Source organism: Hyla sarda, chromosome 1, assembly GCF_029499605.1.
Source record: "Hyla sarda isolate aHylSar1 chromosome 1, aHylSar1.hap1, whole genome shotgun sequence".
NCBI classification, from domain to species: Eukaryota; Metazoa; Chordata; class Amphibia; order Anura; family Hylidae; genus Hyla; species Hyla sarda.
This window is the reverse complement of record NC_079189.1, coordinates 604,526,791-604,815,148: the sequence shown is the minus strand read 5'-3', so window position 1 is coordinate 604,815,148 and position 288,358 is coordinate 604,526,791. Positions and strand designations below refer to the sequence as shown.

General features: G+C 44.2%; 4 protein-coding genes across 5 annotated transcripts in view; all 4 read left to right on the top strand.

Annotated features, from left to right (window-relative positions):
- Positions 1–63,119, top strand: part of LOC130295939 (zinc finger protein 160-like) — a 115,581-nt gene extending 52,462 nt beyond the window's left edge. Inside the window, exons 6-15 of the mRNA XM_056547326.1 lie at positions 4,328–4,982; positions 16,414–17,260; positions 17,780–17,930; positions 48,473–48,646; positions 51,675–51,801; positions 53,130–53,267; positions 53,397–53,488; positions 53,623–53,731; positions 59,147–59,239; positions 61,162–63,119. Coding sequence (XP_056403301.1) covers positions 4,424–4,982; positions 16,414–17,260; positions 17,780–17,930; positions 48,473–48,646; positions 51,675–51,801; positions 53,130–53,267; positions 53,397–53,488; positions 53,623–53,731; positions 59,147–59,239; positions 61,162–62,825 — 3,954 coding nt within the window. The 5' untranslated portion in view covers positions 4,328–4,423 and the 3' untranslated portion in view covers positions 62,826–63,119. The remainder of the gene's footprint in view (positions 1–4,327; positions 4,983–16,413; positions 17,261–17,779; positions 17,931–48,472; positions 48,647–51,674; positions 51,802–53,129; positions 53,268–53,396; positions 53,489–53,622; positions 53,732–59,146; positions 59,240–61,161) is intronic.
- A 23,836-nt stretch (positions 63,120–86,955) lies between these two features.
- Positions 86,956–148,523, top strand: LOC130296543 (zinc finger protein 436-like). Of its 2 annotated transcripts, none has more exons than XM_056548183.1 (5): positions 86,956–87,002; positions 114,885–115,011; positions 115,095–115,156; positions 115,350–116,322; positions 146,796–148,523. In XM_056548183.1, the coding sequence occupies exons 2-5, from the start codon at positions 114,924–114,926 to the stop codon at positions 148,127–148,129; spliced, it is 2,457 nt and encodes an 818-aa protein (XP_056404158.1). In that variant the 5' UTR covers positions 86,956–87,002; positions 114,885–114,923; the 3' UTR covers positions 148,130–148,523. The 2 variants fall into 2 exon arrangements, with proteins under 2 accessions (XP_056404158.1, XP_056404167.1); XM_056548192.1 differs by having other exon boundaries at positions 115,095–115,162; positions 115,362–116,322.
- Positions 148,524–152,659: 4,136 nt separating this feature from the next.
- Positions 152,660–241,360, top strand: LOC130296514 (oocyte zinc finger protein XlCOF6-like). The gene is made up of 5 exons (XM_056548121.1): positions 152,660–152,740; positions 217,150–217,276; positions 217,360–217,421; positions 217,621–218,380; positions 239,508–241,360. The coding sequence occupies exons 1-5, from the start codon at positions 152,675–152,677 to the stop codon at positions 241,070–241,072; spliced, it is 2,580 nt and encodes an 859-aa protein (XP_056404096.1). The 5' UTR covers positions 152,660–152,674; the 3' UTR covers positions 241,073–241,360.
- A 7,119-nt stretch (positions 241,361–248,479) lies between these two features.
- LOC130295880 (uncharacterized) overlaps positions 248,480–288,358 on the top strand; it is a 125,869-nt gene continuing 85,990 nt past the window's right edge. The window contains exons 1-5 of the mRNA XM_056547202.1: positions 248,480–248,531; positions 262,773–262,899; positions 262,983–263,044; positions 263,249–263,924; positions 278,639–280,529. Of these exons, the coding sequence (XP_056403177.1) occupies positions 262,812–262,899; positions 262,983–263,044; positions 263,249–263,924; positions 278,639–280,529 (2,717 nt within the window). The 5' untranslated portion in view covers positions 248,480–248,531; positions 262,773–262,811. The remainder of the gene's footprint in view (positions 248,532–262,772; positions 262,900–262,982; positions 263,045–263,248; positions 263,925–278,638; positions 280,530–288,358) is intronic.

The following is a 288,358-nucleotide window of genomic DNA, read 5'->3' as shown; positions in this document are numbered from 1 at the left end:
GTTTGTTACAGTGTGTGATCCCAGTAGTAAGGAGATTACATGAGGAGAAGGTTTGTTACAGTGTGTGATCCCAGTAGTACGGAGATTACATGAGGAGGAGGTTTGTTACAGTGTGTTATCAGTGTGTGATCTCAGTAGTAAGGAGATTACATGAGGAGGAGGTTTGTTACAGTGTGTTATCAGTGTGTGATCCCAGTAGTAAGGAGATTACATGAGGAGGAGGTTTGTTACAGTGTGCTATCAGTGTGTGATCCCAGTAGTAAGGAGATTACATGAGGAGGAGGTTTGTTACAGTGTGTTATCAGTGTGTGATCCCAGTAGTAAGGAGATTACATGAGGAGGAGGTTTGTTACAGTGTGTTATCCGTGTGTGACCCCAGTAGTAAGGAGATTACATGAGGAGGAGGTTTGTTACAGTGTGTTATCAGTGTGTGATCCCAGTAGTAAGGAGATTACATGAGGAGGAGGTTTGTTACAGTGTGTTATCAGTGTGTGATCCCAGTAGTAAGGAGATTACATGAGGAGGAGGTTTGTTACAGTGTGTTATCCGTGTGTGACCCCAGTAGTAAGGAGATTACATGAGGAGGAGGTTTGTTACAGTGTGTTATCAGTGTGTGATCCCAGTAGTAAGGAGATTACATGAGGAGGAGGTTTGTTACAGTGTGTTATCAGTGTGTGATCCCAGTAGAAAGGAGATTACATGAGGAGAAGGTTTGTTACAGTGTGTGATCCCAGTAGTAAGGAGATTACATGAGGAGAAGGTTTGTTACAGTGTGTGATCCCAGTAGTAAGGAGATTACATGAGGAGGAGGTTTGTTACAGTGTGTTATCAGTGTGTGATCCCAGTAGTAAGGAGATTACATGAGGAGAAGGTTTGTTACAGTGTGTGATCCCAGTAGTAAGGAGATTACATGAGGAGAAGGTTTGTTACAGTGTGTGATCCCAGTAGTAAGGAGATTACATGAGGAGGAGGTTTGTTACAGTGTGTTATCAGTGTGTGATCTCAGTAGTAAGGAGATTACATGAGGAGGAGGTTTGTTACATTGTGCTATCAGTGTGTGATCCCAGTAGTAAGGAGATTACATGAGGAGGAGGTTTGTTACAGTGTGTTATCCGTGTATGACCCCAGTAGTAAGGAGATTACATGAGGAGGAGGTTTGTTACAGTGTGTTATCAGTGTGTGATTCCAGTAGTAAGGAGATTACATGAGGAGGAGGTTTGTTACAGTGTGTTATCAGTGTGTGACCCCCAGTAGTAAGGAGATTACATGAGGAGGAGGTTTGTTACAGTGTGTTATCAGTGTGTGATCCCAGTAGTAAGGAGATTACATGAGGGGAGGTTTGTTACAGTGTGTTATCAGTGTGTGATCCCAGTAGTAAGGAGATTACATGAGGAGGAGGTTTGTTACAGTGTGTTTTCAGTGTGTGATCCCAGTAGTAAGGAGATTACATCAGGAGGAGGTTTGTTACAGTGTGTTATCAGTGTGTGATCCCAGTAGTAAGGAGATTACATGAGGAGGAGATTTGTTACAGTATGTTATTAGTGTGTGACTCCAGTAGTAAGGAGATTACATGAGGAGGTTTGTTACAGTGTGTCATCCCAGTAGTAAGGAGATTACATGAGGAGGAGGTTTGTTACAGTGTGTTATCAGTGTGTGACCTCAGTAGTAAGGAGATTACATGAGGAGGAGGTTTGTTACAGTGTTATCAGTGTGTGACCCAAGTAGTAAGGAGATTACATGAGGAGGAGGTTTGTTACAGTGTGTTATCAGTGTGTGATCCCAGTAGTAATGAGATTACATGAGGAGGAGGTTTGTTACAGTGTGTTATCAGTGTGTGATCCCAGTAGTAAGGAGATTACATGAGGAGGAGGTTTGTTACAGTGTGTTATCAGTGTGTGACCCCAGTAGTAAGGAGATTACATGAGGAGGAGGTTTGTTACAGTGTGTTATCAGTGTGTGATCCCAGTAGTAAGGAGATTACACGAGGAGGAGGTTTGTTACAGTGTATTATCAGTGTATGTTACAGTGTGTTATCAGTGTGTGATCCCAGTAGTAAGGAGATTACATGAGGAGAAGGTTTGTTACAGTGTGTTATCAGTGTGTGATCCCAGTAGTAAGGAGATTACATGAGGAGGAGGTTTGTTACAGTGTGTTATCAGTGTGTGATCCCAGTAGTAAGGAGATTACATGAGGAGGAGGTTTGTTACAGTGTATTATCAGTGTGTGACCCCAGTAGTAAGGAGATTACATGAGGAGGAGGTTTGTGACAGTGTGTGATCCCAGTAGTAAGGAGATTACATGAGGAGGAGGTTTGTTACAGTGTGTTATCAGTGTGTGATCCCAGTAGTAAGGAGATTATATAAGGAGGAGGTTTGTTACAGTGTGTTATCAGTGTGTGATCCCAGTAGTAAGGAGAATACATGAGGAGGAGGTTTGTTACAGTGTGTGATCCCAGTAGTAAGGAGATTACATGAGGAGAAGGTTTGTTACAGTGTGTTATCAGTGTGTGATCCCGGTAGTAAGGAGATTACATGAGGAGGAGGTTTGTTACAGTGTGTTATCAGTGTGTGATCCCAGTAGTAAGGAGATTACATGAGGAGGAGGTTTGTTACAGTGTGTTATCAGTGTGTGATCCCAGTAGTAAGGAGATTACATGAGGAGGAGGTTTGTTACAGTGTATTATCAGTGTGTGACCCTAGTAGTAAGGAGATTACATGAGGAGGAGGTTTGTTACAGTGTGTTATCAGTGTGTGATCCCAGTAGTAAGGAGATTACATGAGGAGGAGGTTTGTTACAGTGTGTTATCAATGTGTGATCCCAGTAGTAAGGAGATTATATAAGGAGGAGGTTTGTTACAGTGTGTTATCAGTGTGTGATCCCAGTAGTAAGGAGATTACATGAGGAGGAGGTTTGTTACAGTGTGTGATCCCAGTAGTAAGGAGATTACATGAGGAGGAGGTTTGTTACAGTGTGTTATCAGTGTGTGATCCCAGTAGTAAGGAGATTACATGAGGAGAAGGTTTGTTACAGTGTGTGATCCCAGTAGTAAGGAGATTACATGAGGAGGAGGTTTGTTACAGTGTGTTATCAGTGTGTGATCCCAGTAGTAAGGAGATTACATGAGGAGGAGGTTTGTTACAGTGTGTTATCAGTGTGTGATCCCAGTAGTAAGGAGATTACATGAGGAGGAGGTTTGTTACAGTGTGTTATCAGTGTGTGATCCCAGTAGTAAGGAGATTACATGAGGAGAAGGTTTGTTACAGTGTGTGATCCCAGTAGTAAGGAGATTACATGAGGAGGAGGTTTGTTACAGTGTGTTATCAGTGTGTGATCCCAGTAGTAAGGAGATTACATGAGGAGGAGGTTTGTTACAGTGTGTTATCAGTGTGTGATCCCAGTAGTAAGGAGATTACATGAGGAGGAGGTTTGTTACAGTGTGTTATCAGTGTGTGATCCCAGTAGTAAGGAGATTACATGAGGAGGAGGTTTGTTACAGTGTGTGATCCCAGTAGTAAGGAGATTACATGAGGAGGAGGTTTGTTACAGTGTTATCAGTGTGTGATCCCAGTAGTAAGGAGATTACATGAGGAGGAGGTTTGTTACAGTGTTATCAGTGTGTGATCCCAGTAGTAAGGAGATTACATGAGGAGGAGGTTTGTTACAGTGTTATCAGTGTGTGATCCCAGTAGTAAGGAGATTACATGAGGAGGAGGTTTGTTACAGTGTGTTATCAGTGTGTGATCCCAGTAGTAAGGAGATTACATGAGGAGGAGGTTTGTTACAGTGTGTGATCCCAGTAGTAAGGAGATTACATGAGGAGGAGGTTTGTTACAGTGTGTTATCAGTGTGTGATCCCAGTAGTAAGGAGATTACATGAGGAGGAGGTTTGTTACAGTGTGTTATCAGTGTGTGATCCCAGTAGTAAGGAGATTATATAAGGAGGAGATTTGTTACAATGTGTGACCCTGGTCCGTGCCTCCAGCACTCCTCAGACTCTCTTCCTTGCTGTATTTAGTGTTCTGTGTAGTTATTTATATGGTGTCTGTCACAACCGTAGGCAGGATATATTTATTGCTCCCGGGTGATCTCTCAGATCTCACACTCATTTTTTTTGTTAAATCTGCTACAAAAAAAGCAACAATAACAGTCTTTGTCGAGGAGATAACCTGTAGTCAGCCCCCCTCAACACAATATGAACAAAATGTTTTTACTGATTGTGATAGATGTGTGTTAGATCAGGTTTGAGCAGCCAAATATTGTGTGATTTGATTTTGATATTTGACTTCTACTGTCTTATCACTTATTTATTTTACATCTTATGAATCAGGAAGAAGATCTGAACAATATTAATGCTCCTGAGACAGATGTGAGCTGTGATGAGCAGTTTAAGGAGGACATTCAAACAGGGAAAGATCTGATCTATATGAATCCTACAGACATAAAAGAAGAGACAGATGTGAGCGGTGATGAGCAGTATAAAGAGGATGTTCCTACAGGAAAAAACCTGATCTTTATGAGTCCTACAGACATAAAGGAAGAAGAGAGAGATGTGAGCAGTGATGAGCAGTATATGGAGGACATTCCTACAGGGAAACATCTGATCTATATTAATGTTACAGACATAAAGGAAGAAGAAGAGGCAGATGTGAGCGGTGATGAGCAGTATAAAGAGGATGTTCCTACAGGGAAAGATCTGATCTATATTAAAGTTACAGACATAAAGGAAGAAGAAGAGGCAGATGTGAGCGGTGATGAGCAGTATAAAGAGGATGTTCCTACAGGGAAAGATCTGATCTATATTAAAGTTACAGACATAAAGGAAGAAGAAGAGACAGATGTGAGTGGTGATGAGCAGTATAAGGAGGACATTCCTACAGGGAAAGATTTGATCTATATTAATGCTACAGACATAAAAGAAGAAGAGACAGAAGTAAGCGGTGATGAGCAGTATAAGGAGGACATTTCTACAGGTAACCGCCCAGGTGAGTAGTAACCCGTAAAAGCAGAGAACAGTCACAGGTTCTATTCAGACACCGGCTGCAACAATTTTGTGTGGAATATTTTCAGCTCTGTGTCCTGTCTGTATTTTCTGATGTATATTCTCCGATTCAGCTAAAATACAAACTAGCGGGGGGCGTGGCTTAGAGCGGCATGTGGGCAGGCACGCGGTCTGGAGCTCCGCTGAGCATCCTTCATTTATCCTGGACATCTGGCCAGAATTCAGCTTTTGTAATATCGCCTACCTGTGGGGGAAGGTGCCTGGAGCATTTGGATACCGGTATGGCTGGGCGGTGACGCAATAGGAAGACACAGGGAGTGACGGAAGATAGTGAGGCCGAGATACAGGGGGAGTTGGCGCCATCTTGCGCAGAGGTGTCGGGAGTTGCGGAGAGGCTGCAGCGCTTCGCACGTGTCACTGAACCACCGATGCGGGCTCCCCTGCGTGAGGACATTAACCTTTTCCACCAGAATATACAAAAGGTTTCCGAGCGGGTTAGTGTGGTTGAGGAAAGGGTGGGGGATCTGGAGGATCAGGTCCCTCCGCTCAAGAGAGATATGCATCATGTGATTAATAATCTGACTGCACTTACCACTAAATCTGATGACATTCGAAACCGCCTGTGGTGGAACAATGTGCGCCTAGTGTAGGGTGTTCCTGAAAAAAGTCGATGGTCGTAACTCTGGAGAGTATTAAAAAAATTGTCTCCTTAATACTTTTGGAAAAGAGACTTTGATGCCTTTATTTGCTGTTGAGCGCTCCCACAGGGGTCCCACTCGTCCCCTCCCGCCTGGAGCCTCACCTCGAGCTTTCCTCATCCGCATTTTGCACTATAAAGATAGAGATATCATTCTCCGTAAAGCCAGGGACATGGACTCACTCACTAGCAATGGCAACCGTATCTCTATTTTCCCGGATTTTTCGGCTGAAGTTCAGCCTCATTATGTTTTGTTCTCAGTTGCTCGGATTTGAGCACGGCGTGTTGGTGAAGTATCTATCTATCTATATGTCACCTGCTCATTCTACCTGCGCTGTTTATTTGCCCCTTGTGTTACAAGTTGCGACTGTTTGGTTTTTGTTGTTTTTCTGGGGTGTTTGTCTTGCTTTCTTCTGCTCATTGCAGTGCTCTGTCTTTTTATATTTCTTCCCTTTTTCACTTATTGGCGGCTCCTGCATCCGCCCCCTTGTCCCTTATACTTCCTTAATTGTCTTATGGCTACTGATTTGCATGTGGTGGCGTGGAACATAGGGGGCCTCAATGATCCCACCAAGCGTCTTGCTGTTTTTCAGGCGCTCAAACCCAATCAACCTGCTGTTTTGTGCCTCTCTGAGACATAAGTGACGAATGATACTAAACGTGCTGAATAAACCATGGTTTGGTCATACCTTCCACGCCACTTTTTCCTCACATGCGCGGGGTGTAAGTGTGCTCATTAATAGAAGCATTTTATTTTCATGTGTTTTTAGTCTTATTGATCCAGAGGGTAGATTTGTTAGCCTTTATGGCACTTTTAACCGTACCTTGTGTGTGCTGGTTGCTCTCTATATCCCCCCCCCCCCTAGTGGTGCCTTGCGCGGGTTGGTGTCTTTTCTATCCTCTCTGTCTGACTCACCGCTCCTGGTGGTCGGGGATGTCAATAATTTGCTACACCCGACACTTGATAGGTTTAATAACAGAGGGCCTTCTGGGACTCCTGGATCTACGGGTCTAGCTAGATTTGAGGTGGGGTGGGCAGATTTATGGAGAAGACGTAATCCTACTAAGATGCAATATTCCTGCTATTCTAGTTCTCATGGCACGCTCTCATGTATTGATCTTGCGCAGTGCAATGAGCTGATCCTCCTCCTGGTTATGTTGGTGGAGTACCTCCCCCATAGTCTTTCTGATCATTCCCCTGTATTTCTGCATCTTACTTTCAATTCTCATCCTAGATTGCGGGGTTCTCTGTGGTGACTGAATCCATTTTGGCTTCAGGTCCCCTCAGTAGGCCATACGTTTAAGTCTGATGTGGAAGTCTTTCTCGAGATCAATGCGGGGACGGCTTCGGTGGGTACCGTATGGGATTTATTGAAGGCGTATGTAGGGGGCATTTTATCAGGGATATTACCACCTGTAAATCTAAGAATTGGGCGATTCTAACCTCATTGCAGCAACAAGTGCTCCTGGAGGAACAACAGTTTCTCAGTGACCCTTCTGGTCTGAATAGAGAGAGTCTTTGCAGACTCTGTTAGACTCCCATTTGTTGCAGATGGCAGATAACAAGCGCTTCTTTCAACAGCAGCGCTATTTGGAGAGTGGCGAGAGTACGGGTCGACTGCTGCCTCGTACTATTAGAGCTCAGCAGGGGTCCGCCTCTATCCCCTGCATCTGTGATAGTGCCGGGACTGTTGTTCAAGATGATGCGGACATTTTGAATGTCTTGGTCTACTTTTATGAGGAGACATATTCCTCTAAACTGACACATGATCTTGATGCTATTGACCAGTTTTTCTGGCATTTCGCTCCTGACCCTGTCGCCGACCCAGAGGGATCTTTTAGATGAGCCTTTTACTCTTAAAGAATTAGAGTGCATTGGGGGCCTTGCCTTCTGAGAAGTCACTGAGTGTTTATGGACTCCCCAATGAAATATCAAGAAATTCTGTTGCCCCGGTTGCTGGGGGCTTTGCAGTCTGTAGCGAATGGGCAGGTCTTGCCTTGGTCTATACTAGAGGCAATTATAGTATTGTTTTTGAAGCCCGGTAAAGACCCGCTTTCAGTGGGCTTATACAGACCAATATCCCTGCTGTGCTCTCATGTTAAGTTAATAGCGAAGGTCTTGGCCAACCGTCTCTTAAGGGTCGGGATCAGACGGGGTCTATACCAGGTAAATCGACGGCCGATAATATCAGGAGGCTCTTTCTTAATCTCCAGTTGCCGCCTGAGGGCACGCTTTATAGGGTGGTGCTTTTACTCGATGCTGCCAAAGCTTTTGACAGCATCGAGTGGAACTTCCTGTGGAGTGTTATGTGCCACATGAGATTTGGGCCTAAGTTTTTGATGTGGTTACAATTGTTGTATGCTGCTCCTCGTGCTAGAATTCGGGCTAACGGCCTGCTTTCTCACTCCTTTCCCCTGGGTCGTGGTACACGCCAGGGGTGTCCCCTCCCTGTCCCCATTCCTATTTGCCACAGCAATTGAGCCCCTGGCGGTACTAATTAGGGCATCCACGGAATTGAAAGGCTTCCGTTATGGGGACTTAGAAGAACGTATTGCCCTTTATGCAGACAACATGCTTCTCTTCCTGGGAGATGTGGGGCACTCCTTGCCCCCTTTAATGGCCCTTATAGAATTATATGGTAGTTACTCTGGCCTATTAATTGGGACAAATCCACGATCCTTCCCCTTGACCCTCTCCATTCTATATCTGTTATTGCTAGGGTTGGCCTTCTTCCTAGTTGCACAATTTAAATATCTGGGAGTATATGTTACGGCCCTCCCCTCAGAATACGTTGCTCTCAATCTTATCCCATTGTTAGACCGTAGTTCTCGTAAAGTAGCTACTTAGCGTAAATCTCCTCTCTCCATGATCGGTAGATCCAATCTAGTTAAAATGGTTCTTATGCCTCAGTTTTTGTACATTCTACATAATACATCTATTTGGATTCCTGTGAAATATTTTCCTAGGATTCAGTCCTTGTTTAGGGAGCTTATTTGGAATGGCAAGTCAGCTAGGATCGGTCTTGAAACATTGCATCGTGGCAAAGAGGCGGGTGGTTTGTCTATTCATAATCCTTGGCTATACTTTTTAGTGTCACAGGTTCAACAGTTGAAGTGGTGGGCACAATTTGCTACTATGGGGCGTATGGGGGGATTTAGTCTCCAGGCGCATTGGTAAAGTGACCCCTATTTATCTGCTGGAAATGGCTTCCCAGACCTCCCTCCTACTTTTATCCTTATCCGTAAGGTATGGATGAAATTTAAGACTCTTATGCAATATCCGGTCTTTGTTACATATTCTCCTCTTTGGCATAATCCTGGTCTATCAGAACTGTATTTGTTACCGGATATCCCCCTTTGTATTCGTTACCGGATATCCCCCTTTGTATTCGTTACCGGATATCCCCCTTTGGATTTTGAAGTCATTTGCTCAACTGCGGGAGGAATTCATTCTGCCTCACTCATTTTTTTAAAATTTATTGTTAGCTACAATTACCGACATGCCCTTGATGCACAGTCTCGGGCTTGTGATTTGTCGGCTCATCCCTAGTTGTAAATGATTTTTTCACTCAGATCTCTACTAAAGATATGATCTCTGTGCTATATACGGAATTTCTGTCCTCCTATCATGAGGCCTATCTGTTGAGTATTAAGTATAAATGGGAGCTGGATGTGGGTCCCATATCGGATGAGCAGTGGACACAGATTTTAACAATGACCCCGCGGCTTGCTGTGTCCGAGGTGTCTAAAATATTTCTACGACACCGCGTGCATCGTACTCCCACCTTTCTGTATAGGATTGGGGTATAGCTGGATTCCTGCTGTCCCTGTTGTTCCTTGCCCGATGCTCACTTGCTTCATGTGATGTGGAACTTTAGTCATCTTACACAATTTTGGCATGATGTGGGACAGTTGATTAGGAGAGTGTATGGTTATCCATTCAGTTTCTCCGCCTTGACGGGCGTCCTGGGTTATTTAGATGGGCTGGATGAGGATGGTGGCTTGTACATTGGTATTTGTAGGATTTTATACCAAGCTCGTAAATTAATTGCACCGCATTGGTTGTCAGACTCCCCACCCACTTTTTCTGAGTTGACTATAAAATTAAATCCTATCATATCATAAAAGAAAAGCCTTATGTAAATTTGAGTCCGTTTGGGGACCTTGGATCGATACACCTGGTTTGCCATCCACTTATTTGCGGAGAACTCCTATGGAGGTGATTTTGGGGGGGGTCGGTGGGGTCTGACCACTAATACTGTCTAAGTTCTGTTTGTGACCTCTTCTTGTTTCATCTACATTGTCCTTTTGTGTCTGTGTTGGTGTGTTATGCTGTCTAATTTTCGGTTTTCTAAGTACGGGTTGCTTCTGCCACTTGTTTTTGCCCCTTCTTTAGTGTTATTTGATATTACCCTTGTTCCCATGTAAAGCTTATACAGTATTTTTGCATATGCTTTTTGCCTTGACCCTGCTTCTTATATGTGGGATGATTTATTGTACTGCACTGCATTAGTTTCTATTATATTGTTCTGTTTTGACTACTGTGAAGAAAGGACACGGGGGGGGGGGGGGCTGGTGGTTCTGGGTCTATGCATGTTTTCTGTTTTTGTATGCTTTTTGTTTTATATAAATAATGTTAAATAAATATTTGATAAAAAAAAAAAAAATACAGACTAGCCCCTACTGCCAAATAGACAAATTATATATATATATATATATATATATATATATATATATATATATATATATATATATATATATATATTGTTACGCCGAGCGCTCCGGGTCCCCGCTCCTCCCCGGAGCGCTCGCAGCATCCTCTCATTCGCAGCGCCCCGGTCAGACCTGCTGACCGGGTGCTTCAATATCTCTCCCAGCCGGGATGCGATGCGGGAGGCGCCCGCTCGCGATGCGCATCCCGGCTCCCGTACCTGACCCGTTCCCCGTCTGTCTTGTCCCGGCGCACGCGGCCCCGCTCCTTAGGGCGCGCGCGCGCCGGGTCTCTGCAATTTAAAGGGCCACTGCGCCACTGATTGGCGCAGCAGGCTTAATCAGTATGTTCACCTGTGCACTCCCTACTTACCTCACTTCCCCTGCACTCCCTCGCCGGATCTTGTTGCCATTGTGCCAGTGAAAGCGTTCCCTTGTGTGTTCCAGACCTCCTGCCGTTGCCCCTGACTACGATCCTTGCTGCCTGCCCTGACCTTCTGCTACGTCCGACCTTGCTCTTGTTTACTCCCTTGTACCGCGCTTATCTTCAGCAGTCAGAGAGGTTGAGCCGTTGCTGGTGGATACGACCTGGTTGCTACCGCCGCTGCAAGACCATCCCGCTTTGCGGCAGGCTCTGGTGAATACCAGTAGCAACTTAGAACCGGTCCACCAACACGGTCCACGCCAATCCCTCTCTGGCACAGAGGATCCACCTTCAGCCAGCCGAATCGTGACAGTAGATCCGGCCATGGATCCCGCTGAAGTCCCACTGCCAGTTGTCGCCGACCTCACCACGGTGGTCGCCCAGCAGTCGCAACAGATAGCGCAACAAGGCCACCAGCTGTCTCAACTGACCGTGATGCTACAGCAGCTATTACCACAGCTTCAGCAACAATCTCCTCCGCCAGCTCCTGCACCTCCTCCGCAGCGAGTGGCCGCTTCCGGCCTACGATTATCCTTGCCGGATAAATTTGATGGGGACTCTAAGTTTTGCCGTGGCTTTCTTTCGCAATGTTCCCTGCACTTGGAGATGATGTCGGACCAGTTTCCTACTGAAAGGTCTAAGGTGGCTTTCGTAGTCAGCCTTCTGTCTGGGAAAGCTCTGTCATGGGCCACACCGCTCTGGGACCGCAATGACCCTGTCACTGCCTCTGTACACTCCTTCTTCATGGAGATTCGAAGTGTCTTTGAGGAACCTGCCCGAGCCTCTTCTGCTGAGACTGCCCTGCTGAACCTGGTCCAGGGTAATTCTTCTGTTGGCGAGTACGCCATCCAATTCCGTACTCTTGCCTCCGAATTATCCTGGAATAATGAGGCCCTCTGCGCGACCTTTAAAAAAGGCCTATCCAGCAACATTAAAGATGTGCTGGCCGCACGAGAAATTCCTGCTAACCTGCATGAACTTATTCATCTTGCCACCCGCATTGACATGCGTTTTTCCGAAAGGCTTCAAGAGGTCCGCCAGGATATGGACTTTGTTCGCACGAGGCGGTTTCTCTCCCCGGCTCCTCTCTCCTCTGGTCCTCTGCAATCCGTTCCTGTGCCTTCCGCCGTGGAGGCTATGCAAGTTGACCGGTCTCGCTTGACACCTCAAGAGAGGACACGACGCCGCATGGAGAATCTTTGCCTGTACTGTGCCGGTACCGAACACTTCTTGAAAGATTGTCCTATCCGTCCTCCCCGCCTGGAAAGACGTACGCTGACTCCGCACAAAGGTGAGACAGTTCTTGATGTGAACTCTGCTTCTCCACGCCTTACTGTGCCTGTGCGGATATCTTCTTCTACCTTCTTCTTCTCTGCTATGGCCTTCTTGGATTCCGGATCTGCAGGAAATTTTATTTTGGCCTCTCTCATCAACAGGTTCAACATCCCGGTGACCAGTCTCGCCAGACCCCTCCTACATCAATTCTGTTAACAATGAAAGATTGGACTGTACCGTGCGTTACCGCACGGAACCTCTCCTAATGTGCATTGGACCCCATCACGAAAAAATTGAATTTTTGGTCCTCTCCAACTGCACTTCAGAAATTCTTCTTGGATTACCGTGGCTTCAACGCCATTCCCCAACCCTTGATTGGTCCACAGGAGAAATCAAGAACTGGGGTACTTCTTGTCACAGGGACTGTCTTAAACCGGTTCCCTGTACTCCCTGTCGTGACCCTGTGGTTCCCCCGGTATCCGGTCTTCCTAAGGCTTATATGGACTATGCTGATGTTTTTTGTAAAAAGCAAGCAGAGACTTTACCTCCTCACAGGCCTTATGACTGTCCTATTGACCTCCTCCCGGGTACTACTCCACCCCGGGGCAGAATCTATCCTCTGTCTGCTCCAGAGACTCTAGCCATGTCGGAGTACATCCAGGAGAATTTAAAAAAGGGGTTTATCCGCAAGTCCTCCTCTCCTGCCGGAGCTGGATTTTTTTTTGTGTCCAAAAAAGATGGCTCCCTACGCCCTTGCATTGATTACCGCGGACTTAATAAAATCACAGTAAAAAACCGCTACCCCTTACCTCTTATCTCGGAACTCTTTGATCGCCTACAAGGCGCCCACATCTTTACCAATCTGGACTTAAGAGGTGCTTATAATCTCATCCGCATCAGGGAGGGGGACGAATGGAAGACTGCATTTAACACTAGAGATGGACACTTTGAGTATCTGGTCATGCCCTTTGGCCTGTGAAATGCCCCTGCCGTCTTCCAAGACTTTGTTAATGAAATTTTTCGTGATCTCCTATATTCCTGTGTTGTGGTTTATCTGGACGATATTCTGATTTTTTCTGCCAACTTAGAAGAACACCGCCAGCATGTCCGCATGGTTCTTCAGAGACTTCGGGACAATCAACTTTATGCCAAAATGGAGAAATGTCTCTTTGAATGTCAATCTCTTCCTTTCCTAGGATACTTGGTCTCTGGCCAGGGACTACAAATGGACCCAGATAAACTTTCTGCCGTCTTAGATTGGCCACGCCCCTCCGGACTCCGTGCTATCCAACGTTTTTTGGGGTTCTCCAATTATTACAGACAATTCATTCCACACTTCTCCACTATTGTGGCCCCTATCGTGGCTTTAACCAAGAAAAATGCCAATCCTAAGTCCTGGTCTCCCCAAGTGGAAGACGCATTTATACATCTCAAGTCTGCCTTTTCTTCTGCTCCCGTGCTCTCCAGACCTGACCCATCTAAACCCTTTCTATTGGAGGTAGATGCCTCCTCTGTGGGAGCTGGAGCTGAACTTCTACAAAAAAATTCTTCCGGGCATGCTGTTACTTGTGGGTTTTTTTCTAGGACCTTCTCTCCGGCGGAGAGAAACTACTCCATTGGTGATCGAGAACTACTGGCCATTAAATTGGCGCTTGAGGAATGGAGGCACCTGCTGGAGGGATCAAAATTTCCAGTTATCATATACACTGATCACAAGAATCTCTCCTATCTCCAGTCTGCCCAACGACTGAACCCTCGCCAGGCTAGGTGGTCGTTGTTCTTTGCCCGTTTTAACTTTGAAATCCATTTTCGCCCTGCTGACAAGAACATTAGGGCCGATGCCCTCTCGTTCTTCTGATGCCTCTGAAGTAGAGGTCTCTCCGCAACACATCATTCCTCCGGACTGTCTGATCTCCACTTCTCCAGCTTCCATCAGACAAACTCCTCCAGGGAAGACCTTCGTTTCTCCACGCCAGCGTCTCGGGATTCTCAAATGGGGACACTCCTCCCACCTCGCAGGCCATGCGGGCATCAAAAAATCCTTGCAACTCATCTCTCGATTTTATTGGTGGCCGACTCTGGAGACTGATGTTGTTGATTTCGTGCGGGCCTGTACTATCTGTGCCCGGGATAAGACTCCTCGCCAGAAGCCTGCTGGTCTCCTGCATCCTCTGCCTGTTCCTGAACAGCCTTGGTCACAGATTGGTATGGACTTTATTACGGACTTGCCCTCATCCCGTGGCAACACAGTTGTTTGGGTGGTCGTTGATCGATTTTCCAAGATGGCACATTTTATTCCTCTTCCTGGTCTTCCTTCAGCGCCTCAGTTGGCAAAGCAATTTTTTGTACACATTTTTCGCCTTCACGGTTTGCCCACGCATATCGTCTCGGATAGAGGCGTCCAATTCGTGTATAAATTCTGGAGGGTCCTCTGTAAACAGCTCAAGATCAAATTAAACTTCTCTTCTTCTTATCATCCCCAATCCAATGGGCAAGTAGAAAGAATTAATCAGGTCCTGGGTGACTATTTACGGCATTTTGTTTCCTCCCGCCAAGATGACTGGGCAGATCTTCTACCATGGGCCGAATTCTCATACAACTTCAGAGTCTCCGAATCTTCTGCTAAATCCCCATTTTTCGTGGTGTACGGCCGTCACCCTCTTCCTCCCCTCCCTACTCCCTTGCCTTCTGGTTTGCCCGCTGTGGATGAAGTGACTCGTGATCTTTCCACCATATGGAAAGAAACCCAAAATTCTCTTTTACAGGCTTCATCCCGGATGAAAAGATTTGCTGATAAAAAAAGAAGAACTCCCCCCATTTTTGCTCCCGGAGACAAGGTATGGCTCTCCGCTAAATATGTCCGCTTTCGTGTCCCCAGTTACAAACTGGGACCACGCTATCTTGGTCCTTTCAAAATCTTGTGCCAGATTAACCCTGTCTCTTACAAACTCCTTCTTCCTCCTTCTCTCCGTATTCCCAATGCCTTCCATTTCTCTCTCCTTAAACCACTCATCATTAACCGCTTCTCTCCCAAAGTTGTTTCTCCCACTCCTGTTTCCGGTTCATCTGACGTCTTCTCTGTGAAGGAGATTCTGGCCTCCAAGACTGTCAGAGGTAAAAGATTTTTTTTGGTGGATCGGGAAAACTGTGGCCCAGAGGAGAGATCCTGGGAACCTGAGGACAACATCCTAGACAAAAGTCTTATCCTCAGGTTCTCAGGCTCCAAGAAGAGGGGGAGACCCAAGGGGGGGGGGGTACTGTTACACCGAGCGCTCCGGGTCCCCGCTCCTCCCCGGAGCGCTCGCAGCATCCTCTCATTCGCAGCGCCCCGGTCAGACCTGCTGACCGGGTGCGCTGCAATATCTCTCCCAGCCGGGATGCGATTCGCGATGCGGGAGGCGCCCGCTCGCGATGCGCATCCCGGCTCCCGTACCTGACCCGTTCCGCGTCTGTCTTGTCCCGGCGCGCGCGGCCCCGCTCCTTAGGGCGCGCGCGCGCCGGGTCTCTGCAATTTAAAGGGCCACTGCGCCACTGATCAGTATGTTCACCTGTGCACTCCCTACTTATACCTCACTGCCCCTGCACTCCCTCGCCGGATCTTGTTGCCATTGTGCCAGTGAAAGCGTTTCCTTGTGTGTTCCTAGCCTGTGTTCCAGACCTCCTGCCGTTGCCCCTGACTACGATCCTTGCTGCCTGCACTGACCTTCTGCTACGTCCGACCTTGCTCTTGTCTACTCCCTTGTACCGCGCTTATCTTCAGCAATCAGAGAGGTTGAGCCGTTGCTGGTGGATACGACCTGGTTGCTACCGCCGCTGCAAGACCATCCCGCTTTGCGGCGGGCTCTGGTGAATACCAGTAGCAACTTAGAACCAGTCCACCAACACGGTCCACGCCAATCCCTCTCTGGCACAGAGGATCCACCTTCAGCCAGCCGAATCGTGACATATATATACATACACCCACACAGACACACACACGCATTAACGATTCTGGCACCACAGCTGCACTGGCTGTGATCGCCGTCCAGAACCAGTTGCTGGGCATGTGACATTTACATCGTCAAGGAAATGCATGTAAACGAAACTACGTAAGGAAGAGGTGTTGGGGGGTCCCATTGGTTGAACACCTTCTGATTACACACTTTTCCCCTATGCTGTGAATGGGGAATAAGTGTCTGATCAGTTACGTTTCCTAAACTACCCCTTTAAGAAGTTTAAAATGTTACACAACTGAGACTAACTATATTTATATACTTAAGGTTATATATATATTTTTTTAAATAATAAACTTTGTTTTATTCTTTACAGATTCTTGTACCAGGAGATCAGAGGGACATCTGATATCTTCATATTATAAAGCAGATGATAATATCGCACAAGATACATATGAAGAACATTCCATTATCCCAGATACACCCTCAGCCCTTCACAGCCAAGATCTGTCATCTGATCCTGGACATCAGAAAGCTCCCATAGGAGTTAAGCCATTTTCATGTTCAGAATGTAGGAAGTGTTTTATTCGGAAATCACATCTTATTAGCCATCAAAAAACTCACACGGGAGAGAAACCATTTCCATGTCCAGAATGTGGAAAATCTTTTACTCGAAAATCATACCTTGCTCAACATCAAAAAAATCATACAGGAGTGAAGCCATTTCCATGTTCAGAATGTGGGAAATGTTTTGCTCAAAAATCAGATCTTATTAAGCATGAAAAAATTCACACAGGAGAGAAGCCATTTTCATGCCCAGAATGTGAAAAATGTTTTACTCATAAATCACATCTTGTTGATCATCAAAAAACTCACACAGGAGAGAAGCCATTTTCATGTTCAGAATGTGAAAAACGTTTTGCTCAAAGATCAACTCTTGTTAAGCATAAAAAAACTCACACAGGAGAGAAGCCATATTTATGTCCAGAATGTGGGAAATGTTTCACTCATAAATCACATCTTATTGAACATCAAAAAACTCACACAGGCGAGAAGCCGTTTTCATGTCCAGAATGTGGGAAATGTTTCACTAGAAAACCACAACTTATTAGTCATCAAAAAGCTCACACAGGAGAGAAACCCTTTTCATGTCCAGAATGTGGAAAATCTTTTACTCGGAAACCATACCTTGCTCTACATCAAAAAAATCATATAGGGGTGAAGTTATTTTCATGTTAAGAATGTAGGAAATGATTTACTTGTTTTAAATTTCTGTTTTTATATATTTTTTCTTTTACTGTTTTTCTTATTATTCGTTATATATTCTTTCTATATGGTCTGTGGGTAACTTGTTAACTCTGCACAGGTTTTGATAAATCTCCCCTATGTTCTTTTTCATTCAGTTTTCCTTTTTCTTTGTTTATTATAAAATCTTTCAAGAAAATAATAATTAAAACAAACAATCTTGTTAAGCATGAAAAAGCATAAATTACTCTTAACGGTAATTGTTTTTGTAGAGCCCATGACAGCACCCATGGAGAGAAAAAAGAATGGAATCCAAGTGGATTTTCAATTTAAATACATTAGCCCCTCACGGACTGATCACTGAATTTGAACTTTTTGGCTTCTTGTAAAATATATTATCTGCATACTATTTATAAAAACTATCTACTCTAAAAACAGGAAGCTATATATGCATCTTTGGCTATGAAATAAATATACTGCAAACTATTAACAAATAGATATGGACCTCTAGCGGAATGTGTACTGAAAGAACATCAAAGGGTTAATGCTGAACTTGATCCAACCGAGTGCTATAAGAACACACAACATCTCCACTATTACCATTCCAGACAAAGGAAACCGATGTGTAGTTTCCAAAACACGTCGAAGGTATTGTGGAGCATGAGAGCCACCGTAGTGGCGTCACTACTCCTTACCAGAGAGATCGGGCAAAACGGACGTTGGACGCAGCTTGGTTGAGATGCCGCCGGCCGGGGCGTTATCCCACTGCATTGCTACTTGAGACGCAGCAGCATTAAAGGGGTACTCTGCCCCTGGCGTCTTATCCCCTATCCAAAGGATAGGGGATAAGATGTTAGATTGCCGCGGTCCCACTGCTGGGGACCTCGGGGATCGCCGCTGCGGCACCCTGCCATCATTACTGCACAGAGCGAGTTCGCTCTGTGCGTAATGACGGGCGATACGGGGGACGGAGCAGCGTTACGTCATGGCTCCGCCCCTCATGACATTACGGCCCATCCCCTTAATGCAAGTCTATGGTAGGGGGGCGTGACGACCGCCACGCCCCCTCCGATAGACTTGTATTGACGGGGGGCGGGCCGTGACATCACAAGGGGCGGAGCCGTGACGTAACGATGCTCCGGCCCCTGTATTGCCCGTCATTACGTGCAGAGCGATCTCGCTCTGTGCAGTAATGATAGCGGGGTGCTGCAGGAGCGATCCCCGGGGTCCCCAGCAGCGGGACCCCGGCGATCTGACATCTTATCCTCTATCCTTTGGATAGGGGATAAGATGTCTAGGGGCGGAGTACCCCTTTAACCAGGGATCAACATATATAGGACCGCAATCAGAACGCAATGAACAAGGAGGAATACCTAGATACGGTCACTGGAGGTACTCATAATAATGTGTATATAGATACGGTGGGGTCGGCAATGACAGTATTCACACAGGCAGTAGGTTTCAAACGTCGAAGAGGATGTTTTATTTAAATGATTTTAGGCACAAAGCACAGTGCAAACACAACAACAAAACCTAAGCCTTTCCGAGGAAAATTCAGACCTGGTAGGTTTGAGCTGCAGTTCTGGCTGTGGCTGCTTCTCATCTCTGTCTCTCTAGCAATCAGCCCCAGCAGACTATGCTCTGCTAAAGCAACAAAACCTTCTGGATTTCCTTTATCGTGCCTGGCTGAGGAAACCAGGTGAAATATACACCCCATGCACCACTTTCCCGTACACTTTACCACAATGCAAATGGCACATCTTTCTGCTGGCAACAGCTGGAGATCCTCTTTTATTGACCACAGGAATCTAAACGCTGGACAAAACAGTTCTTCTCTGTTTTAGAGCGGCAATTTTGCTCCTAGATCTTCACCATTAAGGGATCTTGTTACTGCAAACTCCCATGCCAGGTATATGGGGTTTATCTAGGATAGTTAAACTCAATTGTATGGAATTTTCTGTAACTTTAATATAAACTATCTATATAGCTTTTTAACAATACTCCTTTCTTCCTTTGCCTGCAGTATGATGAGGTTTGCTATTCACCTATAGCATCATTTTACATTGAACAATAGCCAGAATCAGAATTCTCAGTCCATTCCAGGTACGCACATCGTGCTGTCAAGTATATTATGTTTTTATAGCACTTATTAAAGGGGTACTCTGCTGCTCAGCATTTGGAACAAACTGTTCCGAACACTAGAGCCGGCGCCGGAGTTCGTGACGCCATAGCCCCGCCCCCTCATGCAATCACGCCCGCCCCCTCAATGCAAGTCTATGGGAGGGGGCGTGACAGCTGTCACCCCCCCTTCCATAGACTTGCATTGAGGGGGCGGGGCATGACATTAAGAGGGGGCGGGGCTATGACGTCACGAGCTCCCGACTCCAGCGCTCGGAACAGTTTGTTCCAAACGCTGAGCAGCAGAATACCCCTTTAACCCCTTTATTTCACCCCAGAACAGCACACACTATTTTGTATAGATATTTTAGTCTCTGTTTTTGACTAGAGAAACCTTTTGACTGAGAAAGAAAGGGAAGCTGGCACTTGGAATCTAGGTACTCCAATGGAAAACAGTTTTTTTTTTTAATTTTTTTATCAACTGATGCCAGAAAGTTAAACAGATTTGTTAATCACTTCTATTTAAAAATCTTAATCCTTCCAGTACTTATCAGCGGCTGTATGATCCACAGGAAGTTGTGTAGTTCTTTTCTGTCTGACCACAGTGCTCTCTGCTGACACCTCTGTCCATGTCAGGAACTGTCCAGAGGAGGAAAACATCCCCATAGCAAACCTATCCTGTTCTGGACTGTTCCTGACATGGACAGAGGTGTCAGCAGGACAAGAAAAAGAACTGGGGACTTGGGGCCTGACCCCCATCCTTATATGATAAAAAAAAAAAAATAAATAAATAAAAAAAAAATCTGATCCATCCCATAACGGTACCAATAAAACTTATGGATTGCAAAAGATAAGCCTTCATTCAGTTTTCTAGATGGAAAGATAAAAAGTTTTATTGATCAAAATAGTAATAGTAGTTGCAACCATTCACGTGTGAAGAACACAGATAACATTTTTGAATAGTGTAAAAACCAAGATGAGCTAAAAATGTACAAATAGTTTTGGAATATTTTTGCTGTATTTCTTTTGGTAAAATGAAGAGCTTCATCACAAAGTACAATGGGTCCCCCAAATAATAAGACTAATATGGATCTGTAGATGGAAATAATGTTATGGCTCTAAGAAGGACAGGAGGAAAAAAAACGACAACTCCAAAATTTTCTTGGTCCTGAAAGGGTTCAATGGGCGCTGTCAGATTCAAAAACTTTTCATATATTGTTACCAATGAAAATAAAAGACTTTTTGTAATATGGTTGTAAAAAAAAAAAAAAAAGTGAATATTTAATAAAGAAAACGGCTCCTGAAAATCTCCACTAGAGGGCCCCATACCTACTGGAACACTAACCAGTCCTGCAGCAGCATCAAGCTTCTCCTTAGTCATAGACAAGAGATGACCTGAGGTCATTTTGGGACACAAGGATGTCCCGGTTACCTCGCTGCGGTCCCGCGTTAGCTTTAAAAACGCAGGGACCGCCGGGAGGTAGAGGACGCAGGGACGGATGGGGAGGACCGAGGATGACGCGCGCATGGTAAGTGACCAGCGGGACGTCATCTTCGGTGTTCCGACACAGACATACAGCCTCCAGCCATACACTGTATATGGCTGGAGGCTGTATGTCTGTGGGGGAACACTGCCTGCCGCCTCATGTGGGGGAACACTGCCTGCCTAATGTGGGGGAACTCTGTCTGCCGCCTGATGTGGGGGAACTCATGTCTGCCGCCTGATGTGGGGGAACACTCCCTGCCTAATGTGGGGGAACACTCCCTGCCTAATGTGGGGGGAACACTGCCTGCCTAATGTGGGGGGGAACACTGCCTGCCTAATGTGGGGGAATTATACTGCCAACCTTGTGGGGGGAATTATACTGCCAACCTTGTGGGGAGAATTATACTGCCAACCTTGGGGGGGAATTATACTGCCAACCTTGTGGGGAGAATTATACTGACAACCTTGTGGGGGGAAATTATACTGACAACCTTGTGGGGGGAAGTATACTGCCAACCCTAATGTGGGGGAACTATACTGCCACCCCCCCAACACACACATCCGGCCTCACTGACATGATGGAGAATGGACTTTACTCTCTCAGTGGATTTATTAGTCCAGGTAAAAGGGAGGAGTTTATTAAAGAAGCATCTAGGAACATACAGTTGTACCCAACTGTGCATACCCTTGGAGTAATGGTAATATATGAACCATTTTTAACCCCTGCCCACCCTATGACAAATATATGGTCATACCGATCCCTCAAGCTCAGAAGCAGTAGGAGAGTAGCAAACTATACACTATCAGGCTGCCAGACAGAGGGAGAGGGAAACTGACAGAGCAGTGAAGTTACAGCGTGAGAGAGCAGGGAGAAAGGCTGGTCTTCAGTGCTCAGGGCATGTGTCAGGCAAACTGACAGAGCAGAACGAGGACCAGGGAGTGTGTGACCCACACTTCGAAGGAGCGCTGGGGGACGTAACCAAGGACAACTACATTAATGTACAGGGCAGACACATGGGCTACAGTGAGGGGAAGATCTTTTAAACAATAGAAAAAGTTGAAAGTTTTGAGTTATATTGTTGTCTGAGCAAACACTAAATAATATACATATATTACAATTGGTGGGACTACCCCTATAGTCATTTTATCGTGTGTGTTAGAGCCCAGCATGAGGATTGGAATCCCGCAGGATACAACAAAACACTTACGGGTGGTAATCAGGTTGTGGCAGGCGGTCACAGAATATACAGAATAATAGCAGTCCCAAAAACCTGCCACAGGGGGCGATGTAATGGTACGGAGTAATGTTTGCAAGAGCGGGTGGGATTGGGACACACTTTTAAGGAGCGGGCGGTAATGGTCAGAAATTCAACGGGACTAGGATGTAAAAAAAACAGTCCCGCGCAGGGCTCTAGTGTGTGTGTGTCTGTAACAAGACCAAACATCCTAGGGGAGGGAAACTTCTGATCAGGAGCATTGCGGAGATTTCGGGTAGAAGTATGATTTACAATGGAACCATACAACTATGTGACACTAAATGACTTCAGTTTAGCTACATGTGCATCACACATACTGTGTTACTGTCAGCGGCTGGTGAAGACACTGGAGGTGGATCCCCTGTACCAGAGAGGCGATGACGCGGGCCGTACTGGGGAATCGGTTCTAAGCAGTTACTGGTGTTCACCAGAGCCCGCCGCAAAGCAGGATGGACTTGCTGCGGCAGTAACTACCAGGTCGTGTTCCCCAGTAGCGACTCGACCTCTCTGGCAGCTGAGACTGGCGAGGTACACAAGGACTAGACAGAGGCAAGGTCAGACGTAGTAGAAGGTCAGGGCAGTCAGCGAGGTTCGTAGTCAGGGGCAACAGCAGAAGGTCAAGGTACACAGGCTTGGGACACACTAAACGCTTTCTCAGGGCACAAGGCAACAAGATCCGGCGAGGACAGGAAGGGGAAGTGGGTTTTTATATGTTTAGAACTGATTGGGCCAGGCACCAATTAGTGGTGCACTGGCCCTTTAAATCTCATAGAGCCGGCGCGCGCGCGCCCTAGAGAGCGGGGCCGCGCGCACCGGGAGGGCAGTGAAGGAGGACGTGGTGGGTGAGAGACACGGGACGCGATCCGAGAGTGGGCACGTCCCGCACCTTGGATCGCGTCCCCTCCGAGAACATGGACGCAGCGCTCGCGGTCAGCGGTGCTGACCGGAGCGCTGCATACAAAAGAACGCCGCGAGCGCTCCGGGGAAGCAGCGGGACCCGGAGCGCTCGGCGTGACAGTTACTATGTACACATACAGCTCAGCTACATGTACATTACACATATACAGCTCTACTGTGTACACATACAGCTCAGCTACATGCACATTACACATATACAGCTCTACTGTGTACACATACAGCTCAGCTACATGCACATTACACATATACAGCTTTACTGTGTACACATACAGCTCAGCTACATGTACATTACACATATACAGCTCTACTGTGTACACATACAGCTCAGCTACATGCACATTACACATATACAGCTCTACTGTGTACACATACAGCTCAGTTACATGTACATTAAACATATACAGCTCTACTGTGTACACATACAGCTCAGCTACATGTACATTACACATATACAGCTCTACTGTGTACACATACAGCTCAGCTACATGTACATTACACATATACAGCTCTACTGTACACATACAGCTCAGCTACATGTACATTACACATATACAGCTCTACTGTACACATACAGCTCAGCTACATGTACATTACACATATACAGCTCTACTGTGTACACATACAGCTCAGCTACATGTACATTACACATATACAGCTCTACTGTGTACACATACAGCTCAGCTACATGCGCATTACACATATACAGCTCTACTGTGTACACATACAGCTCAGCTACATGCGCATTACACATATACAGCTCTACTGTGTACACATACAGCTCAGCTACATGCACATTACACATATACAGCTCTACTGTGTACACATACAGCTCAGCTACATGCACATTACACATATACAGCTCTACTGTGTACACATACAGCTCAGCTACATGTACATTACACATATACAGCTCTACTGTGTACATATACAGCTCAGCTACATGTACATTACACATATACAGCTCAGCTACATGCACATTACACATATACAGCTCTACTGTGTACACATACTGCTCAGCTACATGTACATTACACATATACAGCTCTACTGTGTACACATACAGCTCAGCTACATGTACATTACACATATACAGCTCTACTGTGTACACATACAGCTCAGCTACATGTACATTACACATATACAGCTCTACTGTGTACACATACATCTCAGCTACATGCACATTACACATATACAGCTCTACTGTGTACACATACAGCTCAGCTACATGCACATTACACATATACAGCTCTACTGTGTACACATACAGCTCAGCTACATGTACATTACACATATACAGCTCTACTGTGTACACATACAGCTCAGCTACATGTACATTACACATATACAGCTCTACTGTGTACACATACAGCTCAGCTACATGTACATTACACATATACAGCTCTACTGTGTACACATACAGCTCAGCTACATGTACATTACACATATACAGCTCTACTGTGTACATATACAGCTCAGCTACATGCACATTACACATATACAGCTCTACTGTGTACACATACAGCTCAGCTACATGTACATTACACATATACAGCTCTACTGTGTACACATACAGCTCAGCTACATGTACATTACACATATACAGCACTACTGTGTACACATACAGCTCAGCTACATGCACATTACACATATACAGCTCAGCTACATGCACATTACACATATACAGCTCTACTGTGTACACATACAGCTCAGCTACATGTACATTACACATATACAGCTATACTGTGTACACATACAGCTCAGTTACATGCACATTACACATATACATCTCTACTGTGTACACATACAGCTCAGCTACATGTACATTACACACATACAGCTCAGCTACATGTACATTACACACATACAGCTCTACTGTGTACACATACAGCCCAGCTACATGTACATTACACATATACAGCTCTACTGTGTACACATACAGCTCAGCTACATGTACATTACACATATACAGCTCTACTGTGTACACATACAGCTCAGCTACAAGCACATTACACATATACAGCTCTACTGTGTACACATACAGCTCAGCTACATGTACATTACACATATACAGCTCTACTGTGTACACATACAGCTCAGCTACATGCACATTATACATATACAGCTCTACTGTGTACACATACAGCTCAGCTACATGTACATTACACACATACAGCTCAGCTACATGTACATTACACACATACAGCTCTACTGTGTACACATACAGCCCAGCTACATGTACATTACACATATACAGCTCTACTGTGTACACATACAGCTCAGCTACATGTACATTACACATATACAGCTCTACTGTGTACACATACAGCTCAACTACATGTACATTACACATATACAGCTCTACTGTGTACACATACAGCTCAGCTACAAGCACATTACACATATACAGCTCTACTGTGTACACATACAGCTCAGCTACATGTACATTACACATATACAGCTCTACTGTGTACACATACAGCTCAGCTACATGTACATTACACATACAGCTCTACTGTGTACACATACAGCTCAGCTACATGCACATTACACATATACAGCTCTACTGTGTACACATACAGCTCAGCTACATGTACATTACACATATACAGCTCTACTGTGTACACATACAGCTCAGCTACATGCACATTACACATATACAGCTCTACTGTGTACACATACAGCTCAGCTACATGCACATTACACATATACAGCTCTACTGTGTACACATACAGCTCAGCTACATGTACATTACACATATACAGCTCTACTGTGTACACATACAGCTCAGCTACATGTACATTACACATATACAGCTCTACTGTGTACATATACAGCTCAGCTACATGCACATTACACATATACAGCTCTACTGTGTACACATACAGCTCAGCTACATGTACATTACACATATACAGCACTACTGTGTACACATACAGCTCAGCTACATGCACATTACACATATACAGCTCAGCTACATGCACATTACACATATACAGCTCTACTGTGTACACATACAGCTCAGCTACATGTACATTACACATATACAGCTATACTGTGTACACATACAGCTCAGTTACATGCACATTACACATATACATCTCTACTGTGTACACATACAGCTCAGCTACATGTACATTACACACATACAGCTCAGCTACATGTACATTACACACATACAGCTCTACTGTGTACACATACAGCCCAGCTACATGTACATTACACATATACAGCTCTACTGTGTACACATACAGCTCAGCTACATGTACATTACACATATACAGCTCTACTGTGTACACATACAGCTCAGCTACAAGCACATTACACATATACAGCTCTACTGTGTACACATACAGCTCAGCTACATGTACATTACACATATACAGCTCTACTGTGTACACATACAGCTCAGCTACATGCACATTATACATATACAGCTCTACTGTGTACACATACAGCTCAGCTACATGTACATTACACACATACAGCTCAGCTACATGTACATTACACACATACAGCTCTACTGTGTACACATACAGCCCAGCTACATGTACATTACACATATACAGCTCTACTGTGTACACATACAGCTCAGCTACATGTACATTACACATATACAGCTCTACTGTGTACACATACAGCTCAACTACATGTACATTACACATATACAGCTCTACTGTGTACACATACAGCTCAGCTACAAGCACATTACACATATACAGCTCTACTGTGTACACATACAGCTCAGCTACATGTACATTACACATATACAGCTCTACTGTGTACACATACAGCTCAGCTACATGTACATTACACATACAGCTCTACTGTGTACACATACAGCTCAGCTACATGCACATTACACATATACAGCTCTACTGTGTACACATACAGCTCAGCTACATGTACATTACACATATACAGCTCTACTGTGTACACATACAGCTCAGCTACATGCACATTACACATATACAGCTCTACTGTGTACACATACAGCTCAGCTACATGCACATTACACATATACAGCTCTACTGTGTACACATACAGCTCAGCTACATGCACATTACACATATACAGCTCTACTGTGTACACATACAGCTCAGCTACATGTACATTACACATATACAGCTCTACTGTGTACACATACAGCTCAGCTACATGTACATTACACATATACAGCTCTACTGTGTACATATACAGCTCAGCTACATGCACATTACACATATACAGCTCTACTGTGTACACATACAGCTCAGCTACATGTACATTACACATATACAGCTCTACTGTGTACACATACAGCTCAGCTACATGTACATTACACATATACAGCACTACTGTGTACACATACAGCTCAGCTACATGCACATTACACATATACAGCTCAGCTACATGCACATTACACATATACAGCTCTACTGTGTACACATACAGCTCAGCTTCATGTACATTACACATATACAGCTATACTGTGTACACATACAGCTCAGCTACCTGCACATTACACATATACAGCTCTACTGTGTACACATACAGCTCAGCTACATGTACATTACACACATACAGCTCAGCTACATGTACATTACACACATACAGCTCTACTGTGTACACATACAGCCCAGCTACATGTACATTACACATATACAGCTCTACTGTGTACACATACAGCTCAGCTACATGTACATTACACATATACAGCTCTACTGTGTACACATACAGCTCAGCTACATGTACATTACACACATACAGCTCAGCTACATGTACATTACATACATACAGCTCAGCTACATGTACATTACACACATACAGCTCTACTGTGTACACATACAGCCCAGCTACATGTACATTACACATATACAGCTCTACTGTGTACACATACAGCTCAGCTACATGTACATTACACACATACAGCTCTACTGTGTACACATAGAGCCCAGCTACATGTACATTACACATATACAGCTCTACTGTGTACACATACAGCTCAGCTACATGTACATTACACATATACAGCTCTACTGTGTACACATACAGCTCAGCTACATGTACATTACACATATACAGCTCTACTGTGTACACATACAGCTCAGCTACAAGCACATTACACATATACAGCTCTACTGTGTACACATACAGCTCAGCTACATGTACATTACACATATACAGCTCTACTGTGTACACATACAGCTCAGCTACATGTACATTACACATATACAGCTCTACTGTGTACACATACAGCTCAGCTACATGCACATTACACATATACAGATCTACTGTGTACACATACAGCTCACCTATATGTACATTACACACATACAGCTCAGCTACATGTACATTACACACATACAGCTCTACTGTGTACACATACAGCCCAGCTACATGTACATTACACATATACAGCTCTACTGTGTACACATACAGCTCAGCTACATGTACATTACACATATACAGCTCTACTGTGTACACATACAGCTCAGCTACATGTACATTACACATATACAGCTCTACTGTGTACACATACAGCTCAGCTACAAGCACATTACACATATACAGCTCTACTGTGTACACATACAGCTCAGCTACATGTACATTACACATATACAGCTCTACTGTGTACACATACAGCTCAGCTACATGTACATTACACATATACAGCACTACTGTGTACACATACAGCTCAGCTACATGTACATTACACATATACAGCTCTACTGTGTACACATATAGCTCAGCTACATGTACATTACACATATACAGCACTACTGTGTACACATACAGCTCAGCTACATGTACATTACACATATACAGCTCTACTGTGTACACATACAGCTTAGCTACATGTACATTACATATATACAGCTCTACTGTGTACACATACAGCTCAGCTACATGTACATTACACATATACAGCTCTACTGTGTACACATACAGCTCAGCTACATGTACATTACACATATACAGCTCTACTGTGTACACATACAGCTGAGCTACATGCACATTACACATATACAGCTCTACTGTGTACACATACAGCTCAGCTACATGCACATTACACATATACAGCACTACTGTGTACACATACAGCTCAGCTACATGTACATTACACATATACAGCTCTACTGTGTACACATACAGCTCAGCTACATGTACATTACATATATACAGCTCTACTGTGTACACATACAGCTCAGCTACATACGCATTACACATATACAGCTCTACTGTGCACACATACAGCTCAGCTACATGCGCATTACACATATACAGCTCTACTGTGCACACATACAGCTCAGCTACATGCGCATTACACATATACAGCTCTACTGTGTACACATACAGCTCAGCTACATGCACATTACACATATACAGCTCTACTGTGTACACATACAGCTCAGCTACATGTACATTACACATACAGCTCTACTGTGTACACATACAGCTCAGCTACATGTACATTACACATATACAGCTCTACTGTGTACACATACAGCTCAGCTACATGTACATTACACATATACAGCTCTACTGTGTACACATACAGCTCAGCTACATGTACATTACACATATACAGCACTACTGTGTACACATACAGCTCAGCTACATGCACATTACACATATACAGCTCTACTGTGTACACATACAGCTCAGCTACATGTACATTACACATATACAGCTCTACTGTGTACACATACAGCTCAGCTACATGTACATTACACATATACAGCTCTACTGTGTACACATACAGCTCAGCTACATGTACATTACACATATACAGCTCTACTGTGTACACATACAGCTCAGCTACATGTACATTACACATATACAGCTCTACTGTGCACACATACAGCTCAGCTACATGCGCATTACACATATACAGCTCTACTGTGTACACATACAGCTCAGCTACATGTACATTACACATATACAGCTCTACTGTGTACACATACAGCTCAGCTACATGTACATTACACATATACAGCTCTACTGTGTACACATACAGCTCAGCTACAAGCACATTACACATATACAGCTCTACTGTGTACACATACAGCTCAGCTACATGTACATTACACATATACAGCTCTACTGTGTACATATACAGCTCAGCTACATGTACATTACACATATACAGCACTACTGTGTACACATACAGCTCAGCTACATGTACATTACACATATACAGCTCTACTGTGTACACATATAGCTCAGCTACATGTACATTACACATATACAGCACTACTGTGTACACATACAGCTCAGCTACATGTACATTACACATATACAGCTCTACTGTGTACACATACAGCTCAGCTACATGTACATTACACATATACAGCTCTACTGTGTACACATACAGCTGAGCTACATGCACATTACACATATACAGCTCTACTGTGTACACATACAGCTCAGCTACATGCACATTACACATATACAGCACTACTGTGTACACATACAGCTCAGCTACATGTACATTACACATATACAGCTCTACTGTGTACACATACAGCTCAGCTACATGTACATTACATATATACAGCTCTACTGTGTACACATACAGCTCAGCTACATACGCATTACACATATACAGCTCTACTGTGCACACATACAGCTCAGCTACATGCGCATTACACATATACAGCTCTACTGTGCACACATACAGCTCAGCTACATGCGCATTACACATATACAGCTCTACTGTGTACACATACAGCTCAGCTACATGCACATTACACATATACAGCTCTACTGTGTACACATACAGCTCAGCTACATGTACATTACACATACAGCTCTACTGTGTACACATACAGCTCAGCTACATGTACATTACACATATACAGCTCTACTGTGTACACATACAGCTCAGCTACATGTACATTACACATATACAGCTCTACTGTGTACACATACAGCTCAGCTACATGTACATTACACATATACAGCACTACTGTGTACACATACAGCTCAGCTACATGCACATTACACATATACAGCTCTACTGTGTACACATACAGCTCAGCTACATGTACATTACACATATACAGCTCTACTGTGTACACATACAGCTCAGCTACATGTACATTACACATATACAGCTCTACTGTGTACACATACAGCTCAGCTACATGTACATTACACATATACAGCTCTACTGTGTACACATACAGCTCAGCTACATGTACATTACACATATACAGCTCTACTGTGTACACATACAGCTCAGCTACATGTACATTACACATATACAGCTCTACTGTGTACACATACAGCTCAGCTACATGTACATTACACATATACAGCTCTACTGTGTACACATACAGCTCAGCTACATGCACATTACACATATACAGCTCTACTGTGTACACATACAGCTCAGCTACATGTACATTACACATATACAGCTCTACTGTGTACACATACAGCTCAGCTACATGTACATTACACATATACAGCTCTACTGTGTACACATACAGCTCAGCTACATGCACATTACACATATACAGCTTTACTGTGTACACATACAGCTCAGCTACATGTACATTACACATATACAGCTCTACTGTGTACACATACAGCTCAGCTACATGCACATTACACATATACTGCTCTACTGTGTACACATACAGCTCAGCTACATGTACATTACACATATACAGCTCTACTGTGTACACATACAGCTCAGCTACATGCACAATACACATATACAGCTCTACTGTGTACACATACAGCTCAGCTACATGTACATTACACATATACAGCTCTACTGTGTACACATACAGCTCAGCTACATGTACATTACACATATACAGCTCTACTGTGTACACATACAGCTCAGCTACATGCACATTACACATATACAGCTCTACTGTGTACACATACAGCTCAGCTACATGCACATTACACATATACTGCTCTACTGTGTACACATACAGCTCAGCTACATGTACATTACACATATACAGCTCTACTGTGTACACATACAGCTCAGCTACATGCACAATACACATATACAGCTCTACTGTGTACACATACAGCTCAGCTACATGTACATTACACATATACAGCTCTACTGTGTACACATACAGCTCAGCTACATGTACATTACACATATACAGCTCTACTGTGTACACATACAGCTCAGCTACATGTACATTACACATATACAGCTCTACTGTGTACACATACAGCTCAGCTACATGCACATTACACATATACAGCTCTACTGTGTACACATACAGCTCAGCTACATGCACATTACACATATACTGCTCTACTGTGTACACATACAGCTCAGCTACATGTACATTACACATATACAGCTCTACTGTGTACACATACAGCTCAGCTACATGCACATTACACATATACTGCTCTACTGTGTACACATACAGCTCAGCTACATGTACATTACACATATACAGCTCTACTGTGTACACATACAGCTCAGCTACATGCACATTACGCATATACAGCTCTACTGTGTACACATACAGCTCAGCTACATGTACATTACACATATACAGCTCTACTGTGTACACATACAGCTCAGCTACATGTACATTACACATATACAGCTATACTGTGTACACATACAGCTTAGCTACATGCACATTACACATATACAGCTCTACTGTGTACACATACAGCTCAGCTACATGTACATTACACATATACAGCTCTACTGTGTACACATACAGCTCAGCTACATGCACATTACACATATACTGCTCTACTGTGTACACATACAGCTCAGCTACATGTACATTACACATATACAGCTCTACTGTGTACACATACAGCTCACCTACATGCACATTACGCATATACAGCTCTACTGTGTACACATACAGCTCAGCTACATGCACATTACACATATACAGCTCTACTGTGTACACATACAGCACATATACAGATCTACTGTGTACACATACAGCTCAGCTACATGCACATTACACATATACAGCTCTACTGTGTACACATACAGCTCAGCTACATGTACATTACACATATACAGCTCTACTGTGTACACATACAGCTCACCTACATGCACATTACGCATATACAGCTCTACTGTGTACACATACAGCTCAGCTACATGCACATTACACATATACAGCTCTACTGTGTACACATACAGCACATATACAGATCTACTGTGTACACATACAGCTCAGCTACATGCACATTACACATATACTGCTCTACTGTGTACACATACAGCTCAGCTACATGTACATTACACATATACAGCTCTACTGTGTACACATACAGCTCAGCTACATGTACATTACACATATACAGCTCTACTGTGTACACATACAGCTCAGCTACATGTACATTACACATATACAGCTCTACTGTGTACACATACAGCTCAGCTACATGCACATTACACATATACAGCTCTACTGTGTACACATACAGCTCAGCTACATGTACATTACACATATACAGCTCTACTGTGTACACATACAGCCCAGCTACATGTACATTACACATATACAGCTCTACTGTGTACACATACAGCTCAGCTACATGCACATTACACATATACAGCTCTACTGTGTACACATACAGCTCAGCTACATGCACATTACACATATACTGCTCTACTGTGTACACATACAGCTCAGCTACATGTACATTACACATATACAGCTCTACTGTGTACACATACAGCTCAGCTACATGCACATTACACATATACTGCTCTACTGTGTACACATACAGCTCAGCTACATGTACATTACACATATACAGCTCTACTGTGTACACATACAGCTCAGCTACATGCACATTACACATATACAGCTCTACTGTGTACACATACAGCTCAGCTACATGCACATTACACATATACAGCTCTACTGTGTACACATACAGCTCAGCTACATGTACATTACACATATACAGCTCTACTGTGTACACATACAGCTCAGCTACATGCACATTACACATATACTGCTCTACTGTGTACACATACAGCTCAGCTACATGTACATTACACATATACAGCTCTACTGTGTACACATACAGCTCAGCTACATGCACATTACGCATATACAGCTCTACTGTGTACACATACAGCTCAGCTACATGTACATTACACATATACAGCTCTACTATGTACACATACAGCTCAGCTACATGCACATTACACATATACTGCTCTACTGTGTACACATACAGCTCAGCTACATGTACATTACACATATACAGCTCTACTGTGTACACATACAGCTCACCTACATGCACATTACGCATATACAGCTCTACTGTGTACACATACAGCTCAGCTACATGCACATTACACATATACAGCTCTACTGTGTACACATACAGCACATATACAGATCTACTGTGTACACATACAGCTCAGCTACATGCACATTACACATATACAGCTCTACTGTGTACACATACAGCTCAGCTACATGCACATTACACATATACAGCTCTACTGTGTACACATACAGCTCAGCTACATGTACATTACATATATACAGCTCTACTGTGTACACATACAGCTCAGCTACATGTACATTACACATATACAGCTCTACTGTGTACACATACAGCTCAGCTACATGCACATTACACACATACAGCTCTACTGTGTACACATACAGCTCAGCTACATGTACATTACACATATACAGCACTACTGTGTACACATACAGCTCAGCTACATGCACATTACACATATACAGCTCTACTGTGTACACATACAGCTCAGCTACATGCACATTACACATATACAGCTCTACTGTGTACACATACAGCTCAGCTACATGCACATTACACACAGCTCTGCTGCAGACATATATAACACACACATACACAGCTCTGCACCACGCACATCACACACACACAGCTCTGCTGCATACACATAACTTCAGCTCATCCAGCAGCGATCACAACCAGCACAGCAGAGTCCTGCATACACTGAGCAGATGAGCCTAGAGCAGCAGCCCCTGATCATGTGACTACTCCTCCTCTTTCTCCATGTGACTGATCACATGACTCTGACATCATCGCAGGTCCTGTAAAAACAAGGAAACCACACGGCTCCTCTACAGATACAGGTATGTGTGTGATTACTGGGGATGTTATTGATTATAGAGAATACATGGTTTCTCTCTCTTCTCTATACAGCGCCGCCCTTGTCCTCAGGTCATGTTATGTATTACACCTCAGCTCCATTGAAGTGAATACGGTTCAGCTGCATTATCCCACTATAGATGATTTATTTTAACCATATTGCTCTAATTATATTCTCCTGTTCCTTGTATTTTGTGGAAAAAATCCAGGGGGCGCCATCACTCAGGACAACCTGTCTGCATACGGCTCTGTCCATGGGGAATTGACAAGATTATAGATCCCTTAGGTCATAGCAGCAGCACACATGGGGTTAAGGACTGATCAAAGTTTAACCCCTTAAGGACACGGCCCATTTTATTTTTGTATTTTCTTTTTTTCCTTCTCTCCAGCCATAATTCTTTTATATTTCTATCCATAGGAGGTTTGTCTTTTGCACAACCAATTGTAATTTGTAATAACACTGATATTACCATATAATGTACGGCAAAACCCCAAAAATCTTATTTGTGCAGGGAAATTGAATTAAAAAAAACAATTTTTGTTTGTTTTTCACAATGTATTTTACCACTTTTATTATAACTACATGCGCCAAAATGTGCGTGCTTAAAATTGTTCTCTTCTGACCCCTATATTTTGACTCTGAGGGGTATACGGGGCTGTATGAGGGCTCATTTTACGCTGTGATCTGTAATTTTTTTGTATCACTTTTCCTTATTTGTGACTTTTTTATCACTTTGTATTATTTATTTTATTTTTTTATTGTGCTGTGGTCTTTTTTTTTTTTTTTTTTTTACATCAATCTCCATATGGGATCAATGACATTATATTTGGATCGGACATTTACGCACGCGCCGACACCAACTATGTTCATTAATTATTATTTATTTATTAATTAATTTTTTTACACTTTTTTGGATAAAATGGCAATGTAAATTTATTGAGTGAGGGGCTTATTACCTTATTTTTTTGTTCAAAAACAATAATTTTACACTTTTTATGTCCCTATAGGGAACTATATAAAGCAATCATTAAAGGGGTACGCCACTAGAAAACTTTTTGTTTTGTTTTTTAAATCAACTGGTGACAAAGTTAAACACATTTGTAAATGACTTCTATTTAAAAATCTTAATCCTTCCAGTACTTATCAGCTGCTGTATGCTCCACAGGAAATTATTTTCTTTATTAATTTCCTTTCTGTCTGACCACAGTGCTCTCTGCTGACACCTCTGTCCATTTTAGGAACTGTCCAGAGGAGGAGAGGTTTGCTATGGGGATTTGCTCCTACTCTGGACAGTTCCTGACACGGACAGAGGTGTCAGCAGAGAGCGCTTCCTGTGGAACACAGTAGCCAGGAGCAGTTGTGTGTGAAGCAGCTTTGGGTGTGTCCCTTTTTGTGTTTCTCCAGAGTTCCAGAGGCAGAGCAGGTGATTCACCAACCTTTCCCAGGGGTGTGGCAGGCTCCTTGGGAGAGTTTTCCCTGCATGGAGCCCCTGGCCTCCACTCCCCGTTCTTCCAGGCTGGCGGGGGGGTGGAGAGAAAACAGCGACAGCCATTTTTCCGGCCGGAGGAAGAAGATCTGGCAGAGTCTGCAGCAATGCAGGCTCGGCTCCTCCGGCAATGGGTGCCAGCCAGAGATCCAGTGGAAGGAAGGCGAGGAGGCAAAGTATTGAGTTGTGGGCTGAGAGAGGGCCCGAAGAGTCCAGCGAGACCTACTGCTCCCGCATGACCGCACGGTTTGCAGAATACGACCGCTGCGGTAGGGAGCTTAGGTTGATGAGAGAGGACCTGCGTGGAGCCCAGAATCTGGCATGCTCTGGGTCCAAAAAGAATAAACTGGAACTGAAAAAGAGGATTGCAGCCCTGAAGAAAGACATTGCAAAGATGGAGGAGAGGAGAGCAGAGATCCTGGAGGGAAGCGGTCTCTTCAGGGAGAAGAAGGAGAACCGGGATCGGTTTGCCGCCATGAAATCCCCAGGTAAGATGGAGGTGGATGATGGGGAGAGTAGTGGCGGTGAAGAAAGAGAGGATGGTGGTGTTGGTGTAAAGGAGGAGGAGGTGGAGGAGAAGAAGTTGGAGGAAAGTGTACAGGTTGTGGAGGATGATGTATTGCCTGACCCTACTCCCTGTGACACCCAGACCACTAAGACTCAGGACAGCTATATAGAGCCGGCTCAGGTGGCACTACCGCTAAGCGATAGTGAGGATGATGATGTGGAGAGTGAGGCTGGGGGATTGCTGAGGGCTATAGTGATGCAGAGTGATGCATGATGCTATAGTGATGCATGAGTCCCCAGCCCACCTCCAGAATTTTACATTTGGTGATGACACATTAGTAAAAAGAAAGGCAAAAAAACAGAAGACCCAGGAAACTGTGCATTATGTGTTCCGTCCTTTCCAGCAGTCTGGGCCAGCTGCAAAGCTGGTTCAGGCTGCTGGGTCCTCTAAACTGCCAGACTCCGTTTCTGTGGTGGAACGGAGCCAGCATGGGGGATACAGCATGGCGTCAGTAAAAGCTGCAGACGCAATAGATGTGAAGCCCACCCATCCTGCCGGTAGGGAGGGGCAGGATGGGCTCATGGTGGGCAGCGCGAGTTATGCCCCTGGGTGCTCGGGGGGCGGTTCCCCGAGTACTGTGGGCATTACCGGCACTGCAAGGCACTCCCCTGTGAGGGGGGGGAGTGTCCGGGCGCCGGGATTATCCACAGAGCCTGTGAAGTCGGGTGAAGCAGGTGCTGGCGCTGTGGGAGGAGCTGGGGTGCGCCCGGTGGGGCAGTCCCAGAATCAGGATGTGATAGCAGCCATGAAGGAGAAGCCATCGGCGTCGACCTCAGCAGCGGCTAAGCCAGCACAAAGGGCTTTACTAAAGCCAGCCATACTACAAGTCCCAGCCAGCCCAGAATTTGTTAGTCAGGACAAGAATGTAGGATGTGATATTGATGGGTGTAGTAGTGTTGTGGGTGAGAGGAGTGTATGTGGGAGTGTCAGTGGAGTGAATGTTGATGGGAGTGGTAATAGTATGGCTGGAAATAAAGAGGTTGAGAGTTGTGGTGTGAATGGTGTTGTAAATGGTTCTGGCTCTGGGTCTGGTCCGGCTGCCCCCCCGGCAGTGACTGCTCCCAGGAGCTATGCTAATGTCGCTGCCGGGGGTTCAGTTGGGTCCCCGTCTCCGTCCAGCCCTGGGGGCCATTTGCAACAGCGCCTCCTGGAGGCTCTACGCAGGGGTGACAGGTCGATCCAGGTAGAGGGAAGGGGTGAGGTCGACCTGTCTTTCTGGATAGAGAGACACGGTTTGGGGGCTTTCCGAGAGCGGAATGGGGAGGTGGTCTGGTCCCTCCCGACACCCGGGCAGGACAATAACCGTAGGAATGTGGTCCGTCTGATTTGGAGGGGCGAGGATGCGTGTCCACCTCGCGCTAAAGTGGTTGAGCTCCTCCTTCAGATGGAATTCAGGGCGAGTGACATCTTTGCCCTGATTCACCCCTACGGTTCGTCTGAGTTTGACGTCAGTTTCGTTCGGCCAGAGGGTCTTGAACTCTTCTGGTCAAACTATGAAGTGGCGAAGAACTAGCCCGGCTGGCGGGATTTCACCGTAAAGGCGATTTCCCGTCAGAACTCTGTCAAGAAAGTGACCGTTTTGACCCGTAACGAGTCGCTTTCTTGTTATGACATCATGACCTGGCTCGGTCGGTATGGGGATGTGACGGACATGCCCAAGAAAACTTTGATGAGCACGGGATCTGGTCCGGGGCCTGGACGTTTTCCGTCAAACTCAAGCGTTCAGGCAGTACGGTTGCCCACATTCCGTCAGCCGCCTTCCTTGGACGTGACAGGATCCAGGTCTTCTACCAAGGGCAGCCTAAGGTCTGTCACAGGTGTGGCAGCCCCACCCACTTTAGCGCAGCCTGTACTGTGCAGGTCTGCGCTTTGTGTGGTGGGGTGGGTCATCTGGCCGCATCCTGTCGGCAGATCCGGTGCCACCTGTGTGGTGTCCTCGGACACCCTTTTAGCCGTTGTCCTAGCGCCTTCACCCGTGCGGCGGCCGCTCCGGCTGAGGAGAGCTGTGAAGTTGCCTCGGCTGGGGAGGGTACGAGCAGGGATGGGGGCACAACAGGGCTAGTGAGGAGGAAAAAGGGCCCCGCCAAACTAAGGCGGGAGGAAAATCGTAGAAGGAGTAGGGAGCTGGAGAGTGCCCAGGTGGCGGGGGTAGCCTCAGCCCCTGCTCCTGAAGCTGGCCCTGTAACTGCTGAAGCCCTGGAGGAGAACGTGCTAGATGAGGAGATCAGGAGACTGCGCAAAGAGGATGGCAATATGGCCGACCTTTCTGATTCCTCCCACTATGAAAGTGTGGATGAGGATAGTGGGGAGAGGCCTAAAAAGAAAGATAAGGGCAAAAGGAAAGGGAGAAAGAAGAGGTCAGAGTCATCTGTTCCTTGTACTACGGGCCAGGTCCAAAACGGAAGCCTGACTGCCCCCCCTCTGATTGACCTGTCAAACCGGTACCTCGTCCTCGATACCATCTCCTCCCCCTCCTTGGAGGGGGAAGGTGAGGGCGGGGTGCCTAGGAAGAAAGAGCCTCTGGGGGGAACTGGGCCCTGTCCTGTCGGGACACCTTCCTCGGAGGGCAGGGCTAGACCGGGGCCGGATGGAGACGGGGATCAAATGGATCAATCTGAATCCAAAAAAAGGTCTAAGTGTGGTCCTGCCCTCTCGTCTTCTTCAGGGGATGAGGGGGCGAAAAAGAAAGGGAAGCAAAAGTAAAGGGTGTGGCCGTCTAATTTAATCACCCTGTATGGCGGCACTCACCCCATTGACGCTGGCATCTATTAATTGTGCCAGCATAAAGTCGGATACGGCTAGATTTGCAGCCTTTGATTTTCTCGGCCGTGTTGAAGCCGATATTTTCTTTTTACAAGAGACCAGGTTGTCAGATCTAGCCTCTCTGGTAAAAGCCAGAAGAGAGTGGAGGCGCGGCCCCTCCCACTGGTCTCTTGCAGCTGAGCCGTATAGTGGGGTGGCGGTCCTTTTTACCGCTCCTGTTGAATGCCGACGGGTTATTGAATTAGAAATGGGGAGGTGCCTGATCTTAGATGTCTTCATGAAGGGACAAGAGCTCCGGCTCATTAACATCTATGCCCCGCAAACTAAGCGGGGCCGTAAAGATCTCTTTATGAGGATTAAGCCCTTTCTTTTTACGAGTCGGCAAGTGATCTTTGGAGGGGACTTCAATAATGTCACGAGGTCCCAAGATCGGGGAGGCTCCAATGGTCCGCTGACTTGTGATAGTGTGGCACTGATTAGCATAACTAGAGAAGCTCGCCTAGAGGACGCCCACATCCGGAGCCCCTCGGGCCACGCGGGTTTCACCTATCATCAAGGTAGTCGCAGGTCTAGGATAGATAGGTTTTATTTAAAGGAGGAAGCCGTCTCTTCTGCAGTGTCCGTGGTTGAGGTGGAGTTCTCCGATCACTGTATGATTTTGTTTTCCCTGAATGTTTCAGAGACCCCCCGGATGGGAAAAGGTTATTGGAAGCTGAATTCGTCCCTCCTGGAGGAAGCGGAGATAAGACAGTCCTTTGAGGATTTTTTTCAGAGTCAGGTACCTTTACTGGACCTATGTAGTAGTAAGTCAGAGTGGTGGGAGATATTCAAGAAGCAGGTTGCGGGGTTCTTCCGCCAGCTCTCGAGCCTCAGGTCCCTGAACAGGTATCGCTTGTATCAGGGTCTGAGGAGGAAACTCGAGCATCTCGTCTCGACTGGAGGTAGCCGAGAGGATATCTCCAGAGTGAAATCCTTGCTGATGAGGTGTCAGTACGATAGACACACATCTTTGGTTTTTGAGAGGGATTACGGGAAGTACCGCTCGCCCGACCCTTACAGAAACTGTAAGATGTCAGTGAGTAGTAAAGTCATTTCAGGACTGATTGATAGTACAGGATCTCTGAATCGGTCCAGATCAGGGATCTTGGAGGTCGTCAGATCCTTCTACTCGCACCTCTTGGGGAAGAAGGATCTAGATCGAGACAGGATGTCGGTTTTCCTGACTGAAACCATTCCTGAGCCAGGGGTAGACCCCTCTCTTGATGTTTTGGCAGAAGAAATCAGGGAAGAGGAAGTGAGACTGGCGATCGAGGGGCTCGCCCCCAAGAAGTCGCCAGGTCCGGATGGCTTAACATCCGAGTGGTACAGGACCTTTAAGGAGTCTTTAGCTCCCCTCTTGACTGAGGTATTCAATGAGTGTCTCTCCTCGGGTACTCTGCCGAAGTCAATGAGGAGGTCAGCCCTGATTCTTCTGTCAAAGGGTAAAGATCCTAGCCAGATTGAGAATTGGAGGCCCATAGCTCTTCTCAATACGGACAGGAAGCTTCTGGCCAAGATACTGTTTAATCGGCTGGTGAAGTTTGCACCCCGGCTCCTTTCGGGGGCTCAGCACTGCTCTGTTCCAGGCCGAAGCACCTTAAGTGCTGTCCTTAGTGTCAGGGAGGCAGTGGAGCGGAGTAGTGCAGGTCTTTGGAAGGGGTACTTGCTGTCCTTGGATCAGGCCAAAGCATTTGATCGGGTAAACCACGAGTACCTATGGTCCGTCCTCCTGAGATATGGCTTACCAACTACTTTTGTTAATTGGCTTAAGATCTTGTATGCAGGGGCAGAGAGTTTCCCGCTGGTGAACGGGTGGTCTGGCCGCTCTTTTGAGGTGGGGTCCGGAGTCCGTCAGGGTTGTTCTTTGAGCCCGCTTTTATATGTGTTCGCAATCGATCCCTTCATCCGGAGGGTAGATTGTGGGCCGTTGGCGGGAGTCGGGATGAGTCTGGCGGAGCCGGCTGTCACCCAGAGAGTGGTGGCGTACGCTGACGATGTCACTATTTTCGTCTCCACGAGAGAGGAGGTCGGTGTGGTGATGTCGGAGGTGGACCGCTACTCGGAGGCATCCGGGTCTAAGATCAACCGGGATAAGTGTGAAAGTCTCTGGCTGGGAGGGGGGGATCCCATGTTTGATCTCCCGGACACCCTTCCAGGGCCCCAAGAATCAGCAAAAGTCTTAGGCATCACATTCGGCCAGGATGATTATCCCACCAAAAACTGGGATGGTAAGCTCCAGGATGCCGCTCAGAAGGTGGACCAGTGGAAGGGTTGGTCTATGACCCTCAGGGAAAGGGTACACCTGATCAAATCGTACCTGCTCCCCTTGTTTATCTCTCTGGGCAGTGTATGTATCTTGCCAGAGGCTTACTACACTAGGATCTACAGCCTGTTTTTCCAACTGTTATGGGGGAACAGGATGAACCTAGTCAAGAGGGAGGTTACATACCGCACGAGGAGACTAGGGGGTTTATCTATGGTAAACCCTGTGGTGTTCTTTACGAACACCTTCTTGAAAGCCAACATCGCAAACCTCTGGTCAGAGAGGGCTTCTCCGTGGGTACTCTCCTGCAGGGAATGGTTTCGGCCTTTCTTCCAGGAATGGGAGACAGGAGGGCAAGTGAAGGACCTCCGTACGCCCCATGGATATCTTCCGGCTTACGCTACCCCGACTCTGAAGGCGATACGTCGGTGGGGTCTGGGAGTGTGGGAGATCAGGACCCAGTCAAGGCAGTTCCTTGACAAACGGGTTCTGTTGACCCACTTCCAGAAGCCTCTGGGACTTGGCCTGGCGCTGCTTTCAGGGGAAGCTATATGTAAGGGACAACCTGAAGTGTAGGAACTCTGATGACCGGGGATGTCCCCGAGAAGAGTGCGGGGACACGCTGGAAAGCATGGACCACTTCCTGCTTCATTGTCCCTTTAATATAGGGGTTTACAACCGGGTGGGCGCTTCCATCGGCTGGAGTCAACTTGCCGGCCTTACCTATCCGGAGTGGGCTTATGGGGCATTCAGGTCCCTGGGTGGCCGAGACCGGGGCACTTTATTCTTAGTCAGTTTAGTGGTTAGGTACTACACGTGGAACGCACGGTGTTTAGTGTCAACCCAACAGAAAATCCTCTCCGAGGTGGAGGTCTGTAGGAATATCACCGGTGACCTTGGGAAGATTAGGTCTTTGGAGTATGGCAGTCTTGGTACCAGTAGGGCTTCTCTCCTATGGAGAGGTTTTTCTTTTGATGTGCCCTAGGTACTAGGCCCTTAAGGTGAAGTACCTTATTTTGGCCAGGGATAGTGTATATATCTTAGGGTGAGTATAGGGTCAGTTTCATGAAAGGATAGTGATAGGGTTAGAGGTTGAAAGGGAGAGGAATTTCAATTTAATTTTATCAGGATTGCCATCCTTCTTCCTGGTGGGGGCTATGCATGTCACCTTAGCCTTTTGTTTTGTTTTCTATGGATGGATTGTAAAGGGCTTGCAGGCAACCAAACTTGGGCCTTGTGGTTTTTGTGTATTGTATTGTTAATATTGCTTTGTTGTAGAATATGTATATATTGTTTTGTATATATTGTTCTGTTTACCTTAGGTGGGTAGGGGTGTATTTTAGGTTGGGTGGGGGGTTTTTGGGGGGTGGTGGTGGTGTGTACCCAGGACTGGACTGTTGCAGTGGGTACTATTTTGGGGGTCCGGTATGGGTCAGTTGTGGACAAAAACTGTGACCTATGGACTCTGACCCATGTCCAGAGGGAGTGGTGGGTGATGGGATAGTTTAGTATAGGTTGTTTTTCTGTGTTATTAAGTTGTTTGTTATGTATATTCTGTATGATTTTATGTATAATTTTTAAATATTTTTTTTATTTTTTATTTTTTTTTATATTTTTATTTTATTTATTTATTTATTTATTTTTTTAATATAATGTCATAATTATTTAGTGAGAAAGGCAGTCGGACCAGTTTTCAGTTATTATAGCATTGTGTTAAGAGTACACTATATTTATGTCTGTGTTTATGTTTGTGTCCCAGTGTGGATTAGTTTTAGTTTGTGGGTATATGTATGTGTGTTTGGGTGGGGGGGAAGTTAAAAAACAAAAAAGAAAAAAAAAAGAAAAAATGTGTGTATGTATATATGTATGTATGTGTATGTATGTATGTGTATGTATGTATGTATATATATATATATATATATATATATATATATATATATATATATATAGTATATAAAAAAAAAAAGGAAAAAAAATATAGATGTATAAAAAAATAATATATATTTTGTTATCCAAGTTGGATTATTTTTGTTACGGCAGCTAGCCATTTTTTTTTGTCTTGTTATTAGGGGGGGGGGGCAGTGTGGTTATGTTTCCTAGTTTGGATATTTTTAGTTTTTGATCCCAGCGAGGAAAGCTTTATTTATGTTCATTAGGTATGTGTGTGTGTGTGTGTGTGTGTTGGACTATAGTAGGTAATGATTTATTTATTTATTTTTGGTTTATCTGGGCTGGCCGGTTTAAGTTGTTATTTTGAGATGAATAGTTTGTTGTTATGTTCAGTTTTGTTAATTTTGTTACAGTGAAATGAACTTGTTTTGTGTTTTGTACTTTTATAATAAAAAAGAGTGTCAGCAGAGAGCACTGTGCTCAGACATAAAAGAACTACATTACTTTCTATGGAGCATACAGCAGCTGATAAGTACTGGAAGGATTAAGATTTTTAAATAGAAGTCATTTACAAATCTGTTTAACTTTCTGTCACCAGTTCATTTAAAAAAAATGTTTTCCAGTGAATACCCCTTTAAAGTGCTAATATTGTTCAGTGCTATACATAGGCATAGCACTGTTCAGTGTAATCAGCGATCAATTTCTCTGGTCTGCTAGAAGGCAAAGAAGACGACCCTGTGAGAGTAGCTGGAGGTAGGTAAGAGGACCTCCGTCAGCCATCTTGGTTGTTCTGATCTCCGCGGTCTCAATATTGATTACCACATCTGAGTGGTTAATGGTGGACATCATCTTTAGTACTCATGACTGTCATTACTTGCGGGTCCTGCTGATCGCTGCCGAGTCCTGCCATTATTGAAGAGAGCACAGCTCCTGCTCTCCCTTCATGTACAGGACGTAAATGTACATCCTGGTGCGTTAGGTACCAGGACACCTGGACATACATTTACATCCATTGTCATTAAGCAGTTAATGACATAAATAAGAATACACACAAAACACGCCTCCCCCACTCCTTATAAAGAGGGAGATCACCCTCAAGCCACTGTGTTTTTTCCTGTCCTCCCTGACTGTAGGACTGATGGCGATGTCCCACTTCTGTGCAGACCTTCTCTCCACTTATTTATCTTTTCTCGCTCCGTGCCGTGCCGCCATCTTTCCGGTGACTTCACTTCTTTTTCCTCTGAACGTTCTCTGCACTTCTTTAAGGGGTATTCTGGGTTTATACATCTTATCCCCTATCTAAAGGATAGGGGATAAGATGTATGATTGCAGGGGTCCCGCCGCTGGGGACCCCCGTGATCTCGGTGCAGCCCCCCGGCATTCTGTGCCGGGCACTGCTTCCGTGACGGACACGTGATGTCACGCCATGCCCCCTCAATTCATGTCTATGGGAGGGGGCGTGACGGTGGTCACGCCCCCTCCCTTAGACATGAATGGAGGGGGCTTGGTGTGATGTCACTAGGGGGAGTGGCCATGACATCAGGCGGGATCCCTGCGATCATACATCCTATCCCCTATCCTATGTGACATGCTAGTAGAAAGGTGATGAATGTCAACTCCTCCTGCTCCTCCAGAGGCTCAGAGGGGGAGATGACAACCCCATTCAATACCACCGTTAGATCCTAGGCTGGGATCAGTTGCAGAATATTGAGTTTTAGTCTAGAGCAGTTTTTCCCAACCAGGAAGCCTCCAGCTGTTGCAAAACTCCGCCAGGCATGAGAACTCTCCCATGGGGCCTCCTTCTTGCTAAATTACCATCTGTGCTGCTGTAGGATGTAAGGGAATCATTACTGTCTGATGATAATTTGTTTTCCCTTACTCCTAACAGCAGCTCACAAATACAGTGACCCCCCGACCTACGATGGCCCCGACATATGATCAAATCGACATACGATGGTCTCTCAGAGGCCATCGCAAGTCGATGTCAGCATCGACATACGATGCTTTTTTATGTCGGGGCCATCGCATTAAGTGCTATCCGGCAGCGCAAAATGCTTAAGCTGCTGCCGGATAGCAGCTTAATGTTCCACGTGTGGTGCGGTAAGTATTACTTAACCCTCCACGATGCTCCGGGGTGCCCTCCGGGTCCAGCGCTGGTCTTCCGGTGTTTTCTCGGCCCTCTCCGATGACGTCAATACGCTGCTTAGCACGTCATCCAATAGGAATGGTGTACGCAGCGGCGTAATAACGTCGCTACGCAGGCCTAGTAAGGCCTTGCAGAAGACAGAAGAGGACCGAAGAAGACAGTAGAGGACCGGAGAAGACAGCAGAGAACCGGAGAAGACAGCAGAGGACCGGAGAAGACAGCAGAGGACCGGAGAAGACAGCAGAGGACCGGAGAAGACAGCGGAGGACCGGAGAAGACAGCGGAGGACCGGAGAAGACAGCGGAGGACCGGAGAAGACAGCGGAGGACCGGAGAAGACAGCGGAGGACCGGAGAAGACAGAAGAGGACCGGAGAAGACAGCGGAGGACCGGAGAAGACAGCGGAGAGCCCAGCGGAGGCCCGGGGTCACCATCGGGAGCGGCGGGGACAGGTGAGTACAGCTTCCTATACTTTACATTGCACGAATCCCTCAACATACGATGGATTCCACAAACGATGGGTCATTTGGAACGAATTACCATCGTATGTTGAGGGACCACTGTACTGGATCCCTCCCTAGATAGTTTGAGTTCTTCTTTTTGTTTGCTACCCAGTGGCCTAAGGGTGATCTCCCTCTTTATAGGGAATGGGGGAGGCGTGTCTTGTGGTCCTACTAGTTTGCGGAGGATGAAATACCCATCTGTGCTGCTAAGACTAAAGGAAAACAAATTATTGTTAGAAATTGACGACTCTTAGAAGGTAAAAGAAGAACAAAAATCCCCCTGACATGAAGGGGTTAAATTTCTACATTTCCTCCTGTATCGGCTGCAACAAATCCTCCACAAAGAATCACAAATTTATAGATATAACAAGTGGGACGGAATCATACAGAATCATTGTGGAGAAAATGTCTCCTCAGATGTTTCCCCATATTATCTCCAGGAAATGGATTTTATTTTTCCGTAGAATCTGGTGCGATTTATAATGATCTCCTCTTCTTCCCTTCAGGTTTCTCCATCCCAGGATCCTCTGCTGATATCTTCTATATGAGAGAAGTTTCCTGATCAACCATGGAGAGAGACAGGAACAAGATGACCGACAGGATAATAGACCTCACCCTACAGATACTCTTCCGGCTTACTGGAGAGGTGAGGGATTCTGGGAGTGATGTCACATGACCTCATTATTATCTATGTAATAACAGATGGATATGACTGGAGAGGTGAGGGATTCTGGGAGTGATGTCACATGACCTCATTCTTATCTATGTAATAGATGGATATGACTGGAGAGGTGAGGGATTCTGGGAGTGATGTCACATGACCTCATTCTTATCTATGTAATAGATGGATATGACTGGAGAGGTGAGGGATTCTGGGAGTGATGTCACATGACCTCATTCTTATGTAAAAACAGATGGATATGACTGGAGAGGTGAGGGATTCTGGGAGTGATGTCACATGACCTCATTCTTATCTATGTAATAGATGGATATGACTGGAGAGGTGAGGGATTCTGGGAGTGATGTCACATGACCTCATTCTTATCTATGTAATAACAGATGGATATGACTGGAGAGGTGAGGGATTCTGGGAGTGATGTCACATGACCTCATTCTTATCTATGTAATAACAGATGGATATGACTGGAGAGGTGAGGGATTCTGGGAGTGATGTCACATGACCTCATTCTTATCTATGGAATAACAGATGGATATGACTGGGGAGGTGAGGGATTCTGGGAGTGATGTCACATGACCTCATTCTTATCTATGTAATAACAGATGGATATGACTGGAGAGGTGAGGGATTCTGGGAGTGATGTCACATGACCTCATTCTTATCTATGTAATAACAGATGGATATGACTGGAGAGGTGAGGGATTCTGGGAGTGATGTCACATGACCTCATTCTTATCTATGGAATAACAGATGGATATGACTGGGGAGGTGAGGGATTCTGGGAGTGATGTCACATGACCTCATTTTTATCTATGTAATAACAGATGGATATGACTGGAGAGGTGAGGGATTCTGGGAGTGATGTCACATGACCTCATTCTTATCTATGTAATAGATGGATATGACTGGAGAGGTGAGGGATTCTGGGAATGTATGTAGTGATATTAATGTGTCTCTCCATACACAGGATTACACAGTAATGAAGAAGTCCTCTAGTGGGCGCTGTCGGGCCCCTGTGTGTGAAGGATGGGGAAGAACCCTGAGCCCAATCCCGGGGCCCCCACCTCACCCCCTGATACATGAGGAAATGGATGAACAGAAGATCCTAGAACTGATCAACAAGATGATGGAGCTGCTGACTGGAGAGGTGACCCTGCTGGGAATGCTGGGACATTATACAGTAATGGAGGGGTCTGGTGATGACTGGAGAGGTGACACTGCTGGGACATTATACAGTAATGGAGGGGTCTGGTGATGACTGGAGAGGTGACCCTGCTGGGACATTATACAGTAATGGAGGGGTCTGGTGATGACTGGAGAGGTGACACTTCTGGGAATGCTGGGACATTATACAGTAATGGAGGGGTCTGGTGATGACTGGAGAGGTGACACTGCTGGGAATGCTGGGACATTATACAGTAATGGAGGGGTCTGGTGATGACTGGAGAGGTGACACTGCTGGGAATGCTGGGACATTATACAGTAATGGAGGGGTCTGGTGATGACTGGAGAGGTGACACTGCTGGGAATGCTGGGACATTATACAGTAATGGAGGGGTCTGGTGATGACTGGAGAGGTGACCCTGCTGGGAATGCTGGGACATTATACAGTAATGGAGGGGTCTGGTGATGACTGGAGAGGTGACACTGCTGGGAATGCTGAGACATTATACAGTAATGGAGGGGTCTGGTGATGACTGGAGAGGTGACACTGCTGGGAATGCTGGGACATTATACAGTAATGGAGGGGTCTGGTGATGACTGGAGAGGTGACCCTGCTGGGACATTATACAGTAATGGAGGGGTCTGGTGATGACTGGAGAGGTGACACTGCTGGGAATGCTGGGACATTATACAGTAATGGAGGGGTCTGGTGATGACTGGAGAGGTGACACTGCTGGGACATTATACAGTAATGGAGGGGTCTGGTGATGACTGGAGAGGTGACACTGCTGGGACATTATACAGTAATGGAGGGGTCTGGTGATGACTGGAGAGGTGACACTGCTGGGAATGCTGGGACATTATACAGTAATGGAGGGGTCTGGTGATGACTGGAGAGGTGACACTGCTGGGAATGCTGGGACATTATACAGTAATGGAGGGATCTGGTGATGACTGGAGAGGTGACACTGCTGGGACATTATACAGTAATGGAGGGGTCTGGTGATGACTGGAGAGGTGACACTGCTGGGAATGCTTGGACATTATACAGTAATGGAGGGGTCTGGTGATGACTGGAGAGTTCACACTGCTGGGAATGCTGGGACATTATACAGTAATGGAGGGGTCTGGTGATGACTGGAGAGGTGACACTGCTGGGAATGCTGGGACATTATACAGTAATGGAGGGGTCTGGTGATGACTGGAGAGGTGACACTGCTGGGACATTATACAGTAATGGAGGGGTCTGGTGATGACTGGAGAGGTGACCCTGCTGGGACATTATACAGTAATGGAGGGGTCTGGTGATGACTGGAGAGGTGACCCTGCTGGGAATGCTGGGACATTATACAGTAATGGAGGGGTCTGGTGATGACTGGAGAGGTGACACTGCTGGGAATGCTGGGACATTATACAGTAATGGAGGGGTCTGGTGATGATTGGAGAGGTGACACTGCTGGGAATGCTGGGACATTATACAGTAATGGAGGGGTCTGGTTATGACTGGAGAGGTGACACTGCTGGGAATGCTGGGACATTATACAGTAATGGAGGGGTCTGGTGATGACTGGAGAGGTGACACTGCTGGGAATGCTGGGACATTATACAGTAATGGAGGGGTCTGGTGATGACTGGAGAGGTGACACTGCTGGGACATTATACAGTAATGGAGGGGTCTGGTGATGACTGGAGAGGTGACACTGCTGGGAATGCTGGGACATTATACAGTAATGGAGGGGTCTGGTGATGACTGGAGAGGTGACACTGCTGGGAATGCTGGGACATTATACAGTAATGGAGGGGTCTGGTTATGACTGGAGAGGTGACACTGCTGGGAATGCTGGGACATTATACAGTAATGGAGGGGTCTGGTGATGACTGGAGAGGTGACACTGCTGGGAATGCTGGGACATTATACAGTAATGGAGGGGTCTGGTGATGACTGGAGAGGTGACACTGCTGGGAATGCTGGGACATTATACAGTAATGGAGGGGTCTGGTGATGACTGGAGAGGTGACACTGCTGGGACATTATACAGTAATGGAGGGGTCTGGTGATGACTGGAGAGGTGACACTGCTGGGAATGCTGGGACATTATACAGTAATGGAGGGGTCTGGTGATGACTGGAGAGGTGACACTGCTGGGACATTATACAGTAATGGAGGGGTCTGGTGAGGACTGGAGAGGTGACACTGCTGGGAATGCTGGGACATTATACAGTAATGGAGGGGTCTGGTTATGACTGGAGAGGTGACACTGCTGGGAATGCTGGGACATTATACAGTAATGGAGGGGTCTGGTGATGACTGGAGAGGTGACACTGCTGGGAATGCTGGGACATTATACAGTAATGGAGGGGTCTGGTGATGACTGGAGAGGTGACACTGCTGGGAATGCTGGGACATTATACAGTAATGGAGGGGTCTGGTGATGACTGGAGAGGTGACACTGCTGGGACATTATACAGTAATGGAGGGGTCTGGTGATGACTGGAGAGGTGACACTGCTGGGAATGCTGGGACATTATACAGTAATGGAGGGGTCTGGTGATGACTGGAGAGGTGACACTGCTGGGACATTATACAGTAATGGAGGGGTCTGGTGAGGACTGGAGAGGTGACACTGCTGGGAATGCTGGGACATTATACAGTAATGGAGGGGTCTGGTGATGACTGGAGAGGTGACACTGCTGGGAATGCTGGGACATTATACAGTAATGGAGGGGTCTGGTGGTGACTGGAGAGGTGACCCTGCTGGGACATTATACAGTAATGGAGGGGTCTGGTGATGACTGGAGAGGTGACACTGCTGGGAATGCTGGGACATTATACAGTAATGGAGGGGTCTGGTGATGACTGGAGAGGTGACACTGCTGGGAATGCTGGGACATTATACAGTAATGGAGGGGTCTGGTGATGACTGGAGAGGTGACACTGCTGGGAATGCTGGGACATTATACAGTAACACCACTGGAGGGGTCGGGGTGATGACTGTATCATTATGTGTCAGGTTCCTATAAGGTGTCAGGACGTGGCGGTGTATTTCTCCATGGAGGAGTGGGAGTATGTAGAAAGACACAAGGATCAGTACAAGGATCAGGTGATGATGGAGGATCAGCAGCCCCTCACATCAGCAGGTAAGAAGAGACGTATACACTGCTCAAAAAGATAAAGGGAACACTAAGAGAACACATCCTAGATCTGAATGAATGAACTAATCGTATGAAATACTTTCATCTTCACATAGTTGAATGTGCTGACAACAAAATCACACAAAAATGATCAATGAAAATCAAATGTATAAACATATGGAGTCACACTCAAAATCAAAGTGGAAAACCCCACTACAGGCTGATCCAACTTTATGTAATGTCCTTAAAACAAGTCACAATGAGGCTCAGTAGTGTGTGTGGCCTCCACGTTCCTGAATGACCTCCATACAACGCCTGGACATGCTCCTGATGAGGTGGCGGATGGTTTCCTGAGGGATGTCCTCCCAGACCTGGACTAAAGCATCCGCCAACTCCTGGACAGTCTGTGGTGGATGGAGCGAGACATGATGTCCCAGATGTGCTCAATCGGATTCAGGTCTTGGGAACGGGCGGCCAGTCCATAGCATCAATGCCTTCCTCTTGCAGGAACTGCTGACACACTCCAGCCACATGAGGTTTAGCATTGTCTTGAATTAGGAGGAACCCAGGGCCAACCGCACCAGCATATGGTCTCACAAGGGGTCTGTGGACGTCGGGCCCTCATACCACCCTCATGGAGTCTGTTTCTGACCATTTGAGTGGACACATGCACATTTGTGGCCTGCTGGAGGTCATTTTGCAGGGCTCTGGCAATGTTCCTCATTCTCCTCCTTGTACAAAGTCAGAGGTAGTGGTCCTGCTGCTGGGTTGTTTCCCTCCTATGGCCTCTTCCACGTCTCCTGAAGTACGGACCTGTCTCCTGGTAGCGCCTCCATGCTCTGCACACTACGCTGACAGACACAGCAAACCTTCTTGCCACAGCTCGCATTGATGTGCCATCCTGGATGAGCTGCACTACCTGAGCCACTTGTGTAGGTTGTAGACTCCGTCTCGTGCTACCACTAGAGTGAAAGCACTGCCAGCATTCAAAAGTGACCAAAACATCAGCCAGGAAGCATAGGAACTGAGAAGTGGTCTGTGGCCACCACCTGCAGAACCACTCCTTTATTGGGGGTGTCTTGCTAATTGCCTATAATTTCCACTTGTTGTCTGTTCCATTTGCACAACAGCATGTGAAATTGATTGTCAATCAGTGTTCTTCCTGAGTGGACAGTGGGATTTCACAGAAGTGTCATAGACTTGGAGTTACATTGTGTTGTTTAAGTGTTCCCTTTATTATTTTGAGCAGTGTATATATATATCACTCTCACCACTTAGTAACATAGAAATCTATCCAGCACGTGATGTATTCCTTCCCTGTGTGTTCCCTACAGATGGAGTCATGGATAGATATCCACCCGAGAGGTGTCCCCGTCCTCTGTATTCCCAGAACTGTCCAGAAAGTCTGATTAATATTAAGGTTGAGGTTAAAGTGGAATCAGAAGAGGAGACGGATTTCATGGTCGATCAGTGTAAGGAGGGGGAGACTTTCATTGTTTGTGACATAAAAGTCTGCTTTGTGAATTCCTGTAGATCCTCCACCCATCATCTGATCATCACATGTAAATTATCTGTATTAATTCCCTGTGTGTTCCCTACAGATGGAGTCATGGATAGATATCCACCCGAGAGGTGTCCCCGCCCTCTGTATTCCCAGGACTGTCCAGAGGGAAATGTCCCAGAGAAGCATCAGGTAGATGAGGCTGATCCTATCCCACATCTCTATAGGGGGGTCCTGCAGTCATAGATGTGGGGATAGATTTTGGGGGTCTCTGTTGCTCCTCCTGTCTGCTGTATTGTAGTGAATTGTTCTATATGTCACATCAGGGGGGAGATCTGACTAATAATAAAGTGGAGGATGAAGAAGAGAGGATGAGGGGCCATCACCCGTGTATGAGGGAAGTGAAGGAGGAAATTCCAGGAGGTGTTACCCCAGGTATGTAAGAATTCCAGGAGGTATTACCCCAGGTATGGAATAATTCCAGGAGGTGTTACCCCAGGTATTTAATAATTCCAGGAGGTGTTACCCCAGGTATATAATAATTCCAGGAGGTGTTACCCCAGGTATTTAATAATTCCAGGAGGTGTTACCCCAGGTATATAATAATTCCAGGAGGTGTTACCCCAGGTATATAATAATTCCAGGAGGTGTTACCCCAGGTGTGTAATAATTCCAGGAGGTGTTACCCCAGTTATGTAATAGTTATTTTTATTATGTTTACATATTTTTATATGGAAAAGGGGGGTGATATGAACTTTTAGGGTACGTTCACATGGGCGGATTTATTTGCAGGTTTCCCGCTGCGTATTTGAAAGAGGGCGGTCTCTTCTCAGCTGTCCACAGCAGATTTTCCGAGTCTGAAATTACGCTGCGGAAAATCCGCCGCAAGCCCCATTGAAGTCAGAAGGGTCTACGGCGGACTTTCCGCAGCGGAAATTCCGCTGCGGAAAATCTGCTGCGGACAGACCGCCCCCTTTCAAATACGCAGAGAAGAGACCGCCTCCTTTCAAATACGCAGCGGGAAACCTGCAAATAAATCCACCCGTGTGAACGTACTTCTAATATGGAAGGGGTTAATGGGTGTTTTTAAACTTTTTTTTTATATACACTTTTTTTTTAGGAGGAATCCTTTAGATTCCTCATACAGATAAATGCAGTTCTATTGAACTCTATTGATCTGTGTTCATTTGGTTGAGCCTGCTCAATCAAATGCAGATCTATGGGGGCAGCCATGGATGCAGAGGTAAGCCCTCAGCTGCCTCCACAGGGGATCGCCCCCTGCAATCGCACTGCGGGGGGGGGGGGGGGGGGGGGGCGGCGATCCACCCCACTAGACCACCAGGGATGGTTAAAAGATCACTTTGACAGCGGTGATCTAAAGGGTTAATAGCCGCCCATGGCGATCGCCGCATGCTGGGCTATTAGCGGTGGCCCCCAGCTACTGAAATCAGCCGGGGGCTGCCGAGTATGGAGCGGGCTCAAGTCAGGAGCCCAATCCATACACCCTGAGCACCAGTGTGAGGTGTAGACTTGTGTCCCATGCAAGCCTGCATCCGCTCCTGCACCTCACACCGGCATGATAAAAAAAAAAAAAGGGGGAAAGTCGCTCCGGGCCCTGCTTGCCCGATACAGGGCTAAATCTATGAAAAATTCACCTGCCCGGCGCCCGTAACTGCATGTCCCGGGTGTCGGGCGATAGGATTTCCACATCCCTGTATTTGTAACGGGTAGCCTCTAGCATTGCTTGAGTGCCTCTGCCTGTAGATGGTAATTACTCTCCCTACTGTTTATTCTTTTTAACCTCAAGAACTGTCCATAGGGGACTGCTGCTTTTGTGTGTTCTGGGTGATAGCTTTTAAAGTGTAACAGGGCGTTACACGCCGTTCGTTTTCATAAGTCCTGGGTCACAAGGGTCTCTCCTTTAAAGTGACACCAGGACTTCCAAAAATTCCAAACTTTTTGGACCCACCTTCCAAGTGAACTTCAAGTTATTACCAATGTTCAAGTGGGACACGAAATCAACAAAGGCCTTTTCAATGTCTACCCACACTATAAAAAGATCGTCTACGAATCGACGATAACAGGCAATATGCTTCAGGTGTGGATTTTCATTGGTAAATATAAACCTTTTTTTGAACGGCAGTAAAAGGATCCACAGAAATGGAGTCGGACGACTTGGTCAGTAACTTGGTGTAGGAGGTTGAAAGTGCTTTCACTGCGGGACGCCAGGACGCGGACCAGTTTTTTGCAGCATGCAATCAAAAAGACGCTTATCAAGTAATGAGCGCAAAAAATCTGGAGTTTTTAAGTACAGAATCTTGCCGAAAAGGAAACCAGACTCTTCCGGACCCTGAAATACTTAAATACATATGCTGCTTGTGGTCGAGTACCGCGAGGACTTAGAAATTACAAAGAACCGTCACAATACATGGATGGCCCTGAATTCATTGCAGACTGGTCTAAGATCCACCAGGACTACTCTTTAAATATGCTGCGTCTTATAATATCAGGCATGAAAAAGAATATGAAACAATTACAGAAGAACTAATGAAAGCTAGAACGGAGTTACGAGTACGATTAAATGAAACCCAATATGAATCGTTCTGTAAAAAAAAACAGAAAAGAAATTATCTACTATCCTAGCAACCATTAAGGATATCAAGCGGGATAAATTCCTGCGGGACAAGTCAGACTTCAATGAAGATAAAATCTTTTCCTCCGCCACCTCTAAAAAACGTCAAAGAAAAAATTAAGGATGGAGCAAAAGGACTGAATATTGGACAACAGAGTCTGAATCAAGCTCAGAGGAGCAAAGTGGTACCGGAAGGAAAAACGACAGGAACCTGCTGAAAGCAGTAAAACTAACAACATAAGTGCCCCTTTAGGAGGAAAAAAATTAGGCGGGGGAGGATAAGGAAACAGAGGGTTCAAGAGAAAATCAGTATCGTGGAAGTAGAAGAAAATGTAGAAGATCTTGTCGTTGTCAACCTGTCTGACTGTGTCCTGGATGTTGCTGTGATCTCTGTCTTGAAAAAGGGCTTAAACTTCTGTATAGCAGAGGATGAAGTCTCATTTGAAGTTGACCTTTTTAAGGCCCTTTGAAAATGAAGTCTATGTAAATTCTTTCATAATAAATCAAGCCTTCACATGAGATCTGAAGGAGAAATCCCGGTTAATATCGGACCTTTAGGTTTTTCTGTAATGAGTGAAGCCTCACAATCTGAATTAGATTGCCTCGAGGACATGGTGGACCTATTATCTGAAAATGACCCTATGCATAATTCTGATACTATTTATTTTCCTGAGTTTACAGGGGGGTAAAATCTACCTTTTGCCCCCAATCCAAACTGAAAACAGCATAGATGTTTTCCAAAAACGTGTCTTAGAGGACATAAGGACCCTCAAATATCCCCCCGCTTTATCGTCACGATGAAAAAAAGAGTATTATGTGACATAGGCTCTTCGGCAGTTAGGAGATAACAGTGCATATGAAAAATTAAAGTGTAATCCCTTACCTAAATTAACAGTTAAAGTACAAACCTTACTGAGACACAATATTGAAAATGGCATCTTATCAAAAAGAATGGCAGAGAAACCTTTTCCCTCCAATCCACGGGAAGCAAACTGGTATTTCCTACCAAAAATACACAAAACCTTGGTGTACCCACCTGGGAGACCTATTGTTTCAGGGGTGGGGACACTAATGGAGCCACTATCAAAGTTGATTGATTGGCTCTTACACCCTTTGCTCGCAGAGATACCCTCATTAGTCAAGGACACAAACGAGTTCCTCCTTACATTGGAAGGATTGAACTGGCCGAAAGACTGTATCGTCGTGTCCATAGATATAGAGAGTCTTTATGCGAGTATCTCGCAAGCCGGGAGTGTGGAGGTAATCAGGGATTTCTTGCAGAAGTCAGAAAAATTTCAAGGGTTCATTAGTTTTGTCTGTGATTCTCTGGAATTGATTTTTATAGGCAATTGCTTCAGGTTTGGGGACGAATGGTTTGTCCAAACAGGCGGCGTGGCAATGGGCACGCCATGGTGTGTAACCTTGCCAACTTATATGTTGCTGCCTTCGAAAAAAGGTTTGTATTTACCCATGAAAATCCACACCTGAAGCATATTGCCTGCTATTGTCGATTCGTAGACGATATTTTTATAGTGTGGGCAGACACTGAAAAAGCCTTTGTTGATTTTGTGTCCCACTTGAACATTGTTAATAACATGAACTTGAAGTTCACTTGGAAGGTGGGTCCAAAAAGCTTGGAATTTTTGGACGTCCTGGTGTCACTTGAAGGAGAGACCCTTGTGACCCAGGGCATCCGAAAACCCACAACGTGTAACGCCCTGTTACACCTTTAAAAGCTATCACCCAGAACACACAAAAGCAGTCCCCTATGGAAAGTTCTTGAGGTTAAAAAGAATAAACAGTAGGGAGAGTGATTACCATCTACAGGCAGAGGCACTCAAGCAACACTAGAGGCTACCCGTTACAAATACTAGAAAAGCAATGAGAAAAATCTAGTCGCAACGATCTGTTGCGAGGGATTAACAATAAAAAGAAGAAAAAGATTAAGAAGCAGGAAAGAGATTTGCTATACAAAAGGATAGATCACACTTTTGTTATTCATTTAATGATAGCCCAATGGCTGAAAGTATAAAAGAATCAATAAAAAAGAACTGGTTCCTAATACAGAACGACAGTGACCTGAGAGAATACACCGTCAGTAACCCCTTAATAACTTTCAAAAAATGCAAGAACATTAAGGATGTATTAGTGCAGAGTAAGTGTAAAGCAGACACTCATAAAGAAACTTGGCTGAATGAACCCTGGAGCCCAGGCAATCACAGGTGTGGAACCTATGACGGGTGCTCTTACATTAGTACGGATAAAAAAGGTGAAATTAGGGGTTGAAACAGTATTCTGTAGAGATAGCATGTGCTGCAGGAGTAAATATGTAGTCTACACCATAGTTGTCACGATTCGGCTGGCTGGAGGTGGATCCTCTGTGCCAGAGAGGGATTGGCGTGGACCGTGTTGGTGGACCGGTTCTAAGTTGCTACTGGTATTCACCAGAGCCCGCCGCAAAGCGGGATGGTCTTGCAGCGGCGGTAGCAACCAGGTCGTATCCACCAGCAACGGCTCAACCTCTCTGACTGCTGAAGATAGGCGCGGTACAAGGGAGTAGACAAGAGCAAGGTCGGACGTAGCAGAAGGTCAGGGCAGGCAGCAAGGATCGTAGTCAGGGGCAATGGCAGGAGGTCTGGAACACAGGCTAGGAACACACAAGGAAACGCTTTCACTGGCACAATGGCAACAAGATCCGGCGAGGGAGTGCAGGGGAAGTGAGGTATAAGTAGGGAGTGCACAGGTGAACACACTGATTAAGCCTGCTGCGCCAATCAGTGGCGCAGTGGCCCTTTAAATTGCAGAGACCCGGCGCGCGCGCGCCCTAAGGAGCGGGGTCGCGCGCGCCGGGACAAGACAGACGGGGAACGAGTCAGGTACGGGAGCCGGGATGCGCATCGCGAGCGGGCGCCTCCCGCATCGCGAATCGCATCCCGGCTGAGAGAGATATTGCAGCGCACCCGGTCAGCAGGTCTGACCGGTGCGCTGCAAATGCGAGGATGCTGCGAGCGCTCCGGGGAGGAGCGGGGACCCGGAGCTCTCGGCGTAACAATAGTCTATGAATGTAAAATGTTTTATGTAGGGTGCACTACCAGAGCCATGAATGTGCGGTTCAGGGAACACGTAAACTCTGTATAAACAGAAAAGGGTTCTCCAAGGTTGATCGCCCACATAAAAGTTAAAACACAACGGAAACGTTAAAGCTATTTCTTTTTTAGGACTAGAAAAAATAGAGTTCAGAAGAGGAATAGACAGAAAAAAAGCATTATTGCAGAGAGAAGGCAAGTGGATTATAAAGACAAGAGCGCAAGGTAGTTTCGGTCTGAATGACCGTTTAGACATGAGCTCGTTTGTGTAGGTTATGTACTGTCCTAAATGTCTCCGATTCATGTATAGAGAATGGTATGTATTTGCTGTTTACCAGGTTGTCCCTAAGGTGAACACCTCCCCATGTGACGTACCTGGTCAGCAAGTATTTTACCTGGCCTGCGTCACTAAGGAGGTGTGGTCTGGAGAAGCGCCGGGTGCGGCGCTAAATAGCCATCATGGCTCCTGGCATGTGCTGGTCCGTCGTATCAGCTGAATGTATTCCCTGCCTGGCGTCTCCACGAGTGTTATTCACTGAATAAATTCCTGATGGAAGAAATACCTATGTGAGCGCCCTCTTCTTTTCTTCACTTCTCTTGATGTATGGATTTGCGACTACGTACAAACGAAATGTGAAGGATTCCAGCTCACCACCTCGTTGTAGTGCACGGATCTGTGCCCGGCAGGACACCCCAACATAGAACAGAAGAACAATGATCCAGCACTTGAAATAACGAAAAAGCTTTATTGAAGATCACTGGACACAGGTAAAACCGAGCATACCATCAGATGCGTTTCGAGCGCATGCGCTCGAAACGCGTCTGATGGTATGGTCGGTTTTACCTGTGTCCAGTGATCTTCAATAATGGATTTGCAACTATTTTGTTTTCTCCGGCGAGCGTTACCTGACATCCACTCCACTGAGAAACACGAGTCTTGCTGTTGAAGCTAACTGCTAGTGCCGCTCGAAACGCGTCTGGTATGGTCGGTTTTACCTGTGTCCAGTGAAATTCAATAATGCATTTGCAACTATTTTGTGGGGAGAGCACCACTAGTTTTCTCCGGCGAGCGTTACCTGACATCCACTGCACTGAGAAACACGAGTCTTGCTGTTGAAGCTAACTGCTAGTGCCGCTCGAAACGCGTCTGATGGTATGGTCGGTTTTACCTGTGTCCAGTGATCTTCAATAATGGATTTGCAACTATTTTTGTGGGGAGAGCACCACTAGTTTTCTCCGGCGAGCGTTACCTGACATCCACTGCACTGAGTAACACGAGTCTTGCTGTTGAAGCGAACTGCTAGTGCCGACGTCTGTATCTTGCATGTGTCTGTCGCCCGTGTTATGTATAGTCAGGACCTGAGGGAGGTGACTGCACATAGAGATCCTCTCCAAGGTCATCTTTGGATCCGGTCCTGCTCCAGGTAAAACACTAGGTTCCGCAATAGTATTTGGGGCTCACCAGCTGCACTAACCTACCGGATCCACAATGGATGGTAATATGGGCCCCTGTGACACTTGTCTTCTGTCCTTGATACTGTAAATCCTCGGCCTAACAAAGACCCCCTAGAGATTTCATTATACATTTAAAACATGACTCAGCAGCCCCACCAAATATAGAGCATAGAACCCCGGCCGGTCCTGCACCGCCAGCCAGGATCAGGATTTTTTTTTGGGGGGGGGGGAAATCTGTAGAGAATGGCAGGAACACAGTGTCATCTGGTCAATACTTGTTTTCCTGAGCAAAGCACGCCATTGGGATTTTACAGTGTCTGCGAGTAGGAAAGCCTTATTCCATTCCTCAGGATTGGCTGAGGCTGCACACACCTCCCAGTTCTCAGCACTAAAGAGAGCATGACTCATTAGTGCAGGGCAGAAACCACATGGTCTGTGTCTCTCAGGATGGGGTGGGGGCTGCTTTCAGAGAGGGATTTGGACGGAGACAGAGTGGATGGCTGGATGATATCATTCCCTCACTTCATGCATATAGGTGACAAAGAGGCAAAACTGCTCTATATAGATAATTAATGATATTTATTCAAACTGCATAAATAACTGCATGTACGTTTCCAGCCTAATAAAATGTTAAACATTTCTCTGCTTAGTGATTTAAAATTAAAGTCTTAAAATTTATTTTTACTCAACAGAAAATTCCATTATGGATTCTGAAGGAAACTTCATGTTATCGCTAAATTTTAAAGTAGAAGCGGAAGATATGATGGAGCGCTCCTCAGGAGAAGACATCCTCACCCTTAATGTACATCCAGGACATCACAATACAGATCTATCATATATTAATCCCCCTGATCATGAAGAACATTCTCCTGAACACTTACAGACTGTTACCACAAGGACAGATCGGAAAGGCGGGAAAAGGCTTCAATGTGATGAATGTGGAAAACAGTTTTCAAGTAGATCACATCTTTTTACACACATAAGAATTCACACAGGAGAGAAACCGTATTCCTGTTCAGATTGTGAAAAACGCTTTAAAAGTAAATCGGAGCTCAATAAACATGAGAGAATTCACACAGGAGAGAAGCCATATTCGTGTTCAGAATGTGGGAAATGTTTTAGCCGAAAAAAATGTCTTGTTACACATGTGAGAATTCACACAGGAGAAAAGCCATATTCATGTTCAGAATGTGAAAACTGCTTTAAAAGTAAATCAGAGCTTCAGAGACATGAGAGAATTCACACAAGAGAGAAGCCATTTTCATGTTCAGAATGTGGAAAGTGTTTTGCAAATCAATCAAATCTTGCTACACATATGAGATGTCACACAGGAGAGAAGCCATATTCATGTTCAGAATGTGGGAAGTGTTTTACAGATAAATCTTCTTGTGTTAGACATGAGAGAAGTCACACGGGAGAGAAGCCATATTCATGTTCAGAATGTGGAAAATGTTTTACAGAAAGAGCAGTGCTTGTTAGACATGAAAGAATTCACACTGGAGAGAAGCCGTTCTCATGTTCAGAATGTGGAAAATGTTTTACAGATAAAGGGTCGCTTGTTAAACACGAGAGAATTCACACAGGAGAGAAGCCGTATTCATGTTCAGTATGTGGGAGACGTTTTAGTCATAAAAAGCATCTTGTTCGCCATGAGAGAATTCACACAGGAGAGAAGCCATTTTCATGTTCAGAATGTGGGAAAAGCTTTACACAAAAATCAACTCTTGTGAAACACATGCGACTTCACACAGGAGAAAAGCCTTATTCATGTTCAGAATGTGAAAACTGCTTTAAAAGTAAATCAGAGCTTCAGAGACATGAGAGAATTCACACAAGAGAGAAGCCATTTTCATGTTCAGAATGTGGAAAGTGTTTTGCAAATCAATCAAATCTTGCTACACATATGAGATGTCACACAGGAGAGAAGCCATATTCATGTTCAGAATGTGGGAAGTGTTTTACAGATAAATCTTCTTGTGTTAGACATGAGAGAAGTCACACGGGAGAGAAGCCATATTCATGTTCAGAATGTGGAAAATGTTTTACAGAAAGAGCAGTGCTTGTTAGACATGAAAGAATTCACACTGGCGAGAAGCCGTTCTCATGTTCAGAATGTGGAAAATGTTTTACAGATAAAGGGTCGCTTGTTAAACACGAGATAATTCACACAGGAGAGAAGCCGTATTCATGTTCAGTATGTGGGAGACGTTTTAGTCATGAAAAGCATCTTGTTCGCCATGAGAGAATTCACACAGGAGAGAAGCCATTTTCATGTTCAGAATGTGGGAACTGTTTTACAACTAAAAAAAGTCTAGTCACACATGAGAAAAGTCACACAGGAAAGAAGCCACTTTGATGATCTATAGGAAGGAAATTGGATCTTGAAATTCAGAGAATTCACATTACTATTCCTGATGTGCCTGAATTGTGGCAGCACATGCGGCAAAATAATGTTGTGTCGAATTAATTACTAATTTATTTTTATGTTTGGGCCAGAAGGAATAGTTATGTGCACCACATTTGACACTCTTAATATTTACTTTGCGCAAACAAAACCAAGAAGAAATTGTTGTTTAAGTTGTGTTTAGGTTCTGCCGTGCCAAATCATGTTTATAAAGATTATTTAGTAATTAATAAAGTCATAATAAGCTCTCTGTAGCAATTATGTGTTTCCTTAATTTTTCTATTCGGCTTTACTTGAATTCATATAAATATTTGTTTGTTTTAGCTTTTTTTTTTTTTTTTTACACTCTTGTTTGTCTATAATACATTGTCATTATATTTTGTATTCAGGACTTTTTTCCCCCTTCTTATTCATCTCACATTATACCTTTTTATATATATTATTCTCATATAGTAGAATACTTCAGGTGCCCCTTGTAGTGTAATTTTGGTCCACACACTGTAAAGAGGTCATTGTTTGCCTATCCTGTCTTGTGTTTCTTTGGTCAATGAGGGGTCGCTTTTACGTCCACACCCTGACAGGGTAAACCGGCCTTATCTTATACCAGGACCACGGTGTAGCCCCCGGTATTCTATGCCACCGAGATGTGATGTTACATGTCTATATTATATATGAAACAAATTCTTCTCCACTGTATTCACTAAGGAAAATGAAATGCCAGGTGAAATACAGTGTGATAAGGTAAACTCCCCAGTACAGGTCACCTGTCTAACCCAGGAAGAAGTACAGGTCACCTGTCTAACCCAGGAAGAAGTACAGTGACGCCTACAAAAAATCAAAATAGACAAATTACCAGGTCCAGATGGCATTCACCCCCGTGTTCTAAAGGAATTAAGTAATGTAATAGACAGACCCCTATTTTTAATATTCAGGGACTCTATAGTGACAGGAACTGTTCCCCAGGACTGGGGCATGGCAAATTGAGTGCCAATATTTAAGAAGGGGTCAAAAGGTGACCCCGGGAATTATAGACCTGTTAGCTTAACCTCGGTTGTATGTAAATTGTTTGAGGGTTCCCTAAGGGATGCTATTTTGGAATATCTTGATACAAATAAATGTATGACCCCGTATCAGCATGGCTTTATGAGGGATCGGTCCTGTCAAACTAACCTGATCAGCTTTTACGAGGAGGTGAGCTCCAGACTGGACCAGGGGCAATCGCTGGATGTTGCATATCTGGATTTTTCCAAAGCATTTGATACGGTTCCACATAAAAGGTTGGTGCATAAAATGAGAAGGATTGGGCTGGAGGAGAACGTGTGTAAGTGGGTAAGTAACTTGCTCAATGATAGGAAACAGAGGGTGGTTATTAATGGTACTTATTCTGATTGGGTGACTGTTACTAGTGGGGTACCACAGGGGTCCATCTTGGGTTCTGTCCTATTTAATATATTCATTAATGACCTTGCAGAGGGGTTGAATAGTAAAGTAACAATTTTTGCAGATGACACTAAACTCTGTAAAGCGGTAAACACTATAGAGGACAGTGCACTGTTGCAAATGGATCTGGATAGGTTGGAAGTTTGGGCTGGGAAGTGGCAAATGAGGTTCAACACTGATAAATGTAAGGTAATGCACATGGGGAGGAAAAATCCGGGCTGGGATTATGTATTAAATTGGAGAACACTTGGGACGACTGACATGGAAAAGGACTTGGGAGTTTTAGTTAACAGTAAATTTAGCTGTAGTGACCAGTGTCAGGCAGCTGCTGCCAAGGGTAATAAAATCATGGGGTGCATCAATAGGGGCATAGATGCCCACGACAAGGAAATAATTCTACCACTGTACAAATCACTAGTCAGACCACACATAGAATACTGTGTACAGTACTGGGCACCAGTGTACAAGAAAGATATAGTGGAGCTGGAGAGGGTTCAAAGACGGGCAACCAGGGTAATACGGGGAATGGGAGGACTACAGTACCCAGAAAGATTATCAGAATTAGGGTTATTTAGTTTAGAAAAAAGAAGGCTTAGGGGAGACCTAATAACTATGTATAAATATATCAGGGGACAGTACAGAGATCTCTCCCATTATCTATTTATACCCAGGACTGTATCTATAACAAGGGGCATCCTCTACGTCTAGAGGAAAGAAGGTTTCTACACCAGCACAGACGGGGGTTCTTTACTGTAAGAGCAGTGAGACTGTGGAATTCTCTCCCGGAGGAGGTGGTCATGGTGAACTCTGTAATAGAGTTCTAAAAGGGTCTGGATGCATTTTTGGAGAGTAATAACATTACTGGTTAAACCTTGCAAACACTCCACCCTATGGGTCTTAATGAAGCCACTGAAGTAATATGCTGAAAATCCTGCAGTCTTTGGGGACCTTTACCCTTTGTCACCTCAACTAGGAACATCTCCACTGCCCTGACTATAATTATACTACGCCGGCCTACCCACCATAAGATATAATTTTTCTCTTTTGGGTATTCCAGAAAACAAATGAGGGGGTCCTGTTTCTGTTGGAGCTCGAGCGGTTGTGTTTGGTGCCCCCCATCCAGAGAGTTGCCCGGGGTGCAGCTGCTTAGCTTTGCAGCTATGTCTTTGCCCCTAACCTTGTACTATTGAGACTGTTGATGTGTATAGACATTTATCACCCTTGCCCGATTTCATGTTTTCTCCTAGGCTTACTAAGTCTTTATTGCTTTTTTTAATTTCTCATATGGCATGTATATATTTTATGTATTTATGATTTGTGCTCTGTACATAAGTTTATCCGATTATTATGTTTGGATTAAATTAATTTGTTGATTTTCGCGGGTTTTTCCAGTCCATAAACTGTAGCCCAGCCCACTAGTCCTTTAGGGATTGGACCTGAGGAAGAGGGGAGCGATATTCGAATTCGCGAATATTCGCAAACATATGGACGAATATTCGTTATATATTCGCGAATATTCGCATATTCATAATATTCTCGTTTTATTTTCGCATATGCGAAAATTAACATATGCGACAATTTAGCATATGCAAATTTTCGCATGTGCGAAAAAACGCACACCAGTCTCACACAGTAGTATTAGAGCCTTCTTTGTACCACACAAGCTGGAAGCAGAGAGGGATGATCACTGTAATGTGTACTGTGAAGAAAAAAAAAAAAAAAAAAAAAAACGAATATTCGTAATTACGAATATATAGCGCTATATTCGCGAATATTCGCGAATTCGCGAATATGCGATATTCGCTAATAAAATTCGCATTGCGAATATTCGCGAGCAACACCATTCGTAACGCGTAGTCCCGTTTTATATCCTGAATAAACTCCACTTACTACTACCATCGGATTCCGATATTCATTCCTGCCGTACGGGTGAGCACCACACCAGGATCGCCTCTTTTTTCACATCGATAACATTACTGGTTATGTATACTAGATTTATAGGGACAGAACGTTGATCCAGAGATTTAATCTGATTGCCATGTTGGAGTCGGGAAGGAATTTTTACCTCTAGTATGAGGGTTTTTTGCCTTCCTCTGGATCAACTCAACTCAATAGGGACTTATTAGGGTTATAGGTTACACTTGATGGTCTTTTTTCAACCTTATGAACTATGTTACCAAGCCCCCTCCATTCATGGCTATGGGGGGGACATGACATCCGTCACGCCCCTCCCATAGACATGAATGGAGGGGGCTTGGTTGTGACGTCACGTCTTGGAGGCAGCGGCGGGACCCCTGTGATCAGCCATCTCATCCCCTATCCTTTGGGTAGGGAATAAGATGTATAAGGCCGGAATATCCCTTTAAAGGGGTATTCCAGGAAAAAACTTTTTTATATATATCAACTGGCTCCAGAAAGTTAAACAGATTTGTAAATTACTTCTATAAAAAAAATCTTAATCCTTTCAGTACTTATGAGCTTCTGAAGTTAAGGTTGTTCTTTTGTCTAAGTAATCTCTGATGACACGTGTCTCGGGAACCGCCCAGTTTAGAAGCAAATTCCCATAGCAAACCTCTTCTAAACTGGGCGGTTCCCGAGACACGTGTCATCAGAGATTACTTAGACAGAAAAGAACAACCTAAACTTCAGAAGCTCATAAGTACTGAAAGGATTAAGATTTTTTAATAGAAGTAATTTACAAATCTGTTTAACTTTCTGGAGCCAGTTGATATATATATATAAAAAAAAGTTTTTTTCCTGGAATACCCCTTTAAGTCTATAGTGTCCTATAGAACATTTTACTTGTGAAAGAGCTTGTACTCTGTAACTATATCCTGCATCTGATTCTGAGTTCTGGTTCTCTGCCTTTGGCTCTGATGTTTGGTTAACCCTTTGCTATTCAGTACTTCTGATGTCCTCTTGGCTTTTTGATTTGTCTTGCTGACTATCCTTTCCGTTTGTTTGTCTCCCTGTGATTCTAGTACCCTGTGCATGTTCACCTCTTGTGTCCTGACTGTTTCTCCCTGACTTTACTGTATTGTATAGTTTGTTCTTTTGACCTAAGAAGTCCCTGCACTTACTCCAAAGTAGTGACTGTCTTCGGGTTGTGTAGTCACCGTTTAGGGTGACTACCCAATAGGCAGGGGCGCGTGTTCTGGGTGAGAGCTAGAGTATGCTGAATCCCTGCCCATACGTGACATTTTCACAGGCCAACGTACTGCATCTGTTCTGAAACCTGCAATATAGAAGCTATGGCTGCTCTGGAGGAGCAAATGCAGGGTCTAACGCACTTCACGCAGTCTCTGGCTGAGCGGGTTCAGGCCCAAAAGTCATCACAAGACTGTTTCTACCCCTCCTGCTGTTTCAGTTGAACCCAAAATGAAGCTGCCTGACTGTTTTTCTGGTGATAGAACTTATCAAGTGGGGTGCTAACTATCTTAGGGCTCATTCACATTACCGTCTTCCCCTGTTAATAAATGTCCGTTATCAATCTGATTGATAATGTTTCAAACGGCTGTAAAAGAATCTCATTTATGTCAATGGGATTTTTTTTAAATAATCTTTCATCACCCGTTTGCTACCTGTTAAAAAAAATTTTGACGGGGAAAAGACGCTGCATGCAGTATTTTTTCTCCCATCAAAAATAGCGGAATAGAAACGGATATAATAAATTTAAAGGGGTACTCCGGTGGAAAACATTTTTTTTTTAAATCAACTGGTGCCAGAAAGTTAAACAAATTTGTAAATGACTTCTATAAAAAAAATCTTTACCCTCCCAGTACTTTTTAGCAGCTGTATGCTACAGAGAAAATTCTGTTCTTTTTGAATTTCTTTTTTGTCTGGACCACTGTGCTCTCTGCTGACATCTGATGTCCATATCAGGAACTGTCCGGAGCAGGAGAAAATCCCCATTGCAAACCTATGCTGCTCTGGACAGTTCCTGATACGGACAGAGGTGCCAGCAGAGAGCACTGTGAACAAGACAAAAAAGAAATTCAAAAAGAAAAGAATTTACGCTGTAGCATACAGCTGCTAAAATGTACTGGAAGGGTAAAGATTTTTTATAGAAGTCATTTACAAATATGTTTAACTTTCTGGCACCAGTTGATAAAAAAAAAAAAAAAAAAATGTTTCCCGCCGGAGTACCCCTTTAAACACTAAAGTCTGACTAGGAAAGGTGAACTCTAAGATCGGACTGTGGAGCTCCAGAAAGCTCTCAATTGAGGGCAAAACTCTTGTCTTGCGGAGTGAAGTTTTGCCTGTGCTCCAGTATACCGCATAGGCCTGGCCTCCCCATACCACCGTTTGCAAGGCCATCACCCGGACAGTGTTTCGCTTTATCTGGGGCAAAATGGACAGAGTCAAGCGGACTGTGATGTATAAGGAGCCCCGCAAGGGTGGGAAGGGAATACCTGATATCCCCACTCTGCTGAGGGCCTCCTTTGCATGTGTCAGCGTGCAGCGAACTCTTATTGAAAAGACTGGCTCAGCGGGCAGGTCCATGTCTCGCTTGTCTCTCATGCCCCTCTGGAGACAGCTGGGCTGGGATAAGTGGGACAGCTCCATCCCTTACAACTGGAACACTCCATGGTTCTATGGGGATGGTGTCCAGTTTGTGAGGGAGCACCAGCTGGAGGGTTTGAAACCGGACCTGTGGAAGCCAAAGACTATCTACTAGCTCATCCGAGCTAAGGACTTGGAGCTTGTTCCGCCACGGCAGAGACTGTTTGGACTAATGTGGCTTCAAAGCAGCTTACCAATGGACATAAGGACTTATCGTGGATGGCCATTAAGGGAGGATTGTCTCTCAGGTCGTTCATACAGAACCTGGTACTGCCCCCAGTGCCCCTTCGTGGAGGAAACATCGTTGCACGTGTTTTGGCAGTGCCCCTTTGCGCAGGGTCTGTTGGATGTCCTGGAACACGAACTTAGACTCTGTACCCAGGAACTGCCTATCGTACCATTCGGTGCTTTACGGTCTGTTCCCTGGGACCCACGATGTGGAGGCCATCCAGGAGGCCTGGCGCCTTATGAACTGTTTTAAGGACGCTGTGTGGCTTGCCAGGAACCACCTCGTGATCAACAGGGAGAACATGTCCGTCCGGGACTGCCGCAGGTTCATCAGGAGCCTGCTTAGAGACTATTCCATCTTGGACAGCCCGGCCATCGATGAAGAAGAGGAATGAAAAACCCTCTCCTTCCCCCATGTCCCCCTGAAGATATAGCCCAGTAGTTTGGCACTGTGATCCGCCCTCTCCCTACCCCCACGCAGTTGCCCACTCCTCCACGCCCCCAGCCCCGCCCCGCCCCATAGCCCACGCCCCTACCCCGATCAGTCAAAACCGTGGTTGACCACGATTTTGTCTCCGGTTTAAAAACCGGACTGCAACCGCATACGTTTTTTTAAACATGGACGTCAATGGGAAACGCACATGTATACGGTTCCATACGGGAAAAACGTATTCGTTTTTACTTTGCACATGCGCATTTGAATCCTAAAGTCCCCACCCAAGACACCTCCCATTAAAAATGGACAAAATTTTCTAAATCGTATGGTTTTTTTTTCTACAAAAACTGACGGAACAGTATGCACTTTTAAAAACAGTATACTGTTTAAAAACGCATACGGTTTACTTTTTCCCATACTGTTCCATCCGTTTTTTCCCCCATACGGTTTTTGATAGAAAATGTATGCGGGAACCGTAGTTGAAAAACGTAGTGTGAACCCAGCCTTAGAGTAGCATGCCGTGCGATGTATAGCTTAGGGAACCTTTGATGTGTATTGTACTGTCATGCTTTGTGTGATTGTAATTTATTGTATGACTTGTAATGACTGAACGGACAATAAAGCTCTTTCAATAACCACTACATGAATGGCCTCTGCTGAGAGCTTTTAAGAAGCAGCGAGGCTCACTTCTAAATGGTGCTGACTGCACTCCCACACATTCCCCGAGCCACAAACACTGAAGCAGGCCGCAGGAGCGGATTCAGAGTCTAGTCTCGGGAGGGGCACTATCAGAGTATCGTGCGGTGGACGCCACGCCACCTCCCATAAACTTGCATTGAGGGGGTGTGGCTGTGACATCCCAACCCCCACCCAGAGTTCGGCACAAAATGTTCTGGATGCTGGGGCAGTGAAGTACCCCTTTAAGTACGCTGCATAGTTCCCCCACACTAGGTTGTCAGCATAGTTCCCCCCCCCTCACATTAGGTTGGCAGTATAGTTCCCCACACACTAGGTTGTCAGCATAGTTTCCCCCACATTAGGTTGTCAGCATAGTTTCCCCCACATTAGGTTGTCAGCATAGTTTCCCCCACATTAGGTTGTCAGCATAGTTTCCCCCACATTAGGTTGTCAGCATAGTTCCCCCCACACACATTAGGTTGGCAGTATAGTTCCCCCCACATTAGGTTGTCAGCATAGTTCCCCCCCACATTAGGTTGTCAGCATAGTTCCCCCCACATTAGGTTGTCAGCATAGTTCCCCCACATTAGGTTGGCAGTATAGTTCCCCCATAATTAGGTTGGCAGTATAGTTCCCCCTACATTAGGTTGTAGTTCCCCCACATTAGGTTGGCAGTATAGTTCCCCCCCCCCCCAACATTAGGTTGTAGTTCTCCCACATTAGTTGGCAGTATAGTTTCCCCCCACATTAGGTTGGCAGTATAGTTCTCCCCACATTAGGATGGCAGTATAGTTCCCCCCACATTTGGTTGACAGCATAGTTCCCCCACATTAGGTTGGCAGCATAGTTCCCCCACATTAGGTTGGCAGTATAGTTTCCCCACATTAGGTTGGCAGTATAGTTCCCCCACATTAGGTTGGCACCTGGCAGTATAGTTCCCACCCACATTTGGTAGGCAGTGGCCCCCACAGACATACAGCCTTCAGCCATATACAGCGTATGGCTGGAGGCTGTATGTCTGTGTACTGCCCCCCCCCCGGATCCGCCACTGCGCAGGGGGGCCCCTGGGCAATTGCCCAGTTTGCCTCGCCTTAACGCCGGCCCTGCCTCCACGCATGCCAAGCCCAACTTGCAAAGACATGCCCCTTTTATTTTCAGCTTACAATATCTTCAACACAACTCAGCCCCACCTGAGGACGGGATATAAAGTCGGGATATGCGGACGGGATGTGAGGATGGGAAATAGGGACAGGATATGGGGACGGGATGTGAGGACATGAAATGGGGACAGGATATGAGGATGACATAGGTTAGGATTTGGGGATGAGATATGAGGACGAGATATGAGGACAAAAAATGAAGACAGAATATGAGGAGGGGATAAGGGGTGAGGATTTAGGGATGGGATATGGGGTCAGGATTGAGGACAGCATATGAGTAAAAAAGCTGAGGTAGGAAAAACCAGGCAGTGTCGGGTACTCAGCAAGTTAATTATATATACATAACATCACAGGATACCCATATGTAGGGGAAATTTTGTCCTATACATTTCTTATTTCTCCTTATACAGGGTTGTATAAGGGCATATTCTTTGCACCCCAATCTGTAATTTTTCACAGTACCACTTTTGTTTCGATGTGACTTTTTGATCGCATTTTTTTAAATTGAATTCAGGAGTTGCAGTTAGTTACTAACTACAACTCCCAGCATGCTCTGATACAGCCTGTGGCTCAGCAGCTGCCACAAATGAAAACTACAACTCCGACCATATTGGACTATATAGTAGTATATACACTGCTCAAAAAAATAAAGGGAACACTTAAAGGGGTTCTCCAGTGCTTAGACATCTTATCCCCTATCCAAAGGATAGGGGATAAGATGCCTGATCGCGGGAGTCCCGCCGCTGGGGACCCCCGTGATCTTGCACGCGGCACTCCGTTTGTAATCAGTCCCGTGCTCGCTCCGGGTCTGATTAACGGCAACCACAGGGCCGGCGGCGTGTGACGTCACGCTCCGCCCCTCAATGCAAGCCTACGGGAGGGGGCGTGATAGCTCCCATAGGATTGCATTGAGGGGCGGAGCGTGACGTCACACTGGGGCGGAGGCGTGACGTCACACGCCGCCGGCCCTGTGGTCGCCGGTAATCAGACCCGGAGCGAACACGGTACAAGGACTGATTACAAACGGGGTGCCGCGTGCAAGATCACGGATAGGGGATCCTTTGGATAGGGGATAAGATGTCTAAGCACTGGAGAACCCCTTTAAACAACACAATGTAACTCCAAGTCAATGACACTTCTGTGAAATCCCACTGTCCACTCAGGAAGAACACTGATTGACAATCAATTTCACATGCTGTTGTGCAAATGGAACAAACAACAGGTGGAATTTATAGGCAATTAGCAAGAAACCCCCAATAAAGGAGTGGTTCTGCAGGTGGTAACTACAGACCACTTCTCAGTTCCTATGCTTCCTGGCTGTTTTGGTCACTTTTGAACGCTGGCGGTGCTTTCACTCTAGTGGTAGCATGAGATGGAGTCTACAACCCACACAATTGGCTCAGATAGTGCAGCTCATCCAGGATGGCACATCAATGCGAGCTGTGGCAAGAAGGTTTGCTGTGTCTGTCAGCGTAGTGTCCAGAGCATGGAGGCGCTACCAGGAGACAGGTCAGTACATCAGGAGACGTGGAGGAGGCCGTAGGAGGGCAACAACCCAGCAGAAGGACCGCTACCTCCGTCTTTGTGCAAGGAGGAGCAGGAGGAGCACTGCCAGAGCCCTGCAAAATGACCTCCAGCAGGCCACAAATGTGCATGTTTCCACTCAAACAGTCAGAAACAGACTCCATGAGGGTGGTGGTATGAAGGCCCGACGTCCACAGACCCCTTGTGAGACCATATGCTGGTGCGGTTGGCCCTGGGTTCCTCCTAATTCAAGACAATGCTAGACCTCATGTGGCTGGAGTGTGTCAGCAGTTCCTGCAAGAGGAAGGCATTGATGCTATGGACTGGCCCGCGCGTTCCCCAGACCTGAATCCGATTGAGCACATTGCTCCATCCACCAGCCAAGGCGGAACATTGGTGCGGTCGGTGATAGGCTGACGGCTCCCGTCCCCAGCGTTTGAGGCCGGTACCGGACCAACGGGAGGGGTGTTAAACTTTATTTTGTTTATTTTTTGCAGCCCGGGCATAGGGATACCGCACAGTTTAGAGCAGTGGTCTCCAACCTGCGGACCTCCAGATGTTTCAAAACTACAACTCCCAGCATGCCCAGACAGCTGATGGCTGTCCGTGCATGCTGAGAGTTGTAGTTTTGCAACACCTGGAGGTCCGCATGTTGAAGACCACTGGTATAGAGTGTCAGCACCGGCAGCCGCAACAAACAGGACCAGGAGGGCAGCGTTTGCAGGGGACATGTGAGTAGTACCCTGATGGGGACAGCGCTGGGCTGATAATTAATTGCGGGGGGCAGAACAGCGCTGGTATTGCCGGTCACATAGGATTAGTTCCCCGATGTGGGGACAGCAGCAGCGCTGGGCTGATTCATTCATACCCGAGGGGGAGGGGCCAAACCGGTATTGCGATATGGGTTAAAACTCATATCACAAAAATTTTGGTATTCGCTATGAACCAGTATACCGCCCAGCCCTAGTTTTAAGGACATTACATAAAGTTGGATCAGCCTGTAGTGCGGTTTTCCACTGTGATTTTGAGTGTGACTCCATATCCAGATCTCCATGGGTTGATACATTTGATTTCCATTGATAATTTTTGTGTGATTTTGTTGTCAGCGCATTCAACTATGTAAAGAGGAAAGTATTTCATACGATTAGTTCATTCATTCAGATCTAGGATGTGTTATCTTAGTGTTAAAAGAAAAACAAAGTGATCCAGCACTTGGAAAACAGCAGACTTGATTTTTCAAATCCTCTTAAAATAGTACAAGACTGTGGCACTTCACATGTTCTGAGGTTTCTTGACGCGTTTCGAGCGCATGCGCTCTTTGTCAAAAGATACCTGCTCTGCTTCCTGGAGCCTAGTTATAGTTATTGTTAAAATGACAGTCTGCTACAAAGAAAGCACACCTTCAATATATCGTGTAAAACTTGAGTGAGATATAATTAAAAACATTCAACATATTCAATTTAATTCAGTGATTGATATATGGTGACAGCACGATTGTGTGTGTGTGTGTGTGTGTGTGTAATATATATATATATATATATATATATATATATATATATATACACACACACACATACATACATACATACACACTGCAGTAATGCATATGTTATGTTATTTATGGGATTTAACATAAAACGCACCATAAGATCGCATCATCTGAATAAAGTTCATATTCAAATGTATAGAATGAATATATCAACCCATGTTATAATACAGCATGAACCAAAATTGAAAAGATGGCATTTTGAAAAAAGGAGAGGGGATTAGAAAAATTCAATTCATCAAAGTTGTTAGTAATGAAATAATAATTCTCTATAGAATAGATTGAGACCGTGTGACATTCTTGAATTCAATGTGAACTGCCAGAAAGCTTCCCTGTCCATTAGTTTGCGTTCAATATCGCCACCTCTGTTTTCAATGCCATATATTTGTATAAACTTGGTTTCTCTGTTATGTTCTTGTATAAAATGTAATGAGGCACTTGAACGGTTTCTTATGGATGAATTAGTAATATCATTTACGTGTTCCAAGAATCGTATTTTGAGTTTGCGTGTAGTGAAACCTACATATTTTAAGCAACATGCCTGACATTCTATGATGTAAATGCAATGAGTGGTGTTGCAACCAGACTCAGACGCAACTGCTCCAACACAAAACAATTTGAAAATGAAGCAATTCAACTAACAAACAGATTACGACTACGACTATATCGCTCACTGTATTAAATTGAATATGTTGAATGTTTTTAATTATATCTCGCTCAAGTTTTACACGATATATTGAAGGTGTGCTTTCTTTGTAGCAGACTGTCATTTTAACAAATTGTATTCACCTGGAACTTGCCTATAACTAGGCTCCAGGAAGCAGAGCAGGTATCTTTTGACAAAAAGCGCATGTGCTCGAAACGCGTCAAGAAACCTCAGAACATGTGAAGTGCCACAGTCTTGTACTATTTTAAGAGGATTTGAAAAATAAAGTCTGCTGTTTTCCAAGTGCTGGATCACTTCGGTTTTCTTTTCCATTGGACACACGGAGCCTGGGTGCAGATCCGAGCACAGGAGCAAATGAGTGAGCTGGACTTTCTATATACTTTTTTTTTTTTTTTTTAAACTGTAAATTTTTATTAAGTTTTGACAAAAGGTTCAATGACAAAAGATACAAACAAGTAGCAAAAATTGACAATAAAATGTAGTAACCAAACAGTACAATATCGCAGCTGATATATACTGAGAGAACAGAACCCATAAATTACTTGAGCCCGTTCCTCCAGCATAAGTGTAAGGGAAGGGGAGGTAGGGAGGGGGGACGACAACAACAACCAGCAGGGAAGAGGGGAGACAAGGAAGAACACGTGAACAGTTAAGAAAGAAAACGAAAAGAAGAGAAAGGAAGAGAAGAAGAGAGGACCAGAAGGAGCACACCGCTTAGGGAGGCTGTCTATTGGTGAATCTGTCCCAAGGGTCCCACACTGAAAGGAATTGTGGAATAGTGTTGTTCAGGGAGGCGGTAATAGACTCCAAGGAGCGAATCTCCCTGATCCTAGCTATCAGTTGACCTTCAGATGGGGGGGGCGTTTGTGCATGCATAAAGAACTTAAACGGTCTCTTGGCCAAGGCCCTAGTAGACAAATGCAAGAGAAAAAACAATGGATCCAGAGGCACCACCACTTCCAGGACATTTTGTAACAGTCGCTGAACCAACACCCAAAATGGAGTGATAAACGAGCTAAAGGAACTCGCACCGGCAACATCTCGAAAAAGTAGAGGAGCTTGGGCAGGATAGTCATTTTGACCGCCGCCATATGCCCAAAAAAGGAAATATATTGAGATCGCCATTTTTCCATCAAGGAACACAGCTCTTAAAACAAGGTGGGGAAGTTAGTGGAGTACAAAGAAGAATAGGAAGAAGAGAGGGACACTCCCAGGTATTTAATGGCCGTAAGGGACCAACGAAAAGAGTAGTTACCTTTCAACTGGGATATCAGAGAGGAAGAGAGATTAAGGGGCATGGCTTCAGACTTAGAAAGATTAACCTTATAACCAGAGACCTGGCCATATTCACATAGAAGCTTATACAAAGAGGGCAAGGACAGAAGAGGGTTAGTAAGAGTGAGCAAGACATCATCCGCAAAAAGGCAAATCTTAAAAGCCCTATCATGAAGGGTTATCCCCGAGATGTCCGGGTCTCCCCGGATCAGAGCCACAAGCGGCTCTATACAAAGAGCAAAGATCAGGGGGGGACAACGGGCATCCCTGCTAAGTGCCATTTTGGTGAGTAAAGGGAGGTGAGGAAGTAGAAGGGAGCTTAAGAGAGGCAGTGGGAGAGGAGTAGTGACCCCGCAGTGCTGTGAGAAAATTACCGCAGATTCCAAATTTCTGCAGGGTAGCGAACATGAATGGCCATCCCAACCTATCAAAAGCCTTTTCAACATGTAGGCTGAGGAGTAAGGCTTGTTAAGATATCCTATTAACGAGATCAATAAGAGTCACCACCCATCTCGTGTTGTCACCACCCTGACGACAGGGGATGAAACCAACCTGATCCTTGTGAATAAGAGTAGGGAGGAAAGTGCAAAGGCATGCAGCTAAGAGCTTGGAAAAAAATTTCAGATCAGAATTGAGGAGGGCTATGGGCCTATAACTAGAACAATCACGAGGGTCTTTATTAGGCTTGGGAATCAGCATCATCAGGGAAGGTAAGAAGGACTGCTGAATCCCCTCACCCCCTAGGAAGGAGTTAAACAAGGGGACTAGCTTGGGTAGAAGAACAGAAGAATAGGTAGAAGGAAAGTGTCCAGTGCCGTGGCTCGCTCCCCAGGGTCCGCCGGGAGTTGTGAAGGAAGGGAGTACAGCTTAGAGTAGTAGTCATGAAAAAGGCGGGAAATAGAATCAGGGTGGTAATGGAGGGTCCCTGTGGCATCTTTCAGAGCTGAGGGGGCCTGAGCGATAGCACGGTCCTGCAGACGCCTAGCTAGTCTTATTACCCTTTTCATAGAACCGCTGCTTAGCATAAAGCAATTGCCGTTCTACCTTATGGAAAGCCAGGTCTCCCAATTGGGACCGTGCAGCGACCAGACGCCTCAGGGTCGATAGAGAAGGAGTAATTAGTAGAAGAGCCTCCAGAGTAGAAATTTGTGCCTTAAGTTCCCGGGAGCGGATCAGTGTCTCTCTTCAGGCGAGAGCCCTGAGTGATACAGCGTCCTCTGACCACAGCCTTGTTGGCCTCCCATAGAATTGTCGGGGAGGATACAGAGCCTTCGTTGGTTGCAAAATAATCATTAATATGATATAGGATCGCATCCCGGGAAGTAGGAGTTTTGAGTAAAGAGTCATTAAGACGCCAGTGGCAATGGCGTGGAGAAGAAGTAAACGGAGAAAAGGATACAAGAACAGGACTATGGTCAGACCAGGAGATAGGTTCCATAGAAGCAGAAGAGAGCATGCGAACCAAGGGAAGGTTGCCAAAAAAGTAGTCAATGAGAGTATGGAGTTTGTGGGGGTGAGATAAAAAAGAAAACGAACGATTCGGCAGATGATTAATACGCCACAGGTCATAAAGCGCCGCAGAGCATATCAGGCGCCGAAAAAGCATAGATAAGCGCAATTGGAAAGGAGGTGTTCGTGAGCCTGTCGTAGAGTGGCGATCAGCCAAGGGTGAGAAAACTAAGTTAAAATCGCCCCCTAAGAGCCAGGCTGAGGGTGGGAATTTACGTAGACGCGCCATCACCCGACGAAGGAAGGGAATTTGTGATGAGTTAGGGGCATAGACATTACAAAGGAGCAACTGTTTCCCCCTAGGGTACCCTGGAGAATAACAAACCTACCCAAGGGATCAGCATAGAAGGAGGAGACTTGCAGAGGGCAACTACTACAGAAAAAAAAGGGGCCTATAGCACACTTGTAGAGATAAGCTCAACAATAACAACAATTTAACCCGGCAGGGTTAACTAATTCTCTATAAATCAAGTGCGCCCTATAAAACTTTACTTTTATTTTTGTTCAAATAATAGGTGAGAATAAATGTTTAAAATCACAACTCCATTTTGTGTCTAATTCCAAGAGTGATCTCTCTCCTCATGTCACCTGCTGTGCACCGCAGGTGCATTTGTTATTATGTGGTCTGCACCACTATAATTCTTTTGTGTATTGGGTATAGACACACTAGGGTTGCTGATTAAAAAATATCACTGTCACACCCCGACATGTTTCGCCACTAAATGTGGCTTTTTTCTAGGAGACAACTGACAGCATTGAGTGTCAGTCTCCAAATGGCTCCTTTTATATGTGTAGGGATGAACTGTTCCCTCCTGCTCCAATCAAATCCAAAGTCTAGTTAGCCAATAAGGGTACCTCCCTATCTTTGCCCCAATCAAATGCATCCTAACTGGGAGTGTTTACCTGTATCCAATCAATACTCCTATTCACCGGTGATGTCACACGCCATGTTGTACACTTACCTATAATGCGATCAGTCATTTGTGCTCAGGCCTATCCTATTCGCACACTCTAATCCATAAACATCCGCCCATGTTGTCACCTGACTGGCATTTCAATTGGTCCATTCCATTTCTCCCGTGCGCGCATGCGCACTACCTCCGGCGGTAGTCCCGAGCCTCAGCGCTCACGTCTGTCACCGCCTCCCACGTGGGGGATGTAAAGCGTTATACTCTCATCAGGCCTCTGGTCTGCGCATGCGTGTCGTAGGTTAATACTCAATACATTGTTGTCCTTGTGCGCTCATTCTCTTGCTTATTTTACCATATCATGTACATGAGTTCTTAACCTTGCTTATGAAAGGAACTTCAAATCCCATAGGACTGTATATGTAGATGTAGATACCTGGATCCACATTATAGAAAAAATACAGAAGAAAAGACAAGGGAGCGATACAAAAAAAAAACGACAAACTGGAACACGAGGGGAGGGACATAGAACAAGTTATTCCAAAAACTAACCAATGGCCCGCAGGCCAAAGAAGAGACCAAAGCTAAGAAAAATGATGTAAAACAATAAACAGCATTACAATACCAAGTATCACTGTCTCAGGGAGGGAAGTGGAAGCAAACATCCAAGAGGATCACCCAGAAACCAGGAAAACATAAGTCCACTCGATGGCCACGCTAAGGGGTAGTCCCAAATATACTTCCTGCGGGAGTAGGGATATCCCCCGTAAACAATCAGAGAACGGGGTAGCAGGAAGAGATGATCCATGACGAGGGGCAAGAGCTCAGCAAGCCAGCAAACAGTCAGCAGCAGAGAACAAGAGACCCCAACAAAGTTCTCACGATGGAGGTAGGACAGGTCCAGAGGAGCTGGGCGGAGGGGCAGCCCTACCTCGCCCAGAGCGCTACCCACGGACCGGTTGCCACACGGGCGGCAGGGACGGGGGACGAGGGATCAACCCCCAGTCCTGAATCCGGGGAACAGGAATGTCCAAGGCAGCACAAAAGTCCGGCAGGTCCATGAATGTCCGGAGTACAGCAGAGCGTCCATCCCTCCGAGCCTGGTGGGCAAACGGAAAGGACCATCGGTAAGGAATCTGTGCAGACCGCAGAGTGGACAGGAGAGGTTGCAGAAGTCGCAGTTTATGTAGAGTGATCCAGGAGAGGTCTTGGTAGAGTTGAATGGGAGCACCGTCAAAATCAAAATTCTTCAAGGAGCGGGATCTCGCCATTATCCTCTCTTTCAGCTGGAAGTCCGAGACACAACAAATGACATCCCGGCGAGGACCATTAGTAGGGCGGGGGCGCAGGGCCCGATGAGCACGGACCAGTTTGATCTTATGTGATGGAGGCTCCCCCAGGATCATGTTGAAAATACCCTCCAAAGTGACATGTAGGTCTTCAGTCTGGGTAGCCTCAGGGAGACCACGCACCTGAATATTATTACGCCTACCCCGGTTGTCCAAATCCTCTACATGTAAGTGAAGGTCGTTAAGGAAGGCAGTATGGGCAGACATGGTATTTTGTAGCTCTCCGATATAGGACCTTGTGGAGTCATGGGCCCCCTCCAAATCATCCACCCGTTGAGAGACATGCTGAAGGTCTTTGCGCATGGAAGCAATTTCAGCCCCGCAAGTGTCTTTGACTTCCTCAGATGAGATGAGAGAGTAGCTGACTAAAGTCCATAGGAGGCAAAGTAGAAGCAGGGATCCCCGAGCACTCCAGCTCCATGTCGGGGCCGTCACCCGAATCAGTATTGCTAACCCTCAACCGGGGGGCACCCGGGGACCCCGGCATGGTGGGGGAGCCCCTAAGGGGTACCACCCCGGAGGGTCCCCCCAAATAGCAGGGGATGATGCAGGGGACACAGCCCGGGCAGGGGAAGCCCCAGCAATACGTGCAGGAGAGGAGGGAAGCACCCTGGGAGCGGGGGGGATCCTTAAAGCGGAGGGGCCTGTTAGTGCAAGAAGTTGGCCCTTATGGAGAGGTGAGGAGGCCCCAGTAGATGCAGACCCGCAGGAGGGAGCAGGGTCCTGCAGTGGAGGAGGGAGAGAGGGGCTCTCTCGTAGTGCACTGGTGGCAGTGGGGCACTCAGCAGGGACCTGTTGCGCCCTCTCTTGCACCGGGGGCTCTATTCGGCGGGGGAGAGGTTGTGTACTCACGTCCCCGTCAGGTGGAGCAGCGGAGGCAGGATCCAGGGAGAGCAGCAGGGGACTTGCCAGCAGAGGATCCCAGGAGTCCGGAGGCGGAAAAGTCAGCACAGCAGCCCGACCGGTGCCTGCAACGGCCGCCGCTCCCACAGAGCTTGAGCGCAGACTGCGCGCGGGAGCCAGGTGGAGAGGCCGGAGCCGAAGAAGAGGCCCTGGTTAGGAACCTTCCAATCCCTCTGGCAGGCGGCAAGTGTGTCCGACGTCGCTGGGTGCCTCTCGTCATGGGGCAGGGAGCAGCAGGTAGCAGATTTAGCAGATTAAGTGGCCATGAGGGACAGAGCTCCCGGACTAGGCGGCCATTCCTGTCGGCAGCAAGCCACGCCCCTCTACTTTCTATTTACTTTTGCAGTTGTTATGTTAGAGTTCCCTTTATTTTTTTCTAGCAGTGTACATGTACATTACACATATACAGCTCTACTGTGTACACATACAGCTCAGCTACATGCACATTACACATATACAGCTCTACAGTGTACACATACAGCTCAGCTACATGTACATTACACATATACAGCTCTACTGTGTACACATACAGCTCAGCTACATGTACATTACACATATACAGCTCTACTGTGTGCACATACAGCTCAGCTACATGTACATTACACATATACAGCTCTACTGTGTACACATACAGCTCAGCTACATGTACATTACATATACAGCTCTACTGTGTACACATACAGCTCAGCTACATGTACATTACACATATACAGCTCTACTGTGTACACATACAGCTCAGCTACATGTACATTACACATATACAGCTCTACTGTGTACACATACAGCTCAGCTACATGTACATTACACATATACAGCTCTACTGTGTACACATACAGTTCAGCTACATGTACATTACACATATACAGCTCTACTGTGTACACATACAGCTCAACTACATGGACATTACACATATACAGCTCTACTGTGTACACATACAGCTCAGCTACATGGACATTACACATATACAGCTCTACTGTGTACACATACAGCTCAGCTACATGTACATTACACATATACAGCTCTACTGTGTACACATACAGCTCAGCTACATGTACATTACACATATACAGCTCTACTGTGTACACATACAGCTCAGCTACATGTACATTACACATATACAGCTCTACTGTGTACACATACAGTTCAGCTACATGCACATTACACATATACAGCAATACTGTGTACACATACAGCTCAGCTCCATGCACATTACACATATACAGCTCTACTGTGTACACATACAGCTCAGCTCCATGTACATTACACATATACAGCTCTACTGTGTACACATACAGCTCAGCTACATGTACATTACACATATACAGCTCAGCTACATGTACATTACACATATACAGCTCTACTGTGTACACATACAGCTCAGCTACATGGACATTACACATATACAGCTCTACTGTGTACACATACAGCTCAGCTACATGCACATTACACATATACAGCTCTACTGTGTACACATACAGCTCAGCTACATGTACATTACACATATACAGCTCTACTGTGTACACATACAGCTCAGCTACATGTACATTACACATATACAGCTCTACTGTGTACACATACAGCTCAGCTACATGTACATTACACATATAAAGCTCTACTGTGTACACATACAGCTCAGCTACATGCACATTACACATACAGCTCTACTGTGTACACATACAGCTCAGCTACATGTACATTACACATATACAGCTCTACTGTGAACACATACAGCTCAGCTACATGCACATTACACATATACAGCTCTACTGTGTACACATACAGCTCAGCTACATGCACATTACACATATACAGCTCTACTGTGTACACATACAGCTCAGCTACATGTACATTACACATATACAGCTCTACTGTGTCCACATACAGCTCAGCTACATGCACATTACACATATACAGCTCTACTGTGTACACATACAGCTCAGCTACATGTACATTACACATATACAGCTCTACAGTGTACACATACAGCTCAGCTACATGTACATTACACATATACAGCTCTACTGTGTACACATACAGCTCAGCTACATGTACATTACACAGATACAGCTCTACTGTGTACACATACAGCTCAGCTACATGTACATTACACATATACAGCTCTACAGTGTACACATACAGCTCAGCTACATGTACATTACACATATACAGCTACATGTACATTACACATATACAGCTCTACTGTGTACACATACAGCTCAGCTACATGTACATTACACATATACAGCTCTACTGTGTACACATACAGCTCAGCTACATGTACATTACACATATACAGCTCTACTGTGTACACATACAGCTCAGCTACATGCACATTACACATATACAGCTCTACTGTGTACACATACAGCTCAGCTACATGTACATTACACATATACAGCTCTACTGTGTACACATACAGCTCAGCTACATGTACATTACACATATACAGCTCTACTGTGTACACATACAGCTCAGCTACATGTACATTACACATATACAGCTCTACTGTGTACACATACAGCTCAGCTACATGTACATTACACATATACAGCTCTACTGTGTACACATACAGCTCAGCTCCATGCACATTACACATATACAGCTCTACTGTGTGCACATACAGCTCAGCTCCATGTACATTACACATATACAGCTCTACTGTGTATACATACAGCTCAGCTACATGTACATTACACATATACAGCTCTACTGTGTACACATACAGCTCAGCTACATGCACATTACACATATACAGCTCTACTGTGTACACATACAGCTCAGCTACATGTACATTACACATATACAGCTCTACGGTGTACACATACAGCTCATCTACATGCACATTACACATATACAGCTCTACTGTGTACACATACAGCTCAGCTACATGTACATTACACATATACAGCTCTACTGTGTACACATACAGCTCAGCTACATGCACATTACACATATACAGCTCTACAGTGTACACATACAGCTCAGCTACATGTACATTACACATATACAGCTCTACTGTGTACACATACAGCTCAGCTACATGTACATTACACAGATACAGCTCTACTGTGTACACATACAGCTCAGCTACATGTACATTACACATATACAGCTCTACAGTGTACACATACAGCTCAGCTACATGTACATTACACATATACAGCTACATGTACATTACACATATACAGCTCTACTGTGTACACATACAGCTCAGCTACATGTACATTACACATATACAGCTCTACTGTGTACACATACAGCTCAGCTACATGTACATTACACATATACAGCTCTACTGTGTACACATACAGCTCAGCTACATGCACATTACACATATACAGCTCTACTGTGTACACATACAGCTCAGCTACATGTACATTACACATATACAGCTCTACTGTGTACACATACAGCTCAGCTACATGTACATTACACATATACAGCTCTACTGTGTACACATACAGCTCAGCTACATGTACATTACACATATACAGCTCTACTGTGTACACATACAGCTCAGCTACATGTACATTACACATATACAGCTCTACTGTGTACACATACAGCTCAGCTACATGCACATTACACATATACAGCTCTACTGTGTACACATACAGCTCAGCTCCATGTACATTACACATATACAGCTCTACTGTGTACACATACAGCTCAGCTCCATGTACATTACACATATACAGCTCTACTGTGTACACATACAGCTCAGCTACATGTACATTACACATATACAGCTCTACTGTGTACACATACAGCTCAGTTCCATGTACATTACACACATACAGCTCTACTGTGTACACATACAGCTCAGCTACATGTACATTACACATATACAGCTCTACTGTGTACACATACAGCTCAGCTACATGTACATTACACATATACAGCTCTACTGTGTACACATACAGCTCAGCTCCATGTACATTACACATATACAGCTCTACTGTGTACACATACAGCTCAGCTCCATGTACATTACACATATACAGCTCTACTGTGTACACATACAGCTCAGCTACATGTACATTACACATATACAGCTCTACTGTGTACACATACAGCTCAGCTACATGCACATTACACATATACAGCTCTACTGTGTGCACAGACAGCTCAGCTCCATGTACATTACACATATACAGCTCTACTGTGTACACATACAGCTCAGCTCCATGTACATTACACACATACAGCTCTACTGTGTACACATACAGCTCAGCTACATGTACATTACACATATACAGCTCTACTGTGTACACATACAGCTCAGCTACATGCACATTACACATATACAGCTCTACTGTGTACACATACAGCTCAGCTACATGTACATTACACATATACAGCTCTACTGTGTACACATACAGCTCAGCTACATGCACATTACACATATACAGCTCTACTGTGTACACATACAGCTCAGCTACATGTACATTACACATATACAGCTCTACTGTGTACACATACAGCTCAGCTACATGCACATTACACATATACAGTTCTACTGTGTACACATACAGCTCAGCTCCATGCACATTACACATATACAGCTCTACTGTGTACACATACAGCTCAGCTACATGTACATTACACATATACAGCTCTACTGTGTACACATACAGCTCAGCTACATGTACATTACACATATACAGCTCTACTGTGTACACATACAGCTCAGCTCCATGTACATTACACACATACAGCTCTACTGTGTACACATACAGCTCAGCTACATGTACATTACACATATACAGCTCTACTGTGTACACATACAGCTCAGCTACATGCACATTACACATATACAGCTCTACTGTGTACACATACAGCTCAGCTACATGTACATTACACATATACAGCTCTACTGTGTACACATACAGCTCAGCTACATGCACATTACACATATACAGCTCTACTGTGTACACATACAGCTCAGCTACATGTACATTACACATATACAGCTCTACTGTGTACACATACAGCTCAGCTACATGTACATTACACATATACAGCTCTACTGTGTACACATACAGCTCAGCTACATGCACATTACACATATACAGCTCTACTGTGTACACATACAGCTCAGCTACATGCACATTACACATATACAGCACTACTGTGTACACATACAGCTCAGCTACATGCACATTACACACAGCTCTACTGTGTACACATACAGCTCAGCTACATGCACATTACACACAGCTCTACTGTGTACACATACAGCTCAGCTACATGTACATTACACACAGCTCTACTGTGTACACATACAGCTCAGCTACATGCACATTACACATATACAGCTCTACTGTGTACACATACAGCTCAGCTACATGTACATTACACATATACAGCTCTACTGTGTACACATACAGCTCAGCTACATGCACATTACACATATACAGCTCTACTGTGTACACATACAGCTCAGCTACATGCACATTACACATATACAGCTCTACTGTGTACACATACAGCTCAGCTACATGCACATTACACATATACAGCTCTACTGTGTACACATACAGCTCAGCTACATGCACATTACACATATACAGCACTACTGTGCACACATACAGCTCAGCTACATGCACATTACACATATACAGCTCTACTGTGTACACATACAGCTCAGCTACATGCACATTACACACAGCTCTGCTGCAGACATATATAACACACACACATACACAGCTCTGCACCACGCACATCACACACACACACAGCTCTGCTGCATACACATAACTTCAGCTCATCCAGCAGCGATCACAACCAGCACAGCAGAGTCCTGCATACACTGAGCAGATGAGCCTAGAGCAGCAGCTCCTGATCATGTGACTTCTCCTCTCCCATGTGACTGATCACATGACTGTGACACCATCGCAGGTCCTGTAACAACAAGGAAACCACACGGCTCTGTGGCTGGAGGTATGTGTGTGTATATATATATATATATATATATATATATATATATATATATATATATATAATGTGTGTGTATATAAATAGGTGTAGGCTTAGGCTATGTTCACATTGCCTTTTGTTTGACTTTAGTATAACTCAGTGTACCTGTACGCCCACCTGTACGCCCACCTGTACGCCCTTGTCCCGCTCCCCTTCTATGATTTGGGGTCACGACCTGACCCTGAGTCATAGAGGGGTGGATAATACCGGAAATTCCTGATCTTGGTGATGCCTGGTATTAACCCCTTAGACGTCACGATCAAAGTTGATTGCGGTATCTAAAATTGAAAAACATCTATTCCGGCAGCTCAGCGGAACTGATCGGGACCCAGCAGTGAAACCGTGGTGTCCAGATCAGCTTAGAGGATGACGGGAGGGCTCTTACTTGCCTCCTCGCTGTCCGATCGGTGCTCCAGTCAGCCATTGCCATCCTATGGGATAACAATGACCAATGTAAAAGATCAGTGTGTGCAGTATTATAGCCACTAGAGGGGGCTATAACATTCTAAGAAAAAAAAAAAAAAGTCATTTAACCCCTTCCCTAATTTAAGTTTTCCCGATATAAAAAAACAAAACTGTGTAAATAAAAATAAACATATGTGGTATCGCCACGTGCAGAAATGTCCGAATTGTAAAAATGTATCTAAAATACTTAATTGAACCGCACGGTCAATGGCGTACGCGCAAAAAAAATTCCAAAATAGTGCATTTTTTGTCACTTTTGATATAATGAAAAAATGAATAAAAAAACTATCAAAAAGTCAGATGAATACGCGGACAAATAAAAAAGTTATAGGGGTCAGAAGATGACAATTTTAAACATATAAATTTTCGTGCATGTAGTTATGATTTTTTCCAGAAGTGCGACAATATCAAACCTATATAAGTAGGGAATCATTTTAACCGTATGGACCTACAGAATAAAGAGAAGGGGTCATTTTTACCAAACAATGCACTGCGTAGAAACGGAAGCCCCCAAAATTTACAGAATGGCGTTTTTTTTTCAATTTTGTCGCATAATGATTTTTTTCCCCTTTCGTTGTAGATTTTTGGGTAAAATGACTAATGTCATTACAAATAGAGATGAGCGAACTTACAGTAAATTCGATTCGTCACAAACTTCTCGGCTCGGCAGTTGATGACTTATCCTGCATAAATTAGTTCAGCCTTCAGGTGCTCCGGTGGGCTGGAAAAGGTGGATACAGTCCTAGGAAAGAGTCTCCTAGGTGCAAAACTGAAAGCGTTATGATTTTTAGAAGGTCAGGAGGAAAAATGAAAGTGCAAAAACGGAAAAACCCTGCGTCCTTAAGGGGTTAACTGACATGTTTAACATATGGTTAATTGATGAATTTTGAAGTGCTTGCTTGGCGCATGTTTAACGGATGCATTTTTGGCAGTTTTTTTGTATCAGTTAAACATATCAGTTTCTGACAAACTAGATGGAACATATGGGCGGGGAAATAGAGTGGGTGGTGACGATGGGTGGGTGGTGACTGGTTGGGTGGTGACGATGGGTGGGTGGTGACTGAGTGGGTGGTGACGATGGGTGGGTGGTGACGATGGGTGGGTGGGCAGAGACATTGGGTGGATGGTTTTGTGGTTTGTTCTTTGTGCTTTACTATTCTAGAGCCGCTATGCCGCCTCTCATAGACATGAATGGAGGGGGCGTGGCTGTGACATCACGAGGGGTGTGGCTGTGACGTCTGGTCTTGGAGGCAGCGACCGACACAGAAAGTTAAACAGATTTGTAAATTACTCCTATAAAAAAATCTAAAAAATCTTAATCCTTTCAGTACTTATGAGCTGCAGAAGTTGAGTTGTTCTTTTCTGTCTAAGTGCTCTCTGATGACACCTGTCTCAGGAACTGTCCAGAGTAGAAGCAAATCCCCGTAGCAAACCTATTCTACTCTGTGCAGTTCCCGAGACAAGCAGAGATGTCAGCAGAGAGCACTGTTGTCAGACAGAAAAGAACAACCCAACTTCAGCAGCTGATTGGAAGGATTAAGATTTTTTAATATAACTAATTTACAAATCCATTTAACTTTCTGGAGCCAGTTGATATTAAAAAAAAAAGTTTTTTTTCCTGGAATACCCCTTTAACCCCTTAAGGACCAAGCCCATTTTCACCTTAAAGGGGTAGTCCAGTGGTGAAAAACTTATCCCCTATCCTAAGGATAGGGGATAAGTTTGAGATCGCAGGGGGTCCGACCGCTGGGGCCCCCTGCGATCTCTCTGTACGGGGCCCCGGCTCTCCGGCCAGATAGCAGGTGTCGACCCCCGCACGAAGCGGCAGCTGACACGCCCCCTCAATACATCTCTATGGCAGAGCCGGAGATTGCCGAAGGCAGCACTCAGGCTCTGCCATAGAGTTGTATTTAGGGGGCGTGTCGGCCCCCGCTTCTTGCGGGGGTCGACACGCCTCCTTCGCGCGGGCTGTCGGAGCCCCGTACAGGAGATCGCGGGGGGGCTCCAGCGGTCGGACCCCCCGCAATCTGCAACTTATCCCCTATCATTTTTTTGTGCCGTCATCTGTACTTTTTATCGATACCACATTTGCATACATAAAACATTTAGATAATTTTTTATTTTATTTTTTTAATAAAATGTGACAAAAAAGCTGCATTTTCGGACATGTTCTTATTTTTTATGTTTACACCATTCTTCGTACGGGATAATTAACATTATATTTTGATAGTACAAACATTTACGCACACGGCGATACCAAATATGTTTATAAAATTTTTTTGGGGGAAAATGGGAAAAACGGACAATTTTCATTTTTATTGGGGAGGGGATTTTTCCCTTTTTTTTACTTTTTATTTTTACATTTTTCAACTTTTATTTTACACTTTTTATGTCCCCATAGGGACTATCTATAGCTATCCTTTGATTGTTAATACTGTTCAGTGCTATGTATAGGACACAGCACTGATCAGTATTATCAGTCATCTTCTGCTCTGGTCTGCTCGATCTCAGTCCAGAGCAAAAGACCCCGGGAGACGGCCGGAGCCAGGTGAGGGGACCTCCGGCCGCCATGCTGGATAAACGGATGGCTGCGGCAGCGCTGCGGGTGATTCGATCATCGATTCAAAGTGCTGAACTGCCGCAGATGCCATGATCTGTATTGATTACGGCATCTGTGGGGTTAATGACTGACATCCGTGCGATCGCGGATGTCGGCCATAACCAGCGGGTCACCAACTGCTACTAGCAGCCGGAACCTGCCGTGTATGACGTGAGCACCGTTCTGATGCTCGCGGTCATACACAGGACGTAAATGTACGTCCTGGTGCGGGAAGTCCCGCCAAACCAGGACGTACATTTACGTCCGTGGTCATTAAGGGGTTAAGAGACAGAATTTAGGAGTGAAAGGGGCATGAAAAACTGGTAACTTGGCGAATGAGAGCCACCGCCGTCTCCCTAAAAGCGTGATCCATCTGACACCCACCAGGTATGATACATAGATCCTAATTGGTTACAACCGCGAAAGCAAAGGGGGGGGGGGTGTAGGGAATATAGCAAGGAAGGGACATAATAAACTCTATGAAGGATCTTCAACAAAGTTTCCATCAAAGACACTTGCCAGCTGCCTTTTCTTAAAGGGGCACTCCACCCCTAGCCATCTTATCCCCTATCCAAACGACCCCGCGATCTCCCTGCTGCACCCGGCGTTAGTTTAGAATGTCGGGGGGGGGGGGCAGTGCCGGAGGCTTGTGACATCACAGTCATGCCCCGTTTGTGACGTTACCGGCCACGTCCCCTCAATGCAAGTCTATGGGAGGGGGTGTGATGTCCGTCATGCCCCCTCCCATTGACTTGCATCGAGGGGGTGTGGCCGTGACATCACGAGCAGGGCGTGGCCATCATGAGCCTCCACCCCGCATCGCCAGTAATCGCTCTGTGTATCGGATGTCTGGGGTGTCGCAGCCGGGATCGCGGGGGTCCCCAGCAGCGGGACCCCTGCGATCAGACATCTTATCCCTTATCCTTTGGATAGGGATAAGATGTCTAGGGGCCTCTTTTAATGTACTGTCTTGCCACTGTTTAACTCCTTAACGACGAAGGACGTATATGTACGTCCTGTTCCGGCTCCCGCGATATGTTGTGGGGTCACACGGTGACCCCGCGTCATATCGGGTCGGTCCTGGCGGCCATTAACGGCCGGGACGCGCGGCTAATACAGGGCATCACTGATCACGGTGATGCCCTGTATTAACCCTTCAGACCCAAACCCAATCGCGGCATCCCGAACAGCTGACAGGACACCGGGAGGGCCCTTACCTGCCTCCTCAGTGTCCGATCGACGAATGACTGCTCCGTGCCTGAGATCCAGGCAGGAGCAGTCAAGCGCCGATAATGCTGATCACAGGCGTGTTAATACACGCCAGTGATCAGCATAGGAGATCAGTGTGTGCAGTGTTATAGGTCCCTATGGGACCTATAACACTGCAAAAAAAAAAAAGGGGAAAAAAAGTGTTAATAAAGATCATTTAACCCCTTCCCTAATAAAGGTTTAAATCACCCTCCTTTTTCCATTAAAAAATAAAACAGTGTAAATAAAAATAAACATATGTGGTAACCCTCGTGCGTAAATGTCCGAACTATAAAAATATGTCATTAATTAAACCGCACGGTCAATGGCGTACGTGCAAAAAAATTCCAAAGTCCAAAAAAGCGTATTTTTGGTCACTTTTTATACCATAAAAAAATTTATAAAAAGTGATCAAAAAGTCCGATCAAAACAAAAATGATACCGATAAAAACTTCAGATCACGGCGCCCCGTACGTGGAAAAATTAAAAAAAGTTTTAGGGGTTAGAAGAGGACATTTTTAAACGTGTAAATTTTCCTGCATGTAGTTTTTTTTTTTCCCTTTAAATGAACTTGTGCCAGAAAGTTAAACAGATTTGTAAATTACTTTTATTAAAAAATCTTTACCCTTTCAGTACTTTTTAGCAGCTGTATGCTACCGAGGAAATTCTATTCTTTTTGTTTTTTGTCTTGTCAACAGTGCTCTCTGCTGACACGTGATGTCAATATCAGGAACTGTCCAGAGTAGGAGAAAATCCCCATAGCAAACCTATACTGCACACATTAGAGCAGTATAGTTCCCCCACATTCAGTGCAGTATAGTTCCCCCACATTCGGTGCAGTATAGTTCCCCCACATTCAGTGCAGTATAGTTCCCCCACATTCAGTGCAGTATAGTTCCCCACATTAGGTGCAGTATAGTCCCCCACATTAGGTGCAGTATAGTTCCCCCACATTAGGTGCAGTATAGTTCCCCCACATTAGGTGCAGTATAGTTCCCCCACATTAGGTGCAGTATAGTTCCCCCACATTAGGTGCAGTATAGTTCCCCCACATTAGGTCAGTGACATCCCTGCGTGTGCTACCTCCTGGCGGCCCCTGTGTTTTTAAAGTTAATGCGGTGGCCGCCGCAGGAAAGGTAGCCGAGACATCCTTGTGTCCCAAAAAGATCTCTCGGGACACAGGGATGTCCAGAATGTGACGGGGGGCGGCCGCGGACCCCCCTGGGCGCATCCCGTGCGCACGCCTATGCTGAGCAGCCGGCAGGGGGCTCTAGGCAATTGCCTAGTTTGCCCAGCCCTAACGCCGTCCCTGCCCGGGGTAAAGGAAGGGTTTGCCAACAGTGGGGTTAGGGGAGATGGGGGAGACTGCAATGCAAACTTAAACGGGCACTGTCAGATACAAAAACTTTTGATATGTTGTAAAGCATGTATAACCAATAGGTTTTGCAATTGCCTTCATTGGAAAATTTTCAGTATTTCTAACAGAAAAATCCAGGCAAACAACTGCCCCCCCCCCCTGCCTGCTTGGACACATACTAGTCCTGCTGTGTCCATGAGTCATCACCTACATCATGGACACACTTCCTTGATTGACAGCTGGGAGCGCAGGGCTCACACCTGGAGGAAATTCCTCCCACTGTCATCTTGTGTCCGCTACTGTCAGTGAGGACATGCTGGGAGTTGTAGTTTTGCTAATGCTAGGGGAGATGTGAGCAGACAGCATACTGAGGGAGGGGGCGGAGACCTGTACAGTGAGGCCACGCCCCCTCCCTTTGAGAGGAATTCAGACTAGTGACCTAAATTAAAAGTGTAATAAATAAATAAAGGAGCTAGACACATACAAATCAGATGTACATGGTCAGGATTAGGTACTGAGTGATATATTAAAACAATGTTTTGTTGGATCTGACGGGTGCGGTTTAAACCCGGATCTGCTGCCAGAGAGACAAAGAATGCAAGGTAAGTAAAGAGGAGGAGGGGACATAACTAAACTGAGACTAAAATGAGAATAAGCCCCACAAAATGTGTAACTCAATTAGTTCCAAGCATGGATATACCACATATGTGGACGTAAAGTGATCTGTGGGCGCATGGCAGGGCTTAGAAGTGAAGGTAAGCCTGAGATTTTGGAAAGTGTGTTTGGCTGTAATGGATGTTGAGGGCCATGTCGCATTTATAAAGCCCCCGTGGTGCCAGAACAGTGGAAACCCCTGCACATGTGACCCCATTTTGCAAGCTACACCCCTCAAGGAATGAATCAAGGGGTGCAGTGAGCATTTACACCCCACTGGCATTTTGAAAAATCTAATTTTTTTAATTTTCACGAATCTGTCAGGCATCTGTGGGGTGTAAATGCTCACTGCACCATTAAAGGGGTACTCCGGTGGAAATTATTTTATCTTTTTTTTCCCAATCAACTGGTGCCAGAAAGTTAAACAGATTTGTAAATTACTTTTATTAAAAATTTAAAATCTTACTCCTTCCAGTACTTATTAGCTGCTAGATACTACAGAGGAAATTATTTTCTTTTTGGAACACAGAGCTCTCTGCTGACATCATGATCACAGTGCTCTCTGCTGACATCTCTGTCCATTTTAGGAACTGTCCAGAGCAGAGCATATGTTTTCTGTGGGGATTTTCTCCTACTCTGGACAGTTCTTAAAATGGACAGAGATGTCAGCAGAGAGCACTGTGGTCATGATGTCAGCAGAGAGCTCTGTGTTCCAAAAAGAAAAGAATTTCCTCTGTAGAATTCAACAGCTAATAAGTACTGGAAGGATTAAGATTTTTTACTAGAAGTAATTTACAAATCTGTTTAACTTTCTGGCACCAGTTGATTTAAAAAAAAAAAAGTTTTACACCGGTGTACCCCCTTTAAAGGGGTACTCCGCTGCTCAGCATTTGGAACAAACTGTTCCGAACACTGAAGCCGGCAACGGGAGCTTGTGACGTCATAACCCCACCCCCTCATGACGTCACGCCTCACCCCCTCAATGCAAGTCTATGGAGGGGGCTGCCCCCTCCCATAGACTTGCATTGAGGGGGCGGGGTGTGACATCATGAGGGGGCAGGGCTGTGACGACTTGAGCTCCCGCCTCCAGCTTTCGGAACGCTGAGCAGCGGAGTACCCCTTTACACATTCCTTGAGGGGTATAGTTGCCAAAATGGGGTCACATGTGGGTGTTTTTTATTTTATTTTAGTGTTTATGTCAGAACGGCTGTAACTATCAGCCATTCAAATGCAAATCACCAATTTAGGCATCAAATGTACATGGTGCTCTCACTCCTGAGCCTTGTTGTGTGCCCGCAGAGCACTTTATGTTCACATATGGGGTCATTTTGTACTCTGAAGAAATAGTTTGACACTTTTAGTTTTTTTTTTCTCTACTTTACTTTAACCCCTTAAGGACCGGGTGTTTTTCCGTTTTTGCATTTTCGTTTTTTGCTTTTTGCCTTTAAAAAATCATAACTCTTTCAATTTTGCACCTAAAAATCCATATGATGGCTTATTTTTTGCGCCACCAATTCTACTTTGTAATAACGTCAGTCATTTTGCCCAAAAATCTACGGCGAAACGGAAAAAAAAATCATTGTGCGACAAAATTGAAAAAAAAACGCAGTTTTGTAACTTTTGGGGGCTTCCGTTACTACGTAGTACATTTTTCGGTAAAAATGACACCTTATCATTATTCTGTAGGTCCATACGATTAAAATGATCCCCTACTTATATAGGTTTGATTTTGTCGGACTTCTGGAAAAAATCATAACTACATGCAGGAAAATGAATACGTTTAAAATTGTCATCTTCTGACCCCTATAACTTTTTTATTTTTCGGTGTATGGGGCGGTATGAGGGCTCATTTTTTGCGCCGTGATCTGAAGTTTTTAACGGTACCATCTTTGCATTGATAGGACTTATTGATTGCTTTTTATTCATTTTTAAATGATATAAAAAGTGACCAAAAATGCACAATTTTGGACTTTGGAATTTTTTTGTGCGCACGCCATTGACCGAGCGGTTTAATTAATGATATATTTTTATAATTTGGACATTTCCGCACGCGGTGATACCACATATGTTTATTTTTATTTACACTGTGTTTTTTTTATTGAAAAAGGGGGGTGATTCAAACTTTTAATAGGGGAGGAGTTAAATGATCTTTATTCACTTTTTTTTTCCACTTTTTTTTTGCAGTGTTATAGGTCCCATAGGGACCTATAACACTGCACACACTGATCATTGTTATCCCATAGGGACCTATAACACTGCACACACTGATCATTGTTATCCCATAGGGACCTATAACACTGCACACACTGATCATTATTATCCCATAGGGACCTATAACACTGCACACACTGATCATTATTATCCCATAGGGACCTATAACACTGCACACACTGATCATTATTATCCCATAGGGACCTATAACACTGCACACACTGATCATTGTTATCCCATAGGGACCTATAACACTGCACACACTGATCTTCTATGTTGATCACTGGTTTCTCATTAGAAACCAGTGATCAACGATTCTGCCGCATGATCTGGATCTCAGGCACTGAGCAGTCATTCGGCGATCGGACAGCGAGGAGGCAGGAAGGGGCCCTCCCGCTGTCCTGTCAGCTGTTCGGGATTCCGTGATTAGCCGCGGCTATCCCGAACAGCCCGACTGAGCTAGCCGGGAACTTTCACTTTCGCTCAGAGCTGAGCCGCGCGGCTAAAGGGTTAATAGCGCGCGGCGCCGCGATCGGCGCTGCGCGCTATTAGAAGCGGGTCCCGGCTTCACTATGACGCCGGGCCCGCCGTGATATGACACGGGGTTACTGTGTAACCCCGCGTTATATCAGGAGAGCAGGACCAAGGACGTACCGGTATGTCCTTGGTCCTTAACCCCTTAACGACGCAGGAGGTATATTTACATCCTGCGCCGACTCCCGCGATATGAAGCAGGATCGCGCCGCGATCCCGCATCATATCGCGTGGGTCCCGGCGCTAATCAACGGCCGGGACCCGCGGCTAATACCACACATCGCCGATCGCGGCGATGTGCGGTATTAACCCTTTAGAAGCGGCGGTCAAAGCTGACCGCCGCTTCTAAAGTGAAACTGAAAGTATCCCGGCTGCTCAGTCGGGCTGTTCGGGACCGCCGCTGTGAAATCGCGGCGTCCCGAACAGCTGATCGGACACCGGGAGGGCTCTTACCTGCCTCCTCGGTGTCCGATCGACGAATGACTGCTCCGTGCCTGAGATCCAGGCAGGAGCAGTCAAGCGCCGATAATGCTGATCACAGGTGTGTTAATACACGCCAGTGATCAGCATAGGAGATCAGTGTGTGCAGTGTTATAGGTCCCTATGGGATAACAATGATCAGCATAGGAGATCAGTGTGTGCAGTGTTATAGGTCCCTATGGGACCTATAACACTGCAAAAAAAAAGTGTTAATAAAGGTCATTTAACCCCTTCCCTAATAAAAGTTTGAATCACCCCCCTTTTCCCATAAAAAAAATAAAACAGTGTAAAAAAAAATAAAAATAAACATATGTGGTATCGCCGCGTGCGTAAATGTCCGAACTATAAAAATATATCATTAATTAAGCCGTACGGTCAATGGCGTACGCGCAAAAAAATTACAAAGTCCAAAAAAGCGTATTTTGGTAACTTTTTATAACATTAAAAAATGAATAAAAAGTGGTCAAAAAGTCATATCAAAACAAAAATCATACCAATAAAAACTTCAGATCACGGCGCAAAAAATGAGCCCTCATACAGCCCTGTACGTGGAAAAATAAAAAAGTTATAGGGGTCAGAAGATGACATTTTTAAACGTAAAATTTTTCCTGCATGTAGTTATGATTTTTTTCCAGAAGTGCGACAAAATCAAACCTATATAAGTAGGGTATCATTTTAATCGTATGGACCTACAGAATAATGATAAGGTGTAATTTGTACCGAAATATGCACTGCGTAGAAACGGAAGCCCCCAAAAGTTACAAAATGGTGTTTTTTTTTCGATTTTGTCGCACAATGATTTTTTTTTCCGTTTCGCCGTGCATTTTTGGGTAAAATGACTAATGTCACTGCAAAGTAGAATTGGCGATGCAAAAAATAAGCCATAATATGGATTTTTAGGTGGAAAATTGAAAGGGTTATGATTTTTAAAAGGTAAGGAGGAAAAAACGAAAGTGCAAAAACGGAAAAACCCTGAGTCCTTAAGGGGTTAAGGGGTTAAAGGGGTACTCCGGTGGAAAACTTTTTTTTTTTTTTTTTTTTAATCAAATGGTGCCAGAAAGTTAAACAGATTTGTAAATTACTTCTATAAAAAAATCTTTACCCTTCCTGTAGTTTTTAGCAGCTGTATGCTACAGAGGAAATTCTGTTCTTTTTGAATTTCTTTTTTGTCTTGTCCACAGTCAGGGGTGTGGAAATTTAATTAAAAAAACTACTTGTCCACGGGACTAAAATGAGCAAAATCTACTTGTCCCTCATGACGATTCACTTGTCCTGGCCAATTTTCGCTTTTTTCCTGCTCGCCCTATAATAGCCATAACTACCTTTAACATGGAAGGGGGTAATGTGTGTTTTTTAAACTTTTATTAAAATTTATTTATTTTTTTTTACACTTTATTAGACTTTTAGGAGGAATCATTAGATTCCTCATACAGATGAATAGAGTTCTATTGAACTCCATTGATCTGTGTGCTCTGCGATCCATTGATAAAGCCTGGTCCAGACAGATTCTATCAATGACAGAGCCACGGGACAGCAGGGAACAGAGGTAAGCCCTCCGGCTACCTCTATAGGTGCGAGGGGGGCAATCCACCCCACTAGTCCACCAGGGAACGTTCACATTAGGGATCGACCAATATCGTTTTTTTAGGGCCGATACTGATACCGATAATCGGTGCAGGTTAGGGCCGATAGCCGATAACTTATACCGATATTCCGGTATAAGTTATCGGCTATTTAACCCCCTGCGACACCGCTGCAGATCATTGATTTAAAGCGGGCGCTTTAAATCAATGATCTGCAGTGGCTTTTGCGGGGCCATAGGCCGCCGCCGCCACCCGCTTCTCTCCCCCTACCTGTCAGGGTGGTCCGGGCCATCCATCCTTCCTTCCTGTAGTGTCCGGGGGCGTTCCGGGTGAAGAGTGAACCGGTCCGGGCTGTCCTTCTTCTCCGGCGGTCATCTTCTCCACTCCGGGCAGGGTCCGGCCTAGTACGCTGCATAGACGCCGATGCGCAGTGACGCCCGTGCGCAGCGACGCACCTGACGTCACGGCGTAGCGGCATCTATGCAGTGTACTAGGCGGGAGCCTGCCCGGAGTGGAGAAGATGACCGCCGGAGAAGAAGGACAGCCCGGACCGGTTCACTCTTCACCCGGAACGCCCCCGGACACTACAGGAAGGAAGGATGGATGGGCCGGACCTCCCCCATTCCGGGTAAGTTAAATTTTTTTATTGACTCGGAGGGTGGGGGAGGGGCCCGACCGGTATAGCGGTATGGGCAAAAATCCATACCGGTATACCGCCCAGCATCACGGTGGGTCGGGGGTGCGGTGTGGCGGGTCGGGGGGTGGCGGTCGCGGTGCGGCGGGGGCGGTGCTGGGGGCGGTGCATTATCGGCTTATCGGCAAGGTAAATGCCTATACCGATAATGCCCAAAATCGTGATTATCGGCCGATAATATCGTCCATACCGATAATCGGTCGATCCCTAGTTCACATGTCCCTTTAAATGCCGCTGTGAGCTTTGACTGGCTATTAGCGGCGGCCCCCGGCTACTGAGAACAGCCAGGGGCTGCAGAGTACTGAGCGGACAGGAGTCCGGAGCCCGCTCCATACAGACTGCTTAGCGGCGCAGCGCTTGTCAGGTCCTGCCCTGCTTGCCCGATGCCGGGCTAAGGGCCAGAAAAATTCACCTGCCCGGAACTGCATGTCCTGGGCGTCGAGCAATAGGAATTCCACATCCCTGCACAGTGCTCTCTGCTGACACCTCTGTCCATATCAGGAACTGTCCAGAGCTGGAGAAAATCCCCATAGCAAACCTATCCTGCTCTGGACAGTTCCTGACATGGACAGAGGTGTCAGCAGAGAGCACTGTGGACAAGACAAAAAAGAAATTCAAAGAGAACAGGATTTCCTCTGTAGCATACAGCTGCTAAAAAGTACAGGAAGGGTAAAGATTTTTTAATAGAAGTAATTTACAAATCTGTTTAACTTTCTGGCACCATTTGACATATAAAGACCTAAAAAAAAAAAACTGTTTTCCACCAGAGAACCCCTTTAACCTCTTGTGAAAATGAAAAAATGGGGCATCACCAGCATGTTTGTGTAAAAATGTAATGTAGCTGGTGTAGCCCCCAAGTTTTCCTTTTTATATGGGGGGTCAAAGAAGCAATAGCCCCCAAAATGTTTTACATTTTTTTCCAGAGTACGGAAATACCCCATATGTGGCCCTAGGCAGTTGCCTTGAAATATAACAGGGCTCCGCAGTAAGAGAGCTCCATGCGCATTTGAGGCCTAAATTAGGAATTTACACAGGGGCATCTGACAGTTGCGGTGGTTGTAAGGGTCTCACATGGAGGGAACACGCCATTCCGGCCTGATCATCACATGGAGGCGGTGATCTAAAGAACGCAGGGCGTACAGGTACACCCTGGTGCCTTAAAGGGGTACTCCAGTGGAATGTTTTATTCTAAATCAACTAGGGCCAGAAACTTAAACAAATTTGGAAATTACTTCTCTTTAAAAATTTTAATCCTTCCAGTACTTGATAGCTGCTGTATGCTCCAGAGGAAGTTCTTTTCTGTCTGACCACAGTGCTCTCTGCTGACACCTCTGTCTATGTCAGGAACTGTTCAGAGCAGGATAGGTTTGCTATGGGGATTTACTCCTGTACTGGAAGTACTGGAAGGATTAAGATTTTTATATAGAAATAATTTACAAATCTGTTTAATCTGGTTAAAGGGGTACTCCGGTGGAAAACAAATTTTTTTCTAATCAACTGGTGCCAGAAAGTTAAACCAATTTGTAAATCAATTTTATATAAAAATCTTAATCCTTCCAGTACTCATCAGCTGCTGTATGCTCCACAGGAAGTTGTGTAGTTCTTTTCAGTCTGACCACAGTGCTCTCTGCTGCCAACTCTGTATGTGTCATGAACTGTCCAGAGTAGAAGCAAATCCCCATAGCAAACCTCTCCTGCTCCTGACAGATCCTCACATGGACAGAGGTGTCAGTAGAAAGCACATCCTGTGAAACACAGCTGTTCAGTGTGAGAAGTGTGCGGGTGTGTCCCTGTTTGAGCTCTCCAGGACTTCCAAGAGAACTACAGAGGCAGGTGTTCTAACTGCTTTTCCCAGGAGGGTGGCAGACTCCTGGGGAGAGCCTCCCCTGCATGGAGCCCCGGAAATCTCGAGCCTCCACTTCCCGTTCTTCCAGGCTGGCGGGGGGTGGAGAGAAAACTGCAACACCATTGTTCCGGCCGGAGGAAGAAAATCTGGCAGAGTCTGCAGCAATGCAGGCTCTGCTTCCACGGCGACGGGTGCCAACCAGAGATCTGGAGGAAGCAAGGCGAGGAGGAAAAAAGTGGAGATGTGGGCAGAGAGAGGGCCCAAGGAGTCGAGCGATACATACTGCTCCCGCATGGCCGCACGCTTTGCGGAATATGACCAGTGCGGTAAGGAGCTGAGGATGGCCAGGGAGGATCTACGTGTGGCTCAGAATCTGGTGAGCACGGGGTCCAAAAAGAACAGGCCAGAGCTAAGAAAGAGGATCACAGCGCTGAAAAGCGAGATTGTGAAGCTGGAGGAGAGGAGAGACGAGATCCTGGAGGGAAGCGGTCTTTTCCAGGAAAAGCTGATTAATGAAGACCGGTTTGCCGCCACGAAATCCCCAGGTAAGGTGGAGGTGGATGATGGGGAGAGTAGTGGCGGTGAAGAAAGTGAGGATGGTGGTGATGAGGAAAAGGATGAGAATGTGGAGGAAGACGCTGTGCCTGTGGCTGCTCCCTGTGACACCCAGGCCACCCAGGACAGCTATATTGAACCGGCCCAGGTGGCTCTTCCTTCAAGTGAGAGCGAGGAGGATGATGTGGAGAGTGAGGCTGGGGGATTGCTAAGGGCGATAGTCATGCAGGAGTCCCCAGCCCACCTCCAGCATTTCACCTTTGGTGATGATCTCTGTGATGATGTGGCAGTTAAGAGGAAAAAGCAAAAGACACAAGAATCAGTGAAGTACGTGTTTGTTCCTTTCCAGCAGTCTGGGCCAGCTGCAAAGCTGGTTCAGGCTGCTGGGCCCCCCAGACTGCCAGACTCCGTTTCTGTGGGGGAACGGAGCCAGCATGGGGGGTACAGCATGGCGTCAGTAAAAGCTGCAGACGCAATAGATGTGAAGCCCACCCATCCTGCCGGTAGGGAGGGGCAGGATGGGCTTATGGTGGGAAGCGCAAGTTATGCCCCTGTGTGCTCGGGGGGCGGTTCCCCGAGTACTGTGGGCATTACCGGCACTGCGGGGCACTCCCCTGTGAGGGGGGGAGTGTCCGGGCGCCGGGATTATCCACAGAGCCTGTGAAGTTGGGTGAAGCAGGTGCTGGCTCTGTGGGAGGAGCTGGGGTGCGCCCGGTGGGGCAGCCCCAGAATCAAGATATGATATCAGCCATGAAGGAGAAACCATCGGCGTCGACCCCAGCAGCGGCTAAGCCAGCACAAAGGACTTTACTAAAGCCAGCCATACTACAAGTCCCAGCCAGCCCAGAATTTGTTAGTCAGGACAAGAATGTAGGATGTGATATTGATGGGTGTAGTAGTGTTGTGGGTGAGAGGAGTGTATGTGGGAGTGTCAGTGGATTGAATGTTGATGGGAGTGGTAGTAGTATGGCTGGAAATAAAGAGGTTGAGAGTTGTGGTGTGAATGGTGTTGTAAGTGGTTCTGGCTCTGGGTCTGGTCCGGCTGCCCCCCCGGCAGTGACTGCTCCTAGGAGCTATGCTAATGTCGCTGCCGGGGGTTCAGGGGGGTCCCCGTCTCCGTCCGGCCCTGGGGGCCATTTGCAACAGCGCCTCCTGGAGGCTCTACGCAGGGGTGACAGGTCGATCCAGGTAGAGGGAAGGGGTGAGGTCGACCTGTCTTTCTGGATAGAGAGGCACGGTTTGGGGGCTTTCCGAGAGCGGAATGGGGAGGTGGTCTGGTCCCTCCCGACAACCGGGCAGGACAATAACCGTAGGAATGTGGTCCGTCTGATTTGGAGGGGCGAGGATGCGTGCCCACCTCGCGCTAAAGTGGTTGAGCTCCTCCTTCAGATGGAATTCAGGGCGAGTGACATCTTTGCCCTGATTCACCCCTACGGATCGTCTGAGTTTGACGTCAGTTTCGTTCGGCCAGAGGGTCTCGAACTCTTCTGGTCGAATTACGAAGTGGCAAAAAACGAGCCCGGCTGGCGGGATTTCGCCGTAAAGGCGATTTCCCGTCAGAATGCTGTCAAGAAGGTGACCGTTTTGACCCGTAACGAGTCACTTTCTTGTTATGACATCATGACCTGGCTCGGACGGTATGGGGATGTGACGGACATGCCCAAGAAAAACTTGGATGAGCACGGGATCTGGTCCGGGGCCTGGACGTTTTCCGTCAAACTCAAGCGTTCAGGGAGTACGGTTGCCCACATTCCGTCAGCCGCCTTCCTTGGACGTGATAGGATCCATGTCTTCTACCAGGGGCAGCCTAAGGTCTGTCACAGGTGTGGCAGCCCCACCCACTTTAGCGCAGCCTGTACTGTACAGGTCTGCGCTTTGTGTGGTGGGGTGGGACATCTGGCCGCATCCTGTAGGCAGATCCGGTGCCACCTGTGTGGTGTCCTTGGGCACCCATTTAGCCGTTGTCCTAGCGCCTTCGCCCGTGCAGCGGGCGCTCCGGCTGAGGAGAGCTGTGAAGTTGCCTCGGCCGGGGAGGGTATGGGCAGGGATGGGGGTGCAACAGGGCTCGTGAGGAGGAAAAAGGGCCCCGCCAAACTAAGGCGGGAGGAAAATCGTAGAAGGAGTAGGGAGCTGGAGAGTGCCCAGGTGACGGGGGTAGCTCCGGCCTCTGCTCCTGAAGCTGGCCCTGTAACCGCTGAAGCCCTGGAGGAGGATGTGCTGGATGGGGAGATCAGGAGGCTTCACAGAGAGGAAGGCAATATGGCCGACCCTTCCGATTCCTCCCACTATGAAAGTGTGGATGAGGAGAGTGGGGAGAGGCCTAAAAAGAAAGACAAGGGCAAAAGGAAAGGGAGAAAGAAGAGGTCAGAGCCCTCTGTTCCTTGTACTACGGGCCAGGTTCAAAACGGAAGCCTGACTGCCCCCCCCTCTGGTTGACCTGTCAAACCGGTACCTCGTCCTCGATACCATCTCCTCCCCCTCCTTGGCTGGGGAGGGTGAGGGCGAGGTGCCTAGGGAGAAAGAGCCTCTGGGAGGAACTGGGCCCTGTCCTATTGAGGCACCTTCCTCAGAGGGCAGGGCTAGACCGGGGCCGGACGGAGACGGGGATAATATGGATCTATCTGAATCGAAAAAAAGATCCAAGAGTGGTCCTGCCCTCTCGTCTTCTTCGGGGGATGAGGGGGCAAAAAAGAAGGGAAAACAAAAGTAAAGGGTGTGGCCGTCTAATTTAATCACCCTGTATGGCGGCACTCACCCCATTGACGCTGGCATCTATTAATTGTGCCAGCATAAAGTCGGATACGGCTAGATTCGCAGCCTTTGATTTTCTCGCCCGCGTTGAAGCCGACATTTTCTTTTTACAGGAGACCAGGTTGTCAGATCTAGCCTCTCTGGTAAAAGCCAGAAGAGAGTGGAGGCGCGGTCCCTCCCACTGGTCTCTTGCGGCTGAGCCGTATAGTGGGGTGGCGGTCCTTTTTACCGCTCCTGTTGAATGCCGACGGGTTATTGAATTAGAAATGGGGAGGTGCCTGATCTTAGATGTCTTCATGAAGGGACAAGAGCTCCGGCTCATTAACATCTACGCCCCGCAAAGTAAGCGGGGCCGTAAAGATCTCTTTATGAGGATTAAGCCCTTTCTTTTTACGAGTCGGCAGGTGATCTTTGGAGGGGACTTCAATAATGTCACGAGGTCCCAAGATAGGAGAGGCTCCAATAGTCCGCTGACTTGCGATAGTGTGGCGCTGATTAGCATAGCTAGAGAAGCTCGCCTAGAGGATGCCCACATCCGGAGCCCCTCGGGCCACGCGGGTTTCACCTATCATCAAGGTAGTCGCAGGTCTAGGATAGATAGGTTTTATTTAAAGGAGGAAGCCGTCTCTTCTGCAGTGTCCGTGGTTGAGGTGGAGTTCTCCGATCACTGTATGATTTTGTTTTCCCTGAATGTTTCAGAAACCCCCCGGATGGGAAAAGGTTATTGGAAGCTGAATTCGTCCCTCCTGGAGGAAGCGGAGATAAGACAGTCCTTTGAGGATTTTCTTCAGAGTCAGGTACCTTTACTGGGCCTATGTAGTAGTAAGTCAGAGTGGTGGGAGATATTCAAGAAGCGGGTTGCGGGGTTCTTCCGCCAGCTCTCGAGCCTCAGGTCCCTGAACAGGTATCGCCTGTATCAGGGTCTGAGGAGGAAACTCGAGCTTCTTGTCTCGACTGGAGGTAGCCAAGAGGATATCTCCAGAGTGAAGTCCTTGCTGATGAGGTGTCAGTACGATAGGCACGCATCTTTGGTTTTTGAGAGGGATTTCGGGAAGTACCGCTCGCCCGACCCTTACAGAAACTGTAAGATGTCAGTGAGTAGTAAAGTCATTTCAGGACTGATTGATAGTACAGGATCTCTGAATCGGTCCAGATCAGGGATCTTGGAGATCGTCAGATCCTTCTACTCTCACCTCTTGGGAAGGAAGGATCTGGATCGGGATGTGATGTCGGGTTTCCTGGCTGAAACCATTCCTGAGCCAGGGGTAGACCCCTCTCTTGGCGTTTTGGCAGAAGAGATCAGGGAAGAGGAAGTGAGACTGGCGATCGAGGGGCTTGCCCCCAAGAAGTCGCCAGGTCCGGATGGCTTAACATCTGAGTGGTACAGGACCTTTAAGGAGTCTTTAGCTCCCCTCTTGACTGAGGTATTCAATGAGTGTCTCTCCTCGGGCACTCTGCCAAAGTCAATGAGGAGGTCAGCCCTGATTCTTCTCTCAAAGGGTAAAGATCCCAGCCGTATTGAGAATTGGAGACCCATAGCTCTTCTCAATACGGACAGGAAGCTTCTGGCCAAGATACTGTTTAATCGGCTGGTGAAGTTTGCACCCCGGCTCCTTTCGGAGGCCCAGCACTGCACTGTTCCAGGCCGAAGCACCTTAAGTGCTGTCCTTAGTGTCAGGGAGGCAGTGGAGCGGAGTAGTGCAGGTTTCTGGAAGGGGTACTTGCTGTCCTTGGATCAGGCCAAAGCATTTGATCGGGTGAACCACGAGTACCTCTGGTCCGCCCTCCTGAGATATGGCTTACCGAGTACTTTTGTTAATTGGCTTAAGATCTTGTATGCAGGGGCAGAGAGTTTCCCACTGGTGAACGGGTGGTCTGGCCACTCTTTTGGAGTGGGGTCTGGAGTCCGTCAGGGTTGTCCTTTGAGCCCGCTGTTATATGTGTTCGCGATCGATCCCTTCCTTAGGAGGGTGAGTTGCGGACCGTTGGTGGGAGTCGGGATGAGTTTGGCGGAGCCGGGGGCCATCCAGGGGGTAGTGGCGTACGCCGACGATGTCACTATTTTCGTCTCCTCGAGAGAGGGGGTTGATGTGGTGATGTCGGAGGTGGAACGCTACTCGGAGGCATCCGGGTCTAAGATCAACCGGGATAAGTGTGAGAGTCTCTGGCTGGGAGGGGGGGATCCCACGTTTGATCTCCCGGACACCCTTCCAGGGCCCCAAGAATCAGCAAAAGTCTTAGGCATCACATTTGGCCAGGATGATTATCCCACCAAAAACTGGGATGGTAAGCTCCAGGATGCCACTCAGAAGGTGGACCAGTGGAAGGGTTGGTCTTTGACCCTCAGGGAAAGGGTACACCTGATCAAATCGTACCTGCTCCCCTTGTTTATCTATCTGGGCAGCGTATGTATCTTGCCAGAGGCTTACTACACTAGGATCTACAGCCTGTTTTTTTCAACTGTTATGGGGGAACAGGATGAACCTAGTCAAGAGGGAGGTTACGTACCGCACGAGGAGACTAGGGGGTTTATCTATGGTAAACCCTGTGGTGTTCTTAACAAACACCTTTTTAAAAGCTAACATCTCAAACCTCTGGTCAGAGAGGGCTCCTCCGTGGGTACTCTCCTGCAGGGAATGGTTTCGGCCTTTCTTCCAGGAATGGGAGACAGGAGGGCAAGTGAAGGACCTCCGTACGCCCCATGGATATCTTCCGGCTTACGCTACCCCGACTCTGAAGGCGATACGTCGGTGGGGTCTGGGAGTGTGGGAGATCAGGACCCAGTCAAGGCAGTTCCTTGACAAACGGGTTCTGTTGACCCACTTCCAGAAGCCTCTGGCACTCAGGGACTGCCCAGGTCGGGATCTGAGGGTGGGGTTGTACCTTTTAAACATGAAAAGGATCCCCCAGAAGTTTTGGGACTTGGCCTGGCGCTGCTTTCAGGGGAAGCTATATGTAAGGGACAACCTGAAGTGCAGGAACTCTGATGACCGGGGATGTCCCCGAGAAGAGTGTGGGGACACGCTGGAAAGCATGGACCATTTCCTGCTTCATTGTCCCTTTAATATAGGGGTTTACAACCGGGTGGGCGCTTCCATCGGCTGGAGTCAACTTGCCGGCCTTACCTATCCGGAGTGGGCTTATGGGGCATTCAGGACACTGGGTGGCCGAGACCGGGGCACTTTATTCTTAGTTAGTTTAGTGGTTAGGTACTACACGTGGAATGCACGGTGTTTAGTGTCGACCCAGCAGAAAATCCTCTCCGAGGTGGAGGTCTGTAGGAATATCACCGGTGACCTCGGGAAGATCAGGTCTTTGGAGTATGGCAGTCTTGGTACCAGTAGGGCTCCTCTCCTGTGGAGAGGGTTTTCTTTTGATGTGCCCTAGGTACTAGATCTTTTGGGTAGAGTACCTTTATTTTGGATAGGGGAAGTGTGATAGGGATAGAGATAGGGTGAGAGTAGGGTTAGCTTTAATGGAGGGATAGAATTAGGGAGAATTGTAGGGGGAGTTAGGAAAAGAGTTAAAAATTATTTTGGTGTATCAAGTCTGCCATCCTTCTTTCTGGTGGTGGGCTACTGCATGTGCACGCTAGCTTTTTTGTTTTGTTTTAAGCTGATATGGCATGAAGGGCTTACAGGCGACCAAACTTGGGCCTAAAGTGGGTTGTGGTTCAGTGTCTGTTAGTTAGTATGTATAAGTTTGTGTATAAGTTGGTTGGGTGGAGTGCTAGGTGGGGAGGGTGTATTTGTGGGTGGTGGTGTGTTTTCGTGTTTTTGGGGGACCTGACATGGGTCAGTTAAGGACAGAACTTTGTAAACTGTAGAGGAACGGTATGGACTCTGACCCATGTGCAGGAGGGGTGGTGTGGGTGAGGGCACAGTTCTAGTGTAGGGATTTCCTGTATTTTTTTTTTTTTTTTTTTTTTTTTGTAGGTTTCTGTAAATAGGGTACATATATTTATGTTTATATACTATAATTTATTAATTTCTATTAGTGATTTTGTATCTATTTGGTTTTGTATCTACATCGTTTTATATTGTCTCATATAATAGTTATGGCAGTCGGACCAGTTGTTGTGTTATGTGTTTTTGTTTATTTATTTATATTTTTAATTTTTATATTTTTTATTTATTTATTTTCCCCTTTTGTTTTGTTTCCCGAGTATGGATGGTTTTGAGTCACAGCCGGGTAGTGCTAATTTTATGTTTATGTTTAAGCCAAGTTGTGCTGTTTATTTTTATTTATTTATTTCTTTATTTTTATAATTATTATTTATTTATTTATTTTTTATTTTTTACCCCCCGAGTATGGATGGTTTGAGTTACAGCCAGGTAGTGCTAATTTTATGTTTATGTTTAAGCCAAGTTGTGCTGTTTTTATGTTCATTTTTGGTATGTGTGTCAGTGTGTTTTTGTTTGTTTGTTTTCTTTTTGCTTTGTAAAGCTGGGCTGGCCGGTTAGGCAGGGTTTTGTTTTTGATTTATATTATAGCTGGTTAAGCTTGTTTTTTGTTGTGTTGGATAAGTTTTGTATTTTTATAATAAAAAGAGTGTCAGTAGAAAGCACTGTGATCAGACTGGAAAAAAACTACACAAGTTCCTCTGTAGTATACAGCAGCTGATAAGTACTAGAAGAATTAAGATTTTGAAATAGAAGTAATTTACAAATTTGTATAGCGTTTTGGCACCAGTTGATTTAGAAAAATTTGTTTTCCACCGGAGTACTCCTTTAAAGAAGCACTCCAGGGTTTTTTCTTTTTTTTGCTTTTGTTTTTTCTTTTTTTATACCTATCTGTTTTTGTTTAGTGTTTTGAGAAAATAGTTATTTTTTTTAAATGAACTTCATTAAAACTTATGATTACTTTATTTTATTTATTTATTTTTAGTCAGACACTTCATGAGATGATTCTTATTGTGATCTGCTAAATACTTGTATAAAACAATCTATTAGGCCATATCTTTGCTGGTCATTGTAGTGGGATGGAAATGACTGGAGAGGTGTCACTGCTGGGACATTATACAGTAATGGAGGGGTCTGGTGATGACTGGAGAGGTGACACTGCTGGGAATGCTGGGACATTATACAGTAATGGAGGGGTCTGGTGATGACTAGAGAGGTGACACTGCTGGGAATGCTGGGACATTATACAGTAATGGAGGGGTCTGGTGATGACTGGAGAGGTGACACTGCTGGGAATGCTGGGACATTATACAGTAATGGAGGGGTCTGGTGATGACTGGAGAGGTGACACTGCTGGGAATGCTGGGACATTATACAGTAATGGAGGGGTCTGGTGATGACTGGAGAGGTGACACTGCTGGGAATGCTGGGACATTATACAGTAATGGAGGGGTCTGGTGATGACTGGAGAGGTGACACTGCTGGGACATTATACAGTAATGGAGGGGTCTGGTGATGACTGGAGAGGTGACACTGCTGGGACATTATACAGTAATGGAGGGGTCTGGTGATGACTGGAGAGGTGACACTGCTGGGACATTATACAGTAATGGAGGGGTCTGGTGATGACTGGAGAGGTGACACTGCTGGGAATGCTGGGACATTATACAGTAATGGAGGGGTCTGGTGATGACTGGAGAGGTGACACTGCTGGGAATGCTGGGACATTATACAGTAATGGAGGGGTCTGGGGATGACTGGAGAGGTGACACTGCTGGGACATTATACAGTAATGGAGGGGTCTGGTGATGACTGGAGAGGTGACACTGCTGGGACATTATACAGTAATGGAGGAGTCTGGTGATGACTGGAGAGGTGACACTGCTGGGACATTATACAGTAATGGAGGAGTCTGGTGATGACTGGAGAGGTGACACTGCTGGGAATGCTGGGACATTATACAGTAATGGAGGGGTCTGGTGATGACTGGAGAGGTGACACTGCTGGGACATTATACAGTAATGGAGGAGTCTGGTGATGACTGGAGAGGTGACACTGCTGGGAATGCTGGGACATTATACAGTAATGGAGGGGTCTGGAGATGACTGGAGAGGTGACACTGCTGGGAATGCTGGGACATTATACAGTAATGGAGGGGTCTGGTGATGACTGGAGAGGTGACACTGCTGGGAATGCTGGGACATTATACAGTAATGGAGGGGTCTGGTGATGACTGGAGAGGTGACACTGCTGGGAATGCTGGGACATTATACACTAATGGAGGGGTCTGGTGATGACTGGAGAGGTGACACTGCTGGGAATGCTGGGACATTATACAGTAATGGAGGGGTCTGATGATGACTGGAGAGGTGACACTGCTGGGAATGCTGGGACATTATACAGTAATGGAGGGGTCTGGTGATGACTGGAGAGGTGACACTGCTGGGAATGATGGGACATTATACAGTAATGGAGGGGTCTGGTGATGACTGGAGAGGTGACACTGCTGGGAATGCTGGGACATTATATAGTAATGGAGGGGTCTGGTGATGACTGGAGAGGTGACACTGCTGGGACATTATACAGTAATGGAGGGGTCTGGTGATGACTGGAGAGGTGACACTGCTGGGAATACTGGGACATTATACAGTAATGGAGGGGTCTGGTGATGACTGGAGAGGTGACACTGCTGGGAATGCTGGGACATTATACAGTAATGGAGGGGTCTGGTGATGACTGGAGAGGTGACACTGCTGGGAATGCTGGGACATTATACAGTAATGGAGGGGTCTGGTGATGACTGGAGAGGTGACCCTGCTGGGAATGCTGGGACATTATACAGTAATGGAGGGGTCTGGTGATGACTGGAGAGGTGACACTGCTGGGAATGCTGGGACATTATACAGTAATGGAGGGGTCTGGTGATGACTGGAGAGGTGACACTGCTGGGAATGCTGGGACATTATACAGTAATGGAGGGGTCTGGTGATGACTGGAGAGGTGACACTGCTGGGACATTATACAGTAATGGAGGGGTCTGGTGATGACTGGAGAGGTGACACTGCTGGGAATGCTGGGACATTATACAGTAATGGAAGGGTCTGGTGATGACTGGAGAGGTGACACTGCTGGGAATGCTGGGACATTATACAGTAATGGAGGGGTCTGGTGATGACTGGATAGGTGACACTGCTGGGAATGCTGGGACATTATACAGTAATGGAGGGGTCTGGTGATGACTGGAGAGGTGACACTGCTGGGAATGCTGGGACATTATACAGTAATGGATGGGTCTGGTGATGACTGGAGAGGTGACACTGCTGGGAATGCTGGGACATTATACAGTAATGGGGGGTCTGGTGATGACTGGAGAGGTGACACTGCTGGGAATGCTGGGACATTATACAGTAATGGAGGGGTCTGGTGATGACTGGAGAGGTGACACTGCTGGGAATGCTGCGACATTATACAGTAATGGAGGGGACTGGTGATGACTGGAGAGGTGACACTGCTGGGACATTATACAGTAATGGAGGGGTCTGGTGATGACTGGAGAGGTGACACTGCTGGGAATGCTGGGACATTATACAGTAATGGAGGGGTCTGGTGATGACTGGAGAGGTGACACTGCTGGGAATGCTGGGACATTATACAGTAATGGAGGGGTCTGGTGATGACTGGAGAGGTGACACTGCTGGGAATGCTGGGACATTATACAGTAATGGAGGGGTCTGGTGATGACTGGAGAGGTGACACTGCTGGGACATTATACAGTAATGGAGGGGTCTGGTGATGACTGGAGAGGTGACACTGCTGGGAATGCTGGGACATTATACAGTAATGGAGGGGTCTGGTGATGACTGGAGAGGTGACACTGCAGGGAATGCTGGGACATTATACAGTAATGGAGGGGTCTGGTGATGACTGGAGAGGTGACACTGCTGGGAATGCTGGGACATTATACAGTAATGGAGGGGTCTGGTGATGACTGGAGAGGTGACACTGCAGGGAATGCTGGGACATTATACAGTAATGGAGGGGTCTGGTGATGACTGGAGAGGTGACACTGCTGGGAATGCTGGGACATTATACAGTAATGGAGGGGTCTGGTGATGACTGGAGAGGTGACACTGCTGGGACATTATACAGTAATGGAGGGGTCTGGTGATGACTGGAGAGGTGACACTGCTGGGAATGCTGGGACATTATACAGTAATGGAGGGGTCTAGTGATGACTGGAGAGGTGACACTGCTGGGACATTATACAGTAATGGAGGGGTCTGGTGATGACTGGAGAGGTGACACTGCTGGGACATTATACAGTAATGGAGGGGTCTGGTGATGACTGGAGAGGTGACACTGCTGGGAATGCTGGGACATTATACAGTAATGGAGGGGTCTGGTGATGACTGGAGAGGTGACACTGCTGGGAATGCTGGGACATTATACAGTAATGGAGGGGTCTGGTGATGACTGGAGAGGTGACACTGCTGGGAATGCTGGGACATTATACAGTAATGGAGGGGTCTGGTGATGACTGGAGAGGTGACACTGCTGGGACATTATACAGTAATGGAAGGGTCTGGTGATGACTGGAGAGGTGACACTGCTGGGACATTATACAGTAATGGAGGGGTCTGGTGATGACTGGAGAGGTGACACTGCTGGGACATTATACAGTAATGGAAGGGTCTGGTGATGACTGGAGAGGTGACACTGCTGGGAATGCTGGGACATTATACAGTAATGGAGGGGTCTGGTGATGACTGGAGAGGTGACACTGCTTGGAATGCTGGGACATTATACAGTAATGGAGGGGTCTGGTGATGACTGGAGAGGTGACACTGCTGGGAATGCTGGGACATTATACAGTAATGGAGGGGTCTGGTGATGACTGGAGAGGTGACACTGCTGGGAATGCTGGGACATTATACAGTAATGGAGGGGTCTGGTGATGACTGGAGAGGTGACACTGCTGGGAATGCTGGGACATTATACAGTAATGGAGGGGTCTGGTGATGACTGGAGAGGTGACACTGCTGGGAATGCTGGGACATTATACAGTAATGGAGGGGTCTGGTGATGACTGGAGAGGTGACACTGCTGGGACATTATACAGTAATGGAGGGGTCTGGTGATGACTGGAGAGGTGACACTGCTGGGACATTATGCAGTAATGGAGGGGTCTGGTGATGACTGGAGAGGTGACACTGCTGGGAATGCTGGGACATTATACAGTAATGGAGGGGTCTGGTGATGACTGGAGAGGTGACACTGCTGGGACATTATACAGTAATGGAGGGGTCTGGTGATGACTGGAGAGGTGACACTGCTGGGAATGCTGGGACATTATACAGTAATGGAGGGGTCTGGTGATGACTGGAGAGGTGACCCTGCTGGGAATGCTGGGACATTATACAGTAATGGAGGGGTCTGGTGATGACTGGAGAGGTGACACTGCTGGGAATGTTGGGGCATTATACAGTAATGGAGGGGTCTGGTGATGACTGGAGAGGTGACACTGCTGGGAATGCTGGGACATTATACAGTAATGGAGGGTCTGGTGATGACTGGAGAGGTGACACTGCTGGGAATGCTGGGACATTATACAGTAATGGAGGGGTCTGGTGATGACTGGAGAGGTGACACTGCTGGGAATGCTGGGACATTATACAGTAATGGAGGGGTCTGGTGATGACTGGAGAGGTGACACTGCTGGGAATGCTGGGACATTATACAGTAATGGGGGGGTCTGGTGATGACTGGAGAGGTGACACTGCTGGGAATGCTGGGACATTATACAGTAATGGAGGGGTCTGGTGATGACTGGAGAGGTGACACTGCTGGGAATGCTTTGACATTATACAGTAATGGAAGGGTCTGGTGATGACTGGAGAGGTGACACTGCTGGGAATGCTGGGACATTATACAGTAATGGAGGGGTCTGGTGATGACTGGAGAGGAGACACTGCTGGGAATGCTGGGACATTATACTGTAATGGAGGGGTCTGGTGATGACTGGAGAGGTGACACTGCTGGGACATTATACAGTAATGGAGGGTCTGGTGATGACTGAAGAGGTGACACTGCTGGGAATGCTGGGACATTATACAGTAATGGAGGGGTCTGGAGATGACTGGAGAGGTGACACTGCTGGGACATTATACAGTAATGGAGGGATCTGGTGATGACTGGAGAGGTGACACTGCTGGGAATGCTGGGATATTATACAGTAATGGAGGGGTCTGGTGATGACTGGAGAGGTGACACTGCTGGGACATTATACAGTAATGGAGGGGTCTGGTGATGACTGGAGAGGTGACACTGCTGGGAATGCTGGGACATTATACAGTAATGGAGGGGTCTGGTGATGACTGGAGAGGTGACACTGCTGGGAATGCTGGGACATTATACAGTAATGGAGGGGTCTGGTGATGACTGGAGAGGTGACTCTGCTGGGAATGCTGGGACATTATACAGTAATGGAGGGGTCTGGTGATGACTGGAGAGGTGACACTGCTGGGAATGCTGGGACATTATACAGTAATGGAGGGGTCTGGTGATGACTGGAGAGGTGACACTGCTGGGAATGCTGGGACATTATACAGTAATGGAGGGGTCTGGTGATGACTGGAGAGGTGACACTGCTGGGACATTATACAGTAATGGAGGGGTCTGGTGATGACTGGAGAGGTGACACTGCTGGGAATGCTGGGACATTATTCAGTAATGGAGGGGTCTGGTGATGACTGGAGAGGTGACACTGCTGGGAATGCTGGGACATTATACAGTAATGGAGGGGTCTGGTGATGACTGGAGAGGTGACACTGCTGGGAATGCTGGGACATTATACAGTAATGGAGGGGTCTGGTGATGACTGGAGAGGTGACACTGCTGGGAATGCTGGGGCATTATACAGTAAGACCACTGGAGGGGTCGGGGTGATGACTGTATCATTATGTGTCAGGTTCCTATAAGGTGTCAGGACGTGGCGGTCTATTTCTCCATGGAGGAGTGGGAGTATGTAGAAGGACACAAGGATCAGTACAAGGATCAGGTGATGATGGAGGATCAGCAGCCCCTCACATCAGCAGGTAATAGACAGGACTATATACACACGTCCTCTCATTATTTGTATGTAAAGAATGAATTCAGTCTCTGTATGTGTTCCCTACAGTCAGATCCAGTAAGAGAACAGCAGCAGAGAGGTGTCCCCGTCCTCTTCTTCCACAGGATCAGGATCAGGTAGATGGAGATATTCCCTATGATCTGTAGAAGGGCTGTGAAGCTCTTGTGTTCAGTCTTGTTTTATCCTACAGTATTATATGGTTAATATTTGTTAATTAATAAAAAGTTGGATATAGCAGCATTTAAGCCGACCATAGACATTACATGTTGTCTGGATCTGACTTTTACAAAATTTATTTCACAACTTATGAATCAGGTAGAAGATCTGAACAATATTAATGCGCCAGAGACAGATATGAGGAGTGATGAGCAGTTTAAGGAGGACATTCCTACAATGAAAGATCTAAACTACATTAATGCTACAGACATAAATAAAGAAGAAGAGATAGATGTGAGCAGTGATGAGCAATATAAGGAGGACATTACTACAGGGAAAGATCTGATTTATATTAAAGCTACAGACATAAAAGAAGAAGAAGAAACAGACATGAGTGGCGATGAGCAGTATAAGGAGGACATTTTTACATTGAAGGATTTGAACAATATTAATGTTATAAAAATAAAGGAAGAAGAAGAAGAGACAGATGTGAGCAGTGATAAAAAGTATAAGGAGGAAATTCCTACAGGAAAAGATCTGAACTATATTAATGCTACAGTCATAAATGAGGAAGAAGAGACAGATGTGAGTGGTGATGAGCAGTATAAGGAGGACTTTCCTACAGGGAAAGATCTGATCTATATTAATGCTACAGACGTAAAACAGGAAGAAGAAGAAACAGAAGTGAGCATTGATGAGCAGTATAAGGAGAACATTCGTACAGGGAAAAATCTGATCTATATTAATGCTACAGACATAAAAGAAGAAGATGAGATAGATGTGAGCGGCGATGAGCAGTATAAGGAGGACATTACTACAGGGAAAGATCTGATTTATATTAATGCTACAGACATAAAAGAAGAAGAAGAAACAGATGTGAGCAGTGATGAGCAGTATGAGGACATTTTTACATTGAAGGATTTGAACAATATTAATGTTATAAAAATAAAGGAAGAAGAAGAAGAGACAGATGTGAGCAGTGATAAACTGTATAAAGAGGACTTTCCTACAGGGAAAAATCTGATCTATATTAATGCTACAGACATAAAAGAAGAAGAAGAGACAGAAGTGAGCAGTGATGAGCAGTATAAGAAGGACATTCCTACAGGTAACCAACCAGGTGAGTAGTAACCACTAAATGCAGAGAAGAGTCACATATTCTAATTTTCTAGTCCCTGTCTACAGCAAACTTGTATGGAATATTTTTTAGGGATGCATTGAAAGGCAAATTTTGGTCTGAAACCATAAATTTAGGCTGGTCTTAACCTAAACTGCATTTCCCCGCCCACTTTTTTAAATATTGTTTTTGTAAAATTGTATTATCATAATTTTTTAGTTAAATAATTCAATAATTCATAAATTTAAGTATAAACAGTAAAGTTTTGGGTGTGCTCTATCTGTGGTTCGTCCGGCAATTCCAGTACGATGTAGACCCCTAATGGCCCCAATGTCCAAAAATGCTTAACAGTACAAAAGGGAATGTGATGGTTCTCAAGGACTGTGGAAATGTAATATATGGAAATCAGTGGTTGTACAAATGTACGTAGAGAGTGGTTGTGTGTAGAGAACTGGGGGGTGGGGTAGGGGGGTCAAAAAATGAAGCCTAAAACTCCCAGAAGTGCACAAATGCAGAGTTCTAAAGTACATTTATTTAAAATGCCCAAAGTTGATGCCTGCTATCCACTCTGGTATACATATTAAAATAGTATAAAACAAAGTAGTATAGTAGAAAAGTTAATCAAATGCATTCATAATCTCAAAACCACCTTCAGTTGCAAGAACTTACACTGCTCAAAAAAATAAAGGTAACACTAAGATAACACATCCTAGATCTGAATGAATGAACTAATCGTATGAAATACTTTCGTCTTTACATAGTTGAATGTGCTGACAACAAAATCACACAGAAATGATCAATGGAAATCAAATTTATCAACATATGGAGGTCTGGATATGGAGTCACACTCAAAATCAAAGTGGAAAACCACACTACAGGCTGATCCAACTTTATATAATGTCCTTAAAACAAGTCACAATGAGGCTCAGTAGTGTGTGGCCTCCACGTGTCCGTATGACCTCCCTAAAACGCATGGGCATGCTCCTGATGAGGTGGAGGATGGTCTCCTGAGGGATGTCCTCCCAGACCTGGACTAAAGTATCCGCCAACTCCTGGACAGTCTGTGGTGCAACGTGGCGTTGGTGTATGGGGCGAGACATGCGGTCCCAAATGTGCTCAATCGGATTCAGGTCTGGGGAACGGGCGGGCCAGTCCATGGCATCAGTGCCTTCCTCTTGCAGGAACTGCTGACACACTCCAGCCACATGAGGTCTAGCATTGTATTAGGAGGAACCCAGGGCAAACTGCACCAGCATATGGTCTCACAAGGGGTCTGAGGATCTCATCTCGGTACCTAATGGCAGTCAGGCTACCTCTGGCAATCACATGGAGGGCTGTGCAGCCCCCAAAAGAAATGCCACCCCACACCATTACTGACCTACCGCCAAACCGGTCATGCTGGAGGATGTTGCAAGCAGCAGAATGTTCTCCACGGTGTCTCCAGACTCTGTCACGTGCTCAGTGTTAACTTGCTTTCATTTGTGAAGAGCACAGGGTGCCATTGGTGAATTTGCCAATCTTGGTGTTCTCTGGCAAATGCCAAACGTCCTACACGGTGTTGGGCTGTAAGCACAAACCCCACCTGTGGACGTCGGGCCCTCATACCACCCTCATGGAGTCTGTTTCTAACCGTTTGAGTGGACACATGCACATTTCTGGCCTGCTGGTGGTCATTTTGCAGGGCTCTGGCAGTGCTCCTCCTGCTCCTCCTTGCACAAAGGTGGAGGTAGCGGTCCTGCTGCTGGGTTGTTGTCCTCCTACAGCCTCGTCCACGTCTCCTGATGTACTGGCCTGTCTCCTGGTAGCGCCTCCATGCTCTGGACACTACGCTGACAGACACAGCAAACCTTCCTCCCACAGCTCGCATTGATGTGCCATCCTGGATTTTTTTGAGCAGTGTATATTGCATAAACTATTGTAGCCAAAAGCAGAAGCATTCAATGCGTGTTATGTGCAGATAGAGAAGCGCTGGAGCCTCTCAATACTGCGCCCACTGGGGAGCGTTTGCTGGTTAGCGCTTGTCCTGTAATGTTGTGTAGTGCGACTTGGCGGTCGGCAAAGATATACTTAATACGGGAACCAGTGCACTCACCCAACCTCACAATGTTATCCAGGGAGGGATCCTTTGCAGCTCCGAAGTCCTAGCGGATGTTGGCAGCACGTGGCACTGTGCGGGGAAGTATGCCTTATGACAGATAATCCGCACTGACAAGCGGTGTTTGCTGCGCAGGATGCTGTGGGTCCTCGTGGAGGAGTGCGCACTGATGATGCGATGAACTGTAAACGGTGAAAGCTGGCGTGCTTCAGTATTTTTTTTTTTTTTTTTAATACTTCCATTTTTATTTCAGCTTTTCATTTATACATTAACTCTGCAAAGGCATATTACATTTCTCAGAGATTTAAACAACAATATTCTCCCCACATTTACTTATTTCCCAATGGAGGAAGGATTCTATGCAGGGGGAAAGAAAACAAAATAAACCTAGACAAACCAAAACACCCAAAAAAAAAAACGTATTATACTTTTCTCTTCTCTTCCCCTCACCCCGTCTCTGTCAATCCATTTCCGCCATATCATATATATATATGGCTTTTTCCCAAGCAACTATTTTTTTCCTTCTTTTGAACAAAGTGCAGTCTGGATGGTGGATTTGGGTTTTTCCAGCGCTGGGCTATCAACTTGCGCACATTATATAAAATTCTGCCCACCCCTAACTTAGTGTTATCTTCTATCGGCAGTTCCACCACATAACCCAGTATACATATTTTAACCTTCCTATCAATATCAACCTCATATATTGCTCCAATATATTCTATAATTTCTTCCCAATATCTTTTAATAACCAGGCATTCCCACAGCATATGGAGGAGAAAGGGTGGAAGAAAGCCGGTACAGTGGAGGCGCTGCTCGAGTGGTGAAATTACTGAGAAACTCAGGCGGTGCAGGATAACGATTTTTATTGAAAGTATTGGGACAACGCGTTTCGGCATCTGCTGATGCCTTCCTCAGGTCCACTTAACAATTCTAAAATAATAAAAGAAGGTATATCTGTATATCTCAACCTAATTGTATGCATACATCTCGATCAAAAACATATGGACGGTGTTAGGTCTGGTACAGAAAATATATATAATGTAAAAAGAAACATATAAAAAAGTATAAAAAGAAAAACATTTTTTTGGGAACAGTGAATCCGTATTCCTCTATGCATGTCTAGGAACTCGCCAACAAGTTCACACACAAAGAAGAATAGGAGGCGAATGAAATACAGATAGAGAAATAAATAAATCCATGTAAATAGATCAGCAGTGTCCCAATGGATGGTCTATGGGCTGACAGATGAGTAGGTAAGTATTTAAATGGAATGACATGCATAAAACATAGATGGTAAGAAGAATTTTTCCATGTAATAAAAACAATTAAAAGCATGGTCCATAGATGATTGGAATGCAAAAAATATAGTTGTGCTGTCGGAAATGCAACAATAGTTGTGCTATCAGAAAAAATGGAATGAGTATGTATATATATCTTGATTGTGTGGCTTATATATATATTTTATATATTTGGGAAGTCCCAGGGGGAGAAGGTTTGGAGAATTAAAATGTCGGGATGGTATCAAAGAGGACTTACCCCATATTCCTATGATGTTCAATGTGGGAGAGCTGGGGAAGGGAGGCAGAAAGTGGAGAGTTAGGGGTAGGGCTGGGTAGGTGATTATATATGGTGGGGTAGGGAGGCAGAGCATTGCTCGTCTCTGGGGGGGGAAAACAGATACCTGAAAAATGATCCTGTCTGGCGTCTGCACCGTTGCTGGTCTGTGCAGTGTGCTGGGAGCGCGCGCTTATGTGCGCTAATACCGGCACGTCACTTCCGGTGGGTTGTCTCGGCAACCACAGAGTTAGGGGTAGGGCTGGAGCGATGTGCGCCTGTCAGCTGATGAGCGATGATGAGCGATGTGCGCCTGTCAGCTGATGAGCTGACAGGAGGATCGCAGTGGTGTGTTGCGGGCCGCTGGGAGTGTCCGCTGTTAGGGTGAACAGCGGACACATGGGCCGATGCCTGGATAGTTGGAGCGATGCACTCCTGTCAGCTGGTAAGCTTTCAGGAGGATCGCGGGTGTGTGTTGTGGACCGCTGGCGGTATCCACTGGATTAGCGAGCGGTGAACATGGAGGGCCGTTGTGTGGATCACTGGAGCGATGCGCTCTTGTCAGTGGGTGGGCTGTGGTGTGGGGCATGTGAATGGGAGAGGTGTGAGTGACAGGGGTGAGGATGGGTGTGTGATGTGACAGTGTGCTGGGGACACTGGGGGGAGGGGGGGGAGAAGGGAGGGAGGGGAGGAGGGGGGATGTGTGGAGCTGGTGGGGATGTCTGGGTGTGGTAGGGGGGATGGGGATATGAAGGCATGTGTGTTGGATGGGTTTATGGATGAATCTATATGGATACATATGGGATTGATTGTCTGTGGGTGTGAATAGTTTGGTAGGGTTGGCAGAATGAGCGAGAGGTGCTGATTAGTGTTGCTCGCGAATATTCGCAATTCGAATATTATTCGCGAATATCGCATATTCGCGAATTCGCGAATTTCGCGAATATAGCGCTATATATTCGTAATTACGAATATTCGTTTTTTTTTTTTTTTTTTTTCTTCACAGTACACATCACAGTGATCATCCCTCTCTGCTTCCAGCTTATGTGGTGTAAAGAAGGCTGTAATACTACTGTGTAAGACTGACGTGCGGAAATTCGCATATACGAAAATTAGCACATGCTAATTTTCGCATATGTGAATTTTCGCATATGCGAATGTTCGCATATGCGAATTTTCGCATACGTTAATTTTGTATATGCAACTTTTCGCATATGTTAATTTTCGCACGCGAATATTCGCATATGCGAAAATAAAACGAGGGTATAACGAATATGCGAATATTCGCGAATATATGACGAATATTCGTCCATATATTCGCGAATATTCGCGAATTCGAATATGGCCTATGCCGCTCAACACTAGTGCTGATGTGTGATTATGATATGTTGTACTGTTATATGGTGTCAAGGGGATTCATCTGGCTTTTTAAAGTTCAATGCACTCATTTAGTCCATCTGGCTGGAGGCAGTGCATTTTGTAGATCCAAAATGCCTCTCTTTTGTTCAGTGTAGCTGTCCTATTTTCTGTGACGGGTGAAATTTGTTCAATCGGAGTGATCCTGATTAGGTTGAAATCTTTGTTGTGTTTTTCGGCCAGATGGCGGGAAACGCTGTGCTTTTGGAACCCAATGGAGCAGTTGTAACGGTGACCGTTGAGCCGTTTCCGCAGGGCATGAGTGGTCCTCCCTATATATTGGAGGCCACAGTTACATTCAATTAGGTAGATGACGAAGGTAGATCCACAGTTGAGATGTGATTTGATGGGAAAGGTGGCGGCAGTGATCCTTGAAGTGAAAGAGGTAGTATTGTGACTGATATTGTTGCAACAGAGACAATTTTTTGGTCTGCATTTGTATGACCCCATCTTCATTGGGGTTATTGTAGGCTGTGAGTTGGTGGCACACTTCTTCCTTAAACTACTGGGAGCTAGAAGATTCTTCAGTGTTTTAGCTCGTCTGAAAGTGATCCCAGGTGCTGGGGGAATGATTTTTTTTCAAAATGGGGTCATGTAAAAGGATGTGCCAATGTTTTTTGAGTATATTTTTGATCCGGTTGTGAGATTGATTGTATGTGGTGATGAAGTTGGTGGAGAATTCTTTGGAGTTTTCTATAGGGCTGTTGCAATTGGATGGAGAATTAGTGCTGGGGTCCAACTTCATCACCACATACAATCAATCTCACAACCGGATCAAAAATATACTCAAAAAACATTGGCACATCCTTTTACATGACCCCATTTTGAAAAAAATCATTCCCCCAGCACCTGACAAGCTAAAACACTGAAGAATCTTCTAGCTCCCAGTAGTTTAAGGAAGAAGTGTGCCAACAACTCACAGCCTACAATAACCCCAATGAAGATGGGGTCATACAAATGCAGACCAAAAAATTGTCTCTGTTGCAACAATATCAGTCACAATACTACCTCTTTCACTTCAAGGATCACTGCCGCCACCTTTCCCATCAAATCACATCTCAACTGTGGATCTACCTTCGTCATCTACCTAATTGAATGTAACTGTGGCCTCCAATATATAGGGAGGACCACTCATGCCCTGCGGAAACGGCTCAACGGTCACCGTTACAACTGCTCCATTGGGTTCCAAAAGCACAGCGTTTCCCGCCATCTGGCCGAAAAACACAACAAAGATTTCAACCTAATCAGGATCACTCCGATTGAACAAATTTCACCCGTCACAGAAAATAGGACAGCTACACTGAACAAAAGAGAGGCATTTTGGATCTACAAAATGCACTGCCTCCAGCCAGATGGACTAAATGAGTGCATTGAACTTTAAAAAGCCAGATGAATCCCCTTGACACCATATAACAGTACAACATATCATAATCACACATCAGCACCTCTCGCTCATTCTGCCAACCCTACCAAACTATTCACACCCACAGACAATCAATCCCATATGTATCCATATAGATTCATCCATAAACCCATCCAACACACATGCCTTCATATCCCCATCCCCCCTACCACACCCAGACATCCCCACCAGCTCCACACATCCCCCCCTCCTCCCCTCCCTCCCTTCTCACCCCCCCTCCCCCCCAGCATCCCCAGCACACTGTCACATCACACACCCATCCTCACCCCTGTCACTCACACCTCTCCCATTCACATGCCCCACACCACAGCCCACCCACTGACAAGAGCGCATCGCTCCAGTGATCCACACAACGGCCCTCCATGTTCACCGCTCGCTAATCCAGTGGATACCGCCAGCGGTCCGCAACACACACCCGCGATCCTCCTGACAGCTTACCAGCTGACAGGAGTGCATCGCTCCAACTATCCAGGCATCGGCCCATGTGTCCGCTGTTCACCCTAACAGCGCACACTCCCAGCGGCCCGCAACACACCACTGCGATCCTCCTGTCAGCTCATCAGCTGACAGGCGCACATCGCTCCAGTCCGGCGTCTGTGGTTGCCGAGACAACCCACCGGAAGTGACGTGCCGGTATCAGCGCACATAAGCGCGCGCCCCAGCACACTGCACAGACCAGCAACGGTGCAGACGCCAGACAGGATCATTTTTCAGGTATCTGTTTTCCCCCCCCAGAGACGAGCAATGCTCTGCCTCCCTACCCCACCATATATAATCACCTACCAAGCCCTACCCCTAACTCTCCACTTTCTGCCTCCCTTCCCCAGCTCTCCCACATTGAACATCATAGGAATATGGGGTAAGTCCTCTTTGATACCATCCCGACATTTTAATTCTCCAACCCTTCTCCCCCTGGGACTTCACAAATATATAAAATACATATATAAGCCACACAATCAAGATATATATACATACTCATTCCATTTTTTCTGATAGCACAACTATTGTTGCATTTCCGACAGCACAACTATATTTTTTGCATTCCAATCATCTATGGACCATGCTTTTAATTGTTTTTATTACATGGAAAAATTCTTCTTACCATCTATGTTTTATGCATGTCATTCCATTTAAATACTTACCTACTCATCTGTCAGCCCATAGACCATCCATTGGGACACTGCTGATCTATTTACATGGATTTATTTATTTCTCTATCTGTATTTCATTCGCCTCCTATTCTTCTTTGTGTGTGAACTTGTTGGCGAGTTCCTAGACATGCATAGAGGAATACGGATTCACTGTTCCCAAAAAAATGTTTTTCTTTTTATACTTTTTTATATGTTTCTTTTTACATTATATATATTTTCTGTACCAGACCTAACACCGTCCATATGTTTTTGATCGAGATGTATGTATACAATTAGGTTGAGATATACAGATATACCTTCTTTTATTATTTTAGAATTGTTAAGTGGACCTGAGGAAGGCATCAGCAGATGCCGAAACGCGTTGTCCCAATACTTTCAATAAAAATCGTTATCCTGCATCGCCTGAGTTTCTCAGTAATTTCACCACTCGAGCAGCGCCTCCACTGTACCGGCTTTGTTCCACCCTTTCTCCTCACATTGCATATCGGCTCCTTACTTAGGAGCTCGATGCCGGTGGGAGAGCAGCAGCTCATCCAAAATTAGGGCTGCACAGGTCCCAGTGCGGCCCCTCCAAGGTCGGTATATCACTGTTGGTGTCGTGGAGGGTGCACATCAGTGAATACATTTCTCTCAGGGAGCGCCCCCTGCACCTTTTTCTCCCCTCTCGTCTCCTAACAGCATATGGAGTAGGTCAGCACAAGAGCATATACACCGAAGACATTTTGCCACTTGTAGATAACCTATTTTAGCCAGGAATGCTGGAGTCTGATACACCCGATACAATATATACAGCTGGGATAGTCTCGCACCCTCACCCAATGCCTGATTGAGTACACTACTCATGATATTATTCCATTGATCCAATGCCACCTGTTGCTCTTCTCTCCATTTATAAAAAGCTGGTATGTTTTGCTTTTCCCAGGCCTTCATAGCTATAAATTGGTATAGTTTTGAAATGAATCCTTTCTTCCTATCGTCCTTTATTATAAATTCTAATGCTGTATCTTTGCTTAGTTTAATATCCGTGTATTTTTGTTGGGCATACAACGCTTGCCTCAACTGTAAATAATAGAAGAAGGCATATCGGGGTAGATCAAATTCCTCCTGTAACTCCAAAAAGGAGCGTATATTTCCCCCTCTATATATGTCTTTCAATGTCCTGACTCCCGCTTTCTCCCATTTTACAAAACCTTCCAATTTACTTAACTCCTTAAGTGTATCATTCCTCCATATTGGGGTATACTCGTTAACCTGATCGACTCCTCTAATCTTTTTTATGGTATTCCATACCCTATGCATTAGATCAAACATAGGGAGTTGTTGATTTTTCTTTTTCCTAAATTCGCCTTTTTCTAAAGAAAGTAATAAATTATTTTCTCCTCTCCCTATACTCTTTATCATTCCATCCAGAATATTTCCGTCGTCCCCTTTGTACCAATTCCTAAAATATTGGGCCTGAGCTGCCAAAAAATACCACCAGGGGTTAGATAAAGCTAGCCCTCCCTCAAATTTGGGACGCTGCAAATACTCTAGCTTTAATTTTGGTTTACGGGCGTTCCAGATTAATTCCCTAAATTGTATATTGATCCTCTGGAAAAGACTAAATGGTAACCAAACCGGTGCATTATGTAACAAATATAATAATTGAGGCATTAAAATCATTTAATGCCTCAGTATAGTTGTTTAGTCCATAAGATTCTTTGCAACCTTTTCAATGGTGACTTGTGAGATCATTCCAATGCTCATCAATAAATGTGAGTAAACTGAAAATGAAAAACGCCATACTGATAATAATATAAAATAAAAATCATGCCCTGTACACTAAACCGGCCCCCCTATAAACTATGGGACAAGTTGGAAAATATGCAGGAAGCATTATGTACAGGCCCTGATTTACATGTGCCGATCCTGGGGGAGATGTGGAGATCCTGCTGGTACTTGGCACCAACTGCGTTTCTTCTGTCAGACCTGCCTAAGTAAATTCCAAGCTAGGCCCCACTTTAACCCCTTAAGGATACAGCCCATTATGGCCTTGGAACACAGGAAAATTTCAATTTAGCCATTACTTCTTTTTAATTTTTCCCCTACAGACACATATCAGGGCTTGTTTTTTCCGTGACCAATTGTACTTTGTAATGGCACCTTTCATTTTACCATAAAATGTTTGCCGAAACGAGAAAAAAGTATAATTTGTGGGGCAAAATTGAAGGAAAAAAAATCCAATTTGGCAAAGTTTTTTCTTTTTTTCTTTTTACACAGTGCATTTTAAGGTTAAAATGATAGGTTATCTTTATTCTGTATGCCAATGTGATTAAAATGATACCAAATTTAAATAGTTTTTCTAATATTGCTCTACTTTTATAAAAAGTCACGTCCAAGGAGGAAGACAGCACTAGTCCCTGCTCTTATGCCCGTGATCATCCGGATAACCAGTCCAGATATAAAACATCCAATTGGTATAGGTCACAGCAAAAAGTATGCAGACTCCCAATTTCAAAAAGGCTGTGGTCTTTATTTAGGTCATCAGCAGTGCAACGTTTCGGCTATAGTGTAGCCTTTGTCAAGCATGCTTGACAAAGGCTACACTATAGCCGAAACGTTGCACTGCTGATGACCTAAAAAAAGACCACAGCCTTTTTGAAATTGGGAGTCTTTATAAAAAGTCACACGTAACCAAACAAAATTAGTATATTTAAAATTGTCATCTATAGATTTCAATCTTTAGATTTCAGATCAGCACTATGCATAGGCATAGCACCAATAATTGTTATCTTCAATCTACTTCTCTATTCTGCTCAATAGCTGCTCAATATTGATCACAGCATCTAAGGGGTTAATGGTGGACAACAGCACGATCGCCATTACTAGCAAGACCCTGGCTTCTAAAAGCAGTCGGGACCCGTGGTCTATGATGTGAATGCAGCTCCTTCACTCATGTCATAGCCGCGGCGGGACTCAAAAGGTACAGGTATGTCCTGGTGTGCTAAGTCCCAGGCGCCCAGGGTGTACCTGCTCTGTGTCCTCTAGGGGTTAAGCCACGCTCCCTGAAATTACTGGCGGAAAATTCCCTCAGCCAAAAATGCTGAAAGGGGCATTTTCGGCTGATAATTTATGGTGGACGAAATTTAGGTGCATCCCTAATATTTATATTTTCCTCTTTATGTTCTCCCATTTAGCCAAAATTCTCATTTAATATTGATGAACATGTGATCCGTATATAGGTGATAAGACATAATGTACATTATAATGTTGATATGAAAAATAGCTGGAATCTGGACATAGAATATATGAGTGTGGTGCTGGCCTGCTGCTCCCATTTCGTATCTCTATATACAGAGAGGAGGAATATTTCTCTTTATCTCCGGTAGTCGGTGCCTAAGGTGCTGGCACAATGTGATTGTGACTTCTGGGGACTGATGTTATCATGGATGATCCCTCTTTGTTTTATTCTTCTTGGTGGAAGGAAGCTGTCACGCCGAGCGCTCTGGGTCCCTCTCCTCCCCCGGAGCGCTCACGGCGTTCTCCTCCTGTTTACAGCGCCCCGGTCAGACTCGCTGACCGGGAGCGCTGCTCTGTTTCCTCCGGCGGGGATGCAATCCACGCGGCAGGACGTGCCTGCCCGCAGGTCGCATCCCGTTCTGGTTACCTGCCCCGTCCTCCTGCTGATCAGTCCCGGCGTGCGCAGCCCTGCTCTCTAGGGCGCGCTCGCGCCGGGTCTCTCAGATTTAAAGGGCCAGTGCACCGTTAATTGGTGCCTGGCCCAATCTGTCCCCCAATCACTCCCACACATATAAACCCACTTCCCCTTCCTGTCCTGGCCGGATCTTGTTGCCTTTGTGCCAGTGAAAGCGTTCCCGTGTGTCCATTGCCTGTGTATCCAGACCTTTGCTGTTGCCCCTGACTACGAACTGTTGCCGCCTGCCCTGACCTTCTCCTACGTCTGACCTTACCTTTGTCTTGTCCTTGTGTCCCGAGCCTGTCTCAGCTGTCAGTGAGGTTGAGTCTCTATCGGGTGGAACGACCTGGGGGTTACCTGCCGCAGCAAGTCCATCCCGCTTTTCGGCGGGCTCTGGGGAAAACCAGTAACCCCTTAGGTTCCGTTCCCCTGGTACGGCCCACGCCATCTCCTCACTGACACAGAGGATCCACTACCCATGTCCACCCCGCATACCAGTCCGGATCCTGACAGAAGCAATATAGTCAGAATAGATGAGCAAGCAAGGTTTTGCTCGACTTGCAAATTTACATGAAAAATATGGCTTTTTGGTGCCCAGAGGAAGCAGGAAAAGCAGGAGGTGGTGACATGACATCAGGGTGACCAGCATATCACATGATAACTCAAGTTATATGATTTTATGGTTTATGTGTCATTCATTTCCAAATGTGTGCATCCGATACATATTAGCCATTTAAAGCGACTGTACTTTCATATTCTTGGTTTCATCAAATTTGCGTTATACCTACCTAGTTGTAAGATAACAACGCAGTTCAAAACATTGAAAGTTAAAGTTGATTAGTAGGTGAGTGAAAAATCACCCCAAAAAAATCAAACTAACCTCAAAATAATGATGTTGAGTATAAGAATTGTTGGGCAGAGTAGAGGACAGAAGACCCCTGCCATGTCATCAGCCAGTAGGAGTGTTGGTGGCAGTACCAGCACCAGTACAGGCAGCAGCAGCAGCCGAGGCATCGTTCCCAAATTATCAATGCCTGCCAGAGGTTGTGTGGTTTAACAGAAGAGTATGGCTATCCTAGACTGGAGTCATAGGTCTTCTGAGGGGTGGATGAAGAGTCAGACTATATGAGCCAGCTGTCAGTGGATTCTTCCTCATTTACAGTCACATAACGTGGTGAAAATGTCTGTTCTGGATTCTTTGTTTCCTCATCTCTGACTTTGCTCCCCCCCCCCTACTGCTTCGCAGAAGGATAACACTAGCCATAAGGAGTAGTTGTGTGAGGAGAGTCAAGCTTTGGAATGTGTTTCTTAGGTGGTGAAAGTGGAAGGATGTTGCAGGAACCGAAACGCGTCAGCTTTACTGTCCTATCTGTTGTATCCTGTAATGTTCAAGCAATAAAGAGTTCCTGCTTTTATTAAAAACTCATACAAGTATAGATTATGTGATATGGTCCTAACTTCAGTATCTGAGGAAAAGGATTTAGATTTAAAGGTAGGAAGACAATGTAATAGAGCAGCAGGAAATGCTATCAGAATGCTTGGGTGTATAGGAAGATGTATAAGCAGTAGAAATAGAGAAGTGCTCATGCCGCTGTACAGAGCACAAGTGAGACCTCACTTGGAGTATTGTGCGCAATACTGGAGGCCGTATCTCCAGAAGGATGTAGATGTTTTGGAGAGAGTTTAGAGAAGATACTAAACTAGTCCATGGGTTAAAGGATAAAACTTACCAGGAAAGGTTAAAGGACATTAACATGTATAGAAGAAAGAAGAGACAGAGGGGATATGGTAGAAACTTTTATATACATAAAAGGAATCAACATGATAAAGGTGAAGATATTTAAAAGAAGAAAAACTACCTCAAGAGGACATAGTGTTATATAGTGGAAATGTTTTTGAATTAGAGGGGCAAAGTAATATGAGGAAGAATTACTTTACTGAGAGAGTAGTGGATGCATGGAATAGCCTGCCTGCAGAAGTGGTAGCTGCAAATACAGTGAAGGAGTTTAAGTATGCATAAGATAGGCACAAGGCTATCCTTCACACAGTCATGGACGTAAATGTTGGCACCCCTGAAATTATTCAAGAAAATGAAGTATTTCTTACAGAAAAGGATTGCAGTAACACATGTTTTGCTATACACATGTTTATTTCCTTTGTGTGTATTAGAACTAAAACAAAAAGGGAGGGAAAAAAATCTAAATGGACATAATGTCACCAAACGCCAAAAATGGGGTGGAAAAAATTATTGGCACCCTTAATATTTGGTTGCACACCCTTTGAAAAAAATAAGTGAAATCAGTTGCTTCCTATAACCATCAATAAGCTTCTTACACCTCTCAGCCGGAATGTTGGACCACTCTTCCTTTGCAAACTGCTCCAGGTCTCTCTTATTGGAAGGCGCCTTTTCCCAACAGCAATTTTAGGATCTCTCCACAGGTGTTCAATGGGATTTAGATCTGGACTCATTGCTGCCACTTCAGAACTCTCCAGCGCTTTGTTGCCATCTATTTTTTTTTTTTTTACGTATGTTTGCTGGAAGACCCAAGATCTCGGATGCAAACCCAGCTTTCTGACACTTGGTGTACAGTGCGACCCAAAATCCATTGGTAATTCTCAGATTTCATGATGCCTTGTACACATTCAAGGCACCCAGTGCCAGAGGAAGCAAAACAACCCCAAAACATCATTGAACCTCCACCATATTTCACTGTAGGTACTGTATTCTTTTCTTTGTAGGTCTCATTTCGTTTTCGGTAAACAGTAGAATGATGTGCTTTACCAAAAAGCTCTATCTTGGTCCCCTCTGTCCACAAGACGTTATACCAGAAGGATTTTGGCTTACTCAAGTTCATTTTAGCAAAATGAAGTCTTGCTTTTTTATGTCTCTGTGTCAGCAGTGGGGTCCTCCTGGGTCTCCTGCCATAGCGTTTCATGTCATTTAAATTTCGACGGATAGTTAATGCTGACATTGATGCTCCCTGAGCCTGCAGGACAGCTTAAACATCTTTGGAACTTGTTTGGGGCTGCTTATCCACCTTCCCGACTATCCTGCGATGACAACTTTTATAAATTTTTCTCTTTCGTCCACGCCCAGGGAGATTAGCTACATTGCCATGGGTTGCAAACTTCTTGATAATGTTGCGCACTGTGGACAAAGGCAAATCTAGATCTCTGGAGATGGACTTGTAACCTTGAGATTGTTGATATTTTTCTACAATTTTTGTTATCAAGTCCTCAGACAGTTCTCTTCTCCTCTTCCTGTTATCCATACTTAGTGTGGTACACACAGACACACAATGCCAAGACTAAGTGACCTTCTCTCCTTTTTCTCTGCTTTCAGGTGTTAATTTTATATTGCCCACACCTGTTACTTGCCCTAGGTGAGTTTAAAGGAGCATCACATGCTTAAACAATTTTTACACAGTTTTGAAAGGGTGCCAATAATTTTGTCCAGCTTATTTTTGGAGTTTGGTGTGACAATTTGCTTTTTCCCCCCCCTTTTTTGGTTTAGTTCCAATAAACTCAAAGGGAATAAACGTGTGTAGCAAAACAAGTGTTACTGCAATCCTTTTCTGTGAGAAATACTTCATTTTCTATAAAAATGTCAGGGGTGCCAACATTTAAGGCCATGACTGTATAAGATAGAGATAGGTATAAGGCTATCTATCATATAGGGTAGGGACAAGTACGATTTAAGCCAAATGGCTCTTATCTGCCGACACATTTTATGTTTCTTTAAGAAAACCATCCTCACTTTTCACAATCGTGTGGCAGAGAAGGTGGGCCACTCCATGCAGTTGTTGGTGTGCAGAACAGTGCATGCCCCTGTAGATACGTGGAGTAGTAGCTACAGCCAGGGCCAACACATGTCTTTTACAGCCCACTTGGTCAGCATCCTGCAGAACGAGGCTGCACCACAATGTGGCCAGGAAATTGTAGTAACATCTCCACTGTTGCACCGATCAAGTTCAACTGCTGACACCACCCGCCTATCTTCCTCCTCATGCAGGTCCTTCTCCACAAACATCTTGTATCCCACAACAGAGAAAAGCATAGCTTAACCGTCTCCTCCTCTCCCCCCTTTTATTGGTGTAAAATCAAGCGCTGCCATGCTTTGTTAAATCTGAGCCTGGGCGAGAAAAGCCACTCATGGGAGGAGCTGCTGCCCTGTCTGTAACAGGACGTTTGACACTGGCTCTCTACTCGTAATCTGACATTGGGATATGTGGATGCCGATAACGGAATCTGTCAAAGAGATAAAGGACAAGGAACCTACACAAGGCGACACTGATGATGACAAGGATGAGGACTATAACCAACCTTGGCAGTATGGGTTGGGGGTGGACCAAGCTGGGCGAGAAAAGCTGGCGAGGATGGCTGGCTGCTTTCTTGTGTGTGCAGTAACAGGCATATTGCGAGCTTAAAGGAAAAAATGAGTACTGGATAGCCACACTCTTAGACCCTCGGTAGAAAGTCAAAATAGGGGTATTTTTTTCACCTTCTGAAATGAGGCTATATTGGATTTTTATAAAAAAAAGACTCTACACAGCCAGCTTGTCAATGCTCCACTTCCTCTGCCTGCACTACCCCTGGAAGAGGCAGCAGCGGCATCTTCACGTTGGAGTAGTGCTGGGCAGTATACCGGTTCATACCGAATACCGAAATTATTTTTCCTGCACGATATGAATTTTGCCCATACCGCAATACCGGTTTGGCCCCCCCCCCCCCTCGAATGAGTGAATTATCCGCCGCAGCGTGAGCGCTGTTCTGCTTTTCTTCCGCCCCCCAATGAATTATTAGCTGCGCTGTCCCCACATCATGTCACCCACAAGTGCTCCTCTGCTCATCCTCCTATGAGTTGCGGGCCACTGGCGCTAGAAGTCATCTGTACTGTACTACAAATAACGTTGCCCGGGCTGCAAAAATAAACAAAATAAACTTTAACTCACCTGCCTACGTTCCCCCATTGGTCCAAATTCCACCCATCACCAGCCTCACCTGCTTCGTGGGGATGGGACCGGCCGCAGCAATGTCCCACCTCGGCTGCTAATAGGCTGAGCGCACTGTCATGTAAGGAGGAGCGCTTGCGGGTGACATGATGTGGGGGGGGGGGGGTTGGGAGCTTCTCACCAAACAGACCAAAGTGATGTCTGCTCCTCACCAAATAGACAAAAGGGATGTCTGATCCTCACCAAACAGACCAGAGTGAAGCCTGCTCCTCACCAAACAGACCAAAGTGATGCCTGCTCATCACCAAACAGACCAAGAGGATGCCAGCACCTGACCATCTGCTTTGGAAGTCTATAAAAAAATAAAAATAATAATTAAAATATTGCTCAGTCTACCTCTTATTTATGTCCAACATTAACATTTGTACTAAATAAGTCAATAATGTTTCTAAACCAGAGATTCTTACACCCGGGGAGAGGAGTGTGGAGCCTATAGTCACTACGGTGAAATCTGCCTTACCTGCTGTTCCTCACCAACCACTAGGGGGCGCCTCACTGACACACACTGTGAGAACCAAAGCTCCAGAGAGCTCTCATAGGTACTGGCAGGCTGGACTTTTTAAAATAGAAGTAATAATAATAATAAAAACAAATCTGTATATCTGATTTAAAAAAAACTATATTTTTTTCTCCGGAATACCCCTATATACTCCTATATACCCCAGGAGAATTGGATCAGTTAGGTGGGTTGGACCTTGTAGGTTGGACCTTGTGTTGCTATCGATGGTCAGACATATCTGTGGATGAGAGAATGTATGGTCAGATCAGGTGGTAGGATGGTCAGTGTATTCCATGATGTTTCTGTAGAGAGGCCTGTTCACATTGCATATTTGCATCCTGTTAAAGGAGTGAAGTGGATTTTATCAGTGTTCTTGTAGCTATCTTACTCCCGGTCAAATCTGTATACAGAATGTATATACCGAAGTATAGCAAAGTAAATCAAACAGCCATTGTCGGTTTCAGATGCTTCTAACCCTTTATTCAGTCCTTCACATCGTTATATCACCTTTGTCATTAAAGGGGTACTCCGGTGCTTAGACATCTTATACCCTATCCAAAGGATAGGGGATAAGATGTCTGATCGTGGGAGTCCCGCCGCTGGGGACCCCCATGATCTTGCACACGGCACCCCGTTTATAATCAGTCCCCGGACTAAACGGGGTGCCACGTGCAAGATCACGGGGGTCCCCAGCGGCGGGACTCCCGCGATCAGGCATCTTATCCCCTATCCTTTGGCTAGGGGATAAGATGTCTAAGCACCGGAGTACTCCTTTAACATAAGTTCCCACCCTCACTAGTGGGATGTTCTAGCATATAGGGAGTGAGCAAATAGCATGGGGGATGTGCCTTGCCCTCGTGGCACTCAACTTCCTCTACACCAGTGGTTCTGAACCTGGGTTCGATCGAACCCCAGGGGTTCGGTGAGTCAGTCCCGGGGGTTCGGCGGGGCAGGTCGCAACAGGACAGGCAAACCGAGCTGGCCCGGGGCCCCGAGCAGAGCGGCTGTTTGCCCGTCCTGTAGCAACGGGGCAATTCCCCCCATCACTATTAACTCCCTGCGGCCCCGCATTAAGTTTAAAAACACAGGGCCGTCAGGACATAGCGCACGGTGAGACAACAATGACGTCCCGTGCGTGCACCCATGCAAACGAAGGCGTCGAAGACCGGAGGATAGAGAAGGACCAGTGGCGCATCATCTTCGGTTCTCCGACCACTGTCCCGAGACCTACTGCTATAGCCGGAGCGGTGGTCGGAGCACTGAAGTGGGCAGTACACAGGCATACAGCCTCCAGCCATACACTGTATATGGCTGGAGGCTGTATGTCTGTGGGGGAACACTGCCTACATCAGTGGTCTTCAACCTGCGGACCTCCAGATGTTGCAAAACTACAACTCCCAGCATGCCCAGACAGCCGTTGGCTCACACTTCTTCTTCTTTAGGCAAGGCAAAACACAACAAAGTAAAATTATTAGAATTAAAAGGTATGGTTATTTTACTGGTCTTATATTGGCTGAGATATATGTGCAACAAGTTTCCCCAAACATTTTACATACCCCCCTTTTTCCTCTTACACCATACATCATATCTAATGCCGTACCATTTTGGAATATTATAGCGGATGTGGCTCTTAGTTGTTCGGTCTGACCTTAAAGAGCATTTACAAAGAAATGTATTAATCTTTGTTGGTTATAATAGATATAATCAATTTTACTTCATGGAAATCTGGGATTTTATTGACTTATCGCCAGCTTTTTACTTGACCTATAGCTCTAAACTCATCTAGGACCCCCCTTGGGACTCCTATAACATTAATATATACAAAGGGATCAAAACTCCCAGCAGGGGCTGCACGTATACCTCTAAAGTGTGGTTTGGATTCCTTTGTTGGTTCGGTAATGGAAGTGTGTATAGGCAGATGTGTCTTGACTGTGTGTTCCCCAGTTTAATTCCCTTCTAATTTGACTCTAAGCTTCATATCCCCAAGTATCCCATACTTTACGATAGACAGAGAAGTATGAAAGACAAAAAGGGACAATGCGCCTATCTATGTGCCGTTATCCTTATTACAAGTGACAGGTGAGGAAGCGTAAGGAATGCTCTCACCTGGTGGTGTTATGCTGAGAGCATAACACCTGTTGCAGCTTGAAGGGGCCCAACTGGTGTGGGTAAGTGGAAATCCACGGTGTGCTGCCCGGATCCACCCGTCCGGCCGGACGGTCTGAGAGTATGAGTGGTAGCGGGGAAAAAGGAATCTGATCCTGGCGCTCACCCGTGCGGCAGCTGTGCCATCTCAGATTATTCCGCGTCCTGGACGCGGGATAATCTGAGGTGGCACAGCTGCCGCACGGGTGAGCGCCAGGATCGGATTCCTTTTTCCCCGCTACCACTCATACTTTACCATAGTTATCATTTACTCATCCTGCTATTTGTACATGTTCACCCACTGATTCTCCTCATACAACGTCACCTCCTAACAATCCGTTGTGATTATCTTTCCCTATGGAACAACCATGGTTATGCACAGACATAGATTTAACAGTTATCAGAGATACATCTATACGGGATCATCATATGCAATCGTCTCTTTCCTCACTTATTTCCTGCATAGGTTTTGAAGAAATGGGTGACAATTACAGAATCTGAACTAGGTACAATTTTACAAAAGGTTCTTAATTGTATACTTTACTGTATCTATAATTAGGGATCAGTACAATTAGACAAGGAGACACTGATATTGACCTACCCCAGGCAGTTAGATGAAGTCTACTCATATTCTCTGAAACAAGTAAGATGTTTATGGAGCGTGTTGGTCAGGTACCTTTATTTTTATTTATTTTTTTACCTAGGTCATATGTCAGATGTAAATTATGACGTCTGTAAAAACCTTCTTTCTGCATTGTTGAATCCTGAGGCGACCCAATGTATGGACATTACTACACACATAGCTCCCCTCTGCTTAGTGTATGGGGTCATATACGTTACCATGGGGTACAAGACTGCTGGCACATACATTTTCTTACCAACTTTCCGGATGCCGTCTTTGCCCTGTACCACCTCTTTCTTCTTCCATTGGTCTCTCTCAGCATGCATAGCTGGTTCCTATAAGAGACCTAACCAGAAAATTCCACATTGCCCATCCACCTGTATACTTTGTACCATAACTGTGGGGAAACAGGAGCGCTGCAGCCTTGGCAGCCTCCTTTACCACCCAGTCCCCTTGGCTTCTGGGGTTGTTTCCTTCATGTGTCTCTGATCTTTACGATGGCCACTTTTTCTGGCCGCTCTCGGACTTTGAACACTTGAATTACAAACTACAGATTGGTTCGCTCAAGGATTCAAGAACACTTTTACTTCAATAGGCCCATACTTGTGGGCGGAAATTAAAGTGTACCCGTACTCATTGTGTCATACCTTTTAGATATCTTACACATCTCAGTGAATACCTTCATCTCTACTTCTCTGAACCACCAGCTCAGATAGAGTGGTTTATTGCAGTAGAACTTCATTCTGAATGTGGTCACCATATATCCTGTCTTATGTATTACATCTTTACATTACTTGGAACAAACTTACATTTATAACTCAGCATCAACCATGGATTCTCTGATATCCTATCATGGCTCTTTTAATTTTTTACCTTTATAAGTTTAAGACAATCAGCGTCTTCGTATTACACTAAATAACATTATAAAGTTATCCACTTAAAATTGATGTTATTCAAATAAATACAATGTAGAATGTATAGGTATATCACATTGTGTATGCAGGTACTAAACACATTCAAGGTTAAACAGTAGATATGTAGTTTCTTCAATCTAATGTGAATGTGTCTTAGTAGACCAAGGCTGTTCTGTCAATCTTCCTATAAGCCCCGCCTTTCTCCTCCCACTCCTCTATGTCACTGGTCACCACCCCTTTGAGTCTGGCTTTTTGTCCTCCTTTCGGTTTGGTCATTTCTCAACAACTTTTGAGCAATCGGTGTCTACATGAGACATACCATACACATGTAACAATACCAACATTTACAAATACTCAACAAACAACACACACAGGGCCCACATTCTCACCAAAAACAAAATGTAAAAGAATAAAAATATACAGAGATCTTTTAAAAATTGAGAAAAAGATCACCTTCAATGCATATTATTTATAATCAGTAAACCATTAGCTGATTTTAAATGCTTAAGGTAATATTAATTAATTAATTAAATAGTGATCACTTTTTAATTTATTTTACGTTTTATTTTATTCTCCTTGGCCACACTTCTCTCATTACTCCTATAATATAATCAGACAATTAATTGCATTTCCTTATAAATTTATTTTCCTTTTTTTTTCTTTTATCCATCTTGCACTCCTGCGAAAACAAACTTATTAAGAGATTAATAAAATATCATCAAATAGGTTCATTATGACATAAACATGTACAAACACAGCTTCACCTGAAACCATTCACTGGTCATACTCCATGTATTCCTAATTTATCATACATGCTTCACTAGACTAGGTGTGTTAAAATGGCTGCCAGGAAGTGGAGGTGGGAACTAATTGGATGAGCTAAAATGGCTGCTGGGGGAGGAACTTCACTTCTGGGGGTGGTAACATGGCTACCCACCATAGGAGTAAGCATGTGGCAGAGACTAGCGGCCTCATGGCTATCTCCAGAAAGAGAGAGAGAGAAAGCATGGGATAAAGAAAGGCAAAATCCCAACAATGTCTGGGGCTGTGATCCCAGGGTGTCACTCCATAAGGGATTCCTAGATCCACAATGATAGCACCATGCAGACAGCCCAACATTCACACTCCCTCCCCCCCCCCCCCCTCATACAAAGGCTCTGTTATGTCTGTGTATCGGTGTTAATTTCATTCATCATACTTTCAGCCAACAACTTCTGCCTATCTATATCCATTCAGATGACCACAACACAACTGTATATTACCCTGCTATATATATATAAACCTTCATATCCTATCAACCATCAATATATTTCAAACTTGCAACTGCCTTAATATCTATAATTCATCAATTCTACCCTGAACTCACTACGTTTTCCATCAAAAACTTATTTTTTTATTTTTCTATTCAACTCTGTGCATTCCCTTCCTGTCAGCAATTCTATCAGTGAGGTCATGTTACATCTGTAAACTCCATAGCCCCCTCTGTCTCATACCCACCAGCCCCCTCTTAACTGGTGGCCTCCAGCTGTTGCCAACTAAAACCCCTCTAAAACCCATGTACTTTTAGGAGATATCTTCAAAGCACTAATACATTAGATCTAGTATTAGAAGGGAAGGTCCCCCCCCCCCCTTTCGTCTGAATTAGCTAATTTAACAATAATCCATGGACACATTAAAAACGAAACATAACACATATTCAATCAGTATAATATGACAGGTCCCAGGAATATTGTAGAAAGTCCCCCTATCCTAGGCTCCCATCCAGCGTCTATTTACAACAGCATCTGGTGTTCGGTGCCACTCTGTTCTCGACCTGCCGCCTATTTATGATAGCCTTGTCCTAGCAATGCATGTCTACTCATCCCAGACACGCAACTGGCTACTTATGACAATTTACTTTGCAATTCATTCCCCGATTATGACCCAGTCCCTCCTGCCAGGATCCTGCGTACTCACTCACATTTCATACACACTCGGGCAGTAGCTACTTTTATAACAGGTACATGGGTAATTGGCTCTGGGCGAGAATTATTACCTGTCTCTCTCTGATAGGTCACGTGTAAGTCGTCTGGATCAGCAAGACAAAACAAAGGGGAGACATTGGTACTTTTGGCTAGGTACAAGTATGTCCTACCGTACCCCTGGAGTTGATCAAATCCCATCTGCGTGTGCCTTTGTTCAATCCGTCTGGTCTGGGTATTGCGACTTGCACATGAGGCCTATAGTCCAGGCCCCACGCTAATTGGGCGACACTTGAAGTTGATTTTATCAGTGTTCTTGTAGCTGTCTTACTCCCGGCCAAATCCGTATATAGAATGTATATACCGAAGTATAGCGAAGTAAATCAAACAGAGCCATTGTCTGTTTCAGATGCTTCTAACCCTTTATTCAGTCCTTCACATCGTTATATCACCTTTGTCATTAACATAAGTTCCCACCCTCACTAGTGGGATGTTCTGGCATATAGGGAGTGAGCAAATAGAATGGGGGAGGTGCCTTGCCCTCGTGGCACTCAACTTCCTCTACACGATGGTGGGGGCCAAGATAGGAGAGAGCAGATGGGGGGAGGAGTGGACAAGTAACAGAAGTATGGAGTCTTCATCTTAAATGGGCATTTTACATATACAGTATATAAAATTTTTATATACACACATCTATCACAGAATATTCCGGAGGAAAACTTTTTTTTTTTTTTTTTTTAAATCAACTGGTGCCAGAAAGTTAAACAGATTTGTAAATTACTTCTATTAAAAAATCTTAATCCTTCCAGCACGTATTAGCTGCTGAATACTACAGAGAAAATTATTTTTCTTTTTGAAACACAGAGCTCTCTGCTGACATCTCTGTTCATTTTAAGAATTGTCCAGAGTAGGAGAAAATCCCCATAGCAAACACATGCTGCTCTAGACAGTTCCTAAAATAGACAGAGGTGTCAGCAGAGAGCACTGTGTTCCAAAAAGAAAATAATTTCCTCTGTAGTAGTCAGCAGCTAATAAGTACTGGAAGGATTAAGATTTTTTAATAGAAGTAATTAACAAATCTGTTTAACTTTCTGGCACCAGTTGATTTAAAAAAAAAAAAGTTTTCCACCGGAGTACCCCTTTAACCCGTACAGGACCCAGGGCGTATGGATACGCCCTGTATACGCCCTGTGTACCTGGGTCTTGGGCAGGGACAGGGGTGACTGCTGATATCGATCAGCAGGCACCCTGCGCAAATGCTCAGGGGGGTCATCAGACCCCCCCATGTCGGCGATCGGCGCAAATCGCAAGTGAATTCACACATGCGATTTGCGCAATTCCGGGTCCTACGGGTCTATGGTGACCCGGTGACCCAGAAAATAAGGGGGATCGGGGTTGTCCAAGACACCCACGATCCCCCTGAAGGGATAGGAGTGAGGTGGCAGGGGTGCCACCCTTCCTATTGGTCGTCTAGAGCGATGACCAATAGCAGATCGGAGGGGGGGTTATCTTTTGTTTTCTCTGTTCTGCCCACCCACAATAGGCGGGGCAGGACGGGGAAACCGTCAGGGACCGGGCACCGAAGTCCACTTACCCATCAGTGGAGGCTGCGGGACGCGATCGGCTGCGGTGATCAGCGGGCGGCGATGTCGTGCAGCGGGCTCCCTGAATCTGACGGAAGCTGGTAAGTTGCCTAGCAACATCTAGAGGGCTACAGTTTGAGACCACTATACAGTGGTCTCTAGACTGTAGCCCTCCAGATGTTGCAAAACTACAACTCCCAGCATGCCCAGACATCTGTTTTGGCATGCTGGGATTTGTAGTTTTGCAACAGCTGGAGGTCTACAGTTTAAAGACCACTGCACAGGGATCTCTATACTGCCCTCCAGATGTTGCAAAACTACAGTTCCTAGCATGCCCACACAGCTGTTTGCTGTCTGCGCATGCTGGGATTTGCAGTTTTGCAACATCTGGAGGTCCACAGTTTGGAGCTCACTGTGCAGTGGTCTCTAAATTGTAGCCCTCCAGATGTTGCATAACTGCAAATCCCAGCATGCCCAAACAGCAAACAGCTGTCTCTGCATGCTGGGAGTTGTAGTTGCGTACCTCCAGATGTTGCATAACTACATCTCCAAGCATCAGTACATGCTGGGAGTTGTAGTTTTGCAACGGCTAGAGGCACACTGGTTGTAAAATACTGAGTTAGGTAACAGAACCTAACTGAAGGTTTTCCAACCAGTGTGCCTCCAGCTGTTGCAAAACTACAACTCCCAGCATGCACGGTGTGTCAGTACATGCTGGGAGTTGTAGTTTTGAATCAGCTGGTGGTTTGCCCCACATGTGAATGTACAGGGTATATTTACACGGGCAGGTTTACAGTAAGTTTCCAGCTTCAAGTATGATCTGTGGCAAATTTTTCACCGCAGCGCAAATTCCTATCGGGAAACTCACCGTAACCCGCCAGTGCGCACGTATCCTAAAAACTCTACACTACACTAACACATAATAAAGGGTGAAACACTACATATACACCCCCATACACTGTCTCCCCCCCCCCCAATAAAAAAACGTATTGTACGGCAATGTTTCCAAAACAGAGCCTCCAGCTGTTGCAAAACAACAACTCCTCGCATTTCCGGACAGCCACTGACTGTCCAGGCATGCTGGGAGTTTAGCAACAGCTGGAGGCACCCTGTTTGGGAATCACTGGTGTAGAATACCCCTATGCAGTCCCTAGTTTAGTCCTCAAATGCACATGGCGCTCTCTCACTTCGGAGCCCTGTCGTATTTCAAGGAAACAGTTTAGGGCCACATATTTCCGTACTCAGGAGAAATTGCACTACAAATTTTGGGGGGCTTTTTCTCCTTTTACCCCTTATGAAAAGGAAATGTTGGGGGCTACACCAGCCTGTTAGTGTAAACAAAATTTTTTTTTTACACTAACATGCTGGTGTTGCCCTATACTTTTTATTTTCACAAGTGTTAAAAGGAAAAAAAGACCCCCAAATTTGTAAGGTAATTTCTCCTGAGCACAGAAATACCTCATATGTGGGTGTAAAATGCTCTGCGGACGCGCAACAAGGCTCAGGAGTGAGAGCGCACTATGTACATTTGAGGCCCAAATTGGTGATTTACATAGGGGTGGCTGATTTTACAGCGGTTCTGACATAAACGCAAAAAAAGAAATACCCACATGTGACCCCATTTTGGAAATTACACACCTCACGGAACGTAACAAGGGGTATAGTGAGCCTTAACACCCCACAGGTGTTTAATTGAAATTCTTCAAAGTTGGCTGGAAAAAAAAAAAATTTCACTAAAATGCTGGTGTTACCCTAAATTTTTCATTTTCACAAGGATAAATAGGAAAAAAAAGCCCCCCAAAATTAGTAACCCCATTTCTTCTGAGTAAGAACATACCCCATATGTGGATGTAAAGTGCTCTGCTGGCGCACTACAATGCTCAGAAGAGAAGGAGCGCCATTGGGCTTTTGAAGAGAAAATGTGTCCGGAATTGAAGGCCACCTGTGTTTACAAAGCCCCCATAGTGCCAGAACAATAGACCCCCCCCCCACGTGACCCCATTTTGGAAACTACACCCCTCACGTAATGTAATAAGGGGTACAGTGAGCATTTACGCCCCACAGGTGTCTGACAGATTTTTGGAACAGTGGTCCGTGAAAATGAAGAAGCCCACTGTTCCAAAGATCTGTCAAATGCCAGTGGGGTGTAAATACTCACTGCACCCCTTATTAAATTCTGTGAGGGGTGTAGTTTCCAAAATGCTGTCACATGTGGGGGGTCCACTGTTCTGGCACCACAGGGGGCTTTGTAAACACACATGGCCCCCGACTTCTATTTCAACCAAATTCTGTCTCCAAAAGCTCAATGGAAGGAGTGCGGGGTGTCTCTGGCAGGAAGCTTCCCCAAAAATGCCGACAGTGCTGGAGCGTTTCACTGGTACTGGTGAAATAGAACTGCAGACTGCAGTATTAAAATCCAATAGGTATTTATTAGCTACGATAAAGGTAACAGAAAACAAAAAACAGGGGGGGGAAGCAATCTTGTATGGACTACGCGTTTCGAAAGGTATCCCTTTCTTCCTCAGGTCTGTAGTATGGTGTGATTAGTGTCCTTATATACAGTGCAAGTGCATTACTATTTCAAAATTTGGCAGGAAGTGAGGTCATGGGGAGCTGGGCGATGACGTCAGCCTCTCTGACCTCCACTGAGCTTTAAAAAAAAAAATTTTTTGTAAGGGTTTATCTTTAGCTAGTATGGAAGCGCTACTTTATTCCAAATGGGCCTGTTCAGGTCTACGGTAGTTGTTCTTGGTCTGACTGTGTAGCTGAATAGCTTAGAGGCTGGCAGCAACTGGTATGGGAGACTGACTGTTGAACAAATGAAGTGGTTAAAAATTTTACTTTAGCTGTTTATGTAGGGTCAATGGGTTATGGGGATTGTGGTTGAAAAGGATACATAGTTAAATGTTAATCCAATTGAGATTGACAGGGTGAGTAAAAACTGATAGATTTTGTGATTACAAATTGTAGATGGTGGTACAGATCCATCAAACATATTGGTAGGAGAAATGGTTATTCTGGTTTATGGATGATTGTTGTTTTTTTTAAGCATTGGGTTTGGGTTTATTCTATTGTTGTTAGTTTGGTGTTGTTCCCTTTTTGTATTTTTGGGTTTGGGATTCAATTACTGGGCAGTTTTAGTTCTGTTTAGGTTATTAGTTCTGTTGCATCATTAAGACCATGGGGCTGTAATGTACCAAGTCTGTAGATCCAGTACATCTCTCTTTTCTTCAGGGAGGTGAATCTGTCATTCTGGTGCAACGGGATGTAGTCTATAGGACAGATTCTTATTGGGTTAGGTAAGTCTGGATGTTTTTCGGAGCAGTGTCTTGATACACTATGTAATGTAAATTTCCGTTTGATGTTGTTTCTGTGGTTATTGAGTCTGGTGTGCAGTTCCTGGGTGGTTCTTCTGGTATATTGTTTGTTGCAGATACAGGTGATGAGATAGATGACATAGCTGGATTTGCAGTTGAGGTGAAATTTGATGTTAAATGTTTCCTCCGTTTTTGAGTTGGAAAAAGTTGTTTTTCCATGGTCAATGGTGGTGATTCCAATTCCAAACCAAAAGGGGCCTATGCTGCACCACCATTGACCATGGAAAAACAACTTTTTCCAACCCATTTTTAGGGCCGATACCGATAATCGGTGGAGGTTAGGGCCGATAGCCGATAACTTATACCGATATTCCGGTATAAGTTATCGGCTATTTATCCCCCCGCGACACTGCTGCAGATCATTGATTTAAAGCAGGCGCTTTAAATCAATGCACTGCAGTGGCTTTTGCTGTGCCATAGACCGCCGCTGCCACCCGCTTCTCTCCCCCTCAGGGTGGTCCGGGCCATCCATCCTTCCTGTAGTGTCCGGCGGCATTCCGGGTGTAGGGTGAACTGGTCCGGGCTGTACTTCTTCTCCGGGGTCCTCTTCTCCACTCCGGGCAGGCTCCGGCCAAGTAACGCAGCATAGACGCCGCTGCGCAGTGACGGCTGTGCGCAGCGACGCACCTGACGTCACGGCGTAGCGGTGTCTATGTAGCGTACTAGGCCGGAGCCTGCCCGGAGTGGAGAAGAGGACCCCGGAGCAGGACAGCCCGGACCGATTCACCCTCCACCCGGAATGCCGTCGGACACTACATGAAGGATGGATGGCCTGGACCACCCCCATTACGGGCAAGTTTAATTTTTTTAATTGACTCAGAGGGTGGGGGAGGGGCCCGACCGGTATAGTGGTATGGGCAAAAATCCATACCGTGGGAGAAAAAAAAATGGTATCCGGTTCACACCGGTATACCGCCTAGTAGTACAGTGGGGGGTGAGACGCGGTTAGGGGGGGGGGGGCGGTCGCGGTGCGTTGCGGCGGGTCCGGGGGGGCGGGGGACGGTGCGGGGCATTGCCGATACCGATAATGCCCAAAATCGGGATTATCGGCCGATAATATCGGCAATACCGATAATCGGTCGATCCCTAATATGCAACATGCCCTCCAAAAACTATTTCAGCTAAATTTGCTTTTCAAAAGCCAAATGTGACTCCTTCTCTTCTGAGCATTGTAGTGCTCCAGCAGAGCACTTGACGTCCACACATGGGGTATTTCCATACTCAGAAGAGAAGGGGGTTACAAATTTTGGGGGGCATTTTGTTCTATTATCCCTTATTTTAAATTTGAGGGAAAAACAGCATTTTAGTGGAAAAAAAATCATTTACACATCCAACTTTAACGAAAAGTCGTCAAACACCTGTGGGGTGTTAAGGCTCACTGGACCCCTTGTTATGTGCCTTGAGGGGTGTAGTTTCCAAAATAGTATGCCATGTGGTTTTTTGTTTTTTTTTTGCTGTTCTGGCACCATAGGGGCTTCTTAAATGTGACATGCCCCCCAAATACCATTTCAGAAAAAAACTCATCTCCAAAATCCCACTGTCGCTCCATCCCTTCTGAGCCCTCTACTGGTCCCACCGAACACTTGACACACACATATGAGGTATTTCCTTACTCGAGAGAAATATGGTTACACATTTTAGGAAGATTTCTCTCCTTTTACCCCTTGTAAAAATTCAATATCTGGGTCTACAAGAACATGCAAGTGTAAAAAATGAAGATTTTGAATTTTCTCCTTCAATTTACTGCTATTCCTGTGAAACAACTAAAGGGTTAACAAATCTTTTAAATGTCATTTTGAGGGGTGCAGTTTTATAATGGGGTCATTTGTGGGGTATTTCTAATATGAAAGCCCTTCAAATCCATTTCAAAACTGAACTGGTCCCTGAAAAACTTCGATTTAGAAAATTTTGTGGAAAATTGCTGCTATATTTTGAAGCCCTTTGATGTCTTCCAAAAGTAAAAACATCTCAACTCTATGATGCAAACATAAAGTAGACATATTGTATATGTGAATCAATATATAATTTATTTGGAATATTCATTTTCCTTATTGGCAGAGTGCTTCAAAGTTTAAAAAAATGCAACATTTTCAATTTTTTCATCAAATTTTGGAATTTTTCACCAAGGAATGATGCAAGTGTCGTAAAAATTTTACCACTAACATAAAGTAGAATATGTCACGAAAAAACAAACAAACAATCTCGGAATCAGAATGAAAGGTAAAAGCATCCCAGAGTTATTCATGCTTAAAGTGAGGTCAGATGTGCAAAAAATGGCCGGGTCCTACAGTGAAAATTGGCTGGGTCCTTAAAGGGTTAAAGGGGTACTCCACTTGTTGGCACTAGGAACATTCAGTTCCAAACACTGTGTGTGCACTGCAGGGGTCGATCATGCCCCTTGTGATGTCATGCCACGCCCCCTCAATGAAAGTATATGGGAGGGGAGTGACGGCCGTCACGCCCCCTCCCATAGACTTGCATTGGGGTGGCCAACCCCACAATGTGCACACAGCGTTCAGAACTAAATGTTCCAACTGCTGCCCAGTGTTGTACCCCTTTTAAAACAGTTTTTTATTTTCTTGTTTGGAAAATTTAGCATTAATACAGGATGGATCAGGACGCAAAAATGACTGAGGTTCCTTTTTCGGTCTTGTTTAGGAACAAGATCCAGATGGGTCTCATTCTTATGTCACATAGAAGATCATGGCGACAGGATAGGCGTCCTATTACATCCTGTATAAAGGGAATCTGTCAGGTGTATTTGATGCTAAGATCTGCAGACATAAATAAAAGCTGATTGTTCCACCAAACTGATAAAATCTCCTTTTTTAAGTCTTTCTCAGTCAAGGAGGCGGAGCTGAGCTGCTGAAGTGTCAGAACCCTGAATGATTGCCAGATTCCCTGTAGAAAGGTCATAATTCTGATAGTGCCCTTATAAATAGGTTACTATATTTACTATACAAAATAGGCTTACTATATTTATATGCAACATTCTTAAGGTTATATTTCTAAAAATAAATAAAATAAAATCTGTTTTATTCTTGGCAGATGACTGTTCCAGGAGATCAGAGGGAGATCTGATATCCTCATGTGTAAAAACAGAGGATGGTATCACACAAGTTACATATGAAGATTATTACTTCGTCCCAGATCCACCCTCAGCCCTTCACAGCCAAGATCTGTCATCTGATCCTTTTACAAAACAAAATAAAATCCCCACAAGGTTTGTTGGGCATCAAAAGGCTAATACAAGCGAGAAGCCATTTTCATGTTCAGAATGTGGGAAATGTTTTACTGAGAATTCAAAACTTATTAGACATCAAAGAAGTCACACAGGGGAGAAGCCATTTTCTTGCCCAGAATGTAAAAAATGTTTCACTCGGAAATCCTGTCTTGTTGACCATCAAAAAATTCACACAGACGAGAAGCCATTTCCATGCCCAGAATGTGGGAAATGTTTTACCGATAAATCACATCTTCGTGCCCATCAAAGAAGTCATACAGGAGAGAAGCAATTTCCATGCCAAGAATGTGGGAAATGTTTTTCTTATAGAACAGGTCTTGTAAAGCATCAAAAAACTCACACACAGGAGAAGCCATTTTCATGCCCAGACTGTGGGAAATGTTTCACTTCTCAATTAAAACTGTTTCAACATAATAAAGCTCACACAGTAAAGAAGCCATTTCCATGCCCAGAATGTGGCAAATATATAACTCAAAAAGCTAATCTTGTTAAACATCTAAGAACTCACACAGGAGAGAAGCCATTTTTGTGTTCAGAATGTGGAAAGTGTTTTATTTCTCGCTCAACTCTGCTTAAACATAAAAAAACTCACACAGGAGAGAAACCATTTTCATGCCCAGAATGTGGAAAGTGTTTTTCTGTAAAATCAGGTCTTGTTCGACATCAAATAACTCACACAGGAGCAAAGCCATTTCCATGCCCTGAATGTAAAAAGTGTTTTACTGTAAAATGCCATCTTGTTAAACATGAAAGAACTCACACAGGAGAGAAGCCATTTCCATGTCCAGAATGTGGGAAGTGTTTTACTAACAAATCAAATCTTGTTGAACATCAAAGAACTCACACTGGAGAGAAGCCATTTTCATGTCCAGAATGTGGGAAATGTTTTATTTCTCGCTCAACTCTGCTTAAACATATAAAAACACACACTGGAGAGAAGCCATTTTCATGTTCAGAATGTGGGAAATGTTTTATTTTTCAATCAGCTTTGCTTAAACATAAAAAAATTCACACAGGGGAGAGACCATTTTCATGCCCAGAATGTGGAAAGTGTTTTATTCACAAATCACATCTTGTTGAACATCAAAGAACTCACACAAGAGAAACGCCATTTCCAGGCTCAGAAATGTTTTTCTAAAATGAGTCTTAAAAGACATAAAAAAAACTCACACAGGAGAGATGCCATTTTAATGTGCATATGTGTGAAGTCTTTTAGGACAATGTCATGTCTAATTACACATCAAAGAACTCACACAGGAAAAATGTAACACGTGGTTCTTAACCCCTTCACGCTCATTGATGTATTATTATGTCCTGGGAGCATGAAGGGTGTGTGGAGAAGGTTCGAAATTGGAGCTGGCTATTTAACTTTTCCAATTTTGCAAACAAAAAAACATTAACATGTTTGATATGGCCGCATGCCGAAATGTTAGAACCATTAAAATATAATGTTACTGAAACCTCACGATGAACGTTATAAAAGTAAAAAGGAAAACAAACGCAGAATTGTGTTTTATTTATTTTTTGGTCACTTCACAAGTGGTAAAAAAAAATCAGATCAATTCCATAATGGTCCCGATAAGAACTACAGATTACAACACACATAACAAGCCCTCACTCAGCTTCGTAACGGAAAAATATAAAAGTTATATGGATCAGAAGAGGGAGATTTTTGATTTTTTTTTTTTAGTAGTAAAAAAAATTAAATAATAATAATACAAATTGGGTATTTGTTATAATCGTACTGACCCGAAGAACACAGATAACGAGAATGACATTAATATGAATCCCACCCTACCCATTTCCAAATAAATAAAATGACATTACATATATACTAAAGACTATTTGAGCAGGTGACGGCAATCAGGAACTGCAGCGGAGTATATAACAGCTATCATGAAACAAATAAGAGTCCCGGCTGAATATAGTGGGGGTGCTAGCTCATGAATACAGTATTGTCATGGCACAGAAGGGTAGAGACAAAAATAAAGTTGCACTCACCCACCTTTGTAGTTTTGCCAAGCGATGCTTTTATTTTTCAGTGTCCGTACAGTAACGGCATTCAGGTAGCTGGATGTGCGAGGAGCGAGAGCCGGAGCTCTCAGGTGCAGGGGGCATACCACTAGACAACTAGTTTCACGTCGGAAATTACGCTTCTTCTGGTCGTGAGTACGTCATTCTGCTGTGGGGAAGGTGCTTATATACAGGTGAGTGTAAATTAACATATTGAGCATATTGTAGCTCCTTTCCCGGTCTAAAGGGAGTAGATATGTTCACGTACGCGGGTGCATAATTTTCTTTTAGTTTTCCCGATATAGTAAAGATTACAATTACAAATTAATGCATACACCACATGCGTTGTCTGGCAGGAAATAAACTGGTTTACAAAAATATTTTCTGCTCCTAAAATAAAAAATTGCGTTTGCTTATATTTAAATTTGCAATATCTACAAAATTTCCCTTTGGGATCAACCTGTTTAGCCAGTTTTCCTTTTTCTCTTGTCACCTATCGTTTTTGTGCGCCTGAAGGTGATGATGGGTCTTTCCCTTGTACAGTCATGTATTTCTGGATCACGTTCGAGGATGAACCAGTTACTCAGAATACTTTTCTTAATTTTCTCATTCATACATGTGTTGTCAAAGGAAAAGACTTATCTATTATTGTTATTTAGTTTTTTCTGGGGATAATACAATAGATCTCTTCTTTTTTTTCCAATTTTCTCAACTGCTTGGTTTATTATTCTGTCTGGGTAGCCTCGTTTAGATAGCCTTTTGCATAGATCATTAAGTTTTTGTCTAAAAGTGTCTGGATTACTATTGGCGCATTTTAAATGTAACATTTGGCTATATGGGATATTATCCTTTACATAATTTAGATGGGAACTTTTATAATGCAAAAGCAAATTCTTTGCAGTTGTTTTTCTGTAGCCTGATGTCACTAGGGTATTATTTCTTAATTCTAATTTCACATCTAAAAATTCAAGGCTTTTGCCTCCATAGCAGCTAGTGAACAGCATATTTAAAGTATTTTCAGAATTTAGATATTGCACAAAAGAATCAAATTCTTCTTTTTCACCTTCCCACATAATCAATATATCATCCAGGTAACGTAGATAATATTTTACGTGGCTAATGAATGGATTTGTGTGGGTAAATATGTAATGTTGTTCAAACATCGTGAGGAAGATATTAGCGTACGTACATGATACAGGCGTTGCCATGGCCTTGCCTGTACCACTGACCATCATGTAAAAAGGTATTGTTTTTAAGTACGAATTCTAATGCATCTTTGATAAAAGAAACGAACAAAGGAGATTTATCAAGTTTTTCCATCCTGAGGGATGCGGGTGTACAGGCTCTCAACGTCCACAGATACTAGTTGGTAGTTGTCTTGCCAAATGAAATTGTCAAATTCAGTAAGTAGGTCACCTGTATCGTTAATGAGTGTGGGAATGCCCTTTAGGAGTGTAGATAGTAACCACTCGATATAACTGGAGGGTGACTATGAATTTTTGCCAAGATGTACCATTTTGCTGGAACTGTTTTTTTTTGTAAAAGCCTATTCACCATGTTTTCTGACACGGTACCATTTTCAACCTGCCGTCTGAGTAAGGTACGTAGTTTGTCAGGGGTTTGTCTAGTAGGATTTTCTTTCAGAACAGTGTATAGCGATAGACTTCTTTGTTATAATCATTAGTGTTCCATACCACCACAGCCCCACCTTTGTCAGCCTTTGTTATGTGAAGATATTGTTGTTGTTTCCCTAACCATTTAATTGCTTCTCTTTCTTTTTTGGTGAGATTATCTTTTACTGAGGTATATATTAAAGCTCTTGTTTGCCTTACGACAGCTTCCTGGAATAAATCAATGGAGCTGCCTGGAGGGATAGGGGGGTTGAAGATAGAAGGGTTTTCTCCCTTAATCCTTTCAGTGTGAACATCTTCTATGGGCTGTGACCTCGCGGTGTCAAATTCGACATCGCTCATTAATTCACATAAATATTCCACACATTTTTGTTCTTCATCTGTAAAATCCTTTACAACCCTAAATCCTAGCTGGTCAATTTGATATTGTATTTCTCCCTCTTTTTGATTTTTACTGCTTTTAATTTTTATTTTCTAGTTTTGAAAGATAAAATGTCATATTTATTTTTCTCAGTGCCCTAAATAAATCTATTTCAAAATTTTCAGGGGAGAACTGTCCGTTGATCCCAAAGTTGAATCCCTTTGATAGGGCACTGAGACAGTCACTGTCCAATATTGTGGTGGTTAAATTAATCACATTGTCCAGCGGTGTCTTCAATTTCTCCAGGACACTTCTTTCCTTTTCTTTGTTCTTGTCCAGACGTTGCATCTTACTCCCTCTTCCCCTCCTCGTGCCTCTAAAGGGGTGGTATTAATTGATTTTGATGTAGATGGTTCATTTTGAGTAGATTTATTTGTTTTTTCTCCTGTTTCTCCAGAGGAACTGGAATCTGACTCAGTTATCAGAAAGTCGGTTGTTTTTTTTCTTCTTTTGATTTTTTTTGGGTTCTATTTCCCTTATATTTGTTTGACTTTGTCTGGTTCTTTCAAGAAAAAAAACTGGTTATTTTCGAAATCATTTTTATCACGAACTAGCTGAGTACCTGACGTTGCCCGGTTTTTCCTTCCTAATCCTTGTTTGGGAGGAAAATAAACAAAGGAGGAAGCTTTTGACTTCGTATCCCGTCCTCATATATTGTTGTCATATCCCGACCTCCTATCCCATCATCATATCCCGACCTCCTATCCCGTCCTCCTTTCCCGTCCTCCTATCCCGACCTATCCAGTCCTCCTATCGCGACCTCCTATCTCGACCTCCTATCCCTGTCCTCCTATCGCATCCTCCTATCCCGGTCCTCCTATCGCGTCCTCCTATCCCGTCCTCCTTGATTTCAAATTGAAATTGAAGGTTCTAGGGGTATTTTATTTTATTCTAGTTATCTTTAAGAAAGTTTAGGTTACATTATGGGTATTTTAATATAAATGAATTTTTGGGTTAATTACACATTTACATAATGGAGGTTCAATGAATAATTGTTCTTTGTTTTAGATGTTCAGTATACATGAATATTCATATGGGAATTAATTCAAGAATATACACAAATTAATATACATTAATTCATATGTGTGTTTGTGAATGTCTTGTGCTGTATACTTGTTTACACAAACAAATCTTCAGGTTAATAAGTTCACATAGGTAAAAATGTGGGGAATTATTTTATTACTTTTAACCTCTTCAGGACGCCGGCCGTATGCATACGCCCGTGCGAATTCCGGTCCCCGCTGCTAGCCGGTTGGGGACCAGACCGGGATGCCTGCTGAAATCATTCAGCAGGCATCCTGGCACATCGCCCAGGAGGGTCCTGAGACCCCCCCCATGTCGGCGATCGGAGAAAATCGCATGTCAATTCAGACATGCGATTTTCTGCTATTCTGGGCTGATTAGGTCTCTGGTAACCCGATCACCCAGAAAATAGGGATGATCGGAGCTGCCAGTGACAGCCCCGATCATCCTGAGGACTAGGAGCGAGGTCGCAGTGCTGCAATCTCCTCCTGTCCCCTGCCATTGGTCAGAACTGATTCTGATCAATGGCAGCGCAGGACAGTGGGTTGTCATGGCAACCCCCGTTCTGCCCACCCCTGGATAACGTGGGGAGAAGATGGAGGCCGGTACCTGGAGGAGAAGATGTGTGGGGACCCCCGATCGTCGCTGGAGACAGGCACAGGTAGGGAAACGGGGGGGGGGGGGGGTGGGCTGAAAGTTGCAGTAAAGTGATCTTTACTGTGGCAACCACTAGGAAGGCTAAACTGCAACTCCCAGCACAGACCACTGTTACAGTGGTACCCAAACGGTAGCCCTCCAGATGTTGCCAAACTACAACTCTCAGCATGCCTAGACTGCCCAGGCATGCTGGGAGTTGTAGTTCTGTAACATCTGTCCCTTCAGATTTTGCAATTTTCATGACATTTTTGAAAATTGCTGCTCTACTTTGAAGCCCTCCGATTTTTTTCAAAAAGCAAAAATATGTCCATTTTATGATGCCAAAATAAAGTGTATTGATCAACCTTTAAGGGGTTACCCCCTCTCGGGGATAGACCCTTACTAGATACCCTCCCCTAAAAAACAACTTTTATTCAATTCGTATAAAAGCGGATGACAAAGCGGATTTCTCCGCGAAACGTCGGGGAGGTTCTGAATGAGTTTTAACCAGCGGCAGGTTGAATTATAAGAGGACTGGTAGCTCATGGTTACGTGTTGCAGATACTAAGCACACCAATTATACACAATAATTTAGTACCATAGCTCCAGTGATACCGGATACAGTAGGGGGTCATAATAATACCCCCTCTGAAGCACAGCACTGCATTGCTGATAATTTTAAAACGTGTGTAGGGTTTATTATATTTTATACGAATTGAATAAAAGTTGTTTTTTAGGGGAGGGTATCTAGTAAGGGTCTATCCCCGAGAGGGGGTAACCCCTTAAAGGTTGATCAATACACTATTACCCTGAGACCCTCAGGGACATTCTTTTTTTTTTTTTTTTTTTTTTTTTTGCCAAAATAAAGTGGACATATTGTATTTGTGAAGAAAAATAAAATTTATTGGGAAGATCCATTTTCCTTACAAGTAGAGAGCTTCAAAGTTAGAAAAATGCTACATTTTCAAAATTTTCATGACATTTTTGGATTTTTCACCAAAAAAGGATGCAAGTAACACCGAAAATTTACCACCAAAATAAAGTAGAATGTCACGAAAAAACTCTCAGAATCAGAATACAGTGATCCCTCAACTTACAATGGCCTCAACATAAATAGTTTCAACATACAATGGTCTTTTCTGGACCATTGTAACTTGAAACCAGACTCAACATACAATGCTATGGAATCTGCGAAACGTGTCAAGGGCTGGAAGAACCGACCAATTAGAATGGACATTTCACTGGTAAAACCCCTGTATTCCTAAAGTGCATTCACTGACTGGTGTCTGGTAGCGCCCCCTACAGTACAGAGAGGTATTACATGTTCTGTACTCCTTACCTGTGCCAGGATTAGCTGCTCCTTTGGACACCAGGTGAGGGCGGCTCCATTTTACTTTTTTTTAGGACATTGTGTACTGTACAGGCCCCTGAAGAAGCTTCTGTCCTCTACATAGACCAGTGTTTCCCAAAGAGGGTGCCTCCAGCTTTTGCAAAACTACAACTCCCGAAGGCTGCCCGGGCATGCTGGGAGTTGTAGTTTTGCAACAGCTGGAGGCACTCTGGTTGGGAAACACTGAAATAGACAGAGATATACAGCCCCCAGCAGATCTTTCTTACTTTTATATGTAAGGATTTGCTTTATTTATATTAGTTATCTACTTATTTTTGTTTAATCTTCACTTTTCCTATTTTTGGATGATATTTTGGGGCTTCAGAACCAATTACCAGGTTTCCATAGAGTTATGGTCTCAACATAAAATGGTTTCAACATACAATGGTCATCCTGGAACCGATTAATATTGTAACTTGAGGGACCACTGTATTCGGTAAAAGCGTTTGAGTTATTAATTCGTAAAGACGGTGGTCAGAATTGCGAAAAAGGGCTGCGTCCTTAAGGTAAAAAAGGGCTGCGTCCTTAAGGTAAAAAAGGGCTGCGTCCTTAAGGTAAAAAAGGGCTGCGTCCTTAAGAGGTTTAGAGTACATTGTTTCTTTATTAAAAGGTATTATACAACACAAAGCTACCTATAAATATATTGTGTTGTTCCCAACAACAAAAGGTCACAATGTTGTATAAAAGCTCTCACAAGCTGAATGAGGCAAGGAACAACTGTTATAAAAATAAATAAATAAAAAGTCTGATATTGGAAATGTTTCACATTAAATCACTATGACCACTAATAATGACAAACAGGTGACATGCACACACCAATATAAGGTTTATTTTTTATACACATTTTATGGGGTCATGTGGGATAATAAAAAAATTGGGTAATAAAAGATTCTTTTAAAAGTGTCCATTTTATAAAATAAATAACATGGTGGCATACATGAGTAATTAATTAATAAAGTTTAAGGTTATATCTAATAAAGTAATTATTAATATGAAATAAAAATAAGATTGTTATGAAATATGCTTAGATAATATGATTTAAATTACATATGAGAATAACTTATGAGTTAAGACTTGTTTACTATTATACTGTTATTATTAATTTATTATTAAGTTATTATTAAGTATTATTTTAAAGGGGTACTCCAGTGAAAAAACTTTTTTTTTTTTTTTCATCAACTGGTGCCAGAAAGTTAAACAGATTTGTAAATTACTTCTATTAAAAATCTTAATCCTTCCTGTACTTATTAGCTGCTGAATGCTACAGCGGAAATTCTTTTCTTTTTGAAACAGAGCTCTCTGCTGACATCATGAGCACAGTGTTCTCTGCTGACACCTCTGTCCATTTTATGAACTGTCCAGAACAGCATTTGTTTGCTATGGGGATTTACTTTTACCCTGAACAGTTCCTAAAATGGACAGAGATGTCAGCAGAGAGCACTGTGGTCATGATGTTAGCAGAGAGTTCTGTGTTTCAAACGGAAAAGAATTTCCACTGTAGTATTCAGCAGCTAATAAGTACAGGAAGGATTAAGATTTTTTAATAGAAGTCATTTACAAATCTGTTTAACTTTCTGGCACCAGTTGATAAAAAAAAAAAGTTTTTCACCGGAGTACCCCTTTAAGATATTATATTTTGAATTTGCAGTCAGATATGGTTAATATTAGATTAAATAATTGTATAATAATATGAATAGTCATAGAATAATGTTTAGCATATGTGTCATAATCATAATTAATGTTTTTAATAATTATTTCATATTTAGAATTATAAAGGTATATATAATATGAAATGATCTGGTATATTGTAATGAATATATTATAGGAATAGTTACCAATATTTTGGGTATAGTTTAGGGAAAAAGAAGAGTTTTTGATTATTTATTGATATTTCCAAGTCAAGCGAGATATCCAAGTAAAACAGATGAAGAAAAAGAAACATTTTTGGACTATCTGTTATTTTTATTCATTGACTAATTGACTTTCTAAAGGATATTTGATGGACAGGAACAGCTGAGGAACTTCTTTGCTCAGACTGACTACAGATTGTTTAAAGGGTACCTCTCATCAAAAAACTTTTGATATATTATAGATTAATGTATGCAGAATAACTTCACAATTGCATGTTATTAAAAAACATGCTTCTTTCTATTTAATTTTCCACGTTGAAGAAATGACCACTAGGGGTCTCCCTACCAGTCCTGGCAGCAAGCATTTCAGACTCATGCTGGAGTCCTAAACACTACGGGCTGCCAGTCTGCTTTGTTCACAAAGGAAAACACTCAGAGCTGCCAGCCTGCTTTGTTCACAGCCTGTTTGGACTATGGTGATATTATGAACTGTGTTTCAGTAAAAAGACTTTACAAGTTATAAAGGTAACCAATGCTAAGATTTACCTGTGTCAAATGTAAAAGTGGACCTGCTGCGATTTCTTGTCCAGATGACTAATGGAAGAGATTACGGCCTGAGTGGAATTCACCGCCTGAGTCAAGTTACAGAGTGAAATATCTCACCAGTCCCTGGTTGGACTTGATGGACGTATGTCTTTTTTTCAACCATACTAACTATGTAACCATCAGCTGCCGTCTCAAGCAAAGGTGCTAAAGAAATGCATTGTTTCTACAAATTGGGCTAAAACATACGTCCTGGAGCCAAAAGGTGAAGAAAAAAAGTGTTTGTGCAGAAGGACTGTTTTCTTACTGTAACGCCGAGCGCTCCGGTCCCCGCTCCTGCAGCAGAGCGCTTACGGCGTGTGTCCCCAGGCAACGCTTCGGCGTCTCAACGTGTGCGCCCCCACTCTCCAGGGCGCGCGGTGAACGGGAATCTTAGATCTAAAGGGCCAGTGCACAGGTGAGTGGTGCCTGGGTCACAAGTGGTTAATAAAGGGTTAAGGTTTGTGAGAGGCAGTGCTGTTTGGACTTAATTAGGCCTCACCTGTGCACTGCCTATAAGTACCATCTCCGCCCACAGCCTCCTGCCGGATCTTTGTTGCCTTGAGCCTGAGTGAAAGCGTTCTTTGTTCCTGTATTCCCTGCCTGTTGCCGTACCCGTTGCTACTGTGAACCATTGCTGCCTGCCCTGACCATTTGCTTCGTCCGACTACCCCTTTGCCTGATTATCTTGTACCTTGCCTTATCTCAGCAGCCAGAGAGGTTGAGTCGCTACTGGGTGGAACGACCTGTAGGTTACCTGCCGCAGCAAGTCCATCCCGCTTTGCGGCGGGCTCTGGTGAAGACCAGTAACTCCTTAGACTCCGTTCCCCTGGTACGGCCCACGTCATCTCCTCTCTGGCTCAGCGGATCCACCACCAGCCTCCGCTACCAGCCCAGATCCTGACACTTATCAGCTGTTGTTCCAGCAAAGAAAGAAAAAAAAAAAAAGAGTTAAAGTTAACCTTTGCAGTGCTGATACAGAGTCTGCGTGGAAGTGACTTATCAAGGGATGTTAACCCTTGGCTGTCCAGGACTAAATGGATGTTTTCTATTACAGTAAACTTCATCCAAGGATCCAACTGACAAAGGATGATCATATAATTGAAGCAAAGAAAGAAAATTTGTTATTATTGGTAAAAAAAAAAAATAATCAAAGGACAATGACTTATTGTTTTTCAAAGTTTTTTTTTCAAGTTTTTCCATTTCAAGGATTTTTATGGACTGTGTAAAAAGTTACAATTGATCTTCTATATTTAAATGTTTCCAAGGCCCAAGAGGAGAAGATCTAGATTAGATTTAGGTATAGTTAAAGATTTTTTTATGAAAAATAAATTACAGTATAGTATAGTATACCACAACACAACATAACATAATATAACACAACATGGTTAAATGATGATGCAATTACACAATTTATGATTTGTTACATATCATGATATACTATGACAGAATTATTAGAATAATGATAATATTACCAAGGTATGCCATGAATTCATTAATTTACTTAAAATTGATGATATATAGTAATTTAAAAAGGGAGTTGTCTAATTTAGTTATAAAATGACTACAAAGTAAGGATTTGGTTACTAATGCTATATATGGTAATTGTATATTGAAAAATTGTATATTTAGAGTATCAAAAATGTATTTTAAACTCAAAACAGGGGGAAATGTAAAATCTTATCTTAAGATATGTATTCTTTAACCCCTTCATGACCCAGGGTTTTTCCATTTTTGCACTTTCGTTTTTTCCTCCTTACCTTTAAAAAACCATAACTCTTTCAATTTTGCACCTAAAAATCCATATGATGGCTTATTTTTTGCGCCACCAATTCTACTTTGTAATGACATCAGTCATTTTACCCAAAATGAGATGAGCGAACTTACAGTAAATTCGATTCATCTCGAACTTCTCGGCTCGGCAGTTGATGACTTAACCTATATGAAATTAGTTCAGCTTTCCGGTGCTCCGGTGGGCTGGAAAAGGTGGATACATTCCTAGGTAAGAGTCTCCTAAGACTGTATCCACCTTTTTCAGCCCACGGGAGCACCGGAAAGCTGAACTAATTTAGGCAGGATAAGTCATCAAGTGCCGAGCCGAGAAGTTCGTGACGAAACGAATTTACTGTAAGTTCGCTCATCTCTAATAGTCACGGTTGAAACTACAGAAGTACCATATATGAGGGGTAGAAAATTTCCAGTGTAAGCATTACATAATGTATACACCCATACGTTAAAGATACATTCAAGCCAACACACTAGGAGAAGATATATGTATATTTATGGATATAACACAGGTTTCCTTAGTATAACCACGCCCACATATGTAAAGGACACACATCAATCAGAGTAAAACACACCCATAGGGATGGTATATAAGAGCTGCACTACAAGAAAGCAAGTGTGGAGAGGCCATCATTCATGAAGTAACGAGGAAGCAAGACTGATGAAGGAAGCCAAGCTAACCAAGGAGGAAGGAAGGCGGGGCCAAGGAGCCATCCAGACCAAGCTAGTCTAATGAAGAAGAACTCCATGATGGATCCAGCGCACACAAAGCTGTTGGTGAGACGGTTCTAAGAACATGCCTATCCTTTCTACTGTAATTATTGTAACACTTATGCAAGGACTTTATTTACATGAGATAATTTGTTCTGTCTGCCATATTTGTCTATGAGCCTATAATAAATGTATAATTGTTTTACTTAACTCAAGTAACTCAATTTATTTCTCCATTGGGGACCGTGTCATACATTATGACCGGTATTAGTATATGTATTTAACAAGGCAATGATAGGCCTGCCGGGTGGTTTTGTGAGTGATTTGTGAATTTTGGGAAGGAAATAAAAATTTGGGTGGTTATGATTGTCAGCAGTGAGAAATTGGAATTCTTCTTTATTCAAGATGTGACTGTCAGAGGCTTGTTGGAGCAGAGTCCCAAGTTCTGTGCACATTTTTTTTGAAGGGGTCAGTGGTGATCTTGCTGTAAAACTCTTGGTCAGATAAAATACGGAGGGCTTTGTCATGATATTGTTGGTAGTCCATGATTACCAATCCTCCTCCTTTATCTGCTGAACGGAAAACCAGGTCTCGATTTTTTTGGAGACTCTTCAAAGCTAGCCATTCTTGCTTCCCAAGGTTAGAGGTTTTATTTTTTCTAGTAGACAAGGAAAAAGTAAAAAAGGGCTCCAGTTGCGCAATAAGTCCCCTTAAGTGCTATGAATGCACTAGTCAGTCATGTAGAGTAAAAAAGCTACATTTATTAGTCCATAACATCGTTATGGACTAATAAATGTAGCTTTTTTTACTCTACATGACTGACTAGTGCATTCATAGCACTTAAGGGGACTTATTGCGCAACTGGAGCCCTTTTTTTTTTTTACTTTTTCCTTGTCTACATACCACGGGTGGGCATATGTCTAGTCCAACCCGGTCTTAGTCTCCGTGCTGCATGTTCCTGGCTTTCTCCCCGGAGAGGGATCGATTAACGTATAACAGTGTTGTGGCTAACCCACAACCTATACAGGTGAGCACCCTGTTTATATACATCATATAGCTGTTTTTTAAAGAAGGATAATATTCTATTAGGTGCTCCGTGTTCTCTTTTTTTGTCTTCCATATTTTTTCTAGTAGGGAGTTTAAAAAAATCTTGTAAGACAACATCATAAAATGTATTGATGTGGTGGCCCTGTGAATGTATAGGATAGAAAGTAGAGGGCGCTCGTACCGATTGGTGTTTAATAGGGTCTGTATCCCCTGAAGCTATGGGGAGTTCTGACATCCCGGTCTCTTCCTCCTTATTATGTATAGAGAAGAAACGTTTCAGGGTAATTTTTCTGATGAAACTGTGCAAGTCTAAAAATAGTTGGAACTGGTCCGATTGATTAGTCGGACAAAAAGAAAGTCCCTTTTTGAGAAGGGATGTCTCCTATGGATTTAGTCCATATTGAGACAAATTAAAGATTTTTACTGAGTCTTCGGGTTTATTGGATTGTTTTGTTCCAGGTCTCTTAGTTTTCCTCTTTATCCCTCCTCGCTTTCCTCTGGTTCTTTTTTGTTGTTTCAAGATGTTCTGTTTCCTTATCTCGAATATTGGTGCTACAGGGATCTGTGAGGGAGGGTGGTTCTTTGTGTGGTGCTCCCCTAAAAAAAAAAAAAAATCACACTGTTCTCTCGATGTGGAGGCTTTAGGTAGAAGGATTTTTTCTCCTGCATCCTCAGATATTGCTTTATTTAGAAAAGGTACCAGTGTGGACGAATTTCCAGTATTATCATGTATGATAATATTTGTATCAGGATGTATGGCCTCAATGCTTTGTGTTTCAGCTTGATCATAAACTGAAAGGTTTAGAAGTTGTTGGAAAGAACTTATTGGACTGCTTGTACTAATATTGTTCACAGTAGCATTGGGACTTATTGGTGATCCTATCAGTGAGATATCGTTTTTTTGTAGGATTGCTTCATATTTCTTCCTGAAGCTGAGGGCTGCTTGCCGCAGACATAGCATTGAGGTGTTGTTCTGTTCAGGGGTTTCAAGCACTCCTAGTTTAAAGGGGTACTCCGGTGAAAACCTTTTTTCTTTTAAATCAACTGGTGACAGAAAGTTAAACATATTTGTAAATTACTTCTATTAAAAAATCTTAATCCTTCCTGTACGTATTAGCTGCTGAATACTACAGAGGAAATTCTTTTCTTTTTGGAATGCTCTCTGACGACATCACGAGCACAGTTCTCTCTGCTGACGTTATTATAATAATAACAACGCTTTATTTATTGTTGTCCTTAGTGGGATTTGAACCCAAGTCCCCGGCACTGTAAGGCAGCAGTGCTAACCACTGCGCCACCATGCTGCCCTTAGCATACATCTGCTATGCATGGTTGCTAAAATGGACAGAGATGTCAGCAGAGAGCACTGTGCTCGTGATGTCATCAGTGTTCCAAAAAGAAAGGAATTTCCTCTGTAGCATTCAGCAGCTAATAAGTACTGGAAGGATTAAGATTTTTTTAATAGAAGTGATTTACAAATATGTTTAACTTTCTGCCACCAGATGATTTAAAAGAAAAAAGGTTTTCACCAGAGTACCCCTTTAAGTAAAGGACTACTTTTTATAGGGGTAGTCGGGGTTTTGTCCTGCATGTTCTGTTGATTCTGAGGTTCATTTATTCCTTTCGCGTTGGTATTTGCTTCATTTCCCATTGATTTTTTAATCTGTTTTGAATTTCTTTCCTCCAGGTTTTTTTCTGGATTTCTTTCCGACGTGTCTGTGGTTTCCCTTTTATGTTTGTAGTTGGTATTCACGAAGGATTTGGAATGAGAATTATTTGTTTGGTGCGATTGTTGTTGAGGTGACATAGGAGTACGATTTCCGCCCATTTCAAACACCGCTACTGCTATGTAGCGCGTCAAACCACTTACCTAATCCAGAAACTAGCTTCGTCCCTCCAAATATCATAACTGCCCATTTACTTTGGGGTAACATCGCTGTCGAGCCCAGGAACTAGCTCCGCCCACTCCAAACACAGCTACTGCTATGTAGCACTTCAGTACAAAACTATCAATCCGATTCATGAATTAGCTCCGCCCCCACTTCAAACACCGTTACTCCAGTAAAACACTACTAATTCCAATTAGGAATAAGCTCCGCCCCTTCCAAACCTCGCCACCACTATGTAGCGCTCCGTATAGCGCTCCAAGGCAACACTATGCGCTTGGCTAATAGCGGACACCAACAAGTAGGAATCGAGATCTGGAATCAGCTCCGCCCCATCCAAATATCGCTACCACCGTATAGCGCTCCAAGTAGCGCTTCATAGCTAGATGGGGAACTGTGTTAAATATCTCATATCGCATGATACAACTACATCTGAAGCCCGAACGAAACTATGAAACATTGTTGCAGATCAGGGTTATGTTTCACATGGACAGAGAAGTAATATACATTGGGTCAAAATAAATTACACATAATAGGAAGCATTCAATTCATTCATTTTTTAACTTCAGCTGCCTTTTACAATACATTGGTTCTCCTGCAAGTTTATTTGTATGTATATAAGCATGTTTTTTTTTTTTTTATAAATCCTGTATTTCTGTTCTTAATCTGTTAATAATGGTTCCGGTGTTACAGCTGGAGAGCCGGTTTGATTACGGGATTTAGGGTAGTTACCTTGCAGAATGTCCTAATGAACGTAACCTTTTGAATCACGTAATGGGTGTATTTTAACCTCATTGTTTTAAATTGTTACATATACTTTGCCTGACGAAGCGTCCGTTTCGGACCAGAAACGCGTAGCTTATGTAGTTATAATAAAGCCTTTTAAAGGAATGCAGATGTTCCTGATCTTCCTTTAATCCTGAGCTCCAGCGCCAAGATTAGTCCGATATTTCTAATATACCTGCTATCACGTTATACTGGGACAGCGTGCCTGCTACCAGAGGACTGAGGCTGCGGACCTGGGAACTGCTATTTTACCATGCTCTTTAGGTGTTGCACCCTGAGCGCAACATCTTCTGGTGAGTTTAACCTAAAATACGTGCAAACTCAACCCCTAACGTCCTTCACTAGGGGCGCAAATTCCCCTTTCTCTTTTTTCCCCTCTATATATATATATTTGTGTTCGGGGACTCAATGCGTAGCGTACCTACCTAAACTAATCACCTGATGAACTAGCTAACAGGCAGTCTGAGTTGTGCCATGTACTGCCGCGTGTAGGTGTACCTGAATAAAATAGAGGGCATACCTAATAACCGTGACAGGATAAAAGAAGAAAAATGAGGGGGGGAATTACATGGGTGGGATGCGAAGAACCCGCGGCGTGGGGATGTGCTGACGCCGCGGGTTCTTATAGTTGTAACCCCGCCCCCTCACACAAACACAGGCCAACTACGCCGGCCTTCCCACTTGTGTTCGGGGACTCAATGCGTAGCGTACCTACCTAAACTAATCACCTGATGAACTAGCTAACAGGCAGTCTGAGTTGTGCCATGTACTGCCGCGTGTAGGTGTACCTGAATAAAATAGAGGGCAAAACTGCAAAATTTGAAACAAAAGCGCTTTATTACCAAACAACATTACAGTACCAAGGACTGAAAAGCACGCGACATTTCGGCCTTAGGATTGGGTATGTAGCGCATATATGTGCTGGATTTCCACCGGCCTAACTTGCGTATGATGTGAGCTGGTACCCCCTGCCGTGATGCAGATGACGCGGCACCAATACGAAGGGAGTGACCAGATATGACTTCCGGATTACCCCCTAAACCTCTTACTAAGGCACGTATGTGTTTGATGAATTGGGCCGTGGTGAGAGCAGCCCCTTGAAACAACAGCAGCGGCTGCGATCTACTAGCTCCTGGACGAGAGGTCAAAAGATCGCTTAGGACATGCACCGGACACCATCTGTGATCGGTTGTAAAGTATCGGATGGTAACCACTTTCCCTGGTAGGGATGTCTTAGTAGAGTTTAATTCTAGCTTGTAGTGATCCGAACTCCGTATTAATTGCCCCAACGTCAAGCAAGGGCTACTAGCTGACTTACAAGTGAATTCTCCGGGTCTGAGGAACCCGTAGTAACCTAAAAACAAAGCTGCTTTCAGACACAGACTATCTCTGAAGCCAAATGGTGATCTATCTAAAATGTCGGCTAAATCTCTAAATAGTTCGGCCGCCAGAGGTTGCCGGGAAGGAGTCTTCACTCCCTCGCACCTTAGAGCGCCCCTAAGTACGGCTTTGACAGCGTGTGACATGAACAAAGATGCTAACTGTGGTTGTGCCAATGTGATGTGGTGCTGAACCCCGGCAAGGTAAGACCTGATTGTGTTGTGAGCAAGGTGCAAAGAAGAGTGGCAAAAGCCGATGAAACCAAGTAGGAGAGTGATAGAGTGCGGAGTTTCTTCAGGAAAATTGTTACAGAATGTGTTATAAGTGCTCCAGCCTGTGTTATACATCTTCAGAGTGCTGGGGGCCAATGATTTGATGATGAGATGTTTGGCGGCTTCCAAGTAGAGTGTTAGTCCAGGATCAGTTCTTGAGGCATGGGCACTGGAGCCCCTTGAGGGTCTGCCTCTGGCATGATCTGGAAAAAGAGTTGAAAATTCAGTCTGGATAAGGCGTCTGCGGCCGTGTTCCTAACCCCTTGAATATGTGAACTGGTGAACCGGAAGTGATGCTGCAGGGACAACCATACTAAATCTCCTGACTAAGGACATAATCAAGGCTGACTTGGACCTGCCTTTACTCAGAATTTCTACAGTGGCTGCGTTGTCTGAAACAAACATCACAGTCTTCCTGTGCCACAGATGACCCCAAACTTTGGCCGCAGCCACGATTGGATAGAGCTCAAATAATGCTGAGCTAGAGGAGAACCCGGGAGACCGAGATACTTCGGCCGGCCACTCTCCTGCCATCCACTTGCTGCCCCAGACGGCAGCAAAGCCAATGGAGGACGAAGCGTCCGAAAATATCAACGGTGAGAGATTATCAACGCCAGGAACAAAAAATGCCCTGCCATTCCAGTCTCTGAGAAATGACTCCCACATGAGCAAATCTGCCCTATCATGCTGATCCAAGATTACCACATCATTCTGACCAGGGACCGAAGCCATGAGTACCAACAACCTGGAAACGAACGACCTGCCTTGTGACATTATGCGCATCGCAAAGTTCAGCATGCCAAGGAGTGATTGGAGCTCGACCTTCGTTACCCTGGGTGACATGAGGGTGTCGTGTATGATCTTTCTAATGCGGGACAATTTATCCACGGGCAGCCTGGCTTCCATGGCTTGAGTGTCCAATTCTATGCCGAGGAACGTGAGCGACTTGCTTGGACCTTCCACCTTCCTATCTGACACTGGAATTTGCATTTGACTGAACGAAGCCAGGAGGATTCCTAGATCCCTGGGACGTGCTTCGCCTTTCTCAATTAAAAGGAAATCATCCAAATAATGTATCACATGATTGCATTTGAACCTGTGTTCTAATATCCAATGTAAAGCTTGGGCGAACTTATCGAATATGCAGGGGCTGCTACGAGACCCGAAGGTTAATTTGACAGCAAAGTAATATTGGCCATGCCATTTCAGACCGTGCCACTTCCACAACTCCGGATGAATGGGAAGGAGTTTAAAGGCATCAGCAATGTCTGCCTTAGACAACCACGCCTCACCCCCTATGCTAAGAATCACTGCAATAGCCTCGTCAATTGATGAATACTTGAGAGCAAACTCTTCTGCTGGAACAAGAGAGTTTAAACTGGGAGTGGAGGACGAGTAAGGAGCGGACAAGTCGTAGATCAGACGCTGTTTATTATTGAACTTGCCAACTACTAGGCCTATCGGATTAATTCTCCAGACATCAAACGGTGATTCACAAAAAGGGCCTAACACAAACCCTTTATGAACCTCGTTGGCAATCAACTGATCGACTACTGCCGGGTTGCGAGCAGCTGACCTCAAGTTTTCACACTCAAAAGTGGCAATGGGGAGAGCCACCAAACCAGTGTGAAAACCTTCTACTAGACCTGACATCAGATATGACACAAACTGGCTGTCCGGGTGCTCCTGAAGAAACAACTGCATGAACGATACCTCCACCACTGTTAGTCATGCTCTGACTTTTTGGGGGCATGCTGTCTTCGGGTGCGCCCGGAAGCAGACTGCACAAACGTGCAGCAGTCTGCACTGGTGGTAATTGCAGACAGTATGATTGTAATTATTGCAAATTTGGGATTTGCCTAAGTATCGGATGGGTCTACCAAGTTTGTCAGTTAAACCCGACAACTTAGGACCTCTCGTAGGCACAGTGGAGGAGGATGTTCCTGGAGCTGCCTCTTCGTCCGTGTTATTGTGGCTACTGCACCATTCCGTCGTATGAGCTATCGACTGACATTTGGCGCAAACTGGGGCTTTCAAACCTGCGAAATGGTTGCAGAAAATTTCGGTGTCAACGGCTGCCCAATTCATGGTGTAATTGTACTGAACTAACGCAGCGGCCGCTTTGGCGGAAAACGACTTATGATAGTCGTAAAACGTATATCCGCCATATTTGTGAGACAGCTCCGTCACTTTGAAGAGATAAATGTCGAGCTCTTCGCGACGCTCAGGTTTGACCGAGCATATGATATCCCTATATATGGCGAAGGCCATGCTAAACTCAGCAAGGGAAAGTTTCCTGCTAAGTCTAACATCCTTTGCTCTGAGGATGACCGATACCTCACCACATGCAATTGTCTTGTTTTCAATAATGTCATGCGTGGCAATCAGAAGGGAGGCAAGGTTGACGTCCTTACCCTCAATGATATCCTTCTTCAAATTTGCCGGGATGAAGTGGGCAGGAGCTACGCTGGGAACTACTGCGTTAAGTCCAACAGACATGGCCGGGATCGACTGCTGAACCGGCTGGGCGGTGGTAACTGAAGGAGAATTAACCCGGTTCTCTAAGTTATCAATCCTGGAGGAGAGGGAGTTAATCAAGGTGTGTAGCTGGGTGATGGATGTATGCAACGTTTGCATAGATACTCCCCCGCCGCTGGGCCCTGCTTGATCGCTAGAACCCGCCGGTTCCGTGATTAACAGGCGATAAAGTTCAGCCTTCCGGGCCGTAGCTGGAAACGGAATGCCCCTCCGCACAAGCTCGGCCGTCAGTTTAGGGATGGTCCAAGTACGTAGTGACTGCGCGCTACCGTGTTCTGATGTTCTAGCGACGTTCTCCAAGATGGAGCCGGAGTCCTTAATATCAGAGGCAAGAGACATCCCTACCAACAAGAAATGATAATTACCGCCAGACCGATATTGTGTAGCTGAAACCTCCACCCGTTCTAGCACCACTAATCACGCAACGAAACCTAACCTGCCCTAATTACCCGGGAAAACGATGATGAGGCCTGAAGACGTGTCAGACCTCCATACGTGACATGGTGACATTGGTGGAAACATACCCTTAACTGGTGACAAGTGACCAATACAACGTGACAAGCTTCGAAATGCCCAATGACGTGATGGGCTATCGCCTGTTATCCTTACTACCCAAAGACGTGATGGGTAATAACCGTAACTACCTGTGATCTGGGAACTCTTACAGGACGGACGAACGGATGTACCACAAAGAACGACGCCGCTGACACCCGACTTCCGGTCAGCTGATCGGAACCTAATGCGAAGAACCCGCGGCGTGGGGATGTGCTGACGCCGCGGGTTCTTATAGTTGTAACCCCGCCCCCTCACACAAACACAGGCCAACTACGCCGGCCTTCCCACATATATATTAGTATGGGTGAAAAAAGACATACGTCCACGTTTTGTTTTTAACTCCTTAATGACGAACAACGTATATTTACGTCCTCTGCCGGCTCCCGCGATATGGCGCGGGGTCATGCAGTCATAGCGGGTCGGTCCCGGCGGCCATCAACAGCCGGGACCCACGGCTAATACAGGACATCACCGATCACAGTGATGCCCAGTATTAACCCTTCAGACCCAGCGATCAAAGCTGACTGCCGCGTCTGAAGCGAAAGTGAAAGTATCCCGGCTTCTCAGTCGGGCTGTTTGGGACCGCCGCGGTGAAATCGCAGCATCCCGAACAGCTTACAGGACACCGGGAGGGACCTTACCTGCCTCCTCAGTGTCCGATCGGCGAATCACTGCTCCGTGCCTGAGATCCAGGCAGGAGCAGTCAAGCGCCGATACAACTGATCACAGGCGTGTTAATACATGCCAGTGATCAGCATAGGAGATCAGTGTGTGCAGTGTTATAGGTCCCTATGGGAGCTATAACACTGCAAAAAAAAAAATGTTAATAAAGATCATTTAACCCCTTCCCTAATAAAAGTTTGAATCACCCCCCTTTTCCCATTAAAAAAATAACAGTGTAAATAAAAATAAACATATGTGGTATCGCCGCATGCGTAAATGTCTGAACTATAAAAATATATAGTTAATTAAACCGCACGGTCAATGGCGTACACGTAAAAAAAATTCAAAAGTCCAAAAAAGCGTATAAAAAGTGATTAAAAAAATGAATAAAAAGTGATCAAAAAGTCAGATCAAAACAAAAATGGTACCGATAAAAACTTCAGATCACGGCACAAAAAATAAGCCCTCATACCACCCTGTACGTGGAAAAATAAAGTGATAGGGGTCATAAATGACAATTTTAAACATATACATTTTCCTGCATGTAGTTATGATTTTTTCCCGAAGTACGACAAAAGATAGAATTATTTACTTACCGATAATTCGGTTTTCTTGAGTCCACCATGACAGCCCACATGAGAGATGGTCCCATAGGACCTAATAGGAACAGGAAACATAAAAGGGTTAAAAGCCCCTCCCCCCGGCACCTTCCCCAGTGTTTTACAAATTAAAAAGGGACACCAGAAAAAGTAATGCCAGTAGAAGAAAACAACCCCAACACCAAAAAAAGGTAGGGAAATAATGGGGCTGTCATGGTGGACTCAAGAAAACTGAATTATCGGTAAGTAAATAATTCTATCTTTACATATGGTCCACCATGACAGCCCACATGAGAAATACCAAATAAACATCATTAGGGAGAGACAATGGCCTGCAGAACCTTTCTACCGAAGGCCAAATCATGAGACTGATAAGTCGAGCCTATAATGTTTAAAAAAAGGTATGGGGATTTGACCATGTAGCTGCCCTACAAATCTGATCTATTGAGGCAGCAGATCTTTCCGCCCAGGATGTTGACATTGCTCTAGTAGAATGAGCTTTCAGAACGTCAGGGACTTTTTCCCCACTAACTAAATATGCCTCAACAATGGCACTCTTGATCTTCCGGGCTATAGTACTTTTGGAAGCTTTCCTACTCTTATTCGGACCTTGGAACTGCAAAAGATGATTAGAGTCTTTCCTCCAAAGACTTGTGATATCCAAATAATAGAGAAGACATCTTCTAACGTCTAACATGTGAAATTTCTCTTCCTTTGGATTTCTTGGATTATTACAAAAAGGAAGGAAGAAAAATTTCTTGAGACCGGTGGAAGTCAGTAACCACTTTAGGGAGAAAAGAAGGATCTAATCTGAGGGTTACTTTGTCATCAGATATGGACATATATTGTTCATTGATTGAAAGGGCTTGAATTTCTCCAACTCTTCTAGCAGAAGTAATAGCAATGAGAAAACCTAGTTTAAGAGTGACAAATGTTATAGAACACTGATCTAGAGGTTCAAAAGGGGTGAGAAGTGAGAGCAGATAGCACCAAATTAAGGTTCCAAGAGGGTGTACGGATTGGAGTTTTAGGTTTTATTCTAGAAACCGCCTTAAAAAACCTTTTAATCCAACGATGATCTGCAATCTGATGATCAAAGAAAGCCCCGAACGCTGCCACTTGGACTTTTAATGTACCAAGCGAGAGTCCTTTCTCAAATCGCTCTTGAAGGAAATCCAAAATTTGTGGATAATTGGGATGAGATGGGTCTGGATCAATTTGTTTACTCCAGGATAGAAATTTCTTCCAGATTTTTAGGTATATTCTTGAAGTAGAGGTTTCCTACTCTTCAATAATGTAAAAATGACTTTTTGAGACAGACCTTGTTTTTTCAAATTTGACTCTTCAAAATCCAGGCTGTAAGATGTAGGTTCTGTAGACCCTGATGAAATACTGGGCCCTGAGACAGAAGGTCTTCCACTAGAGGTAGAGGGAAGGGGGGTTCTATCGCTAGACTTTTCAACAGACAAAACCACCCCCTCTTTGGCCAGTATGGGGCCACAAAAATCACTTTTAAATTGCTGTCTCGGATCTTCGCTAGAGTTCTTGCAATCAGAGGAAAAGGAGGAAAGGCATAGGCCAGAGGAAATTTCCAATTTTGAGCTAATGCGTCTACCGCAAGCGGCCTTTCTCTCGGATTTAGAGAGTAAAACTGAATGGTCTTGGTGTTCTGACGGGAGGCAAACAGATCTATAGAGGGTTGACCCCACTTGAGAACCAGTAGATGGAACACACAAGGATTTAGGGACCATTACCCTGGATCCAGGGTCCTCCGACTTAGAAAGTCCGCTATCTGATTGCAGGATCCCTTCAGATGGACGGCCGTAATGGAGGAGACATTTCTTTCCGACCAAGCAAGGATTCTGGCCGCAATAGCTTGAAGAGCTTTGTGCCTTGTGCCCCCCTGATGTCGCAGAAAAGCTACTGTTGTTGAATTGTCTGAGTAAATTTTTATATCTTGATTGAGAAGGAGAGTTTTGGCTGACACAAGGGTCTCCCACACAGCTCTTAGTTCCTTGTAATTTGAGGAAAACTTGTTTAGATGAGGAGGCCAGCGACCTTGGAAGTACTGTCCCTGTACATGAGCACCACATCCCCAGGCACTTGCATCTGTAGTCACAGGGACTGGATCTGACAGCCAAGGGACCCCTTCCTTTAGGTTTGTGGTTACCAACCACCAATTTAGAGACCTCACTACCCCGGGGGTTAATGTGAATTTTTTGTCTAGCATCAGTTGAGATCTGTTCCATACAGAAAGAGTCTAAGCCTGAAGCTGTCTTGAGTGGAATTGAGCCCATTTGACTGCAGGAATCGTGGAGGTCATAGAACCCAACACTGACATTGCTTCTCTTATAGACACCAGTCTTGATTTTTGAAATTTTCTTATCTTTGACTGGATAGTCTCTACTTTTGCTAGAGGTAGAAAAGTTGCTTTGTTTAGTCCAACAGCATGCCTAAAAAGATCTTTCTGTGGGATAGAAGATCCGATTTTTCTAGATTGACAATCCACCCCAAGTTCTGGAGATGTTGTATTACCAGATCCAATTGGGATAAGAGAAGATGTTTTGAGGAGGCTGTCATCAGCAGGTCGTCTAAATAAGGGATCAAAATTATATTTTGTAGACGAAGATGTGCTACTACTTCCACCATTATCTTTGTGAATAATCTCGGAGCTGATGAGATTCCGAAAGGAAGACACACAAATTGGTAATGGAAGATTTGATCCCCTATCTTGACCGCAAACCGGAGATACTTCTGATGCTCCGGGTGAATAGGTACATGGTAGTATGCATCTTTGAGGTCTAAGGTAATCATTACTGCATTGGGAGCAATCATGGGAGTCGCTGTTTTTATTGATTCCATTTTGAATCTTTTGTAGGAAATGAATTTGTTCAGATATTTTAAATTTATTATCGTTCTGAACGACCCATTGGGCTTCGGGATCAGAAAGAGGGAAGAGTAGTGACCCTGACTCCTCTCTGATGTCGGAACTTGAGTGATAGCTCCCAAATGCAGCAGATTTCTTACCCCCTCCAGCATTCTCTCTTGTAGGAGAGGGGAAGGTTGATTTGAGATGAAAAATTTTTGAGGTGGGAGGGAGGAAAACTATCTTGTATCCTACCGACAACAGGTTTAGGATCTAAGGGTTTGTTGTTACAGATTGCCACTGAGGTACAAAATGCTTGAGTCTTCCTCCCACCAACCAGCAGTCATTGCTTTTTGCCAGGTTGAGAGGGATTGAGGAGAAAATCTTTATCTTTCCCTCCTTTGGGGTAGCTCCACCTACCCGTTTTTCCTTTCCCTCTATAATTTGACCTTCCTTGGGGACAAAAAAAAAAAGTTTATGCAGGTTTTTTTTTTAGCTTTCTCTTCTGGAAAAACTTTATCATCCGTGGCCTTTCCTAAAATATCTTCCAAAAAAGGCCCAAATATAGATTTCCCTATACAAGGTATGGCACAAAGTTTATTCTTGGAAGTGGGATCCCCTTTCCAAAATTTTTGCCATAAAGCTCTTTTTTGCCATAAAGCTGGATGAATTTGATAAGGCAGCGGACTTAGCCGCCATTCTCACAGATTCAGCCGAAGCATCTGCCAAAAAACCTGCCGCCATTTTTAACATGGGTACAGAAGCCAATAAGTCCTCTCTAGGCGTTTTATTCTCAATGTGTTCTTCTAACTGAGAAAGCCAGATAAAAAATGGCGGTAGATGCTTGCCAGGTTTTTCGTACTAGACCATCCATTTTTCGATCCATGGGGTCTTTGAGTTGGCATGAATCTTCAAAAGGAAGAGATGTTTTCTTTACAACTTTTGATAATTGGCAGTCTATTTTAGGAATGTCATTCCATAATTCGATGTCTTTTCCCTCAAAAGGCAATCTATTTTTTATTTCCCTGGAAATTTTTAATTTCATTTCAGGGTCCTGCCATTCGTCCAGAATCAGACTTTTCAGATTTTCATGGATAGGAAAAACACATTTTTTTGCCAGTTTTAACCCGCCAAACATTTGATCCTGGATGGACGTAGGTTTATCAACCTCTTCCAACCCCATCACACCTCTGACTGCCTTGACCAAAATATCAGTATCCTCTGCTGAGAAAAAATATTTTACATTTTCCTTAGGAGGAACAGAAGACACTTCGCCCTCTTCCACCCCTTCAATATCTGATCTGGAGACAAGATCATCCTCCTCTGAATCAGATATATCCATAATTTTTGCTCTTTTAGCAGGAGGAGCATATTGAGATGGAACTACGGAGTAGTTACTAGGTGGAAGAGAGGCGGCAGTACCAATTGCATGAGAGGAGGCAGACGGTAATTTTGGATAAGTATTAACATCCAAAGGAGCCATTAAATGAGAACCAGATGGCGTTTCAGAAACACCAGGATTTTGAAGAGGATTAAAATTCGCTAAAGAAGCCTGAATTTCTTGGCGTATAAGCGACCTCAAATCCTCAGAAGATCCCAACTTTTCCTCTTGTACCACTTTAGAAATGCATTTTTTACATAAGGATTTTCCTTTCTCTGGAATTTTAGCTAGGCACATAATACATTTCTTTTTAGGCTTCTGAGAGGGTTCCTTGTCTCCCGGAAAGAGAAAAGGGACCCGCTAAGTAAAAGAGGAAACATATCTTTGCAGCCCTATATCCATAAGCAGGAAAGATATTAACTGACAGAGACCAAAGGAACAGGCTGCTCCGCAGAATCAGCTCTGGAGGAAGCCTGAGAGTCCATGGTTAGAAAAGAAACACAGCACAGACACTGTGGAGACGCTGGTTCCCCACCTTTATGCTCTGCAGTTTGAATTTTGGTGCCCCGTGACGTCACTTCTGGTCCGCTGCATCTCCGTACTGCCCGGAACCAAAGTTTCTTGCCCGGTTCCCGGGGGACCATGCAAGCTGCTGCACAAGGACGCAGCCAGCCAGGAAGTGCCACCGGAACTCTGCTACAGCACGCCCGCCGCACATACAGAGCTCCGGTAACCTCCAGCGACATGCAGCCCCAGAGATGTGGGAAGCCTGCGCGCGTGGCACAGGGATCCCGGGACCAGACGAGGGGAGGCCGCACTAAAGAAAGGAGGCCTCCCCTCCTGTACAACTGAAAAGAAAAGGAAAAAAGAGGCGCGCTCCTAGTGTGATACCGTCGGTGTATAGCGGGCACGTGCGGGTTAATGCACCTTACCGTAGCGGGTTGTGCTACGGGCACAACACCTTTGTCTGCCTTCAGAATCGCATGAAGCCGTTGATATCCCGAGTCTGAGATCCTAGCGTACGGCTGTGTTAGGTAGGTGGCTGCCTCTGCATCCTTAACCGTGACTGGTAGGTCCGGTTTAACCATGTAGAAATTGGGAGAAAAAACTGGGATGAGATACGGCGCCTCCTCCGGTGTGGTGATTCGGAAATAAAGATTTAAAAAACTGCCTAGTTAAAAAAGACGAAACCCAGAAAAAGGAGATATATGGTCCTTCAGCCAATAATATACATGCCCTTGGAGACAATTTTACTAAATAATAACTCAACTGAAATCTACCAATGAGCTTCATTAAGCTAAAATGTATAATTTTTATTATTAAAAATAATAAGAAAAACAATGCCTCACAATACAGTGCTCAGAAAGGTGTCAAATCAGATATAGCACTAATTAATTAACACAAAACCAAGGGAGGGGGTTTGGGGTACAGGTGAAAAACCTGACTTGACCAACCCTACCTAGTCTAACCCCTTGCCCTCACTACAATAAGTGTGGACAGGGAATAGGGATAATAAAAGTCACATATACATTAAGAATAAACAATGCAATGACTTAATATGTATATATTCTTACTCCTAATGACCTACGCGTTTCACCCTTACTTATAGTTAGGGGTTCATCAGGGCTCAGGGGAGCAGTCAACATATCACAATAAATAGTAATCAATAAAACACTATATATGAAAAGTGATAAAGAAACAAGTGAAGCACACGTGATACAAAAGCATAATAGCCGCACATTGATACTGAGTATATGATGAATAGATATATGAAGAATAGATAAATCATTCCAATCAGGCCACAATGGTAGAAATGTGGATCCTTGATTGTACTATGAGTAGATGAGGAATACGTCCCTTGTCCAAAGCAAGTACTGTGAAAATAAGATCACAAAACCACCTGTCAATGTCCCATACTTTAACAAAAATAACAAATACAAAAAATGTATATAATAATGTGTACCTCCAAATGTAATTAGGTATACATGAAATAGCCCAACGTCGTATTACAGATATATCACCCCAGGAATCACTGTTTGCCACACCCTGGGTTACTGAAAATGCTAGGACCTACTAAATAAATAAACCAAAATTAACTTAGGTAAGAATACCAAAAGTTCATAATAACACCAAAAAATCATAAGAACGGATAATGAGCCAGTCTTACCCATGTGTGATGGATAATGGACCAAGAACTGATAACTGGTGTAGCACACCAAATGCAATGATACATAATATTAGGCCAAAGATACTGTAAAGATAAAGACATAAGAATATGTCACTGTCTAAACTATGTGGACATGAGCATAAACAGTATGGGCAAATACAAGGTAAAGCTTACCCCCTGACCAGATGATGCAATGCGTCAGAACGAATCCAGGTGGATTGTGAATAGATTAGAAACACTTCCAAAAAGCACTAGAAATAATGATAAATAAAGCGCCATGTGACCAACAGATATTACTACCGTACCACTAATGCCCCTATAGTACGATAAAATATAGTGTAATGTATATATACTGCCTACCCTAATACAGGATGCTTAGAGCGTCAGGCGGCCCAAGATGCATGGAGAATTTGATAGTGAGGAAGCCTGGTGTCACCTCCCTAATGTGGAGGCTTCAGAGGAGACGATAACTCCTACAACAAGATAATGTAAGGGGAATATAGTTACCAAAGGTACAGGTCACATAGAGTATGCAAAACGGTGCAGCCACAGTACACTTACCCAGTCCCTGGTGTCCCTTGTGTGGACTCAGTATGCGGCGTCAACACTGAACGCCGCAAGTCTGATTAAAAAGCCGCGGGACCGGAAACGGAAGTGACAGAAAGTGTGTCACTGCGCATGTCCAGGGTTAGTGGAACGCAATGCGCTTCAGACGGCGCGTGTGTGGTTAGGCAAACTCCAAAGCGAGGCTTGGATGTAGTGCATGTCACCCCGCGCATGCGCCCTTTCCAGATATCAGGAAATCAATATATGGGACGTATTAAAGGATGAAATCTTGACTCATAGCCAAAGGATAATGTACATATATAAAAAATTATAAATGTACATAAACTGGGCCAATGTGGAAATATTGATAGAATATAATGAGTACGATCTAACAATGATAACATAAGATAAAGTAATGCAAACAATATAAAATAAATAATAAATGTATAATTGTAAATAAATGGCAGGTGGGTATAGGCACTCAAACGAATCGGAAGGTATATGACACTAGAGGTGGGAAATATTATAGTTTATACTCCATAAGAAATAGCAAGAACTACATCAAATGAAAGGACAAAAAGATAGTTGGTCATTAAGACCATAGGGGGTGGTAGTCTTTAGCCGGTATATCCAGCGCGTTTCGGCTTGTAGTAATCTTTTGTCCAGGTCACCGCCCCTAATGTCGGGTTTGAGAACTTCAATAACCTGGAAGTCTAAATTAAAGGGGGTGTCCACATGATGCCTGAGCATATGAAGCGACACCGGTTTCTCCCTCTTATGTCTGATGTCACTTATGTGTTCGAGTACCCTACGTCTTACCTCCCTCATGGTCTTGCCAACATAGCTTAAGGGGCAGGGACAAGTGGCCAAGTAGATAACCTTACTTGTTTTGCAGTTCGCATAATCATAGCACTTGTAGATCTTATTAGTGCTGGGGCTAAGGAATTCTTTGGAAACACGCATGTATTTACACGCCTTACGCGATCCACATTTAAATGATCCGGATATCTTGCGGTCCAGCCAAGTTCCTGGACCTCTTGGGGGAGTGTACAAACTATGTACCAAAAAATCCCCCAGATTTTTACCCCTCCTATATGTGATTCTGGGTGTCTCTTCCACCAAAGAGCCTACTACTGGGTCTGTCTTGAGAATAGGCCAGTGGTTAGTCAAAATTTGACGTATCTCCTTAGCCGCTGCATCAAATGTGCCAATGATTCGAGTTGGAAGGTCTTTGTCCACTGCCTTAGGTTTAGAAAGTAAGAGTGTAGACCTGTCCAAATGTTTCGTTTCTATATATGCCTTTTTGAGAACCCTATTAGGGTATCCTCTATGTTGAAACCTACTCAGTATCAATGTGCGGCTATTATGCTTTTGTATCACGTGTGCTTCACTTGTTTCTTTATCACTTTTCATATATAGTGTTTTATTGATTACTATTTATTGTGATATGTTGACTGCTCCCCTGAGCCCTGATGAACCCCTAACTATAAGTAAGGGTGAAACGCGTAGGTCATTAGGAGTAAGAATATATACATATTAAGTCATTGCATTGTTTATTCTTAATGTATATGTGACTTTTATTATCCCTATTCCCTGTCCACACTTATTGTAGTGAGAGCAAGGGGTTAGACTAGGTAGGGTTGGTCAAGTCAGGTTTTTCACCTGTACCCCAAACCCCCTCCCTTGGTTTTGTGTTCATTAATTAGTGCTATATCTGATTTGACACCTTTCTGAGCACTGTATTGTGAGGCATTGTTTTTCTTATTATCTTTAATAATAAAAATTATACATTTTAGCTTAATGTGTTTTTCTGTGGCCTCATTGGTAGATTTCAGTTGAGTTACTAGTTAAAAAAGGCTGTTTTTATTTAGGGTGCAACTTAAAAGTTTCGAACCCGAACCGGGTTCTTCGTCAGGCTTTAAGATCTTATTGCCTGACGAAGAACCAGGTTCGGGTTCGAAACTTTTAAGTTGCACCCTAAATAAAAACAGCCTTTTTTTAACTAGGCAGTTTTTTAAATCTTTATTTCCGAATCACCACACCGGAGGAGGCGCCGTATCTCATCCCAGTTTTTTCCCCTCCTGTACAGGTACATTAACCCCCTCAGGAGCGCCATAACCCGTACTCCCGGAGGCAGGGGAAAGAGGACCCCCGCGACCAAAGGGCTTTCATAGGGGAGGGAAGCAGCAATAGCCCCGGTCTCCTAGCCCAGGGAAAAAATTTAAAACAAAAATAAAATAAAGTTTAACCCATAAAATCGGAGCCCCATGAGGCTCCGCTCTGTCCTGGACCTAATAGGAACAGGAAAACACTGCGGAAGGTGCCGGGGGGAGGGACTTTTAACCCTTTTCTGTTTCCTGTTCCCATTAGGTCCTATGGGACCATCTCTCATGTGGGCTGTCATGGTGGACGATATGTAAATTAAACATATATAAGTAGGGTATCATTTTAACCGTATGAACCTACGGAATAATAAGGTGTCATTTTTACCGAAATATGCACTGCATAGAAACGGAAGCCCCCAAAAGTTACAAAATGGTGTTTTTTCTTTCGATTTTGTCACACAATGATTTATTTTTTTCCATTTTGCAGTGGATTTTTGGGTAAAATGACTAATGTCACTGCAAAGTAGAATTGGTGATGCAAAAAATAAGCCATCATATGGATTTTTAGGTGGAAAATTGAAAGGTAAGGAGGAAAAACGAAAATGCAAAAACTGAAAAACCCCGGGTCCTTAAAGTGCAACTGTCACCACCATACAGGTAGGGAGGGGCAGTTACCATTGCATAGAGAAGAATGTGCAGTAAATGCGGGTGCTTTTACTCACATTCGCCACAGTCTGTAAAGGAAAATTCTTACTTTATTCAGGATCAGCAAGATTGACGTGCAGCGCTCCATGCTAGGAGCAGAGAGGAGGTGGAGAGGGGCGTGCCGCTGCGGGAGTCGGCCGGCCCATCCGACTGTGGCCCAGCATCAGAATAAAGTAAGAATTTTCCTTTACACATCACGGCAAATGTGGGTAAAAGCACCCGCATTTACTGCACATTCTTCACTATGCAATGATAACTGCACCTCCCTACATACAGCTCAGTTACATGCACATTACACACAGCTCTACTGTGTACACATACAGCTCAGCTACATGTACATTACACATATACAGCTCTACTGTGTACACATACAGCTCAGCTACATGTACATTACACATATACAGCACTACTGTGTACACATACAGCTCAGCTACATGTACAATACACATATACAGCACTACTGTGTACACATACAGCTCAGCTACATGCACATTACACATATACAGCTCAGCTACATGTACATTACACATATACAGCTCTACTGTGTACACATACAGCTCAGCTACATGTACATTACACATATACAGCTCTACTGTGTACACATACAGCTCAGCTACATGTACATTACACATATACAGCACTACTGTGTACACATACAGCTCAGCTACATGCACATTACACATATACAGCTCTACTGTGTACACATACAGCTCAGCTACATGTACATTACACATATACAGCTTTACTGTGTACACATACAGCTCAGCTACATGTACATTACATATACAGCTCTACTGTGTACACATACAGCTCAGCTACATGCACATTACACATATACAGCTCTACTGTGTACACATACAGCTCAGCTACATGTACATTACACATATACAGCTTTAGTGTGTACACATACAACTCAGCTACATGTACATTACACATATACAGCTCTACTGTGTACACATACAGCTCAGCTACATGTACATTACACATATACAGCTTTAGTGTGTACACATACAGCTCAGCTACATGTACATTACACACATACAGCTCAGCTACAAGTACATTACACATATACAGCTCTACTGTGTACACATACAACTCAGCTACATGTACATTACACATATACAGCTCTACTGTGTACACATACAGCTCAGCTACATGTACATTACACATATACAGCTCTACTGTGTACACATACAGCTCAGCTACAAGCACATTACACATATACAGCTCTACTGTGTACACATACAGCACAGCTACATGTACATTACACATATACAGCTCTACTGTGTACACATACAGCTCAGCTACATGTACATTACACATATAAAGCTCCACTGTGTACACATACAGCTCAGCTACATGTACATTACACATATACAGCTTTAGTGTGTACACATACAACTCAGCTACATGTACATTACACATATACAGCTCTGTGTACACATACAGCTCAGCTACATGCACATTACACATATACAGCTCTACTGTGTACACATACAGCTCAGCTACATATACATTACACATATACAGCTCTACTGTGTACACATACAGCTCAGCTACATGTGCATTACACATATACAGCTCTACTGTGTACACATACAGCTTGGCTACATGTACATTACACATATACAGCTCTACTGTGCACACATACAGCTCAGCTACATGCACATTACACATATACAGCACTACTGTGTACACATACAGCTCAGCTACATGCACATTACACATATACAGCACTACTGTGTACACATACAGCTCAGCTACATGCACATTACACATATACAGCACTACTGTGTACACATACAGCTCAGCTACATGTACATTACACATATACAGCTCTACTGTGTACACATACAGCTCAGCTACATGTACATTACACATATACAGCTCTACTGTGTACACAAACAGCTCAGCTACATGTACATTACCCATATACAGCTCTACTGTGTACACATACAGCTCAGCTACATGTACATTACACATATACAGCTCTACTGTGTACACATACAGCTCAGCTACATGCACATTACACATATACAGCTCTACTGTGTACACATACAGCTCAGCTACATGTACATTACACATATACAGCTCTACTGTGCACACATACAGCTCAGCTACATGCACATTACACATATACAGCACTACTGTGTACACATACAGCTCAGCTACATGCACATTACACATATACAGCTCTACTGTGTACACATACAGCTCAGCTACATGCACATTACACATATACAGCTCTACTGTGTACACATACAGCTCAGCTACATGTACATTACACATATACAGCTCTACTGTGTACACATACAGCTCAGCTACATGCACATTACACATATACAGCTCTACTGTGTACACATACAGCTCAGCTACATGTACATTACACATATACAGCTCTACTGTGTACACATACAGCTCAGCTACATGTACAAAACACATATACAGCTCTACTGTGCACACATACAGCTCAGCTACATGTACATTACACATATACAGCTCTACTGTGTACACATACAGCTCAGCTACATGTACATTACACATATACAGCTTTAGTGTGTACACATACAGCTCAGCTACATGTACATTACACATATACAGCTCAGCTACATGTACATTACACATATACAGCTCTACTGTGTACACATACAGCTCAGCTACATGCACATTACACATATACAGCACTACTGTGCACACATACAGCTCAGCTACATGCACATTACACATATACAGCACTACTGTGTACACATACAGCTCAGCTACATGTACATTACACATATACAGCTCTACTGTGTACACATACAGCTCAGCTACATGTACATTACACATATACAGCAGCTCTACTGTGTACACATACAGCTCAGCTACATGCACATTACACATACACAGCTCTACTGTGTACACATACAGCTCAGCTACATGTACATTACACATATACAGCTCTACTGTGTACATATACAGCTCTACTGTGTACACATACAGCTCAGCTACATGCACATTACACATATACAGCTCTACTGTGTACACATACAGCTCAGCTACATGCACATTACACATATACAGCTCTACTGTGTACACATACAGCTCAGCTACATGTACATTACACACATACAGCTCTACTGTGTACACATACAGCTCAGCTACATGTACATTACACATATACAGCTCTACTGTGTACACATACAGCTCAGCTACATGCGCATTACATATATACAGCTCTACTGTGTACACATACAGCTCAGCTACATGTACATTACACATATACAGCTTTAGTGTGTACACATACAACTCAGCTACATGTACATTACACATATACAGCTCTGTGTACACATACAGCTCAGCTACATGCACATTACACATATACAGCTCTACTGTGTACACATACAGCTCAGCTACATGTACATTACACATATACAGCTCTACTGTGTACACATACAGCTCAGCTACATGTGCATTACACATATACAGCTCTACTGTGTACACATACAGCTTGGCTACATGTACATTACACATATACAGCTCTACTGTGTACACATACAGCTCAGCTACATGTACATTACACATATACAGCTCTACTTTGTACACATACAGCTCAGCTACATGCACTTTACACATATACAGCTCTACTGTGTACACATACAGCTCAGCTAAATGTACATTACCCATATACAGCTCTACTGTGTACACATACAGCTCAGCTACATGCACATTACACATATACAGCTCAGCTACATGTACATTACCCATATACAGCTCTACTGTGTACACATATAGCTCAGCTACATGTACATTACACATATACAGCTCTACTGTGTACACATACAGCTCAGCTACATGTACTTTACCCATAGACAGCTCTACTGTGTACACATACAGCTCAGCTACATGTACATTACACATATACAGCTCTACTGTGTACACATACAGCTCAGCTACATGTACATTACACATATACAGCACTACTGTGTACACATACAGCTCAGCTACACGTACATTACCCATATACAGCTCTACTGTGTACACATACAGCTCAGCTACATGCACATTACACATATACATCTCTACTGTGTACATATACAGCTCAGCTACATGCACATTACACATATACAGCTCTGTGTACACATACAGCTCAGCTACATGTACATTACACATATACAGCTCTACTGTGTACACATACAGCTCAGCTACATGTACATTACACATATACAGCTCTACTGTGTACACATACAGCTCAGCTACATGTACATTACACATATACAGCTCTACTGTGTACACATACAGCTCAGCTACATGCACATTACACATATACAGCTCTACTGTGTACACATACAGCTCAGCTACATGTACATTACAAATATACAGCTCTACTGTGCACACATACAGCTCAGCTACATGCACATTACACATATACAGCACTACTGTGTACACATACAGCTCAACTACATGCACATTACACATATACAGCTCTACTGTGTACACATACAGCTCAGCTACATGCACATTACACATATACAGCTCTACTGTGTACACATACAGCTCAGCTACATGCACATTACACATATACAGCTCTACTGTGTACACATACAGCTCAGCTACATGTACATTACACATATACAGCTCTACTGTGTACATATACAGCTCTACTGTGTACACATACAGCTTAGCTACATGTACATTACACATATACAGCTCTACTGTGTACACATACAGCTCAGCTACATGCGCATTACATATATACAGCTCTACTGTGTACACATACAGCTCAGCTACATGCACATTACACATATACAGCTCTACTGTGTACACATACAGCTCAGCTACATGCACATTACACATATACAGCTCTACTGTGTACACATACAGCTCAGCTACATGTACATTACACATATACAGCTCTACTGTGTACACATACAGCTCAGCTACATGCACATTACACATATACAGCTCTACTGTGTACACATACAGCTCAGCTACATGTACATTACACATATACAGCTCTACTGTGTACACATACAGCTCAGCTACATGTACATTACACATATACAGCTCTACTGTACACATACAGCTCAGCTACATGCACATTACACATATACAGCTCTACTGTGTACACATACAGCTCAGCTACATGCACATTACACATATACAGCTCTACTGTGTACACATACAGCTCAGCTACATGTACATTACACATATACAGCTCTACTGTGTACACATACAGCTCAGCTACATGCACATTACACATATACAGCTCTACTGTGTACACATACAGCTCAGCTACATGTACATTACCCATATACAGCTCTACTGTGTACACATACAGCTCAGCTACATGTACATTACACATATACAGCTCTACTGTGTACATATACAGCTCTACTGTGTACACATACAGCTCTACTGTGTACACATACAGCTCAGCTACATGTACATAACACATATACAGCTCTACTGTGTACATATACAGCTCTACTGTGTACACATACAGCTCAGCTACATGCACATTACACATATACAGCTCTACTGTGTACACATACAGCTCAGCTACATGCACATTACACATATACAGCTCTACTGTGTACACATACAGCTCAGCTACATGTACATTACACACATACAGCTCTACTGTGTACACATACAGCTTGACTACATGTACATTACACATATACAGCTCTACTGTGTACACATACAGCTCAGCTACATGTACATTACACATATACAGCTCTACTTTGTACACATACAGCTCAGCTACATGCACTTTACACATATACAGCTCTACTGTGTACACATACAGCTCAGATAAATGTACATTTCCCATATACAGCTCTACTGTGTACACATACAGCTCAGCTACATGCACATTACCCATATACAGCTCTACTGTGTACACATATAGCTCAGCTACATGTACATTACACATATACAGCTCTACTGTGTACACATACAGCTCAGCTACATGTACTTAACCCATAGACAGCTCTACTGTGTACACATACAGCTCAGCTACATGTACATTACACATATACAGCTCTACTGTGTACACATACAGCTCAGCTACATGTACATTACACATATACAGCACTACTGTGTACACATACAGCTCAGCTACACGTACATTACCCATATACAACTCTACTGTGTACACATACAGCTCAGCTACATGCACATTACACGTATACATCTCTACTGTGTACATATACAGCTCAGCTACATGCACATTACACATATACAGCTCTGTGTACACATACAGCTCAGCTACATGTACATTACACATATACAGCTCTACTGTGTACACATACAGCTCAGCTACATGTACATTACACATATACAGCTCTACTGTGTACACATACAGCTCAGCTACATGTACATTACACATATACAGCTCTACTGTGTACACATACAGCTCAGCTACATGCACATTACACATATACAGCTCTACTGTGTACACATACAGCTCAGCTACATGTACATTACACATATACAGCTCTACTGTGCACACATACAGCTCAGCTACATGCACATTACACATATACAGCACTACTGTGTACACATACAGCTCAGCTACATGCACATTACACATATACAGCTCTACTGTGTACACATACAGCTCAGCTACATGCACATTACACATATACAGCTCTACTGTGTACACATACAGCTCAGCTACATGCACATTACACATATACAGCTCTACTGTGTACACACAGCTCAGCTACATGTACATTACACATATACAGCTCTACTGTGTACATATACAGCTCTACTGTGTACACATACAGCTTAGCTACATGTACATTACACATATACAGCTCTACTGTGTACACATACAGCTCAGCTACATGCGCATTACATATATACAGCTCTACTGTGTACACATACAGCTCAGCTACATGCACATTACACATATACAGCTCTACTGTGTACACATACAGCTCAGATACATGCACATTACACATATACAGCTCTACTGTGTACACATACAGCTCAGCTACATGTACATTACACATATACAGCTCTACTGTGTACACATACAGCTCAGCTACATGCACATTACACATATACAGCTCTACTGTGTACACATACAGCTCAGCTACATGCACATAACACATATACAGCTCTACTGTGTACACATACAGCTCAGCTACATGTACATTACACATATACAGCTCTACTGTGTACACATACAGCTCAGCTACATGTACATTACACATATACAGCTCTACTGTACACATACAGCTCAGCTACATGCACATTACACATATACAGCTCTACTGTGTACACATACAGCTCAGCTACATGCACATTACACATATACAGCTCTACTGTGTGTACACATACAGCTCAGCTACATGTACATTACACATATACAGCTCTACTGTGTACACATACAGCTCAGCTACATGCACATTACACATATACAGCTCTACTGTGTACACATACAGCTCAGCTACATGTACATTACCCATATACAGCTCTACTGTGTACACATACAGCTCAGCTACATGTACATTACACATATACAGCTCTACTGTGTACATATACAGCTCTACTGTGTACACATACAGCTCTACTGTGTACACATACAGCTCAGCTACATGCACATTACACATATACAGCTCTACTGTGTACACATACAGCTCAGCTACATGCACATTACACATATACAGCTCTACTGTGTACACATACAGCTCAGCTACATGTACATTACACATATACAGCTCTACTGTGTACACATACAGCTCAGCTACATGTACATTACACATATACAGCTCTACTGTGTACACATACAGCTCAGCTACATGTACATAACACATATACAGCTCTACTGTGTACATATACAGCTCTACTGTGTACACATACAGCTCAGCTACATGCACATTACACATATACAGCTCTACTGTGTACACATACAGCTCAGCTACATGTACATTACACACATACAGCTCTACTGTGTACACATACAGCTCAGCTACATGTACATTACACATATACAGCTCTACTGTGTACACATACAGCTCAGCTACATGTACATTACACATATACAGCTCTACTGTGTACACATACAGCTCAGCTACATGTACATTACCCATATACAGCTCTACTGTGTACACATACAGCTCAGCTACATGCACATTACACATATACAGCTCTACTGTGTACACATACAGCTCAGCTACATGCACATTACACATATACAGCTCTACTGTGTGTACACATACAGCTCAGCTACATGCACATTACACATATACAGCACTACTGTGTACACATACAGCTCAGCTACATGTACATTACACATATACAGCTCTAATGTGTACACATACAGCTCAGCTACATGCACATTACTCACATACAGCTCAGCTACATGCACATTACACACATACAGCACTACTGTGTACACATACAGCTCAGCTTCATGTACATTACACATATAGAGCTCTACTGTGTACACATACAGCTCAGCTACATGTACATTACACACATACAGCTCTACTGTGTACACATACAGCTCAGCTACATGCACATTACACATATACAGCACTACTGTGTACACATACAGCTCAGCTACATGTACATTACACATATACAGCTCTACTGTGTACACATACAGCTCAGCTACATGTACATTACACATATACAGCTCTACTGTGTACACATACAGCTCAGCTACATGTACATTACACATATACAGCTCTACTGTGTACACATACAGCTCAGCTACATGCACATTACACATATACAGCTCTACTGTGTGTACACATACAGCTCAGCTACATGCACATTACACATATACAGCACTACTGTGTACACATACAGCTCAGCTACATGTACATTACACATATACAGCTCTAATGTGTACACATACAGCTCAGCTACATGCACATTACTCACATACAGCTCAGCTACATGCACATTACACACATACAGCACTACTGTGTACACATACAGCTCAGCTACATGCACATTACACATATACAGCTCAGCTACATGCACATTACACATATACAGCTCTACTGTGTACACATACAGCTCAGCTACATGCACATTACACATATACAGCTCTACTGTGTACACATACAGCTCAGCTACATGTACATTACACATATACAGCTCTACTGTACACATACAGCTCAGCTACATGCACATTACACATATACAGCTCTACTGTGTACACATACAGCTCAGCTACATGCACATTACACATATACAGCTCTACTGTGTACACATACAGCTCAGCTACATGTACATTACACATATACAGCTCTACTGTGTACACATACAGCTCAGCTACATGTACATTACACATATACAGCTCTACTGTACACATACAGCTCAGCTACATGCACATTACACATATACAGCTCTACTGTGTACACATACAGCTCAGCTACATGCACATTACACATATACAGCTCTACTGTGTACACATACAGCTCAGCTACATGTACATTACCCATATACAGCTCTACTGTGTACACATACAGCTCAGCTACATGTACATTACACATATACAGCTCTACTGTGTACATATACAGCTCTACTGTGTACACATACAGCTCTACTGTGTACACATACAGCTCAGCTACATGCACATTACACATATACAGCTCTACTGTGTACACATACAGCTCAGCTACATGCACATTACACATATACAGCTCTACTGTGTACACATACAGCTCAGCTACATGTACATTACACATATACAGCTCTACTGTGTACATATACAGCTCTACTGTGTACACATACAGCTCAGCTACATGTACATAACACATATACAGCTCTACTGTGTACATATACAGCTCTACTGTGTACACATACAGCTCAGCTACATGCACATTACACATATACAGCTCTACTGTGTACACAAACAGCTCAGCTACATGCACATTACACATATACAGCTCTACTGTGTACACATACAGCTCAGCTACATGTACATTACACACATACAGCTCTACTGTGTACACATACAGCTCAGCTACATGTACATTACACATATACAGCTCTACTGTGTACACATACAGCTCAGCTACATGTACATTACACATATACAGCTCTACTGTGTACACATACAGCTCAGCTACATGCACATTACACATATACAGCTCTACTGTGTACACATACAGCTCAGCTACATGCACATTACACATATACAGCTCTACTGTGTACATATACAGCTCTACTGTGTACACATACAGCTCTACTGTGTACACATACAGCTCAGCTACATGCACATTACACATATACAGCTCTACTGTGTACACATACAGCTCAGCTACATGCACATTACACATATACAGCTCTACTGTGTACACATACAGCTCAGCTACATGTACATTACACATATACAGCTCTACTGTGTACACATACAGCTCAGCTACATGTACATTACACATATACAGCTCTACTGTGTACACATACAGCTCAGCTACATGTACATAACACATATACAGCTCTACTGTGTACATATACAGCTCTACTGTGTACACATACAGCTCAGCTACATGCACATTACACATATACAGCTCTACTGTGTACACATACAGCTCAGCTACATGCACATTACACATATACAGCTCTACTGTGTACACATACAGCTCAGCTACATGTACATTACACACATACAGCTCTACTGTGTACACATACAGCTCAGCTACATGTACATTAAACATATACAGCTCTACTGTGTACACATACAGCTCAGCTACATGTACATTACACATATACAGCTCTACTGTGTACACATACAGCTCAGCTACATGTACATTACCCATATACAGCTCTACTGTGTACATATACAGCTCTACTGTGTACATATACAGCTCTACTGTGTACACATACAGCTCAGCTACATGTACATAACACATATACAGCTCTACTGTGTACATATACAGCTCTACTGTGTACACATACAGCTCAGCTACATGCACATTACACATATACAGCTCTACTGTGTACACATACAGCTCAGCTACATGCACATTACACATATACAGCTCTACTGTGTACACATACAGCTCAGCTACATGTACATTACACACATACAGCTCTACTGTGTACACATACAGCTCAGCTACATGTACATTACACATATACAGCTCTACTGTGTACACATACAGCTCAGCTACATGTACATTACACATATACAGCTCTACTGTGTACACATACAGCTCAGCTACATGCACATTACACATATACAGCTCTACTGTGTACACATACAGCTCAGCTACATGCACATTACACATATACAGCTCTACTGTGTACATATACAGCTCTACTGTGTACACATACAGCTCTACTGTGTACACATACAGCTCAGCTACATGCACATTACACATATACAGCTCTACTGTGTACACATACAGCTCAGCTACATGCACATTACACATATACAGCTCTACTGTGTACACATACAGCTCAGCTACATGTACATTACACATATACAGCTCTACTGTGTACACATACAGCTCAGCTACATGTACATTACACATATACAGCTCTACTGTGTACACATACAGCTCAGCTACATGTACATAACACATATACAGCTCTACTGTGTACATATACAGCTCTACTGTGTACACATACAGCTCAGCTACATGCACATTACACATATACAGCTCTACTGTGTACACATACAGCTCAGCTACATGCACATTACACATATACAGCTCTACTGTGTACACATACAGCTCAGCTACATGTACATTACACACATACAGCTCTACTGTGTACACATACAGCTCAGCTACATGTACATTACACATATACAGCTCTACTGTGTACACATACAGCTCAGCTACATGTACATTACACATATACAGCTCTACTGTGTACACATACAGCTCAGCTACATGTACATTACCCATATACAGCTCTACTGTGTACACATACAGCTCATCTACATGCACATTACACATATACAGCTCTACTGTGTGTACACATACAGCTCAGCTACATGCACATTACACATATACAGCACTACTGTGTACACATACAGCTCAGCTACATGTACATTACACATATACAGCTCTAATGTGTACACATACAGCTCAGCTACATGCACATTACTCACATACAGCTCAGCTACATGCACATTACACACATACAGCACTACTGTGTACACATACAGCTCAGCTTCATGTACATTACACATATACAGCTCTACTGTGTACACATACAGCTCAGCTACATGTACATTACACACATACAGCTCTACTGTGTACACATACAGCTCAGCTACATGCACATTACACATATACAGCACTACTGTGTACACATACAGCTCAGCTACATGTACATTACACATATACAGCTCTACTGTGTACACATACAGCTCAGCTACATGTACATTACACATATACAGCTCTACTGTGTACACATACAGCTCAGCTACATGTACATTACACATATACAGCTCTACTGTGTACACATACAGCTCAGCTACATGTACATTACACATATACAGCTCTACTGTGTACACATACAGCTCAGCTACATGCACATTACACATATACAGCTCTACTGTGTACACATACAGCTCAGCTACATGCACATTACACATATACAGCTCTACTGTGTACACATACAGCTCAGCTACATGCACATTACACATATACAGCTCTACTGTGTACACATACAGCTCAGCTACATGCACATTACACATATACAGCTCTACTGTGTACACATACAGATCAGCTACATGTACATTACACATATACAGCTCTACTGTACACATACAGCTCAGCTACATGCACATTACACATATACAGCTCTACTGTGTACACATACAGCTCAGCTACATGCACATTACACATATACAGCTCTACTGTGTACACATACAGCTCAGCTACATGTACATTACACATATACAGCTCTACTGTGTACACATACAGCTCAGCTACATGTACATTACACATATACAGCTCTACTGTACACATACAGCTCAGCTACATGCACATTACACATATACAGCTCTACTGTGTACACATACAGCTCAGCTACATGCACATTACACATATACAGCTCTACTGTGTACACATACAGCTCAGCTACATGTATATTACACATATACAGCTCTACTGTGTACATATACAGCTCTACTGTGTACACATACAGCTCTACTGTGTACACATACAGCTCTACTGTGTACACATACAGCTCAGCTACATGCACATTACACATATACAGCTCTACTGTGTACACATACAGCTCAGCTACAAGCACATTACACATATACAGCTCTACTGTGTACACATACAGCTCAGCTACATGTACATTACACATATACAGCTCTACTGTGTACACATACAGCTCAGCTACATGTACATTACACATATACAGCTCTACTGTGTACACATACAGCTCAGCTACATGTACATAACACATATACAGCTCTACTGTGTACATATACAGCTCTACTGTGTACACATACAGCTCAGCTACATGCACATTACACATATACAGCTCTACTGTGTACACATACAGCTCAGCTACATGCACATTACACATATACAGCTCTACTGTGTACACATACAGCTCAGCTACATGTACATTACACACATACAGCTCTACTGTGTACACATACAGCTCAGCTACATGTACATTACACACATACAGCTCTACTGTGTACACATACAGCTCAGCTACATGTACATTACACATATACAGCTCTACTGTGTACACATACAGCTCAGCTACATGCACATTACACATATACAGCTCTACTGTGTACACATACAGCTCAGCTACATGCACATTACACATATACAGCTCTACTGTGTACACATACAGCTCAGCTACATGCACATTACACATATACAGCTCTACTGTGTGTACACATACAGCTCAGCTACATGCACATTACACATATACAGCACTACTGTGTACACATACAGCTCAGCTACATGTACATTACACATATACAGCTCTAATGTGTACACATACAGCTCAGCTACATGCACATTACTCACATACAGCTCAGCTACATGCACATTACACACATACAGCACTACTGTGTACACATACAGCTCAGCTACATGTACATTACACATATACAGCTCTACTGTGTACACATACAGCTCAGCTACATGTACATTACACATATACAGCTCTACTGTGTACACATACAGCTCAGCTACATGCACATTACACATATACAGCACTACTGTGTACACATACAGCTCAGCTACATGTACATTACACATATACAGCTCTACTGTGTACACGTACAGCTCAGCTACATGTACATTACACATATACAGCTCTACTGTGTACACATACAGCTCAGCTACATGTACATTACACATATACAGCTCTACTGTGTACACATACAGCTCAGCTACATGTACATTACACATATACAGCTCTACTGTGTACACATACAGCTCAGCTACATGTACATTACACATATACAGCTCTACTGTGTACACATACAGCTCAGCTACATGCACATTACACATATACAGCTCTACTGTGTACACATACAGCTCAGCTACATGCACATTACACATATACAGCTCTACTGTGTACACATACAGCTCAGCTACATGCACATTACACATATACAGCTCTACTGTGTACACATACAGCTCAGCTACATGTACATTACACATATACAGCTCTACTGTGTACACATACAGCTCAGCTACATGCACATTACACATATACAGCTCTACTGTGTACACATACAGCTCAGCTACATGTACATTACACATATACAGCTCTACTGTACACATACAGCTCAGCTACATGCACATTACACATATACAGCTCTACTGTGTACACATACAGCTCAGCTACATGCACATTACACATATACAGCTCTACTGTGTACACATACAGCTCAGCTACATGTACATTACACATATACAGCTCTACTGTGTACACATACAGCTCAGCTACATGTACATTACACATATACAGCTCTACTGTGTACACATACAGCTCAGCTACATGCACATTACACATATACAGTTCTACTGTGTACACATACAGCTCAGCTACATGTACATTACACATATACAGCTCTACTGTGTACACATACAGCTCAGCTACATGTACATTACACATATACAGCTCTACTGTGTACATATACAGCTCTACTGTGTACACATACAGCTCTACTGTGTACACATACAGCTCAGCTACATGCACATTACACATATACAGCTCTACTGTGTACACATACAGCTCAGCTACATGCACATTACACATATACAGCTCTACTGTGTACACATACAGCTCAGCTACATGTACATTACACATATACAGCTCTACTGTGTACACATACAGCTCAGCTACATGTACATTACACATATACAGCTCTACTGTGTACACATACAGCTCAGCTACATGTACATAACACATATACAGCTCTACTGTGTACATATACAGCTCTACTGTGTACACATACAGCTCAGCTACATGTACATTACACACATACAGCTCTACTGTGTACACATACAGCTCAGCTACATGCACATTACACATATACAGCTCTACTGTGTACACATACAGCTCAGCTACATGTACATTACACATATACAGCTCTACTGTGTACACATACAGCTCAGCTACATGTACATTACACATATACAGCTCTACTGTGTACACATACAGCTCAGCTACATGCACATTACACATATACAGCTCTACTGTGTACACATACAGCTCAGCTACATGTACTTTACCCATATACAGCTCTACTGTGTACACATACAGCTCAGCTACATGTACATTACACATATACAGCTCTACTGTGTACATATACAGCTCTACTGTGTACACATACAGCTCTACTGTGTACACATACAGCTCAGCTACATGCACATTACACATATACAGCTCTACTGTGTACACATACAGCTCAGCTACATGAACATTACACATATACAGCTCTACTGTGTACACATACAGCTCAGCTACATGTACATTACACATATACAGCTCTACTGTGTACACATACAGCTCAGATACATGTACATTACACATATACAGCTCTACTGTGTACACATACAGCTCAGCTACATGTACATAACACATATACAGCTCTACTGTGTACATATACAGCTCTACTGTGTACACATACAGCTCAGCTACATGCACATTACACATATACAGCTCTACTGTGTACACATACAGCTCAGCTACATGTACATTACACACATACAGCTCTACTGTGTACACATACAGCTCAGCTACATGTACATTACACATATACAGCTCTACTGTGTACACATACAGCTCAGCTACATGTACATTACACATATACAGCTCTAATGTGTACACATACAGCTCAGCTACATGCACATTACTCACATACAGCTCAGCTACATGCACATTACACACATACAGCACTACTGTGTACACATACAGCTCAGCTACATGTACATTACACATATACAGCTCTACTGTGTACACATACAGCTCAGCTACATGCACATTACACATATACAGCTCTACTGTGTACACATACAGCTCAGCTACATGCACATTACACATATACAGCTCTACTGTGTACATATACAGCTCTACTGTGTACACATACAGCTCTACTGTGTACACATACAGCTCAGCTACATGCACATTACACATATACAGCTCTACTGTGTACACATACAGCTCAGCTACATGCACATTACACATATACAGCTCTACTGTGTACACATACAGCTCAGCTACATGTACATTACACACATACAGCTCTACTGTGTACACATACAGCTCAGCTACATGCACATTACACATATACAGCTCTACTGTGTACACATACAGCTCAGCTACATGCACAATACACATATACAGCTCTACTGTGTACACATACAGCTCAGCTACATGTACATTACACATATACAGCTCTACTGTGTACACATACAGCTCAGCTACATGCACATTACACATATACAGGTCTACTGTGTACACATACAGCTCAGCTACATGTACATTACACATATACAGCACTACTGTGTACACATACAGCTCAGCTACATGTACATTACACATATACAGCTCTACTGTGTACACATACAGCTCAGCTACATGTACATTACACATATACAGCTCTACTGTGTACACATACAGCTCAGCTACATGTACATTACACATATACAGCTCTACTGTGTACACATACAGCTCAGCTACATGTACATTACACATATACAGCTCTACTGTGTACACATACAGCTCAGCTACATGCACATTACACATATACAGCTCTACTGTGTACACATACAGCTCAGCTACATGTACATAACACATATACAGCTCTACTGTGTACATATACAGCTCTACTGTGTACACATACAGCTCTACTGTGTACACATACAGCTCAGCTACATGCACATTACACATATACAGCTCTACTGTGTACACATACAGCTCAGCTACATGCACATTACACATATACAGCTCTACTGTGTACACATACAGCTCAGCTACATGTACATTACACATATACAGCTCTACTGTGTACACATACAGCTCAGCTACATGTACATTACACATATACAGCTCTACTGTGTACACATACAGCTCAGCTACATGTAAATAACACATATACAGCTCTACTGTGTACATATACAGCTCTACTGTGTACACATACAGCTCTACTGTGTACACATACAGCTCAGCTACATGCACATTACACATATACAGCTGTACTGTGTACACATACAGCTCAGCTACATGTACATTACACATATACAGCTCTACTGTGTACACATACAGCTCAGCTACATGTACATTACACATATACAGCTCTACTGTGTACACATACAGCTCAGCTACATGTACATTACACATATACAGCTCTACTGTGTACACATACAGCTCAGCTACATGTACATTACACATATACAGCTCTACTGTGTACACATACAGCTCAGCTACATGTACATTACACATATACAGCTCTACTGTGTACACATACAGCTCAGCTACATGCACATTACACATATACAGCTCTACTGTGTACACATACAGCTTAGCTACATGCACATTACACATATACAGCTCTACTGTGTACACATACAGCTCAGCTACATGCACATTACACATATACAGCTCTACTGTGTACACATACAGATCAGCTACATGTACATTACACATATACAGCTCTACTGTGTACACATACAGCTCAGCTACATGCACATTACACATATACAGCTGTACTGTGTACACATACAGCTCAGCTACATGTACATTACACATATACAGCTCTACTGTGTACACATACAGCTCAGCTACATGTACATTACACATATACAGCTCTACTGTACACATACAGCTCAGCTACATGCACATTACACATATACAGCTCTACTGTGTACACATACAGCTCAGCTACATGTACATTACACATATACAGCTCTACTGTGTACACATACAGCTCAGCTACATGTACATTACACATATACAGCTCTACTGTGTACACATACAGCTCAGCTACATGCACATTACACACATACAGCTCTACTGTGTACACATACAGCTCAGCTACATGTACATTACACACATACAGCTCTACTGTGTACACATACAGCTCAGCTACATGTACATTACACATATACAGCTCTACTGTGTACACATACAGCTCAGCTACATGTACATTACACATATACAGCTCTACTGTGTACACATACAGCTCAGCTACATGCACATTACACATATACAGCTCTACTGTGTACACATACAGCTCAGCTACATGCACATTACACATATACAGCTCTACTGTGTACACATACAGCTCAGCTACATGCACATTACACATATACAGCTCTACTGTGTGTACACATACAGCTCAGCTACATGCACATTACACATATACAGCACTACTGTGTACACATACAGCTCAGCTACATGTACATTACACATATACAGCTCTAATGTGTACACATACAGCTCAGCTACATGCACATTACTCACATACAGCTCAGCTACATGCACATTACACACATACAGCACTACTGTGTACACATACAGCTCAGCTACATGTACATTACACATATACAGCTCTACTGTGTACACATACAGCTCAGCTACATGTACATTACACACATACAGCTCTACTGTGTACACATACAGCTCAGCTACATGCACATTACACATATACAGCACTACTGTGTACACATACAGCTCAGCTACATGTACATTACACATATACAGCTCTACTGTGTACACATACAGCTCAGCTACATGTACATTACACATATACAGCTCTACTGTGTACACATACAGCTCAGCTACATGTACATTACACATATACAGCTCTACTGTGTACACATACAGCTCAGCTACATGTACATTACACATATACAGCTCTACTGTGTACACATACAGCTCAGCTACATGCACATTACACATATACAGCTCTACTGTGTACACATACAGCTCAGCTACATGCACATTACACATATACAGCTCTACTGTGTACACATACAGCTTAGCTACATGCACATTACACATATACAGCTCTACTGTGTACACATACAGCTCAGCTACATGCACATTACACATATACAGCTCTACTGTGTACACATACAGCTCAGCTACATGTACATTACACATATACAGCTCTACTGTGTACACATACAGCTCAGCTACATGCACATTACACATATACAGCTGTACTGTGTACACATACAGCTCAGCTACATGTACATTACACATATACAGCTCTACTGTACACATACAGCTCAGCTACATGCACATTACACATATACAGCTCTACTGTGTACACATACAGCTCAGCTACATGTACATTACACATATACAGCTCTACTGTGTACACATACAGCTCAGCTACATGCACATTACACACAGCTCTACTGTGTACACATACAGCTCAGCTACATGTACATTACACATATACAGCTCTACTGTGTACACATACAGCTCAGCTACATGTACATTACACATATACAGCTCTACTGTGTACACATACAGCTCAGCTACATGTACATTACACATATACAGCTCTACTGTGTACACATACAGCTCAGCTACATGCACATTACACATATACAGCTCTACTGTGTACACATACAGCTCAGCTACATGTACATTACATATATACAGCTCTACTGTGTACACATACAGCTCAGCTACATGTACATTACACATATACAGCTCTACTGTGTACACATACAGCTCAGCTACATGCACATTACACATATACAGCTCTACTGTGTACACATACAGCTCAGCTACATGTACATTACACATATACAGCTCTACTGTGTACACATACAGCTCAGCTACATGCACATTACACACAGCTCTACTGTGTACACATACAGCTCAGCTACATGTACATTACACATATACAGCTCTACTGTGTACACATACAGCTCAGCTACATGTACATTACACATATACAGCTCTACTGTGTACACATACAGCTCAGCTACATGTACATTACACATATACAGCTCTACTGTGTACACATACAGCTCAGCTACATGCACATTACACATATACAGCTCTACTGTGTACACATACAGCTCAGCTACATGTACATTACATATATACAGCTCTACTGTGTACACATACAGCTCAGCTACATGTACATTACACATATACAGCTCTACTGTGTACACATACAGCTCAGCTACATGTACATTACACATATACAGCTCTACTGTGTACACATACAGCTCAGCTACATGCACATTACACATATACAGCTCTACTGTGTACACATACAGCTCAGCTACATGTACATTGTACACATACAGCTCAGCTACATGTACATTACACATATACAGCTCTACTGTGTACACATACAGCTCAGCTACATGTACATTGTACACATACAGCTCAGCTACATGCACATTACACATATACAGCTCTACTGTGTACACATACAGCTCAGCTACATGTACATTACACATATACAGCTCTACTGTGTACACATCCAGCTCAGCTACATGCACATTACACACAGCTCTGCTGCAGACATATATAACACACACATACACAGCTCTGCACCACGCACATCACACACACACAGCTCTGCTGCATACACATAACTTCAGCTCATCCAGCAGCGATCACAACCAGCACAGCAGAGTCCTGCATACACTGAGCAGATGAGCCTAGAGCAGCAGCCCCTGATCATGTGACTCCTCCTCCTCTTTCTCCATGTGACTGATCACATGACTCTAACATCATCACAGGTCCAGTAACAATGAGGAAACTACACGGCTGCTCTACAGCTCTGTTGCTGTAGGTAAGTGTGTATAATATATATATATGTGTGTGTTTTGTATAATATAATATATATATATATATGTGTGTGTGTTTGTATAATATATGTGTGTGTTTGTATAATATATATATGTGTGTTTGTATAATATATATATATGTGTGTGTTGTATAATATATATATGTGTGTGTTTTGTATAATATAATATATATATATATGTGTGTGTGTTTGTATAATATATGTATGTGTGTGTTTTGTATAATATAATATATATATATATGTGTGTGTGTTTGTATAATATATGTGTGTGTTTGTATAATATATATATGTGTGTTTGTATAATATATATGTGTGTTTGTATAATATATATATGTGTGTTTGTATACTATATGTGTGTGTGTGTGTGTTTGTATAATATATGCGTGTGTATAATATGTGTGTTTGTATAATATATGTGTGTGTTTGTGTTTGTATAATATATATATATATGTGTGTGTGTTTGTATAATATATATATAATGTGTTTGTATAATATATGTGTGTGTGTGTTTGTATAATATATATGTGTGTGTTTGTATAATATGTGTGTGTGTGTGTTTGTATAATATATATATATATATATGTGTGTGTTTGTATAATATATATATATATATATATATATATACGTGTGTGTTTGTATAATATATATATATATATATATATATATATGTGTGTGTTTGTATAATATATCTGTGTGTGTGTTTGTATAATATATCTGTGTGTGTGTTTGTATAATATATATGTATGTGTGTGTTTGTATAAGATATATATATGTGTGTTTGTATAATATATATATATATGTGTGTTTGTATAATATATGTGTGTGTTTGTGTTTGTATAATATATATATATATGTGTGTGTTTGTATAATATATATATGTGTGTTTGTATAATATATGTGTGTGTTTGTGTTTGTATAATATATATATAATGTGTTTGTATAAATCGGTGTAGGCTTAGGCTTTGTTCACATTAAGTTTTGACTTCAGTTTGTCAGTGTTAGGGATCGACCAATATCGTTTTTTTAGGGCCGATACCGATAATCGGTGGAGGTTAGGGCCGATAGCCGATAACTTATACCGATATTCCGGTATAAGTTATCGTCTATTTATCCCCCCGCGACACCGCTGCAGATCATTGATTTAAAGCGGGCGCTTTAAATCAATGCACTGCTGTGGCTTTTGCGGTGCCATAGACCGCCGCTGCCACCAGCACCCGCTTCTCTCCCCCTGCCTGTCCGGGGGTCCTGTGACCTATCACCGCCACCGCTCCCCGCACTGCTCCGCTCCCCCTACCGCCGCACCCCACTCTACATCTGGCTCCGGTGGCGTCCTCCTGAGCTGTCACTGTGCGCACTGACGGTGATGTCACTCGTCATTGCACACAGCGTAAGGCAGGACGCAGCAGGAGCCAGAAGTAGCGTGGGCCCCGGGAACAGGTAATAATAAAACCAGGCAATGAGGCTGGGGCGGTGCGGTGGGGGGTGCGACGCGGGGGGGCGGTCGCAGTGCGGTGGGTCCTGGGGCGGTCGCGGTGGGGGGGGGGGGGGCATTATCGGCTTATCGGCAAGGTAATTCCCGATACCGATAATGCCCAAAATCGTGATTATCGGCAAAACCGATAATCGGTCGATCCCTAGTCAGTGTACCTGTACGCCCTTGTCCTGCTCCCCTTCTGTGATGTGTGTTCACAACCTGACCCTGAGTTATAGAGGGGTGGTTCCGATGGGACCGCCAGGATCCGGACATCACCAATCCTGGTGATGTCCGGTATTAACCCCTTAGACGCCACAATCAAAGTTGATTGCGGCGTCTAAAATGGAAAAACATCTATTCCGGCAGCTCAAACTGATCGGGACCCAGCAGTGAAACTGTGGTGTCCAGATCAGCTTAGAGGACGGCGGGGTTGCCCTTACCTCCCTACTCGCTGTTTGATTGGTGCTCCTGTTTTCCAGTCAGCCATGGCAGGCTGGAGCATCAGAGCGCCGATAACACTTATCAATGCTATGCTATAGCATTGATCAATGTATGCAATCAGAAGATTACATGTTATAGTCCTCTATGGGAACTGAAAAATTGTGTAAAAAAAAATAAAAATAAAAAGTTAATAAAAGTGATTTAACCCCTTCATTAACCTCTTAAATATGCAGGGCATACCTGTATGCCCTGAGCCCGCCCTCTTTCTATGACGCGGGGCCACAGCGTCATAGCGGGTCGGGCCTGGCCTCTAACAACGGCTGGGACCCGTGACACCACGATCAGTAACCTTTTAGACGCGGAGTTCAAAGTTGATCGCCTCGTCTAAAGTAAAAGTAAAGTACTGCTGGTTAGCTCAGTGGGCTGTTTGGGACTGCCGCGGCAAAATCGTGGCGTCCCGAACAGCTGGAGGACACCAGGAGGGTCCCTTACCTTGCCTCCTGTGTGTCCGATCGCCGAATAACTGCTCAGTACCTGAGATCCAGGCATGAGCAGTCAAGCGGCAGAATCATTGATCAATCGTTTCCTATGAGAAACCATTGATCAATGTAAAAGATCAGTGTGTGCAGTCTTATAGGTCCCTATGGGAGCTATAGCACTGCAAAAAAAAAGTCAATAAAGATCATTTAACCCCTTCCCTAATAAAAGTTTGAATCACCCCCCTTTTTCCATTAAAAAAAAAGAAAAAACTGTGTAAATAAAAATAAACATACGTGGTATCGCCATGTGCGGAAATGTCTGAATTGTTAAAATATATCATTAATTTAACTGCACGGTCAACGGTGTATGAGCAAAAAAAGTCCAAATTAGCGTATATTTGGTCACATTTTATATCATGAAAAAAATCAATAAAAAGCGATCAAAAAGTCCTATCAATACAGTAATGGTACCGCTAAAAACGTCAGATCATGGTGCAAAAAATGAGCCCCCATAACGGCCCCCATAAAGTTTATATATCCCAAACAGTATAATGTGTCAATATAGCAATACATGACTATGACAATAGATTTCCACCGCTTTTACGGGTGGGATCGCAGGGATATATAAAGAACAGAAGAAACACAGGGTGTGTGTGACTCCACGGGGGAATGGGGGCAGTGTAAGTGCATTTTAAAGTACATCAAGGAACAACATATTATCTAAAGATGAACTAAAGAAAACTTTTTTATTTTTCCGTATAAGTGGCGGTATGGGGGCTCATTTTTTGCGCCATGATCTGTACTTTTTTTTGATACCACATTTGCATATAAAAAACTTTTAATACATTTTTTCAAATTTTTTTTATAAAATGTATTAAAAAAGTAGCAATTTTGGACTTTTTTTTTTTCCATTCACGCCGTTCACCGTACGGGATCATTAACATTTTATTTTAATAGTTCGGACATTTACGCACGCGGCGATACCAAATATGTCTATAAAATTTATTTTTTACGCTTTTTGGGGGTAAAATAGGAAAAAACATACATTTTACTTTTTTATTGGGGGAGGGGATTTTTCACTTTTTTTTTTACTTTTACATTTTTTTTACATTTTTTTTTTACACTTGAATAGTTCCCATAGGGGACTATTCATAGCAATACCATGATTGCTAATACTGATCTGTTCTATGTATAGGACATAGAACAGATCAGTATTATCGGTCATCTTCTGCTCTGGTCTGCTCGATCACAGACCAGAGCAGGAGACGCCGGGAGCCGCACGGAGGAAGGAGAGGGGACCTCCGTGCGGTGTTCTGAATGATCGGATCCCCGCAGCAGTGCTGCGGGCGATCCGATCATTCATTGAAATCGCGCACTGCCGCAGATGCCGGGATCTGTATTGATCCCGGCACCTGAGGGGTTAATGGCGGACGCCCACGAGATCGCGGGCGTCGGCCATTGCCAGCGGGTCCCTGGTTGCGATCAGCAGTCGGGATCAGCCGCGCATGACACGGGCATCGCTCCGATGCCCGCGGTTATGCACAGGACGTAAATGTACGTCCTGGTGCGTTAAGTACCACCTCACCAGGACGTACATTTACGTCCTGCGTCCTTAAGGGGTTAAAGGAGGGTATAATTGACGAATTCCAATTTTGGGCTATTTTTGAACGCACCACTAGTAGTGTATGTAAAATGACTGTTCTATGTTGGTGGGAATATAGGTTAAGATCTATGTTTAAAATGGCTAAATAGTCAGTTAGAATAACCGTAAAACCGCAAATTTGGTACAGGAACCTGCCCACCCTCCTCCACAATTTCAATACAGACGGGCAGAACCACCAAATATGAAGGAAGGTTCCTTCACTTCCACGTCTCCAGCAGCAATTGGGAGCATTAGAAAATTGAGACAGTCTTTGGGGTGTTAAATACCAGCGGTGTAAGAGCTTTTTGGCGTTTTCTAGATGGGTTATACATTTAGATAAAGAGGATACCACCGAATGGGCTTGATACCATTGTTGGTCAGAAAACTGCGCGCCCAGCTCCTCCTCCCATTTTAATTTATACATATCAGGAGATGTTATGTAAGAATCCAATAATAATGTGTAACAGTAAGATATTCCTTTTTTTGGGGAAGGTTAGGGAGTCCAGCCAAGCACTTAATAATGAAGGCGGGGTATTATTGGGGATATTTCCAGGCAATAACAAGTGTCTAATCTGAAGAAACTTATAAAACTCTTTGTTACTTATGTTATATTTGTTTTTAATATAATCAAAAGGAACAAACACCCCTCCACTCCAAAAATCTGAAAGAATGGATAGAGATGTTTAAGTCTGGGATAGCCGCTTCTAATATAGAGCTAGGTGATGTAGAAACAGTAACATGAAACAATTGCTGGGGAAGAACAAAGGGATTCCGTATATGGGTGATGGCACCAATGGTCGGATGAGTATATTTAGGACTTTGGTTAAAAAGGTATGCTGCAGAGAGAATGTCCTTAAAGGGGTACTCCGCCCCTGGCATCTTATCCCCTATCCAAAGGATAGGGGATAAGATGTTAGATTGCCGCGGTCCCGCTGCAGGGAACCCCGGGGATTGCCGCTGCGGCACCCCGCCATCATTACTGGGCAGAGCGAGTTCGCTCTGTGCGTAATGACGGGCGATACAGGGGCCGGAGCAGCGTGACGGCATGGCTCCGCCCCTCATGACATCACGGCCCGTCCCCTTAATGCAAGTCTATGGCAGGGGGATTGATGACGGCCACGCCCCCTCCCATAGACTTGTATTGACGGGGCGGGCCGTGACGTCACGAGGGGCGGAGCCGTGACGTAACGATGCTCCGGCCCCTGTATTGCCCGTCATTACGTGCAGAGCGATCTCGCTCTGCGCAGTAATGATAGCGCGGTGCTGCAGCAGCGATCCCCGGGGTCCCCAGCAGCGGGACCCCGGCGATCTGACATCTTATCCCCTATCCTTTGGATAGGGGATAAGATGTCTAGGGGCGGAGTACCCCTTTAATTGTGTTTCTGCCAAGTACCTTAGATTCAATGTGTACCCAGTGTTTAGAGGTATCATCAAGCCAAAGATTACGTCATTGATCCAGTATGACTGCTCTATAATATTGAAGGACCGATGGGCATCCTACTCCGCCCTTGCGAAGTGGTTGATACAAAGTAGCTGCTCTTACTCTAGGCGCTTTATTACCCCAGATATATTTCATTAGAACTGATTGGATACTTTTTAAGTATGAAATTGGGAGTAAAATAGGTACATTTCGGAATATGTATATTATTTTGGAAACCATCATCATCTTTACTGCCGCCAGTCTACCCAACCATGAAACACCTATTGATGTTAAATTTGATACAATTCTTTTAATATCTTTTAGTAAAGGTGTATACGGTAATTATCATGGAAAAGTTGTGATGTAGGAAATGAAAGTTGGATCCCCAGATATTGCAATGAGGAGGATGACCAACTAAACGGGAATTTAGATTTAAGGATTTAAGGATGATTGTTTATGGGGGAATTCCTAAGTTTAGAATATGGGATTTAGTTTCATTTTAGGGATCGACCGATTATCGGCCGATAATCACGATTTTGGGCATTATCGGTATCGGTATTTTTTCTCCCATGGTATGGATTTTTGCCCATACCGCTATACCGGTCGGGCCCCTCCCCCACCCTCCGAGTCAATAAAAAAATTTAAACTTACCCGTAATGGGGGTGGTCCGGGCCATCCATCCTTCCTGTAGTGTCCGGCGGCATTCCGGGTGGAGGGTGAACCGTTCCGGGCTGTCCTTCTTCTCCGGGGGTCCTCTTCTCCACTCCGGGCAGGCTCCGGCCTAGTAACGCTGCATAGACGCCGCTACGCTGTGACGTCAGGTGCGTCGCTGCGCAGTGGTGTCTATGCAGCGTTACTAGGCCGGATCCTGCCCGGAGTGGAGAAGAGGACCCCCGGAGAAGAAGGACAGCCGGACCGGTTCACCCTCCACCCGGAATGCCACCGGATACTACAGGAAGGATGGATGGCCCGGCTCACCCTCCCCGGACGGTCCCTGCAGCAACTGGGAAGGTGAGTCAGGGTTCTGGGATGGACAGGGGTCTGTATAATATACTATACCTACAGTAGGCCCTCCAGCTGTTGTAAAACTACAACTCCCAGCATGCCCGGACAGCCAACGGCTGTCCGGGCATGCTGGGAGTAGTAGTTTTGCAACAGCTGGAGGCACCCCTAGGCGCGGCGGGGGGAGCGGTGGCGGTGATAGGTCTCAGGACCCCCGGACAGGCAGGGGGAGAGAAGCGGGTGGCGGCGGCGGCCTATGGCACCGCAAAAAACACTGCAGTGCATTGATTTAAAGCGCCCGCTTTAAATCAATGCTCTGCAGCGGTGTTGAGGGGGGATAAATAGCCGATAACTTATACCGGAATATCGGTATAAGTTATCGGCTATCGGCCCTAACCTCCACCGATTATCGGTATCGGCCCTAAAAAAACGATATCGGTCGATCCCTATCTCATTTATCTTATAATAAGAAACCTCTTTGAATTCTGAAAGTATTTTACAAATGGCAGAGAGGGATCTCTTGGGATCTGAGAATATTACAATGACATCGTCAGCGAATAAGCCAATACGATGTTCCCTGTCGCCTATCTTTATACCTGGGATCCCGGGGTCTTACCTTATTTTTTCAGCTAACAGTTCCATTATCATAGCGAAGATTAACCTCTTAAGGACCCATGACGTATGCATACGTCATGAGTCCCGGTCCTGCGATATAACGCGGGGTCACACGGTGACCCCGCATCATATCGCGGCGGGCCCGGCGTCATAGTGAAGCCGGGACCCGCCTCTAATAGCGCGCGGAAAGTAAAAGTGCCCGGCTAGCTCAGGGAGCTGTTCGGGATCGCCGCGGTATAATCACGGCATCCCGAACAGCTGTAGCACAGGAGGAGGTCTTCTTACCTTCTCCTGTGCTGTCCGATCGCCGATTGAATGCTTCAGGTCTGAGATCCAGGCTTGAGCAATCAATCGCCGAAAACACTGATTGATCCATTCCTATGGAGATGGATCAATCAGTGGTAAAGATCAGTACATGCAATGTTATAGCCCCCCCTATAGGAGCTATAATATTGCGTAAGAAAAGTGTAAAAAAATCATTAACCCTTTCAATTATCCCTTCCCCTAATAAAAGTTTGAATCACCCGGCATTTCCAAAAATAAAAAAAACATTATGTAAATAATAATAAAAATAAACATATGTGGTATCGCCGCGTGCGGAAATGTCCGAATCATAAAAATATACCGCTTTTTAAACCGCTCTTTCAATGGCGTACGCGCATAAAAATTCCAAAATAGCGCATTTTTGATCACTTTTTATACCACAAAAAAGTGAATAAAAAGTGATCAAAAAGTCTGATCAGAACAAAAATTGTACCGCTAAAAACTTCAGATGACGGCACAAAAAATGAGTCCTCAAAGCGCCCTGAACACCGAAAAATAAAAAAGTTATAGGGGTCAAAAGATTACCATTTTAAACGTATACATTTTCTAAATTTTTTCATGTATCCGTAGCCGTTGGCTGTCCGGGCATGCTGGGAGTTGTAGTTTTGCAACATCGGGAGGTCCGCAGATTGAAGATCACTGCATAAGAGGTAATACTCACATGTCCCCGCCGCTCCGGACCCGTCACCGCTGCCCTGGATGTCGCTCCATTGCTGTCGCCGTGTCCCCGTCGCTCCGGAACGTCTCTGCTGTCGGCTGGGTATCCTCGCTCTCCGTCGCCGCCATCACGTCGTTACGCACGCCAACGCACGTACGTGATGACGAGGAAGGAGAGCGCCGGCCATACAGGGGATCCCTGAACGGAGAAGACACCGAGGAGGCAGGTAAGGTCCCTCCCAGTGTCCTGTAAGCACTAACCCGGCTATTCAGTCGGGCTGTTCGGAACCGTCGCGGTGAAATCGCGGCGGTCCCGAACAGCCCGACTGAACAGCCGGGTTAGTGTCACTTTCCCTTCAGGTCAGCTTTGATCGCTGCGTCTGAAGGGTTAATACAGGGCATCACCGCGATCGGTGATGTCCTGTATTAGCCGCGGGTCCCGGCCGTTGATGGCCGCAGGGACCGCCGCGATAGGGGGTGTATTCGCCGTATAAGACGCACCGACTTTTTCCCCCCAGTTTTGGGGAAGAAAAAGTGCGTCTTATACGGCGAAAAATGCGGTAGATTCAGCTGGGAGAAACGTTCTGGTAAAGCAGGGGGGGTTTTCCGCCCTTTTTAGAATTTCCTCTTTAAAATGATAAAAGTGTAGTCTAGCGAGTACGTCTCTTGGCACTGTTGATGGTAAATGAGATGGTTTAGGGATCCTGTGGACTCTGTCTATGATCATGTCCCTTTGGTCTGCATTAGGAACTAGAATGGTAAAGTAATCCATTAGAAATTCTCTTAGGTCTGAAGCTTGTACGGTTTCTGGGATTCCTCTGAAACGAATATTGTTTCGTCTTGACCTATCCTCAAGATCCGCTAACTTGAGTTTGACTGCGAACATATCTTCGTTGAGTTCATTTTGGTCATCAACTAGGGCATTGTGTGCTTCGGTATATTCACCCGTTTTCATTTCTAGATGGTTTGTGTTACGCCGAGCGCTCCGGGTCCCTGCTCCTCCCCGGAGCGCTCGCGGCGTTCTTCTCTGTGCAGCGTCCCGGTCAGACCCGCTGACCGGGAGCGCTGCACTGGTATCACCGGCGGGGATGTGATCCGTGTAGCGGGACGCGCCCGCCCGTGGGTCGCATCCCAATGTCCTCACCTGCCCCGTCCTCTTGCTGTTCTGTCCCCGCTCTCTAGGGCGCGCCAGCTCTCTGAAATTTAAAGGGCCAGTGCACCATTAATTGGTGCCTGGCCCAATCGGTACCTACACCTGCTCTATGTGTATATAAACCCACTTCCCCTTCCTGTCCTTGCCAGATCTTGTTGCCTTGTGCCCTGTGAAAGCGTTTAGTGTGTTCCCAAGCCTGTGTACCCAGACCTTCTGCTGTTGCCCCTGACTACGACTCTTGCTGCCTGCCCTGACCTTCTGCTACGTCCGACCTTTCTCTTGCCTTGTCCCTGTGTACCGCGCCTATCTCAGCCGTCAGTTGGGGTTGAGTCGCTATCGGGTGGAACGACCTGGGGGTTACCTGCCGCTGCAAGTCCATCCCGCTTTGCGGCGGGCTCTGGTGAAAACCAGTAACCCCTTAGATTCCGTTCCCCTGGTACGGCCCACGCCATCACCCCACTGACACAGAGGATCCACCACCAGTGTCCTCGCTGCATACCAGTCTGGATCCTGACAGTTTGTTCTGTCAACTTCTTTAGCCAGAGAACTTAGTGATGTCATGAAGTCAGTTTGTAGGTTTTCTCTGAACTCTTGGAACAAGGATCTCATGGCTTGTTCCATGTTAGGTGGTAGACCAGAGTCCTCTAGGCGAGTCTGTGAGGCTATTTGTGGTGAATACACCGTTTGAGGTGAAGTTTTAGGTGAAAATGATAAATCCTTAGATGGAGAAGGAGTATGTGAGTTGTTGTTACTACCAATATTTTTATGAAAAACATTTTCAATAAAAATTAAGCTTAAAAAAAATAAAAATAAAAGTTATAGGGGTCAGAAGATGACAATTTTAAACTTATACATTTTCCTGCATGTAGATATGATTTTTTCCAGAAGTAGGACAAAATCAAACCTATATAAGTAGGGGATCATTTTAACTGTATGGACCTACAGAATAAAGAGAAGGTGTCAATTTTACCGAAAAATATACTGCGTAGAAACGGAAGCCCCCAAAAGTTACAAAATGGCGTTTTTTCTTCAATTTTGTCGCACAATGATTTTTTTTCCCATTTCGTTGTAACTTTTTGGGTGACTGATGTCATTACAAAGTAGAATTGGTGGCGCAAAAATTAAGCCATCATATGGATTTTTAAATGCAAAATTGAAAGAATTATGATTTTTTAAATTTAAGGAGAAAAAACAAAAGTGCAAAAACAGAAAAACCCCTGGTCCTTAAGGGGTCAATAAAAGTTTTAATCAACCTCCTTTTCCCATCTAAAATTTAAAAAAAAATGTGTAAGTCAGTGGCTGTCCGGAAATGCTGTGAGTTGTTGTTTTTCAACAGCTGGAGGCTCCGTTTCGGAAACACTGCCGTACAATACATTTTTCATTTTTATTGGGGGGGGGGGGGGACAGTGTAAGGGGGTGTATATGTAGTGTTTTACCCTTTATTATGTGTTAGTGTAGTGTAGTGTTTTTAGGGTACATTCTCACTGGCAGGTAACGGTAAGTTTCCAGCTAGGAGTTTGCGCTGCGGCGAAAAATTTGACGCAGCTCAAACTTGAAGCAGTAAACTCAGTGTAAACCTGCCCGTGTGAATGTACCCTGTACGTTCACATGGGGGGGGGGGCAAACCTCCAGCTGTTTCAAAACTACAACTCCCAGCATGCACTGACAGACCGTGCATGCTGGGAGTTGTACTTTTGCAACAGCTGGAGGCACACTGGTTGGAAAACCTTGTTAGGTTCTGTTACCTAACTCAGTATTTTCAAACCAGTGTGCCTCCAGCTGTTGCAAAATAACAACTCCCAGCATGTACTGATCGCCGAAGGGCATGCCGGGAGATGTAGTTATGCAACAGCTGGAGGTACGCAACTACAACTCCCAGCATGCCGAGACAGCTGTTAGGGCATGCTGGGATTTGCAGTTTTGCAACATCTGGAGGGCCACAGTTAGAGATCACTGCACAGTGATCTCCAAACTCTAGCCCTCCAGCTGTTGCAAAACTACAAATCCCTGCATGCCCAAACAGCTGTCTGGGCATGCTGTGAGTTGTAGTTTTGCAACATCTGGAGGGTTACAGTTTAGAGACCACTGTATAGTGGTCTCAAACTGTAGCCCTCCAGATGTTGCTACGCAACTCACCGGCTTTTGTAGGATCCAGGGAGCCAGCCGCACGTCATTGCCGCCCGATGATCTCCGACACCGATCGTCGCCCGCAGCCTCGACCACAGGGAAAGTGGACGTCAGCGCCGGTCCTTTGTCGGTTCCCTGTTCTGGCCCATCTATTGTGGGTGGGCAGAACGGGGAAAATGAAAGTTAACCCCACCGCCCCCGATCTGCTATTATTGGTCGTGTCTAGACGACCAATAGCAGGCATAGGAGGGGTGGCACCCCTGCCACCTCACTTCTATCCCTTCAGGGGGATCGTGGCTGTCTTGGACAACCGCGATCCCCTCTTCTTTTCCGGGTCACTTGTGATTTGAGGCGATTGCCGACATAGGGGGGTCTGATGACCCCCCCCTGGGCATTTGCACAGGGTGCCTGCTGATAGATATCAGCAGTCACCCCGATCCGTTCCCTGCCCAGCTCGCGGTGGGGGACCGTAATTCCCACGGGCGTACAGGTACGCCCTTGGTCCTTAACAGGTTAACCTCTTGTGAAAATGGAAAAAATGGGGCATCACCAGCATGTTTGTGTAAAAATGTAATGTAGCTGGTGTAGCCCCCAAGTTTTCCTTTTTATATGGGGGGTCAAAGAAGCAATAGTCCCCAAAATGTTTTAAATTCTTTTCCCGAGTATGGAAATACCCCATATGTGGCCCTAGACTGTTGCCTTGAAATATAACAGGTGTCAGGATTCGGCAGGCTGGAGGTGGATCCTCTGTGTCAGAGAGGGATTGGCGTGGACCGTGTCGGTGGACTGGTTCTAAGTTGCTACTGGTATTCACCAGAGCCCGCCGCAAAGCGGGATGGTCTTGCAGCGGCGGTAGCAACCAGGTCGTATCCACCGGCAACGGCTCAACCTCTCTGACTGCTGAAGATAGGCGCGGTACAAGGGAGTAGACAAGAGCAAGGTCGGACGTAGCAGAAGGTCAGGGCAGGCAGCAAGGATCGTAGTCAGGGGCAACGGCAGGAGGTCTGGAACACAGGCTAGGAACATACAAGGAAACGCTTTCACTGGCACAATGGCAACAAGATCCGGCGAGGGAGTGCAGGGGAAGTGAGGTATAAGTAGGGAGTGCACAGGTGATAACACTGATTAGGCCTGCTGCGCCAATCAGTGGCGCAGTGGCCCTTTAAATCGCAGAGACCCGGCGCGCGCGCGCCCTAAGGAGCGGGGCCGCGCGCGCCGAGACAACACAGACGGGGAACGGGTCAGGTACGGGAGCCGAGATGCGCATCGCGAGCGGGCGCGTCCCGCATCGCGAACCGCATCCCGGCTGGGAGCAATATCGCAGCGCACCCGGTCAGCAGGTCTGACCGGGGCGCTGTGAATAAGAGAACGCTGCGAGCGCTCCGGGGAGGAGCGGGGACCCGGAGCGCTCGGCGTAACAACAGGGCTCCGCAGTAAGAGAGCTCCATGCGCATTTGAGGCCTAAATTAGGAATTTGCACAGGGGCATCTGACAGTTGCAGAGGTTGTAAGGGTCTCACATGGAGGGAACACGCCATTTCGGCCCGATCATCACTTTTACATAAAAATCTTAATCCTTCCGGTACTCATCAGCTGCTGTATGCTCCACAGGAAGTTGTGTAGTTCTTTTCAGTCTGACAACAGTGCTCTCTGCTGACACCTCTGTCTGTGTCAGGAGCTGTCCAGAGTAGGAGCAAATCCCCATAGCAAACCTCTCCTGCTCCCGTCAGATCCTCACATGGACAGAGGTGTCAGTAGAGAGCACTGTGGTCGGACGGGGAAAAAAAACTACACAACTTCCTGTAGTGTAGCAGCTGATAAGTACTAGAAGGATTAAGATTTTTAAATAGAAGTAATTTCCAAATCTGTATAGCGTTTTGGCACCAGTTGATTTTAAAAAATGTAAAGAAGCACTCCAGGGTTTTATTTATTTATTTATTTATTTATTTTTATTTTTTTTTAATACCTATCTGTTTTTGTTTAGTGTTTTGAGAAAATAGTTTAATTTTTTTTAATAAACTTAATTAAAACTTATAATTACTTTATTTTATTTATTTTTAGTCAGACGCTTCATGAGATGATTCTTATTGTGATCTGCAAAATACTTGTATAAAACAATCTATTAGGCCATATCTTTGCTGGCCATTGTAGTGGGATGGAAATGACTGGAGACATTGTGACACTGCTGGGACATTATACAGTAAGGGAGGGGTCTGGTGATGACTGGAGAGGTGACACTGCTGGGAATGCTGGGACATTATACAGTAATGGAGGGGTCTGGTGATGACTGGAGAGGTGACACTGCTGGGAATGCTGGGACATTATACAGTAATGGAGGGGTCTGGTGATGACTGGAGAGGTGACACTGCTGGGAATGCTGGGACATTATACAGTAATGGAGGGGTCTGGTGATGACTGGAGAGGTGACACTGCTGGGAATGCTGGGACATTATACAGTAATGGAGGGGTCTGGTGATGACTGGAGAGGTGACACTGCTGGGACATTATACAGTAATGGAGGGGTCTGGTGATGACTGGAGAGGTGACACTGCTGGGACATTATACAGTAATGGAGGGGTCTGGTGATGACTGGAGAGGTGACACTGCTGGGAATGCTGGGACATTATACAGTAATGGAGGGGTCTGGTGATGACTGGAGAGGTGACACTCCTGGGAATGCTGGGACATTATACAGTAATGGAGGGGTCTGGTGATGACTGGAGAGGTGACACTGCTGGGACATTATACAGTAATGGAGGGGTCTGGTGATGACTGGAGAGGTGACCCTGCTGGGACATTATACAGTAATGGAGGGGTCTGCTGATGACTGGAGAGGTGACACTGCTGGGAATGCTGGGACATTATACAGTAATGGAGGGGTCTGGTGATGACTGGAGAGGTGACACTGCTGGGAATGCTGGGACATTATACAGTAATGGAGGGGTCTGGTAATGACTGGAGAGGTGACACTGCTGGGACATTATACAGTAATGGAGGGGTCTGGTGATGACTGGAGAGGTGACACTGCTGGGAATGCTGGGACATTATACAGTAATGGAGGGGTCTGGTGATGACTGGAGAGGTGACACTGCTGGGAATGCTGGGACATTATACAGTAATGGAGGGGTCTGGTGATGACTAGAGAGGTGACACTGCTGGGAATGCTGGGACATTATACAGTAATGGAGGGGTCTGGTGATGACTGGAGAGGTGACACTGCTGGGAATGCTGGGACATTATACAGTAATGGAGGGGTCTGGTGATGACTGGAGAGGTGACACTGCTGGGAATGCTGGGACATTATACAGTAATGGAGGTGTCTGGTGATGACTGGAGAGGTGACCCTGCTGGGACATTATACAGTAATGGAGGAGTCTGGTGATGACTGGAGAGGTGACACTGCTGGGAATGCTGGGACATTATACAGTAATGGAGGGGTCTGGTGATGACTGGAGAGGTGACCCTGCTGGGACATTATACAGTAATGGAGGGGTCTGGTGATGACTGGAGAGGTGACACTGCTGGGAATGCTGGGACATTATACAGTAATGGAGGGGTCTGGTGATGACTGGAGAGGTGACACTGCTGGGAATGCTGGGACATTATACAGTAATGGAGGGGTCTGGTGATGACTGGAGAGGTGACACTGCTGGGAATGCTGGGACATTATACAGTAATGGAGGGGTCTGGTGATGACTGGAGAGGTGACACTGCTGGGAATGCTGGGACATTATACAGTAATGGAGGGGTCTGGTGATGACTGGAGAGGTGACACTGCTGGGACATTATACAGTAATGGAGGGGTCTGGTGATGACTGGAGAGGTGACACTGCTGGGAATGCTGGGACATTATACAGTAATGGAGGGGTCTGGTGATGACTGGAGAGGTGACACTGCTGGGACATTATACAGTAATGGAGGGGTCTGGTGATGACTGGAGAGGTGACACTGCTGGGAATGCTGGGACATTATACAGTAATGGAGGGGTCTGGTGATGACTGGAGAGGTGACACTGCTGGGACATTATACAGTAATGGAGGGGTCTGGTGATGACTGGAGAGGTGACACTGCTGGGAATGCTGGGACATTATACAGTAATGGAGGGGTCTGGTGATGACTGGAGAGGTGACACTGCTGGGAATGCTGGGACATTATACAGTAATGGAGGGGTCTGGTGATGACTAGAGAGGTGACACTGCTGGGAATGCTGGGACATTATACAGTAATGGAGGGGTCTGGTGATGACTGGAGAGGTGACACTGCTGGGAATGCTGGGACATTATACAGTAATGGAGGGGTCTGGTGATGACTGGAGAGGTGACACTGCTGGGAATGCTGGGACATTATACAGTAATGGAGGTGTCTGGTGATGACTGGAGAGGTGACCCTGCTGGGACATTATACAGTAATGGAGGAGTCTGGTGATGACTGGAGAGGTGACACTGCTGGGAATGCTGGGACATTATACAGTAATGGAGGGGTCTGGTGATGACTGGAGAGGTGACACTGCTGGGAATGCTGGGACATTATACAGTAATGGAGGGGTCTGGTGATGACTGGAGAGGTGACACTGCTGGGAATGCTGGGACATTATACAGTAATGGAGGGGTCTGGTGATGACTGGAGAGGTGACACTGCTGGGAATGCTGGGACATTATACAGTAATGGAGGGGTCTGGTGATGACTGGAGAGGTGACACTGCTGGGAATGCTGGGACATTATACAGTAATGGAGGGGTCTGGTGATGACTGGAGAGGTGACACTGCTGGGAATGCTGGGGCATTATACAGTAATGGAGGGGTCTGGTGATGACTAGAGAGGTGACACTGCTGGGAATGCTGGGACATTATACAGTAATGGAGGGGTCTGGTGATGACTGGAGAGGTGACACTGCTGGGAATGCTGGGACATTATACAGTAATGGAGGGGTCTGGTGATGACTGGAGAGGTGACACTGCTGGGAATGCTGGGACATTATACAGTAATGGAGGTGTCTGGTGATGACTGGAGAGGTGACCCTGCTGGGACATTATACAGTAATGGAGGAGTCTGGTGATGACTGGAGAGGTGACACTGCTGGGAATGCTGGGACATTATACAGTAATGGAGGGGTCTGGTGATGACTGGAGAGGTGACACTGCTGGGAATGCTGGGACATTATACAGTAATGGAGGGGTCTGGTGATGACTGGAGAGGTGACACTGCTGGGACATTATACAGTAATGGAGGGGTCTGGTGATGACTGGAGAGGTGACACTGCTGGGAATGCTGGGACATTATACAGTAATGGAGGGGTCTGGTGATGACTGGAGAGGTGACACTGCTGGGACATTATACAGTAATGGAGGGGTCTGGTGATGACTGGAGAGGTGACACTGCTGGGAATGCTGGGACATTATACAGTAATGGAGGGGTCTGGTGATGACTGGAGAGGTGACACTGCTGGGACATTATACAGTAATGGAGGGGTCTGGTGATGACTGGAGAGGTGACACTGCTGGGAATGCTGGGACATTATACAGTAATGGAGGGGTCTGGTGATGACTGGAGAGGTGACACTGCTGGGAATGCTGGGACATTATACAGTAATGGAGGGGTCTGGTGATGACTGGAGAGGTGACACTGCTGGGAATGCTGGGTTATTATACAGTAATGGAGGGGTCTGGTGATGACTGGAGAGGTGACACTGCTGGGACATTATACAGTAATTGAGGGGTCTGGTGATGACTGGAGAGGTGACACTGCTGGGACATTATACAGTAATGGAGGGGTCTGGTGATGACTGGAGAGGTGACACTGCTGGGAATGCTGGGACATTATACAGTCATGGAGGGGTCTGGTGATGACTGGAGAGGTGACACTGCTGGGACATTATACAGTAATGGAGGGGTCTGGTGATGACTGGAGAGGTGACACTGCTGGGACATTATACAGTAATGGAGGGGTCTGGTGATGTCTGGAGAGGTGACACTGCTGGGAATGCTGGGACATTATACAGTAACACCACTGGAGGGGTCGGGGTGATGACTGTATCATTGTGTGTCAGGTTCCTATAAGGTGTCAGGATGTGGCGGTCTATTTCTCCATGGAGGAGTGGGAGTATGTAGAAGGACACAAGGATCAGTACAAGGATCAGGTGATGATGGAGGATCAGCAGCCCCTCACATCAGCAGGTAATAGACATGACTATATACACACGTCCTCTCATTATTTGTATGTAAAGAATGAATTCAGTCTCTGTATGTGTTCCCTACAGTCAGATCCAGTAAGAGAACAGCAGCAGAGAGGTGTCCCCGTCCTCTTCTTCCTCAGGATCAGGTAGATGGAGATATTCCCTATGATCTGTAGAAGGGCTGTGAAGCTCGTGTGTTCAGTCTTGTTTTATCCTACAGTATTATATGGTTAATACTTGTTAAATAAAAAAAAGTTGGATATAGCAGCATATAAGCCGACCATAGAAATTACATGTTGTCTGGATCTGCATTTTACAATATTTCTTTCACATCTTATGAATCAGGTAGAAGATCTGAACAATATTAATGCTCCAGAGACAGATGTGAGGAGTGATGAGCAGTTTAAGGAGGACATTCCTACAATGAAAGATCCAAACTATATTAATGATACAGATATAAATGAAGAAGAAGAGATAGATGTGAGCGGTGATGAGCAGTATAAGGAAGACATTACTACAGGGAAAGATCTGATTTATATTCATGCTACAGACATAAAAGAAGAAGAAGAAACAGACGTGAGCGGTAATGAGCAGTATAAGGAGGACATTTTTACATTGAAGAATTTGAACAATATTAATGTTATAAAAATAAAGGAAGAAGAAGAAGAGACAGATGTGAGCAGTGATAAACAGTATGAAGAGGAAATTTCTCCAGGAAAAGATCTGAGCTATATTAATGCTACAGTCATAAAGGAAGAAGAAGAAGAAGAAGAGACAGATGTGAGCAGTGATAAACAGCATAAAGAGGACTTTCCTACGGGGAAATATCTGATCTGTATTAATGCTACAGACATAAAAGAAGAAGAGACAGATGTGAACGGTGATGGCAAGTATAAAGAGGACTTTCTTACAGGGAAAGATCTGATCTATATTAATGCTACAGACCTAAAAGAAGAAGAAGAAACAGATGTGAGCAGTGATGAGCAGTATAAGGAGAACATTCCTACAGGGAAAAATCAGAACTATATTAATGCTACAGACATAAAAGAAGAAGAGGAGACAGAAGTGAGCGGTGATGAGCAGTATAAGGAGGACATTCCTACAGGTAACCAACCAGTTGAGTAGTAACCACTAAATGCAGAGAAAAGTCACATATTCTAATTTTCTAGTCCCTGTCTACAGCAAACTTGTATGATTTGACTATTAAAATAGTAGAAAACAAAGTAGTATAGTAGAAAAGTTACTCAAATGCATTCATAATGGAGCCTCTCAATACCGCACCCACTGGGGAGCGTTTGCTGGTGAGCGCTTGTCCTGTAATGTTGTGTAGTGCTACTTGGCGGTCGTCAAAGATATACTTAATACGGGAACCAGTGCACTCCCCCGACCTCACAATGTTATCCAGGGAGGGATCCTCTGCAGCTCCGAAGTCCTAACGGATGTTCGCAGCGCCTGGCACTATGTGGCAAAGTCTGCCTTATGACAGACAATCCGCACTGACAAGCGGTGTTTGCTGCGCAGGATGCTGTGGGTCTTCGTGGAGGAGCGCGCGCTCCGATGATGCGATGAACTGTAAACGGTGAAAGCTTTTGTGCTTCAGTATTGTTGTTCAGTCAATAAGTTTCTTTGCTAATTTTTCAATGGTGACTTGTGAGATCATTCCAATGCTCATCAATGAATTTAAGTAATCTGAAATGAAAAACTCCATTCTGATAATAATATAAAATAAAATACAAAATCACGCCCTGTACACTGAACCGGCCCTGGCCCCCCTATAAACTATGGGACAATGTGGAAAAATATGCAGGAAGCATTACGTACAGGCCCTGATTTACATGTGCCGATCCTGGGGGAGATGTGGAGATCCTGCTGGTACTTGGCGCCAACTGCGTTTCTTCTGTCAGACCTGCCTAAGTAAATTCCAAGCTAGGCCCCACTTTAACCCCTTAAGGACACAGCCCATTATGGCCTTGGGACACAGGAAAGTTCCAATTTAGTATTTTCGCTTTTTCCTCTTCTCCTACTAAGAGCCATTACTTCTTTTTTATTTTTCCCCTACAGGCACATATCAGGGCTTGTTTTTCCCGTGACCAATTGTACTTTGTAATGGCACCTTTCATTTTACCATAAAATGTTTGGCGAAATGAAGAAAAAAAAAGTATAATATGTGGGGCAAAATTGAAGAAAAAAACGCAATTTGGCAAAGTTTTTGTTTTTTGTTTTTACACAGTGCATTTTAAGGTTAAAATGCTAGGTTTTTATTCTGTAGGTCAAATGTGATTAAAATGATACCCAATTTAAATAGTTTTTCTAATATTGCTCTAATTTTATAAATAGTCACACGTAACTGAACAAAATTAGTATATTTAAAATTGTCATCTTCTGACCCCACAGTGGACTATAGATTTCAATCTTTAGATTTCAAATACAGATCAGCGCTATGGATAGGCATAGCACCGATCATTGTTATCTTCAATCTACTTCTCTATTCTGCTCAATAGCTGCTCAATAGCTGCTCAATATTGATCACAGCATCTAAGGGGTTAATGGTGGACAACAGCGCGATCGCTGATGTCAGCCATTACTAGCAAGTCCCTGGCTGCTATGATGTGATTGCAGCTCCTTCACTCATGTCTTAGCCGCGGCGGGACTCAAGGCGTACAGGTATGTCCTGGTGTGCTAAGTCCCAGGTGCCCAGGGTGTACCTGCACTGTGTCCTATAGGGGTTAAGCCACACTCCCTGAAATTATTGGCGGAAAATTCCCTCAGCCAAAAATGCTGAAAGTGGCATCTTCGGCTGATAATGTATGGTGAATGAAATTTCTGTGCATCCCTAATATTTATATTTTCCTCTTTATATTCTCCCATTTGGCCATAATGCTCATTAAATATAGATGAACATGTGACCTGTATATAGGTGATAAGACATAATGTACATTTATAATGTTGATATGAAAAATAGCTGGAATCTGGACATAGAATATATGAGTGTGGTGCTGGCCTGCTGCTCCCATTTCGTATCTCTATATACAGAGAGGAGGAATATTTCTCTTTATCTCCGGTTCCTAAGGTGCTGGCACAATGTGATTGTGACTTCTGGGGACTGATGTTATCACTGATGATCAGGTTTACCCCCTCCCTTTTTGTTTTATTCTTCTTGGTGGAGGGAAGCAATATAGTCAGAAGAGATGAGCAAGCAAGGTTTTGCTCGACTCGTGAATTTACATGAAAAATATGGCTTTTTGGTGCCCAGAGGAAGCAGGAAAAGCAGGGGGTTGTGACATGACATCAGGGTGACCAGCATATCATATGATAACTCAAGTTATCATATGATTTGCTGGTTTATGTGTCATTCATTTCCAAACTTGTGCATCCAATACGTATTAGCCATTTATAGCAACTGTACTTTCATATTCTTGGTTTAATCAAACTTGCGTTATACCTAGTTGTAAGATAACAACGCAGTTCAAAACATTGAAAGTTAAAGTTGACTAGTAGGTGAGTGAAAAATAACCACCAAAAAATCAAACTAACCTCAAATAAATGATGTCGAGTAAAGGAATTGTTGGGCAGGGTAGAGTAAAGAAGACCCCTGCCATGTCATCAGCCAGTAGGAATGTTGGTGGCAGTACCAGCACCAGTACAGGCAGCAGCAACAGGTGCCTGGTGGTAGTAGTAGCAGCCGAGGCATTGTTCCAAAATTGTCAGACTTAAAGGTAGGAAGACAATGTAATAGAGAAGCGGGAAATGCTAGCAGAATGCTTGGGTGTATAGGAAGAGGTATTAGCAGTAGAAAGAGGGAAGTGCTCATGTGCGCAATACTGGAGGCCGTATCTCCAGAAGGATGTAGATATTTTGGAGAGAGTTTAGAGAAGATACTAAACTAGTCCATAGGTTAAAGGATCAAACTTACCAGGAAAGGTTAAAGGACCCTAAAATGTATAGAAGAAAGAAGAGACAGAGGGGATATGGTAGAAACTTTTATATACATAAAAGGAATCAACATGATAAAGGAAGAGAAGATATTTAAAAGAAGAAAAACTACCACAAGAGGACATAGTGTTATATAGAGGACATTTTTTTTAATTAGAGGGGCAAAGGTTTAAAAGTAATATGAGGAAGAATTACTTTACTGAGAGAGTAGTGGATGCATGGAATAGTCTGCCTGCAGAAGTGGTCGCTGCAAATACAGTGAAGGAGTTTGGCTATCCTTCATACAGTCCTGGACGTAAATGTTGGCACCCCTGAAATTTTTCAAGAAAATTAAGTATTTCTCACACATAAGGATTGCAGTAACACATGTTTTGCTATACACATGTTTATTACCTTTTGTGTGCATTGGAACTAAACCAAAAAAGGGAGGGGAAAAAAATCTAATTGGACATAATGTCATACCAAACTCCAAAAATTGGCTGGACAAAATTATTGGCACCCTCAACTTAATAATTGGTTGCACACCCTCTGGAAAAAATTACTGAAATCAGTCACTTCCTGTAACCATCAATAAGCTTCTTACACCTCTCAGCCGGAATGTTGGACCACTCTTCCCTTGCAAACTGCTCCAGGTCTCTCTTATTGGAAGGCGCCTTTTCCCAACAGCAATTTTAAGAACTCTCCACAGGTGTTCAATGGGATTTAGATCTGGACTCATTGCTGCCACTTCAGAACTCTCCAGCGCTTTGTTGCCATCCATTTCTGTTTTTTTTTTTTATGTATGTTTGCTGGAACACCCAAGATCTCGGATGCAAACCGAGCATTCTGACACTGGGCTGTACAGTGCGACCCACAATCCATTGGTAATCCTCAGATTTCATGATGCCTTGCATACATTCAAGGCACCCAGTGCCAGAGGCAGCAAAACAACCCCAATACATAATTGAACCTCCACCATATTTCACTGTTGATACTGTGTTCTTTTCTTTGTAGGTCTCATTCCGTTTTCGGTAAACAGTAGAATGATGTGCTTTACAAAAAAGCTCTATTTTGGTCTCATCTGTCCACAAGACGTTTTCCCAAAAGGATTTTGGCTTACTCAAGTTCATTTTGGCAAAATGTAGTCTTGCTTTTTTATGTCTCTATGTCAGCAGTGGGGTCCTCCTGGGTCTCCTGCCATAGCGTTTTATTTCATTTAAATGTCGACGGATAGTTAATGCTAACAATGATGCTCCCTGAGCCTGCAGGACAGCTTGAATATCTTTGGAACTTGTTTGGGGCTGCTTATCCACCATCCGGACTATCCTACGTTGACGAGAACAAGCTGGACGAGAAAAGGGGGCAAAGATGGCTGGCTGCTTTTTTGGACGTGCAGTAACAGGCATATTGTGAGCTTACAGGAAAAAATTTGTACTGGATAGCCACACTCTTAGACCCTTGGTAGAAAGTCAAAATTGGGGTATTTTTTTCACCTTCTGAAATGAGGCTATATTGGATTTTTATAAAAAGTCTCTACACAGCCAACTTGTCAATGCTCCACTTCCTCTGCCTGCACTACCCCTGCAAGAGGCAGCAGCGGCATCTTCACGTTTGAGTAGTGCTGGGCGGTATACCGGTTCATACCGAATACTGAAATTTTTTTCCTGCACGATATGAATTTTGCCCATACCGCAATACCATTTGGGCCCCTCCCCTCTAATGAGTGAATTATCTGCCGCAGCGTGCTGTCCCCACATCGGGGAACTAATCATATGTGACCTGCGAGCGCTGTTCTGCTTTTCTTCCGCCCCCCCCCAATGATTTATCAGCTGCGCTGTCCCCACATCTGTCCCCACATCATGTCACCCGCAAGTGCTCCTCTGCTCATCCTCCTATGAGTTGAGGGCCGCTGACACTAGAAATCTGTACTGTACTACAAATAACGTTGCCTGGGCTGCAAAAATAAACAAAATAAACTTTAACTCACCTGCCTACGTTCCCCCTTTGGTCCAAATTCCACCCATCACCGGCCTCACCTGCTTCCTGGGGATGGGAATATCACAAAGCCATCAGCCCATCATCGGTCTGCAGCAATGTCCCGCCTGGGCCGCTGATAGGCTGGCGGCTCTGTGACTTTCCCGTCCCAAGGAAACAGCAATAGGATCGCAGCGCAGGACAGTGAAGACGGTAGCAGAGCAACAGGGGAACGTAGGCAGGTTAGTTAAAGTTTATTTTGTTTATTTTATGCAGCCCGGGAAACATTATCTGTAGTACAGTACCGATTTCTAGTGCCGGCGGCCCGCAACTTATAGGAGGATGAGCAGAGGAGCACTTGCTGGTGACATGATGTGGGGACAGATGTGGGGACAGCGCAGCTGATAATTCATTGGGGGAGGGGGGTTGGAAGAGAAGCGGCGCCCAGGTAACATGGGAGGGGGGGGAATACCATTAAATATTGTGGAACCGCAATCACTTACTGAATTGTCCTCAAAGGGATTTAACCCACCACCTGAACAAGCAGGTTTAGTTCCTTTCTCTGACAGACATCATAAGACCAAACCACACACTGTGTGAATAAGCCCAAAATGTCCCTAGATGTCCGGATCAGCTAGGACAAGAGCGGAGACCCCCTTACCTTGCTCCGTCGCGCGTCCGTCGGCGTCTGATTGCTCAAAGCCTGAGCTACAGGCTTGAGCAATCGAGACCCCATCTCGCTGATCCATGCAAAGCTATGGCTTTGCAGGGATCAGGGTAAGAGATCAATGTGTGCAGTGTTATAGCCCCCTATGGGACCTATAACACTGCAAAAAAAAAAATTAATGAAGATCATTTAACCCCTTCCCTAATAAAAGTTTGAATCACCCCCCTTTTCCCATAAAAAAAAATAACTGTGTAAATAATAGGGATGTAAGAAAAAATAGATTCTCGCGATAATCGCAATTTTTTCATTTGCCGATACAGAATCGATTCAAAATATTTTTGAATCGATTCTTTTAGGGATGTAGAATTTTTATCTGCGGACGCCTGGAACAGCATGTCCTGGGCATCAGGAGATAAAAGTTCCACATTTGTGGAGCCGGGCAGGCCGGATCTGACACGGCGTCGCTCTGGGTGTATGGAGCGGGCTCCGACTCGTGCCCGCTCCGTACTATGCGACCCCCGGCTGATTTCAGTAGCCGGGGGCCGCCGCTAATAGCCAGCATGCGGCGATCGCCGCGGCTGGCTATTAAAGGAGTATCCGGTGCGCACTTTTCTCATGTTATCCCGTCCGGGCTGCAAAATAAAATAAAACGCACTTTCTCTTACCTGCCAACGAGCCCCCGGAGCTCCGGTACAGTCCGGTACAGGTGTTCGGTCCCCGGGCTGTATTCTTCTTACTTCCTGTTAGCCCGGCACGTCACATGGAGCTTCAGCCTATCACTGGCCGCAGCGATGTCCCGCCTCCGCTGGTGATAGGCTGAAGCTCCATGTGACGTGCCGGGCTAACAGGAAATAAGAAGAATACAGCCCGGGGACCGAACACCTGTACCGGACTGTACCGGAGCTCCGCGGGATCGTTGGCAGGTAAGAGAAAGTGCGTTTTCTTTTATTTTGCAGCCCGGACGGGATAACATGAGAAAAGTGAGCACCGGAGTACTAGATCGCCGCTGTCAAAGCTGACAGCGGAGTCTATTGGGATCTATGAATGCTCCCAGGTGGGCGATGTATCGGGATATATCGCAATGTATCGTCACCTAGATGGTATCGCGATATATCGGGATATATCGAATCGCCACACTGGTATCGCGATTCGAATCGAATCGCCAAATTCTTGGCGATTCACACCCCTAGTAAATAAAAATAAACATATGTGATATCGCTACGTGCGTAAATGTCCCAACTATAAAAATGTATCGTTAATTAAACCGCACGGTCAATGGCGTACGCGCAAAAAAAAATCCAAAGTCCAACATAGTGTATTTTTGGTCACTTTTTATATCATAGAAAAATGAATAAAAAGTGATCAAAAAGTCCGATCAATGCAAAAATGGAACCGATATAAACTTCAGAACACGGTGCAAAAAATGAGCCCTCAAACCGCCCCATACACAGAAAAATAAAAAAGTTATAAGGGTCAGAAAATGAGAATTCTAAACGTATAAAATTTCCTGCCTGTAGTTATGATTTTTTTCAGAAGTACGACAAAATCAAACCTATATAAGTAGGGAATCATTTTAACCATATGGACCTACAGAATAAAGATATTGTGTCATTTTTACCAAAAAATGTACTGCGTAGAAACGGAAGCCCCCAAAAGTTACAAAATGAACAATGAATTTTTGTTTCCGTTTTGCCGTAGCTTTTTTGGTAAAATGACTGATGTCACTGCAAAGTAGAATTGGTGGTGCAAAAAATAAGCCATCATATGGAATTTTATTTGGAAAATTGAAAGCGTTATGATTTTTAGAAGGTGATGAGGAAAAAATGTAAATGCAAAAACAGAAAAACGCTGAGTCCTTAAGGGGTTAATATCTCGGGGAGATAATCCTATAAGACTCCTATATTTATTGGTTCTTTGTGTTGGTATGTTGTGTTGATAGTATGACGGTCCATGTAACTGGATTTACTGCCCCATCTGAGATTTCCATCCCTGTGTGACAGATCAGATGGAGAGTCCGACCCTTTATGTGAGCGGCTGAGTGGACAGTATGAGAGAAGCTGAGTTCATCCATGATAACAAATAGATCTTTAGTCTGTGAGACACCTTCATCCATCCAAGACATGAAATCTCCAAGTATGATCCACCTTACGTGTTATGGGTTAAAATGAACAGCAATTCTGGGAAACACTGATCCATTACTTGGGTGTCAATAGATGAGAATTATTTTGATGTTATTGTCCAAGAAGTAAACATCAAATGACAGACCGGTCAAGCAGGTGGAGAGGAGGAAGAAAACCAGAGAGAACAATAGTCTTCAGGTCACTAGAGAGGAGCATACTGAGGAGGAGGAGGAGGAGATCTACAGTGTCAGACACAATAGAGAGATCCTGAGGAGCCAACAGAGAGTAGTGACCATTACATTTATCCTTCAGGAGATGATTTATTCTGTAGTAAGGGCCGGTTCAGAAACCAGAATGTAAGATGTCCAGAGAGAATTCACAGAGGAACGTCTGATGGGACAAGAGAAGAACATACGGGAACTCGGATATCAGAGATGGGTTGGTAGGTAGCAGTGGACAATGGATCAAGAGATATGTTTTTCTTCAGTAATGTAGTTACAAGATTGTGGAAGGATGAATGTACCATAGTGGTAGATGATCCAGCTGCTCTGGGGCCCTTGGAGAGAGAGGGGGTCCCGTCCTGGTTGGTCCCATTCCTTTTCCTATTGGTAATAATCTGTGGAGAACTCCTCTCTCCAGGAAACTGCATTGTAAGCAAATTACTGGAGGGGGGTCCTGACTGATGGGTGATGGAAATCGAGGAGAAATAAACACCAAATCTTTCTTACATCATAATATGAGGCCTATTTTGATATTTGCTATGGGGGCCCCTGTCTTCTATGTACATCAATGACAGCATCTTCAAAAGAGAAGGATAGACCAGATAGCCCAACGCATCATTTACACCAGAAGAAAGAAGGAGGGTAAAAGTATTAGTTATGTGATGAGTGACAGCTGGGGAGAAGGATTGAACGATGTGTGACAGGACACTGCTGCTCTGGACAGTTCCTGATATGGACAGAGGTGGTAGCAGAGAGCACCATTGCCAGATTTTAAAAAGGCTACACAACTTCCTCTAGGGCGGAGATTCTCAAATGTTTTCTACTGGAGTCTGAACAAACAGTGATGCCTGGTCCCCACCAAGCAGACTAATGTGATGCCTGGTCCCCACCAAGAAGACCAAAGTGATGCCTGCTCCTCACCAAACCAACCAAAGTGATGCCTGCTCCTCACCAAACAGACCAAAGTGATGTGTGATCCTCACCAAACAGACCAATGTGATGCCTGGTCCCCACCAAGCAGACCAATGTGATGCCTGGTCCCCACCAAGCAGACCAATGTGATGCCTGGTCCCCACCAAGCAGACCAATGTGATGCCTGGTCCCCACCAAGCAGACCAATGTGATGCCTGGTCCCCACCAAGCAGACCAATGTGATGCCTGGTCCCCACCAAACAGAGCAAAGTGATGTCTGCTCCTCACCAAACAGACCAAAGTGATGCCTGATCCCCACCAAACAGAGCAAAGTGATGTCTGCTCCTCCCCAAACAGACCAAAGTGATGTCTGCTCCTCCCCAAACAGACCAAAGTGATGTCTGCTCCTCACCAAACAGACCAAAGTGATGTCTGCTCCTCACCAAACAGACCAAAGTGATGTCTGCTCCTCACCAAACAGACCAAAGTGATGTCTGCTCCTCACCAAACAGACCAAAGTGATGTCTGCTCCTCACCAAACAGACCAAAGTGATGTCTGCTCCTCACCAAACAGACCAAAGTGATGCCTGATCCTCACCAAACAGACCAAAGTGATGCCTGATCCTCACCAAACAGACCAAAGTGATGCCTGCTCCTCACCAAACAGACCAAAGTGATGCCTGATCCTCACCAAACAGACCAAAGTGATGCCTGATCCTCACCAAACAGACCAAAGTGATGCCTGCTCCTCACCAAACAGACCAAAGTGATGTCTGCTCCTCACCAAACAGACCAAAGTGATGTCTGCTCCTCACCAAACAGACCAAAGTGATGTCTGCTCCTCACCAAACAGACCAAAGTGATGTCTGCTCCTCACCAAACAGACCAAAGTGATGTCTGCTCCTCACCAAACAGACCAAAGTGATGCCTGCTCCTCACCAAACAGACCAAAGTGATGCCTGATCCTCACCAAACAGACCAAAGTGATGCCTGATCCTCACCAAACAGACCAAAGTGATGCCTGATCCTCACCAAACAGACCAAAGTGATGCCTGATCCTCACCAAACAGACCAAAGTGATGTCTGCTCCTCACCAAACAGACCAAAGTGATGTCTGCTCCTCACCAAACAGACCAAAGTGATATCTGCTCCTCACCAAACAGACCAAAGTGATGTCTGCTCCTCACCAAACAGACCAAAGTGATGCCTGATCCTCACCAAACAGACCAAAGTGATGCCTGATCCTCACCAAACAGACCAAAGTGATGCCTGATCCTCACCAAACAGACCAAAGTGATGCCTGATCCTCACCAAACAGACCAAAGTGATGCCTGATCCTCACCAAACAGACCAAAGTGATGCCTGATCCTCACCAAACAGACCAAAGTGATGTCTGCTCCTCACCAAACAGACCAAAGTGATGTCTGCTCCTCACCAAACAGACCAAAGTGATGCCTGCTCCTCACCAAACAGACCAAAGTGATGCCTGATCCTCACCAAAGAGACCAAAGTGATGTCTGCTCCTCATCAAACAGACCAGAGTGATGTCTGCCCCTCACCAGACAAACCAGCCAGCACCTGACCATCTGCTTTGGAAGTCTATTAAAAAAAATATTGCTCAGTCTACCTCTTATTTGTCTCCAAAACTCTGTATAACATTAACATTTGTACTAAATAAGTCAATAATGTTTCTAAACCAGAGATTGTTACAGCCGGGGAGAGGAGTGTGCAGCATATAATCACTACGGTGAAATCTGCCTTACCTGCTGTTCCTCACCAACCACTAGGGGGCGCCTCACTGACACACACACTGTGAGAACCAAAGCTCCAGAGAGCTCTCATAGGTACTGGCAGGCTGGACTTTTTAAAATAGAAGCAATAATAATAACAAAAAAAAATCTGTATATCTGATTTAAAAACCTATATATTTTTTCTCCGGAATTCACCTATATACTCCTATATACCCCAGGAGAATCGGATCAGTTGGGTGTTTGCAGTAGGTTGGACCTTGTGTTGCTATCGATGGTCAGACATATCTGTGGATGAGAGAATGTATGGTCAGATCAGGTGGTAGGATGGTCAGTGTATTCCATGATGTTTCTGTAGAGAGGCCTATTTACATTACATATTTGCATCCTGTTAACCCCTTAAGGACCCATCCAATTTTCATTGTAGGACCCGGCCATTTTTTGCACATCTGACCACTTTCATTTTAAGCATTAATAACTCTGGGATGCTTTTACCTTCATAACTTTTTCGTGACATATTCTACTTTATGTTATTGGTAACATTTTGTCGATACTTGCATCATTTGTTGGTGAAAAATTGCAAAATTTGATGAAAAAAATTGAAAAATTTCACTTTTTTTTTTTTTTAACTTTGAAGCTCTCTGCTAATAAGGAAAATGAATATTCCAAATAAATTTTATCTATAGATTCACATATGCAATATGTCTACTTTATATTTGCATCATAAAGTTGACATGTTTTTTTACTTTTGGAAGACACCAGAGGGCTTCAAAGTATAGCAGCAATCTTCCAATTTTTCACAACATTTTCAAAATCGAAATTTTTCAGGGACCAGTTCAGTTTTGAAGTGGATTTGAAGGGCTTTCATATTAGAAATACCCCATAAATGACCCCATTATACAAACTGCACCCCTCAAAGTATTCAAAATGACATTCAAAAGGTTTGTTAACCCTTTAGGTGTTTCACAGGAATAGCAGCAAATTGAAGGAGAAAATTCTAAATCTTCATTTTTTACACTGGCATGTTCTTGTAGACCCAGATATTGCATTTTTACAAGGGGTAAAAGGAGAGAAATATTCCTAAAATTTGTAACCCAATTTCTCTCGAGTAAGAAATTACCTCACGTGTATTTCAAGTGTTCGGCGGGCGCAGTAGAGGGCTCAGAATGGAAGGAGCGACAGTGGGATTTTGGAGAGTTAGTTTTTCTGAAATGGTTTTTGGGGGGGCATGTCACATTTCGGAAGCCCCTATGGTGCCAGAACAGCAAAAAACAAAAAAAAACAAAAAACACATGGCATACTATTTTGGAAACTACACCCCCTCAAGGCACGTAACAAGGGGTCCAGTGAGCCTTAACACCCCAGAGGTGTTTAACGACTTTTCGTTAAAGTTGTATGTGTAAATTATTTTTTTCCCACTAAAATGCTAGTTTTCCCTCAAATACATTTTTTTTTTACATGGAATAATAGGACAAAATGCCCCCCAAAATTTGTAACCCCATTTCTTCTGAGTATGGAAATACCCCATGTGTGTACGTCAAGTGCTCTGCTGGCGAACTACAATGCTCAGAAGAGAAGGAGCTCCATTGAGCTTTTTGAAAGAGTATTTGTTTGGAATGGAAATCGGGGGCCATGTGCGTTTACAAAGCCCCCCGTGGTGCCCGAACATTGGACCCTCCCCCACGTGACCCCATTTTGGAAACTACACCCCTCACAGAATTTAATAAGGGGTGCAGTGAACATTTTACACCCCACTGACGTTTGACAGATCTTTGGAACCGTGGGCTGTGCAAATGAAAAATAAAATTTTTCATTTTCACGGATCACTGTTCCAAAAATCTGTCAGACACCTGTGGGGCGTAAATGCTCACTATACCCCTTATTACATTACGTGAGGGGTGCAGTTTCCAAAATGGGGTCACATGTGGGGGAGGGTCCAATGTTCGGGCACCACGGGGGGCTTTGTAAACGCACATGGCGGGGGGCTTTGTAAACGCACATTTTTTTTTTACACTAACAGGCTGGTGTAGCCCCCAACTTTACCTTTTCATAAGGGGTAAAAGGAGAAAAAGCCCCCCAAAAGTTGTAGTCTAGTACGGAGATACCCTATATGTGGCCCTAAACTGTTTCCTTGAAATTCGACAGGGCTCTGAAATGAGAGAGCGCCATGCGCATTTGAAGATTGCATGGGGTGGACATAGGGGTATTGTACGCCAGTGATTCCCAAACAGGGTGCCTCCAGTTGCTAAACTCCCAGCATGCCTGGACAGTCGGTGGCTATCCGGAAATGCTGGGAGTTGTTGTTTTGCAACAGCTGGAGGCTCCGTTTTGGAAACACTGCCGTACAATACGTTTTTCATTTTTATTGGGGGGACAGTGTAAGGGGTTGTATATGTAGTGTTTTACCCTTTACTATGTGTTAGTGTAGTGTAGTATTTTTAGGGTACGTTCGCACTGGCGGGTTACGGTGAGTTTCCTGCTAGGAGTTTGCACTGCGGCGAAAAATTTGCTGCAGCTCAAACTTCACGCAGGAAACTTACCGTAAACCTGCCCGTGTGAATGTACCCTGTACATTCACATGGGACATCACATGGGGGGGGGGGGGGCAACACCCAGCATGTACTGACAGACCGTGCATGCTGGGAGTTGTACTTTTGCAACAGCTGGAGGGACATTGGTTGGAAAACCTTCAGTTAGGTTCTGTTACTTGACTCAGTATTTTCCAACCAGTGTGTCTCCAGCTGTTGCAAAACTACAACTCCTAGCATGAACTGGTCGCCGAAGGGCATGCTGGTAAATTTAGTTATGCAACAGCTGGAGGTACGCAACTACAACTCGCAGCATGCCGGGACAGCTGTTTGGGCATGCTGCGATTTGCAGTTTTGCAACATCTGGAGGGCTACAATTTAGAGACCACTGCACAGTGAGCTCCAAACTGTGGCCCTCCAGATGTTGCAAAGCTACAAATTCCAGCATGCACAGACAACAAACTGCTGTCTGGGCATGCTAGGAGTTGTAGTTTTGCAAGATCTAGAGGGCTACATTTTGGAGATCACTGTGCAGTGGTCTCTAAATTGTAGACCTCCAGATGTTGCAAAACTGCAAATCCCAGCATGCCCAAACAGCTGTCTGGGCATGCTGGTAGTTGTAGCTTTGTAACATCTGGAGGGCTACAGCATAGAGACCACTGTATAGTGGTCTCAGACTGTAGCCCTCCAGATGTTGCTAGGCAACTTACCGGCTTCCGTAGGATCTAGGTAGCCAGCCGCACGACATCGCAACCTGCCGATCACTGTCGCCTGCAGCCTCCGTAGAACGGTAAGTGACCTTTGGCGCCCCTCCCTGTCAGTTTCCCCGTCCTGCCCCGCCTATTGTGGGTGGGCAGAACAGGGAAACCGAAAGTAACCCCCCCCCCCCCCCCGATCTGCTATTGGTTGTCGCTTCTATACGACCAATAGCAGGGATAGGAGGGGAGGCACCCCTGCCACCTCACTCCTATCCCTTCAGGGGGATCGTCGGTGTCTTGGACAACCGCGATCCCCCTTATATTCCGGGTCACCATAGACCCGTAATTGCGCAAATCGCAAGTGTCAATTCACTTGCGATTTGCCTCGATCGCCGACATGTGGGGGTTCTGATGACCCCCCCTGGGCATTTGCGTAGGGTGCCTGCTGATCGATATCAGTAGTCACGCCGGTCCGATCCCTGCCCGCTGCGTGGCAGGGACCTAAATTCCCACGCCCGTACATGTACGTCATGGGTCCTTAAGTACCAGGGTCCCATGACGTACCGGAACGACATGTGTCCTGAAGAGGTTAAAGGGGTACTCCGGTGGAAAACTTTTTTTTTTTTTTTTTTTTAAATCAATTGGTGCCAGAAAGTTAAACAGATTAGTAAATTACTTCTGTTAAAAAAAATCTTAATCCTTCCAGTACTTATTAGCTGCTGAATACTACAGAGGAAATTATTTTTCTTTTTGAAACAGTGCTCTCTGCTCACATCTCTGTTCATTTTAAGAACTGTCCAGAGTAGGAGAAAATCCCCATAGCAAACATATGCTGCTCTGGACAGTTCCTAAAATGAACAGATATCAGCAGAGAGCGCTGTGTTCCAAAAAGAAAATAATTTCCTCTGTAGTAGTCAGCAGCTACTAAGTACTTGAAGGATTAAGATTTTTTAATCGAAGTATTTTACAAATCTGTTTAACTTTCTGGCACCAGTTGATTTAAAAAAAAATAATTTCCACCTGAGTAACCCTTTAACCCCTTAAGGACCAGGCCATTTTACACTTTAGGACCAGAGCGTTTTTTGAACATCTGACCACTGTCACTTTAAACATCAATAACTCTGGGATGCTTTTAGTTATCATTCTGATTCCGAGATTCTCGAGTAAGCACATACCTCATATGTCTATGTAAAGTGTTCGGCGGGCGCAGTAAAGGGCTCAGAAGCGAAGGAGCGACAAGGGGATTTTGGAGAGTACGTTTTTCTGAAATGGTTTTTGGGGGGCATATTGCATTTAGGAAGCCCCTATGGTGCCAGAACAGCAAAAAAAAACAAAAAAAACACATGGCATTCTATTTTGGAAACTAGACTCCTTGAGGAACGTAACAAGGAATAAAGTGAGCCTTAATACCCCACAGGGGTTTCACGACTTTTGCATATGTAAAAAAAAATGTTTTTTCACTAAGGGTGCATTCCCACGTGGCTTATTTTGCTGCGTATTTGGTGCTGCGTATTTTCCTACCCATTGACTTCAACAGGGAAAATAAAATACGCAGCAGCAAATACGCTGTGTGGGAACGTACCCTAAAATGTGTTTCCCCCCAAATTTCACATTTTTGCAAGGGTTAATAGCAGAAAATACCCCCCAAAATTTGTAACCCCATCTCTTCTGAGTATGGAGGTACCCCATAAGTGGACGTCAAATGCACTACGGGCGAACTACAATGCTCAGAAGAGAAGGAGTCACATTTGCAAATTTTGCTGAAATGGGTGGGGGGGGACATGTCACATTTAGGAAGTCCCTATGGTGCCAGGACAGCAAAAAAAAAAACACATGGCATACCATTTTGGAAACTAGACCCCTAGAGGAACGTAACAAGGGGTAAATTAAGCCTGAATACCCCACAGGGGTTTCACGACTTTTGCATATGTAAAAAAAATTAAAAAATGTTTTCACTAAAATGTGGGTTTTCTCTAAAATTTTTACATTTTTACAAGGGTTAATTGCAGAAAAGACACCCCACAATTTGTAAATACATTTCTTTGGAGTAAGGACATACCTGATTTTTGGATGATTTTGGCTCCACTGGTGCACACTAGGTCTTGGTATAGGCATGAGGTCAGTCAGGGGCCTTGAGCTTTTCATAGAAGAGGATGTGGGACCCCCCCCTCAAGGAGCGTTAATGGGGGGGGGAGCACTGAGCCCTAAAATAGGGGAACACTATGGGGGACAACGGGCTGTAACTAGGGTATACACGTGGGGTACAGAGGCCCGTAATATGGGGCACAGTGGGCCAGAAAATTATAAATTATAATAAAAAAAGGATATATTCCCAGAATGATGACCCAGAGCATAGCCAAAACAAAAAAAAAATATATGCCCACCCCAAACCCTATGCTCTGAATCATCATTCTGGGAATGTGATGTGTGTGGCCGTCCATAACCTGTTGCCTCAAATGCGCACCCGCTCAGGTGGAGAGAGCGCTGCACATTTGAGGCAACATAAAAAAGTCCCCGATGATAGTGACTCAGTGACCTATGACCCATTTTTGAAAAAACACCCCCAGAGGTCTTATCGGGTATTTATTTATTTTTTTCAGTTTTTTTTGGCCAATTTAGTGGTTTTAGGAGGTTAACAATTTGGAATGTACTCTGGACTTGGTACATTGGTCAAATTATGGAAAATTAAACTGAAAAGGGAAAATTTAGGGCTCCATGGAAGTGTGATACTCCCTGAAGCAGCCTATGCAGAGCCCCGGATTATCTGGGCAATTGTCGCACTGATACCTGGTGTCCCTCCGAATCCCCCTCCTGCTACACACTGCATCTTTTCTGGGATCGTCCCTTCTTTCCACTGTGGCGGATCACACCTGGAAAGTGTTGGCCTGGGACGATCCTGGCGCCTATAACTCCAGACCCTTGGGAAGTCCGGCCTGATCTTTCCCGGTCGCCAAAGATCAGGAACCTTAGGACTTCTTCTTGGTACTGGAGGAATGTTCCTGTGTTGCCAGCGTTCCGGTACAGTACAAAAGAGTTGTACATGGCAACCTGTACCAAGTAGACTGCAACTTTTTTGTACCATACCCGTGTTTTCCGCATGGCATTATATGGCTTGAGGACTTGATCTGAGAAATCAACTCCCCCCATATACTGATTGTAGCCCAGAATACAATCGGGCTTGAGGACCGGTGTTGTGGTACCTCGCACAGGGACAGGGGTGCTGACGTTACCATGAATAGTGGTCAGCATAAGGACATCCCTCTTATCCTTATACCTGACCAACAACAGGTTATCATGGGTCAGGGCACGGGACTCACCCTTGGGGATAGGCGTCTGGACCAAATTTAGAGGGAGGCCTCTCTGGTTCCTCCGCACGGTCCCACAAGCGGACGTGGATCTGGCGGAAAGGGATGTGAAGAGAGGCATGCTGGTATAAAAGTTATCCACGTACACGTGGAAACCCTTATCCAGCAATGGGTGCACAAGGTCCCAAACGAGTTTCCCGCTAACACCCAGAGTGGGGGGACATTCTGGGGGTTCAATACGGGAATCTCGTCCCTCATATACTATAAACTTGCAAGTGTACCCGGAGGTACTATCACGAAGTTTATAGAGTTTCACGCCATAACGCGCCGGCTTCGAGGGAATTTACTGGCGGAAGAGGAGTCTCCCCTTAAAACGGATGAGAGACTCATCAAAAGAGAGGTCCCTGAGCGGTACGTAGGCCTCCAAAAATTTGGCCCCAAAGTGATCGATGACCGGCCTCACTTTGTAAAGCCGGTCATGGGCGGGATCACCTAGGGGGGGACATGCCACATTATCTGCATAATGCAGGCATTTCCGAATGGCCTCGAACCGCCTCCGTGTCATCGCCATACTGTAAAGCGGGGTCTGATAGAGGATGTCCCCGCTCCAGTAAGGAAGAGCACTTGTTTTTTTTGTCCAGGCCCATATACAACGAGAGGCCCCAAAAAGTCCTAATTTCCGCTGCCATTCATTGGGCCTGGCCAAAAGTGAATCGGGGTGGTGGGCAATGAACTGCTGGGCATACAAGTTTGTTTGCTCCACCATGTGATTGACCAGGCTGTCACTGAAAAAATACTTTAAAAAGTCCAGATCAGTGAATCCAGCATGGCCAATCCGGATTCCTGAGTCGCCAAGAAACTCAGGAATCCGTGGCTGATAACCCTCTGGGGGGCTCCGGTGCACTTGTCTGGGGGGCCGGACTCCTATTACGAGTGGCATTGCCACTCGTACTAGTGTCGGCCACTGGGTCACTCCCATGGGGGGTGCGTGGCCTCGCCTGGCGGCGTCTCCGCCGCCGTACAGGGGACTCCATCACTGGTAGATGATGAGGAGGACGATGAAGAACACAAAAATGTAGGATCTTCCTCGTCCTCACTGGCAGATTCGGAGTCAGAGGCTAAAAAAGCGTAAGCCTCCGCTGCTGAAAATGCCCAGCGGGCCATCGCCTTTTTTCTTCGGTGGCGGGGGGGGGGGGGGGGCAGTGGCAGGGGGGGCGGGGAAGTATGTACGGTGTGGTGCTTGGTGTAAAGAGTGTATAACAGTAAAATAAAAAAGCTGCGACCCAAAAAAAAAAACAGATGGCGCACGCAGCTCCCTGAACCCGTAATAGGACCCTTGCGGACCTATTAGGGGTCGGGGGGGACTTTTTTTTTTTTTTACTTATTTTTTTACTTTTTTAACTTTATTAACTCCTACCTGTCCCTGCAATCCGATTTCCCTATTCTAAGGCTCCGAGGGGGGATCCACGGTCTTCTCCTCACTGCTGCACCCGCTGACTGAACACAGAGAGCGGGTGCAGCAGCGGGAAGGGACCGTTAACCCCTCCTCTGTCGCACTTCTATTGGCTGGACGATCTCCAGCCAATAGCAGCATTGCTGGGAAGGTGACCGTATTGTCACCTCTCCCCAGTAATGGCAGGTGATTGGCAGTGTATCGTACACCGCCGATCATCAGCTAGTTCCGGGTCATCGGGTCACCACTGACCCGAATGACCGGAATCACCACAGATCGCCCACGCGATTTCGCAGACTATCTGCGGCGATCGGCGACATGTGGGGGTCCCGGAACCCCCCTCGTCGTTTGCCTTGGACGCCTGCTGAACGATTTCAGCAGGCGTCCCATCGCGCAACCCGCCCGGCGGGATGCGAAATTCACCAGGACGTATGAGTACGTTCCTGGTCCTTAAGACCCAGGGCGCAGGGACGTACTCATAGGTGCCTGGTCCTTAAGGGGTTAAGGACCAAGGACATACCGGTACGTCTTGAGTCCTTTCCCTTTCTATAACACGGGGCCACGACGTGGCTAATAGCGCGCAGCACCGCGATCACTGCCGCACGCTATTAACCCTTTAGACGCGGCGTTCAAAGTTGAACGCCGCGTCTAAAGTGAAAGTGAAACCATGCTGGTTAGCTCAGGGAGCTGTTCGGGATTGCCGCGGCGAAATCGCGGTGTCCCGAACAGCTGTTAGACACGAGGAGGGTCTCCTACCTAGCCTCCTGGTGTCTGATCGCTGAATGACTGTTCAGTGCCTGAGATCCAGGCATGACCAATCAAGCGGCAGAATCATCGATCACTGGTTTCCTATGAGAAACCAGTGATCAATGATAAAGATCAGTGTGTGCAGTGTTATAGGTCCCTATGGGATAACAATGATCAGTATAAAAGATCAGTGTGTGCAGTGTTATAGGTCCCTATGGGATAACAATGATCAGTATAAGAGATCAGTGTGTGCAGTGTTATAGGTCCCTATGGGATAACAATGATCAGTATAAGAGATCAGTGTGTGCAGTGTTATAGGTCCCTATGGGATAACAATGATCAGTATAAGAGATCAGTGTGTGCAGTGTTATAGGTCCCTATGGGATAACAATGATCAGTATAAGAGATCAGTGTGTGCAGTGTTATAGGTCCCTATGGGAGCTATAACACTGCAAAAAAAAAGTGAAAAAAAAAAAGTGAATAATGATCATTTTACACCTCACCTAATAAAAGTTTGAATCACCCCCCTTTTCCCTTTAAAAAAAGAAAAGTGTAAATAAATATAAACATATGTGGTATTGCCCCGTGCGGAAATGTCTGAATTATAAAAACATATTGTTAATTAAACCGCACGGTCAATGTTGTACGCGCAAAAAAATTCCAAAGTCCAAAATAGTGTATTTTTGGTCACATTTTATATCATGAAAAAATTAATAAAAAGTGATCAACAAGTCAGATGAATACAAAAATGGTCACGGCGCAAAAAATGAGCCCTCATACCGCCCCATACGCGGTAAAATAAAAAAGTTATAGGGGTCAGAAATGACAATTTTAACGTATTAATTTTCCTGCATGTAGTTATGATTTTTTTCAGAAGCACGACAAAATCAAACCTATATAAGTAGGGGATCATTTTAACCGTATGGACCTACAGAATAAAGATAAGGTGTCATTTTTACCGAAAAATGTACTACGTAGAAACTGAAGCCCCCAAAAGTTACAAAATGGCGTGTTTTTTTTTTTTTCAATTTTGTCTCACAATGATTTTTTTTTTCCGTTTCGCCGTAGAATTTTGGGTAAAATTACTGATGTCATTACAAAGTAGAATTGGTGGCGCAAAAAATAAGCCATCATATGGATTTTTAGGTGCAAAATTGAAAGGGTTATTTTTTAAAGGTAAGGAGGAAAAAACGGAAAACCCCCTGGTCCTTAAGGGGTACTCCACTGGTCGGCGGTAGGAACATTTAGTTCCTAACACTGTGTGTGCGCTGCAGGGGGCGATCACGACCCTTGTGATGTCATGCCACACCCCCTCAATGAAAGTCTATGGGAGGGGAGTGATGGCCGTCACGCCCCCTCCCATAGACTGGCACTGGGGGGCGTGGCCAACCCCCACAGTGCGCACACAGCGTTCGGAACTAAATGTTCCAAATGCTGCACAGTAGAGTACCCCTTTAAAACTATTTTTTTTTCTTTTCTTGTTTGGAAAATTTAGCATTAATACAGGATGGATCAGGATGCAAAAATGACTGCGGTTCCTTTTTCGGTCTTGTTTAGGAACAAGATCCAGATGGGTCTCATTCTTATGTCAAATAGAAGATCATGGCGACAGGATAGGCGTCCTATTACATCCTGTATAAAGGGAATCTGTCAGGTGTATTTGATGCTAAGATCTGCAGACATAAATAAAAGCTGATTGTTCCACCAAACTGATAAAATCTCCTTTTTTAAGTCTTTCTCAGTCAAGGAGGCGGAGCTGAGCTGCTGAAGTGTCAGAACCCTGAATGATTGCCAGATTCCCTGTAGAAAGGTCATAATTCTGATAGTGCCCTTATAAATAGGTTACTATATTTACTATACAAAATAGGCTTACTATATTTATATGCAACATTCTTAAGGTTATATTTCTAAAAATAAATAAAATGAAATCTTTTTTATTCTTGGCAGATGACTGTTCCAGGAGATCAGAGGGAGATCTGATATCTTCATGTGTAAAAACAGAGGATGGTATCACACAAGTTACATATGAAGATTATTACTTCGTCCCAGATCCACCCTCAGACCTTCACAGCCAAGATCTGTCATCTGATCCTTTTACAAAACAAAATAAAATCCCCACAAGGTTTGTTGGGCATCAAAAGACTAATACAGGCGAGAAGTCATTTTCCTGTTCAGAATGTGGGAAATGTTTTACTCAAAAATTAACACTTTTTAGACATAAAAGAACTCATACAGGACGGAAGCCATTTCCTTGCCCAGAATGTGGAAAATGTTTTTCTCGAAAAACGCAGCTTTTTCAACACCACAAAATTCACACAGGTGAGAAGCCATTTTCATGTTCAGAATGTGGGAAATGTTTTACTCAGAAATCAAAACTTATTAGACATCAAAGAAGTCACACAGGGGAGAAGCCATTTTCTTGCCCAGAATGTAAAAAATGTTTCACTCGGAAATCCTCTCTTGTTGACCATCAAAGAATTCACACAGGAGAGAAGCCATTTCCATGCCTTGAATGTGGAAAGTGTTTTATTACAAAATCAGTTCTTGTTGCCCATCAAAGGAGTCACACAGGAGAGAAGCCATTTTTATGCCCAGAATGTGGGAAATGTTTTACTCTTAAATCACATCTTCGTGCCCATCAAAGAAGTCACACAGGAGAGAAGCCATTTCCATGCCCAGAATGTGGGAAATGTTTTACTCATAAATCACATCTTAGTGCCCATCAAAGAAGTCATACAGGAGAGAAGCCATTTTCATGCCCAGAATGTGGGAAATGTTATTCTCAAAAATCACATCTTCGTGCCCATCAAATTAATCATACAGGAGAGAAGCAATTTCCATGCCCAGAATGTGGGAAATGTTTTTCTTATAGAACAGGTCTTGTAAAGCATCAAAAAACTCACACACAGGAGAAGCCATTTTCATGCTCAGACTGTGGGAAATGTTTCACTTCTCAATTAAAACTGTTTCAACATAATAAAGCTCACACAGTAAAGAAACCATTTCCATGCCCAGAATGTGGCAAATATTTTACAAAAAAAGCTAATCTTGTTCAACACCTAAGAATTCACACAGGAGAGAAGCCATTTTCATGTCCAGAATGTGGGAAGTGTTTTACTTACAAATCAAATCTTGTTGAACATCAAAGAAGTCACACTGGAGAGAAGCCATTTTTGTGTCCGGAATGTGGGAAATGTTTTATTTCTCGCTATACTCTGCTTAAACATAAAAAAACTCACACCGGAGAGAAGCCATTTTCATGTCCAGAATGTGGGAAATGTTTTATGTATCAATCAATTTTGCTTAAACATAAAAAAATTCACACAGGGGAGAGACCATTTTCATGCCCAGAATGTGGAAAGTGTTTTATTGACAAATCACATCTTGTTGAACATCAAAGAACTCACACAAGAGAAACGCCATTTCCATGCTCAGAATGTGGGAAATGTTTTTCTTCTAAAATAAGTCTTAATAGACATAAAAAAACTCACACAGGAGAGATGCCATTTTAATGTGCATATGTGTGAAGTCTTTTAGGACAATGTCATGTCTAATTACACATCAAAGAACTCACACAGGAAAAACATAACATGTGGTTCTTAACCCCTTCACGCTCATTGATGTATTATTATGTCCTGGGAGCATGAAGGGTGTGTGGAGAAGGTTCTAAATTGGAGCTGGTTATTTAATTTTTCCAATTTTGCAAACAAAAAAACATAAACATGTTTCATATGGCCGCATGCAGAAATTAGAGATGAGCGAACTTACAGTAAATTCGATTCGTCACAAACTTCTCGGCTCAGCAGTTGATGACTTATCCTGCATAAATTAGTTCAGCTTTCAGGTGCTCCGGTGGGCTGGAAAAGGTGGATACAGTCCTAGGAAAGATTCTCCTAGGACTGTATCAACCTTTTCCAGCCCACGGGAGCACCTGAAAGCTGAACTCATTTATGCAGGATAAGTCATCAACGGCCGAGCCGAGAAGTTCATGACGAATCGAATTTACTGTAAATTCGCTCATCTCTAGCAGAAATGTAAGAACCATTAAAATATTATGTTACTGAAACCTCACGATGAACGTTATAAAAGTAAAAAGAAAAACAAACGCAGAATTTAGTTTTATTTATTTTTTGGTCACTTCACAAGTGGTAAAAAAAATCCGATCAATTCCATAACGGTACCGATAAGAACTACAGATGACAACACAAATAACAAGCCCTCACTCAGCTTCGTAACGGAAAAATATAAAAGTTATATGGATCAGAAGAGGGAGATTTTCATTATTTTTCTTTTCATGTGTTTGATTTTTTTTAAAGTAGCAAAATATAAAAAAAAAATGAATACAAATTGGGTATTTGTTATAATCGTACTGACCTGAAGAACACAGATAATGGGAATGGCATTAATATGGACCCCACCCTACCCATTTACTAATGAATAAAATTATGTTACATATATATATTAGTAGGGTTGAAAAAAGACATACCGTATATACTCGAGTATAAGCCGACCCGAATATAAGCCGAGGCCCCTAATTTTACCCCAAAAACCCAGGAAAAGTTATTGACTCGACTATAAGCCTAGGGTGGAAAATACATCATCCCCCCTGTCATCATCCAGACCCCTGTCATTAACACCCTCATCATCATCACCGCCTGTCATCATCACCCTCGTCATCATCCCCCCCCCCTTCATCATAACCGCCTGTCAATCCCTTCATCAGTGGTCTTCAACCTGCGGACCTCCAGATGTTGCAAAACTACAACTCCCAGCATGCCCGGACAGCCCTCGGCGAGAAGTTAGGGTGAGCTGGTCCGGGCCATCTATGCTGCAGGGACCGTCCGGTGCGGAGGATTAGTCGTTGCGGGCTGTCCATTTTCACCGGGGGGGTCCTCTTCTCCGCGCTTCAGGTCCAGCCCCGGACTAGTGACGTTGCCTTGACGACGATGCAAAGGGACGTTGTGCATGAACGTCCCTGTGCGTCGTCGTCAAGGCAATGTCACTAGTCCAGGCGCGGAGAAGAGCCCTCCCCCCGGTGAAAATGGACAGCCCGCAACGACTAATCCTCCGCACCGGACGGTCCCTGCAGCATAGATGGCCCGGACCAGCTCACCCTAACGTCCCGCCGAGGGGAGGTGAGTACAAAACAAAGGGGGGGGGGGGGGGCTGGATGATGACAAAGGCCGCAGTGGTCTTCAACCTGCGGACCTCCAGAGGTTTCAAAACTACAACACCCAGCATGCCCGGACAGCCGATGGCTGTCCTGGCATGCTGGGAGTTGTAGTTTTGCAACATCTGGAGGTCCGTAGGTTGAAGACCACTGATGAAGGGATTGACAGGCGGAGAGTTCACTCTAGTATAAGCCGAGGGGGGGCGTTTTCAGCACGAAAAATCGCGATGAAAAACTCGGCTTATACTCGAGTATATACGGTCCATGTTTTGTTTTTTATTTTTCAATTTCCCCTCACAAATAGTCTTTTAGTTAGTTTTTGCTGTCTATTTTATGGTAAAAAAAAAAAAAGGGATGACATTACAAAGTACAATTGGTCCAACATAAGTAAGCTTAATATGGATCTGTAGATAGAAAAACTGGAGGGGAAAAAAAAAACCACAAAATTTTGCTTGGTCCTTAAATGATAAACAACTTAAATTCGCTTTCATTCAGCTCTACTGTGTACACATACAGCTCAGCTACATGTACATTACACATATGCAGCTCTACTGTGTACACATACAGCTCAGCTACATGCACATTACACATATACAGCTCTACTGTGTACACATACAGCTCAGCTACATGTACATTACACATATACAGCTCTACTGTGTACATATACAGCTCAGCTACATGCACATTACACATATACAGCTCTACTGTGTACACATACAGCTCAGCTACATGTACATTACACATACAGCTCTACTGTGTACACATACAGCTCAGCTACATGCACATTACACATATACAGCACTACTGTGTACACATACAGCTCAGCTACATGTACATTACACATATACAGCTCTACTGTGTACACATACAGCTCAGCTACATGCACATTACACATATACAGCTCTACTGTGTACACATACAGCTCAGCTACATGTACATTACACATATACAGCTCTACTGTGTACATATACAGCTCAGCTACATGCACATTACACATATACAGCTCTACTGTGTACACATACAGCTCAGCTACATGTACATTACACATACAGCTCTACTGTGTACACATACAGCTCAGCTACATGCACATTACACATATACAGCACTACTGTGTACACATACAGCTCAGCTACATGTACATTACACATATACAGCTCTACTGTGTACACATACAGCTCAGCTACATGCACATTACACATATACAGCTCTACTGTGTACACATACAGCTCAGCTACATGTACATTACACATATACAGCTCTACTGTGTACATATACAGCTCAGCTACATGCACATTACACATATACAGCTCTACTGTGTACACATACAGCTCAGCTACATGTACATTACACATATACAGCTCTACTGTGTACACATACAGCTCAGCTACATGTACATTACACATATACAGCTCTACTGTGTACACATACAGCTCAGCTACATGTACATTACACATATACAGCTCTACTGTGTACACATACAGCTCAGCTACATGCACCCTACACATATACAGCTCTACTGTGTACATATACAGCTCAGCTACATGCACATTACACATATACAGCTCTACTGTGTACACATACAGCTCAGCTACATGTACATTACACATATACAGCTCTACTGTGTACACATACAGCTCAGCTACATGCACATTACACACATACAGCTCTACTGTGTACACATACAGCTCAGCTACATGCACATTACACATATACAGCTCTACTGTGTACACATACAGCTCAGCTACATGCACATATACAGCTCTGTGTACACATACAGCTCAGCTACATGCACATTACACATATACAGCTCTACTGTGTACACATACAGCTCAGCTACATGCACATTACACATATACAGCACTACTGTGTACACATACAGCTCAGCTACATGTACATTACACATATACAGCTCTACTGTGTACACATACAGCTCAGCTACATGCACATTACACATATACAGCTCTACTGTGTACACATACAGCTCAGCTACATGTACATTACACATATACAGCTCTACTGTGTACACATACAGCTCAGCTACATGTACATTACATATATACAGCTCTACTGTGTACACATACAGCTCAGCTACATGTACATTACACATATACAGCTCTACTGTGTACATATACAGCTCAGCTACATGCACATTACACATATACAGCTCTACTGTGTACACATACAGCTCAGCTACATGTACATTACACATATACAGCTCTACTGTGTACACATACAGCTCAGCTACATGCACATTACACATATACAGCACTACTGTGTACACATACAGCTCAGCTACATGTACATTACACATATACAGCTCTACTGTGTACACATACAGCTCAGCTACATGTACATTACACATATACAGCTCTACTGTGTACACATACAGCTCAGCTACATGCACATTACACATATACAGCTCTACTGTGTACACATACAGCTCAGCTACATGCACATTACACATATACAGCTCTACTGTGTACACATACAGCTCAGCTACATGCACATTACACATATACAGCTCTGTGTACACATACAGCTCAGCTACATGCACATTACACATATACAGCTCTACTGTGTACACATACAGCTCAGCTACATGCACATTACACATATACAGCACTACTGTGTACACATACAGCTCAGCTACATGTACATTACACATATACAGCTCTACTGTGTACACATACAGCTCAGCTACATGCACATTACACATATACAGCACTACTGTGTACACATACAGCTCAGCTACATGTACATTACACATATACAGCTCTACTGTGTACACATACAGCTCAGCTACATGTACATTACACATATACAGCTCTACTGTGTACATATACAGCTCAGCTACATGCACATTACACATATACAGCTCTACTGTGTACACATACAGCTCAGCTACATGTACATTACACATATACAGCTCTACTGTGTACACATACAGCTCAGCTACATGTACATTACACACATACAGCTCTACTGTGTACACATACAGCTCAGCTACATGTACATTACACATATACAGCTCTACTGTGTACACATACAGCTCAGCTACATGTACATTACACACATACAGCTCTACTGTGTACACATACAGCTCAGCTACATGTACATTACACATATACAGCTCTACTGTGTACACATACAGCTCAGCTACATGTACATTACACATATACAGCTCTACTGTGTACACATACAGCTCAGCTACATGTACATTACACATATACAGCTCTACTGTGTACACATACAGCTCAGCTACATGCACATTACACATATACAGCTCTACTGTGTACACATACAGCTCAGCTACATGCACATTACACATATACAGCTCTGTGTACACATACAGCTCAGCTACATGCACATTACACATATACAGCTCTACTGTGTACACATACAGCTCAGCTACATGCACATTACACATATACAGCTCTGTGTACACATACAGCTCAGCTACATGCACATTACACACATACAGCTCTACTGTGTACACATACAGCTCAGCTACATGCACATTACACATATACAGCACTACTGTGTACACATACAGCTCAGCTACATGCACATTACACATATACAGCTCTGTGTACACATACAGCTCAGCTACATGCACATTACACACATACAGCTCTACTGTGTACACATACAGCTCAGCTACATGCACATTACACATATACAGCTCTGTGTACACATACAGCTCAGCTACATGCACATTACACACATACAGCTCTACTGTGTACACATACAGCTCAGCTACATGCACATTACACATATACAGCACTACTGTGTACACATACAGCTCAGCTACATGCACATTACACATATACAGCTCTACTGTGTACACATACAGCTCAGCTACGTGCACATTACACATATACAGCTGTACTGTGTACACATACAGCTCAGCTACATGTACATTACACACAGCTATACTGTGTAAACATACAGCTCAGCTACATGTACATTACACATATACAGCTCTGTGTACACATACAGCTCAGCTACATGTACATTACACATATACAGCTCAGCTACATGCACATTACACATATACAGCTCTACTGTGTACACATACAGCTCAGCTACATGTACATTACACATATACAGCTCTACTGTGTACACATACAGCTCAGCTACATGTACATTACACATATACAGCTCTACTGTGTACACATACAGCTCAGCTACATGCACATTACACACATACAGCTCTACTGTGTACACATACAGCTCAGCTACATGTACATTACACATATACAGCTCTACTGTGTACACATACAGCTCAGCTACATGCACATTACACATATACAGCTCTACTGTGTACACATACAGCTCAGCTACATGTACATTACACATATACAGCTCTACTGTGTACACATACAGCTCAGCTACATGCACATTACACATATACAGCTCTACTGTGTACACATACAGCTCAGCTACATGCACATTACACATATACAGCTCTACTGTGTACACATACAGCTCAGCTACATGAACATTACCCATATACAGCTCTACTGTGTACACATACAGCTCAGCTACATGTACATTACACATATACAGCTCTACTGTGTACACATACAGCTCAGCTACATGTACATTACACATATACAGCTCTACTGTGTACACATACAGCTCAGCTACATGTACATTACACACAGCTCTACTGTGTACACATACAGCTCAGCTACATGTACATTACACATATACAGCTCTACTGTGTACACATACAGCTCAGCTACATGTACATTACACATATACAGCTCTACTGTGTACACATACAGCTCAGCTACATGCACATTACACATATACAGCTCTACTGTGTACACATACAGCTCAGCTACATGCACATTACACATATACAGCTCTACTGTGTACACATACAGCTCAGCTACATGCACATTACACATATACAGCTCTACTGTGTACACATACAGCTCAGCTACATGCACATTACACATATACAGCTCTACTGTGTACATACAGCTCAGCTACATGTACATTACACATATACAGCTCTACTGTGTACACATACAGCTCAGCTACATGCACATTACACATATACAGCTCTACTGTGTACACATACAGCTCAGCTACATGTACATTACACATATACAGCTCTACTGTGTACACATACAGCTCAGCTACATGCACATTACACATATAAAGCTCTACTGTGTACACATACAGCTCAGCTACATGTACATTACACATATACAGCTCTACTGTGTACACATACAGCTCAGCTACATGTACATTACACACAGCTCTACTGTGTACACATACAGCTCAGCTACATGTACATTACACATATACAGCTCTACTGTGTACACATACAGCTCAGCTACATGTACATTACACATACAGCTCTACTGTGTACACATACAGCTCAGCTACATGCACATTACACATATACAGCACTACTGTGTACACATACAGCTCAGCTACATGTACATTACACATATACAGCTCTACTGTGTACACATACAGCTCAGCTACATGCACATTACACACAGCTCTGCTGCAGACATATATAACACACACATACACAGCTCTGCACCACGCACATCACACACACACAGCTCTGCTGCATACACATAACTTCAGCTCATCCAGCAGCGATCACAACCAGCACAGCAGAGTCCTGCATACACTGAGCAGATGAGCCTAGAGCAGCAGCCCCTGATCATGTGACTCCTCCTCCTCCATGTGACTGATCACATGACTGTGACATCAACACAGGTCCTGTAACCAGGAGGAAATCACACGGCTGCTGTACAGCTCTGTGGTTGGAGGTATGTGTGTATATATAATTTGTGTATATATATATATATATATATATATATGTATATATATATATATATATATATATGTATATGTGTGTGTGTGTGTGTATATAAATAGGTGTAGGCTTAGGCTTTGTTCACATTGCCTTTTGACTTTAGTATAACTCTGTACCTGTACGCCCTTGTCCCGCTCCCCTTCTATAATGTGGGGTCATGACCTGACCCATAGTCATAGCGGGGGGGGGGGGGGGGGGGGTTCCTATTGCTATCAGCCGCCAGGACCCATGGATAATACTGGACATTATGGATCCTGGTGATGACCGGTATTAAAGGAGATATCCAGTGGTGAAAAATGTATCCCCTTTCCTAAGGATAGGAGATAAGTTTGAGATTGTGGGGGTCCGACCGCTGGGGCCCCGGCAGCCCTTTCGCAATCTCCGGCTCTGCCATAGAGTTGTAGTGAGGGGGCGGGTCGGCCGCTGCTTCGTGCGGTGGTCAATACGCGCTATATGGCCAGCAAGCCGGGGCCCCGTACAGAGAGATTGCGGGGGCCCCAGCGGTCGGACCCCCAGCGTTCTCAAACTTATCTCCTATTCTGGCACAATAGGGGCTTCCTAAATGTGACATGCCCCCAAAAACCATTTCAGAAAAACTCACTCTCCAAAATCACACTGTCGCTCCTTCCCTTCTGAGCCCTCTACTGCGCCCGCCGAACACTTCACATACACATATGAGGTATGTCCTTACTCCAGAGAAATTGGGTTACACATTTTGGGGGACTTTTTCTCCTATTACCGCTTGTAAAAATTCTAAAAGTGGGTCTACAAGAACAAGTGTAAAAAATGAAGATTTCGAATTTTCTCCTTACCCCCCATAGACTTCCATTGAGGGGACGGGGTGTGATGTCATGAGGGGGCGGGGCTCTGATGTCACGAGCTCTCGGCGCCGGCTCCAGCAGTGGAGTACCCCCTTAATACCCCTTTAATACATTCCTTGAGGGGTATAGTTGCCAAAATGGGGTCACATGTTTGTGTTTTTTTATTTTATTTTAGTGTTTATGTCAGAACGGCTGTAACTATCAGCCATTCAAATACAAATCACCAATTTAGGCATCAAATGTACATGGTGCTCTCACTCCTGAGCCATGTTGTCCGCCCGCAGAGCACTTTATGTTTGACACTTTTTTTCCCCTCTACTTTAAAGGGGTACTCCGGTGAAAATTTTAACCCCTTAAAGGGTCACTCTCATTAAAACAAATTTTTGCTATTGCACTCCTTATGGTAAGGAAAAATATTTCTAATATACTTTGTATAAAAAAAAAAAATGAAGTTTTCTATGTTTTATTTGTGCTTAAAAAAGCTCAAGAGCACATTTTCCCCCATCTCATACACAGACTTTGGACCAAAGTCCAAACACAGGAAGTGCTGCCTGGAGTGCTGAGGGGGGGGGGGGGGGGGGTTCCAACCAACAGCATATGGCAGTTATGTGTGAGAGGAGCTATGATTGGATGAGGCTGCACACACACCCCTCAGCACTCCAGGCTGCACTTCCTGTGTTTGGACTTTGGTCCAAAGTCTGTGTATGAGTTGGGGGAAAATGTGCTCTTGAGCTTTTTTAAGCACAAATAAAACATAGAAAACTTCATTTTTTTTTTTAAAACAAAGTATATTAGAAATATTTTTCATGTACCATAAGGAGTGCAATAGCAAAAATTAGTTTTAATGAGAGTTACCCTTTAAGGACCCAGCCAATTTTCAGTGTAGGACCCGGCCATTTTTTGCACATCTGACCACTGTTACTGTAAGCATTAATAACTCTGGGATGCTTTTACCTTTCATTCTGATTCTGAGAGTGTTTTTTCGTGACATATTCTACTTTATGTTAGTGATAACATTTTGTCGATACTTGTATCATTTCATGGAGAAAAATTCCAAAATTAGAAGAAAAATGAAAATGTTGCTTTTTTTTTTTTTTTTACTTTGAAGCTCTCTGCTTATAAGGAAAATTAATATTCCAAATAAATTATATTTTGATTCACATATACAATATGTCTACTTTATATTTCCATCATAAAGTTGACATGTTTTTACTTTTGGAAGACATCAGAGGGCTTCAAAGTTCAGCAGCAATTTTCAAATTTTTTGCAAAATTTTCAAAATCTAAATTTTTCAGGGACCAGTTTAGTTTTGAAGTGGATTTGAAGGGCCTTAATATTAGAAATACCCCATTATAAAAACTGCACCCCTCAAAGTATTCAAAATGACATTCAGTAAGTGTGTTAACCCTTTAGGTGTTTCACAGGAATAGTAGAAAATTGAAGGAGAAAATTCTAAATCTTAAGTTTTTTACTGGCATGTTCTTGTAGACCCAGTTTTTGAATTTTTACAAGGGGTAAAAGGAACTAAATCTTCCTAAAATTTGTAACCCAATTTCTCTCGAGTAAGGAAATACCTCATATGTGTATGTCAAGTGTTCGGCAGGCGCAGTAGAGGGCTCAGAAGGGAAGGAGCCTCAATGGAATTTTGGAGAGTGAGTTTTACTGAAATGGTTTTCGGGGGGCATGTCACATTTAGGAAGCCCCTATGGTGCCAGAACAGCCCAAAAAAAAAAACCACATGGCATACTATTTTGGAAACTACACCCCTCATGGAACGCTACAAGGGATACAGTGAGCCTTAACACACCACAGGTGTTTAACGACTTTTTGTTAAAGTTGAATGTGTAAATAAAAAAATTTCACAAAAATGCAGGTTTTTCCCCAAATTTTAAATTTTTACAAGGGTTAATAGGAGAAAATGACCCCCAAAATTTGTAACCCCATTTCTTGTGAGTATATAAATACCCCATATGTAGATGTTAAGTGCTCTGCTGGCAAACTACAATGCTCAGAAGAGAGGAAGCACCATTGAGCTTTTGGAAATAAATTTTTTTGGAATGGAAGTCGGGGGCCATGTGCGTTTACAAAGCCCCCCATGGTGCCAGAACAGTGCCACATGTGACCCCATTTTGGAAACTACACCCCTCACAGAATTTAATAAGGGTTCAGTGAGTATTTACACCCCACTGGCGTTTGACAGATCTTTGGAACAGTGGGCTGTGCAAATGAAAACTTAAATTTTTCACTTTCAGGGACCACTGTTCCAAAAATCTGTCAGACACCTGTGGGGGGTAAATGCTCACTGTACCCCTTATTACATTGCGTGAAGGGTGTACTTTCCAAAATGGGGTCACATGTGGGGGGGTCCATTGTTCTGGCTCTATGGGGGCTTTGTAAACACACGTGGCCTTCAATTCCGGACAAATTTTCTCTTCAAAAGCCCAATGGCGCTCCCTTTCTTCTGAGCATTGTAGTTCGCCCGCAGAGCACTTTACAACCACATATGGGGTATGATCTTACTCAGAAGAAATGGGGTTACAAATTTTGGCGGTCTATTTTCCTATTTTCCCTTGTGAAAATTAAAAATTTAAGGTAACACCAGCATTTTTGTGAAATAATTTTTTTTTTTTTTTTTTCATTTTTCCATCCAACTTTGAAGAATTTTCATTAAACACCTGTGGGGTGTTAATACTCACTATACCCCTTGTTCCGTTCCGTGAGGGGTTTAGTTTCCAAAATGGGGTCACATGTGTGTATTTATATTTTTGCGTTTATGTCAGAACCGCTGTAAAATCAGCCACCCCTATGTAAATCACCAATTTAGGCCTCAAATGTACATGGTGCGCTCTCACTCCTGAGCCTTGTTGTGCGTCCGCAGAGCATTTTACGCCCACATATGGGGTATTTCCGTACTCAGGAGAAATTGCTTTACAAATTTTGGGGGTCTTTATTTCCTTTTACCGCTTGTGAAAATAAAATAAACATTTTTACACTAACAGGCTGGTGTAGACCCCAACTTTTTTTCATAAGGGGTAAAAGGAGAAAAAGCACCACAAAATGTTTAGTGCAATTTCTCCCGAGTACGGAAATACCCCATATGTGACCCTAAACTGTATCCTTGAAATACGACAGGGCTCCGAAGTGAGAGAGCGCCATTCGCATTTGAGGACTAAATTAGGGATTGCATAGGGGTGGAAATAGGGGTATTCTACGCCAGTGATTCCCAAACAGGGTGCCTCCAGCTGTTGCTAAACTCCCAGCATGCCTGGACAGTCAGTGGCTGTCCAGAAATGCTGGGAGTTGTTGTTTTGAAACAGCTGAAGGCTCCGTTTTGGAAACACTGCCATACAATACGGTTTTCATTTTTATTGGGGGGGGGGGGACAGTGTAAAGGGGTGTATATGTTGTGTTTTACCCTTTATGATGTGTTAGTGTAGTGTAGTGTTTTTAGGGTACATTCACACTGATGGAAGTTTACAGTGAGTTTCCCACTAGGAGTTTGCGCTGCTTCGAAAAATTTGCAACTGGTTGGAAAACCTTGAGTTAGGTTCTGTTACCTAACTCAGTATTTTCCAACCAGTGTGTCTCCAGCTGTTGCAAAACTACAACTCCCAGCTTGTACTGATCGCCGAAGGGCATGCTGGGAAATGTAGTTATGCAACAGCTAAAGGTACGCAACTACAACTCCCAGCATGCCGAGACAGCTGTTTGCTGTTTGGGCATGCTGGGATTTGCAGTTTTGCAACATCTGGAGGGCTACAGTTTAGAGACCACCGCACAGTGATCTCCAAACTGGGGCCCTCCAGATGTTGCAAAACTACAAATCCCAGCATGCCCAAACAGCTGTCTGGACATGATGGGAGTTGTAGTTTTGCAACATCTGAAGGGCTACAGTTTAGAGACCACTGTATAGTGGTCTCAAACTGTAGCCCTCCAGATGTTGCTAGGCAACTCACCGGCTTCTGTAGGATCCAGGGAGCCAGCCGCATGACATTGAAGCCCGCCGATCACCGCAGCCCGCTGATCACCGCAGCCGATCGCAGCCTCTGCCGATGGGTAAGTGGACTTCGGCGCCGGTCCTCTGTCGGTTTCCCCGTTCTACCCCACCTATTGTGGGTGGGCAGAACAGGGAAACTTAAAGTTAACCCCCCCGCCCCCGATCTGCTTTTAGTTGTCGCTTCTATACGACCAATAGCAGGGATAGAAGGGGGGGCACCCCTGCCACCTCACTCCTATCCCTTCAGGGGGAGCGTGGGTGTCTAGGACAACCCAAATCCCCCTTGATTTTCGGGTCACCATAGACCCGTATGACCCGGAATAGCCGTAAATCGCAAGTGTGAATTCACCGATGATTTGCGGCGATCACCGACATGGGGGGGGCATTTGCGCGGGGTGCATGCTGATCGATATCAGCAGTCACCCCGGTCCCCGCACGGCGGGGACTGAAATTCCAACGGGCGTACAGGTACGCCCTTGGTCCTTAAGTACCATGGTGTCTGGACGTACCCGTACACCCTGGGTCCTTAACAGGTTAATGAACTGGTGCCAGAAAGTTAAACAGATATGTGAATTCCTTCTATTAAACAATCTTTACCCTTCCTGTACTTTTTAGCAGCTGTTTGCTACAAAGGAAATTCTGTTCTTTTTGAATTTCTTTTTTGCCTTGTCCACAGTCAGGGGTGTGGAAATTTAATTAAAAAAAACTACTTGTCCACGGGACTAAAACGAGCAAAATCTACTTGTCCCTCATGACGATCCACTTGTCCGGCCAATTTTCGCTTTTTCATTCTCGTTATTTCCTCCTCGCCCTATAATAGCCATAACTACCTACTATAATGATACCTTTTAATTTTTCAATAACATATTCTCCGAACCCAAAAAATATATATATAATCGGTGAAGTGAAATTGAAATAGTAAAAGATAATTTAGCAGATTTGGTGGTTTTCTTTTCTACACCATTTACCTTGTGGTTAAGGTAACATGTTATTTTGATACTTTAGGCCGCCTGATTACAGTAATACCAGATTTGTATCGTTTCCGTCATGTTTTACTAATTTTAAAAAAAATTCAGAACTTTTTCGAATTTTTTTATTGCCATTTTTTGACCCCTTACATTTACCGTTTGGAATACATAATGTTATATTTTAATAGTTCGTACAACGCGCACAAAGCGATACTAAATATGTTTATTTATTTTTATATAGGAAAAGGGGGTGATTTGAACTTTCAACTTTTAGGAGGAATCATTAGATTCCTCTTACAGATGAATAGAGTTCTACTGAACTCCATTGATCTGTGTGCTCTGCGATCCATTGATAGAGCCTAGTCCAGCCAAATTCTATCTATGACAGAGCCACGGGACAGCAGGGAACAGAGGTAAGCCCTCCTCTATAGTGGATCATTCCCCCCCCCCACGATCGCAGCATGCTGGCTATTAGCGGCGGCCCCGGGCTACTGAGAACAGCTGGGGGCTGCAGAGTACTGAGCGGGCAGGAGTCCGGAGCCCGCTTCATACAGACTGCTGAGTGCTGCAGCGCTTATCAGGTCCGGCCCTGCTTGCCCGAAGCAGGGCTAAGAGCCGGAAAAATTCACCTGCCCGGCGCCCGGAACTGCATGTCCCGGGCATGGAGCCATTGGAATTCCACGTCCCTGCACAGTGCTCTCTTCTGACACCTGATGTCCGTATCAGGAACTGTCCAAAGCAGGAGAAAATCCCCATAGCAAACCTATCCTGCTCTAGACAGTTCCTGACATGGACAGAGGTGTCAGCAGAGAGCACTGTGGACAAGACAAAAAAGAAATTAAAAAAGAACAGGATTTCCTCTGTAGCATACAGCTGCTAAAAAGTACTGGAAGGGTAAATATTTTTTTATAGAAGTAATTTACAAATCTGTTTAACTTTCTGGCACCAGTTGACTTATGAAGACCTAAAAAAAAATGTTTTCCACCGGAGTACCCCTTTAACCTCTTGTGAAAATGAAAAATATGAGGTATTAGCAGCATGTTTGTGTAAAATTGTAATGCAAGTTTTCCTTTTTATAAGGGGGCGGGGTAAAAGAAGCAATAGCCCCCCCCCCCCCCCCAAAATGTTTTACATTTTTCTTCTCCGAGTACGGAAATACCCCATATGTGGCCCTAGACTGTTGCCTTGAAATATAACAGGGCTCCGCAGTAAGAGAGCTCCATGCGCATTTGAGGCCTAAATTAGGAATTTGCACAGGGGCATCTGTTGCAGAGGTTGTAAGGGTCTCACATGGAGGGAACACGCCGGCCCGATCATCACATGGAGGCGGTGATCTAAAGGGGGACTCCAGTGGAAATAGTTTTTTTTAAATCAACTGTTTCCAGAAACTTAAACAAATTTGTAAATGACTTCTATTTAAATCCTTCCATTTAATCCTTCCAGTACTTGATAGCTGCTGTATGCTCCAGAGGGAGTTCTTTTCTTTTTGAATTTCTTTTTTGTCTTGTCCACAGTGCTCTCTGCTGACACCTCTGTCCATGTCAGGAACTGTTCAGAGCAGGATAGGTTTGCTATGGGGATTTGCTCCTACTCTGGACAGTTCCTGACATGGACAGAGGTGTCAGCAGAGAGCACTGTGGACAAGACAAAAAAGAAATTCAAAAAGAAAAGAACTCCCTCTGGAGCATACAGCAGCTGATAAGTACTGGAAGAATTAAGATTTTTAAATAGAAATAATTTACAAATCTGTTTAATCTGGTTAAAGGGGTACTCCGGTGGAAAACAATTTATTTTCTAATCAACTGGTGCCAGAAAGTTAAACCAATTAGTAAATGACTTTTATATAAAAATCTTAATCTTTACAGTACTCATCAGCTGCTGTATGCTCCACAGGAAGTTGTGTAGTTCTTTTCAGTCTGACCACAGTGCTCTCTGCTGACATCTCTGTCCATGTCAGGAACTGTCCAGAGTAGGAGCAAATACCCGTAGAAACCCTCTCCTGCTCCCGACAGATCCTCACATGGACAGAGGTGTCAGTAGAGAGCACTGTGATCAGACTAGAAAAAAACTACACAATTTCCTCTGTAGTATACAGCAGCTGATAAGTACTAGAAGGAATAAGATTTTTGAATAGTAGTAATTTACAAATCTGTATAGCGTTTTGGCACCAGTTGATTTAAAAAAAATCGTTTTCCACCGGAGTACTCCTTTAAAGAAGCACTGCAGGGTTTTTGTTTTGTTTTTTTGCTTTTGTTTTTTCATATCTATCTGTTTTTGTTTAGTGTTTTGAAAAAATTGTTGTTGTTTTTTTTTAATAAACTTATAATTATTTTATTTATTTATTTTTAGTCAGACACTTCATGAGATGATTCTTATTGTGATCTGCTAAATACTTGTATAAAACAATCTATTAGGCCATATCTTTGCTGGTCATTGTAGTGGGATGGAAATGACTGGAGAGGTGACACTGCTGGGACATTATACAGTAATGGAGGGGTCTGGTGATGACTGGAGAGGTGACACTGCTGGGACATTATACAGTAATGGAGGGGTCTGGTGATGACTGGAGAGGTGACACTGCTGGGAATGCTGGGACATTATACAGTAATGGAGGGGTCTGGTGATGACTGGAGAGGTGACACTGCTGGGAATGCTGGGACATTATACAGTAATGGAGGGGTCTGGTGATGACTGGAGAGGTGACACTGCTGGGACATTATACAGTAATGGAGGGGTCTGGTGATGACTGGAGAGGTGACACTGCTGAGAATGCTGGGACATTATACAGTAATGGAGGGGTCTGGTGATGACTGGAGAGGTGACACTGCTGGGAATGCTGGGACATTATACAGTAATGGAGGGGTCTGGTGATGACTGGAGAGGTGACACTGCTGGGAATGCTGGGATATTATACAGTAATGGAGGGGTCTGGTGATGACTGGAGAGGTGACACTGCTGGGACATTATACAGTAATGGAGGAGTCTGGTGATGACTGGAGAGGTGACACTGCTGGGACATTATACAGTAATGGAGGAGTCTGGTGATGACCGGAGAGGTGACACTGCTGGGACATTATACAGTAATGGAGGGGTCTGGTGATGACTGGAGAGGTGACACTGCTGGGAATGCTGGGACATTATACAGTAATGGAGGGGTCTGGTGATGACTGGAGAGGTGACACTGCTGGGACATTATACAGTAATGGAGGGGTCTGGTGATGACTGGAGAGGTGACACTGCTGGGACATTATACAGTAATGGAGGGGTCTGGTGATGACTGGAGAGGTGACACTGCTGGGACATTATACAGTAATGGAGGGGTCTGGTGATGACTGGAGAGGTGACACTGCTGGGACATTATACAGTAATGGAGGGGTCTGGTGATGACTGGAGAGGTGACACTGCTGAGAATGCTGGGACATTATACAGTAATGGAGGGGTCTGGTGATGACTGAAGAGGTGACACTGCTGGGACATTATACAGTAATGGAGGGGTCTGGTGATGACTGGAGAGGTGACACTGCTGGGAATGCTGGGACATTATACAGTAATGGAGGGGTCTGGTGATGACTGGAGAGGTGACACTGCTGGGAATGCTGGGACATTATACAGTAATGGAGGGGTCTGGTGATGACTGGAGAGGTGACACTGCTGGGACATTATACAGTAATGGAGGGGTCTGGTGATGACTGGAGAGGTGACACTGCTGGGAATGCTGGGACATTATACAGTAATGGAGGGGTCTGGTGATGACTGGAGAGGTGACACTGCTGGGAATGCTGGGACATTATACAGTAATGGAGGGGTCTGGTGATGACTGGAGAGGTGACACTGCTGGGAATGCTGGGACATTATACAGTAATGGAGGGGTCTGGTGATGACTGGAGAGGTGACACTGCTGGGAATGCTGGGACATTATACAGTAATGGAGGAGTCTGGTGATGACTGGAGAGGTGACACTGCTGGGACATTATACAGTAATGGAGGAGTCTGGTGATGACTGGAGAGGTGACACTGCTGGGAATGCTGGGACATTATACAGTAATGGAGGGGTCTGGTGATGACTGGAGAGGTGACACTGCTGGGACATTATACAGTAATGGAGGGGTCTGGTGATGACTGGAGAGGTGACACTGCTGGGACATTATACAGTAATGGAGGGGTCTGGTGATGACTGGAGAGGTGACACTGCTGGGACATTATACAGTAATGGAGGGGTCTGGTGATGACTGGAGAGGTGACACTGCTGGGACATTATACAGTAATGGAGGGGTCTGGTGATGACTGGAGAGGTGACACTGCTGAGAATGCTGGGACATTATACAGTAATGGAGGGGTCTGGTGATGACTGAAGAGGTGACACTGCTGGGACATTATACAGTAATGGAGGGGTCTGGTGATGACTGGAGAGGTGACACTGCTGGGAATGCTGGGACATTATACAGTAATGGAGGGGTCTGGTGATGACTGGAGAGGTGACACTGCTGGGAATGCTGGGACATTATACAGTAATGGAGGGGTCTGGTGATGACTGGAGAGGTGACACTGCTGGGACATTATACAGTAATGGAGGGGTCTGGTGATGACTGGAGAGGTGACACTGCTGGGAATGCTGGGACATTATACAGTAATGGAGGGGTCTGGTGATGACTGGAGAGGTGACACTGCTGGGAATGCTGGGACATTATACAGTAATGGAGGGGTCTGGTGATGACTGGAGAGGTGACACTGCTGGGAATGCTGGGACATTATACAGTAATGGAGGGGTCTGGTGATGACTGGAGAGGTGACACTGCTGGGAATGCTGGGACATTATACAGTAATGGAGGAGTCTGGTGATGACTGGAGAGGTGACACTGCTGGGACATTATACAGTAATGGAGGAGTCTGGTGATGACTGGAGAGGTGACACTGCTGGGAATGCTGGGACATTATACAGTAATGGAGGGGTCTGGTGATGACTGGAGAGGTGACACTGCTGGGAATGCTGGGACATTATACAGTAATGGAGGGGTCTGGTGATGACTGGAGAGGTGACACTGCTGGGACATTATACAGTAATGGAGGGGTCTGGTGATGACTGGAGAGGTGACACTGCTGAGAATGCTGGGACATTATACAGTAATGGAGGGGTCTGGTGATGACTGGAGAGGTGACACTGCTGGGAATGCTGGGACATTATACAGTAATGGAGGGGTCTGGTGATGACTGGAGAGGTGACACTGCTGGGAATGCTGGGATATTATACAGTAATGGAGGGGTCTGGTGATGACTGGAGAGGTGACACTGCTGGGACATTATACAGTAATGGAGGAGTCTGGTGATGACTGGAGAGGTGACACTGCTGGGACATTATACAGTAATGGAGGAGTCTGGTGATGACCGGAGAGGTGACACTGCTGGGACATTATACAGTAATGGAGGGGTCTGGTGATGACTGGAGAGGTGACACTGCTGGGAATGCTGGGACATTATACAGTAATGGAGGGGTCTGGTGATGACTGGAGAGGTGACACTGCTGGGACATTATACAGTAATGGAGGGGTCTGGTGATGACTGGAGAGGTGACACTGCTGGGACATTATACAGTAATGGAGGGGTCTGGTGATGACTGGAGAGGTGACACTGCTGGGACATTATACAGTAATGGAGGGGTCTGGTGATGACTGGAGAGGTGACACTGCTGAGAATGCTGGGACATTATACAGTAATGGAGGGGTCTGGTGATGACTGAAGAGGTGACACTGCTGGGACATTATACAGTAATGGAGGGGTCTGGTGATGACTGGAGAGGTGACACTGCTGGGAATGCTGGGACATTATACAGTAATGGAGGGGTCTGGTGATGACTGGAGAGGTGACACTGCTGGGAATGCTGGGACATTATACAGTAATGGAGGGGTCTGGTGATGACTGGAGAGGTGACACTGCTGGGACATTATACAGTAATGGAGGGGTCTGGTGATGACTGGAGAGGTGACACTGCTGGGACATTATACAGTAATGGAGGGGTCTGATGATGACTGGAGAGATGACACTGCTGGGAATGCTGGGACATTATACAGTAATGGAGGGGTCTGGTGATGACTGGAGAGGTGACACTGCTGGGACATTATACAGTAATGGAGGGGTCTGGTGATGACTGGAGAGGTGACACTGCTGGGAATGCTGGGACATTATACAGTAATGGAGGGGTCTGGTGATGACTGGAGAGGTGACACTGCTGGGAATGCTGGGACATTATACAGTAATGGAGGGGTCTGGTGATGACTGGAGAGGTGACACTGCTGGGACATTATACAGTAATGGAGGGGTCTGGTGATGACTGGAGAGGTGACACTGCTGGGAATACTGGGACATTATACAGTAATGGAGGGGTCTGGTGATGACTGGAGAGGTGACACTGCTGGGAATGCTGGGACATTATACAGTAATGGAGGGGTCTGGTGATGACTGGAGAGGTGACAGTGCTGGGAATGCTGGGACATTATACAGTAATGGGGGGGTCTGGTGATGACTGGAGAGGTGACACTGCTGGGACATTATAAGTAATGGAGGGGTCTGGTGATGACTGGAGAGGTGACACTGCTGGGAATGCTGGGACATTATACAGTAATGGAGGGGTCTGGTGATGACTGGAGAGGTGACACTGCTGGGAATGCTGGGACATTATACAGTAATGGAGGGGTCTGGTGATGACTGGAGAGGTGACACTGCTGGGAATGCTGGGACATTATACAGTAATGGAGGGGTCTGGTGATGACTGGAGAGGTGACACTGCTGGGAATGCTGGGACATTATACAGTAATGGAGGGGTCTGGTGATGACTGGAGAGGTGACACTGCTGGGACATTATACAGTAATGGAGGGGTCTGGTGATGACTGGAGAGGTGACACTGCTGGGAATACTGGGACATTATACAGTAATGGAGGGGTCTGGTGATGACTGGAGAGGTGACACTGCTGGGAATGCTGGGACATTATACAGTAATGGAGGGGTCTGGTGATGACTGGAGAGGTGACAGTGCTGGGAATGCTGGGACATTATACAGTAATGGAGGGGTCTGGTGATGACTGGAGAGGTGACAGTGCTGGGAATGCTGGGACATTATACAGTAATGGAGGGGTCTGGTGATGACTGGAGAGGTGGCACTGCTGGGAATGCTGGGACATTATACAGTAATGGAGGGGTCTGGTGATGACTGGAGAGGTGACACTGCTGGGAATGCTGGGACATTATACAGTAATGGAGGGGTCTGGTGATGACTGGAGAGGTGACACTGCTGGGACATTATACAGTAATGGAGGGGTCTGGTGATGACTGGAGAGGAGACACTGCTGGGACATTATACAGTAATGGAGGGGTCTGGTGATGACTGGAGAGGTGACAGTGCTGGGAATGCTGGGACATTATACAGTAATGGGGGGGTCTGGTGATGACTGGAGAGGTGACACTGCTGGGAATGCTGGGACATTATACAGTAATGGAGGAGTCTGGTGATGACTGGAGAGGTGACACTGCTGGGAATGCTGGGACATTATACAGTAATGGAGGGGTCTGGTGATGACTGGAGAGGTGACACTGCTGGGAATGCTGGGACATTATACAGTAATGGAGGGGTCTGGTGATGACTGGAGAGGTGACACTGCTGGGAATGCTGGGACATTATACAGTAATGGAGGGGTCTGGTGATGACTGGAGAGGTGACACTGCTGGGAATGCTGGGACATTATACAGTAATGGAGGGGTCTGGTGATGACTGGAGAGGTGACACTGCTGGGAATGCTGGGACATTATACAGTAATGGAGGGGTCTGGTGGTGACTGGAGAGGTGACACTGCTGGGACATTATACAGTAATGGAGGGGTCTGGTGATGACTGGAGAGGTGACACTGCTGGGAATGCTGGGACATTATACAGTAATGGAGGGGTCTGGTGGTGACTGGAGAGGTGACACTGCTGGGAATGCTGGGACATTATACAGTAATGGAGGGGTCTGGTGATGACTGGAGAGGTGACACTGCTGGGAATGCTGGGACATTATACAGTAATGGAGGGGTCTGGTGATGACTGGAGAGGTGACACTGTTGGGACATTATACAGTAATGGAGGGGTCTGGTGATGACTGGAGAGGTGACACTGCTGGGAATGCTGGGACATTATACAGTAATGGAGGGGTCTGGTGATGACTGGAGAGGTGACACTGCTGAGAATGCTGGGACATTATACAGTAATGGAGGGGTCTGGTGATGACTGGAGAGGTGACACTGCTGGGAATGCTGGGACATTATACAGTAATGGAGGGGTCTGGTGATGACTGGAGAGGTGACACTGCTGGGAATGCTGGGACATTATACAGTAACACCACTGGAGGGGTCGGGGTGATGACTGTATCATTGTGTGTCAGGTTCCTATAAGGTGTCAGGACGTGGCGGTGTATTTCTCCATGGAGGAGTGGGAGTATGTAGAAGGACACAAGGATCAGTACAAGGATCAGGTGATGATGGAGGATCAGCAGCCCCTCACATCAGCAGGTAATAGACATGACTATATACACACGTCCTCTCATTATTTGTATGTAAAGAATGAATTCAGTCTCTGTATGTGTTCCCTACAGTCAGATCCAGTAAGAGAACAGCAGCAGAGAGGTGTCCCCGTCCTCTTCTTCCACAGGATCAGGTAGATAGAGATATTCCCTATGATCTGTAGAAGGGCTGTGAAGCTCTTGTGTTCAGTCTTGTTTTATCCTACACTATTATATGGTTTCTACTTATATACTTAAATTAAAAAAAGTTGGATATAGCAGCATTTAAGCCGACCATAGACATTACATGTTGTCTGGATCTGACTTTTACAATATTTCTTTCACATCTTATGAATCAGATGGAAGATCTGAACAATATGAATGCTCCAGACACAGATGTGAGGAGTGATGAGCAGTTTAAGGAGGACATTCCTACAATGAAAAATCTAAACTACATTAATGCTACAGACATAAATGAAGAAGAAGAAGAGATAGATGTGAGCGGTGATGAGCAGTATAAGGAGGACATTACTACAGGGAAAGATCTGATTTATATTAATGCTACCAACATAAAAGAAGAAGAAACAGATGTGAGCGGTGATGAGCAGTATAAGGAGGACATTTTTACATTGAATGATTTGAACAATATTAATGTTATAAAAATAAATGAAGAAGAAGAAGAAGAAGAGACAGATGTGAGCAGTGATAAACAGTATAAAGAGGAAATTCCTACAGGAAAAGATCTGAACTATATTATTGCTACAATCATAAAGGAGGAAGAAGAAGAGACAAATGTGAACGGTGATGGCCAATATAAAGAGGACTTTCCTACAGGGAAAGATCTGATCCATATTAATGCTACAGACATAAAAGAAGAAGAAACGGATGCGAGCAGTGATGAGCAGTATAAGGAGAGCATTCCTACAGGGAAAAATCTGATCTTTATTAATGCTACAGACATAAAAGAAGAAGAAGAGACAGAAGTGAGCGGTGATGAGCAGTATAAGGAGGACATTCCTACAGGTAACCAACCAGGTGAGTAGTAACCACTAATTGGAGAGAAGAGTCACATATTCTAATTTTCTAGTCCCTGTCTACAGCAAACTTGTATGGAATATTTTTTTAGGGATGCACCGAAAGGGAAATTTTGGTCTGAAACCGAAAATTTAGGCTGGGTGTGGCCGAAAACCGAAACTGCATTGCCCCCCCCCCCCCACACTTTTTTTTATATAGTTTGTGTAAAATTGTATTATCATAATTTTTTAGTTAAACAATTAAATAATTCATAAATTTAAGTATGAACACTAAAGTTTTGGGTGTGCTCTATCTGTGGTTCGTCTGACAATTCCAGTACCATGTAGACCCCTAATGACTACATCCAATGTGCAAAAATGTTTAACAGTACAAAAGGAAATGTGCTGGTTCTCTAGCACTATGGAAATGTAATACAGTAACCCCCCGACATGCGATGGGCCCGACATATGATAAAATCGACATACGATGCTTTTATATGTCGGGGCCATCGCTTTAACTGCTATCCGACATCGCAAAATGCTTAAGCTGCTGTCGGATAGCAGTTTAGGCATCCCGGACAGGTTCGCTTACCTATCCCTGCTGCTCCAGGTCCACTTCGCGATCCTCCGGCATCTTCTGTATCTTCTCCAGGGTCCGGGCCTCGCTTTCCGGCGTCGTTATTACGTCGCTACGCACGCTGGGCCGGCGCAGCAGCGTAATAACGTCACCAGAAAGCGAGGCCCGGACCCTGCAGAAGATGCGGAAAAAAACGTAGGATCCCGAAGAAGACACCGGAGCAGCGCGACAGCATCGGGAGCCCCTGGGACAGCACCGGGAGCGGTGAGGACGCGGTCCGGAGCGGCGGGGACAGGTGAGTACAGCTTCCTATACTTTACATTGCACGGATCCCTCAACATACGATGGATTCGACAAACGATGGATCGTTTGGAACGAATTACCATCGTATGTTGAGGGACCACTGTATATGGAAATCAGTGGTTGTACAAATGTACGTAGAGAGTGGTTGTGTGTAGAGAACCGGGGGGTGGGGAAGGGGGGGGGATCAAAAAATGATGCCTAAAACACCCAGAAGTTCACAGTGCAGAGTTCTAAAGTACATTTATTTGCAGATTTTTAAACATTTAAAATGCCCAAAGTGGACGCCTGCTATCCACTCTGGTATACATAAAATAGTATAAAACAAAGTAGTATAGTAGAAAAGTTAATCAAATGCATTCATAATCTCAAAACCACCTTCAGTTGCAAGAACTTACACTGCTCAAAAAATAAAGGGAATACTAAGATAACACATCCTAGATCTGAATGAATGAACTAATCGTATGAAATACTTTCGTCTTTACATAGTTGAATGTGCTGACAACAAATCACACAAAAATTATCAATGGAAATCAAATTAATCAACCCATGGAGGTCTGGATATGGAGTCACACTCAAAATCAAAGTGAAAAACCACACTACAGGCTGATACAACTTTGATGTAATGTCCTTAAAATAAGTCAAAATGAAGCCACTTGCCCGTATGACCTCCCTACAATGTCTGGGCATGCTCCTGATGAGGTGTCTCCAACTCCAACCATTGGTGGATGGAGCGAGACATGATGTCCCAGATGTGCTCAATAGGATTCAGGTCTGGGGAACAGGCGGGCCAGTCCATAGCATCAATGCCTTCCTCTTGCAGGAACTGCTGACACACTCCAGCCACATGAGGTCTAGCATTGTATTGTATTAGGAAGAACCCAGGGCCAACCGCACCAGCATATGGTCTCACAAGGGGTCTGAGGATCTCATCTCCGTACATAATGGCAGTCAGGCTACCTCTGGCAAGCACATGGAGGGCTGTGCTGCCCCCCCAAAGAAATGCCACCCCACACCATTACTGACCCACCGCCAAACCGGTCATGCTGGAGGATGTTGCATGCAGCAGAACGTTCTCCACGGCGTCTCCAGACTCTGTCACGTCTGTCACATGTGCTCAGTGTGAACCTGCTTTCATCTGTGAAGAGCACAGGTTGCCATTGGTGAATTTGCCAATCTGGTGTTCTCTGGCAAATGCCAAATGGTGTTGGGCTGTAAGAACAACCCCCACCTGTGGACGTCGGGCCCTCATACCACCCTCATGGAGTCTGTTTCTGACCGTTTGAGTGGACACATGCACATTTGTGGCTGCTGGAGGTCATTTTGCAGGGCTCTGGCAGTGTTGCCCTCCTACGGCCTCCTCTACGTCTCCTGATGTACTGGCCTGTCTCCTGGTAGCGCCTCCATGCTCTAGACACTACGCTGACAGACACAGCAAACCTTCTTGCCACAGCTCGCATTGATGTGCTATCCTGGATGAGCTGCACTACCTGAGCCACTTGTGTGGGTTGTAGACTCCTTCTCATGCTACCACTAGAGTGAAAGCACCGCCAGCATTCAAAAGTGATCAAAACATCAGCCAGGAAGCATATGAATTGAGAAGTGGTCTGTGGTCGCCACCTGCAGAAACACTCCTTTATTGGGGGTGTCTTGCTAATTGCCTATAATTTCCACCTGTTGTCTGTTCCATTTGCACAACATCATGTGAAATTGATTGTCAATCAGTGTTGCTTCCTGAGTGGACAGTGTGATTTCACAGAAGTGTCATTAACTTGGAGTTACATTGTGTTGTGTAAGTGTTCCGTTTATTATTTTGAGCAGTGTATATTGCATGAACTATTATAGCCAAAAGCAGAAGCATTCAATGCGTGTTATGTGCAGATAGAGAAGTGCTGGAGCCTCTCAATACTGCGCCCACTGGGGAGCGTTTGCTGGTTAGCGCTTGTCCTGTAATGTTGTGTAGTGCTACTTGGCGGTCGTCAAAGATATACTTAATACGGGAACCAGTGCACTCCCCCGACCTCACAATGTTATCCAGGGAGGGATCCTCTGCAGCTCCGAAGTCCTAACGGATGTTCGCAGCGCCTGGCACTATGTGGCAAAGTCTGCCTTATGACAGACAATCCGCACTGACAAGCGGTGTTTGCTGCGCAGGATGCTGTGGGTCTTCGTGGAGGAGCGCGCGCTCCGATGATGCGATGAACTGTAAACGGTGAAAGCTGGCGTGCTTCAGTATAGTTGTTCAGTCAATAAGTTTCTTTGCAAATTTTTCAATGGTGACTTGTGAGATTATTCCAATGCTCATCAATGAATTTAAGTAATCTGAAATGAAAAACTCCATTCTGATAATAATATAAAATAAAATACAAAATCACGCCCTGTACACTGAACCGGCCCTGGCCCCCCTATAAACTATGGGACAATGTGGAAAAATATGCAGGAAGCATTACGTACAGGCCCTGATTTACATGTGCCGATCCTGGGGGAGATGTGGAGATCCTGCTGGTACTTGGCGCCAACTGCGTTTCTTCTGTCAGACCTGCCTAAGTAAATTCCAAGCTAGGCCCCACTTTAACCCCTTAAGGACACAGCCCATTATGGCCTTGGGACACAGGAAAATTCCAATTTAGTATTTTCGCTTTTTCCTCTTCGCCTACTAAGAGCCATTACTTCTTTTTTATTTTTCCCCTACAGACACATATCAGGGCTTGTTTTTTCCGTGACCAATTGTACTTTGTAATGGCACCTTTCATTTTACCGTAAAATGTACGGCGAAACAAAAAAAGTGTTATTTGGGGGGCAAAATTTAAGAAAAAAAAAGAAAAAAACGCTATTTGGCAGTTTGTGTTTTTGTTTTTTTACGCAGTGCACTTTATGGTTAAAATGATAGGTTATCTTTATTCTGTAGGTCAATGTGATTAAAATGATACCCAATTTAAATAGTTTTTCTAATATTGCTCTAATTTTATAAAAAGTCACACGTAACTGAACAAAATTAGTATATTTAACCCCTTAAGGACGCATGACGTAAATGTACGTCCTGGTGAGGTGGTACTTAACGCACCAGGACGTACATTTACGTCCTGCGCATAACCGCGGCCATCGGAGCGATGCCCGTGTCATGCGCGGCTGATCCCGGCTGCTGATCGCAGCCAGGGACCCGCCGGCAATGGCCGACGCCCGCGATCTCGCAGGCATCCGCCATTAACCCCTCAGGTGCCGGGATGAATACAGATCCCGGCATCTGCGGCAGTGCGCGATTTGAATGAATGATCGGATCGGCCGCAGCGCTGCTGCGGGGATCCGATCATTCATAACGCCGCACGGAGGTCCCCTCTCCTTCCTCCATCCGGCTCCCGGCGTCTCCTGCTCTGGTCTGTGATCGAGCAGACCAGAGCAGAAGATGACCGAAAACACTGATCTGTTCTATGTCCTATACATAGAACAGATCAGTATTAGCAATCATGGTATTGCTATGAATAGTCCCCTATGGGGACTATTCAAGTGTAAAAAAAAATGTAAAAGTAAAAGTAAAAAAAAAGTGAAAAATCCCCTCCCCCAATAAAAAAGTAAAACGTCCGTTTTTTCCTATTTTACCCCCAAAAAGCGTAAAAAACATTTTTTATAGACATATTTGGTATCGCCGCGTGCGGAAATGTCCGAACTATTAAAATAAAATGTTAATGATCCCGTACGGTGAACAGCGTGAACGAAAAAAAAAAAGTCCAAAATTCCTACTTTTTTTCATACATTTTATTTTAAAAAAAATTATAAAAAATGTATTAAAAGTTTTTTATATGCAAATGTGATATCAAAAAAAAGTACAGATCATGGCACAAAAAATGAGCCCCCATACCGCCGCTTATACGGAAAAATAAAAAAGTTAGAGGTCATCAAAATAAAGGGATTATAAACGTACTAATTTGGTTAAAACGTTTGTGATTTTTTTTAAGCGCAACAATAATATAAAAGTATATCATAATGGGTATCATTTTAATCGTATTGACCCTAAGAATAAAGAACACATGTCATTTTTACCATAAATTGTACGGCGTGAAAACGAAACCTTCCAAAATTAGCAAAATTGCGTTTTTCGTTTTAATTTCCTCACAAAAATAGTGTTTTTTGGTTGCGCCATACATTTTATGATATATTGAGTGATGTCATTACAAAGGACAACTGGTCGCGCAAAAAACAAGCTCTCATACTAGTCTGTGGATGAAAATATAAAAGAGTTATGATTTTTAGAAGGCGATGAGGAAAAAATGAAAACGTAAAAATTCAATTGTCTGAGTCCTTAAGGCCAAAATGGGCTGAGTCCTTAAGGGGTTAAAATTGTCATCTTCTGACCCCACAGTGGACTATAGATTTCAATATTTAGATTTCAGATACAGATCAGCGCTATGCATAGGCATAGCACCGATCATTGTTATCTTCAATCTGCTTTTCTATTCTGCTCAATAGCTGCTCAATATTGATCACAGCATCTAAGGGGTAAATAGTGGACAACAGTGCGATCGCCATTACTAGCAAGTCCCTGGCTGCTAAAAGCAGTCGGGACCCGTGGTCTATGATGCGAGTGCAGCTCCTGCACTTGTGTTATAGCCGCGGCGGGACTCAAGGCGTACAGGTATGTCCTGATGTGCTAAGTCCCAGGCGCCCAGGGTGTACCTGCACTGTATCCTCTAGGGGTTAAGCCACGCTCCCTGAAATTACTGGCAGAAAATACCCTCAGCCAAAAATGCTGAAAGGGGCATTTTCGGCTGTTAATTTATGGTGGACGAAATTTCGGTGCATCCCTAATATTTATATTTTCCTCTTTATATTCTCCCATTTAGCCAAAATGCTAATTAAATATAGATGAACATGTGACCCGTATATAGGTGATAAGACATAATGTACATTTATAATGTTGATATGAAAAATAGCTGGAATCTGGACATAGAATATATGAGTGTGGTGCTGGCCTGCTGCTCCCATTTTTTATCTCTATATACAGAGAGGAGGAATATTTCTCTTTATCTCCGGTTGTCGGTTCCTAAAGTGCTGGCAAAATGTGATTGTGACTTCTAGGGACTGATGTTATCACTGATGATCAAGTTTACCCCCTCCCTCTTTGTTTTATCCTTCTTGTTGGAAGGAAGCAATATAGTCAGAAGAGATGAGCAAGCAAGGTTTTGCTCGACTCGCGAATTTACATGAAAAATATGGCTTTTTGGTGCCCAGAGGAAGCAGGAAAAGCAGGGGGTTGTGACATGACATCAGGGTGACCAGCATATCACATGATAACTCAAGTTATCATATGATTTGCTGGTTTATGTGTCATTCATCTCCAAACTTGTGCATCCAATACGTATTAGCCATTTAAAGCAACTGTACTTTCATATACTTGGTTTAATCAAACTTGCGTTATACCTAGTTGTAAGATAACAACGCAGTTCAAAACATTGAAAGTTAAAGTTAACTAGTAGGTGAGTGAAAAATAACCACCAAAAAATCTAACTAACCTCAAAAAAATTATGTTGAGTAAAAGAATTGTTGGGCAGGGTAGAGGACAGAAGAACCCTGCCATGTCATCTGCCAGTAGGAGTGTTGGTGGCAGTATCAGCACCAGTACAGGCAGCAGCAACAGGTGCCTGGTGGTAGCAGCAGCAGCTGAGACATCGCTCCCAAATTATCAATGTCTGCCAGAGGTTGTGTGGTTTAACAGAAGAGTATGGCTATCCTAGACTGGAGTCGTAGGTCTTCTGAGGGGTGGATGAAGAGTCAGACTATATGAGCCAGCTGTCAGTGGATTCTTCCTCATTTACAGTCACATAACGTGGTGAAAATGTATTTTCTGGATTCTTTGTTTCCTCATCTCTGACTTTGCTCTCCCCCTACTGCTTCACAGAAGGATAACACTAGCCATAAGGAGTAGTTGTGTGAGGAGAGTCAAGCTTTGGAATGTGTTTCTTAGGTGGTGAAAGTGGAAGGATGTTGCAGGAGGCCGTATCTCCAGAAGGATGTAGATATTTTGGAGAGAGTTTAGAGAAGATACTAAACTAGTCCATGGGTTAAAGGATAAAACTTACCAGTAAAGGTTAAAGGACCTTAACATGTATACAAGAAAGAAGAAACAGAAGGGATATGAGAGAAACTTTTAAATACATTAAAGGAATCAACATGATAGAGGAGAAGATATTTAAAAGAAGAAAAACCTACCTCAAGAGGACATAGTGTTATATAGAGGCCTTTTTTCTAATTAGAGGGGTAAAGGTTTAAAAATAATATGAGGAAGAATTACTTTACTGAGAGAGTAGTGGATGCATGGAATAGCCTTCCTGCAGAAGTGGTAGCTGCAAATACAGTGAAGGAGTTTAAGTATGCATAAGATAGGCATAAGGCTATCCTTCACACAGTCATGGATGTAAATGTTGGCACCCCTGAAATTTTTCAATAAAATTAAGTATTTCTCACAGAAAAGGATTGCAGTAACACATCTTTTGCTATACACATGTTTATTACCTTTGTGTGTATTGAAACTAAACCAAAAAAGGAGGGAAAAAAATCAAATTGGACATAATGTCACACCAAACTCCAAAAATGGGCTGGACAAAATTATTGGCACCCTTAACGTAATATTTGGTTGCACACCCTTTGGAAAGAATAACTGAAATCAATCACTTCCTGTAACCATCAATAAGCTTCTTACACCTCTCAGCCGGAATGTTGGACCACTGTTCCTTTGCAAACTGCTCCAGGTCTCTCTTATTGGAAGGCGCCTTTTCCCAACAGCAATTTTAAGAACTCTCCACAGGTGTTCAATGGGATTTAGATCTGGAATCATTGTTGCCACTTCAGAACTCTCCAGCGCTTTGTTACCATCCATTTCTGTTTTATTTTATTTTTTTACGTATGTTTGCTGGAAGACCCAAGATATCGGATGCAAACCCAGCTTTCTGACACTGGGCTGTACAGTGCGACCCAAAATCCGTTAGTAATCATCAGATTTCATGATGCTTTGTACACATTCAAGGCCCCCAGTGCCAGAGGCAGCAAAACAACCCCAAAACATCACTGACCCTCCACCATATTTCACTGTAGGTACTGTGTTCTTTTCTTTGTAGTCCTCATTCTGTTTTCGGTAAACAGTAGAATGATGTGCTTTACCAAAAAGTTCTATCTTGGTATCATCTGTCCACAAGACGTTTTCCCAGAAGGATTTTGGCTTACTCAAGTTCATTTTGGCAAAATGAAGTCTTGCTTTTTTATGTCTCTGTGTCAGCAGTGGGGGTCCTTCTGGGTCTCCTGCCATAGAGTTTCATTTCATTTAAATGTCGACGGATAGTTAATGCTGACACTGATGCTCCCTGAGCCTGCAGGACAGCTTAAACATCTTTGGAACTTGTTTGGGGCTGCTTATCCCCCATCTGGACTATATCCGTTTACACCTTTCATCAATTTTTCTCTTCCTTCCACGCCCAGGTAGATTAGCTACAGTGCCATGGGTTGCAAACTTCTTGATAATGTTGCGCACTGTGGACAAAGACAAATCTAGATCTCTGGAGATGGACTCGTAACCTTGAGATTGTTGTTATTTTCCACAATTTTTATCAAGTCCTCAGACAGTTCTCTTCTCTTCTTTCTGTTGTCCATGCTTAGTGTGGCACACACAGACACACAATGCAAAGACTAAGTGAACCTCTCTCCTTTTTCTCTGCTTTCAGGTGTCAATTTTATATTGCCCACACCTGTTACTTGCCTCAGGTGAGTTTAAAGGAGCATCACATGCTTGAAAACAATATATACACAGTATTGAAAGGGTGCCAATCATTTTGTCCAGCCGATTTCTGGAGTTTGGTGTGACATTATGTCCAATTTGCTCCCCCCCCCCCCCCCCCTTTTTCTTGGTATAGTTCCAATACACACAAAGGTAATAAACGTGTATAGCAAAACAAGTGTTACTGCAATCCTTTTCTGTGAGATATACTTCATTTTGTAGAAAAATGTCAGGGGTGCCAACATTTAAGGCCATGACTGTATAAGATAGATATAGGTATATAAGGCTATCTATCATATAGGGTAGGGACAAGTATGATACAAGTATTCAGAATATTGGGCAGACTAGATGGGCCAAATGGCTCTTATCTGATGACACATTCTATGTTTCTTTAAGAAAACCATCCCCACTTTGCACAATCGTGTGGCAGAGAGGGTGGGCCACTCCATGCAGTAGTCGGTGTGCAGAACAGTGCATGCCACAGTAGATACATTGAGTAGTAGCTACACCAGGGCCAACACATGTCTTTTACAGTCCACTTGGTCATCATCCTGCAGAACGAGGCTCCACCACAATGTGGCCAGGAAATTGTAGTGACACCTCCACTGTTGCACCGATCAAGTTCAACTCCTGACACCACCCGCCTATCTACCTCCTCATGCAGGTCCTTCTCCACGAACATCTTGTATCCCACAACAGAGAAAAGCATAGCTTAAAGGGGTACTCCGGTGGTAAATTTTTTTGACTATATGGCATCTTCTTTGTAAGTTTAGTTTTTTTGCAATATACATGTGTTATATGATTTGGCAGCATGTATGTGTTTTTCTTACCTGTTTGTTGGGCAGGAAGTTCTGTAGTTCAGACGGTTTTCTTTTACTGTTGTTCACAGTTCTGAGTCTGTTGTGGACAAGATGTCACAGCTTTTTTTTTGTTCTCTGTCTGCATGAGAGGAATAAGCCACGCCCCCTCATCTCATCCAGCTGAGTACACAGCTCCTCCCCTCCCCCCGCTCTGTATTCTAAGGACGCAGGTCTGCATGAGAAGATAAGTGTTATCTGAAGGGGAGGATGAGAAGGTGCAGGGGCCGGGGATGTATGGACTGCAGGGGAAGAAATCTCATACTAGGAATGATCTCTATATCTGAAGGGGGGGGACTCCTGAATGACACATGCTGGGAGTTGTAGTCCCTGTTGTGTGTGTGTGTATGCTAGTGTTTACAAACCAGTTTGCCTCCAGCTGTTGCAAAACTACAACTCCCAGCATGCCCTGACAGACTTTGGGCATGCTGGGAGTTGTAGATTTGCAACAGCTGGAGGCACAATGGTTGGGAAACACTGTTCTAGCCTTTTCAGCATACACCTCATGTTACACCAGTGTTTCCCAACCAGTGTGCCTCCAGCTGTTGCAAAACTACAACTCCTAGCATGCCCAAAGGCTGTCAGGGCATGCTGGGAGTTGTAGATTTGCAACACCTGGAGGCACTCTGGTTGGGAAACACTGGTGAATGCCCTACAGAGGTGGGGTGAACTACAACCCCCAGGAGACTACAGAGGCAGCATGCTGGTGTTATACCACAGACTGAAGACTCCTGAATGACACATGCTGGGAGTTGTAGTCCCTTTTGTGTGTGTATGCCAGTGTATCCCAACCAGGGCTGATTATATTAGTGTGCTGTGTATAAGGGGCCGACCCGGGAAAATAGTAGGATGGGTAAAGTGCGGGAACAAACAAACAAAAAAAAAAGGAGCCGCCCCAAACCAGCAAGGCTTCCGGGGAAGCCTTATTGGTGAAACGTTGGGTGAGGGTGGTCTGGTGCACGTGTGTCACTCTGTTACTGGTAACTATTGATTGTACTATTTGTGCAAAGTACTGTTCTGCTACGACTTTTTTAGTTATTATACATGCACCTACCTTTGATGTTTACTTGACCACTAGGTCTATTGGGGATTATTTACAGCTACCCCTGTATATTTCTCTCTTTACTAATGTCTCTCCTTGGGTTTTTGTGTAGGTGCCCGTAATTTGTCTGTTATAGTCTTACCCATGCTAGCAGCACAGCTTTTCCAGACCACTCTTCATTTTCTGTGCCTCTGTGGCTGTGGAGATGCAGCTGCGTCTGCAACTTATACCCGCCTTTTACTTGATTTTAAATGTATGTGCTTGAAGTGGTATTTATAGGTTAATAAAAATTTTGTGATTTTCATTATGGATCTGCATACGCTTTTTGTTTTTTACGTATTTGATGTAACTTTGGCATAGGATCTACGCACTTTTTTAGGGTTTATAGTGTTTATGACTTTTCGTTAAAGTTGGATGTGTATATCAATTTTTTTTTCTCACTAAAATGCTGCTTTTCCCCCAAATTGTAAATTTTTACAAGGGGTAAAAGGAGAAAATGTCCCCCAAAATTTGTAACCTCATCTCTTCTGAGTATGGAAATACCCCATGTGTGAATGTCAAGTGCTCTGCTGGCGCACTACAATGCTCAGAAGAGAAGGAGCACCATTGAGCTTTTGGAGAGTGAATTTGTTTGGAAGTCAGGGGCCATGTGCGTTTACAAAGCCCCCCGTGGTGCCAGAACAGTGGACCCCCCCACATGTGACCCCATTTTGGAAACTACTCCCCTCTCAGAATGTAATAAGGGGTACAGTGAACATTTACACCTATACTGGCGTTTCACAGATCTTTGGAACAGTGGGCTGTGCAAATGAAAAATAAAATTTTTCATTTTCACGGACCACCTTTCCAAAAATCTGTCAGACACCTGTGGGGTGTAAAGGCTCACTGTACCCCTTATTACATTACATGAGGGGTGTAGTTTCCAAAATGGGGTCACGTGGGGGGGTCCATTGTTCTGGCACTATGGGGACTTTGTAAACACACATGGCCTTCAATTTCGGACACATTCTCTCTTCAACATCCCAATGGCGCTCCTTCTCTTCTGAGCATTGTAGTTCGCCCGCAGAGCGCTTTACATTCACATATGGGGTATGTTCTTACTCAGAAGAAATGGGGTTACAAATTTTTGGGGGCTATTTTCCTATTTTCCCTTGTGAAAATGACACATTTCGGGTAACACCAGCATTTTAGTGAAGACATTTTTTTTTTCATTTTCCCATCCAAGTTTAATGAAAATTCTTCAAAAACCTGTGGGGTGTTAAAGGCTCACTATACCCCTTGTTACATTCCGTGATGGGTGTAGTTTCCAAAATGGGGTCACATGTGGGTATTTATTTTTTTGCGTTTATGTCAGAACTGCTGTAAAATCAGCCAGCCCTGTGCAAATCACCAATTTAGGCCTCAAATGTACATAGTGCGCTCTCACTCCTGAGCCTTGTTGTACGTCCGCAGAGCATTTTACGCCCACATATGGGGTACTTCCGTACTCGAGAGGAATTGCGTTACAAATTTTGGGGGTCTTTTTTTGCTTCTACTGCTTGTGAAAATAAAAAGTATGGGGCAACACCAGCATGTTAGTGTAAATTTTTTATTTTTTTTTACACTAATCGGCTGGTGTAGACCCCAACTTTTCCTTTTCATAAGGGGTAAAAGGAGTAAAAGCCCCCTAAAATTAGTAGTGCAATTTTTCCCGAGTACGGAAATACCCCATATGTGGCCCTAAACTGTATCTTTGAAATATGACAGGGCTCTGAAGTGAGAGAGCGCCATGCGCATTTGAGGACTGAATTAGGGATTGCATAGGGGTGGACATAGGGGTATTCTACACCAATGATTCCCAAACAGGGTGCCTCCAGCAGTGGCTGTCCGGAAATGCTGGGAGTTGTTGTTTTCCAACAGCTGGAGGCTCCGTTTTGGAAACACTGCCGTACGATACGTTTTTATTTTTAATGGGGGGGACAGTGTAAGGGGGTGTATATGTAGTGTTTTACCCTTTTATTATGTGTTAGTGTAGTGTAGTGGTTTTAGGGTACATTCGCACTGGCGGGTTACGGTGAGTATCCCGCTAGGAGTTTACAATGCGGCGAAAAATTTGCCGCAGCCCAAACTTCAAGCAGGAAACTTGCTGTAAAATATACCCTGTACATTCATATGGGGGGGGGCGGCAAACCTCCAGCTGTTTCAAAACTACAAGTTGTACACGGGTTGGAAAACCTTCAGTTAGGTTCTGTTTAGGGATCGACCGATATCGTTTTTTTAGGGCCGATACCGATAATCGGTGGAGGTTAGGGCCGATAGCCGATAACTTATACCAATATTCCGGTATAAGTTATCGGCTATTTATCCCCCTGCGACACCGCTGCAGAGCATTGATTTAAAGCGGGCGCTTGAAATCAATGCACTGCAGTGGCTTTTGCGGTGCCATAGGCCGCCGCCGCCACCCGCTTCTCTCCCCCTACCTGTCAGGGTGGTCCGGGCCATCCATTCTTCCTTCCTGTAGTGTCCGGGGGCATTCCGGGTGGAGGGTGAACCGGTCCGGGCTGTCCTTCTTCTCCGGGAGTCATCTTCTCCACTCCGGGCAGGCTCCGGGCCTAGTACGCTGCATAGACTACGCTGCACAGTGACGCCCATGCGCAGCGACGCACCTGACGTCACGGCGTAGCTGCGTCTATGCAGCGTACTAGGCCGGAGCCTGCCCGGAGTGGAGAAGATGACCCCTGGAGAAGGAGGACAGCCCGGACCGGTTCATCCTCCACCCGGAATGCCGCCGGACACTACAGGAAGGAAGGATGGCCCCGACCACCCCCATTACAGGTAAGTTTAATTTTTTTTTATTGACTCAGAGGGTGGGGGAGGGGCCCGACCGGTATGGGCAAAAATCCATACCGGTATACCGCCCAGCACTACGGGAGGTGGGGGGGCATTATCGTCAAGGTAATTGCCGATACCGATAATGCCCAAAATCGTGATTATCGGCCGATAATATCGGCCATACCGATAGTCGGTTGATCCCTAGTTCTGTTACCTGACTCAGTATTTTCCAACCAGTGTGCCTCCAGCTGTTGCAAAACTAAAACTCCCAGCATGTACTGATCGCCGAAGGGCATGCTGGGAGATGTAGTTATGCAACAGCTGGAGGTATGCAACTACAACTCCCAGCATACCGAGACAGCTGTTTGGGCATGCTGGGATTTGCAGTTTTGCAACATCTGGAGGGCTACAGTTTAGAGACCACTGCACAGTGATCTCCAAACAGTGCCCTCCAGATGTTGCAAAACTACAAATCCCAGCATGCCCAGACAGCAAACTGCTGTGTGGGCATGCTGGGAGTTGTAGTTTTGCAAGATCTAGAGGGCCACAGTTTAAAGATCACTGCAAAGGGGTACCTGCTGATCGATATCAGCAGTCACCCCGGTCCCCGCCCGGCGCGGCGGGGACCGAAATTCCCACGAGCGTACAGGTACGCCCGTGGTCCTTAAACTCCAGGGAGCAAAGGCGTATCTTATGCCTGTGGTCCCTAAGTGGTTAAAGAGGTACTCCACTGGTCGGCGGTAGGAACATTTAGTTCCAAACACTGTGTGTGCACTGCAGGGGTCGATTACGTCCCTTGTGATGTCACGCCCCCTCCCATAGACTTGCATTGAGGGGCGTGGCCAACCCCCGCAGTGCTGAACTAAATGTTCCAAATGCTGCCCAGTGTTGTACCCCTTTAAAACATTTTTTTCTTTTCTTGTTTGGAAAATTTAGCATTGATACAGGATGGATCAGGATGCAAAAATGACTGAGGTTCCTTTTTCTCTCTTGTTTAGGAACAAGATCCAGATGGGTCTCATTCTTATGTCAAATAGAAGATCATGGCGACAGGATAGGCGTCCTATTACATCCTGTATAAAGGGAATCTGTCAGGTGTATTTGATGCTAAGATCTGCAGACATAAATAAAAGCTGATTGTTCCACCAAACTGATAAAATCTCCTTTTTTAAGTCTTTCTCAGTCAAGGAGGCGGAGCTGAGCTGCTGAAGTGTCAGAACCCTGAATGATTGCCAGATTCCCTGTAGAAAGGTCATAATTCTGATAGTGCCCTTATAAATAGGTTACTATATTTACTATACAAAATAGGCTTACTATATTTATATGCAACATTCTTAAGGTTATATTTCTAAAAATAAATAAATAAAATCTGTTTTATTCTTGGCAGATGACTGTTCCAGGAGATCAGAGGGAGATCTGATATCTTCATGTGTAAAAACAGAGGATGGTATCACACAAGATACATATGAAGATTATTACTTCGTCCCAGATCCACCCTCAGACCTTCACAGCCAAGATCTGTCCTCTGATCCTTTTACAAAACAAAATAAAATCCCCAGAAGGTTTGTTGGGCATCAAAAGGCTAATACAGGCGAGAAGTCATTTTCCTGTTCAGAATGTGGGAAATGTTTTACTCAAAAATCAACACTTTTTAGACATAAAAGAACTCATACAGGACAGAAGCCATTTCCTTGTCCAGAATGTGGAAAATGTTTTTCTCGAAAACCACAGCTTTTTCAACACCAAAAAATTCACACAGGTGAGAAGCCATTTTCATGTTCAGAATGTGGGAAATGTTTTACTGAGAAATCTAAACTTATTAGACATCAAAGAAGTCACACAGGGGAGAAGCCTTTTTCTTGCCCAGAATGTAAAAAATGTTTCACTCGGAAATCCTCTCTTGTTGACCATCAAAAAATTCATACAGGAGAGAAGCCATTTCCATGCCCAGAATGTGGAAAGTGTTTTATTACAAAATCAGTTCTTGTTGCCCATCAAAGAAGTCACACAGGAGAGAAGCCATTTTTATGCCCAGAATGTGGGAAATGTTTTACTAATAAATCACATCTTCGTGCCCATCTAAGAAGTCACACAGGAGAGAAGCCATTTCCATGCCCAGAATGTGGGAAATGTTTTACTCATAAATCACATCTTAGTGCCCATCAAAGAAGTCATACAGGAGAGAAGCCATTTTCGTGCACAGAATGTGGGAAATGTTATTCTCAAAAATCACATCTTCGTGCCCATCAAAGAAATCATACAGGAGAGAAGCAATTTCCATGTCCAGAATGTGGGAAATGTTTTACTCATAAAACAGGTCTTATAAAGCATCAAAAAACTCACACACAGGAGAAGCCATTTTCATGCCCAGACTGTGGGAAATGTTTCACTTCTCAATTAAAACTGTTTCAACATAATAAAGCTCACACAGTAAAGAAGCCATTTCCATGCCCAGAATGTGGCAAATATTTAACTAAAAAAGCTAATCTTGTTGAACACCTAAGAACTCACACAGGAGATAAGCCATTTTCATGTCCAGAATGTGGGAAATGTTTTTCTGCTAAATCAAACCTGCTTAAACATAAAAAATCTCACACAGGAGAGAAGCCATTTTCATGTCCAGAATGTGGAAAGTGTTTTACTTATAAAATAGTTCTTGATAAACATAAAAAAATTCACACAGGAGAGAAGCCATTTGTATGCCCAGAATGTGGAAAGTGTTTTTCTGTAAAATCAGATCTTGTTCAACATCAAAGGACTCACACAGGAGCAAAGCCATTTACATGCGCTGAATGTGAAAAGTGTTTTACTTTAAAATCGCATCTTGTTAAACATCAAAGAACTCACACAGGAGAGAAGCCATTTTTATGTCCAGAATGTGGGAAGTGTTTTACTAAAAAATCTAATCTTGTTGAACATCAAAGAACTCACACTGGAGAGAAGCCATTTTCGTGTCCAGAATGTGGGAAATGTTTTATTTCTCGCTCAACTCAGCTTAAACATGAAAAAACTCACACCGGAGAGAAGCCATTTTCATGTCCAGAATGTGGGAAATGTTTTATTTATCAATCAACTTTGCTTAAACATAAAAAAATTCACACAGGGGAGAGACCATTTTCATGCCCAGAATGTGGAAAGTGTTTTGTTCACAAATCACATCTTGTTGAACATCAAAGAACTCACACAAGAGAAACGCCATTTCCATGCTCAGAATGTGGGAAATGTTTTTCTTATAAAATAAGTCTTAATAGACATAAAAAAACTCACACAGGAGAGATGCCATTTTAATGTGCATATGTGTGAAGTCTTTTAGGACAATGTCATGTCTAATTACACATCAAAGAACTCACGCAGGAAAAACATAACGTGGTTCTTAACCCCTTCACGCTCATTGATGTATTATTATGTCCTGGGAGCATGAAGGGTGTGTGGAGAAGGTTCTAAATTGGAGATGGCTATTTAACTTTTCCAATTTTGCAAACAAAAAAACATATTTGATATGGCCGCATGTAGAAATGTTAGAACCATTAAAATATAATGTTACTGAAACCTCACGATGAACGTTATAAAAGTAAAAAGAAAAACAAACGCAGAATTGTGTTTTATTTATTTTTTGGTCACTTCACAAGTGGTAAAAAAATCAGGTCAATTTCATAACCCCTTAAGGACGCAGGGTTTTTCAGTTTTAGCATTTTTGTTTTTTCCTTATCACCTTCTGAAAATAATAGCACCTTCAATTTTGCACCTACAGACCCATATGAGGGCTTATTTTTTGCGCCACCAATTGTACTTTAAAATGACATCAATCATTTCACCACAAAATTTACGGCAAGACCAGAAAAAAATATTTGTGGGGCAAAATTGAAAAAAAAAAAAAACACACCATTTTGTGACTTTTGGGGCTTCCAATTCTATGGAGTAAATTTTTCAGGAAAAAAGACACCATATATTTATTCTGTAGGTCCATACGGTTAGATGGATACCTAATGTATATAGGTTTTATTTTATTTTACTACTTAAAAAAATTATAACTACAAATTATACAAAATTATAACCAAAATTAGTATGTGTAAAATTGTCATCTTCTGACCTCTATAACATTTTTATTTTTCCTTGTACAGGGATATATGAGGGCTCATTTTTTGCGCCATGATCAGAAGTTTTTATCAGACTTTTTGATCGCCTTTTATACATTTTTTTTTACATTATACAAAGTGACCAAAAATACGCAATTTTGGACTTTGGAATTTTTTTTCCGTGTACGCCATTGACCGTGTGGTTTGATTAACCTTATATTTTCATAATTCGGACATTTACGCACGCGGCGATACCACATATGTTTATTTTTATAAAAAAAATTTTTTTATGGGAAAAGGGGGTTGATTCAAACTTTATTAGGGAAGGGGTTAAATCACATTTATTAACTATTTTTTTTACACTTTTTTTTTTGCAATGTTATAGCTTCCATAGGGGACTATAACTTGCAATACCTTAATTGCAGACACTGATCTGTGCAAAGACATAGCTTTGCATTCATCAGTGTTATCGGTGCTCTGCTGCTCCAGCCTGGATCTCAGGCACGGAGCAGCAGAGTAACGATCGGACGGCGGGAGATAAGATAAGAAGCCTCCCGTTGTCCTCTCAGCTGTTCGGGATGCCGCGCGGCGGTCCCGAACAGCCCACTGAGCTAACCGGCAACGATTTTCTCCCGTTTTAGATGCCGCGGTCAACTTTGATCGCAGCATCTAAAGGGTTAATTCCGGACATCAGCCCGATCGTCGATGTCCGGTATTAGCCGCAGGTCCTGGCTGCTGATAGCTACCGGCACCTGCCGGGTATGAAGCGCGCTCAGCTCCTGAGCGTGCTTCACATAACGGGAGCCGACCACGAGCGTAAGTTTACGCTCGTGGTCATTAAGGGGTTAATGGTACCGATAAGAGCTACAGATTACAACACAAATAACAAGCCCTCACTCAGCTTCGTAATGGAAAAATATCAAAGTTATATGGATCAGAAGAGATTTTCATTATTTTTCTTTTCAAGTGTTTGATTTTTTTTTTAAAGTAGTAAAAAATAAAAAAATTAATACAAATTGGATATTTGTTATAATCGTACTGACCTGAAGAACACAGATAATGGGAATGGCATTAATATGGACCCCACCCTACCCATTTCCAAATGAATAAAATTATGTTATATATATATATATATATATATATATATATATATATATATATATATATGGGGGGGGGAAACATAATTTAACTTGGTCCTGAAATTAAATAGGGATCGACCGATATCGTTTTTTTAGGGCCGATACCGATAATCGGTGGAGGTTAGGGCCGATAGCCGATAACTTATACCGATATTCCGGTATAAGTTATCGGCTATTTATCCCCCTGCGACACCGCTGCAGATCATTGATTTAAAGAGGGCGCTTTAAATCAATGCACTGCAGTGGCTTTTGGGGTGCCATAGGCCGCGGCCACCCGCTTCTTTCCCCCTGCCTGTCCGGGGGTCCTGAGTCCTATCACTGCCACCGCTCCCCCCCACCGCCGCACCGCGACCGCCCCCCCCCCCCCCGATCCGCCGCACCGCGATACCGATAATGCCCAAAATCGTGATCATCGGCCGATAATATCGGCCATACCGATAATCGGTCGATCCCTAGATGATAAACAACTTGGGAATTTCGCTTTCATTCGCTACTGCTTCTAAACAACAAATAGTACAATAAAAATGTTTCCCATGTAAGTCACATGTCATAATAATAATAAAAAACATTAGTCTGTAATGGTCACAAAGAGAAATGTGCGGGTCCAGGACCAGTCTTTACATTAGTTCTAACAATATAATTCAGGTCATACAAGTCAGTTCTTTAAAGGATTAGGATTTTTTTTATAGAAGTCATTTACTTTCTGGAGCCAGTTGATATGAAAAAAAATAGTTTTTCACTGGCATACCCCTTTAAGTTTCCTTAAACACCTGTAGGGTCCAAATGCTCTCTACCCTACTAGATTGAAACTTTGAGTGGTGTAGTTTCGAAAAACAGTCTCTTTCGGGTGGTTTCCACTGTATTGGTAATACCGAGTAGGGATCGACCGATATCGATTTTTTTAGGGCCGATACCGATAATCGTCACCTTTCAGGCTGACTGACTGTCATTTTTATGGTGTGATGTATCTTCAATAAATCTGCTTGCAACGAAGTGCTGGACCCTCAGTACATTCTTTCTTCAAGTTTATTCCACACCAAAGTGCAACGTTTTGGCTACGTGCCTTTGTCAAGCATAACAGGTAGTACAATGAAGCTTAAAGAGGCACTGTCATTGTTAAAAACTTTTCATATATTGCAGGACTCATTATAATATGACATTTCACAATATACACCTGTTAAAAAAAATTCAAGCTCAAAATAGCCACCACTAGGGGTCGCCTGTCTTTTATCCAGACAGACTAGTCTAGATTTTACAGCATACTGGATACCGGCCGTAAAGCATACTGGTATCCAGTATAGGAGATTTCTATTGTGTATGCAAAACTACAGATAAAGGATGTGTGGACATGCTGGGAGCTGTAGTTTTAAAACAGCTGGAGGCAACACTGCTCTAACACAGTTATTTACAAACATTGCAGCTTCAGTTGTTACTAAACTACAACTCCCAGCATGCTGAAATAGTCAAAGCTTTCTCGGACTCCTGAATGACAAAGAAGTTGATCAGACATTCAGGAGTCTGTGAAAGATGAATGACACACATAGTGACAACTATGCTGATTAGCATCCAGCTTTACTAGGAGAAGATAAAACAGATAGAACATGTATTCATAAAAATGCTGTACTTTTATCTAAAAAATACTTGCACTAATTTTATAAAGATCTATTCTTATTTTTATTCATTTTATCCTGTTATGAATTCCCGATAATGTCTTCTGATTACTGCAGGCAAGCTCCAAGTATCTTCCTCTGACACATGACACAGCATGAAACCAGAGAGGAAAGGGTTACAGAGTAGAGAGTACTGATTGGCTGACTGCCCAGGCTTGCTCCTGTGAGGGAGACAGAGTGACACGCCCCCTCAGCCTGCACAATGAAAAAGTAACTCACCAGCAGATAAATGCTTATATCTCTGGATATATAGGTCCCAGACACATAAAAATTATATGCACATGATCAGGATTGGGTCCTGAGTAACATATCACATATTTTTTCTTTTTTTTGCACTATGACAGGTACGCTTTAACCCCTTAAGGACCAGGCCATTTTACACCTTAGGACCAGAGCGTTTTTTGCACATCTGACCACTGTCACTTTAAACATTAATAACTCTGGAATGCTTTTAGTTATCAATCTGATTCCGAGATTGTTTTTTCGTGACATATTCTACTTTAACATAGTGATAAAAAATTTTGGTAACTTGCATCCTTTCTTGGTGAAAAATCCCAAAATTTGATGAAAAATTTGAAAATTTTGCATTTTTCTAACTTTGAAGCTCTCTGCTTGTAAGGAAAATGGATATTCCAAATAAAAAAATTTTTGGTTCACATATACAATATGTCCACTTTATGTTTGTATCATAAAATTGACGTGTTTTTACTTTTGGAAGACACCAGAGGGCTTCAAAGTTCAGCAGCAATTTTCCAATTTTTCACAAAATTTTCAAACTCACTATTTTTCAGGGACCAGTTCAGGTTTGAAGTGGATTTGCAGGGTCTTCATCTTAGAAATTCCCCACAAATGACCCCATTATAAAAACTGCACCCCCTAAAGTATTCAAAATGACATTCAGTCAGCGTTTTAACCCTTTAGGTGTTTCACAGGAATAGCAGCAAAGTGAAGGAGAAAATTCACAATCTTTTGTACACTCGCATGTTCTTGTAGACCCAATTTTTTAATTTTTACAAGGGGGTAAAAGGAGAAAATGTATACTTATGTTTGTAGCCCAATTTCTCTCGAGTAAGCACATACCTCATATGTAAAGTGTTCGGCGGGCGCAGTAGAGGGCTCAGAAGCGAAGGAGCGACAAGGGGATTTTGGAGAGTACGTTTTTCTGAAATGGTTTTTGGGGGCATGTTGCATTTAGAAAGCCCCTATGGTGCCAGAACAGCAAAAAAAAAAAAAACATGCCATACCATTTTGGAAACTAGACCCCTTGAGGAACGTAACAAGGAATTAAGTGAGCCTTAATACCCCACAGGTGTTTCACGACTTTTGCATATGTAAAAAAAAAAAAAATGTTTTCACTAAAATGTGTGTCTACCCCCAAATTTCACATTTTTGCAAGGGTTAATAGCAGAAAATACCCCCCAAAATTTGTAACCCCATCTCTTCTGAGTATGGATGTACCCCATAAGTTGACCTGAAGTGCACTACGGGCGAACTACAATGCTCAGAATAGAAGGAGTCATATTTGGCTTTTTGAGAGCATATTTTGCTCGGGGGGCATGTCGCATTTAGGAAGCCCCTATGATGCCAGGACAGCGAAAAAAAACAAAACACATGGCATACCATTTTGGAAACTAGACCCCTTGAGGAACGTAACAAGGAATAAAGTGAGCCTTAATACCCCACAGGGGTTTCACGACTTGCATATGTAAAAAAGAAAAACAAATTCACTAAAATGTGTTTCCCCCCCAAATTTCACATTTTTGCAAGTGTTAATAGCAGAAAAGACCCCCAAAATTTGTAACCCCATCTATTCTGAGTATGGAAATACCCCATGTGTGGACATCAAGGGCTCTGCTGGCGCACTACAATGCTCAGAAGAGAAGGAGCGCCATTGAGCTTTTGGGAAAAAAATAGTTTGGAATGGAAGTCAGGGGCCATGTGCGTTTACAAAGCCCCCCGTGGTGCCAGAACAGTGAACCCCCCCACATGTGACCCTATTTTTGAAACTACACCCCTCACAGAATTTAATAAGGGGTGCAGTGAGTATTTACACCCAACTGGCGTTTGACAGATCTTTGGAACAGTGGACTGTGCAAATTAAAAATTACATTTTTCATTTTCATGGACCACTGTTCCAAAAATCTGTCAGACACCTGTGGGGCGTAAATGCTCACTGTACCCCTTATTACATTACGTGAGGGATGTAGTTTCCAAAATGGGATCACATGTGGGTATTTATTTTTTTGCTTTTATGACAGAGCCGCTGTAAAATCGGCCACCCCTGTGCAAATCACCAATTTAGGCCTCAAATGTACATGGTGCGCTCTCACTCCTGAGCCTTGTTGTGCGTCCGCAGAGCATTTTACGCCCACATATGGGGTATTTCCGTACTCAGGAGAAATTGCTTTACAAATTTTGGGGGTCTTTTTTTTCCTTTTAACGCTTGTGAAAATAAAAAGTATAGGGCAATAAAATGTTTTATTTTTTTACACTAACAAGCTGGTGTAGCCCCAACTTTTCCTTTTCATAAGGAGAAAAAGCCCCCCAAAATTTTTAGTGCAATTTCTCCCGAGTACGGAGATGCCCTAAACTATTTCCGTGAAATACGACAGGGCTCCGAAGTGAGAGAGCGCCATGCGCATTTGAGGACTAAATTAAGGATCGCATAGGGTGGACATAGGGGTATTCTACACCAGTGATTCCCAAACAGGGTGCCTCCAGCTGTTGCTAAATTCCCAGCATGCCTGTACAGTCAGTGGCTGTCCGGAAATGCTGGGAGTTGTTGTTTTGCAACAGCTGGAGGCTCCGTTTTGGAAACAATGCCATACAATACGGTTTTCATTTTTATTGGGGGGACAGTGTAAGGGGTGTATATGTAGTGTTTTACCCTTTATTATGTGTTAGTGTAGTGTTTTTAGGGTACATTCGCACTGGCGTGTTGCGATGAGTTTCCCGCTAGGAGTTTGAGCTGCGGCGAAAAATTTGCCGCAGCCCAAACTTGAAGCAGGAAACTTACTGTAAACCTGCCTGTGTGAATGTACCCTGTACGTTCACATGGGGGGGCAAACCTCCAGCTGTTTCAAAACTACAACTCCCAGCATGTACTGACAGACCGTGCATGCTGGGAGTTGTAGTTTTGCAACAGCTGGAGACACACTGGTTGGAAAACCTTCAGTTAGGTTCTGTTACCTAACTCAGTATTTTCCAACCAGTCTGCCTCCAGCTGTTGCAAAACTACAACTCCCAGCATGTACTGATCGCTGAAGGGCATGCTGGGAGATGTAGTTATGCAATAGCTAGAGGTACGCAACTACAACTCCCAGCATGCCGAGACAGCTGATTGCTGTTTGGACATGCTGGGATTTGCAGTTTTGCAACATCTGAAGGGCTACAGTTTTAGAGAACACTGCAAAGTGATCTCCAAACTGTGGTCCTCCAGCTGTTGCAAAACTACAATTCCCAGCATGCCCAGACAGCAAACAGTTGTATGGGCATGCTGGGAGTTGTAGTTTTGCAACATCTGGAGGGCTACAGTTAGAGACCACTGTATAATGGTCTCAAACTGTACCCTGCAGATGTTGCTAGGCAACTCACCGGCTTCTGTCGGATCCAGCCGGACGTCATCGCCGCCCGCCAATCTCCGTCGCCCACCCGGATCGGTAAGTGGATCTTCGGCACCGATCCCCGTCGTTTCCCCGTCCTGCCCTGCCTATTGTGGGTGGCCAGGGAAAACGAAAGTTAACCCCCCCCCGCCCCCGATCTGCTATTGGTGGTCGCGTCTAGACCACCAATAGCAGGGATAGGAGGGGTGGCACCCCTGCCACCTCCTATCGCTTCAGGGGGATCATGGGTGTCTTAGACACCCGCGATCCCCCTTACATTCCGGGTCACTATAGACCCGTAATGACCAAGAATCGCAAGTGTAAATTCACTTGCGATTTGCCGCAATTGCCGACATGGGGGGGTCTGATGACCCCCCTGGGCATTTGCATGGGATGCCTGCCGAATGATTTCAGCAGGCATCCCGGTCCGATCCCCGCACGGCGGGGACCAGAACTGCCCATGACGTAACTGTACATCCTTGGTCCTTAAGACCCAGGGTGTCGGGACATAACGTTACGTCATGGGTCCTGTAGGGGTTAAAGGGGTACTCCAGTGGAATTTTTTTAAATCAACTGGTGCCAGAAAGTTAAACAGATTTGTAAATTACTTCTATTAAAAA

Coding starts and splice junctions, on each gene's coding strand:
- LOC130296514 (XM_056548121.1), top strand. CDS start 152,675: ATGGAGGCCGGTACCTGGAGGAGAAGATGTGTGGGGACCCCCGATCGT. Junction 152,741..217,149: donor GTCGCTGGAGACAGGCACAG/GTAGGGAAACGG, acceptor ATTGTGTGTCAG/GTTCCTATAAGGTGTCAGGA. Junction 217,277..217,359: donor GCAGCCCCTCACATCAGCAG/GTAATAGACATG, acceptor TGTTCCCTACAG/TCAGATCCAGTAAGAGAACA.
- LOC130296543 (XM_056548183.1), top strand. CDS start 114,924: ATGGAGGAGTGGGAGTATGTAGAAGGACACAAGGATCAGTACAAGGAT. Junction 115,012..115,094: donor GCAGCCCCTCACATCAGCAG/GTAATAGACAGG, acceptor TGTTCCCTACAG/TCAGATCCAGTAAGAGAACA. Junction 116,323..146,795: donor TCCTACAGGTAACCAACCAG/GTGAGTAGTAAC, acceptor TATTCTTGGCAG/ATGACTGTTCCAGGAGATCA.